General features: G+C 38.8%; 17 protein-coding genes, 1 long non-coding RNA gene and 1 other non-coding gene across 39 annotated transcripts; 11 read left to right on the top strand and 8 right to left on the bottom strand.

Moving 5' to 3' along the window:
• Nucleotides 1-13,071: 13,071 nt before the first annotated feature.
• LOC121519227 (spidroin-2-like) lies at nt 13,072-23,015 on the top strand. Its single transcript, XM_041802067.1, has 8 exons — nt 13,072-13,147; nt 17,374-17,559; nt 17,898-18,380; nt 18,477-18,497; nt 19,063-19,269; nt 22,469-22,573; nt 22,716-22,837; nt 22,923-23,015. Exons 1-8 carry the CDS (start codon nt 13,072-13,074, stop codon nt 23,013-23,015), a joined length of 1,293 nt encoding a protein of 430 aa, XP_041658001.1.
• On the top strand, nt 22,971-24,303 carry LOC121519228. Its single transcript, XM_041802068.1, has 5 exons — nt 22,971-23,489; nt 23,734-23,814; nt 23,937-23,984; nt 24,095-24,157; nt 24,235-24,303. The coding sequence occupies exons 1-5, from the start codon at nt 23,118-23,120 to the stop codon at nt 24,301-24,303; spliced, it is 633 nt and encodes a 210-aa protein (XP_041658002.1). The 5' UTR covers nt 22,971-23,117.
• Nucleotides 24,288-25,350, top strand: LOC121518640 (glycine-rich cell wall structural protein-like). The gene is made up of 3 exons (XM_041801094.1): nt 24,288-24,471; nt 24,549-24,593; nt 24,667-25,350. The coding sequence occupies exons 1-3, from the start codon at nt 24,342-24,344 to the stop codon at nt 24,945-24,947; spliced, it is 456 nt and encodes a 151-aa protein (XP_041657028.1). The 5' UTR covers nt 24,288-24,341; the 3' UTR covers nt 24,948-25,350.
• Nucleotides 25,207-26,844, top strand: LOC121519230 (glycine-rich cell wall structural protein-like). Its single transcript, XM_041802071.1, has 5 exons — nt 25,207-25,258; nt 25,366-25,911; nt 26,017-26,049; nt 26,179-26,354; nt 26,401-26,844. Exons 1-5 carry the CDS (start codon nt 25,207-25,209, stop codon nt 26,842-26,844), a joined length of 1,251 nt encoding a protein of 416 aa, XP_041658005.1.
• On the top strand, nt 26,650-42,031 carry LOC121518637 (spidroin-1-like). 4 transcript variants are annotated; one of them, XM_041801089.1, is made up of 29 exons: nt 26,650-26,956; nt 27,189-27,257; nt 27,617-27,718; nt 28,451-28,492; nt 28,621-28,851; nt 28,934-28,981; nt 29,325-29,378; nt 29,708-29,800; nt 29,945-29,968; nt 31,451-31,465; nt 31,616-31,660; nt 32,562-32,795; nt 32,971-33,129; nt 33,239-33,277; nt 33,354-33,410; nt 33,517-33,786; nt 33,870-33,926; nt 34,002-34,349; nt 34,437-34,478; nt 34,827-35,303; nt 35,448-35,930; nt 36,066-36,092; nt 36,197-36,634; nt 37,369-37,422; nt 37,596-37,676; nt 37,838-37,885; nt 38,163-38,186; nt 39,510-39,575; nt 40,178-42,031. In XM_041801089.1, exons 1-29 carry the CDS (start codon nt 26,902-26,904, stop codon nt 40,219-40,221), a joined length of 3,726 nt encoding a protein of 1,241 aa, XP_041657023.1. In that variant the 5' UTR covers nt 26,650-26,901; the 3' UTR covers nt 40,222-42,031. The 4 variants fall into 4 exon arrangements, with proteins under 4 accessions (XP_041657023.1, XP_041657024.1, XP_041657021.1 ...); XM_041801090.1 differs by having other exon boundaries at nt 37,841-37,885; XM_041801087.1 differs by lacking the exons at nt 39,510-39,575; nt 40,178-42,031 and having other exon boundaries at nt 37,841-37,885; nt 38,163-38,325.
• Nucleotides 42,032-44,809: 2,778 nt separating this feature from the next.
• Nucleotides 44,810-57,765, top strand: LOC121518639 (LIM domain kinase 1-like). 2 transcript variants are annotated; one of them, XM_041801091.1, is made up of 15 exons: nt 44,810-45,008; nt 48,753-48,891; nt 49,494-49,603; nt 49,789-49,953; nt 51,389-51,494; nt 51,636-51,907; nt 51,978-52,167; nt 52,285-52,371; nt 54,185-54,316; nt 54,395-54,454; nt 54,540-54,605; nt 54,716-54,902; nt 55,073-55,128; nt 55,305-55,462; nt 55,659-57,765. In XM_041801091.1, the coding sequence occupies exons 1-15, from the start codon at nt 44,965-44,967 to the stop codon at nt 56,251-56,253; spliced, it is 2,367 nt and encodes a 788-aa protein (XP_041657025.1). In that variant the 5' UTR covers nt 44,810-44,964; the 3' UTR covers nt 56,254-57,765. The 2 variants fall into 2 exon arrangements, with proteins under 2 accessions (XP_041657025.1, XP_041657026.1); XM_041801092.1 differs by lacking the exons at nt 44,810-45,008; nt 48,753-48,891 and having other exon boundaries at nt 49,553-49,603; nt 49,841-49,953.
• A 3,328-nt stretch (nt 57,766-61,093) lies between these two features.
• Nucleotides 61,094-75,516, top strand: LOC121519073 (septin-5-like). 5 transcript variants are annotated; one of them, XM_041801851.1, is made up of 13 exons: nt 61,094-61,381; nt 61,740-61,768; nt 64,849-65,226; nt 70,024-70,120; nt 70,363-70,449; nt 70,657-70,780; nt 71,617-71,751; nt 71,869-71,986; nt 73,822-73,923; nt 74,029-74,125; nt 74,262-74,424; nt 74,552-74,654; nt 74,747-75,516. In XM_041801851.1, the coding sequence occupies exons 1-13, from the start codon at nt 61,336-61,338 to the stop codon at nt 74,813-74,815; spliced, it is 1,548 nt and encodes a 515-aa protein (XP_041657785.1). In that variant the 5' UTR covers nt 61,094-61,335; the 3' UTR covers nt 74,816-75,516. The 5 variants fall into 5 exon arrangements, with proteins under 5 accessions (XP_041657785.1, XP_041657786.1, XP_041657787.1 ...); XM_041801852.1 differs by having other exon boundaries at nt 61,740-61,759; XM_041801856.1 differs by having other exon boundaries at nt 61,327-61,381; nt 61,740-61,772.
• A 1,245-nt stretch (nt 75,517-76,761) lies between these two features.
• On the bottom strand, nt 76,762-101,032 carry mntb (MAX network transcriptional repressor b). Its single transcript, XM_041801016.1, has 6 exons — nt 100,311-101,032; nt 94,026-94,626; nt 93,893-93,934; nt 92,005-92,116; nt 82,771-82,963; nt 76,762-82,604 (listed from the first exon to the last, which is right to left on the bottom strand). Exons 1-6 carry the CDS (start codon nt 100,381-100,383, stop codon nt 81,784-81,786), a joined length of 1,842 nt encoding a protein of 613 aa, XP_041656950.1. The 5' UTR covers nt 100,384-101,032; the 3' UTR covers nt 76,762-81,783.
• A 6,456-nt stretch (nt 101,033-107,488) lies between these two features.
• Nucleotides 107,489-138,308, bottom strand: LOC121518683 (lissencephaly-1 homolog B). Of its 2 annotated transcripts, none has more exons than XM_041801167.1 (11): nt 138,141-138,308; nt 119,618-119,902; nt 115,333-115,417; nt 115,151-115,225; nt 114,757-114,963; nt 112,054-112,222; nt 111,676-111,778; nt 111,370-111,598; nt 109,190-109,291; nt 108,948-109,104; nt 107,489-108,806 (listed from the first exon to the last, which is right to left on the bottom strand). In XM_041801167.1, exons 2-11 carry the CDS (start codon nt 119,647-119,649, stop codon nt 108,733-108,735), a joined length of 1,233 nt encoding a protein of 410 aa, XP_041657101.1. In that variant the 5' UTR covers nt 119,650-119,902; nt 138,141-138,308; the 3' UTR covers nt 107,489-108,732. The 2 variants fall into 2 exon arrangements, with proteins under 2 accessions (XP_041657101.1, XP_041657102.1); XM_041801168.1 differs by lacking the exon at nt 138,141-138,308 and adding an exon at nt 137,708-137,838.
• A 970-nt stretch (nt 138,309-139,278) lies between these two features.
• LOC121518790 (clustered mitochondria protein homolog) lies at nt 139,279-156,023 on the bottom strand. Of its 2 annotated transcripts, XM_041801394.1 has the most exons (28): nt 155,863-156,023; nt 155,586-155,746; nt 155,312-155,483; nt 153,865-154,005; nt 153,647-153,777; nt 153,411-153,565; nt 152,967-153,092; nt 150,605-150,752; nt 150,405-150,497; nt 150,046-150,264; nt 149,592-149,767; nt 149,196-149,504; nt 149,019-149,122; nt 148,570-148,671; nt 148,381-148,481; nt 148,124-148,276; nt 147,201-147,263; nt 146,821-147,068; nt 146,663-146,747; nt 145,803-145,956; nt 143,952-144,091; nt 143,660-143,740; nt 143,445-143,570; nt 140,422-140,543; nt 140,236-140,329; nt 140,008-140,142; nt 139,857-139,930; nt 139,279-139,747 (listed from the first exon to the last, which is right to left on the bottom strand). In XM_041801394.1, exons 1-28 carry the CDS (start codon nt 155,909-155,911, stop codon nt 139,666-139,668), a joined length of 3,744 nt encoding a protein of 1,247 aa, XP_041657328.1. In that variant the 5' UTR covers nt 155,912-156,023; the 3' UTR covers nt 139,279-139,665. The 2 variants fall into 2 exon arrangements, with proteins under 2 accessions (XP_041657328.1, XP_041657329.1); XM_041801395.1 differs by lacking the exons at nt 139,279-139,747; nt 139,857-139,930; nt 140,008-140,142; nt 140,236-140,329 and adding an exon at nt 143,124-143,248.
• Nucleotides 156,024-161,537: 5,514 nt separating this feature from the next.
• On the bottom strand, nt 161,538-172,919 carry LOC121518795. The gene is made up of 6 exons (XM_041801408.1): nt 172,786-172,919; nt 170,683-170,790; nt 169,411-169,493; nt 168,851-168,999; nt 168,679-168,726; nt 161,538-162,753 (listed from the first exon to the last, which is right to left on the bottom strand). The coding sequence occupies exons 2-6, from the start codon at nt 170,752-170,754 to the stop codon at nt 162,044-162,046; spliced, it is 1,062 nt and encodes a 353-aa protein (XP_041657342.1). The 5' UTR covers nt 170,755-170,790; nt 172,786-172,919; the 3' UTR covers nt 161,538-162,043.
• LOC121518791 (F-box only protein 40-like) lies at nt 171,464-184,131 on the bottom strand. Of its 7 annotated transcripts, none has more exons than XM_041801401.1 (11): nt 184,047-184,131; nt 183,244-183,293; nt 182,930-183,072; nt 180,500-180,532; nt 179,800-180,364; nt 178,927-179,417; nt 176,468-176,647; nt 175,764-176,005; nt 175,348-175,479; nt 173,101-173,425; nt 171,464-173,004 (listed from the first exon to the last, which is right to left on the bottom strand). In XM_041801401.1, exons 4-11 carry the CDS (start codon nt 180,500-180,502, stop codon nt 172,792-172,794), a joined length of 2,151 nt encoding a protein of 716 aa, XP_041657335.1. In that variant the 5' UTR covers nt 180,503-180,532; nt 182,930-183,072; nt 183,244-183,293; nt 184,047-184,131; the 3' UTR covers nt 171,464-172,791. The 7 variants fall into 7 exon arrangements, with proteins under 7 accessions (XP_041657335.1, XP_041657330.1, XP_041657334.1 ...); XM_041801396.1 differs by having other exon boundaries at nt 182,895-183,072; XM_041801400.1 differs by having other exon boundaries at nt 182,891-183,072.
• On the top strand, nt 183,446-189,436 carry LOC121518793 (F-box only protein 40-like). The gene is made up of 7 exons (XM_041801404.1): nt 183,446-183,484; nt 183,581-183,624; nt 184,061-185,227; nt 187,162-187,448; nt 187,605-187,736; nt 188,044-188,377; nt 189,216-189,436. Exons 2-7 carry the CDS (start codon nt 183,622-183,624, stop codon nt 189,432-189,434), a joined length of 2,142 nt encoding a protein of 713 aa, XP_041657338.1. The 5' UTR covers nt 183,446-183,484; nt 183,581-183,621; the 3' UTR covers nt 189,435-189,436.
• A 701-nt stretch (nt 189,437-190,137) lies between these two features.
• On the bottom strand, nt 190,138-198,343 carry LOC121518796 (TLC domain-containing protein 2-like). Of its 3 annotated transcripts, XM_041801410.1 has the most exons (7): nt 198,210-198,343; nt 198,043-198,125; nt 195,389-195,636; nt 195,215-195,297; nt 194,296-194,378; nt 191,343-191,548; nt 190,138-190,336 (listed from the first exon to the last, which is right to left on the bottom strand). In XM_041801410.1, exons 3-7 carry the CDS (start codon nt 195,565-195,567, stop codon nt 190,138-190,140), a joined length of 750 nt encoding a protein of 249 aa, XP_041657344.1. In that variant the 5' UTR covers nt 195,568-195,636; nt 198,043-198,125; nt 198,210-198,343. The 3 variants fall into 3 exon arrangements, with proteins under 3 accessions (XP_041657344.1, XP_041657346.1, XP_041657343.1); XM_041801412.1 differs by lacking the exons at nt 198,043-198,125; nt 198,210-198,343 and adding an exon at nt 196,528-196,873; XM_041801409.1 differs by lacking the exons at nt 198,043-198,125; nt 198,210-198,343 and having other exon boundaries at nt 195,389-196,873.
• Nucleotides 198,344-198,368: 25 nt separating this feature from the next.
• On the top strand, nt 198,369-214,450 carry LOC121518794 (apoptosis-inducing factor 3-like). Of its 3 annotated transcripts, none has more exons than XM_041801405.1 (19): nt 198,369-198,491; nt 198,709-198,796; nt 200,336-200,445; nt 200,749-200,858; nt 200,954-200,998; nt 202,112-202,193; nt 202,497-202,609; nt 202,702-202,788; nt 203,143-203,234; nt 205,802-205,932; nt 206,254-206,369; nt 206,485-206,556; nt 207,147-207,210; nt 208,890-208,966; nt 209,407-209,524; nt 209,725-209,823; nt 210,790-210,865; nt 210,981-211,085; nt 211,993-214,450. In XM_041801405.1, the coding sequence occupies exons 1-19, from the start codon at nt 198,473-198,475 to the stop codon at nt 212,168-212,170; spliced, it is 1,782 nt and encodes a 593-aa protein (XP_041657339.1). In that variant the 5' UTR covers nt 198,369-198,472; the 3' UTR covers nt 212,171-214,450. The 3 variants fall into 3 exon arrangements, with proteins under 3 accessions (XP_041657339.1, XP_041657341.1, XP_041657340.1); XM_041801407.1 differs by having other exon boundaries at nt 211,938-212,085; XM_041801406.1 differs by lacking the exon at nt 198,709-198,796 and having other exon boundaries at nt 198,440-198,491.
• A 5,945-nt stretch (nt 214,451-220,395) lies between these two features.
• Nucleotides 220,396-220,467, bottom strand: trnaw-cca. Its single transcript has one exon. It is a non-coding gene; the product is annotated as a tRNA-Trp (tRNA).
• A 9,684-nt stretch (nt 220,468-230,151) lies between these two features.
• LOC121518989 lies at nt 230,152-243,102 on the top strand. The gene is made up of 2 exons (XR_005992680.1): nt 230,152-230,439; nt 242,728-243,102. It is a non-coding gene; the product is annotated as an uncharacterized LOC121518989 (long non-coding RNA).
• A 6,396-nt stretch (nt 243,103-249,498) lies between these two features.
• On the top strand, nt 249,499-252,374 carry LOC121519286 (trafficking regulator of GLUT4 1-like). The gene is made up of 3 exons (XM_041802159.1): nt 249,499-249,900; nt 250,036-250,162; nt 251,623-252,374. Exons 1-3 carry the CDS (start codon nt 249,499-249,501, stop codon nt 251,634-251,636), a joined length of 543 nt encoding a protein of 180 aa, XP_041658093.1. The 3' UTR covers nt 251,637-252,374.
• A 141-nt stretch (nt 252,375-252,515) lies between these two features.
• Nucleotides 252,516-269,014, bottom strand: LOC121519156 (Golgi SNAP receptor complex member 1-like). Its single transcript, XM_041801974.1, has 9 exons — nt 268,954-269,014; nt 268,002-268,104; nt 267,538-267,613; nt 266,740-266,847; nt 266,527-266,618; nt 262,826-262,900; nt 253,443-253,472; nt 253,221-253,303; nt 252,516-252,952 (listed from the first exon to the last, which is right to left on the bottom strand). The coding sequence occupies exons 1-9, from the start codon at nt 268,994-268,996 to the stop codon at nt 252,828-252,830; spliced, it is 735 nt and encodes a 244-aa protein (XP_041657908.1). The 5' UTR covers nt 268,997-269,014; the 3' UTR covers nt 252,516-252,827.
• Nucleotides 269,015-271,716: the final 2,702 nt, after the last annotated feature.

The following is a 271,716-nucleotide window of genomic DNA, read 5'->3' on the forward strand; positions in this document are numbered from 1 at the left end:
ATTGTCACTTTGCTAGAAAAAAATCTAAAGTTATCTTTAATATCTCTAATGTAAGCTAAAGTTAGCCTAACGTTAGCTCCTAGCTGCGTTGTTTGTTGTGTCACATTTTTTGTTGGGAGTTCATTGGCATTGTTTGTTCTAGTTTTTGTATTTTGGTGATCATACATCATTGTTAGCTGTTGTTCAAAGGGCTATAGTTAAATTAACATTAACTTCTGGAGCTTAGCTTCATTAACTTATCTGTTATAGCAGAGATAACAAAGGTTGGCAAACATTATGCTGAATGATTCAATGTAAATACTGTAGCACCAAACTAACGGAGAGACACTCGTGGTAAAGATGGTAAAAAGGCCGTTATATTTTTCTCATATTCTGAGCCAAAAACCTTGACTTCAGTGGCACTTTGATGCTGATCCTCTATCTTGTGGTCTGAGATTGTGGTGGCAACGAGATGCGGTTATCACGTTTGCACTGGGACCTGTAAATTTTGGTTTGTAACTGAAGCTCTTTTATCGACCTTCTCGACAATAAAATGATTAATATATCCCTCCAGTGCATAGCTTAGACCCTTTTGGTGACTTCTAGATGATATGTGATCTTTCTGTCTCCAAAAATTATCAATGGCCTCCTGTTAGATGTCTCCTACTGTGACAACTGCAATAGCGTCCGTCACTAAATGTTCATTGTTTGTCCGAGTGCGTGGAGGGGGCGTGGCTTAGCCACAGGTCAATTGGTGCTAGTAGTCTCACAATTAGTAAAATGGGGATCACTTTAGTGCAGTGAATGTGACTTAAGAGATTCTAGCATTAAGACAAATGTGTCTGGAAGGTCAAGTCACTGGTTAATCAGTAATCCTGGCTACCATTACACCACGAAAACAAAACAACACTCCAAGCAACTCAGGGAAAGGGTTATTGAAAAGTTTAAGTCAGGGGATGGATACAAAAAACTTTTCCAAAGCACTGAACATTTGAACATCTGAACAATAGAATATCTGGAAATCAGGTAATCAGTTTCACTTGTCCATTCGTCCGTCAGCTTTGTGCTGCATGAATAACAAGATCATCAGTGGTAAATGCACAGCTGAAAGCTCTCAGCACCGTATTAAAAACTTGCACTCTCTATAAAATCATTAGATAGCATAAGTGTGGTGTGTTTGAATACATGAGTGTACATTAAGCATGTGTTTGTGTGTCATGTCAGAGGACGTCTGGCATGAAGTGAAGTATTGACCTCATCGTTCCACTGACATCAGTCCACCTGCAGAGCAAGAAACTGTGACAGTGTGAGTGACACACTTAGACGTATGAACACACAGCAATTTATCATTCTCCAATGTGGAGGAATTTGGCAGGAGAGAAGATCTTCTCCTTCTCATGTTTTACAACCTGAAATGTTATCTCTGACAACACAGAGAAAAAAAAATCACCATCAGATTTATACTGCTGCAGAATATGTGTGTTTATTCCTAAACAAACACTTCCTAAATCTAACTTTGGTGACAGTGACACACACTTAACCTTCCACTCATCTCTGTCTGACCTCTTAACCCAGCTTTTTCCTGTATCCCTCGTGTTTTTCTGTTACTTTTTTCCTCTGTGCACACTGATGGATGATCTCCTCGCTGTGTTTCAGTCCTGCTCTGTTTATGTAAGGCACTGCTCATTTGGTGTTGTTTCAACCCTCCAGGGAAGAGGGTCGTTATGAGTCATGGGAAGGGGCAGGGCGACATTGTAGTGCATAACTCATCTGATGTCACACTCCTCAGCTGCATTTTGTAATAAAAAACGTGTGTGGTTATCAGCCTTTGTCTATTTGTGTGTACGTGTATACATTATTTGTATTTTCTCCTTTGTCTTTCTGTTTCTGTGTAAAGAAAGGGGAAAAAACTCTTGGGGATTGCAAGTGTTCCCTCACTATCATGAGGAAATTTTACATTGATGACTTAATTACACCACTTTAGTTAATGCTTACTCTCTGTTTAAATGGTCCACCACATGTGGGATCACTATCAACTGGGGCATGACCCTAATTTCTTTCTCTATGTTTATTACAGTTACATCTTTGTCAGTCCCTGTCAGCATTAACCCAGCTGTAGCTCAGGGCAAAGTGAAGAGTTTAAGATGTCAACGTCTAGCTGCTTTTTGCTTTTTAAACTGGCCAAGTGTCACTAGGTGACAATGGCCTTTCTACATCACTAGCTCACAGCAGCACCATAACAAAGCTCTATTTGTTCTAGTTCGACCCACCATTATACCATGTGTATTTTTACACTTCATATATGGGATAACAGTGTGCCAATATCCCACCTTGACTGACAGTGTATTGGGGGCTTTTGAAGCAGTGCTCATAGATAACTGAATGTTTTCAGAACAAGCCCTCTGAAAACTGAGGAGGTCAAACATTTCTCCCTAAACTGGTTATGATTAATTCTAACATTACACATTTATCTATGGGTAGAATTATATGCCTTAAGTATGTTTTTTTAGACTTCATCATGAAAATAGTCTAACACACAGCTACAGGATGAAGGTCCAAATCAGAAACCAAACAGTTTTTGCAGTAAGAGGCATTTTGCTGGCAGGTGCTTTACAGGCAGCGTTTAAGTCCTGGATTCTTTGTGTTTAAGTTGCAATGAGTCCCTTGAGTTTTCCCCCCATTATCTAAACGTGGTTTCACCAACATTTGGATCATGATCTGGTACATCTGGTACATCTTTAACACTATATATGTGCAACTGGTCTAACTCTAATTCTCATGTTAGCCTCTGCCTTCAATGTTAATGTGCAGTGAATGTGTGAATGTGCCATGTAAGAGCAATTTAAATAGTCAGAAAACCAGAAATTCACTACAAAAGCTCAAGTCCTTCTACCACTTTTGCTGCAATATTTTGGTAAGTTTAAACGTCGATGCTCTGCCCGCTAAGATGTCTGTGTATTTGTGGTTCAGCCAAACTATATGAAAGAGGTTAGGCTGCAGACCGTACATCTCTGATGGCCAATCCCACACCACTTATCTGAGATGCCACATATCTCAGAACAGAAATACTTGCTAAAACAACTGATTAAAATTGGATTAAACTTCCTTTTGGGGGTTAATGTAAGAGTTAGGATACCAGGGACAAAGCTCATCCACCATTAAAACATTATAATGCTGACAGCATAGCTTACGTAGCTTCGTTAGCTGTGCAAGCTATGTAGATAAAGTAGCTTCTTAGCTAACATAGCTCAAGCTAAGATCACAATGCATCTACACAAGCTATGTATGTTACCTATGTAGCTACACTAGCTTAACCTATGATTGCTAAGCTTACATTGCTACACTGGCTTGCGTTAGCTTTAGCTAGCCATCATTTGTGTAACTACCCCTAAAGGGGGTCTTTACATAATTTAATCCCTAATTAGAGCTCTGACCTTTTTTCTATTTCAATTATGAACTGTAGCTTAGTCTGTAATGTTAGCAGTGTGGTGATTTCATGGATGTAACTGCCAGACTTTGTTTAAGAATAAAGTTGAACTAAAAAACTAAACTAAAACTGGAAATACATTGTACTGACAAGTTAAGGCAGTTCAGTTCTGAGATGGACAGAGTCTAAGATGAACAGTCTTTCTAGACTGACTTGAACTGTGATAAAGCCTTAAGTCCAGTTCAGATCTGCAATGAGATTTGTTGAAACTCCTAACTGTTTGTGACGGGCCGCTTTGCAACATTCTTAAAGTCTGTGAGTAAAGGAGACGATGCATCGTTTTCAAAGCAACAAATGTCATGTTCACTCAATTTAAATTGTCACCATGCAATAAATCAATGTTGTAAGAAGGAAAGTATTGCAAATTAGCCATTTTTTCCTGCATCTTTATCATCTGTGTACAGTAACATCAGGCTATATGATCCCTGCTCATCACTGATTCCTTTGTTATCACTCTCATAGTGTAGCAAGAAAATTCACAGCACATGTAAGCACAAAATGCTTTTTTTGCTCATTCTTGTTATAAGTCACATATATCTGCTGAACATAGTATTTTTTCCATGGCTAAAATCAGCCACTATAGCCTTGAATTTCGCATACATTAGCTCGTATAGTGTTGGTGGAGGGGACAGGAGTGTTAATCAGCCTAGAGTGTGTGTGTGTGTGTGAAAAGTGCAAACAAAACAAAAAATTATACCCAACTTAAAAAGAGCCTGAATGCAGCTGGTGCATTTTGGGGACATTGCATCATACAGATGCCAATTCACAGTGACATGCATAACTGTCTCTTTAGTGGCCATTAATACCTCTATATGTTCACACTCACAGCCAACAGCTCTTTCTTGAGGCTAGCATAGGTCTTTGTTTGCAGCAGGACACAAAACCCAAGCAGATCATTAAACAATGAAAGTTGTGAAACATTTTAATACTTTCATAAATACATGGCTGAGCCTGTTCTTTCTGACTAACAACCCCACTTTTCAGTCCTTTAAAAGTTAAATATAACACACACAGTGAATCTTTGCCAGAGAAAATATTGTTTTGGCAGGTTGATTTTACTCCCTGTGTCTGACACCTACCAAGCAACAGTGTTTACGGGCATTAAAAATAAAAACACAGAAATAATCGGTCTTGTCGCTGGTGATCTCGTTTGCTTTTGTAGGTCATAAAGAGCCATCGGTTTTAATTTCATTCTGTTTCATAACCATCTAAAAACGACCCCCAGGAGCTTTTTAAAGCAGATGATATCATCGTAGTTTGGTCAGCACTGACCTATATTGACAAAACTTTGTGACCCACACTGGTAAAGCAATATGGCCATTAAACACACATACTGAGTAAAACGAATGATTCCTGGTGAGAATAGGTGGTTCCCATTGACATCTTTTATGCCCCTGACTCTTTGCCACCATGCAGTGAAAGGTGAATTATTTCAGTGGTATCTTGCTCTGAAGGTGTGTGAGTGTGTGTGGGCTTTTTTTTGCCATGAGTGTGCAGATGGAATTCTTTGGCACAGATCAGCAATAAAACACAGACATTTACGTTGATATTTCCCAGCACTCTGGCTGTTTTATCAGTACAAACAAATGCATATCTGACTGTGTATGTCTGCTCTTTTTGTCTGTCTCAGTCACACCCTCTCTCTCTCCCTCATCGCCTTCACCTCCCTTTCCTCCTCCATTGCTTGCTTTCACTCCCTCTGTCACTCAGAGGGGTAAATTACAAGTCTGGTGGGAGGGGGAGAGCTGTCCTCTAGTGCATACACGCCCATATATAGGCAGCAGACGTTAGGTAAACGCTAGGTAGACGTTAGGTAAACTTATAACAGGCACTACTCTGTCAGCTACTTTATTTGTAACACTGATATGCCTCTCTGAGCCAGCGGGGATGAGGAAACATGGCACTGCAGGTTGTGTGCTTGGATGTGGAAGCTGGGCAGCAGGTGCATGTAGGAGATGAAGTGTGTTTGTAGTAATGACTTTATTTATACACATTATACAGTAATGACCAAATTCATTTTAAGAAAAATAACGTGGCACTGTTTAAAATGTGCTTACCTTAGAATTTACAATCTTGTGCCCATTTTATTGAGTCTTTTTTCTATGGACAAAAAGTCAAACAAAAAACACAATGCCATGTCTACACATAACCCATTGTAACCATCTACACATGTATAACTGAATTTTACATTTATAATAATAATAATCCATGCAAACATGAGGATTTTTTTTCACTTTCACTCTGACAGCTTCCACAAAAGATTTCTAAATGTATGCTAGATCTCCCATGGGCTGCTGCTGTTTACAGGAGCAATGCATCTACATCAGCACCATTTTGGAGGGGAGTTGCCACAGCTCATTGGAAGAATAGAAATGATAAATAATATTGTAAATGTGATGAAATTTGAACTTATTTTCAAACTGTCAGATTGTCATAAATGTCAGCCATATACTATATGGACAAAACTATTTGGCTCAACCTTATGTAAAATCACAGAGCGGGGTCAACGCTGCTAAGGCACATGGTGAGTAAAGGTTACAAACGCTCTGCTGATTCCACAGCTCCAAACTTCCATTGGCATTAATGTAAAGCACAAGAACAGTGCGGTGGGAGCTCCATGGCCGAGCAGCCGCATGCAAACCTCACATCACCAAGTCCAATGCCATTACTTTACACTAATGGAGTGGTGTAAAGAACACTGACACCTGACTGCAGAGCAGTGGAAATATGTTCTGTGGACTAAAGAATCACGCACCTCTGTTTGTCAGTCAGATGGGAAAGGCTGATTTGGCGGATGGCAGCGAACATTACCTGCCTGACTGCATAGTGCCAACTGAGATGTTTGGTTGAAGAGGAATAATGGTATGAGTCTGTTTTCAGGGTTTCGACTAGGCCCCTTGTCCCCAGTAAAAGGCAATCTTAATGCTTCAGCATACCAAGAAAGTTTGGACAATGCTTTCAACTTTGTGGCAAGAGTTTGGGGAATGCATTTTTCTATTCCAACTTGACTGTGCCCCAGTTCACAAAGCAAAGACTATAAAAATATGGTTTGGTGAGTTTGGTGTGAAGGAACTTGACGGGCCGTGCAGAGCCCTGACCTCAACACCACTGAGCACCTTTGGGATGAACTAGAATGGAGACTGCAAGCAGGTCTTCTGATCAAACATCAGTGTCTGACCTCATAAGTGTTCTAAAGAATGAATGGGCACAAATTCCCAAAGAAACACTCCAAGAAGTGTTGAGGCCATTGTAGCTGCAAAAGAGTGGGGGGGATTCTCTGCAAAACAAAGAGTAAAATTGGTATGATAATGGCTATTCTACTATGCTGTTAGTAGGCCATTTAAATGTATGAAAGCATGTCACATTCACTTGAGAAAATACAAATCTAACCTTTGTTCTAGTAAAAACAGTGACAAAAAAGAATAATTTTGTCATTCTTAGTGAAATATAGCCCTTTAGTGTTGGTTGGAAAGTGTGTTAGTCAGTCAAAGCTGAAATAAATGAAAACTGCGTCTCTCCAGTATGGTACATATCACCTGTTTTGCTTGTAAGTTTCTTATGATGTTTATTCTAACTCTTGAATTCACACCTGTGTTTGTGACCACAGGACATAAGAATGTTTAAGGCTCTCAGCATATAGTTTTCATTTTTTTTCCTTTCATTCGTTTTACCCTCATATTATTTCACTGCATAACTATGTAGTTCAATCAAAGCCAAGCACAAACATACTGGGACTGAAAACAGAGCAATAAAACATTTTAAGACCAATTATGGGTGCTCAGGTAGCACTGCGTCTCTCCTCTCTCTGTAACATTAAACACAGCTGGCATGCACACACACACACACACACACACACACACACTGGAGTACAAATATACAATGTGTTCCTTTTCTAATTTAGCCATTTTGGACAGAACTCAGAGCCCAAACATTTCTACATGATCACATCTGAAAATATTTGCCACACTGGTGTAACTAAGTCAGTGGTTCGATCGCTTTTTATTTATTATTTTATCATTTTATTTAGTCTTATGGAAGATGGTCCAGTCATTGGTCAACACCGTATCAAGTATGGTCAGGCTTGACAAGAGGAGAAACCTTGTTTGTCTTAAGTGGAACACACACTACAAGATAATCAGGCAGATTTTGGGCTTGATTCTTCAATCAGAAGTCCAAACCAGTAGGGTAGACAACAAGGACAGCTGAGCAGAGCTCTGTGGAACGGAGCAACAGCCAATCAGGAAGAGAGCTGCAGATTGAACCTGACATGGAGGACCATCTCGCTGATGTGTAGCAACAACATGAGCATTTGTATGTCTCCAGTAAAAAAACACCACAATTGACCTGACAAGGAGAGGAATTTGACCAAAATTGCTACTCCAATTAATGTGCCAGGTACAAGTCACATGCGAGATGTTGAGTTTTTAGCATGGAGACTCTGGTTTTTGGGATACTAAACTGTCAGTGTGTGGTGTGCTCATCACATTGCACACTCTAAGAACAGATCTGTTACATCTGTCATTATTTCCTTTATGGACAAATCCATTTGGCTGCATGACAATAAAACCAACTGGGACTGTAATGGTATTGTATTCAAACAGCCAGCGGTCATGAGTGAGGAGACAGACCCCGGTCTGCTTAATGGCAATTTTCTCTTTAAAAAGCTGCTGAATGTTAGTTAAAATAAAACCAAAATTGTGGGTACATGCTGCAGAGATGAACTGTATTTACACAACAAGTTTTAAGTACCACCTTCAGGCAAAGCACATCTTTACTAATGTTAGCAAAGATGCTAACAACAACACGGGATCAAGCCAGGGTCATACCACTCTCTTCAGCTGCTTCAGGACAGTTTCCTTCTTCAGCTGCTCAGATAAATGCTGAAAAGTGCTCCAAAACTTTGTATGAACTCCCGTTTGTTAACAATATTAATCCAGTGTAGAAATTCGAGGTGGAATTGGCAAAATACAGGTTAATTAGCGAAATTTACAAGCTGAAGACGGAAAATATGATGCATTCAGGTAACCTCAGTAAATTAGATGACTGTATTCTATATGTTATGATGTGTTCAATGTTACATTAAAATGGGAAAATTTAGTTTTTTAAGAGAAACTTCAATAAATACAGTGTGAATATGTGTTTATATTTGAGGGATATACAATAGACGTGACAGACCGAATCCTAGCTTTTTTAACTCAAGCACTACTCAGCTAAGACCACTTGTAGTTTAAATATTTGCCCTTATTTTGTCTTTCCACCAAAGTATAGAAAGTATCGATAGTTGTATCAATAAGGGCTCAGATCAGCACTTTCAATGTGCTGTACATAGAATTAAAAGAATAAAAATAAATCACTTGACAATAATAACCTTTAAACTAAAAAAATAAAAATATACTTAAACTATAAAAAAAATGCTGTGATTAATCATGATTAATCACAGCATATTGATGTGATTAACTTGATTATTTTTTAAATTGAGTAACAGCACTAATTCAAATACATGTACTTTAATATGGAGTTTGCCCATCTTTTGCAGCTATAACTGTCTCCACTCTTCTTGGAAGGCTTTCTACAAGATTTTGGAGTGTTTTTGTGGGAATTTGTACCCATTCATTCTGTAGCGCATTTATGAGATCAGACACTGATGTTGGATGAGAAGGCCTGGCTCGTAATCTCCGTTCCAGTTCATCCCAAAGGTACTTGATGGCGTTGAAGTCAGGACTCTGTGCGGTCTAGTAAAGTTCTTCCACCAAACTTATCAAACCATATTTTTTAAGTCCTTGCTTTGTGCACTTGGGTACAGTCATGTTGGAATAGAAAAATGCCTCCTCCAAACTGTTGCCACAAAGTTGGAAGCATAGCATTGTCCAAACTGTCTTGGTATGCTGAAGGCTTATGACTGCCTTCACTGGGGACAAGAGACCTAGCCAAAACCCTCAAAAATAGCCTCATACCATTATTCCTCTTCAGCTGATCTCAGTTGACACAGTGCAGGTTATATTCTCCCCCAGCAACTGCTAAACCCAGACTCATCCATCTGACTGGCGAACAGAGGTTTGTGATCGTCACACCAAAGAACACGTTTCCATAGTCCAGTGTCCATGTGCTTTACACTACTCCATTGGAGTTGGTGATGTGAGGCTTGCATGAAGCTGCTCAGCCATGGGAATACATTCTGTGAAGCTCCATCCACACAGTTTGTGTGCTTACATTAATGCCAGTAGAAGTTCAGTACGCTTCAGCTATGGAATCAGCAGAGTGTTTGTGACTTTTACTTACCTTGGCAGTCATTGGCTCTGCTTTGTGATTTTACGTGGTCTTCCACTTTGTAGCGGAGTTGCTGTTGTTCCTAAATGCTTCCACTATTGTATCAATTACAGTTGTGTGTGGAATATTCAAAAGGGGTGAAATTTCACTAACTGTTCTAACTGCAAAGGTGGCATCCATCACAGTACCACGCTTGAGTGACTGACCTCTACAGAATGACCCATTTAGTATCAGAAATGTTTGCAAATAGAGACTGCATGGCTAGGTGCTTGATTTTACACACCTGTGGCAACGGGTCTAAATGAAACACCTGAATTCAATAAGTAACAGATGTGGCCAAATAATTTTGTCTTTATAGTGTATGTGATCATGTGTGGGATCTGTCACATTTTCAAAATAAGATTATTAAAATCTTTAAGTGTGTGCCAAGCTTTACACAGGAGGTCATGGGGTCTTAGTGCTGCAGGTTACAATGTTACAATGTTACAATGTCATTTAGCAGACGCTTTTCTCCAAAGCGACGTACATTTGAGAGCAAGCGACGTACATTTGAGATCAGGATTTGAAATAATGTTCTTCTCCCCTCGACAGCCTGGCATCTGCTCATTCAACTGTGAAGCTGCATCCCTCCGTGAATTGATGAACCAAGCTCTCTCTGTAAGGGTTCAAGTGTTTCCCCCAAACATCAGTCTCTGTGTCTAGATGCCATGAGCTCATTTACTTCATCAGCTTCCAGGCCCATTACCTCCAGACAAAGAAAATGTTTAACAATCCTGCCAGATTCAGACATCGACCCTCAAGAACTGGGGCAGGACCCACCAGCCCAAACATGGAGAAAAACCCAGCGATAGCACTGGTTGAAATAAAAACATTGATTGTTTCCAGGTATGCTGACTGGTGTGTCTCCATGGCAGCTTGGACTTTCTAGGAAAAGAGCTGGTGAACAAAGAAAACACAAGGATATGTGTATTTAAGTGACTTCATTTATTCTCCAGCAAGCTCCACACCCCTTTGTCCACAAACATACACACACTGAAACACACACACAAGTTTCAGACAATGTGTGTCAACTGTAATGTCTCCTCTATTGGTCATCAATTTTTATAACCTACATGTCAGCCTCAGTGTGTTTGTGTTGGCATAATGAGAAGTTGGCTGCTCTGATATGAACATTAAAATAAGCTGTTTAGATAAGACTGAAAATAGAAGCCTGCTGCAAAGCTGTCAGTCTAAGGAGCAGCCTTTTTACTGAATGCTTGCTTTGATTTTTTTTTTTTTTTTTTTTTGCCAAAACAATTTGCTTAAAATGCATGTTTAATTAAAACAAGTAGTTAGGAAGTTGGCATCCCAGAGAAATAAGTTAGCCATGACATACAGACATAGAAGTATTTTTACATTATATAAGATAGTAGCAAAGTGCACGGGTGGGAAGAACACAAGAGTTTTGCACTGTCAGGAGGATTAGGAGAGGGACACAAGTGTGGGCCTGGGTTATCCTTGGAGGGAGAACCAATGAAATTACAAGTGAGAGGAAAAGAGAAACATTACAAATGCAACATATGAAACCAAAAATGTTCTCTTCATCAAAAACTTTGAAAAGGGAAACTAAACCATTGCTGCCAAGTAGATGACTATCCTGAAGAAACAGTCCAAAAGTAAATACAATGGATGCCAAATCTGAAAAACCTATTCAGCACTAACACTCTGCCTTAATGTCAAAACTCTGATTTTTTCTGTTCACAGGACTTTTCAAAAATGTGGACGGTACTAGACTCCTCCATTCACTTCATTCAGGTCAGTCTATAGCGTAAAGCAGTCTATGAGACACTGACTACACTTCTGCAGTGTGGTTACATGTCTCTGTGTGGTGTACAGTTAGCGGACATTGATTGTACAGTGATAAGTCCAGAATAAGGAATGGGGTGGTTTCTGTTGTATCAGTGTTAACATCTGTGAAAAAATTAGGAAAATCCCTCATGTCTTCTTGAGATATTGCATTCACGAGAATGGCCTGGATAAATGGACAGACGAATGGATGGACAGGCAAACCCCCCCCCCCCCCCAAAAAAAAAACCATAGGGGAGGGTCTTTACGAAGATCGACAGGTAAATTGAGAGCTTTGCCCTAAGGCTCAGATCCCTCTTCACCACTACGGTCTAGTACGTCTGCAATACTGCTGCCATTCTGTAGACATAAGGCACTTGAAGCTGAACTGGCTGCTTAAATGTGGCCAGGAATTTTAGCTATATTCCTTGGGTTCATCTGTAACAGCCCCAGGGCTTTAATCTGGGTCCAAAGTTTGGTCTGACTCATCCATGTCTTTATTCGAGTGTTAGCTGGACACTTTTTGTTCTGCTGTCTATTTGTGGTCCTAGCATGAGTAAGCCAATCAACTGGCCAGTTTATTACAATAGATGGAAAGCTCAGGTCTCCTGTTTTCACAAGTTACAAGGTACAAGTTTCCCAAACATATATCTAGGTAAAAATAAAATGTACTTATTTAAAAAAAAAAAAAAAAAAAAAAACATAATTGTAAAGGCACAAGTTCAGGGCAGCAATGGCCTAGTGGTTAGTTGGTGGTCCAAGCAGGTGGCCCAGGTGGCCTAGTCAAATTAGACTAGTGGCTCCTTTCCTGCATGTCATTCCCCACTTTCTCTCTCTGATTTCCTGTGCCATTCAATTTCCTGCCCTCACCATTTAAAGGAAAAAGCTCCTTGAATTAAAAAAAGCACAAATCCAGAGAAAGCTACTCAATAAAAGTAACATGAGTAAATATACTTTGTTAACTTCCACCCCTGTAAAAGACTTACGTTCAGTACTTTAATTAGTGGTTTAATGAGTCACTACAGACTGTGTTTCTACTCTAGACATGTTCCCATTCTAAAATCTAGAAGGACTTTCAAGTATGCTGACATTTTCTTTGTGAGAAGCCTGAAGAGGGCTAAAAGCTGGGACCCCCAAGTTTTTCTAGTTTGCAGTCCCCCTGCCTCTCATGCAAGTTCTACCTCTCTCCCTCTCTCTCAGCCCCCCCCCCCCCCCCCTTATTCTCTTTTTGGCAGCAGCGAACCAAATAAATGTAGCTAAAACAGTCATTGGGGGGTTAGAACAACCCCTTTAGTTTAATGAGGTGATCCAGTGTGTTTTCTCTCCCACTCCCCCCCTCCTAGACGCTCTTTCTTCATGTCTCCTAGCCAATTAGAAAGTGTCCTGTCTTACATCCTTTTTTTACGCTCTCACTCATTTTCCCTCCTTCTTGCTCAAGGCCTCGTGGAGCCCTCATAGGGTTGCTGGGGATAAAACCTGAAGCTTTGGAGACCAGAGGGACATTTTGGAGAGAGATGGCGAGAGGGACGGTGGTCACTTACCTTCATGGAGTCCTTCTCCTGGCTTTGTGCAAACCCTCACTGCAAGGAGGTGGGTGTGCTTTGAGTGCATGCATGCAGAGCTCAGCTGTGCAGTACCTGTGGATGAGGTGATGCAAAGTTTATGCAGCAAAGTGAGCAGAAGAGGAATGCATGGTTATCTTGTCTTTCTTGGTAGTTCATTGGATTTTCTGTCAGCTTTTCTGTTTTGTGAGCTACAGTATCTGTAAAGATGACAATAAGGTGGTCAAGGATTCTAAAACAAAGTATTTAGCTGCAGATTTATGATTTTTAAAAAATATCTTCTGTATAATTTTCATGGAATGCCTGTAACAGGAAAATTTCAAAACATTTCCTACATTTGAATGCATAACAGTGTGGTTAAAAGTTAAATTAATACTATTTTATTACATCATCAATGGTAATTTCTGACATCATCTCAGCAATTCTTGCAGTCTTCAATGATCAGGCAGTAATAAGATACAGACTGAGCATGTGTGAATGGATTTGTAAGCTCTGAAACAGAAATCAGATGGAGTATTACTGCTCCACTGATAAGATGTAAGAGGAAAATGAAGGACTGAGAGGGTTTTAGATCTCATAAAAAGGTTTGAAACAAAGCAGAACCTTGTTTTTTTCTAAGTAATGATTTTCTACTTGGCTTTGTGGATATTTTTGAATAAGTCAAAATCTTTGTTGGTGTAGTTTTTCATACTCTTTCACTACAGATTCACACAAAGCGGCACTGAATTTAAATCTCAGGTTATGTCTAAATAAAAAACAATGTAATTAACATGTTAAATTTGGAATGACAATCAATACACATAACATATTTTGCTCTTAAGTCACCAGGACTTAATCTTATAAGGTAACATCTAAAGGTTTTAAAAAAGCTTTATCATATGATTCACCTTTATCCATTTGTTACAGACCTCATACCACTAGCTATGTCTTGTTGCGTTGTCTGTTAGAGCCTCAAGTCAGCTGTAGGGAGTCATGCAGGGAGATACCTCTTAACCACCTCTTGTTTTGTTGGATGATCAGGATCAGGCTGGGAAGGGGGTGGGTCTCTCCAGGCTACGCTGTAACTTGAATACATATGAGGTCAGATTGAACCATTGCACTGTCAGAAGAGAGTAAAGAGACATGTCATTGGTTGTTTCATCAGTTTGAATTTTTAAGAACTAGATAAGCATTTGAACTTTTGGCTCTGAATCTGGAAACATACAGGATGTAAACTAAGAACATTTCCAATCAACAAAACTCTCACAATAAACACATGATTAAATTAGATTCCAACCTGATGTTACATCTGAACTAAACCTAGCACAAAAAAGTGCAGGGAGTTTGCGTTTGGTATATTATTTCTTTGTTGTAGCATTGCTTTTTGGCAATAATCTTATTCCATTTGAAAGCCTGTTTAATTTCCTTTTAAATGGTGCCAAATTTGTAAGGAATTTGCATTTGTGGGATGAGCAGCAGAGCTGAGTATGTTGGTTGCACCCATGAAAAATATATCAAATCTTTTCTGCCAATGCCAAACAGCTTATTTTTCTGTTGCTATTGACTCTTGTTTGGTGTTGTTTGGTGGATTGGATGATTGAGGTATGTGATTGTGTGTTTCACTCTGGCACAAAAGGCATGCCCAAGCTGATCCCACAAGTGTTCAGTGGGGTTGAGGTCAGGCCGTTCCATCCTCATCCCTCCCAAATTTTGATGGTAGTCTCTGATAAACCCCACTCTGTGGGGGCAAGCGTTGTCATCTTGGAGAACAGAGTTCAGTCCCAGACTGGAGATATGAAATTGCCACTGGCTGTAGAATTTTATCTCGATATGTCTCTGCTTTGATATTGCATCCAATGATGACAAGCCTCGCTTTTCCACTGAGGGAGATCCTCCCCCACACCATCACACTGCCTTCACCAAAAGATGTTACTCTATTGGTGCGGCAATCAGCATAAGATTCTCGGTCTCTTCTCCACACTTCGACCCTATTAAACTGCCGTAGAGAGAATCTGGTCTCATTGCTGAAAATAACAGGTGACAATCAGGCATCTGATTGTCAGCACCTGGGCGTACCTGCAGCTGAAAACAAGAGTCAATAGCAACAGCAACATAAGGTGTTTGACACTGCGAGAGAAGATTTGGCAACTTTTTTCAACCAACATACTCAGCTCCACGGCTTATCTCACAAACCCATGTTCCTTACAAACATGGCACCATTTAAAAGGGTAATAAACAGGCTTTGTAGTGGTTTAAGTTGTACTGCGTGCCAAGAAGCATTGTTACAACAAAGAAACAATGTACCCAACACAGATTTCCTTATTTTAGGTGCTCTAGTTTTAAAAAAGTCTGCAACAAACTGCATGTTAATTCAGCCAGCTATTGTTTACACATTTACTCTCCAAAGCCAGAGAAGTTTCCTCAACCAATGATGTCACACTCAGTGTAACAGAGTTTGATTTATCAGTGTAAACTGAAGAAGTGGACTGATAAACAGACTAACGTCGTCACATTACAACAGTATGGTGTCATGGACAGATTAATAAAAAGAGACTAGCATTACCCTTTCTGTAAAGAGAAGTTAATGTTATCAGACAAAATTAGTGTTCCAAAATAATGAACCCTGGCCAAACCCAACATGTCATGGAAAAAGAAAAATGATGTTTATTCATGTTCTAGCTTAAAAGATCTCGGATGAAGTGCATAATTTTACCTGTCCAGTAAGTCTATTATAGGTGCCTCTTGAAACAACAAAAGTTTTGAAGAAGGAGGTTTCTGTCCAGCAGAGTCCAGCGGGCAGAGCTGAATGACTAAACAGTTCAGTTATTTACGGCTTGTTGTTAATGTGCAGTACATGGCATTGCTGTGAGATCAGTTGTTCACATTCTTCAGGAATCCCTACAGACCTCTTCTTTTCACATCTGGACTCAGGATGCTAAAAAACGTTTCCTTTTATAGTTGTTTTCTCTGTATGTTTCTATTTTTAGCCATTGTGATTTAAAGAAAAAGTTGCAGAAAATATGAAAATGATTACCAAAGAAGCATTCATTTTGAAGGAAGAGGTGTTTGTTGTCATTTGCAGAGTAAAAAGGACCCTTTCTTTTCTTTGCCTAAAAAGCATCTGTTTGTGTTTATGCCACGTTGTCCTTGTTGTCTAGACAATTTAAATGTGTTTTATGGGGCGACTAAAAATGAGAAAATGATCTAATTAGCACAGAAAGATGACTCATAAATACCCCAAATTCTGTTGTTTTAAGGTGCAATGTTGTCATGCTTTTGGTACAAGTTTTTAAACAATACTTTCTGTTATTTTTAAGAACAATTGTATCAAAAAGTGCCAATGCTTTAAAAAATTACATCTTTTTCATAAACTTAAATTGCTGCATTCATTTTACCCTCCAGGGCCAAAAAGCACTATTTTGGTCTCATCAGACCAAGGAACTATCTTTCACTTGACCACGAAGTCTCCCACATGCCTTTTAGCAAACTGTAGTTGACATTTAGTGAGTTTTTCTTTAACAGTGATTTATCTTTGCCTCTCTCTCACTAAGCTTTGACTTGTGAAGAACCCAGACAACAGTTGTTGCTCAGCTGCTGAAGCTTGTAACTCCTTCATAGTCATAGGTGTCCTGGTGTTCGCTCTCACTAGTCTTCTTGCATAGTCGCTCAGTTTGTGAAGATTACCTGATCTAGGCAGATTTACATATGGTCCATATTCCTTCAATTACTTATTATGGATTTAACTGAACTCTGGGGAATGTTCAGTTTTTTTGTATTCATTTCCTGACATTTGCTTTTCAAAAACCTTTTCTCTGAGTTGCATGGAGTGTTCTTTTGTCCTTATGATGTAATACTAGCCAGGAATACTGACTAACCAGTAACTGGACCTTCCAGACACAGGTGTCTTTATACTACACTCACTTGAGACACATTCACTGCACTCAGGTGATCTCATTTCACTCTTTGTGAGACCACTAGCACCAGTTGGCAGAATCTCTATTAGGTCAGTCACTTTGAAGGGGATGAATATCTATGCATAACTTATTTAACCTTACACAAAAGGTTCTTTGTCTTTTTTTTTTTTTTTTTTTCAAAAAAGCTGGATTAGATTGACTATGATTGATTTATATAATTAATAAAAAAGGTAAAACATCCAAGGGAGTGATTGCTTTTAGTAGGCAATGTACACATCTTAGCTGTTCTATTTCTACTTTATTTTATGTGTACTATATCTGTAATCCATTTCATGATGGAAAAATTGGCCCTTTCAATCAGGTGTGTATGTACCTGCTGGTGGAGCAGCAGGAGGAGCTGGAGTAGGCCCAGGAGCTGGCACAGGACCTGGAACTGGATTTGGACCAGGTGGAACTGGATTTGGCCCCGGGGGCACTGGGACAGGATTTCAGCCTAGTGGGGGTGCAGGACTCGGAGCCGGAGGGTTTGGACCAGGAGTTGGTGGAGGTAGATGCCATTGAGTTTTCTGTTCAATTCAGCCATAATTATGACTTCATCTTAGAGAAATGAATAAGAGGACTGGCATGTTTAACTTAGGGTTTAGATTTCAGATGTTGCTGTGTTCATGAAAAATGAAAGTAAAATGTTTTGTGATGGTGTCATCTTTCAGTAAAATGCCATATTTGCAATTTCAAAACAAAGATTTTGTTTTCTATATCTATAAGAATGAATCAGAGATGTACATTTCATCTAAAAGAAACAAAACAGGCATGCATAATTTCTTGCAACTTTTGTATGCCTTCACTTTTTTAGTTTATAAATTCTACAATGACTGTATTCTTCAGGGGGCTATGGTGGGCGAGGGCCTGGGGGAGTAGGACCGGGAGGAGTTGGACCAGGAGGAGTGGGTCCAGGTGGAATTGGACCGGGAGGAGTGGGTCCAGGAGGAGTTGGACCAGGTGGAATTGGACCGGGAGGAGTGGGTCCAGGAATTGGACCAGGAGGAGTTGGACCAGGGGGAGTGGGTCCTGGAGGAGTTGGACCAGGAGGATTCGGACCAGGAGGAGTTGGACCAGGGGGAGGCGGTCCTGGAGGAGTTGGACCAGGAGGATTTGGACCAGGAGGAGTTGGACCAGGAGGATTTGGACCAGGGGGAGTGGGTCCTGGAGGATTTGGACCAGGAGGAGTTGGTCCAGGAGGAGTTGGACCAGGTGGAATAGGACCAGGTGGAGTTGGGCCTGGAGGAGTTGGACCAGGAGGTTTCGGTCCAAGCACATTTGGCCCGGGCAGTGGTGGGCGAGGAGTTATTCCTGGAGGCATTGGTTCTGGTAAGAGAATTGTAGCTAATTGACATAATTTTTTTCCAGTTGAACAAGATTTTCCGGATGCTACTTTTGATTTTGTTCAATGTGTCTTTTTTACAGCTGGAAAGCCTCCAAAAACAGGTAAGACAGTTATAAGCTAAATCAAGATTATTTTCAGAAAAATCCTTTTTGGAAATAGATGCCTATCAAAGGCCATAAAGCTTATCATCAGTTTAATTTCCATTTCTTTTTCATTATCCAACAAGGGTTTATGTGGTTGCACATGATCAAACAATGACACAATACACAAGAAAAAAATGACTGTAAAATCACTGTCAATATATCAGACTAAAAAACTGGACAGATTACAAATAACAGATCATTAAAGGCCAATATCAACAGTGAAATCTGTAAAACCAGCACTCATTCAGTCATAGCAATAAAAAACAAATGGAAAAATGCAAAATAACAATGTTGAGATGTGCAAAAATACTATACTAATGCAAAAAAAATCACCCTAATTTCACCTTTGCATCAAGTAAAAGAATTGCATTTGAGAGTCTTTAACCCTTCCACAGCAGTGCCTTAAAATAACAATACCAGTTTAACACAATCTGATATGCAGGAACAATCCAGGCTAACACAATGTCTTAAACTATGTCATGTATGTAACTAAATTAAAATATATATTTGTAATGGCCTGTAGGAGATGCATATGGTGGTCGTGGAGGAGTGACTGGAGGGTTTGGAGCAGGACCAGGATCTGGGGGTGTAGGGGGAGGACTCGTACCAGGCGGTGTTGGAACAGGTGGTTTTGGACCAGGTGGTGTTGGTACTGGAGGATATGGAACTGGACCTGGAGGAGTTGGTTCAGGTGGTTTTGGACCAGGAGTCACTGGAGCGCAAGGGACAGGTATGGAGTTTGTTTCTTTTGGCCCCTAAACAAAGTAGATGATAAAAATATTCCCTGATTTAACAAAAAGTCAAACAGTAAAAAATAAGAATTCAACCTCTTTTAGCACACAAACTCTCATGTTCTGCATACTGAAGTTAGTTTAAAATTTTAGAGCACCAGTTAGGATGGGCTACTTTAAAATATATGAGCACTTCTAGACTCAACCACTTAAAAATGTGTAAAACCCTTCAAAACATTCATTGAAGCCAGATTATAAAAGTTAATGTAGGTTACTTTATCAATTGCGCAGTAGGGATAATGTACAAAACCATCTGATCGGTGTGATATGGGCTATGTGCAATATATAGGTGAATCTGAAAAAATTGGAATTTCAAGTAAAAGTTCTTTTTTATTTCAAAGGTTAAATTTCCATATATTCTAGAATCATTTCATACAAAATGAAACATTTCAAAACTTTGTTTCAGCCTTGATCTTACAGCTCAAAAAAATAAAAATAATCCACTGCCTCAAAATATTAGAATATTGTGGAAAAGTCCAATTTGCAAAGGTTTCCTGAGCCTTCATTCTCTCTCTCTGGTTCAGTACACACAACCACAATCATGAGAAAGACTGCTGACTTACTCTTGTCCAGAAGACAATCCCTGGCACTCTCCACAAGGAGGGAGAGCCACAGAAGGTCACTGCTGAAAGGACAGGCTGTTCTCAGAGGCTGTCTCAAAGCATATTCAAGGAAAGTTGACTTAAGAGTAAAAGTGCAGTCAGAAAAGGTGCACAAGCAAAAGGGATGAGCTCAGCCTTCAGAGGATTGTCAAACAAAGCCGATTCAAAAACTTAGAGGAGTTTCCCAAGGAGTGGACTGAAGCTGGAGTCAGTGTATTAAGAGCCACCACACATAAACATGTCCAGGAAATGGGCTACAGGTGTATTGCTCTTAGTGTCAAGCCACTCCTGAACCAGAGATGTCATAAGCTTCTCACCTGGGCTAAGGACAAAAAGAACCGGACTGTTGCTCAGTGTTCCAAAGTCCTGTTTTCAAATGAAGGTGCATTTTGAATTGCAGTAGGAAATCAAGGTCCCAGAGGAAAGGCATAAAAGCCAATGTGCTTGAAGTTCAGCGTGAAGGTTTCACAGTCAGTGATTGTTTGAGGTGTCATGTCATCTGCTGCCGTTGGTCCACTGTCCTTTACCAAGTCCAGAGTCAGCAGTCTACCAGGACATTTTAGATCCCCTTATGTTTCCATTTGCTAAGAAGCTATATAGAGATACTGATTTCCTTTTCCAGCAGGACTTGGCACCTGCCCACAGTGAAGCCAAAACTACCAGAAACTGGTTTACTGACTATGGTATTACTGTGTTTGATTAGCCAGCCAACTGGCCTGACCTAAACCCCATAGAGAATCTCTGAGTAAATGTCAAGAGGAAGATAAGAGACACCAGACTCAACAATACCGACGAGGTAAAGGTTTCTATCGGAGCAACCTGGGCTACTTACAGCCCAGCAGTGCCCCAGACTGACTGACTCAATAATAAGTTGTATAGATGCAGTAATGTGTGCAGAAGGAGCTCCAACCAATTACTGAATGCATAAATGAGCATAATTTTCCAGGTCAACATTTCTGTAATATAAATCCTATTTTTTTTTTTACTTTTCAATCATATACTAGTATTTTGAGATAGTGGTTTTTAGTGATTTGTAAGCTGTAATCATCATGAAGTAGTGTTTTACTGGTTTGCACTGGTATGTGCATTTCTGATTACATGTGGATTGTGTTGGTTGTTTGTTTTCATTTATTGATTTGACTGTGAAGGCAAAAAAATGTGCATAGCCCTTGGAGACCAGGACCATATCCTATGGCAACAACAAAGTGTATTGCATCAAATCTCATTGCATTGTATCTTTGTAGTAACCACTGTGGTACTGACCCTAACCCTGGTCTTTAAGTCTATTCAGCTCAGAACCTTATACAGATTGTTTGCTATGTGTATGCCCTTCACAATTAGAGGAAGTTCCCCTCTCTGCACACATGGATCAGCGGTCAGTCCCTGTACAGTAAATATTGTTTCTCTTGTCAATTCAGTGGAATAGGATAAGACTTACATACATGTACCATTATTTCATTTCCTCATTACCTCAAGGTTATAAGCTATTGTTGAGAGGCCACCCACCCTAAAGCACATACACACTGAGAAGTGATAAACGCTAATGCATTAGGCATGGCAGGTCCTTGATAAAGGACGGAAGTCATCACGTCAGTCAGAAAGACTGCTTTGCTTTGGAACTACTGGCCTCTCTGTTTTCCAACCTTCAAACATGTAAGTTGCTCGCAGGATGAGGAATGTTGGTGATAACATCCAAATGATTTCTCGAGAGGCTAAGCCATGGTTTTGTGGACCCTTTTGAATTCTACCCATTATGCCAGTGGGTTGAAAATGGGTCACTGTAAGCACAGGAAACAGACTCATAGGTCACACTTTCCAGTTTACTTAAAGTCTGGCCATCTTAGCCGGACATGTTTTTTTACCTATGCTACACAATAATGCCTGCAAAGTGTGTTAGTTTTGCCCTGCTCTTTAGAATAAAAGGCAAACATCCTTGATTACCTGACAAGGAGAGAGGAGGCTTACATATTCTCTTCTGTCATTCATTTTCAATAAAAATACAAAAAGACCAACAAAGTATGAGCCACACTGTTACAAGACCATACCCAAAGCAGCTACTGAACCTTTAACCACAACACAGTAAAATAAACTGCACAGAAAAATACTACTTTTGCAAAATTAAGAAGTCAGCTTTGAAACTGACCTTTCAAGAAACACACTCCAATAATAAATCTTTTTTACAGGGAGCAAGAGAATGTCATTGATGGCATGATGGGGCGGCATTTGTTTTTCTTCTTTCCCTTTTCCAGCCAAACACAGACATCATTTACTTCTCTGCAGGAAAAAAATGACAAATCTACAGCCAAACCTCTTTCATCTATTTATTACAAAACCAAATATGCACACTTCAAACAAATGTTAAACCATTTCAGGAAACAAGCTTATCCATATGAGGTTTATTTCTGGGCCAGTCTTACTAAAGGGTGGAGACAACAAGGGACACACTGAATTCATTAATGTATGATGTAATGTATTGCAGTTTTTAGAGCAAGTACAGGAAGTAGTGAGTACTGTTTCTCTTTTACCTGATCATTAGGCCTTGGGGGAGGAGGTGTGGGTGGAGGAGTACTCGGAGTAGGAGGCCTTGGTACCGGCAGAGGTCAGGGAGGGCTCGGAGCTGGGACAGACTATGGACCTGGAGGTCAGTCTGACTTTGCTTTTTTCTTATGCAAAATGATAGTGACCAAAATTAGCCCTTCAAGCTGCCAAAGGGCTGCAACTCTGAGACATCCAATAATATGACCAACAAATGGTCCTCAATTTTATTTTTCTTACCTTAAAAGATGTGTTTAAATCCAAAATAAGTTCTTTCCTAATCCAGGTGGATATGGGGGTGGTTATGGGCCAGGTGGTGCTGGCCAATACCCAGGGTTTGGCGGAACTGGTTCAAAACCTCCAAAAACAGGTCCGTGCTTTTTACCTATGACAGTAATGCATATTACTTTTATATGTGAAAGGATTTTTTAATGTCCCATTTTTTTTTATTTTAGGTGGGGCTGGAACGTCACTTGGAGGTTATGGACCCGGTGGTGCTGGAGTTGGCCCTGGTGGTGCTGGAGTGGGACTTGGTGGAGCTGGGATAAGACCTGGTGGTGCTGGAGTGGGGCCTGGTGGAGCTGGATTTGGGCCTGGTGGTGCTGGAGTGGGACCCGGTGGAGCTGGATTTGGCCCTGGTGGAGCTGGATATGGCCCTGTTGGTGCTGGAGTGGGGCCTGGTGGAGCTGGAGTTGGTCCTGGTGGAGCTGGAGTTGGGCCCGTTGGGGCTGGAGTTGGTCCTGGTGGAGCTGGAGTGGGACCAGGTGGAGCTGGATTTGGTCCAGGTGGAGCTGGTGTTGGGCCAGGTGGCACTGGAGTTGGGCCTGGTGGAGCTGGTGTTGGACCTGGTGGAGCTGGAGTTGGGCCAGGTGGAGCCGGATTTGGGCCAGGTGGAGCTGGAATTGGGCCAGGTGGAGCTGGATTTGGGCCAGGTGGAGCTGGAATTGGACCCGGTGGAGCTGGAGTCGGGCCAGGTGGAGCTGGATTTGGGCCAGGTGGAGCTGGAGTCGGACCTGGAGGGGGTATTTTTTGTCATTTATTTTGATGCATGCTACTTTGCCAATAACTTTAAATTTGGACACATAAACATAAAACCTAAGCCATTCTCAAATTTTAAATGTTACATAAAGTTTGTTGCTGGCCTAAAAAGTACGTTACTGTAAAAATTTAAAACTTACATGAATGTGCTGCGTGGTGTTTCTTTTCTAGAAATTCTCTTTTCTCCTCTAAAGAGCCTAAAGAAAGTGCATTAAATCTCTGTTGCAGTACCTTTGCTGCCACAAACTGGAACAACAGGAGGAGGACCTGGAGGAAAGAGTGGTGGAAAAGCATCTAAGCAAGTGCCAGGTAAACTTAACAAAAAAGAGACACTTTATTTATTAACAAAGGAGGACCATCAATATTGTTTGATTTATAGTCAAACAAAAATGAAGATTTTAGAGAATGTACTTACATTTGTGTTCACACAGGAGTTGGGGTGCCAGGGCTGTATCAAGGTGGATATGTACCAGGCCAAGGTACGTACACATGAAAAATTTGATGATGATTTTGTAATACATTCAGTGAAGGACTCCATATGTATGTAAACAGAAGAAAAATCTTCTGTTTTTTCATCTTCACTGGATAGGTTTTGGTGGCCGTGGTGTTCTCCCAGGGGTGGCCACTGGAAATGGACTTGGACCTCAAAGTGGTGTGTTATTGTATTTGATACCAATAAATTTTGGAAAATCAAGTCAAAGTGAATAACTACTACCTCCTTTCTCTTAGGGGCCGGAGTACTTGGTCAAGGGAGCACTGGGCCTGGAGGATCTGGTGGTATGTGCAAGAATGTGTTAAAATGATGCATTGTGCCAGGAGCATAAGAACAGCAAGAAATGTCAAGGCATATGTCATTCAGTTTTTCACAGGATGAGCACCTCTGTTGTGTATTTCTATCCTTAGGTGGCCGTGGACAGCAGTTGCCTGGGGTCTTTCGTGGCTACCCTCTAATAACCCCCAAATCAGGTACACAAAATCAAGTTATCAAGTTAAAGTAAAAAAACAGTCAAGTTAAAAAAAATGTACTATTCTTGTAATTACAGGGGCAGGAAAATCAAAGAAACCAGGCAAAGCTGCAGCTAAATATGGTAAGGAGCAACAACTGTTATTATGAACAAGTATTATTTAATCTAAATATATCCCACCTGTTTTCTTGAACAGGTGGAACTGGGGCTGGAGGAGGAGCACTAGGTCAAGGAGGTGCTTTGGGTGTTGGGAGTCAAAGACTCGCAGGAGGAACTGGAGTTGCACCTGGACTTGGAGGTGGAACTGGAACAGGAGCTGGACCTGGATTTGGAGGTGGAGTTGGACCAGGAGCTGGACCAGGATTAGGAGCAGGAGTTGGAACAGGTAAAAAGGCTGCTTTCACACTTTTTTGTTTGTCCACGTTACTTTTTCAAAAGTGGTCCGAATCTGATTTGAAAGATCAGATTTCAATGTGATTTGTGCTGCTAAGCCTATCATGTTAAAAATCTCATCTCAGTCCAAAAAATCGGATTCAGCTTACTTTGGCCTGCAGTGAATGCAGTTTTAGAGGCTTTTTTCCATCTTTTAGAGGGGGTAGTATTTAAACATTCACTAATGTTTTCACAATTCTTACAATAGTTTCAATGTTCCAACAAAAATCTCCTTTTACATATCGCATACGATTTGGCGTAATTTGCACAAGTTACATTGTACTGGGTTATCTTTTACTTGGACATGTTTTGTGCCACAGGTTATGGTCCTGGCTCAGCCAAAGCCCGCAAATATGGTAAAGAAAATGTACATAATTTACCAATGTTATCATAAAATATGGAAAAAAAACCACCAAAGAACCTCTATTATTCTGCTTTTGAAACCATTAAAAATCCTCCACAGGTCAGGCAGGAGGTCTTGGAGGACTAGGAGGAATCGGCCAAGGTGGTCCTGGTACAGGCTTCGGACCTGGAGGAGTTGTACCAGGTGGTGTAGGGACAGGCTTTAGACCAGGAGGAGTGGGACCAGGTGGTGCAGGAACAGGCTTCGGGCCTGGAGGAGTCGGACCAGGCGGTGCTGGAACAGGCTTTGGACCAGGAGGAGTGGGACCAGGAGGTGCTGGAACAGGCTTCGGGCCTGGAGGAGTCGGACCAGGCGGTGCTGGAACAGGCTTTGGACCAGGAGGAGTGGGACCAGGTGGTGCTGGAACAGGCTTTGGACCAGGAGGAGTGGGACCAGGTGGTGCAGGAACAGGCTTTGGACCAGGAGGAGTGGGACTAGGTGGTGCTGGAACAGGCTTCGGACCAGGAGGTGTTGGACCCGGCAGTGCTGGTACTGGCTTAGGGGTTCTCGGTTATGGTCCAAGTGGAACAGGAACTGGCCCTGGAGGGAGAATTGGTGTTGGGCCTGGTGGCACTGGAACTGGATTAGGAGGAACAGGACCTGGAGGTAATCAAAAGTGTTTGGTAATATATCTTACATTAATACATTACAACATAAATAGCTTAAGACTCCTTTTTAAGACAGGTAATGAAATAATTATTTGATTTTCAGGGTATGACGCCAGTGCGAAAGCTCGTAAATATGGTAAGCATCGCAAACTATTTCCTGAATTTAAATAATAGTGCCTAGAATATGTTTCAAAAAAAGAACATCAGAGGTTAACAAAAAACCACTTCTTCTTTCTTGATTTTTCTTTTTTTTTTTTTAAAAAAGGTATGCTAAGTGGAGCTCTTGGAGTTGGAACTGGCCTTGGACCAGGAGGAGTGGGACCAGGTGGTGCTGGAACAGGCTTTGGACCAGGAGGTGTCGGACCAGGTGGTGCTGGAACAGGCTTTGGGCCAGGAGGCGTGGGACCAGGTGGTGCAGGAACAGGATTTGGACCAGGAGGAGTGGGTCCAGGTGGTGCTGGAACAGGCTTCGGACCAGGAGGAGTAGGACCAGGAGGTGCAGGAACAGGCTTTGGACCAGGAGGAGTGGGACCAGGAGGTGCTGGAACAGGCTTCAGGCCTGGAGGAGTGGGACCAGGCGGTGTTGGAACAGGCTTTGGACCAGGAGGAGTGGGACCAGGTGGTGCTGGAACAGGCTTCAGACCAGGAGGAGTGGGACCAGGCGGTGTTGGAACAGGATATGGACCAGGAGGAGTGGGTCCAGGTGGTGCTGGTACAGGATTTTGGCCAGGAGGAGTGGGTCCAGGTGGTGCTGGAACAGGCTTTGGACCAGGAGGAGTCGGACCAGGTGGTGCTGGAACAGGCTTCGGACCAGGAGGAGTGGGACCAGGTGGTGCTGGAACAGGCTACAGACCAGGAGGATTGGGACCAGGCGGTGCTGGTACAGGCTTTGGGCCAGGAGGAACTGGCTATGGACCAGGAGGTAGGATGATAGATATTTAAATAGATCAGATTTTTGAAGTGATGAGAGTCCTTTGATTCATTAAAGATGTTGATGTACTTACATTTTGCAGGCTATGCCGGAGCAAAAGCTCGTAAATATGGTAAGACACAACCTTAAGAAAAGATCTAAAATACTCTGATTTATTTATTATATTAACTTTAACTTATACATTTCACAAAATGTTCCCATTTTAAACGTAAACTGATTACCTGTACTATTCCCTACCATCATGTGCTGAACTGTCTTCCTTGGTTTCTTTAGATACAGCATTACTTGCACACAGCACCACTATTTTATGTTTTATAATTTCCTGATAACAACGTTCCCTGCAGGTCTGCCTGGAGGTGCTGGAGGTGTTCTGGGTGCAGGTGGACAGGTTGTTGGAACAGGAGGTGGACTGGGTGAGTTTAGACCAAGTATTACTTCCCATAAGAAATAAGGATCTGAGAGTCTGTATACAGTATCATCTACAAAAAATAAAGGTTATTAAACAATTAGTATTCAGATTAAAGCTGTTTAAGTACCATAACTATTTAGTAATGGGCAGCATTTGCATCTTGGTACTTCTTTTCATTAAGTTATGTTGTCTTTGGATGAAATATTGACAGGCATTGACAAAATATGGCAACATCTGATACCTCCACGCTACAGCTTAATACACAGAGTTGCGTTTATATCAATAGAATGAAAACATAATAAGACTCAATGTAGTTGAAGTATATGTTTAAACTATATGCCTTCCCTATCTAATCTTACCAAGGGTTACCTGTTGGGACTGGTGGAGCATTTGGGACAGGGAGAACAGGATATGGTCCTGCTGGATATGGACCAGGAGTTGGTTATGGACCAGGCGGAGGCTACGGTACAGTATCAGAGTCTGGATATTTAACAATTTCAGGTGCCAGATTAGGTTTTGTCTAATTAAATTTTCCTAGAGGCCAAGCTAAGTCCTAATTTTAGTACTCCAAACACTCCTGATGGATTACTTTGTGGCATAGCAGATTTGGGTAGTAAACTGTATGTATATCTTTCTTACTGAAAGACTTTATCCTTCACAAATGTTAAACCCATTTAAACCTACAGGCTGGGTGATTTGAAACTAGCAGTGGAGGTTTAGATTGGTGTAACTACCTGCATAACACCTATTCTTTGTGAGCATTAGACCTGAGACGCTTTGAAGCTTTAATCACATACAAGTATTTTATGAAATGTTCTTTTATTGACCTCTATTGGTCAGTATTGAGAATTGCAGTATATAGTGTAGGATGATAGAATGAAAATGAAGAGTGGGAAGGTTGCTCCAAATATTGGTAAATTTTATCAACCACTTTCCTATGTGTGAAGTCTACCAAAGCTATAATTTTGATTTCAGCTCCAAAGTTGTGATTTTTCCCAGTTTTAACATTTTAATTAAAGTTAGCAGTAGGATTAGATAACAGAAAGCTTAATCTGTAATAGTGATCATGCACAAACATAAGTCTTGCTATCTTTAAGTCTCCTGTAACAATCTATTTCACTGTGCAGTATGTTATTTCTGTTCATTTAATGGTTTCTATCAATATTTACATCCCGCTTTATTTGTTGGGTTCCTCAGGCTACGGGACAGGTGGATCTAAATCTAAAGCTGCTAAATATGGTAAGAGATTGTTTGATAAGTCACATAACAGCATGTATACATGACATGTAAATTTAAAAAAAAAGAAATTAATCTGTTAGCCAGGGTACCTTCATGATAAACCAAATGCGCTTCTTCATAATCCACAGGGCAACCTGGTGGAGTTACACCTGGGGCAGGAACAGGGACCAGCTCTACAGGAGTAGGAACAGGGACCAGCACTACAGGAGTAGGATCAGGGACCATCACCACAGGAGCAGGGGATGGAAACAGGACAACAGGAGCAGCAGGAGCACTACCAGGTGCAGGGACTGTCACTGGGATTCCGTTGAATGGTACCAGCATTGGTGTCAGTACTGGGACAACAGTTGGACCCACGGGTAAGCCTCCTTTTTTAAGGATTATAGATGGACAGAAAGTTTAAAATGAAATCTCTGTGAAATAATCTGTCTTCTGGTTCAGGAGGAGGAATTGGTGCCACAGGAGGAACACAAGCTCCAGGAGCAGAAGGTGTCTGAACAGTGTTTGCATAAAGAAGTCGGTGAAAAGCACAGATTTTGTACTATTAAACAGTAATACACTAACATTATTTCTAATATAAAAATAGAACTTGATGCTACTTTTAACACTGTTTTTGCAGCATCAAATGCAAACTTAACTTAGTTTTTGTCTTTTGTGTTGTCTTCTGTTCCTCTGTAAAGTGACCTTGGGTCCCATGAAATGTGTCATTTAAATCCAAGCTATTATTGTTATAAGGCTTATTTGCTGATTATTCATACACATATCATTTCTACCTTTTAAAAACACTACAATTTAAAAATCTCAGGTGTTGAATAAAATATTCTTATTCTAGGGGAAGGAGCTGCTGGCAGTGTGCTAGAGGGGTCTGGGAGTTCTGCAGGAGAAGGTGCGTTAGACCTGACTGGTTTCTTGAGAGTCTATCTTTGTTCACCTGAAAATTATTTGCACATTTTGTGCCAAGAGGAAATAAAATTGAATATGTAAAAGTTAACCATGTTTCTTAAAAAAAAAAAAAAAAAAAAAGACCCATATGGTTAAAAAAAAGTTGAAAAGAAAAAATACATCTATTGTTACCTGAGAAAAGAAAAATTCATAGAATTAAGTCATTATAATAACACTTTTTTGCATAACATTGTCAAGAAGTTAATGTTCATTTTAAATGTTTATGTAAAATACTTACCACATATGAAGTCCATGCCATTACTTTTAAAACAGGAGGTACTGGTTTATCTGGTAGACCAGTGGGTGCAGGAGGTGATGGAGATGGCCTGAGTGGCACAGGAATACCAATCATTGCTGCAAAACCAGGTATTTCTGTTATTTTGAAATGAATTCTAAATAAATTCTATAGAGTGAAAAATAAATTTTGGAAGTAGTACAAGCTAAATCAAACAAGAAACCTCATTCTGTAAAGTCTGTTCCTTTCCCCCTTAATGTGTTTTTACTTAACAGGTGTCAATGGGACAGCCGTACCAGGTCAGATTCATTTCACATCCAGTGTTACATGTTTGTCTACTCATAATGCATGTTTATCTGTTTTACTCACTGTGCATGTTCATTCATTTCATTACACTAATCAGAGAGATACTGACCAATATAGAGGACAACATATAATTCTTTTCTCAAATAGAGTGTTGAAAATGTATAAGTTAAGTAACAACCATAAATATTTTGTAAAAATATATCGATAGGTTAGAAACAACTCAAGAAGAAAGAGGATAGTACCAATGTCGAAACACTGTTACCATGTAAAAAGACTATACCAAGTTTCTGACTACTAACATTATCAAGAAATTAAAGAACTTTAATTTGTTTTGCAAATTTAAAGATTTTTAATAGTAAAGGATTACTGCTATTAAAGAGACTGAACATAAAATGTTACGGAAGCTTATTGTCCTTATTTTAAACATTAATGTTTCAAAAACAAAATAAATGATAATTGATTTTAAGAAAAAGCCCCAACCTCTTTACCCTGTTTTTATTCAGAGCCAGCCTGTGAAAGCTGTACAGCATTACAGGTAGTTTGGCACAATCATTGATAATTTGTTGACCTTTGATACTAGCACAGATGCAGTCTTGCTCACCAACGAATGTTAATGTTATAAATTAAAAACAGACGTGTCTATTATGAAAATGTTTTATTCATGTTTTATCAAGTTAATTTAAAATTTAAAATTCTGAAAAATAAAAACAGACTCAACAGCACTGTAAAAACGTGTGGTGAAAGTGCAGGGACAAATTTTGAAGAACTTTCCCTACTTTATAGAGCCAGAGTCACAAGGAAGGCCAAAGCCATCCATGCTGATCAGAGTCACCCCTTTTCTTGCAAATACAGCCTGCTGCCATCTGATCGAAGGTACATGGTACCAATATATAGAACAAGACAATTTCACAGTTCATTTATTCCGGCTTCTACTGGCCTCATTAATAACTTGATCTGATCTGCCCATTTAAACCGCAGCGGCATACATCAGCATGCTTGGTAACCTGTGTATGTTGTGGATTCTGCATATGTTTTGTCGTATGTTTCTATTTATTTTCTGCCGGCTGTAAAATAGCAGGGGATGATAAAGTTTACCTTACCTTACCTATCACAATTACTTCTAATTTTTATGAAATCAATTATTCATTCAAATGCTTCACAGATGTCACTGAACTAACTACCTGAGAGGTTTTTTTTTTTTTTTTTGGTTCTTATCACTGATCTGTTAACACAAAATAAAGCATGGCCTACTATACCTAACAATCAAGGCGAATATAATCCTAAAATTGAACCTCTGGAAATGCATTTTAAAAGCTGTTCCAGACCTCTATGAATGTCTAGATTAAGAATATATATATTTTCAGCAAGCTAATACTACATAATTCTCACAAACACGTTTTTCATAACAGGACTGTTGTGTTAATAAGATGTACTTTGGAATGACCTTATTTGTTTTTTCTTTTCCTAAAATTCAGGTGGTGCAGATGGAGGTGAGATTTCCAGCTACAGTCATACAGTGCAAAGCACCTTTATTCAACATTCCTGAATATGATTCTTGCTCCAACATACTTCTGGCATTAATCTTAAAGTCAAAGAATATACACATTTTTATCAAACTTAGCTGTCTTTTCTTTTCACAGATTTAAGCGGGATGCTGCCAGGAGCCAAACCACTCAAACCCCCAGGTGAATAAAAGTTTTTACTAGATCTGTAAAAAAATTTAAAAACTTGCAAGTTTACTTGCATTCTGTGTTTACATATTCTGGTTTAAAAATCTATAAACAAGGCAAGTAACAGGCCAGTAGACAGCAAGGATAAAGCTTAAGGAGGACCTTGGACCTAGCAGTTTGGTCGCATGCCATGTGCATTGAAGCCTCAGTTCAAAACCTGAGCTGTGGTTAATTTCCCTGTCTCTTACCCCTGTTTGCAGCTGATCCACTGTCCTATTAATAATAAATGCATAAGATATCCATAAATAAATCCTAAAAAGGGGTCTTGAAATTTTCTCCTCTAATTATTAATGCTAATGTTGAGCTTCAAATTATAGGGTTGTATTAGGGGCACAATGCAAATCTCATGGGAGCAGGTGGTTTTACTGTTGCTGCAGGAAAAATACTTGAGGGCCCCAAATATCTAGAGATTGTTGGGACTGAATTAGCAAAATGACATGACAAGGAAGATTTATGCTTTGTGTAACACATACACAAAGCATTCTGACCTTTGAAGAAAATTCTCATTTACAAATGAGAAAGTAACTGACAAAGGTGGATAAGAAATGGACTCTATGATACAACAATGTTGGAAAATCTGTTGCAGTTGTAAGCTGTAGCAAGTGTCACACATCAAAATAATCAGATGGTAACGCTGGATTAGTTTAGAATTGTTGGCTATCAGTCCACATGAGAATGCATATATCTATGTAAAAAAATTCTGGACCTTTGCCAGAAAGAGGGTTTCTTTTCAAACTCCTTGGGCCACAGGCTTTAATAACAAACTGTCCTTTATTCATTGGAGGTCAGTTTGTTATTAAAGCCTGTAGTAATCACCATTTGTATAGTTATTTCAAACTTACCTCACTTTCTGCAGGTGTTCCGAGAGGAGACACTCCTGGTGAAGGAGATGGAGGCCCTGATGAAGAAAGAGGCATCACTGGTGGAACAGATGGAGGACTGGGAGGCGTGAGAGGGAGTCCTTCCAGTGCAGGAGCTTCAGGAGGCGTTTCAGGTGGTGCAACAGGAACTGGAAGAGGGGACAGCCCTGCAACTGGTACTGGAGTTGGACCAGGAGTAGGAGTAGGAGGAACACCAAAACCACCCAAAGGTGCTTTTACTTCCATCCATCTCAAATATTTCTCATGATCTATTAATTGCAACTTGGTATCAAACTTAAAACCCAGCCAATGTATAAAATTTCTTTTAAAAAGTATATTAATGAAAGCTCAAACTATTTACAATAACTCTCAAGTATTCTATCATATCTTTTTAAAATGGACCAGATGGTGCTGCAGTAGGAGGTGTAGGTGGGGTGCCAGGAGGAGGGACCGGGACAGGAGGAGGTCAAAGAGGAGTTGGAGGAGGTTCAGGAGGAGTGGGCTTGGTACCTGGCACTGGTGGAACTGGTGGAATAGGAACTGGAGCTTCCAAACCTGGAAAAAGTGAGTTATGCCTCAGTGTCTAAAATTGCTGTGTTTTATTCTAAACCCATGTACCTTTACAGTAAATATTCTTATGTCAAAATGTGTTTGTTTGTTTTGTTAAACATAGGCTATGGTGCTGGTGGAGCTGGAGTCTTACCAAGTGGAGGTATGCTTGCTTACACTATCAGCCAAAACATGGCCGAAATGTAGTATTAATCAGGTTTTTTTTTTTTTTCTCTCAGGAGTACGTTACCCTACAGGGGCTGGAGTAGGACAAGGAACCGGAAAACGAGGCAAAGGTTGGATATATTTTCCCTTACATTCTTCCCTGTTCTTTCCTTGGAATTTTGTCCTCAGGCATGAAAGATGCTGCATGTAACATCTCTTTTTTCTACTGTCTATCAGCATATGGGCCTGGTGGTTTTGGAGCTGGTCCAGGAGGTTATGGTGCAGGTCCTGGAAGTTATGGAACTGGTCCAGGTGGTTTTGGTGCAAGGCCTGGTGGATATGGAGTGGGACCTGGGAGCTTTGCAGGCACTGGTCTTGGTCCGGGTGGTGCTGGGGCCCTTGGAGTTGGAGGTGTTGGAACTGGAGGTTTAGGTGGAGGTGTGGGAACAGGGCCTGGTGGAGTTGCTGGTGGACAGGGCGGATATGGTGGTGGTGTAGGTCCTGGTGGTAAGATGAATTAAAATCAATCAAATATTTACTTAAAATCATCTAACTGAAATTTTAGTAAACTTATATACTCTGTTATCCAGGATCAAGATATGGCACTGGTCCAGGAATTGGTACAGGCACAGGCAAACCACCAAAAAGTATGACACACAATGACCATAAAGATAAAACCTGTTATACAAAAAACAAACATTGAATCCATATTTGTCTTTTAGGTTATGGAGGAAGAGCTGTTGGCACTGGCACTGGCACTGGTCCTGGCAGCTTTGGGCCAGGTGGACCTGGTGGAGCTAGTACTGGAACAGGAGGATATGGACCAGGTGGCTTTGGGCCTGGCAGTACTAGTGTTGGTGGTTATGGACCTGGTGGAACAGGGCCAGGTGGATATAGACCCAGTGGTGAAGGGACAGGTCTGGGTGGTGCCGGAACAAGACCAGGAGGGATTGGACCCGGTGGTGTTGCCACAGGACCAGGCAGCTATGGACCAGGTGGGGCTGGTGTCGTTCCTGGTGTTTATACTTCTGGAGGTCAAGGACTGGGTTCAAGAAAGCCCCCAAAATCAGGTACAAAGGTCATGTTTAATAGAACTAACCATAACAGGTAATAAGGTATCAATTGCAAAATATTGAGGCTGGCAAATTGTCTTGCAGGTTATGGATCATCCTCACTTGGAGGAGCTGGTTATGTGCCAGGTGAGAAAGTCCTTCATTACAGCCCAGGAAAAAACAAAATATCTGATAGCTCTTTTTTCTAACAATAGAACATTACTAAATATAATACCATACAATGCTACACAGTCTAAGTAGTTATTTAAGTAGTTCTGAGTACACAGTCAGGTCAGCTAGGTAACTTGTAGTAGTGCTTCGTATGCTAGCAAAAGAAACAAAACTACTTGGCAAGCTGAATAACAAATGAACAATTCATTTTTTTTTAGAAATGAGGCAAGAATTCATTAATATAAAATATAAAAATATAAAATAAAACCAAGCTTTCTGTAGTAAAACATTGGTAAACTGTTTGCATTGTTTGCATTTTTCAAGGTGCAGGGTTTGGTAGTACCGGAGCTGGTGGATATGGTCTCGGGGGTGTTGGCACTGGGACTGGAGGTGTTGGACCAGGTGGCATCGGCACTGGGACTGGGGGTGTTGGACCAGGTGGTGTTGGCACAGGAACAGGAGGCCTTGGGCCAGGTGGTGTTGGCACAGGTACAGGAGGCTTCGGACCAGGTGGTGTTGGCACAGGAACAGGGGGCTTTGGACCAGGTGGTGCTGGCACAGGACCAGGGGGCTTTGGACCAGGTGGTGCTGGCACAGGACCAGGAGGCTTCGGACCAGGTGGTGCTGGCACGGGACCAGGAGGCTTCAGACCAGGGGTTGCTGGCACAGGACCAGGAGGCTTCGGACCAGGCGGTGTCGGCACAGGAACTGGAGGCTATGGACCAGGTGGTACCAGCATCAGTACCGGAGGCTATGGACCAGCAGGGCAGGGATTTGGAAAAAGAAAGCCATACAAATCTGGTGAGTATTGATACATACTTAAAGGCATTTCATATACAAACATCAATTGCACTAAGGAAGACATCATTCTGATTTAAGTGTTGTTTAAGTTTTGGAGATATTTAACAGAGAAGATGTTAATGGAATACTCTTTTCTATGTGCAGGTGTAAGTACAGGTACAACTGGAGGGTTTGGACCAGGTGGTGCCGGCACAGGGATATTAGGAGGCTTTGGAACAGGTGGTGCTGGCACTGGAACTGGAGGAGGCTTTGGGCCAGGTGGCATTGGTACAGGAACTGGTGGAGGTTTTGGACCAGGTGGTGCTGGCACAGGAACTGGAGGAGGCTTTGGGCCAGGTGGCGTTGGCACAGGAACTGGTGGAGGCTTTGGACCAGGTGGTGCTGGCACAGGAACTGGAGGAGGCTTTGGGCCAGGTGGCGCTGGCACAGGAACTGGAGGAAGCTTTGGACCAGTTGGAGGCTTTGGACCAGGTGGTGCTGGCACAGGAACTGGAAGAGGCTTTGGACCAGGTGGTGCTGGCACAGGAACTGGAGGAGGCTTTGGACCAGGTGGTGCTGGCACAGGAACAGGAGGAGGCTTTGGGCCAGGCAGCCAAGGACTGGGAAAAAGGAAACCATCTAAATCTGGTATGTAAAGTCATATATTTAAAAAAAAAAAAAAATTAATGGTCAAGACCAAATTGGTTGAGGAATGATTATTTTTGCTAGAGTAAGTAGTCGGCATAAAACCATTTGATTGAAGCATTTCTCTTGTTTTTTCAGCTTTTGGGGGACCTGGATTTGGATCAGGTGGGACTTAAGATAGATTAAGGAAGAATTTTAACTTAAATACATAAAAGTATGCATAAGTGATGTATGATTATGCTCATATATTCAGATATGCTTTTCAACAGGAATATTAGGCAGTGGCACAGGAGTCGGTCCTAGCAGAGCTGGAGCTGAACCTGGAAGTGCTGGAACTGGTGGCTTTGGCCCAGGAGGTGCTGGAACTGGGGGCTTTGGCCCAGGAGGTGCTGGAACTGGTGGCTATGGCCCAGGAGGTGCTGGAACCGGTGGCTTTGGACCAGGAGGTGCTGGAACCGGAAGCTATGGCCCAGGAGGTGCTGGACCTGGTGGCTTTGGCCCAGGAAGTGCTGGAACTGGGGGTTTTGGCCCAGGAGGTGCTGGACCTGGTGGCTTTGGCCCAGGAGGAGCTGGAACTGGAGGCTATGGCCCAGGAAGTGCTGGAACTGGGCCAGGGGGATTTGGAACTGGTGGTCAAGCACCTGGGAGCAGGAAGCCTTCTAAGTCAGGCTTTGGCTCATCGTTAGGTGGAACCAGCTATGGACCAGGTGAAATTCTCCACAGTCCTAAAAAAAATTTGGCTCTGTAAAGTTCTGTTTTCTCTGAGACACATTCACTATGTTACTGAATGCTGGCCATGCAGTAATATTTTGAGCAAGTGCTCACACCATGGCTATACAGGGTGATAAGCTGACCCACATTTATGATAGATAACACTGAAAAAGTGTCAATTTAGCTATTTCCATATTGTATGTCTTAGTTGTTGACATGCATATTGCTCTTTGAAAAAACTGCAGTCACATGGTCTTCTCTGGTCTGGTCAGCCCAGTTGTTACCAAAGCACCTTCTCATTAGTCCTTTACACAGATGTTACTTTAGTTTCTAGCTTAACCTGTGCTGCAATGCAAATAATAGTAATCCAACAAATGCATGTCCCTTACAAATGTGGCATCATTTAAAAGGGTAATGACCAAGCTTTCCAACTGTATAAGATTTAGTGCCAAGAAGCATTATTACAACAAAGAAATAATATACCAAACACAAATTTCCATACTTTTTGTGCCAAGTTTAGTTTAGACAGTCCCCTGTTATGAACAAGATACACAGATACAAAGCAAATAAAATCAAATTGAATTTTGTTGCTATGATAAATCTTGTACATAAACAATTCTCAGCTTACAGCTCGCTCATTTGTTGCTTTGTTCACTACTTTATTCTCTGCTTTGATCATTACTTTGCTCATATACATCTACTTAACTTCCAACTCATTTATATTTATCAGTTGGTGCAGGAGGTGTGGTTCCTGGAGCAGGCACAGGTATTGCTGGAGGGCCAGGTGAGTTTCTTGATAATAAAGGAAAATCCTGTCTAGAAGATAAGGCTGTTGAATACTAAAATTCTGAAACAGTAAAGCTTTCCCTCTGATATGTATACACGGTGTCTGTTGGTTTTTCCGTGCTGATCTGAAGTTGTTGTCTTATTTCTACACATTTATACTTTTCTGTTCAGGAAGTGTAGCAGGAGGAACTGGAGGGGCAGGAGGGTCTGCTGGAACAGGTCGGGGAGTAGGAGGAGCAAGTGGCTTACCAGGTCAGTCTATATGGAGCACTGATAGAATAAATGACTGTAACATAGAGCATGCATTTTTGCATTATTAAATTTGAGATCTGAGTTACCTACCTACCAGTGAGATCACTCTTGCCAGTGAAGCATTAACTGCATTACAGACTGTAATGAGTCAATTGTTCCAGCAGGGGGTGCTGTCCCTGGCTATGGTGGGGTTGGTGGAAGCTATCCAGGTAAGACAGAATCACTACAAAACATTTAAGCTTCCTCTGTTTCAAAATGAAAAATATTTAAAATAAAAAACAGTAATTCTTACATAGCAAACCTTTACACAGAAAAGGCTGACACATATTGATGGCACATAACTATGATATAGAAAACGCTTTGATTTTAGCCTCGAATAGTCAATATTTCATTTCTGTTAGTGTGAAGAAAACAGTGAAAAAATGCACCAATTTAAAGAGAAACAATATATTTACTATAACTCTCTTTGCTGTTGTCATTCCCTAGGATATGGAGGGGCTGGACAAAAAAGTAAGGACTCTTGCTGTATACTCTGGGATAAATGTGTTTATATCACTCAGTTTCTTAACGCAGATATCAGAGAAACTAATACATACACATGCTATGTACTGCATAGAAAGTACTCACTGAAACATAATAATTTATAAGACCATCATTTCTCAACATTTTTTCAGTAAGGGCAACCTTTAAAATTTTTAAAAATCTCAAGCCACCCCTGTCAAAAAGTATTATTAAAAACAACATTTTATAATCCTATCACTGCCGGTGATTCATGAAGTAATAGAATTAACAAGATAAACCTTCAAAGCAGTGGTTTTCAACTGGTGGGTTGAGACCCAAAAGTGGGTCATGAAGCTGTTTTCAGTTGGCCATGACTTGTGGCAAGAGTCTATGAAGTACTGAGGCCATTAATGACCAAACATCCATAAAATTCATTTTCCTGTAGTTAAAAGAGATACTAGGTAAAACAAAATGTTTTTTTGCAGTAAATCAAAATAAAGTAAATTTTCATTATATATGAGGCCTTTCCACAAGATCTGTGTAAAATCCCCAAAATTTAACCACTATCAAGGGGAAATAGGATGTAAAATGCACTTATTTTTTCCTGTATTTTTAGTCATATAGTATTTTGATCCATTCAAGATCAGGGCTGTAAAATTTTCATTTAATATATGTATTGTTAAAATCCTTTTGAAAATTCGAGTTGCAGTTTGTCATAAAAGAGACTTTGGTGGGTCTTAGGCCTACACTAGTTATTAATCACTGCTCTAAAGTATTTTAAAAAAACAAGTAAATGCCTTTATTTTCATGGAATTGGTGCATAGACATTAAAAATACATTTTGTATTTTGGCCTCCCTGCAAAACTGAAATAAAAAGAAAAGCTTGATTCTTACACAGTGCTAACTATTCATTTGCTGCCCAAGACACTGACATGATTCAAGGAAAAGGGCAAATGACATAATTTTTTTCATCAATGATCTACATATTCTTGGTTAAATTTAAAGCATTTTGAAGGCACACCTGATGATGCCAGAAGGCACCCCTGTTGAGAAAGATTTCATGAGAGGACATTTATATATCATGTCCAATGTCCTTATTTTCTCAATTGTGTAAAGGCTTGTAATCATTAGTACAAATGAGAAAAAGCAAATTGTGTATGTCCCTTTATATTATTTAACAGTGAAACTGAAAATACCAAAAGGTTCATTATTGTGAATTTTCTTTTAAAAATTAGTGGTTCATTTCTTTAAATTTTATCATGCTTGTTATAACTGTAATGAGAGTAAGGGCCTGTATATACCTGCAGAATAAGTGTTTTTTATGTCTTTTAGCAAAGGCACAGAAGGCAGCCAAATATGCAGCCATGCAGGCCTTACTGGGAGCTGGAGGCTACAGAGGTGACGTTCACACATACTGTGCTGTTTTATACTAAACTGTGTCCTTTAAAGTCACTGAAAGATTCATTTGTATTAAGATATCACTAAACTCCTCATGGATTTTTCTAGATATGATGCTAACATTTATGATTTGGATGACTGGTAGGCTGTGCATTGTATTTCAAAATCACTAAAAGTTTACGAAGATATTTTAGCAAATAAACTGACTGTATGGATTAAAATTCTCCTTTAAATCCTTCAATTTTGGAAAAATACTGAGCCACTTCACAATAATTGGAGCAGCTTCTTGTGCATTCTACATTTTACTTTGCATTAAATCTGGTTTAATCTTTTTTTATTTATATATATTTTTTTATTATTATTATTTTTTAATTTGCAAGTGTAGCCTTGGTCATCGTCAAACCACAAATATGGGACCACTATAAAGGACTGTAACCCAAATGACAGTCAAAATCTAGATAAACTCACTGGAAAGCTTTCCTGCTATGCAGTTTTTTCATTGTTGAAATGGATACACACAATGTTTAACAGTGTACTTTGGTTTTTACATTATTTATGATTTCTTTTAACTGAGGAATAATTGACTTTGTACTTGTGTTTAGGTGCTGGCTGTCAGGGTAAATACTGTGGCCGAAGGAGGAAGTGAAAGGCCAACACACAGGAAGTGACCTCATTAAAACAACAGTGGTGCTATTGAATTTTCCCAGATTGTAAATGTTTCATACATGCAATAGAAGCTAAAGCTTCAACACATTCCAGATATTACACTTTTATTTTGTTAATATAAAGGTCTCTTTTAAAAAGAGCAATGGTTCTCAGCCTGTTAGGGCCTTGGTGATGTTCAAAATTAAGTGATTTCTTTTGTCAAAGGATATTCGGCAGTGCGGTAAAACCTGTTTGTCAGGATATCTATTTGACTATTTTTAAAATCAAAAATATTTCAACACTTTCCAACAGAGAGCACATGTTACTGTAAGATTGGACTGGGGCACATTTGTAATAATTTTTCCCTCCCTTGTTCACCGTCCTTCTCTTTCTAGGGCCTGATTACCAGGCTGAGAACCATTCAAAAGAGTTGTGAAACTGTTTAATGTTGTTTTTTTTAAATATATTTAACATCATTTATGTTCCTGTGCAAGTATCACCATGAATCCTCTGGGTGAAGACTGCTAACAGGGACACCCTCAGGGCAGCTCCTTCAGACCTGTCTGCATGCTGACACAGTGTTAAAAGTCTCCAAGGCCACACTTACATCCATTTAGACTGGATTTAAGGTCTGCAGAATGTAATGTTTGTTTTATTAGTTCACTGTTCTTAGCTTTTGCATCCACAGGCTATCACTTGAATCTTTTGTATGAGCGGTTCTAGGAGAAGATCCACGTGGCTGAGGGTTTGGGGGGACTGCAAAAAAAAGACATGATTTATTCAGTCAGTTGTTGTTTGGACTGGTTATTATCTGGTCCTTGAAAAGCAGCCTAGGTTCATTCTATCTGCCTGAAGGCATCAAGAGTGAAAACTAAAGTGGAAGCTGAAGGTCCCTCACTGTTAACACTCTAAAATTCTTCCATTCCGACCAAAAATGCATTGTTTTATAGCTACATTGCAATAATGGTGTTAGTGTATTTTTGCATATTTTTGAATAGTAAAATAATGTGTTGTTATGTTTGGCCTGGATCTAGCTTTTAGCTGTTCAGGAATACAATTAAACCAAGTGTGAGACAATATAAGAACACTTAAATGACATTCATAAAGCATTGATTACTGTGTTTTTTCATTTTGTTGTACCTCTTTTAACACTGTCGGTAAAGTTTTCACATTTGCTTGTGTTTTTAAATTATGCTGACAAAAAGCAGAACAAGCTGAGTGCTATCTATGCATTTTAAATTTCTTTTTTTTTTACAATATTTTGTGTATTAATTAAGTATTTTGTGGTGTTAAACTTGTACTACAATGATTAAAAATGAGTGCTTTCTTTTCAACATTGTCTTTACACAGTCGCTCATTCACTTTGAGCTTACACTCATGTCTCTGTCGTGTACCTCAACATGTTTGCTTAACATCTGTGTTCTTTTTGTGGCTAATGAAGAGAATGATGCACTTTTGTAAACTTTCAGATGATGCTTTCTGAAATAAAGAAATGACTGATGACAGTTGTGTCAGGTTAGTAGTTATTTTGAAGCAATAAGAAATGTTAGCTGTTTCTCAAAGTCCAGGATCCTTACTCTGTGGGAAGGATCCTCCCAAGTCAAGACCCTTGGAGGCGAGGTCAGAGTCCTCCCTGGCATCTCTTGAACACGCATTTGGAACAGGCTAGCGAGTGTGTGCGTGATTACGTCGTAGGAAGGGTCACGCCCATAAACATGGTGGCAGAAATCAAAATGGGAGGGGTACCAACAACAACTTTCACAAGTTTTACCACCCTGCACCATCTAATAAGCTATCACATCATCACATAATCATAATATGTAATAATATGATTGTTTAATCATATTGATCATGTAATATAATCTTACAATATAATATGTAATATAATCATATTATATGTTGCTACTATTACCCATCCAGCTTTACTTTGAGAGTATGAAATAATGATGACAACATATTTACAGTGGAAACGGGACATTTAAAAGTGTATTGAGCGCACTAGGACCTGGCTTCCTACTGATATTCCACTATTTATTTATTTCTTAAGAGAAGGAAAACAATGAGCATTGGACTGTGGGTAATTCCTGCGAGCAAAGGACACACATGTGCATCCTTGGAAATTCTCTGTTTGAAGGACTCAGTCCTTGGAAAAATTTTGAGGATCCTCGAGACTGGAACAGTCGTGCGACAGCAGTCGATGAAGTAGTGTCCTTCAAAAACAGCTGTTTGAGGATCCTTCCTTAGCTACGAGAAACAGCTATTGACTGTGGTACACATGAATAAAGTGTTTAACAGTAGGGAGTGTTTTTGACATTCATAATTATTAGCCCCCCTATAAAAATTTCCCTTTTAAAAACGTAATTCCAAAGTGCTGCGCACAGAAACAATATTCTTTTACCAAAACCACCAGGGTCTGAATTATTAGCCCCCCGATACAAATAGTCAGTTGTGTCTCCTTTTTGCTGGATAACAGCCTGCAGTCATTTGTTTTTGTTTTCTACAAGTCTCTGACACATTTCCTGTGGAATCCCAGCCCATTCTTCTCTGACAAATCTCTCAAGTTCCTCCAGATTTAATAGTCTATTGGTATAGGCCTTGGTCATCAGTTCACCCCATAGATGTTTAATGGGATTCAAGTTAGGGCTTTGTGCAGGCCAGTCAAGAATGTTCACTTTGGTCTTGTGGAAGTAGTGCTTCACCAGGAGCCACATAGGTTTTGGGTCATTGTCGTGTTGGAAGACAAAAAACCAACCCAGACCCAGTTTTGCTGCTGACTGCTTGAGGTTTTCTTTCAGTATTGTCACATGTCCTTCTTCTTCATGATTTCTTCCTACTTTAAGAGATTCCCAGTTCTAGATGTACTGTAGCATCCCCACAGCATAATACTCCCACCATGGTGTTTCACTGTAGGGACAGTGTTCTTTGGGTTATAGGCCTCTCCCTTCTTTCTCCAAACATAAGCCACATCTTTACATCCAGAGAGCTCTAGTTTGGTCTCATCTGACCAAAGGAAACACTCCCAGTATGCATAATCTTTCTCCAGGTTGTCTTTAGCATACTTCAGTCTGGCTTGAAGGTGTCTCTTCTGCAGTTTTTCTTGGTCTGCAACTTCACAGTCCATTTCTGTGCAGGGCTCTAGTGATGGTCTTCTTTGAGACTACAATTCTTAACTTGGCTAAGTCATTCACTAGTGTCTTGGCAGTTGTTCTGGGGTCTCTAAACACATCTCTCACTAGTTTTCTTTCCAGAGTCTTTGATATCTTTCTCTTCCTACTTCTGCCAGACTTGGTCTGTACTGTGTGGCCCTCTTCAAATTTCTTGATTATACTTCTCATGCCAGTTCTTGATACTTGGAAACAGTGTGATAACTTTGTATACCCTTCTCCTGCTTTGTGAGCATCAACAATTCTTTTGTGAACCAGTTCTATTTCTGTGTGCAAAGTAAAAAAAAAAAGTAAGGATCCAAAATAAAACTAGGATGTTCAGAAAAAGCTGAAAAGCAGATTTTGGAGCTGGACATGTCAACCCGTTGTGATGCGTTGATTGTGATACTGAATAAAGACAAGAAGACAACAAACCACAACATGGTCTGAGAAAAATTGTGAAACAGTCTGCGTTGTCTTCATGGTGACTCAAATAGAGACTCGGCAAATACACACTATTGTGCTTTTGTACACAGGTTATCGTAGTCTAAAGCAGCGGTGTATGCAAATGCTTAAGCAATAGGTCCTAAGAAAAATGGCCTATGCACAAATCAACAAGACTCTGAACCACAAAAATAGTGTTTAAACATTCACACATGCACAAACATGTACTTACTTCTGCTTTTAGTTTGCAGGACCTGCATGTGCAATAAGAAAATGCATCTGCAGACACAGCATGAAGCTAATATGAATTTAACTTTGAAGCTATGTAACTCATAAAATGATCATACACCTTATGAGAAATCCTCAATGCAATCATCAGACTTGTCATTTCTTTGTTGTTCTGTGCTCTCAGAGTTAAATAAACAGCTGCAGAGCCACTCTCACATGAATAATCAGGAATAATAAGGTTATCTTTACTTGGTACTAAACAGTATCAGTGTTTTTTTTTGTCTGAGCTGTTTCTTAATTTTATGCTTAAACTGAACTCAGCCTCTTTGTTTGTTGTGTGTGATGAATAGAGCGCTTCACACCGAGGTTAGGAGAGTGTGGTAACTGGGGCATTCATAAAGAGATTATGCCTGCGCTAATGGGAACAGAGCTCATTTCCAAACACACAGACTCTCTCACACCACTCTTGGGAAAACACATTGACATCATGTAAACATCCGTGTGGCTCCTCATTTTTAGACTTTTACAGCTGAACTCTCGCAGCATTTGTGTGCAGAGGTGTGTAACTGTATCTCACAGAGTTCTACATACTGGAAGTAACAGGAGAAGGTCCTGGCTGCAGAACTTCTACACTGGGATTGGTCCGTTTGTGGGCAGCCAGCAGAGGGAGACTGGCCAGCTGGTGTCAGTGGTTTGGAGGGTTTTCTCAGACAGCTACTCTGCGCATTAGAGAGGGAACTCATATGAACAGGAAGCCTGTGAGTGAGCAAGAGAGAGAGAGAGAGAGGGTAGAAAAAAGACTACGCCTGCTCCTGGTCACAACAGAATACATGCACATTTCCTCTCATGAACATATGCAGCCAACATGCTTCTGCTCTAGCTGGGCGAACTGTTTCAGTAAGACTGTCTATGTGAAGTAACGGAACAGAATGTCACGACGGGACCAGAGGTTTCGGAGGGGAATGAAAGGACGGTAAGGGCTAATATCATAAGTTGGTGAGATGTGTTTGTGTGAGTGACAGGCTGTGACTGAAAGCGAAAGAAAATAGAACTGAAGTCATTTGTGGCTTAATATCTGCTTTACTTCCTGAATAAGATCCCACTATTAACAGTTTTTTTTTTTTTACTTTCATATCAGCTATTAGTTTGTGTGCTAGTAGTTTCTGAAGCCAAATCAGCGACGGGCAAAACTATGGCCTTTTCTATTTTCTTAAAGGCCTCATTACTCCCATACTAACTTAGATGTTTTTGGTTTATTTTCATGGATGTCTATTCATCTTACATATTCAACGACTATTTTAAAAGTCCAAATAAAGAAAAATAATAAGATATTACAAAAGCCAACAATGTACTCAGACCATATAAATAACAAAACTGAGACAATAGTGAAAACAACCAAGACAATGCTATTTGATCAGAAACTACAGTAATGTTCCTGTTTAAAGGCTTTGTTTCTCAGAGGAAACCCAGCAGGACACAGACAGACAGAACAGGGAGGAAACCATGGCAGGAGAATACGTCATCCGATTCTTAACATTTGACCTGGGCTAATGTCCTGACTTCATCTTTATTTCATGTACAGCAGGTGCTGGCTTTTTCCCAGTGTTTCTGAGACAGGAAGAGATCTCAGAACAGAGAGGATGTTTAAGGTTAAAGACAGGGCTCATATTATGTGGAGAGGGAGAAACATGAGGATATGTGCTGGAGAAAGAAACAGCAAGAGAACAATTTTCTGGATATGTGTGCCACAGCTGATTCCAGGCTTGTCTCTAAAAACAGATGTAAAGGTGGAAAGACAGATGTGACGCTAGAGGGTTCAACATCCTTTGCCAGCAGCACAATAACAAAGACAGGCAGTCAAAAATAAACCTGCAGCTGCCCGATGGTTTATTACCTCATTATTTTCTCAGCAAATGGCTAATGGCAAGTCTAACAGATCATATGGAGCAATGCTTCCAATGGTGTACTCTTCATAGAGATACACAACGTCATGACAAAAAGTCATAAGAACCTATGACTGTCAGCAAGACTGCCCATAAGGGGAGGTAAATGGGAGAACTGTCTGGGACTTAGTCAAAGTAGGGGCCCATGGTTAAGCTGTGATAATGATATTTATTTTTTTTAACCTGAGTAAACTCACTCATATCAAAGCAACAAAAAATATCTTTATTTATTTATGCTTTAGTACAATATAGTAAAGTGGAAAAAAGTGGTAAAAAGAAGTGGAAAAAATTGGGGTAAAAAGGGGCCAAACAGAGGCAAAAATGGGGAGAAAGTGTCAAAAAGTGTCAGTTCATTAAAAGTGATAATTATGTGACAAACAGCAGCAAAATTGATTTAAAAAAATATATAAAAAGTGGCAAAGAGAAGTGGCAAAAATGGGCCACAATCGGCAAAAAGTGGCAAAATTGGGTTCAAAGCAGTAAACCATGATGCAAAAATAGGAGAAAGCAGGAAAAAATGGTTTATATTGGCAAAAAAAGAGACAACAGGGCAAAAAGCAGCAAAAAAAAGGATTAAAAGTGGCAAATGAAAATGGCAAAATGAGTAGAAAAAGTGGTTAAAGTGGCCAAAAAGTAGCACAAATAAATAATTTCAACATCAGAACCTGGAGATGCCCATTCTCTGAGATTGTCAGGGCCCAACCCATTAGTGGGCAAACCTGACTGTCAGTTCAACTACAGACTACTGTAAATGTTATTAATGCCATCTCATTTTTCCATGTTCTTCATTTATCCTTGAGAATAAATTAAATTTTTACACTCTGATTTCAAAGTTGCCAGACACGTAGACCAGGAATGCACACACGTGCACGAACAAGACCTTATAACTACGTGATAAAGGAAAGATGTCCGAGAAAGAGGTCAAACCCAAAAAACACACCCAACCGTTGAGAGTTCAGTGCTTTGTCAAAGGGCACCCTAGCAGTACTTGGGAAGTGATCTGGCGCCTCTACACCAAGAAGACCTAAACCCATGCTTTGGTCTGTACCAAGACTGGAACCATCAAGCCCCTGATTTCCTACCTGGGTCACAACATACTGAGCTACTGCCATCAGCTTACCAATATAAAGTTTCCCAACTTACAAGGACAATTCAAATTAAATTAAATATAGTCATCAAAATGTTAGACCTTATGTTGACCCAAATATTCATGTATTATTAAGATGACAATACACAAAGTGGCTACAAATAGAAGTAACAACAAAAAAGTAGAAATAACAACAAACCACAGAAAGTCAAGGTTAGCTCTGCTAAGTAGGATAGAGTGACAGTACAACTAATGGGAGCTGAAAATAAGAAGTTCGTCCTTACTACGACTTTCCTTTGTATGTTGCAATATTAAGGACAGCATGTGCGACACAATCCATTGTTTTTCTGATGCAATGCCATGCTTTTTTCTTACACTGGAGGGAAGTAAAGTCCCTTTTCATTTAAATTTCAATCCTAGAGTGACCTTTCCATCCTCTTTTGTAAGAACTGCATGGCATTTACAGTTAACTTTGTGAGAGAGGAAATATGGAGCTGTACTCTCTCCAGGAAGTCACCTCCCACTCTGGCTGTAGTGTCAGAGAGATAAGGAAGCAGCTTTTTACTGTACATTTATTATTCTGCATTCGATTTAGTCCTGGATGCCCCACTACATCTCTGACTGAAGATTTTAAAGAACTGAGGTGAAGACTGTGCGGTTTTTAGGCAGTAGCTGTTGTAATCTGAGGGCTTGTTGACTTCTCTATTGCGATCTTTCAGTGGGCTTGCATGTGGGAAACTAACATTAAGTTACAGCACTTCAGTTAAAACATGTGACTGACCCGATACTGTTCATGAGCATCTTCTCTGTAAGAAGGAATTTGAATAACTTTCTGTCACTGTGACATCAGCAGTTCAAGATAATGCCTCATTTCAACACCATGACTAAAGACAACTGTACTTCCTTCAGGGGATAAGCTGAAGAAACACCAATACCATGGTATACTGCAAGCCTTAACTGTAGGACTAATGAGTATTATCAGGATGAGTTAACCATATCAGAACAGAAAGGGAGTTGGTGCCCAGGACATACAAGAGATGTAAATCACAAGTTTCCAAAGGATCAAATTATGAATCTATTGTTTAAATAATGAGAAAAATGATTTGTTAATAACAAATGTCTTCCATGAAATGATTGCATTATCATACAATCCTCAGGCCTGAGACTGATATGAAATATCATTATGCTGAATCATTGCAACCATTACATTTACATACATTAAGATCTGAAACTTTTATTTGTGAACTCTTCCACACATTCAGAAAGAAAGGTTTATTCTCATTGTGTCATTTAATTTAATATACCTTCCTGTCAAAGACAGGATTGGATGGGCACACTGACACAAACATACCCTGGGATTTTAAAAATCTTAAAGGTGATTACATAAAGTAATGCTTTCTAAACTTCATTAATTATATTAAATAATGCAAAGTTGTGCCAAAAAACAGACTGACCCAGGACAATAATTAAAGGTTAAATTGACCTGGAAGCATTACACCTGATCCCGTACGTATTGATCTGGCAGGTCAGTTCATCCTGTCTCATATGCGTCACTCAGGCTCATGTTACTTTGCTCAAACACACCTCTGAAGTCTCTATCGTGTTACATCCTACATCATGTCATTTCATCTCACCATGTCACTCTTTAACCGTCACACTCCCTTTTACCTTGCACTCATCTCTTTAGGTGCTGTGAGTGTAGCTGTATCTTGTCCCACTGGTACTTTGAAAAAGAGGGGCAACTCTACTGTAAGAAGCACTACTGGGCTCGCTATGGAGAGCACTGCCACGGCTGCAAGGAGAGCATTTCAACAGGACTCATCATGGTAAACTTGATATGTAGTGAGCTAAGTCTAAATCTGTTTTCTCTAAACATAAAAATAGGGCCAGTCATAAGGCGTTATTTACATGAATTGCTGACCGGCTCTTGCCCTCTGGTCTGTTTTCGTTACTGCTGACTAACATTTTAGGAGAATTACTCACAATGTTACAGATAAGAATAAACTTCTGTTATGTGCGAATACACTTGTGCTCCAGAACATTTTAAACCCAGTCACTAGCAAATTTATTGATAGCTGGTGACAAGCTAGTTTAAAAATAGCTGCTCTATTGATCATTCAAAGTGGCCAAACAGATATCCAACTTTAAAAGAGGGAGGTATGGATGATGGTCTCAGCATACTACACCAACTATTCAAACACTTCCTGTGTCTTTGTTTCCTCCTGGTAGAAAACAAACACTTTTTCTCTTTCAACCCTCAAATCAGAGGATATCCTTTAAAAAACATCCTGATACTAGAGGCCTTGATGCAGGAATGCACAGAGAGAAGTCTTTTCAATCAAAGCTGCTTTTGGTCCCAACAAATATTATCCTGTAATTCCTCTTCCCTCTTCTTTGTCTTTACAAAACTGCTGTCCTATGCAAACAGGTTGCTGGAGAGCAGAAGTACCACCCTGAATGCTTCACTTGTGTGAACTGTGAAATGTTCATTGGTGACGGCGACACCTATACACTAGTGGAGCGCACCAAACTGTACTGGTAAGTTTGAAGCAGAAAGCATAAAAGTTGTCTTTTTGCCCTCCTGTCCTTTATTATAAATACATGTTAGAGGCAAACAAATATGAAGCCAATAATCAGTGGGAGGGTAAAGTATGTTTGATCAAATAGTTTTCTTGATTTAAAAATTGTCTTAAGCTTATTATCATATTATGCCTATTCTGTAGTGGTCACTGTTTCAGTCCACCAACTGCAAGATCTGCGTCTCCACTCAGCAAGAGTCCCCATATGGTTGCGCTAGTGTCTTTCCTTCCCCATGAAGGTGGGAGACGAGGTCTGTCCATAGCCACTGTCCCCAGCCAAGAGAAGGGCCTTCATGTTACAGTGACGGGGTAAGTCTCTGAATGTATAGCATAACAAGGAGAATTTTACGTCAGAGCAACTTAAATCCGATTTTTAGTAAAACCACAATGAATTCGATGTCAGCAACACATCTCAAACAATGTAGGGATGGGGTAAAAGTAAGCGGTATAAACGAACAACCACCGGAGGAGCATTTGCAATTTGTAAGGTTAATTGGCAACAGGTTAGTAAAATGATTGGGTTTAAAAGGAGCATTTTACAGAGGCAGAGTCTCTCAGAAGTAAAGATGGCTAGATTTTTCCCAATTCTGTAAATAGGTGCATTTTAAAATTGTGGAACAATTTCAGAAAATTCCAGTTCATAATATCTCCAGTTCATAATATCATCAAAAGATTCAGAGTCTGGAGAAATCTCTATACCCAAAGGACAAGCTGAAGGTCAATACTGGATGGTTGTGATCTTCAGGCCCTCTGGCTGCACCACATTAAAACCAGACATAGAAATCACTGTAGGGCTTTGTTTGTCAACACAGCTCATTGTGCCATCCACAAATGCAAATTAAAGCCGTATCACTCAAAGAAGAAGCCATACGTGTACAAAATCCAGATACGCTGCCATCTTCTCTGAGCAAAAGCTCATTTACAATGGACTGAGGCAAAATGGAAAACTGATCTGTGGTCATTGGTCAGATTAATAAAAATTAGAAAATTCTTTTTGGAACCATGGACAAGAAAAGAGGGGCCATCCAGCTTTATGACAGTGCACAGTTCAAAAGCCTGCATCTCTGATGGTATACAGTTGCCTATGCCAGGCGCTATCAATGTTGAAAAGTATATAGAGATTTTGGAGCAACATATCGTCCCATCCAGATGATGTCTCTTTCAAGGACAGCCTTGCATATTTCAGCAAGATAATGCTAAACCATATAATGCATCCATCACAGCAGCTTGCCTTGGCAGTAGAAGAGTCTGGGTGCTGCCGCTTTTGAGGTCTTTCACTGACAGAATACATTTGGCATAAAGAAGACCCAGGACCATTGAGCAACTAGAAAGCTACATCAGACAAGAATGGGACAACATTCTTCCCCCAAAATTCCATCAACTGGTTTCCTCAGTTCTCCAACCTTTACAGACAGTTGTTAAAAGAAGAAGGGATGCTAAACAGTGGTAAACATCCCTACTTTTTGAAATGTGTTGCTGCCATCAAATTCAAAATTAGCTTGTGTTTTTTTCATGAAATGGTAAAATGTCTCATTCTCAACATCTGATAAGTTGTTTTTGGTCTTTTGTGAATACATATTGGTTTCTGAGGTTTGCAAATCATTGCATTCTGTTTTTATTTAGCTTTTACACAGTGTCCAAACTTTTTTGTTGTAAATATCATTGGTTGACCCCTGTAAACAACAACTCACTTACCAATGGGTCACTGTCCTGCTCTAAATTACTCAATGTCATTCTCTCATAGGTTAGACTCAGCTGTCCTCAGCCCTGACCTGCTGTCCTCCATACACACTGGTGACCGAGTTTTAGAGGTCAACGGTATTCCTGTCTGCAACATTTCAATAGATGAAGTAAGCCTTAAGTTACCCTCTGATTCATAAAAAATAAATGTGATGCAGTTGAATACTCTTGCATTAACTAAACATTATGTCATGTGTAAAAAGAGAAACTACTACAAAGTCATCCAAAGAAAACACTATTCTCTTCTCTAGATGAACTGTGTTATTCAGGACACAAGCAGACCGCTGCAGCTGACCATTGAACACAACCCGCAGTCTCCTGAAGGTCTCCTCCCCTCAAACAATCTCCAGAAAGACGTCAGTCGTCTTGACGCCTGTGTCCGCAACAAACTCACTTCAGCGCACAAACTTCCCAGTCTGGAGGAAGAGCCAAGTCAAGAGGACGAGACAGATGGACCAAACAGAACGAGCCTCTCCCGTCCTCAGCAACAAGGGCCGACGGGCATACGATCCAGACATATTCAGTAAGTACTGACTCTGGGTTGACTCAATTTCATTCACACTTCTGTTCCTAAAGTGTGTATTTTTTCACAGGCGCAGTTGTAGTATAGATAAGTGTCCATTGTCCCCTGGAGCTCTGTCGTTTTCATCCAATAGAAGGGACATGGTTCGCTCAGAGTCTCTTCGCATAGACACTGGAGATCGAACACATCGAATCTTCAGACCTTCAGATCTCATCCCTGGAGAAGTATTGGGAAAGGGCTTTTTTGGACAGGCTGTCAAGGTACAGCACTGATGCTTTCATCATTTTATTAGTTTCACAGTTACAGCTAACCTTGTTGTCAATTCTTTGTTACACTGGTTTCAATCAGTTTTGTGACTGATCGGTTTTCCTGTAAAGGTAACCCATCAGGAGACAGGGGAGGTGATGGTGATGAAAGAGCTAATACGGTTTGATGAAGAGACGCATAAGACTTTCTTAAAGGAGGTAAGACAAGCATGGATAGCAAGTTACACAAGACAACACCTCACTCTCACACTCACCAACCTTGCAAATGGTCATGTCATTAAAAAGATTCCTAAACACTACAAAAGTCATAGTACTAATTACTTAGCTCCAACTGAACTTATTTTTTCTTAAAAAATAAAAAAGCTCAAGAAAAAATAATGGTTATCATCATGAAGTTTGTTCAAAACATTTGAATTATGCTCTAACGGCTGATGACTTGAAAAATACTCTGACTGTCATTTGCATTAATATTTAGGAAAATAAGAGAAAAATGTCATTTGCATAATAATGTGGAAAGCATTGTAAATCTAACTGGAAATTTTAAGAAAGATGGTTAGGAGCCTTCCATATATTTTATGTAGGAATGGATACCATTCAAAGAATTACAAATTAACTTCACCATTATCCTTAAAACCAGTGACAAAGGATGCTTGTTTTGGTAGTTTGATATTTTTCCCCAATAAACATATTTTTTAAAGTAAGCAATTATCGAGTTGTATCAGTTGGTGCTAAGTGATTCCAAGTGGCAGAAACTGATGCCACTACTGCTTCTCTTCCATAAAGTTCTTACTCAGATATATTTTGTAAATGTATTGTGTGAAATTTATTGACTTCCTGGGAGAGCTTAACAAATTTGGGGTTTACATTGACCAGTTTTCTGTGCATTATCAGTTTGTACTTGCAAAATGCCTTGGACGCTGCCATCAAATCTGTATCTGAATGGTGAGTGTGGAAGTTGTAGAGCAGTTCACCTACCTTGGCAGTGTAATCCATCAATCCCTGGACTGTGAGGCTGAGACCAACCCCAGATTTGGACTTGCGCATGGGGCAATGGGTTCACTGAGTAAGACGGTGTGGCGTTCCCGGTATCTGAGCATGCAGATGAAAGTCAGAGTTTTTAGTCCTTTGTCCTTCCAGTCTTATTATACTCTTGTGAGGCCTGGATGCTGACTGATGGCCAGAGGCACTGACTGGACTTCTTTGTGGCGACTTCTCTTTGGTGCCTTCTTTGGATATCGGCAAGACCGCATGTCTAATGCTGATGTGCGAAGGAGGGCTGGTCCACACACCGGGGGGCCATGCAACACGGAAGGGTCAGCTAAGAGGATACTTGGAGAGATTGGGTATTGCCCTGGCGCATGGCCATCGAGAAGCCAGAGCAGTACAGGACCAGGGTTGATGCGGTGAAGTGCTGAACCAGCATATTCACCCATACCTGACCTGATGTATAAAACTCCACTGACTGTAAATTAAAAGATAAACAACATATCAGAAAGTTTTTACACTTGCAGGAGGTGGAAAAGTTTGCACACTGATAAAAGGAAAGTACAACTTCTTGCCGTGTTAGAAAATGAATTGTGAAGTCACTGGATTAATATGCTTACGTAAGCACCCAGTGCTGTTACCATAAGTCTTCCAGAAGCACATACTGTAGGCTTACAAGAAGTTATTAAAAAACTCTCCATTTCCAACAATAAAATTCTCCTTTGTCTTGTCTCTACACTGGCTTAACAGATATAGTCTTTGGATCATAGTGCATCATGGTGTTGAGCCCTCTCTTTCTCCTGTTTTTAATTTTTTCATGAGCACTGACCTGTTGACACCTAACACTTGGGTAACAGTAATGGATTGCAACATACATAGATGAATTTGCACTGTCTTTACCCATTTTTTTAAGGTTGGTTTACATTTTGTGATACATTTGGATGGCAGCTCCACTAATGTGAACAGATGTTTTTTGCAACAGTAACATGTGACTTGTTTTAACAGCATTTCTGGTCAATTTGTACAGGTAAAGGTGATGCGCTGTCTGGACCATCCAAATGTCCTGAAGTTTATTGGACTGTTTTATAAAGACAAAAGAATCAATTTTGTCTCTGAATACATTAAAGGAGGGACTCTCAGAGAGGCCATCATTAAAATGGTAAAAATATCAAATTTTTATATTTCTCTATGAGTAATGACTGATGCAGCATTTAGGTCACAATCTTGCTGTCTGTAGGACAAGGAGTTTCCCTGGAGAACCAGAGTGAGCTATGCCAAAGACATTGCAGCTGGAATGGTAAGTAGTTTGGTGTGTTTTTTTATTTAGGGCTATGAAAAATGACAAAACAATTACTGGTGTATATATTATCTCTATCTATAAGGCCTACCTACACTCCATGAACGTCATCCATCGAGATCTAAACTCTTACAACTGCCTGGTCAGAGAGGTAAACAGTTAATTTGACAACACACATCAGAGAACATGAGATCTATGTATTACCTGAATTACAATACATGACTTGTTTCATCAAAAATTTCCTTCTCTCTCCATATGAAGAACCAGACAGTTGTTGTAGCTGATTTTGGACTAGCCAGGCTGGTGATGGAAGAAAGAAATCAGAGCCGAACATCCTCTCTGGAAAGGCCTGGGAAGGGGGCACTGACAGATCTGGGTAGGCCTGACCGAAGGAAGCGGTACACTGTGGTTGGAAACCCTTACTGGATGGCCCCTGAGATGATCCAAGGTGAGCACACAGGGTTTTAAACAACCATTTGAACAACGAAATGCTAAGAAAGGTACAAAAGCTGACCTCCTCTTACCCTAAAGAAACAAAACTGGTGTTAATACTGTTGATATACAGTCTCTAAATGTGGTGGTCATTACATTTTCCAATTTTTCCCCTTTATCTCTTAGGGAAAAGCTATGATGAACGAGTGGACATCTTTTCCTTTGGTATAATGATATGTGAGGTAAGCACATCAGGGAAAAATATTGATATTTCTGAATTAAAGACGTGTTGTTAAAAAAATCATTAGAATCTCTGGTTTAAATGTTATGTGAATGTCACAGAAACATGCCCATATTACTCATACTTTTTCTGTTATGAAGCATCTGAGTTATTTTAGAGCCTGTCTATTTTTCTTAGGTAATAGGCAGAGTGAGTGCAGACCCAGACTACCTTCCCCGGTCAAATGACTTTGGACTAAATGTGGCGGGTTTCCTGCAGCAGTTCCATCCTCCAGAGTGCCCATCAGCTTTCCTGCCGTTGGCTGTCCTCTGCTGTGACATGGATGCTGATAAACGGTAAGAACGTACACATTTCCTACTGTAATCTAGGCGTTCCTGTACTGTGAGCTGCCCAGACAGTGAATACTGCACTTAGAAATGCATTACACATGAAAGATGAGTCAAGAAAGTGCAGAAGAGCGAACAAAATAAAGTTCATATACTGCCTTTTCAACGACATGTAATGACAACTCTTTGTCTTTCATTTGTTCAGTCCATCTTTTTCAAAGCTTGAGGAGTGGCTTGGGAACCTTCTGATGCACCTGGACATTGGTCTGCCTTTGCCTTCTGAATTTGAGCAGCTCCGCAGAGTTTTCTGGAACAATCAAAATCACCAAAACCACTCTCCCAACCAGGACATGACTCTAGACTCTCCTAAACAAACCTACAGTTCCAAACAAGGACAGAGCCCTGACACCAAGAAATGCACAGACAATGTGATCAATCATAACACATTTAATCACCAAGCTCATAATCAAGACCTGAGTAGCACACCTGAAAACCATATTGTTAATGAGAAACATACGCAAGACAATCATGACATAAGGACTGAGCACAACCAACTTTGTTCAAGAAGAGACTGTGACTCAAAAGACAAGACTCAGTTTTGCAAGTGCACAAACACAGACTCGAGTGAGAATGGGTTTAAAACTAATAAACACAGCAACCCCTCAGGACAACTAAATGCAAAGAATGAGTCCTCAAAACCACTGCAGGTCAACAAGTCACTACTGGATCAGTCTAACAGGCCCAGGAGGATATGCAGAGTTCAGTGGGACAGCTCTACAGAGGACAACTCTTTTCTCTGACTACTAAACCTGATGGTAAAGATGGGGAAAATATACAAAAGGACAGTCTGAGGGACACACAACTATGCCTTTCACACAAACAGAAATGAATGGGAATGTGAAAAGACTCGTTAATAATCAGATTGCTCTGTTAACAAGTATTTATGAGGTTTCAACTGATCCTGAAATGAGTAAAAGGCCACATAAGTATTTTAGCATTCAACATTAAGGACCTATGAGCTGCTACGTGCTTTTGATAAGGAATCACATAATTTTCATTAATGAAGCATTTTTCAGTTAATAGACCATGTAATGTTGTTATTTTGTAATTGGCTTAAACAAATCTTTGGCATTTTTAGGTATTTTTCTAAGCAAAATAATTTCCCATCCAATTCAGGCAAATTGTAGCAGTAACCCAGCACCGCCAGCCTTGGATCCTCTTTTAGCGCCATTTTTGACAGAGAAAATAATTTTGGGCAAGTCAAGATTAAAGTCAAAATGACGAGAATAAAGTCGAAATTTCGAGATTAAAGTTGAAACTTGTTTTTACTAACAGCGGATCATAGACGCTGTGTGTTTATCAATGAGAGAATCTCTTAGTTGTTAAATCCAATAATGAGGTATAATTTCACTTATTCATTACTATGATGCATAAGGCATTTTGTAGAGACAGTCATGATTCTCTGTTATTGTCTTAAATACTCATACATCAACAGGAGAGAACAGCTCTCGTCTTTCTTTCTGTCTGATCACAGATGCACAGGTGACAGACTCAATCTCGGTAATGGGAGAGCGAAGGGAGATTCGTTTATTTGTTGTGGTGGGATAGACAACAATATAAACAAATCTACTGACATATCTGAAGGGAAGCATGAAGGCGCAGCAAGAAAGCAGCAATTAAAAACATATGGGTATTTTTTTAATTTCTAAATTCCATACACAAATGCAATGTACATCGTGTACATGGCGTTCGTCAGGTAACATTTTCTGTATCAGACACAACACTGTGAACTAGAGTTTCCAATACAACATGTGACAAAGTGTTCCCTTTTTGCCTTTTTTAAACATTTTGTCATTAGCAGCAGCCTATGATAAATAAAAGAACGATCAATCTCCCTTCGCTCTCCCATTACGTAAGACACTATATTTAAGACACTAACAGAGAATTGTGACGGTCCCTAGAGTATGCCTTATGCCTCATATCAATGAAAATGTGAAATTATACCTTATTATTGGATTTAACAACAAAGAGAATGTCTCTTTGACACATAAACACCAATGTGGCAAAAAATGAAAAGCCAAAAAATGAAGCCAATGCGGAAGTGCAAAAAAAATTGCTATAACGTGAGTGTCCACTTGAGGCTGGCTGCAGGAACACCGGAAGTCAAGTCTGCACACATGTTTAACAGTCGGTTTTGACAAAACAAAATAAACTGGTTTACAGCCTGGTTCAAAACACCAAACGTGTCTTATTAGCTAGTGTCTTATTGTGCTCCCACTGTACGGGGGATGAATTTTTTTGTACCACAATCGTTTGGATTATATTAAGGATGGACTGGCGTGTTTCATTTGATTGACAGATAGCTCGGCAGGCAGAGGCTCCGTTTCTGTCAACCAGAATGCTAGCTAGCAGTCTGACAGGAAGCCGCGCTTAGTGGGCGGGCTGTTAGGTTGATCCAAAGTTTGGTTGAGACCGTGATTTCAATATGGGAGACTTCACGGATTGGCTTCAACAACCGTTTGAGTCGGCCTATTGTAAGGAGACGACTGACATCACATGGGGTTTATCCAATTCTTTCTCCAGTCTATGATAAACACACAGCACCTATGATCTGCTAGTAATAACAAGTTTCAACTTTTTTCTCATCATTTCGACTTTAATCTCAAAATTGTGTTTCAACTTCACTCTCTAAATTTCGACTTTATTTTCAAAATTTTCGAATTTATTCTCGTCATTTCGACTTTAATCTCGACTTGCCTAAAATTATTTTCTCCATCAAAAATGGCCCTAACCGCTTCCGTACATCTCAATGCCTTGATTAAACAAGAGTATAATCGAACACAGCCTCTGGACAAATTTATCTCTGTTTCAAAATACTGCTAAACCACATTGTTCCCATAAGATACTATTGGCACGTCAGTTAGATGTTGTTCACATAGGGTAAAGACGATTGTGGCAGCAAGGCAACTAGTTTTGGCTGTGTTACACTTTAGATGGAGCGTTTGATCAGGACTGTGGGCCTGAAATGATAAAAATGTTGTTAATAAGTTTAACCGACTCACAAGGGATCCAGTGTTATTTTTTTTTTTGTTTTGCCAGCTCATGGAACAGCCATCTCTAGGCATTTTCTGTGATCTACCTGAATCTCTCTTTTCTTATCAGACGGCATGTATGATAATTTTTCGTATTCATTTCAAGCTAAAAACTGGCCAACAAATATATAAGTTGGGCTCTAGTTTCAATCTGTGAACGCTGTGAAACATATGTCACTTTCAAGCTACAACCCATGGCTCGGTTATTTTTCAGAAGGACACCTTGATGTATTTTCTGTTTTGTACATTTTTTGCAAAGCATACAAAATAAATACAGAGAACTGTGAACACCTCATGTTAAAGGCAAAACTGTGGTAGGTTAAATAAAGTACAGAAGTACAAATTTCGTTAAAACTATTAATTCAGGGGAATATTTTAAAACATAGCATAAAATAACTCATTATTTCACCTATCTTTTTTAAATTTGCTATTTGCTGATTATCAAGTGCAGTCCTTTACCAAGGATACACCTTAGTGACGGGTTGTTCGTGAATGAGTCTGTTCAAAGAGCCAGCTCGCTCCTGTTTGAGGGTTATTTTAATTAATGTTTTATATCAGGTGTGTCATACACTACAGCCAGTGAGCAGATTTCATCTGACCTGCAAGGTGAGACAGTAGCTATATTTTAAAAAATTATTACATGATATTTTCAGCAATTCAAAAAATATAGCATAGCTGTAGTAAAATGCCAGCATGAACATCACTCATAGTAATGACTGCTAAAATTTAGACCTAAATTTGGCAGGTCTCATATGTTCCTTTTCATGACTTGGGAATTTGGAAAATAAATATCTGGAGGTTCTGTTGTCATTTTTCATAAAATGGTAATCGTGCCTAATCTGGCACGCCAGATGGATGTGTGAACCACTTAGACAGCGTTTGGGAAAGGGCAGAGCCTTTGAAAAAAAAAAAAATTGGAGGGTGATTGGACGAATGTTCTGTCACATCTTTACGGGCCAATCAGAGCAACAAAACACGTGACGTAGCCGCTACCAAGCTTGCGCCCTTACCGAAGGAGTAAACTCCATAGAGAACTGCATATCACAAACCATGGCAACTGTAGACATATCAGTACACGACTTTTGTCGTTTTTGAAAAGAAAACAACTCACTGCTGTTCTTTGTTCTTCTTTTAACAAAGAAATGTCAGCAAGTTCTGATAAAACTGGTGCTTTAGCAGCATCCATGCTAATGTCTTCCGCCATATTTGCACTGGCCTCTTGTTGCTGCTTGCATGTGTCACGACTCCGCAGCACCCGAAAGTACTGCTCCTTGACGCTGATTGGTCCTGTCACTTTCTAACTGGGCCCAAACGGTTCAGACGGGAGCTTTGCAAGATGGAAACATGGAAACGGGCGTATCCATCTGCTTTGCAAGGTTACATCATCTCAGGTACCTGCACCACAACACTCCTCATGACATTGCAGTGGGAACTGGATCTTACCAGAAAATGAATGGAGGCACAGCAGTTTGTTTTCGACTCCATCAAAACAATGCATGGCACACTTGAAGCGTGCTATGTCACGGTAAGCAAAAAGATGACATATTTTTCATCCATTTAAAAATGTTGCATAGTTGGGGTAAAATACTAATACAAGTATTAATCACATGTCTTGACACTGCTAAATTTAACAAGTCAAAAAGCCAAACAGTTACTCCAGTGAGGAGCCATTTGGGAGCCTAAAGAGCTGGCTTTTTTTTTTTTTTACTGAGTTGAGCCAAATGATACGACTCACTGAAAAGGGACCAAATGTCCCATCACTACAACATCTGAAATAGAAATGCTATAACCTAATATCGTCTCTGGCTTTTTTTAAGCATGAGAAGCACAAATGAATACTTAAAAGAAAACACTGTAAGAACAAGGTTTTACACATTCACCTGTTATTGGTTGGAGAGGTTTCCTTCTCTGGGAAATATGAGTACAGCTTTCTCTCAAAGATGTAGTTGCCGTCACCTCTGTGCCATTTATCTGCTATGTAGCTAGCTTCAAGTAAACTCCAGTTAACCTGGGTTAGTTTTTAGGGGAAGAATTACACACATAAGTGACAAGTTATTTTTAAAGACATAATAAGATTTATATCAAAGCTCCAAAGATGCACTTTTCGGTCAAAATGTAGAAAAATAATCATATTTTTCATCAGCTAGCCCTTTTATTCAGTGCTTGTTAATTTCGACGTTTTTCCCTCGTTCGGGTGAATGCTGGTAGTTCATTACAGAAATAACAGGATGGTTACATACACATCTTAAAATGTGAGTATTTTTCCATTCAAAGTACAGGGAAGGGGTAACGCATTTCAGTGGTTAAAAAGTCGCCCAAGTTCGTCTGTCTATGGTCTGTCTCCTTTAATATTGTTATATTTTTTGGACTGAGTTATGAGCTCAAGCAAATGTTTTCATAAAGATAAAACAATTAATTAAAGTATACATTATTTATATATCAGTAACAGTGACAGAAAGAGTTGTGTAAGAAGTGAAGTATTCTAGCTGTTGTTAGCATACCGTAGCTAATAAAGTCATATCACTTACGTTAGCTGTTCAGGGTATTAAACCTCGCCCTGCCTGCTCTCTGTCTGCTACTCTCGGTTGTTTGCAACTTCAAACCTCAGAGCGACAACACCCAGCGGGCATAATCCGGAGCTCATGAATGGACACACAACATTTAGATAATACGGCTCCTGATATCTAATGGTTTCTTGTAGTGTGGTCTTTAAACGTCACTTACACAGTAGCTCAGTCCTTTCGTGCAGTCTTTGACCCTGGGGACAGCTTGAAGAGTCGGTGGTGCATCATGGAGCACATGTCCTCTCCGGTCAGGTTCCGCAACAATAAGAAAGGTAACGTTTACTTTATAACAGCTGACACCTGCAGTCCACAAAAGTTGTACTGAAGAGTCGTATTTGTGTTCATGTTAAAAACATTACCACAGGCATTAATATGATGCTTGTATACATAATTGTGTTTGGTGTTTCTATAGTTGATTCCCTTTTGGCCATGATTAATTTATTTATATCCCCTACTACTAGATTCTGTAAGCATAGACCTGCAGATAATATATATGTGTGTGTGTGTGTTATGGATCAACAAGTAATCTTTACTGTTTTTATTGTCCATATTATGAAACAAGTGCGCCGATATTTTTACTTCCTGTTATACATATTTTTTTCTGATTTGTCCCCCTTTCTCAAAAAGCAGCAACTTCTTTGGAAAAAGAGGTGGGAAAAGTTGGTATAGTATTTATTGATTTTTTTTATGCTGTGTGTGCTCCTTTTGTGTTTGTGTGTTTGTTAAAGAGTTAAATCTCCAACCCCCAAACCCTGCTAGAGTATTAGAAGCTGGGTTAAGCCTACTGCAGAGCTTTGTGGGTAATGAGAGCTGACAGGTACAGGGATGCCAGGAAAACCCTGATCAGGCTAGCACCACTGTGGAGTTTGTTGTTCTACAATCTTTGGACAGGGTAAGTAGGGTGATGTTATATTGAACAGATGTGCATCTCCTCTCAAATCAAGGTGAAGACATGCCTTTCCATGCAGCTCATGGTAGCAGCTCGGGTAAAGACATAACCTGTGAGTGTGAGGTGACCACTAGCTATATGTGCATAAGCTCTGCACTGAGAGAGCCATTCTAAAAATGTCACTTTGCTCTATTTAGTATATCTAGATGGTGTTTACTAACCCCAGCTTCTTAAAGAGTGTTGTTTCCCTGCTTACTCTGCCTGGACAGATGGATGAGGGACTCTGTAATAGTATAATGGGATCACAGGTCAGGGATAATCAGTGAAGAAAGAGTAAAGTGAGCAACTACAACAGAAGACCTCATCAGGAGCATAGTCCTGACCGAAGCCAGCAACAGCCACTGTTTTTCTTTATTCCTGTGGTGTTGTCATTGTGCCATATCAGATAGTTTTATTTCAGAACCCTGAAAAATAAGTGGGCAATTGTAGTAGTATTGTTTAATCTTAGATTTTCTAAAGCAAGACTTAAAATTTCTTTAGCATGTTAATTCTTCCAAATCTCTCACCTGAGCTTACCTTCAGCTGAGAAAAAAATAGGGATGCACAATATAATCAGCCTGATATCAGCAGACAGATAAAGGCATATATCAGTATTGGCAGATATCAAAATTTTTGCAGAAATTTCAATCTGATATTTTGGCCTGAATATCAGCATATATCGACTGTAAAATTTGGCCATATATAATAATAAATTAGTGGAGTTTTAGGCTGAACCAACAGACCTGTGTAAGTTGAGATCTTTTTCTTTATTCATCCTCATACTTTAAACTTTGAAGTGTGTTTTAAGAAAAAAAAGGTTATTTCTTTTGTCATCCTCAAACCTTAAATTGTGTTCAAAGGATTAAACTTTTAGTTATGTAAAACATATTTAAATATTGGTATTTATATCGGAATCAGCTAAAATGAATCTGTATATATCAGCATATCAGAACGTAAATTGTGCATCCCTAAAATAATACGTTGAAAAACTGCTGCCACAGCGTCAGTGGACAGTAAAAGTGGCCATGTACTCATCTGGGTTTGAAGCATGTTGGGGTTTGGCACAGCCACAAAGGGGTCACACCATGAAGTGAGAGCAAACAGTGTAAATGCCCTGGAAACCAGACTGAGCAGTGTCATATCAGGTTTACTTTGCATGACTTTACCAGCACCTTTACAAATAAACTGAGCACAAAAGTAAGGAAATTTGTGTTTGGCAGATTATTTCTTTGTTGTAATGACACTTTTTGCCATAAATCTTGAACTCTTGGAAAACATTTTTATTTTGTTGTTTAATGGCACTACATTCGTAAGGAGCATGCATTTGTGGGATGAGCAGCAGAGCTGAGTATGTGGGTTGCACCCATGAAAAATTTGCGAAATCTTCTCTGCTAATGCCAAACAGCTTATCCTGCTACTGACTCTTGTTTGATGTTGTTTGGTGGATTGGATGATTGAAGTCTCACGGTTTCACAATTTGTTCACTGAACAAACACAAGCCCCTGAAGAGTGTGGTAGAACCATACACAGCCACAATAGCCTGGCACCTCCTCGTGTTGGTCACCAGCCTGGCCACACACTGCTGTGGGATGGCATCCCATTCTTCAACCAGTGTTTGTCACAAGTCAGGCAAGTCACTCTGGCACGAACAGCACGCCCAAGTTGATCCCACAGGTGGTAAGTGGGGTTGATGTAAGGACTGCTGCCACTCCCAAATTCTGGAGATAGTCTCTGATAAACCCTGCTCTGTAGGGGTGAGCGTTGTCACCTTGTAGGATAGAGGTATTGCATTGAGGTTTCCTCCAGTGATGACAAGCCTTGTTTTTCCATGTGAGGCAGATGCCGCCCCACACCCTCACACTGCCTCCACCAGACTGAAAGGCAGTCGTGGCAGGCCTCCTTGCAGCCCTATCAGACCAGAGATTACCTGCATAGAGTCTGTTAAGTACTGATAGAGTGAGGAAACGGTCTTCATGGGGTGTTGTCTTCTCTCGATGCCCACTTCATGGCCTGTCTCTGACATCCCCTGTTATATAGAACTGCGACTTCAGTCTGGAGATGGTACTAGTTCTCACTCTGAATATTGTTACAACTTGGTTTTGTGGAACACCAGCTAGGGCTACCAGAAGCTCAAAACAAGAGTCAATAGCAACAGCAGAATAAGCTGTTTGGAATTGGCAGAGAAGATATGGCAAATTTTTCATGGATGCAAGCCACATACTCAGCTCTCATGCTCGTGCATGTTCCTTACAAAGGTAGCAGCATTTTAAAAGGGTAATAAACAGGCTTTCCAACAGTATAAGATTTATTGCCAAGAAACATTGTTACAACAAAGAAACAATGTACCAAACACAAATTCCCTTACCTTTTGTGCTAAGTTTGTAAAGTGTTTACATGAAGCAAGGAGGGGGATTCTAATTACACAAGCAAAGTTTGAGACAGCTTAGACCACATGTATTTTAGGAAATGCTACTTTCCTGTTTCATTGTGAGACATCAAACTTTGATGAGCCACCGCAGACATGACCTCAGACTTTTGTACATGAATCATTTAACTTTTATTTTGTAAGATATTTTTAAGCTGTACAACCACTATAATGTTAGATCAGATGAACCCCATGGAAAGAATTAATCCAAGAAGATCCCTGGAATAAGGTAAAAAATGAACCAGGTTTTAGAAATGGTGTTTTGTCAAATCTCTTGTGATTGGGATGAGTCCCTGTTTTTGAAAAGATTAGAAAATAGGAAAATATAGAGAAGCCCTTACATTTTAAACCCTGATGTTAAATCATATGTTTTTCTCCTGTCCTAGTTTTCCAGCCTGTCCATTGAGGACCAAGAGGACACTCAGTTTCCTTTTGCTATGAGAGATCTGCCTCCTGTCTCTCAGCTGGGTGAACAGCAGCAAACACAAGGACACCAGGCACCAGGCAGTTTTGAAGCAGAGGAAACCAATGGTAGGCTCCCTAGCCTGCCCGGGACTCCTTCTACACCCCATCCCATTCCCTGTTACCCTGCTGGCTCTCCAACCACCCCTACCAGACCAAATCGCATGGGAATAAACACAGAGTTTCACCCCCCGCCGCTCAGGAGGCAGGTCGTCACTCAGGTGTCTTTGGACTCTCCTCTGAGCCCATCTTCGCGTCCACGGAGCCCCTGGGGGCGTTTTGATCCTTACGACTCTCCAGAGGTGTGTTTGTGGTTGCATTACCCTTGTATGTTGAAAGTTTCTGTTTGTAATTTCATATCAGCTGAGTCCAGTTCAGTCTTCTTGTTATGTGATGGAATTCTGCAGTTGTATTTGTAGACTATAAAGATGGAAAAGTAAAATTTAACCACAAACTACAAAACCTCAAAGGAAACAACATGAAAAAAATCATCATCATGTGTGTTTGTTATTCGTACAATTTTAATTTTAAGAAAAAGAAACTGGAAATAGAATTCAGTTATAATAAGTTAGATCAGTCCAAATCTTGATCTCCATCCATCATATGAATCTCGAAGAACTAGAAAATAACGTAAAGCAAGAAAAAAGTGCTGAAAACAACTTTTAGTTGAGTGGTAAAATAAAATGTTTAAAATGTAGAAATAGGAAGCAAAATAGAACTATCTGGAAAAATTATGAAAAGGGACTCTGGTCAAACATAAAATGACAGTTTCTATAAGAAAGAAGATGTAATTTCTGAGTGTTTACATTAGCTAGTTTTGTAATTTGAAAGCTGCTGGCAAACAGAAATTTAGTGGTGGTAAAATTACCAGACTATTATCCCGAATAAAAGCAAAGTTACTTGAGTTCAAATTTACTTAAGTAATTTAAGAGTACTGGTCTATAAATCTACTTAAGTAAAAGTAAAAAGTATTCCATTTTCAAGTTAAATTTAAGTACTGAGTAGCTAGCTACTAAGACCAAAAGATTTGGGAAAATAATACAATTGTGATTTATTTTTCCAATATTGCATTTGCCATTTGACATGGAATTACTTTCTAATTTCCATATTTTTGTATTTGTCGAGAAACACAAGCAATAAATCGCGCTATATTATAACCAACAAATTATTGGATTTATTAAACATAAACTGTTCTACTGTAGGCTGGGCCTATATGTTAGGATGACATAACATTATGCATAAAATAATATTTATGACATGTCTTTATTTATCTACTTCAAATCTGCTAGAAAGTTTACTGATCCGTTTAACTTAAAGCCTTCTAGCAATCACCATGAAAAGTAGAGCTGAACATTTTTGACAAAACATCTAGGTAAGTATTGCAGATGCAGTGTAAATCGTTGTATTGAAGGGAATGATCATTTTTGTGTCATTCTGATTTTAAATGAGAAAAACATTTACAAAAATACAAAAAATAAGTTAAACAAAGAGAAATAATCCACCGCACACTGGATTATTTCTCTATGTTTACTCACTTGTTTACCTGCTGCCAACTGGCACCTGACTACCTGGGCTGTGCACGGGGATCTCCGTTCAAGATTTAACAAAAAATAAGATTTTTGCAAACTATTCTAGAACAAAATGTTGCTTCAGTGTTTGCATGATGTGTAGAGCATAACATCTCTGCTGCAAAAAAATTTATTAAAATGTTTATTTGACAAACATTTCTGATCAAAGAAATAATGCAACTTCTGCAATTTGAAAATTGCAGTAGGACGTATTGCGACTTAATCTAAATTCAGGTTAATTTCCCAGCCTTAGTGGCTACTGAGGAGTTGGAGTAGGAGTAGGAGTGACAATAAGAACTCTCCTTTTTGACAATAACAGCATGGAAATATGGATCTCCAACCAGGTTTTTCAGATAAATTAACACCTCAGTAATCAAGTAAAATACAGCTGTTATGGGATGTGATGTGCAATCATTCTCTTGCTTCGGCTACTGTTTAGTCAACAGGGTCGGAAAAGTACAAGAATTTTGTACTCATATAAGAGTACAGTTACTCTGGTTAAAACTTAAGTTAAAGTAAAATTACTGATTTGAAAATGTACCCAAAGACTACAAGTACCAGAAAACAAGACTAGGTAAAAACCTAGTATATGGTTGATCGCAACTATCTGGGATGCCTGTTGACATGCCTGACTGGCAGAGTGATTTTATCTTTATTGTTATTTTTTGAGCCAAATTTATTGTGGCTACTTAAATGTACAAAGCTACACAGTGTCCTCTCTCTCTCTGTCTTTCCTCTTAATAAAGCTCGTCTCTGTGTACATATGAAACTCTGCAGAGATGTGTCAGACTTCACTGACAGAGACAGACAGTGTCACTGGAGATTATTTGGTTTTTTTTGTTAGATAAAAGTCTTTAAGGGTAGTAAATTTATACTAAAAATACAACACTTAACTGTTAATGAACAGTTTATTCTAACATAAAGTATAAACTGCAGCAGGTTTCATGAGCATTTCTAATTCTCCTCAGACAGGTGTGTAAGGGTCTTTATATGTGTAAAATTAAGCTGAATTTCTACTTTAGTGTTCCTATCCTTTTTTATATCTGTTAATTATCTATAAACAGCACATTTGTCATGCAAGTGAAGATGTGCTAAATGTTTATAGTGTTCTATTAACAACGCAAATGCAGAGATTTTAACATTTATTTGTTCCCCATAAACATATAGTATTAAGGGAATATTTACCAAATATTTTTTTAACATAGCACACACCCCTGGCTCACGCAGGCAACACACACACACACAGCTGGAGCACACACACACACACAGCGCTGACACGCTGGTCCTCCGTGGTCAGAGAGGAGCTTTAAGAGGAGGAAGTTCTGCTGTTTATCCTCCAGTGTTCTGAAACTTTTGCCCTCAACAGATAGAAGCCTGAGGTCTACACTACCAACATGTTAGCGTCCGTTTCAGTGTAGGTGTGTGCGTGTGCGATGCATTTGTATGTCACTCTTATGCAGCATCAAAGCAGATGAGGATGAGAGGAGAGCAGCTGACACTGCTGCGTAAAAGATGCACGAATGGTCAAAGCAAAAGGGATGATAGGAGAAAGAGTGACAGAGGGACAGTAGCTCATGATGGAAAAATTAAAAATCGAAGATTGGGCACGAGTCTCTAATCACAAAAAATATATTCTCTGCACAAGACAAGCTCTAGGTGGGGCTCTGTGCTCTGGTTTTAAGAAGAACAGCGGTCCAGGTCAGAGTAAACTACAGCAGTCTTACAGCGACATCCAAGCTAACAGCTAATGGCGGACAATACGGGACAAGCCCATCACCATGATGGGAAGTCATGCCGAAACAGACTGGGAGTACATCGAGAACATTTTTTTGTCACAGAAAGCTTTCAATGTTGCTCTCTCCGCTTGTTGGGATTTAGACACGTCTGGTTCAGACAAAAGCTCCGCTGCGGCTCAGTCCCAGCTAATGACAAGCCTGCTAGAGCTGGGACAAAACAACTCATCAGCTGTTTACAACAACAAACTGTTTCCCTCTAACTATCACATAATCATGCCAAAGCGGGGCGGCAGAAGAGCAACAACCTCATTTTCTGTCGCAGAAAGCTTTCTGTGTTGCTCTCAGCGCTAACTGTGATGAACTGTGATGTGAGGTGTTGGTCTGATTAAGGCTGAGCTAACATTTGGCTAGCAGCCTTTGTATACAAGCACAAGTAACCTTTTCCCCCTTTAACTATCACACACTCACACTGAAGCAGGTTGGCAGAAGAGCAAAAACACCCTTTCTGTTACAGAAAGCTTTTAGTGTAGCTGTCTTCACTTGTTTTAATAAAGAAATGTCCAGTTATGACAAAGTGCTACTGTGATTAATTCAGAGCTAATCGCTACACAAGCAGCCATCATACACAAGCATTTACACAAGAAGTTACCTTTACCCCCTCAGCTATCACATAGTCATGCAAAAGCAGGCCAGAAGAGGAGTGAAAACATCTTTCCCAACATGAAAAGCTTATAGGGTTGTTTTATTCTTTGTCATACAGAACTGTGGCCCAGTTCTGGTGAAACAGAGGCTAAAGCTATATCTGAGGAATTTGGAGCAGTGGAGGCAGCAATTAAAAGGCTTTCAGTACCCCTAAACCCTGCCCATAGCACAACTCTGTATGTATGGCTCTAGTTAACACAGTGGAGGCAGCCATTAGCAACAGCATTCGGTCCAAGTAAATACAACTCTGTTATGTAGGGTCACTCACTACTCACTCACAGTCACTCAGTCAGTCAGTATATGAACAGAGCTATATGTAGGACTGACCTCAGCGGTCAGCCAAAAATACCAAATTACAGTAATTTGAGTAAATGAAGTTTACTATCTCTGCAGATATTTGTGACTGTTCTTCATTTTGCTTGAAGCAGCCATAGCTAGAAAAGGAAAACATTTGGAATCTGATATTTTCAAGTCACAAAGTCACTACATACACAACTTACCCAAATGTGAGTCAGCAGTGTTTGCTTACAATATCTCTTCTTCTATGAGTAACTCAAGGTCTCCACATCTCAGCAATTGACAATAGTTAATAGTTTAATATATTTCAATAGTAATATCCGTTCCTTCGACAGAAATTACGATTTAAGATTTTTTCTTGTGCTTTAATCACACAATAAAACCCCCTGTTGTGTAACTTTGCTATTTATCTATTGGTCTATCTTGGTATAATTTGCATGATATGAAGGCATGGTTGGGCTTTTTGAGTGGCTTGAGGGTCCCTTCTTGGGATATTTTTGATAATCAGACTCTATTGCCATATTTTGTGCATTCTTGGCCCCCTTTTTAACATTCTAAATAAACGTCTTATCCTTGGAAACATTTTTAACATGAGCTTTACATCTACACATTAGACATTTACTAGGAGCATTAGGCCTAATACAAGTGCCAACCTTTGCCTAATGGCCTAACTGCCTTTAGGTGTTTACTGTGACATTTGAATAATAATTTTAACTCACTTTTGAATCCTGATGTAAAACAATATTTTCATACATGTTTATATTTTATATTTTTTGTTTTTCTTTCCTTCTTTCAGGATCAGGACAAGGAATATGTGGGTTTTGCCACATTGCCCAACCAGGTTCACAGAAAAACAGTGAAGAAAGGTTTTACATTCACGCTTATGGTGGTAGGTGAGTTCTCTCCTTTGTCTGCTGACCTTGATACTTTAACAGGTTTGAGTGAAACTGTTATCTCTTGTAATAATATCTCACCTGTAAGGGAAATCATGATATAGACAATATTTTTAAAGTAAAAATTAAAAACGTTTAGTCTTTTGAAAATCTGAACTAAAAAAAATTCAAATGTATCATTTGTTAACCATTTTTAAATCCTATATGATTGATTAGTTGGGCTGTTGTGTTTCTGTCTGTAGGAGAATCTGGCCTGGGTAAATCCACTCTCATCAACAGTTTGTTCCTCACTGACCTCAACAAAGAAAGAAAGGTTCCCAATGCACAAGGTAAGATTGAGTGTATTAATTAAAATATAGTTTATGCAAATCACGAAGGAGAGTCGCTGGAATCAGTTGTTTAAAATGCATTATTTTTACGATATAAAATTTGACACGTTTCTATTTTAGCTGTCGTAAACACAGTTTAGCATCTGTTACCAATTTACCTGAGTAGACTGAGTGATTTTGGCCCTGTATGTGTCTGTGTGTCTGCAGAGCGGATCGATCAAACAGTTGACATTGTCAAACACACAGTGAGCATCGAAGAGAAAGGAATCAAACTGAGGCTCTCCATCATAGACACCCCTGGATTTGGAGATGCCATCAACAACACAGAGAGGTGACATCAGTGATGTGCACCTGCATCTTTGTTTCCATTGCTCTTGTTCAGCTTATTTTATTTGTACTCAGAGGTAGATTTGTTATGCAGCCATCAAGATGATGACATCCATTAAGACACAGGATCATGAAAGAAATGAAACACGAAATAATGTTTTCGAACATGCTCAAAACTTCTGAAACTTCACAAACATTGGGCTGTATGTGTGACTGCCAGTGGCTGATTTTTTTTAACCATAACTATCCAGAGTTTTTCCTGCCAGATTCAAAATATAATACCACAGAACTGGCTTGAGCTGATGTGTGAACACAGCAGGAAATATTTAGGGAAGTTCATTGCAAACAAGCAGCCTGGAGTGATGACGTAGTATCCTGCAGCCACTCTGTGTCATCTCTATGCATGTTATGAACATGCCTGAAAGTTCTGCACAGTACGGTATATAGTTTATTTGTCACAAAATGCAACAGGAATACTGTCAGTGACTCTGTACATTTATACCTGAGCTGCAGTCACACAACAACAGCCTGTAAATTTTCCCAAATTTTAGCCATTGGAATTACTGTGACCTTTGCCATGTCCACCTTAGAAAATCTCCTGCTTCAGGGACAAGTTTGAAACATCAACTGGTAAACATTTCTGGGACAGGCCCAATTTCCTAGAAAAAGGATTGCATTTGTGAAAAGGGCTGTCGTTAAAAGTAAGAACATCTCCAGACACTAGAGTCATGGATTTAGTCTTCAACTGATGGTGCATGCTGTTTGCTTGCATTATTCCAGACCATTTTACCGCTAAGGTGGTTGTACACCTCACAGAGATTTTATGTTTTTTTTCCTCAGCTGGAAGCCCATTGAAGACTACATCGACCAGCAGTTTGAGCAGTACTTCAGAGACGAGAGTGGGTTAAACAGAAGAAACATCCAAGACAACAGAGTCCACTGCTGCCTCTACTTTATCTCTCCATTTGGCCACGGGTACACTGACAGCATGTTTTACTTCTGCACAGGGTGCTTAACAGCCTCACTGAGAATTTATTCAATACATATTGAGCCTATTTCTATTATGTGTGTGTGTGTGTGTTTTTCCATCAGTCTCCGACCTCTGGATGTAGAGTGCATGAAAGCGCTGCACGAAAAAGTCAACATAGTTCCTGTATTGGCCAAAGCTGACAGCCTGACACAAGAGGAAGTCTATCGAAAGAAGATGCAGGTTAGACACAAAAAACACACTCTCACTCTGGCCTGAAGAAATTAGAAACATATTTGAAATCACAGGTATCAGTTGCACTAGATCTGGAAACCAATACATTTTATAATGATTTTAGAAATATTTCTTGTTAAACCTCAAATTTTAGCTGGCTGGTGTTCAAGGAAACCTTGAGGATTTCTTATTGAAGATTCCAAGATTCTTCTTGGGATGGAAAATTTTTACTTGAAATTTCAGGCTATTTAGAAATCAATTATAAGAAAATCAGCACCAGTCAGCTAATACAAATTTCAATGATAGTGCAGGAGTGATTTAAAAATTCTGGCTCCTGGCCCCTTGCATAGTTTAACGACACTAGATCTGTTCTCTATAATGCAAATGGATATAATCTTGTAAAAGATATGTCTCTGATTAAGAAACTAATATATATACTTTATAGCACTGAAACTGCATATAAAGATTTTTTAATGATCTTGTGTTAATTTCTGGTACGGTGGATTCAGCCCCCCAAGGCTCCTTACTTGGTCCAATTGTATTCTCCCTGTACATGCTCTCCCTGGGGACCATTTTATCAAATACTATATGACTTTTCTTTCCATCTTTGCACTAACAACACACAGCTTAATTGCCCTTGTCGATCAAAGTTTTGATGGCTTTGAAATTTCTTGAGCTCAATGAGAGTAAAACTGAGGTCATTATCTTTGGACCCATGGAAGCCTCACCGACCCTGGTATGGACCTGTCCCATCCTCAACCATTTCTTAAATCATCTGCAAAAACATCTGGGGGTGATACTGGACAAAAATTTTAAATGGATCAGCAGATAAGTTCAGTTGTGAAAGCAAGTTTCTACTTTTTTCCTAAGGTTATGTCCTGATTATCTTTTGCATTTATTATACGTGCTTTTTTATTACATGTCTGCTATTATGATGCACATTTATTTTGGTGCTAGCCAAGCCTCTTTTGATTATTTACAGCTTATTTAGAATGCTGCGGCTTGTCCTTTTTTTAACGAGTAAACACAAATACAATTTTCCCTCTAGTAGCATCTCTCCACTGGCTCCTTGTGCAATGCAGGACTAATTTTAATTTTAATTAATTTTAATTCTGTAAACTGTTTGTAAATCAAACCTAAAAATGCACTTTTCCTCCTGGATTTTGGCTCTGTTTATCTATTACTGTATATACTTTTATATTCCTAATGTTTTTTAATTGGCCTTCTGTTTAATTGTTTTATAACATTTTTCATTTTTCATTGTGCAGCACTTTTTTTCTAAATATTGTGCTATGAAAACTCACACTAGGATAACTGTTTTATATTACAAGTACTATTGCAAACATGTGTTAATGTCTTTTTTATCTGCAGTCAGTGTTTAAGAACATCCAAATGTTTTTTTCAGAGTGTCTTAAAAGCTTGCAATTCCCTACTCACATGATTTTAGTGATTTTGCCTAAATGACTCCCGTAGGGATCCGTTCCATAAAGATTTTCAGGGAGAAAAGTGAAGCATGTCAATAATATTTATTGTACTTTTATTGGGTTGAGCTACGACCAGTGATGGTCTTTTTGAACTACAGGATGAGACAATCTACTGGAAAATGACAAAACCGTTTAAACCCTTAATTTAAACCCATAAATGATATATGATAATGATGATAGTTATGATAAACTAAAAGATAAGTAAACACCCTCAAATTTTGCCTCAGCCCATGTGTTGACTCTTTATTCAGAGTTCTGTTTAAAGCACACCAGTGTCTGTAATAGGACAAGTTTTATGATTTTTTTTTCTTTAAATATTTCTCTTTAAACATCATGTTTAAATGTGTTCATGCACAATAGATCAGAGAGGAGATCAAGCAGTTTGGGATCAACATCTACCAATTTCCTGAGTGTGATTCAGATGAAGATGAAGACTTTAAGAACCAGGACCAGATACTAAAGGTTCTTCTTCTAACTCTCAATATTTCTCCTGGTATTAGTGTGCTTTCTTCATAGAGTCAAGATTACAAATTTTATTTACATTTATATTTATTCATGTATCCACAGGACAGCATCCCATTCGCAGTCATTGGCAGCAATGTACAGGTGGAGAGTAAAGGTCGACGATTCAGAGGTCGGATCTATCCCTGGGGTGTGGTTGAAGGTATAAAGTAACAAAACAGTAAACATTTTAAAATTTTTACTTTTTTTTTTTTTAGTAAATAAAGTACTGTTGCTACCCTTAAATAACAATAAAACCCCATCTGATCCAGTAACAAGTTTTGTGTTTGCATGTTCAGTGGAGGACCCGGCTCACTCTGACTTCCTGCTGTTGAGAAACATGTTGGTGAGGACGCACATGCAGGACCTTAAAGACGTGACCCGGGAGACACACTATGAGAACTACAGAGCCCAGTGCATCCAGAACATGACACGCATGGTGGTGCAGGAGAGGAAACGCAGGTGGGTACAGTCAGGATGATCATGGTTTGATTAGTGGACCAGTTCTATGCTGTAGAAGTAAACTTGATGAGTTTCAAGGATACGTTTTTAAATGTTGGTGCTGTTTGGATTTGAATGTGCATTTTAGTTTGCGAGAGAAGTATCGAGATGCAAGCGAAACAGATTTTCCTCTGCCGCTGGACGTTGTCGACACAGAGAGGGAGAGACTCATCTTTGAGAAAGACGAAGAGGTACGTTTCTCCTTGCTGCCTCACTCACTCACATATTTATTCTTTCATTCTTCAGAAGTAATAACCACTCCCTCATTTATACCCCTATGCAGCTGAGGAGGATGCAGGAGGTGCTGCACAGGATTCAGGAGCAGATGCAGCGCAGCCAGAGTGAAGGTTGATCCTCCCATAATTCCCTAGAGGAGGAGACAGATGAGGTGTGCCCAGGACACAGAGGAGGTCCTGTTTATTAAAATCTGATGAACTAAAAGAGATGGGCTTAAGAAGCAAAAAAATAAAACACGTCTTGCTGATACTACAGTATCAAGCAAGCTGATTGGCTCATCTTGTCAGATGGACACTGAAAACAAGGAGAAAAAAAACTTTGCCTGACCTACCTTAAGCTGAAAATTGAAGTTTGTTCCATATGGCAAATGTTCCTGAAACTCAGGGATTAATTTAGGAAGGTTGAGTAAAGCCTCTTAGGTTATCTCCTGTATTAAGAGGAGAACAAACGAAGTGTGTTTTAAGTGTTGAGATTATGCTTTAGTTTTTGTCATCATACAACGAATGTGCATTTCAGTTACCATTGGCCGTTACTGATGTAAAGCCTCACTCACATCATTAACTTTTATATTATGTGACAGTAAGAATGTTGTTTTTAGATAGCAAAGAGAAAAAAGGAAAATGATCAAAGCTCAGCATATTATGGCAGCATTTTCTCCTTGAAGACATAATGAGCGCATGAAAATGATACCAAATAAAGTGTTCTTTTTTAGTGTTTTACTCGACAAATACACACATGCACAATACAGTTCCTATGAAATGTATTCACCCCCTTGGATGTTTTACCCTTTTATTGATTTTATAAACCAATCATGGCCAATGTGATTTGGCTTTTTCAACAAAAAAAAAACAACAACAAACAAAACAGAGCTCACAAACACACCATCTCCACTGTGAAGCACATGGTAGTGGCATAATGCTGTGGGGATGCTTCGAGGCAGGCTTGTAAAGGTAGCGGGTAAAATGAATTTGGCAAAATACAGGAAAATGCCGGAGAATGGTCTTGTTCAGTTTGCAAAAGAAGATGGGAGAAGATTTATGATTTAATGACCTGAAGCATTCAGCAAAAGCCACACAAAAAAATGGTTTACAGATGGCAAGGTGAATCTTCTGGTCTGTCAAAGCCCAGACCTCAATCTAATAGAGAATTTGTGGCTTTTATTGCAGCCAAAGGTACATCTACTAAATACTGACTCGACAGGAATATTTAGCAGTCATTTCTTTTATTGGAATCTGTTTTGATTTATAAAATCAATAAAAGGGTAAAACATCCAAAAGGGGTGAAAACTATTTATAGGCACCAGGAAGTAACTGAGATAGCTGTAGGAGAATAGGATGTTAAAGGTCGGCTTTAGATTTTTAAAAACATTAGATGTTAAGCTTAGTGTCTTACTAACATGGTGAGCACCACTCAAAACTCACATGGGCTTCCCTTCTCCTGAAAATGGTTTGTTAGTATCTCCTTCTTAATTAGCACAAATACTTCCACTGTCTTGTGTTCCTCAAATGATTTCATTTTTAAGAGACTGGTTTGCTGCTTCAGAGTGTCATGATCAAAATGGTTACTCATAGACCAAAGTGTTTTACTTAAATGCTAAGGTTATCCTTATGGTAATTTTATACAACTCGTGTTTTTTCATCCCAAGACTAAAATACAAGGCTAATTTTTTTTTTATGGATGTACTTTATACTAACTAATCACATGGCACAGAGAGAAGCACAAGTTGCAGTAGTGCCCCTGAACCCAACACGGAGACAGATGGTGTGTTCGAGGGCACTCAAGCAGAGGCATGAATTTGACTTAAGTACCTTTCTGTGTACTAGAAACCTTTATTATGACGTAACACTGCCATCTAGGGGTTACTGTAGTGATGTTTGCATTAGTTTGAAAAAGTCAACTCTATTTTTCACATTTAAATATGTGAGTTTGAGACCGTCATTGTGTTTTTATTTTTATTTTATTATTTTGGTAAGGCAATAAAGGTGAAAAACATAACCTTTTGTCATCAGTTTGTGTGATATCAATTAATTCATTAAACACAGGAGCATGTTTTGTTGTAAATGTAATAAGATTTATTAAGAATCTGTAATATTTCATCAGCATAATTCTTCATCATTAATATGTTTTATCCATTATTATCATTGTATCTTAAACAGTGGACAGTTAGATCTAAAAGGCAGCCCAAAGTGTACAGGCGATATATAACTTAAAACTTTCTCCATAGGGAAAACATCTTTTTATATTCATATATAATATCAATGTAGCATGAGGTCCAAGATCCTGCCCACGTTATACAGTATTGTACATGGTCCCAGAAATAAACGGAAAACAACAAAACCTTTAAACAAAACAAACTAAAACAGCAATCTACATGCAGAACAAAATCAAAAACAAGCAGTTCAAACTTGAAAATACATACACTCATATGCCAAAACGTGCATACGATCACAAATTTACAAAACTTTCATACGTACATACAAATATTACAAAACTTTAATTGAATATTAGACATTATTGTGTTATCAAGAAAAGAGCAAAAACTTTTTTTTTCTGTTTTCTCACTTTTTCCACCCCATGTCTTAGTCCTTTTCTCAAAATTGAAAATTTGAAAAAGAAAAACACAAGAACAGGTCATCTTTGTCTCTTCCATTCGCTCTTTGTGCACGTGTTTTGCCAGAGTTGTCACAGTGTTGAGTATAGGCACACACGATAGCACCCAAGCAGGCTCATACCATAAAACACCTCTGGGTAAAAAAAAAATAGCTCCACACACTCACGCGCTCTCCATCATGCACCGGGCAAACTGTATAACCAAAGAAACAGAGCCATGCTACAGGTACAGTAGAATTAACTATAGTATAGAAACAGCATTAGTATAAAACTTACTGAATACAGACACAGACACAGAGACAGCAGGAAGGAAGGGTGAGAGCACATCCACACATATTAGACTACATAAACGCTGACAGGAGTTTTTTTTTTTTTTTCTTTTCCTTTTTTTATGTGACATGTATAGGCTGGCAAGGCGGCTGTGAAGCCATGTGCACATTAACACAGAACCACACAGACAGAGAAAAGCAGATGCAGCAACACTTAACTAGTCTGAAATTTAAAAGCAGACTGTTTTCCAGTCATAGCCCTGCCAAATTCTTCACAATAAAATTGCAGTAATGTGCATCTTTTTCCTCAATTTATTAATTTCAAGGATTGTTTATTATGATTATTTTCATTGTGGCACAATTGGTAGATTTTGTTTGAGTCATGAATTAGTTGGCCCATAATTGAAAATATTAATGATAAATGTCTGTCCCCCAGAGCCCAAATGGATGTCCTAAATTGTGTCATTTCATACATAATCTTGAGAGTTTTCATTAACTGTAATAAAGGAGTTTAGCATGAATTGAATACGATAAATACAGGGCTGTCTATGGATCTTTTTCATTGTGATTTATCTCGGAACTTTTTAGTTAATCGTGATCAATTACACCCTTAAGATATTACATTTACTGTCATAGAAGAGTTTAGCCAGCATTGAATAAGAGAAATAATAGGGCTGTCAATGAATTAAATTTTTCAATTGCTATTAATCTCAGAATTTCTGTAGTTAATCACAATTAATCGCCACCATTGAGTTATTGCATTAATTGTCACAGAATAGTTTGCCAGAGTTGAATATGATAAATAATAGACTGTCAAAAGTTTACATTTTTCTTTAACAATTAATGTCAGAATTTCTGTAATTAATTGCAATTAACTGCATCCTAGAGATATTACATTCACTGTTACAGAGGATGTTTGCCAAAATTTATAATGATAAATAATAGGACTATCAAGATTAAATTTGTCAATCACTATTAATCTCAGAATTTCTGTAATTAATCACAATTAATTGCACCCTTGAGTTACTGTATTAATTGTCACAGAAGAGTTTAGCCAGAGCTGAACATGATAATACTGGGGCTATCAAAAGATTGAAATTTTTAATCATTATTCACCTCAGAACTTTTGTTGTTAATCTTGATTAATGCCACCCCTTTGATCGCATTTCAAATGCCACAATTTTGCGTTTTAAACTGTTTTTGAGTCATTTGGGATTAGTCTGTGATCTTAAACTAAAGGTAATTGTCTTCCTTTTTGGATACAGACCTGTTCTTATAGGTAGCTCAGAGATTATGACATGAATTTAACCACAGAAAAAGGAACTTCTTGTTAGGGTTTGAAAAGGAAACCAGGGGATAGTAAAAAAAAAAAAAGGTTCAGATGACTGTCTACTTGTCCACTGAGCTGTTTGTGAGTTTTTAAAGAGAAGTCAGGCAATAAAGTCCCTGTAAAGTGACAAAAAATATACATTTTAGGTTTGTTATAAGACACTTCACTGTGTTATGAACCACTAGGCCAAATTCCAGTCAAATAAAACATCTCTAAGTTTACAAAATTAAGCGTCAAAATCATGAAAAATGGGATAGTAAAATCTCCTCTAGGATATCACAAGAGATAAAATCCTCTGTTTAAAAAAATGCTTCTGATCAGAGCAGAGAGACATAAGTTGGGGATTGAATTTACTGTTTTCTGGTACAAATCTCTCCATTATGATCCCTTTAAAGACCCGTAGGCCACCCTGCCTGATAGATTTTGGGAAATTTAACTGACAGTGAACAAAAAAAAAAAAAACCAGGAAGTGACATCGACAGACTTTACTAAGATGAAGTGCTCAGTGATTTTGTATCAGCCTTAGGGGGACGGGGTAATTCCCCATCAAGACCAGTGACGTCATGGGCTAAGATATCTGCCCTGCTTAAAACCAAATCAGGAAAGCGGTAAACAACTTTCTGATGGTCTAAATAAAAAAAATCAGTAGATCTCAGTGTTTTCTGGTGTTTACAGCAACCTTATTTCAACAGATCTAGAGTGTTAAGACACAAAGTTTGGATGTCACTATACAGGGTCTTCTAAATTTTTTTATTGCAGTTCATCACAGAATTTCTGTAGTTAGTTGTGATTAATCGCACCATCTTAAATTCCACTATTTCTCTTTTTTTTAACTGTTTTTGTGTTGGTTTAGATTTTTCTGCAGTCTTAAACTAAAGGTAATTGACTTCCTGGTTGGTTACAGGCCAGAGATTATAATATGAGCTAAACTATGGAAAAAGGAACTTGTTATGGATTAAAAAGTAAATAAGCAAACAGTAAAACGGTAAATGTGTTTGTCCACTAAGCTGTCTGAGTTTTAAAAGTTTTGAAAATTGGACATGTAAGAGCAGTGGTGGACTTATTTTACATCATTGTTACTGCAGGGAGATGCTGACATGGCTTTCCCAAAGTGTGTTGAAAGGGACAATAAAACCTGCTATTGATCAAGATTTAAATTATACTAATTGTGCAACTTAATAGCGATTAACTCAATATTGACAGCCCTAATAAATACACAACCCAAAAGTTGCTCAGTTCGACTCATTAGTCAGTGGAAAATCTTGAACAGATAAGGAAACACAAGGGAAACATTGCTGTAAATGAGGCAGCAGAGGGAGCTGTTGCCCTGAAATAACAAGGATAAAAACCTGAATTACCTTTCAGAGGGAACTCATCACTAAATCATTTTATGGCTATTGGTGCTTGTTAACCTACAGCTGAATCCATTCATATATCCAAGTTACTGACAGTAAGCAGACTTTTTTGCAGGGTGATATCCTTTCAGGGTGATGTTTGTAGCATGTTGTAGCCTCATCTTGTTGTCTTTGCCTTGCTAATGAAGATGGATTTTATCTGTAGGTGTACTTTGATTCAGCACAGTGAATTCATCCTGTCAGGTCCTGTCAATACTACAGAACATTTTGTCAAGGTGAAACAAATCTGACAGCAACAGAGCTTTTAAAATGAACGCTTCTCTTCCAAAAGCTCTCAGAGGAAGGCTGACATTTAATGTTTTTCACTGTGGAACAGTGATCTTTTCAAATTCAGAGTGCACCATTTTTAGACATTTCACTGACTGTTTAAATGACTAAGGAAAATGCCACAACATCCATTTTTCACTTTAACCTTTAGATCCCTGGTCTGTTTCAGCTCAGACTTGATGCTTTACTTCTGTGAGTTGGTGTTGGACTAAAACAGAGGCTACAGTTAACTGGACAAACAAAGCATACATCCACTTTAATGCACCTTCTGATTTATGGGTTTTCTCTTTATTTAGAGACCCTCTGCTCTTTTAGAGACAAACACTAATAATTCTCACTGAAAGCACAAACTAGTATAGTATTTCTTAAATGTTTGTTGTTTGGATTTGGTTTTATTTGTCTCCTTTCTTTCTTATAAACTATTTGCACCATAAGGAACCTTCATCGTGGGAGATAAATAAGGCTGTAAACTAGTTGCCACTCCTTAGGAAAAGTTTTGTTCAAAGGTGAGGGACAAAGGGGTAAAAAGTAAGAGGAGAAACTTTCCTGTCAACATAAATGAAGGACTGTATCAAACAGTGATGATGGTTTAGCTCTATTTACAGGGCTGTGTAGCATGTTCTTCTTTGCACTTGATTTAAGCCCTCTGTGTAATTAATTTAGATCTGTGAGACCACACACACACCTGTGACATCACACAGGACATTATGGTTATATAAATACAAAGCGGGCACATATTGTATCAGCATGGCAACAGCCTAACTACAAACACGCCTCTTTCGTGTGTTTTCTGTCTAAGAGTAAATGAAAAGTTAAGGTAAAACCTTGATGCCTGAGTGTGAGCTGAGCTTATTATGTTAGTGCTTCTGGTGTAAAGTCAGGAGAGAGGTAAGGAAGGAAGGAAGGAAGGAAGGAGAGAAGGAGAGAAGGAGAGGCGTTTAACAGAGTGTCTGTCTTTGCAGTACAGATTAACGTCACAGTCTTATTTCACAAAGGTCTTGCCGTCCTGACTCGGCTTTAATGTTGTTCAAAAAGTAACAAAGCTGTGACCAAAATATCTGAAGATTTTCCTCACAATTTGTCCAAAAACTTTTCTCTTTGTTTATCATTAACTGTCTGTCAGAGACTCTGCTGATTATTGATGGAGTGTGGAAATTCATCATACTCCTGCTCTCCATCACTTTTCTCTCTTTCAGGCCAGTTTAAGAGTGCTGACAGGGAAAGTTGGGACTGTTACCATAGTGACAGGGTTGAGGACAGCTGCCTGTCCAACCAGCTGAGGGTGTGGTGCCAGCACTGCAGTGGGTTTTCCTAGCGAAGGGCTGCCCTGTGTCATTACTGTGGCGCTGTTCACCTGGCCTCCGGTAGTGTTAGCTTGAGGGTTAGCCTGGACATGTGGGAGGGTGTGATGGGTGAAGGTGTGGGTGATGTGGCCCACCATGGTAGGCTGGGACCCTGACACACCCTGAGGGTACAGAGTTGAGAGGTGGGGTGGAAGGGGAGCTCCCAGGTGAGCCACTGGGTGGACAGTGATGTGTCCAATAGGCTGTGGTGCTATCTGCTGGTGAGTGGCGGTGGCAGCCGGAGCTGCTGCGATTGGCTGAGGGGTGGAGGAGGCAGGACCAGGCGACGGGGCTATGTGAGTCAGGTGTTTGTGACTGGCTGGTAGGTTGTGGTTGACAGCCTGGATGACTGAAGGGTGTGAGACAGCGGCGTGAGCGATGACGGTGGGCTGGACCTGCACTGCTGTGGGCTGGACTGGATGAGAGGGCTGGGGAGTGGGCTGACCTGGGGCTGGAGCAGGGGCAATGGCCTGAGGGGGAAGAGGGGCAGAGGGGGAGGGCGTGGTCAGGACTCCAGAGAGAGGCAGGGTGGTGTGCTGGATAGAAAGGTGAGGGGTGAGGAGAGGCTGGGCTTGTAGGATGGGAGGTGTTGGTTTGGGGAGGGAGGTAGGAACGGGGTGAGGAGTAGGGGTGTCTTCATCCATGTCCTGTTCAAAGTTGTCCTCTCCTTCTGTAGACGGAAGAGCAAACTGTCAGTAACATGAACCAAAAAACAGAAACGTGTCTGTAGAGTATTTTAACCACTGGCTACCCTCTCATGCCTCTACTAGTACAAAATCACGAAGAGGATTGACTCTTTAGGTCAATGCTCAAACACAGGATGCGTCCACATGTACCTGAGGCGGTGGATGTGGACGCCTGGTCGTCCTCTGGCTGGATAGTCTGTCGCAGGACTCTGTCAATCTCGATGACATCCATGCACTGGCTGAGCTCGTTCTTCAGCTCAGCCAGCCGCTGCTGCGTGGCTATCTTCTCTCTGGCCAGACGCTCCATCTCGTGCTCAAACTCCTTCTCCTTACGCTTCAGAGTCTTTAAGAGGGAGAGAGAAGAGTGAGTGAGGATCAGCAGCACATATCAGATTATTGGATCCCAACCTGGAGTTCGGGCACCCCTAGGGGGACACAGGTCCTGTCTGCGCTGATGCTGCCATACATATTTTTTCCAAAGTATTAAGGCCAAGCTTAAAGATTAAAAAAATCAGGGTAATCATCTTTTTAAAAGAGTTAACATTTTTAGGGACAAAAAAATCTATTTTTTGAGGATTTTAAAGTTGTTTGTTTACAAGAAAACAAACTCAGAATTTCCAAGTTTAAAAAGTCTTAAATTTGACATCAGCAACTTCAAAATTTTAAGTTTTTAAAAATCCTTCATTTGCAATAGTGTTAAGCCAAAACATTAGAAGAAAGCAAACTGAAAATAGAGGTTAGATTTTTCAATGTATAATTTTTTTAAAAACTTTTGTTTTGTTCACATACATTTACAACTTTTAAGTAAAAAAAATCCACTTTTTTTCTCATAAATTAACAGCTTGTTTAAACTGTAGACTTCTGAGTTTGTTCTTGAAATTGATCAAATCTTTTTTACTGTTATTTTGTTCAAGAGTGGCCCTAATTCACTTCTGTATTATTGGAGAGCTTATGCATAAATCTTGTGTAAAGAACAAGTGTATCTAAGCCTATTATGTTGGGATTTTGTCAATGAAAACAATTAAAATTGATATGTGCTTTTTCCAAGTGGGTCCTGACCTGGGGGGGGGGCATAGCTTTCCTTATACAGGGAATGGGGGGCCCTAAGGAAAAAAGGTCAGGAACCACTGTTTTAGAGCACTCCTGTCAATGGACAGAAAAGCTGTGTAAATAAGATAAAAGATCCAATAACTCTCAAAGCATAGTGCCGATGTATTCGGGTTTATGCTTCTGGCAGACAGAAGCCATACGCAAAGTGTTTTGGGAACCTGATGCAGCGCAAGGCTGGAATACTCTGCCACTTTTAAACAAATTTTCAGTCTCAAAATGCGAAATCTTTCCATGAAAATGAAACATTGGTTTACTTATGCAGTTAAGTTTTAATGAAAAGACACCTCCAGCCAGGCTTTCTTGGATATGATAGGACTCAAAAGATTTAATTGTGATCAATCTCTGAATTTCTGGAGTTGATCTTGATTAATCGCATCCTTTTAATCACATTTTTAAACCTCAGTATTTTGCATCCCAAACTGTTTTTAATCAAATTGAATTTTTCTTCTGGCATAAACTAAGGGTGATTGACCTGGCTATATCTAAGATTTTACGATGAATCTAACCACAGAAAAAGGAACTTGTTGTAGACTGAAAAGGAAATAAAGGAACAGTAGGAAAGTAAACATCTGCCAATACAAGGTACAGATGACTTCTTGTCTTTGAGTTTTTAAACTGAAATGAGACATTAAGGAGCAGTGGTGGACTTATTTCACATCACTGTACTTGCAGGGAGATGCTGCAGCGGCTTAACCACAGTGTGTTGAAAGGGAAAATAAATCATGTGATTAATCGCAGCTTTTAAAAGTATTGCTCTGATTATGGACCTTAATTAATCACACGCAATGTGATTAATCTTGACAGCCCTAATAGATACAGAAAGTTTAAAAACTGGGACTTTAACAGAAAAATGATTTGAGATCTTGTTCTCTTAGTGCAGACCAGACCACTCCTACATCTTGCACAATCCTGAAACACAGTGTTCTCCACCCTACACAAGCTCAAACACAAGCAGGAAGGCATGCATGCAAATTCATCTACACTGCCTGTGTTGCACTCCAGCCTTCAAAGCTCCTCCCATTTCCTGAATGTCACACTGTTTTTTTTTCCAAAGGGATCAAGGTCAGAGTGAGACTAAAAGCTGTGCTGGCTTTCCGACAAATGCTGAAGTTCAGCATCAGCCCAGACAACCTTGATGTCACTGGATTACTGCAGCCCAATCATTACAGCTAAATATGGATGATTCAAAGTATTTGCTCTCCATGCAGCGCTGTCTTACACTGAGACAGAAGCTGCATGTGTGAGTGAAGATTCATAGATGAAAGGAGGAAGATAAACACAGCAGGATCCTCAGAAAGCAAGAAGGACGGAGCAAAGCTTATCCAGCCAGCACGTCCTCTCAGTGACCCAGTTTCTGTGTGGGTCAGCTGACCCATGAACACCAAACAGTACGACAGGCTAAGGACATTAATGCAGATTACTGGGGAGGCATGAGGGAGAGGGAGGGAGGGAGGTACAGGAGGTAAACTGGTGAGAACAAGAAGATGGAGAGGTGGAAAGGAAGGGGCCAAGGAAAATGACTCATGATGAAATGCTGGTAATTTTTTATGTTTAAATTGCTCTGTGTTGTTTCTATATGACTGTGTATTAAATATCCAGCTGAATTGTTGAACATAAATCTGTGAAGGAAACAGCCTCCTGTCCTACTGGTGTAATCAAAAACAAGGACTGAAACACAAGAGAGGAAAGAAAATAAGCATATGGGGACACATGATCCTACAACAGGACACTGACTGCAGCCAGCAAAGCTGTTTACTCTGCAGGCATGTGATGGCCTAACACACACACAAAAGCCCCAGGTGAGCTCTGAAACCACAAAACACTGACTCCTTGGTACCTCTACACATACTGTCTAATTTCATTGTTATAAGGGGACATATTTTACCATTTTAAAACAAGTTTATATTGTTCTCAGAGGTCCTCAAAACATGCCTGTGAAGTTTGTTGCTGGAAAAACACTCCAGTATTGGATTTTTGCATGTCTAAAAACCCTTTTTTTCTGCTCTTCTCAGAACGAGCCGTTTCTGTCTGACTCATGGGCATTCCTGATGTTACACTTTTATCCAAAGTTAAGGACCTGACTGGGATTTGAACCATCAATCTCATAGACCAAAGTCTGCAGGATAACCCACTGAGGTATCCAGCATCTCAGCTTGATGGGTTATGAGTATCTCTGATAACTATATACTAACCTCTCCTTACCCCCAGATTTGCATTAATCCATAAAGTAAACCTGTTTTTAAAATCAACAATAAAAAAATCTGTTCTTATCGGTTATCAGCCATTATGAGGTGTGCTCAAAAAAATACTTACTGTGCATCACTAATACATACTAGAAATGCCGTTTTAATGGCATGTCTCCTTTGGTTTTACGATGCATTATCAATGGAGTAGTGAATGTATTAATATTTCCATTGTTACTGATGACCAATGATCCGTGTCATGCATTTTCAATAATTTCATCCAAGTTCTGAATATTTTCTTAAAGCTGTTCTAATCTAAGAACCTTTTTGGTAAAGCCCAGTTCAGACAAAAGATTCACAACGAGGACGCCGCACAACATTCTCAAAGACTGTGAGTTCACACCATGACGAGGAGATGATGCATCCTTAGCAAAGACTCTCACAGTCCCTTGATTCAAAGGGATAATTTCTTAAGATACAGCACAATAAGTATACCTCTTTAAGAAAAATAATACTACACACCATCTGTTTTTACTTGTATCTTTATAATCCTGCTAATGTGCAAGATTAGGCTCTACTTGCAACGTCCAAAACCCAGTTTGCGTTATGCCTTACTGAATAACAGAAAACATCAGAGGGCCTGATTCAAGCTGCAACAACCCTTGTAGTTGTTCTAAAACAGTCTCGATGTGTTGCAAACCTTTGATTTGAACTGGCCTTTAGCAGCTGGCCTGGTGTTCCCTTCAGGCTACTTAGAAAAACTACAACAGTTACACCCAATTTTCTTTCTTGCATGTTTTTTGAAAATGTACTATGTCATCAAAAAATATCCTCAACTAGTGTTTTTGAAAGCTGCTGCAAAATTGATTGAATGATTTTCACAGCCGTTATGCTACCTGTGAAAATCTTGGAGGGTCTAGAGCAGGGGTGTCAAACTCAAGGCCCGGATGCCAAATCTGGCCCATGGAACGGTTAAATCCGGCCCAAAAGATTATCTCATATTTCTGTTACAACTGGCCCATCAGTATGCGGTCTACAGATTTACTCAAGTGTAAAAATGTAATCTTATCCTTGGTGATTAAAGATATCCTTGTTAAGTCATAAAATCAGAAAAATTAAGGAGTAAAAATATTGAGATAAGAAGTCAGGAATGTGGGCAAAGAAATTAATTTGTGTTTTAATTTCAGATTTTCAATTTTGCATCTCACAATTAGGATTTAAACTTAGGATTTGGACTTTTTATTTCATACTTTGAGCATTTCAACTCATAATTTTGATTTATAATATTCTGAGCTGAATATTCTGAATTTATTTTTAAGTCATATTTTGACCTTTTAACAAATTATTTTATATTTTCTTTCATATTGTCAACTCCAAACTTTGACTTCATAATTCCATAGTTTGACCTTTTAGACTCACTATTAAAAATTTTGAATCATATTTTGCCTTTTAATTCCATGGTTACAGATTTTATTTCATATTTTGACCTTTTAAACTCATGATTTTAACTTTTTGATCTAATATAGTTACTTCTCTCAGATTGTGAGCCATTAAAGTTATCTTTTTAACTTTTTAAATGTTAAAATCATTTATCATCAGTGCTATGTTTTTTTATTTTCATATTTTATTACTGGTGAAATGACGTTGACAGTTTATGATTAAAAAGGTGACCCTATTAGGCCCTCAGGTTAGACCTGAATCAAGAATCTGGCCCCTGCTGTGATTGAGTTTGACACCCCTGGTCAACAGTTTTGATAAGCTGATGGCGAATGAAAAAACCCAAACTCAGAAGTTCTGGCTTTAAAAGCAGAGTGCTGAGGCACCTCCAGTCAGCTTGTGGCAGGGATATGTGCTTGCACACAGGATATTAAAAACCCAGATTTATGGTTAACTCCCTCTTGTTCTTCCTAGCCATCACCCGTGCCTGGTATATTTGATTAAGTGTGTTAGTCCACTCCACTACACCTTCTACTACTCTATGCTTACACACCCACATAAAACTAGTTTCACACATGTCAAAGCCCATGTTATTTCTCTATGGATTTTCTTTAATTTTGTTATAAATTACTTTTACATTTTATTTTAGCAATTTGTGTCTCTTCCTGCCTTTGTTGTGGCCAAAAGTCCTGTAGGGTTGTAACTAAAATAAATTAAACCTCAAAGAGGGGGAGAAAAAGAGAGAAAAGGGCTGGATGAGTTGCTGTGTGCAGGAAGAGAGCAGAAATGTTGGCGTGAGTGTGAAGGGATGCAACGTCAGCAGAATAAAGGTGTATGGAGGTGAATTAATAATACAATACCGTGAAGACTGATGCACATCTAAATGGAGAAATTATGAAATACAAGAATAAGGCCAGGCCTTAAACAGGAGGACTCTACTTTAAGGGAAAAAAAGGTCAAACTGATTTAGGAAGATCTAAACCTGCTTTTATATGAGCAAGTTTAAGCAGCATCATTTCAAGGTCCTCCCTTATGCACCCAGACACCATTAAGCCTATAGCAAATCACCAAGGAAACAGCTGTCACCCATAACTGTTTCCCTAGCAACCTCATCCATGAGGATTTGTCTGCTTTGTGAAAAAACAAAAGAGCTTTCTAATTGGGTAAGACACTGGGGTAATTACATATAAGGAGGGATGTGACTGGATGCCTGCCAGATCACTCTCTTCCTCCTCCTCCTTCCGTTACACCTCCACCCCTTGTCCCTCTATCCTCCATCCACTGCTTCAACAACCCCCTCCCCCCTTTTCCCTCCTCCCCTGCTCCCTCTATTCCTCCTTTATCCTCACTCTTTTGTCTTCCAGTGAAAAAAAGAGGTGATGATATTCTAGGATATCTATCGTCTTGTCTTTTAATCACAGATGGATGTGTGTGGATGACTTTGATTCGCTATGTCTAAACACTGCACACATCCTCACATATGCTCATTCACTCTCATCCATGCATGGAGGAAAGGACTGTCTACAGCATCCCCAGCCACCTGCCGCCAGTTGCTATAGTTACCAAGTGTTCTGACAGACAGCCGAGAGATGCAGGACACAAAAAAAGGACCAAAGAATCAAAGAGGACATTGAGCTTCAAGTATGTGTCCATTACACAGTTATCACTGTGACAACACTGCTGTACTGCTCTCTGACAGTAAAAACCATCATGGTGTCTCGTCGCAGTCTGAGCGCTGCAGAGTAGACCAGAGCAGGCAAGCTTCGTTGACGTCATGTATCAGGCTTGTGCTAGCCATGTGCTCGAATCTCACATGGCTCAGGGAAAAGGAGGGGGCTGAGGACCGTGGGTTTAAATGAGGGGAGGAATCAAAAAAGAAATGGGGAAAGACTGGCTGGGTGAATAAATCTAAAGATAGTATTATTGATCAAAAGAGAGTATGACATATCAACAGTGGTGATTGGACAGTCAGCTTTTATGACTCAGGTTTGCTCCTTTATCCTACATTTTGATATAGTTTGTATAATAACTTCTTACCCTGCAAAGCACTTGAATGATGCTTTCTAAAATATACCCACTTATTCTCTTCACTTTTGATTAAACCGTAATGGAGATTTCAAGTTATCCATGAATCATTACCCATAAAAAGTTAACCCAAATTATTAGTAAATAATGATAGTATCTTTCACCAAATAACTAAAAAACTGTTTAGAATTTGTCAGAGCCAAAAGTAGCTTCTTCAAATTGTTTCACAGGTCAAAACTAACACCAAAACACTGAAATCAGCAATAGACAATATGCAGGCTGCATTTATTGATATTTGTGTTTTTTAACATCCATAATGCTTTATTATCAGGTCAATCAAGTGAAATAGAAGGAAGTACCACTGACTAATGCATAAAACCTGGAGGAATATACGGTGTCCAACCAGGAGTGCAAATAGGTTAGGTTAAAATCATCTACAGTGGCTTTAAAAAGTATTCACTCTCTTCAATGTTTTACCATTTTTATTGAATTAATTAAAAAAAAAACTCTTTAATGTCAAAGTAAAAACAGATTTCTACAAAGCAATGTCAATTAAATAAAAATATCCAATGTAAAATAAATGACTTACTAAATGTTCACTCCCTTCAAAACAGTATTTACAGTGGTAGAGGTACCTTTGGCTACAATCTGGACTTTGACTCTGCCACTCCAGAACATTCATCATGTTGTCTTTAAACCATTTCTGTGTAGCTTTTACTGTATGCTTTGGGATGTTCCTATATTTTGCTTCATTTATTTTATTCTCTACCTTTACAGTCTTCCAGGGCCAGGTGCTGAGAAGCATCCCCACAGTATGATGCTGCCAACACTGTACTTCACAGTGGGGATGGTGTGTTTGTGGTGATGTGCTGCATTTGGTGCCTGTCAAACATCGTGTCTTGCCTGATGGACAAGAAGCGCCATTTTGGTCTCATCAGACCAAAGAACTTCCTTCCACTTGGCCAAGGAGTCTCCCTCATGTCTTTTGGCAAACTCTAGTTGAGATTTAATGTGTTTTCTTCAACAGGGCCTCTCTTTGCCTCTCTCCCATAAAGCATTGACTGGTGAAAAAAAACTGCCAACAGTTGGTTTGTGCAGAGTCTCTCCCATCTCAGCTGCAGAAGCTTAAAACTCCTTCAGAGCAGTCATAGGTGTTTTGGTGGTCTCTTACTAGTCTCCTTCTTGCAAGGTCACTCTGTTTGTGAGGACAGCCCAATCTAAGCAGATTTACACATGTAACATTTCCTTCCATTTTTGATAGAGGATTTAATTGAACTCCAGGGATTTTCAATGCCTTAGAGTTTTTTTGTATCCATCCCCTGACTCTTATAACCTTTTCTGTAAGTTGCTTAGGTTAATTTACTAAATAAGCAGTGAATAGCTCCTCCAGACACAGGTGTATCTATATTACACTCACTTGAGACACATTCACTGAACTCAGGTGATCCACATTTCACTAATTGTGAAACTAGTAGCACCAATTGGCCAAACCGCTGTTGAATTTGGTCAGTCACTTTCAAGGGGATGAATATTTATGGAGTCACTTATTCTACCTTACATATTTTAATTTAATTGAGATTATTTTGTAGAAATCTGTTTTCGCTTTGACATTAAAGAAGTTTATTTGTATTTTTTGTCAAAAAAGCCAAATTATATTGACTGTGATTGATATTTAAAATCAATAAAAGCCTTAAACATCCAAGGGGGTTAATACTTATATTAGGCACTGTTAGTTTAAAAAAAGCAGCAACATTTCAGTTGCTGTAACTGAACATTTTAAAGCCACATAGCTCTGCTTCAAATCAAAATATTTATCATTTCCTGTCAAAGACTCTAATCCGTCTGTGCTCTGCTCCTTGAAGGCTGGATCAACATCTTGCAGCTTTTTTTATCCGAAAAGTCCTCCATTCTCCTCATTCATCTCTTTTCCACTGACTTTTTCATTGCATATTCAACTAAACTAAATATCAGAAAGCTCAAGAATCTACATAAAAAGATACCACTGAATTTAGCTGCAGGCTGCTATTTATTTCTGCCACAGTGCAGAAAATCCTCTCTTTCATACTTCTGCAGACTGAAAACTTACCTCTCCAGGCTGTACAGTGCTCTCCCACTCACCACCCCCAGCAAAGCAACATTAAATCTCTTAATAACTACAATATGCTTTGAATCATTTCTAATAAAAACATTCTTCTTCTGTATTTTTCCGGTTATTAAGTTTGCCAAATTATTTTCTATGCCTGATACTACGTGACTACAGGACAAATTTTAAAAGAACAGCAGTGATTAGAAACACATAAAATGCCAGGTAATGTTCCCAGGAAAACTGCCAAAAACATAACATTAAACTCTACATTGTATAGACTCTGAGAAACTTTGGTTGTATTCGCTGCCATATCATAGTCACAAGAGTCTAACCAACACAATAGGCTTAATGGCTAACAAAACAGGCATTGTATTTCAACTACACAGCACCAAAGCCAGAGCTGTTCCCAGAGCTGAACCAATCAATTCAAGAGCAGGGGCAGATGAAAACAATAAGACCAATAACAAGAAGGGAGCAGCAAACAAATATTGTGTGCAAGTCAGTATTTAAAGCATCAGTGTCACAAAAATGTTAAAAATGTACCTGTATGTAACGCAAAGCACTGCGGAGGACGCTGAGGTTTGAGGTTTTCTTCTCATCAACATTTGGAACGTTCTTCTTCAGCGTCTCAAAACACTCTTTGAGGTGCGCTCGCCTGAAGGTTAAGAGTTAAAGAGTTGAGAGTTAAACCTCTGATATTTTCTTCATCAGAACATTTTCAAGAAACTCTTCCTCCAATTCATCCCTTTAGATGTTTCTCTATTTGGAGAAAAAAAAATCCTCTCATCGCTGCAATGTTGCATTCCTTATAATGATTTTATGGTTTAATGTAAGTCTAAAAAGAGCCATAGATGTGGGCTCTTATAAAATATTATAGGTAGCTGTTTTCCCATATGTACTACTGAAAATTTCTTAGGTTGCTTGTTTGCACATGTCCATCACAGAAGTAAGTTTTCTCTGCCTGGAGTGGCAGATACAAGGCAGCTGGCAGGGAAAATTCTTAGTGAAAAATTCATGTTTTTGCATTCACACATGCAGCACACCAGGAAATTTTCAGGGGTTTTCTGTCTGTATGAAACTACAACAAAACATATTTATGAAACACAACATTTTGTGTATAAACTATGGTCTATTAAGAAAAGGATCTGGAACTTTTTTTTGTTGTTGTTGTTGTTTTTTATTGATAAATTACACTGCGGTTAAGAGAGAAACACAATTTCGATTCTCCGTATGTCCTGTACTTACTGCAGAATTGACAATAAAGACTTTGAACTTTGAAAAGTAGTAGACGATTTTCCACTGTGTTCAGCTAAGTCCAAAACTGTGCTTTTTCTATGCAGCTATGTGGCTTTTTCTAGTAACATCTGTCTATGCCATGTGGAGTTTGTACTCTTGCTTACTTCCAGAATGGTATTTGAACTCTCAGCCTATGGTCATTGTTGTGACAGACAGTACTGAACCACAGCCTGGGGGCTGCAATGCTGACTGTCTCTGATCACTTTTTGTCTATAAATCGCCTAGCGCTAAGCCCCGCCCCCTTGCCAATCACATTTCTTGTAGCTACATAATGCACTTGGACATCTGGCTCCATAGAAAAGCATAAAAAAAGATGACTTTCTGCTGGCTTGTATTTATTTGTACAGTAATAGCCAAGAAAAAAATGTTAAACAACGCACATGGGGTAAATGTAATGTAAATGTAGCACTAAAACAAGATATCATGAGCAGCTACAGAACTAAGTATATTTGATCCTGTTCCCTAAACCACACATAAAAACAGCAAAGGGTCTCCTTTGGATAAAGCTGTGTGGCAACTGAAAAGTAGATCAACTAGAATGTTAGTATTTGTTATCAGATAGGGCAACAACATATTAGCAATATTTTCTGCTAAGTGACATATACTTTATGTCCTCATTTAATATGTACAACATCACCTTGCAGCAAACATTGCTACGTAAGAAGTTAGCTAATAGCCGCCAACATTATGTCCATCTCCAGCTTCTTAATGTCAGACCTTAGTTTTGTTCTTTGACAATCACAGAGGGTGGAGTTTGGCGATAGTGCTTTCAGTGAAATCAGGACTTCGCTTGTTTTAATAACTTAATAGTATTCCACGTTCAGTTTTTTTTTACTACTGAGGGAGAAAAGCTGTTAAAAGCGGAGCTGCCAGCCTGGTTTAAATCACTATGTATGCCAGCCTGTTTTAGGAAAGGCTGCTTGCTGCACATTGGCTGGAGGTGAACTTTTAACAGTGTCACATTGCAAGCAATGTTTGGTAGTGCTAGCTGCACTTGCAATAATGACAGTGCATGTGTCAGCATTTTACTGGTGTATTGGTAACAATAAAATACACATGCAGCTAACCTTTTAGATGAAAATACATGAATTCAAACAAACAACAACAAATAGAGTTTTCTGTCTCTGTGACTGACCTGTTCTTCTCCAATTTATTATGCACCTCTCTGGTCCCCGCTCTGCAAACACAAAAACAAACATCAGAGACCACCATACACCAGTCTTCACTGTTCTACCAGCTCTAAAACATAAAGCCACGCTTAAACTGACCCTCCTGGTCTCCTCTTTCCTTCCATCCCCCTCATGTCCTCCATGTTCACTCCATTAGGCCGTGGCTGAGATGTGGGTGGAGCTTGATGGGGAGCCAGTGCATGTTGAGAGCTGGGGCCGTTGGTACTGATGGAGGTTGGATACTGAATCTGAACCTGAGGCTGTGATTGGTTGGGCTTGGGACCAATCGGCTGCGGACTGGTCTCGAGCTTTATCTGGGGGGTGCACAACAGGTGAGGGGAGGCCGGCTGCTGTTGCTGATGATATTGATTCTGCTGTGGAGGGGAGGAAGAGTTTTTGACTGGAGGGGAGCTGTTGAGTGAAGTTGCTGCCGCAGCAATCGGTGTCGTGACCGGGAGGGGTGGAACTGATGGCGTTGCAGTGACAACTGGGACCATTGGGATGACAGCAATTGGGACTTGAGGAGGTGGGAGAGAGGGGGGCGGAGGGGCAGGGGGTTGATGCGGTGGTTGACGGTGAGAGTCATCGCTCCAAGTGACATGGTTGGCTCTGACCGACTGAGATAATGAGGTCACAATTTCGACACGTCGTGACTCCGCCTCTCTGTTGATGAGCTCCTTCTCTTTGCGCTGCTCTTCCTCTGTAGTTGGGGAAAATAAGAAGATGGGCAAAGATGTAAATTAAAAAAAAAAGATTAGAAGCAGCACCAAAGAAGTCAGAACAAAGGACATGACAGATGTGGACGAAAAGAAGTTAATTAATTTAACACAACATTAACCAGTCTGCTTTCATTGCCCACCTTTTCACAGGTGAAGCGAGGGGCAAAATATGACTGATATTTAAGGCTGTAGTCAACCAAAGAAAAACTTGGTCGACTAAAATCGCACCAGATCATCAATTAATTGATGGGGATGGACCAAAATCCTCCTTTTTAACAAAATGTTGCCACAATGCTGACTTTTTCAACATGTTGTCAATTAACCGGAACGGATTATAAACGTGCTTTATGGGCTTTCCTCAGTGGGAGGGTCCTAGTGACGCTGTTTTGACTTTCTGGGTATTTAAACTGCAATTAATTACCCTTAAAGGCACGAGTAAATTATACTTAACTAGTTATATTCATAGTTTTTTTCTGTAAATTATATTTAGTAACACCAGATAAGTGAAAAAATAAAAACACATGACACCTCCCTTCTCACCCCTGCAAAAAATGGATTCTTCCAATTAAAGTAGCACGTGCGATTGTTCGACCAATTGGATTTTGGTCGGACATGAGGTCATCAACCAATCGACTTGAGGCTGTCAGCCCTACTCATATTTTTTACACTTTAAGCAGTTGTATTGCAGTTGTATCACAAAATGTACCATCCCCCCCCCCCGTACATGATGGATATGTTAAAGATGTAACTTTACATTTAAAAGGGGGTCTTTTAGTTGATGACTTAGTATAGTGCAAAAGCCTTACTTTCAAGCACTACCGTACAATATCAAACAACAGTGAGGAGGAGACAGACACTAATCTCTTTGAAACGTGGGATACAGGACCTCACTTTGTTTGTGTAGTACACATCTATAGAGTACGTCCACATAAACACACAGAGGATGATGTCATCTTGGATTCAGAAGGTGGGGAGGGGGGAAATAATCAGAAAGAGTGTCTTGGAGTGTTTCTTGTCTACAGAGAATCCCCCTCTGTCTGCCGTGTGATTGGACTGCTCCAGCTCTGATCGTGTGTGTACTCCTGGACAACGTCAGCAGCACCGTCTGACCAACAGCAATGGACAGCTGTCAGGGAGCTGCTCTGCAGGGTAACAAGAGTCGACGTCTTAATAGAAGTTAAAACAAATAAAAACACAAGGAAAAGAATTAAATAGACTCATATGGTGGGAATGTTCCCACGCTCTGCTCATGTTGAGTGTGCAGAGGCACACACACTCACGCACAAAATGATACGAGTGAGTAGGTCTGCACACACTGTTGGACTCAAAGGGATGTGGAAAGCCCTCAGTAACCATGGAAACAGCAACATTAGAAATAGAAGATCTCTGGGATTCCTTGGACCTGCACAACGCCAACACACAGCTCAGCCATCCCAACCACTATCAAAAAAAGAAACCCCACACGCCAGCACGCCTGTCTGCGTGTTAAGTAACACTTTCATGTCTGTACTGCATGAAGCTGCAACTTTCTCCTCACCTACGGCAACAGTTCACCTCAGAGAAAGCCTGCACAAGTACACACATGATGATAGGTACAATTAAATAGAACAGGGAAAACAGAAGTTCTAATCCTACTTTTATTTTAATATTATATTTGGTTTTAAGCAGAACCCTGCTGGAATCATATCCCTGTATTTAAATAAGTAGATAATAATTAAGAAAATTCATATCAGTTTCCGAGTAACTGAACCTGTAACAAATACTTTTCAATTCTTTATTATTCTGTGGTTCAGTTAATCAAATTACATGAATTCTCTTGTCATATTTTTGCTGTTTGGGATACCGTTGCAGTTTTGGTGATCAATTTGTACGTTGACATTTGCAAACACATTGCTAAGAGGGAAAGAAAATCTCAATACAGCTAACACATTACGTATGTCAACATTAAAAGAAAGAAGGAAAAATAACAAAGGAAGGGCCACTGTTACTATAAAGCATCGGCTCTGCTACAGTTAAGCAGACTTCCTCAATTTTGTTGCATTTTTTAGAAAAATAACCTTTTATCATATGATAAAGATTATAATTTTAGGTTGCCGGTACATTGGTATCCTTCCAGATATGATCTTTGTTGAAGTCAAAATTAGGGATGTATGACACTGGATGTTTTTGCTGATACTTAGAAATTAGGCCTAATTGAAGCCAATATAGACTAGAAAAGCACTCAGAGAGCGCAGACCTCCGATATCAGCCCTATCACCCAATAGTGAAGAATCCTTTAAAAACATTCCTAAATCCAGACGGTGATCCAGATCACTCCCTCCCCGGTGGGGTGGAGACACGGTGAAGCAAAGCACTGGCTTCACTATGTGTGGAAGTCATGGCAGAGGGTGAATATTCCTCTATTCCTCCCAGCATTTTGAGTATTCTCACTACAACTCGCTGTCTTTCTCTCTGTTATGCTCCGGCTCGTCTCCTCGACTGGGCATGCATCTTTTAAACTCTATAAACTTCAAAACTTTGAATAAGTTACTCATGTCTGCCATCTCCTGGTGTAAAGTGGTAACAGCACAGACCACTGCCATTAGCCTTATCTCTCAATAGTACAGAATCCTTTAAAAAATTCCTGGATCCAGACGGTTATCCAGATCAGTCCCAAAATCTAATCAGTTCTTCCTTATGCCATTTCTGACATTTCCTGAAAATTTCATGAAAATCCATCTGCAACTTTTTGAGTTATGTTGCTAACAAACAAACAAACAAACAAACAAACAAACAAACCCACCCGATCACATAACCTCCTTGGCAGAGGTAATAAAGGTATATAAATTCCGTTCAGACCTAACACATTGGCCTTTAAAGCATATTTGAACTTCAAAAGACCAAAAAAAGGAAGTTCAGTCGTTAACCCACACATTAAAGCAGTGCTTCTAAGTGTAGGCCAGAGATAATGCAGGTTGACCAGAGAGGTCATTTAAAATAACTAAAATAGGTAATTTATTTTGTCAAACGGCCTAATCATGGTGTTGGATAAACTGATGACACTTGTAACCTTTCTACAATGCCACTCCCTTCCTGGTTTACAGAATTTATCAGTTTCTCTAGAGACATTAATGCTAGTAGGATAGCGTTTGATGGGTCAAGTTACATCAACAGAGATGAATATTACAAAAGAAAATTTGTAATTAAGTGACTTGCACATGCCTGATCAAAACAAAGTATAAAATAAATGAGCAATCAGCAAAAACATTTTTGGAGTGATGCTAATGTATCTGAAAGCCAAGCATTTGCATTAAAAATTTCCTGTGGTTATATAAAACGAAAAGATAATACTTAAAGGTTTTTTTCTGAGGGGCCAGAACAGGGTATATACAGAAAATCTGACATTATATTCAATACTTTTTAATACCTTTGACAATAATATTTTTTTAATTTTTAAGACCAAATCCCATCTTCAATTTCTAACATGTTTCAAAAGCAACAGTCATGTACTATATATGTTTTACACTGATTGTAAGATAAAAAATGACAAGAAAGGAAGAAAGCGCCAGTTGAATTTCTTGTTCTAGCGTGCAAATTCAGCTTGTAGGAAATTTTGAGATCAGGCAAAGAGAAAAAATGACACAAATTGATACTATAAAGTAGCTGCCAATGGAAGGTCTGACTTTTCTACTTTAGCTGCTTGAAAGTAGTTGTGGTCATAGAATAGTAATAGTAGTCACTTCAGTGTTGCAGCTTGAGCTATAGCTCACAAAAGATGAGTTCTTAATCTATTTCCATAAGTCTATACTTGCCATGAATTCTCCCAGCACACAATTAAGTAATACTGGCTTCATTCATTTATTATGTCTGAAATATGTAGAAATAAAAACAAAAGCAAAAAAACTAGCCTAAAACCATGTGAAGAATTGATATATTTAGATGCTAAAAAATGTAGCCTCATAGTCTTGCATCAGACTTTTTCATACTTTTTAAAAGCCTTATTATTTGCCTAATTAATATATCAACTTTGAATTCCTTACAAGACCCCATGGACATCCTGCAGAAAATTTTCAGCTCTCAACTTGGTATGCAGCATACTTTAGTTTGGGAGAGGCAGCTTTACATTTTCAGAAGTGATGATAACTAAGAATAAGACGTCAGATGATGGAGGTCTGCAGGTCCAGCCCAAAACTCCACAAACACATTTGTACCTACAGCCAACATAGGCAAATATTTACAGCTGAGTTATCTGTTGTAAATATTGGTATGAATTTTTATATCTGACAATAGTGACACCCTTAGATAAATAGTTATTAACAGTCCTAACATACCATGGTAGAGTTTGAGACTGCAATAGAGACTGCACAGTTGAGTTCATGTCCGTAAAAATAACTTTATACTGACTATAATTTACGGCAGATATAAAAATAATGCATTAAAATAGGGACTGAAGTTAATAACAGCTTACAGTTTGATACAACATCCCCTTTATTCTTAGGACAGACACAAACGCACGCATCATGCTCCAGATTGTGAAGTGCACGCAAACGTAAATTACATAACTCCTCCATTGAGAGGCTGGGGCAGGGTGGGGGTGAGCCAGGACGCTGCCCTACTTACCCCCCTTTCTCTCTCTCTGACCCGCCACTGTCAGTAGACTGAATGGGAAGGGCGGGGACGAGTGTGCGCGCGTAACAGAGTGTGTGTGTGTGTATCTTCAGGGAGGGGAGGGAGCAATGTGCACGTGGTAACTGTGGGCGGACCCTAGCACGCGGTAGGGTTAGTATGCGGGGGGAGGGGGGTTGATTTGCCTGACACGTCATCAATCGGGAGAAAGAAAAGGGCAGCCCTCTGTTCTTTTTTTTAACAAGTCACTGATCATCATGTCCTTTTTGACAAAGTCGTTGGTTTCACAATATTAAAGCCAAACAGCTATTTAATATCCTCGCGAGCGCAAACAAATGGGACGGGGTGAGCGCGTGAGGGCCCGCCCCAGTGTGTGTCATAAGATAGCTGAGCAATGTCAGGGTATTATGTAAAGAGCAGCCTCTGCTCGCCACCGCCCTGCCGGTGCTCGACGGACAAAAAAACTGTGCCGAATCGATTCTGGTCGGTTATGTTATAACAGATGTGTGATCTGAAGCGTGAAATTCAACAGAAAATACTTTAAACACGATTTATTTTCTTAGAAGTGCATATTTGAAAAATGGTTTATATCGGTGTTGCAATAAAGTGCAGGCCAGTTTACACACAACAAAGATGCAGCCCCTATATTTACCATGGTAACTGACAAACTCCACTGCTATGTCGCACACACAACCACACACACATAACTACCGTCGCGCGCACAGTGAGTCACTTGTGTGTTGAAACTGTCACACACGCGCCGTGAGCGCGCAAAGTAGTTCAGAAAACAACTTTTTGCCATTTCCGCATTAGGTGAAACCCAAATGTGTGCAATAAGTATCCGCTTGTAAACTGCGGACAGTTTGCAGCGACTTCAGTTTGTTTTCTTCGGTGACTGCTCAGTGCGACAAACGCTTCCGTTCTTCATAGGCGGGTCGGTTGAAAATGCATACTGATAGTAAGGGGCTAGAGCCCTTAAAGACAGTTTATGATGTAACGCTCACTGTTATTAGGGGTCAGGCACGTTCAGCACGGTGCAGCAGTGTGTTGTTTAACTTACCACGTGTGATCTGTTGTTGCTGGGCTTGCCATTCCAGATATCTGGCCGCCTCCAAAAGTGTATCGATGCTCATTGCGCGTAAACCCTTACGGCAGGCGACCCGGTGGCCCGGGACGGAAGGAGGAAAAAGACCGAGGGGTAGGTTGTCCCTGTAGGAAGCGCCGTGTGTACGGTTCACACCAAGAAGCCCGGTCCACTACTCCCCTGCGTTTCTCCTGAAAGCAGACAGGCTATTTTAAATCCGGCCAAACGGAAAGTAGATCCTCGCATACGTAAAAAAAAAAAATAGGATTGCAACAAGATGGCGATGCGAGCACGGGAATACACACAACAAGGCGAGTCGTGTTCTCGTTAGGGCCCGCCCCTCCCGGATTCCTGCCCCGCCTTGTTACTACGGCCTCACTGAAAACCCGGAAACCGCACCACTCACAGCCTACTCCTCTCCGTCAGTCCTGGCCGCTTATAACCGTCTCAAACGACAAAATTCAGAATACAACTATCGCACTTCCTTGCTGGTACTTCATTGGCCCCGGTGTACACGGGTATCGCCGCAGAATAGTGGAAAGGAGACTCCCGTGGGTTTCGTCACTCTTCCTTGTTTTAGCTCGCGCAGCTGGCCCGCAGCGCATGAAGAACAATCAGGCGCCAGCCAGCCAATCAGCGCTCAGAACAACAAGGCATGGTGCTGGTCCACATGGGCACCCGCCCGGCCCGAGCGCGGCTCATTTGCATGGCGAGAGCGTGACTGGCCACCCTGCTGTCTCGGGATCAGAGCTTTCAATCAAACAACGAGGGGCGGGCCTTAAGTGGGTGAATACTTGGAAGAAGCAGCTGATCATAATATAAAGCTGTTGTCATTGTTCAGATGGATACGGATTAATTCAGTTTGATTAACTTTAATTATTTTAAGTGACTATATGTTTTTGGGTTTTTTAGGTTTTAAGACAACACAGGAATTTGAAGTATTTTTATTATGAGTTTATATTATCTTACTATCTCTTTTTTTCGGCAGGACTTTAAAGGTTTTTATTATTTTAAAAGCAAGATTGAATACACCTGTTTTTTATTACTAGATCTTTTTTATTGAACTAATGTGATTATTTTAGAGAGGATCATACAGGGAATTTTAGAGTTTTTTTTTTTAATCACCGGTGATAGATTCTAGGTTTATTTCTCATTTATTTCAGACTCAGGGAACATACGATATAACAGTGAATTTAACAAAAAATATTATATATATATATGTATGTATATGTATATATATATATATATATAAATGTTTTTTTAAAGTCAATAGGAAAAAAAACATCTAATAGTTGAGGTGACTGATGGTGACTTGATTAACTACCTCCTTTCTCACTCCTTTTCCCTCTCGACCCTAGACTGGACCAAGTGGAGAATTGGGACTGAAAAGGACTGTCAGTCCTGAGCTGCTTCTAAAGGAACCACGCCATTGCTGCTGCTTAGTAGAATGAAATGAAATAATGAAGATGTGCATTATGAAAAAAATAATTATAGGAATTTACGTACACATATATGTCTAATAACTGAGATGATTGTAAACATGTGACTGTTGGTGACTATGACTTAATTAACTAGGCTGTCCCCTTTGCCAATCCTTTTCCTCCTGGACCCCTGGGCCTGCCAAGCTGAGAACCAGGGCTGAAAAGAACTGTCCCTACAGGAACCATTGCTGCCATTGCTGCTGCTCAGTAGAATGAAATTTCTGTTTAAATTGTAACCATTTTTTAACTCAGGAGGAAAAACATTCAATTAATAATGAAGATTATTTTAAACATAGCTCTGCATCTTTGCACTATTGCTGTGTGGAATAGTGTGGAATAAAAAAGTTAGATGATTAGGCTGGTTATGAAAATGTAACATAAAGTGGGGGGTACATATGGGGATTAAAAGTCATACTGATAACTACGTATTAAGTGATACAGATGACTGTTACAAAGCTCAAGATATGTATCCCCCAATGAAAAAATGTGTAATAAGCCATACGATTTTTGACTAAAATATAACAATTAATTTCCAGAAAAATAGAGATGAAATGTACTTCAGATAAAAAAAATCTTAAGAATAGGTTCAATCCATTTATTTGCACAAATCTAATATTTTTTGTACGTTTTTGTTCATGATTTCTAATACCTATTGCTTACATTTCTTAATAAAATGAACAAAAAAGAACTGTACACTAATTACTTTAATCTCTGACTTTCCTTTATCATTCATTTTATTTCAAAGTCCATTTCTCCAGTCACCAAGTGTCTCACACAGAAAATCTTCTGATTTACTGCTGACACGGTTTCTGTGATTACCGCTGCTACTTTTTTCTACATGGTATGAATGACTGCAGTGATTAAGCACTGCTGTTATGATTCCTGGTTTACGCTACTTTGGCGTGTTTGCCTACATGCTACAGATGTGCATATGTAGTGAATGCATGGCTGCATGGTAACAGTCTTTGATTGGGCACCGTTCAGTCGTATATAACCTCGACCAGATCACAGGGTCTGACTGTCTCAGCCAATCAAAAAAGCAGCTTAGAAGTACATTAGAGCTGCCTTTTGCCACGCCACGCATCCTGCCAGCAAACACAAACCTACTAACACCATTACCAATAGACACATATCTATATACAGTATGTAAAAAATAAATATTAATGTCTCTGTGTGACAGCATGGGTATATGTAAGGGTCACTTTGCAACAGGCAGAAAAACCATGACAGCATCTATGACAGAAAATGTATTATGCAGAGGAAGGGGAGGAGGGAGTAAATGGGGAGGAGAGCACATGGTTAGCACATGAGCAGCATGAAAAAAGGTCTATAAGGATGTGTGCATACAGAGGAAGAAGGGGGGGGCGGAGAAGGGGTTGGCTTGGAGAAACAGGGAGGGTGGGAGAGATGCGAGGCAGGGACGGGCTGACCCAGTTAGAAGTGCTGCATCACTACTGGATCCACAGAGCAGAGACAAAGAGGTGGGAATGCAATGCAGAGACTTTTAACACAGAAAGTGTTCAAAGAGCAGGCGAATCAAGTGAAGAGACTGTAGATGCAGAAATAAAGGAAAAAATAAAGAACAGCACAATTATTTGGCTGTCGTCAGACTAAAATATGGGTTTCCTTGTTGTACTTTGTGTTTTATGTCTAAAGAACTGAGACTCTTAAAAGGGGGGTTATTTAAAGTGTTATTTACAAAACTAAAAATAATTGTATTGCCTTATCCTGACTGAAATGCAACCATAACATAAAAAATGATCCCTCTAAAATAACAGCTTTGGCAACATTCTATCAATAAAATGGTTTATACTTTCACAAACAGCACACGTTACAATTTCTGAGAGTAAAAAGTTTAAGATATAGATTTAATGGACAAATATGCATGAAAATAACCTGACTATTCTGTAGTTAAATTCTAGACTCAAGTTGGATAATATACAGAAAACTAAAGCAATCATAAATCATGGTTTAACCCGACTCAAACTCTTAATAAAGCTATACTTTATCGGGGGAAGGCATTATAGGGACATTCATGCAAAACAAATTCCTCTTTTCTGCCTCCAAGAAGTTCATGTGTCTAACTTTTTCCATGACATTCCTCCACAGCACTAGGAAATTAGCCTTTTTCCTTATAGGGACATTCACTCCATCCCCACTCATGTAACCACTAGAGAGCGCCACATCCTGTCACATACTCGGTCCAGAGCTGCTCTTAACCTCCTCAGGCTTTGCATGGATTAGAAAGCTGGTCACGTAAACTATAATAGGACTCACGTAAGCTATACAGGGATGACACACAAACCTATATATTAACACAGACCCTGCAGTCTGGTGTACTGGGAATAACTTTTATTTTTCTGCAGGTGCTGATAAAGAAAAGGGTAGCCTATTGTGTGAATTTATTCCATCCTTTGTGAGAGAATCAATATTGCCTCATCTGACTCAGATGTGTCTGGCATATACACTGACCTTGAAACCTCCCAACACCTCTGTATCATACCAGCTTATTTGAATCAGAGCTGGCTTATCACATCTCTACAATTCTTTTCACTGTCTCTCTTTGCAACAAATCTGCAGTTTTGTCTGGCAGAGAGAGTAAGGGTGACCTAAAAGCAAAATAAATGAGAGAGTGAGTTCTTCAACCATGCTTTGGAGTCTTAAGCTTGCATGAGGGGAAATGTGTGTGCAAGGCATGAGAGAGTGGTGGCAGGCGGATGTAGGCCAATGTTTCTACTCCAGTGCCTCTGTGGAGAAACGGACTTTCAGACTGAGACAGGTTTATTATCCTTTCATTAAGTCCCATGAAGCCCAGTCTCTGTGTACAAGTCTGTCCTCACTCAATCCTTCCTTCTCCATCCTTAACTTTCTGTTTTTGGCATGTGTGCTTATCCCAATGCTTTACCACTCCCTGTTTCTCCACCCTCATCGACACGCCGGACAGAGCAAGGTGTGGTGCCTGCGCACTTTCCATCCTGGCAACAGTTGCCAGGATACTGCAGAGGCAGGAGGAAAGAGTAATTGCTGTGTGGGTGAGTGAGCAGGTGTGTGTGAGAGCACAGAAGTAGGCTGTGGTACTGTACATAATTGATAAAGGTGCCTGAACTGTCCCTGCTGCCTCCTGGTGTCTTTGGCTCTGCATACTGAGCCTGTGGTGGATGTAACTGGGCCCAACCTGAAGAATAAACAGCAAAAGTTATTATCCTGTCTGTCAGAACACTTCTGAAACACAAGTCAAAAAGAAATACATGGTCACTCCTGATCAGTGCCCCCTTTGTCATCATGGACATGCTCAAATGCAGTTCTGCTTAAGATGCTTTCAGTTTTCATTTAGTCGACTAAAACTATGACCTAAAGTGAGAGTAGACAAGCTTTTTTCCATGAGGAAGACAGACTAAAGAAAGCTAGCGAAAGAAGATCTTTGTTATACAGCAACACAAAGTAAGTGAAGTTTTTGTCAAGGGGACAAAATGAGACTAGAATGTTATTGCTTGAATACTGACATTCAAAATGCAAATCTCTCCACCGTGCATGTTATATATATATATATATATATATATATATATATATATATATTTTTTATCAGTATATTTAAACCCAATTAAAGAAATGGTGGAGCATTCATATAAGTGTTTTACATGTATGACATTTTTACAATTTGGCTGATTAAACTAGTTGTAAGAGAATAAATGTTGTCACTAAAGTATAAACTAAAGATACAAGGGCTTTTTGTTGACTTAAACTGACTCGAACGTTTGAGGGTTTTTTTTCACCTAAAGCAGACTAAAATTCTAAAGAGTGATTTAAATATGACTAAAACTGAATCACATTTCAATCTAAAGACTAAATTTGGAATAGCTGCCAAAATGAACACCGCTTTAGACCAAAGTGCAGCACCAGACCTCCATCTGTGCACCACAGCCTGATAGTTATACATAAATAATATTCACCGTCTAGAGCATGGTTTCCACTTTTTGTCTAGTGACCCATTTCTTTTTAAATGCTTTACTAGGATGTAAGACCCAATTCTTTTGAAACAATTAACTTTTTGTTAGCCATGTTGGTGATCTCTGTTCCTAGATACAGTGTATTTCCCAAGTATTGCTTTGTGAATCCCACAATGACATTATTTTAAAGCTCAGCATCAAAAGGAAAATGTTGCAATAGTTGTAAACATGATTTATATGCTGATGGGTAAGACTGCAGCATGACAATATGTAGCTTGTGTTCACAGTTGCCCTGAGAATATCTAATGCTTTTACTAGGGGTGGAAGAATCTAATAACATTTACTCAAATTACTGTAATTGAGTAGTATTTTGGGGTACTTGTACTTTTTCGAGACCAGTTTGCCTCTGCTAGGTTGAGTTTTACCCAGAGTAACGGTACTTTACTTGATTACACTACTCTTCTACTTTTCCACCTCTGCTGAGACAATGCTTCTACATCACATCCCAAAACAACCACTGTACAAGCAAAAATTGGAGTGTTGAATTATCAGTGTTAAACATTTCAGAAGTGATTTTAACTCACATTGTGTAATTTTTCAAAAATATTTACTTATGGGCTTTTCATGCCTTTACTCCATAGTGGAGGACAGTGGATAGGGTCGGAAATGGGAGAGAGAGCGGGGAGTAACATTCAGTGGGGGGCCAGAGGCCGGATCCGAACCCAGGCCATCCACGCCTTAGACCGCTAAAAGTAAGTTGAAAACTTTATTCTTTGCATCAGTTTATGGTTAGATCTTATTGCATGTTTGTGTGTGTGTGTTTGCATGCTTTAGTCCGTGTGGCCATATGTGGTGTGTTGTACTTATTTGACTTTTTGCCTTCATTTTTTCTCTGTACCTTCGATTATATTGTATTTGCCTGTGATTGTGAAGCACATCGTGTTGCCTTGTGTATGAAATATGCTATAGAAAAAAAGGTATGACTTGACTTGGATTTCAAATCTGAGTTGTGTGGGCAGAATTTCCCATCATGCCTTTCACTAGCCAGGCCAAGTGTTTGGATGTTGCCTGTTGTACAGTGGTCACTGCTGGGGTTTTTTGTGTGCTAATTTTCCTGAGTAATCATTGTTGATTTTGAAGTGAAACACATTTGCAACATGAGTGAAGTTATCCACTGAGTTAGAGTTACCAACTTTCAGTGTTCCTACAGGATTTGTAGTGTATAATCTTCTTGCCTTAACCTTACCACAGATTTATGAGTTACTGCAGATCTGACAGATTGTAAAATATTTATATATATATAGTTTAATTATATGTAGTGTGGACTAATAGACACTTATAAATGTTGTATTTAATTTCATATGAGTTTGATTAACACTGATAATTTTTGCTATGCACCTTACTTCATTACAGAGGTGTGACTTCACCTGGTAAAGGTATTTTATGGTGCAACTTATTAGTATCTACTCACTGTTCAGTACTTAAAAAGTACCGTTTAAATTAAATACTTTTGCTTGAGCAAATTTATAGACCAGTTCTTTTACTTGTGTTAATTTAACCAAAGTAACTGTATTTTTACTTGAGTACAAAAGTCATGTACTTTACACACCTCTGCCTTTAACTGTGGCATTGCCACAGTACCTTCCCTCACTGTGGTTCTTTGTGGTGGCATACCCTTTGAAGTCCTCCATCTGCTGTCCCCAAAAGAAAAGCAAACACGGGTAACTTATATTTACAGAATTTTATTTCATTATGTTGCAAACAATGACATCCAGATATATTGATACACAACTTTTACTGTGCGTGTATGTGCATTTTGTGAGTGTATGTGTGTGTAAAGAGAGCAGTGAGACCACAGAAAGCAGAATGAAAATCCCGTGTGAGGGAGCCCTCAATGGGTTAACAAGGCAGAGATAGCGAGCAAGAGGGCACTGGGCGATTTTCTCTGGGCCGACATACACACACACACAAACCTCAGAAAAGGTGAGCAGACTTTTTCCTCTGTAAAACACACTTCTGCTATGGGGGCGTGTGCCTGTGCTCTCAGCAGCTTAGGGATCATTAAGGTCCTGTGAGTGTCTACTAGAAAGCAACTTTTGTTAAAAGAGATGATGAATGAACACAGTGGGTGAGAAGCTTTGCCTCCTGTCTCTCCTCTGAGCGTCAGAGAAGAGGCGTCCAAGAAATTCTCCTGTCATAATATACAAACACACACACTCGCACAAAGTATACGCACATGTACACATGCACTCGCCCACAGAACCGTGTTTGATTGGACGAGGGAGCTGCATCCTGGTTAGTTATTTTCTTTAACTTGTTATCGCCTTACTCCTGGACAGCTTCCGCTCTTTGCTTCCATGTTTTCTTTCCTCACACCTTCTCTCTCACCATCCACGCAGTGACAGACCACAACAATGGAGGCATGGAGTAAAACCAAGCAAAACAAAACAATAGACCCCTTCAACAAGAGGAGGCGTCAGTCAGCCAACCTAAATCCACCTGCGCCAGCACACAAGGATATTTACCCTTAAACCTGACAGGAAGTGATGACAACAGTATGCAAATTCGGCAAATTTAACAGTATACAATTTCTTTTGTTTGATTCACCATGCAAGGAATACTTCTTATCTTTTGAGTGTGTTTATGTGTCAGAGATTGCGTGACATTTATTAAGCGTACCCTACATCCAGAATAATTTACATAAAAGGACAATAGTCATCTTAATAGGACTGGATCGATGTAGGGGAGGAAGGAAGGAGAGGGAGAGCAGGAGAAGGTAAAGCGCCATGGTCAGCTATGGTTTGGAGTGCAAGAGGTGAGGGGGCTAGACTGGGTGTAAGGACAGGAGGAAGAGGGGCTGAGGTGCAGAGTAGGATGGGGGTAGGGGAGGGGAGGGGAGGGGAGGGGAGGGGATTTAGAATAGTTTGAAGCTTGGGGAAGGGGCAGGAAAGGGCAAGAGACGGGGAAGTCTCAGCGGCACTCCCAGACTTTGACTGTCTGATCAACACTGCCCGTCACCACGTAGGGCGCAGTCTTGTGGAAATCTGAAAGAGATGAGAACATTTGTTTAGGTACATGATATTTAAGAAAAAAAACAATCAACAGGCTTTAGTTCATAAACAACATTTAGGTTGAAATTTGATTAAAAAAAAAGGAAAACAGACCCACAGTAATAACTGTCTTACCCAGAGAGGTAACAAAGTGTTCATGGGCACACAGGGTCTTCATGCAGCGTTTGTTCTTGTAGTCCCAGATCCTAATGGTTTTGTCATCAGCACAGCTCACTATGAATCTTCCCCCAGGGTGAACCAACACCCCACGCACCCAGTTGTCGTGACCGACCTAAACAAACAAGACCGTTTATTTGTCATCAAATTCAAGTGGCACCATTGAGACCCTCTTTGACATCATCATTTTGACTGCTCACCAGAGTCATAAGGCAGATGCCGATGCTGACGTCCCACATCTTAATCGTTTTATCTCTGGATCCAGAGAGCAGGAAGGGGCCAGGTTTTCCACTCTTCTTACTCTGCAGAAAAGAAATACAGGGATGATACAGGACGCAGGGGCTGGCAGCATCAAAGACAGAGATGCAGTTTGTCATCCAAAGATTCACCATGGACATAAGACAGCAACTTAAGTAATGGCAACGCCATCTCAGACCTTTCATCTAACACCAACATAACATCAAAATCAGGTTTCAAATGTATTTCTTCAACACTAGACATTTAAAAAGTAACAGTATTCCTATGATCGTCTGATGTGAATGTTTAATTGTGTTTAAGAAACAGTGACCATGCTGCAACACAAACCTTAAGCATGTTAGCATTTCTATTGCGAGCATTTCAGAGCTAACGCTACTATGTAGCTCTTAGCTGAGCTACCTAACAGAAACCCTTGCATGGATGCACATACTGGGCTTGCACTACGAAAGCTGAAGCTGTCAAGTTAAACACAGATGTCAGACTTTTTTTGTTAGAGAAAGTTGGATCATTTACATGCAAAGAGGAAACCTGACTAATAAATTACATTACAAGCTTAGTGACTGTCGTCACGAAAGCTTCTTTCACCTCACTGAAATAATGCATTAAAAAGAACATGCAATTTCTCATGAGATCTTTATTATTTTACTGCGAATGGCTCCATCTTTGCTTTGATTAAAAATGAAAATACAGTGACTGTGGACATTGAGAACATAGTTAATGAGATCAATGATTACTTTGTTGTTGTAGGTCCCAATTTGGCAAGACATTCCTCTTCCAGGTGTAAGAGATTAAACTTTGATTTAACTTTCAATCAGTGTAACTCAATGTTTCTTGGAGGACTTTGCGAGTGTCATTTTAGACGTCTTCAGAAATTTAAAAGCAACAAATCTACTGATTGCAATGATCTAGATACGTAACTCATGAAAAGTTATTTTTTGTATCCTAGAGCCATTAACGTATATTTCTGACAAATCATTTCTACTGGGTATTTTTCCAGATAAGATGAACTCAGCCAAAGTGATCACAATCTATAAAAACAGTGATAGGCAATTTGTGCCAAATTATAGACCGGTTTCTTTACAGCCTCAATTTGTAAACAAACTGTATGCTTTAATTGAGAAAAACGATTTACTGAATGACCATCAGTAGCGTTTTAGGAGTAATAGCTCAACATCTTTAGCAGTGATGGAATTTGTAGAAAACATAGCAACAGCTTTAGATAATAAGCAGTATGGAGAGGGTGTTTTACTGATTTACGCAAAGCAATTGATACAACTGATCACTCTACCTCCACAGAAATGTAAACAGAAGAGGTGTAGCACAACGCTTCTTAAAAAGTTAACTGAATAAAAGGTTTCAATATGTGAGCACTGATAATATTAAATCTCATCTTAAAAGAGTAATGTGTGGTGTTCCACAAGGTTTAGTATTATGGCCTATGTTATTTATACTTTATATATGAATGGTATTTGTACAGTAAGTGATACATTAAAACTTGTGATGTATGCAGATTACACTAATTTATTTTGTTCTGGAGGGAACCTAAAGGAATTGATGACAGCAGTAGAAATAGAATTAATGACGTTAAACAAATGGTTTGCTTTAAATAAGCTATCTTTCAATGAGAGTTAAACAAAATGTATGTTGTTTGGTGGAAAATGGGCTGACACTGAGGTAAAACTGAATCCAAACAATGTTGAAATTAAAAGAATTTATGAAACTACGTTTTTGAGGGGAAAACATATGTTAACTTTTTTGTTGTAATTCTATGTTGGTATTCAAAAAGGCTTTAAGATGTAAAATAATCAAAGGTTACTATATGAATTGAAACTTGATGAAACCTGATTTGTAATTAAACTAAACTATCATGTATTTAGTACTGATGTTGTATTACTGATTTACTGTGTTAATACAGGATCAGCAAAAATAAGCCACTGGCTCCAGCCTATTCCTTTTTCGGTTGCTGACTGACAAATTTCATGTAAAAATGATCTTACTTAATGCTTGTTTTTTTTTATTAACAAACTTAACTGAAATAAAAACATTCATTCATCCATTAAACCATGGTAAAGCCCTGCACATTGCATGAATACACCTGCATACTCAGTAGATGAATATTTACCTCTGAACCTGTTGCTTCCAGGATGGTGGCATGAGCACTGTCTGGGGCCCAGGAGATACATTCTACCACATGTTCATGCTCCCGCAACTCAGCTTTGCACTCCTTCGAGGCAACCACCCACACACGCACCGTCTGGTCATTGGAGCAGCTAGCGATCAATGAGCCGTCCTGGTTGGGACGCACCATTCTCACCCATTCCCTGTGGCCAGTAAATGTCTTCACACAATACCTGCAGGTGGAGAAAAAGTACATGAGCTCATTTCTTAATGAGAGCGTTTATTAGGGAGAGTTAAAAAGGCAACTGACCCAGTAGCCACCTCCCACATCTTGATGGTCTTGTCTCTGGAGGCAGAAACTATGTGGTCACCATTTGGCATGATGGCAACAGACGACACATTGTGGTCGTGGCCTGGATGACACAGTCAAGAAGTTAGATGAGTAACTGCTCTGAGGTCACCAAAGGTTAAAACACAAAGACCTTTCCAAAGTTACTATGTCAAAAAAACCACTGGAGTTAGAAAACAAATTATGTATAAAGGAAATACTTGTAGTGCTGTTTATCATATTTACTGGACCCAATTAAGAATTAAGATGTATCTTTGATTTTTCCTCAAACTACACAATTTTAAAGGTTGCTCCTGTACAGCATATTTTCTTTGATACTGTTTTGGAAATCTCTCTTACCATGCATTGTTCGGATGCACTCAAACCCTTGAAAGTCCCAAAGTTTGATGCTCATGTCAGCTGAACATGAAGCCAGCAGCTTTCCTGTCTGGTCAAAGGAGATATCCTGCACAGAGTCTGTGTGGCCCTTCAGGGTTCGCTCAAAGTCCCCTGCCTCGTAGTCCCACACCTAAAACCACAGACAGTGACAGACAGTAAGCTACTTCTATGTAAAGCTTGATTAATATTTCAAATCTACACCATAGCCACACTGTAATGGCCTGTCCTAGTGAGAGTATTAGATACTAGTGCGTTGGTATGTCTTCGTAGCTCGGCAGTACTCCACCTAATCCCTACTCAGTGGTGTGATTTCTGTGCTAGTTGTAGTGCCAGTTTCCAGTCCTGCTGCATTCTCTTCTTGTTTGTACACATGGCTGACCAAGCGTATTCTGTTGAGTTTGAAAATAAGAAAATTTAATTCAGTTGATAAAACTACTGTTACTGCAAAGATGAAAAGAGGAAAGGGAAGTTTTTACGCTTGTTTGGCCACTGAGAGAGACATGGATGAGTGAATACACTTTCTATATTTTTGGATGTTGAAAAATTGGTTTGTCTTCTGCAACAATTTATCAAACACCAGAGTGCACACAATATACCTGTGCACATGACTCAGAGACTAGTGATGGTATCCAGCAGACCAATCACAGCTTGTAATCTGAGTTGCTTTGATGCATATTTGAATTTTTGAGGAGGTTAATGCCAGGCTACGTATGTTAGCCTCTTTCTAAGTTCAAGGCTTTGCAAGACTACAGTGCAGGGCAATTAATCGAATTTCATTTTCAATAATGTTTTTGCTTTCCCAAGATAATAAAAATAAGAAACGATTGAATGATAACTGCATTGCGTGCTGCCTGCACTTGTTTTATCAAAAGAGGCCTCATAAACATAGTTGATGAATTTTCATTTATACATGATAGTTAGGGATAACAATGATTAATCGATGATGGATCGATTGATTGGTTGTTAAGAATTTACTTGAGCTTGAGAAATTTACTTGATCTATTGATAATGATTGCAATAACAAAAAAAACATGTTTTTGTGTCCTCATTTTCATCAGACAACAACATGACAGAAGTAAAACACAATGCAAGTAGTAATTTCCTGTATTGTGCAAATTAAGCTCTCTTTGAGCATATTGAGAGAAGGACCTGATACCATAAGGCCACTGAATGATAGGTCACTTAAAAAAATGTCCAGCCTTAGTTTAATCTATTAAATATCATATGTTTATAATTGTTAATTTGATTGTTGATTTGTTGCTTGTTTGTTGCAAAATATATATGAGGAACTTACAAAATAATCGCATATCAAATCGCAAACGCAATGTTGCAGAAAAAAAAAAATCACTGTTTGATTATTTTCCAAAATACTTCAGCCCTAGTTGAGAGCACATAAGTTAGATAAAATGCATGAATTGCAAATGTAGAATCAACGAGTAATCATGTTTATAACCGAATCTAAATATCAATCAAAATAATTGGGAATTTGATTTTTTTTCCATAATTGAGCAGCCCCATGGCACAGATTCAACACAGAAGTGTAGAGCCGGCCTAACAGAGCAGTCAACCTTTTCCAAAAATCAAAGTTGACATTAAACTGACTGATATTGGTTATTTAAGCAGTGTAAAAGCAGAGTATCCAGGCAGAGATACTAAAAAGCTTGAACTGTTGTAACACAGTTTAAATGGTTTAAAAATCCTTAAAACTAAACTCAATTAACAAACATTTAAGAATATGTTGACACAATTCAATGCCTAAAGGCTGAAATGCATGAAAGGGGTACTGACTCAGAGACAAAATGATCTGCATGTTTCCCAAGGTAGTTTTCCTCTTGGATTGTTGCCTTTGACAACAAGAGCATCAACCCATCTCCACATAGATGAGCTGTGACAAAGCAAAACTGAGTGAGGAAGGAGGGGAAGCAGGGAGAGAGGAAGGGTAGAGAGAGGAGGAGGAGGGGCAGCGGAGGGAAGCGTGTTGAAGCAGAAGCACTGAGGATAAAAAGGGGAGAACAGCCTCAGATGTGCAGTACAGCTTTGATCTGAAGGGTCAGAACTGCAGAGGCTCTGTTTTGTTGAGCTGCAATGCTCACTGTCTTCACGTACAAATGCTGCTGCACCACTGCTTTATTTTACTGCTAAAACACATTTCAAAGACGTGCTCACATTAGAAAAGACTTCTTAAAGACATTACAGTATGTAACATTAGTAAAAAGGAGTCACAAACACTCAGAAAGTAAATATAGGAAATCTCTTGATGGTTTAAGTGGTTGCCAAATATCATTTTAAATTTGCTGCTTGTTAATACCACCTTTGTTTTTTTAAATAGATGTGTACCACTTGCAGCTGCCACAAAGCCAAATTAAATACTATCCTCTACACTCACAGAAAGTTTTTCTACAAATCATGTTAATAATGTACTGAAGTTACTCCATAAATACCCTGGACGTTGCAGTGAGGTGGACTATATATCAGACTGAAAGGTGCTTGTTACTTTTCCTCACAGACCAACAGAGGTTGACAGTCTAAAGAAAAACTAATACTAACATATAAAATAGATATGGACAGTACTCAAGCAAAGTTATTGTGTTGGATTATATCACTTAAGCCAATGTTAAACAATCAAATGGCAGCTCAAGATAAATCCATTTGGCACATACACACCTTAATGGTAGCATCCTCTGAAGCTGTGACCATTACAGAGAAGACGGGGTGAAATATGACACGTGTGACTGGAGCACGGTGCCCGCTGAGTGCATATCTCTCTGGGGGACGGGGTATCCACTCCTTGGGGTCTCTCTTCTGACCCACAGATCCTCCATGCGTCATCTCTTCCTTTGCCTCGTTCAACTTTGACTCCAACTCCATCACCTGAGGAAGAGAAGCAAATGCTTTTCTAAATATTAAAAAAAAATATATCGACAGGATTGTAGGCAAATACTCTCATGCACAGCATTAGTCTGGAGGCTCTGATTTCTAAGGAGTTGAAATTGGCATGTATCAAACATGTTGTGTGAATATGTCATACACTGTCAGCTAGAACATAAAAGCGCCTTACCTTTTTCTGTAATCTGATAACTGAGGTCCATTTCTTTTCCAAAAGCCCAGCATACTTTTTATCTACCTCTTCATTCTGTGAATAGAAAACAATCAGACACTGAAATCAGATCAAGAATCCTCTCAGGAAATTTCACTTTACAGCTTTTGTCATTTGCAAATATATGTGGACTTGTCTCTTACCATATCTAACTCTGCCTCTTTCTTGAAAGTTGAGTAGGCCTCCTCGTATCCATTGGAGCGGAGATAGTCAGCTATAGCTCGGTTTCTGTTAAAAGTGGGAGACAATATTTAAAGATATTTTCAAGGACACAGGTGTCAGCTTCTTACTTTTTACTCAAAGGTCCTTTACAGATACTAGCATAAAGCCACTTTAGCCCAATTCACAGTGCAGTATGCTGCAGGGGTGTAAAGGGGAGACAAGATGATTCCCCTTCTGAACTGTCTTGGAGGTAGCAACAGAGGTGTATACAGGGTCAGCAGAGCCAGCAGGGAAGCACTGCTGTATATGTACATTTCTGGCTGTGTATGTGAAGCTTCCACTGTGCCATGCTCTCTTGCCATTCCACAATGCAAAACACACTGCAACTTAACAGTCGAGGACGGAAATATATTATATATTATTACATTGCATCATTGCAGTATCAGCGTGACAGTCTCAAAGCCCAAAGACTGGGGATGCAAGGTATTGGATATTTGCCAACAACCAACAATCAGATTAGGCTGCAGCTTTTTTGCTAATATTTACAAAACCCATTTTTTTTTAAATACACACTGAATCTCGGATTAAGGATAAACAAAGAAATAAACTGCAGTTCTTAGTAGGGCTGACACTTTTCACTCAATTGGTCGGATGGTTGGTCAATATACTCTCAGCCAACCAAGATTCCTGTTCATCGGTTGGTCATACGTGTGTGTGCATGTGACAACAAAACAGCAGAGCAGCTGACTGATTGAAGGATGCAGCAGGAGAAAGAGGAGCAATACAGCCCTGGGGAATACAGGCAGAGAGGCACACACAGTGATGCAGAACATGTTATATTCTGATTGTTTCACAGCGGTGACGCTGTAAACACCTTGGAAACAACATCATAAACTCAACAAAGATGCAGACTTTGTGTATCGAAGTAGTGCTGCTGAGTGTCACTACTGTTCACTTCAGCGCTAGTCTGTTTCAGACAAACAGAGAGCAGAGGAGGGAAAAGACAGTGTCTCCTGGTCATGAAGTCCTCACAAGTGAATTTTTTCACTTCACCTAGGCAAATAAATGCTGCACACTGCCTGATGTATACTCATAAACGACACAGCGTGGGCAGGAACAAGTGCTTCTGTTTAAAGTTATCATTATAAATGAATACAATTGTCTGAAGATATATTGTAAGCTACATGATGCAAAAGAGTTATTCCGCCATGATCAAGGAAGTTGAATGATTAAAGGCAGGTAATAGTTTCTGAGCCAGCTTTTATTTTAGTACAACAGAATGAGAATAAAACAATAATGCTTCATAAAGCATGTATTTTTATTTTTTCTTTATGATCATTTAGACTATCAGAGGGTGCAATGAGGAACCTGTCACTGATTAAGCTGATTTTAAGATTTTTTTTTTTTTTTTTTTTTTTTTTTTTTTACCTGCACGACCAATTGCTTGGTCGGTGTGTGAGTTTAATTTTGGTTGATCAAGATTTTCTTTGGTTGACTACAGCCCTTGTTCTTAAGGGCGCTTTCACATTAGGCCCAGTTGTTTTGAACTGCGCCGCAGTGCGATTCCTCCCCCTTCCCCTTCCCCTTTCCCCTGCTGGCTTGCTTTCACACTAGCAACATCGATCCGTGCCGGGGCCCACTTGCGTATGTACTCAGTTTGAAACAGAAGGTGGCAGTTTGCACATAGCTGGTTTACAAACCTGCCAAGGAGGAGAGAGAAGAAGAAGCTACCATGGCAACCACTTGGGTCATGACCTGAGCGAAGTTTGTTTTTGTTTCAACCTGTCAAAAAAGTCCATCCTGCTGCCATGGATGATTTTAAATCACTTTTTAAGATGCCAGCAATTTCGCTCTTGGTATCTGCACATCTACACGCAACTCAGAGGTACAGCCGCTTTTGGGGTGACAGGAGACTTTTACTACTTTTGCACTTCCTCTCACTGACTCCAACTTCTGTTCATCTGTAAGGTGAGTCACACCAGACCATTTATTGACTGGATTCTGAAGAAGTTTGGTTTTTACGATGACGTCATAAAGCTGGTATGACGCTCTGTCCCGTATCCGGGCACAGGTGCATTCACATCTCATCCGAACCGTGCCAGAGTCCACTTGAATTGCGCCCGATACCACCTCCCAAGTGGGCCTGGGCCTAGTGCCCAGGCACAGTTCATTTGCATTCACACTACCAAAACGAACTGGACTTTGGGCTCAAGTGCACTCGGAACCGAGACTGGGCCCCTAGTGTGAAAGCACCCTAAAACACTGTAAATTTAAGGGGTAAAAATGAACAAAGAAAAACACTTCAGCTGACATAGGTCTGTTGATCCTGTCGGAAAATCCACACATTTATTCTCGCTTACTGTCGATATTGAAGCTGATATTTACAACCAATATTCAAGGCTAATATATGAATACATAAATTGGTTGTAATCTATAGACACTAATAATTCACTTTTTAAAAGCTATCATCTGTCAATACAATATCATTTCAACTATATTGTGCATCCCTAGTAAAGACGTTGAGCTCGATTATGCTACTGTCACAGAAATGCATTGTGAAAACTTTCTCTTTAGTTAATGGAAAAAAAGGGCTTAATTATCTTGATCCAAGTGTCACAGTTCCACTTTGAATGTCAGAAAATCCCACCAGTGCAACGAGAAGTTACTAGTCTTCAGCAAAGAAAACAAAGCACAAGGAGACAATCACAGTTAAACTGTATGTTGTGCTGCTATGGAAACCAAGCCTTAATGCAAGAAGGAACAGATCATGGTCGCTGCAAGGACAGGGGAACAACAAACACACACATACAAACAATACACACTGGCCTCAACCATGCATTTGGACTGGTGCATAAATACACACAGACACACATTTATATAAATGAGTGGAACTGCTCTTTTATGAACTGAACAGTGAATATTTCATGAGTTCTGCTAAATTTAGGCTGCAGCTTTTGGACTATTTTAAATGGCTGCTAACTCCAGAGTTCATTAACTATCTGTTACACATATCAAACACTAGGATATGACTGGAAATGGGATTTCAATGTTATTATCAAGATTATCAGGCATTTTAAACCCTTCATGAAAATCAAAAAAGGTATTTTTGCTGTCAAGACTACAGTGCAGGCCAAAGGATCAGGCATGCCGATGTTTCTGAGCTGCTCCTGTTAACTAGCTATCATTTTGGTTCTCCTCCTCTCCCATCCCCCTTACTTCTCTAGTCCTGTCAAGTGGGTTATGAAATATTAACAAACTAGCTATTAACTGAAGCACCTTGAAGTTAATTTCTTCTCACATTTCCCCAGATACTAGATAGACTTTCTTGCAACATCTGCAATAAGGTCTTCTCAAGGACTACTTTCTTGAGAGTTCCAGATAACACTGTTGAAAGGGGCAGTTATTCTCAGTTATTCAGTTATTATGGGTATGACAGAGCCGTTGTCCATACTCTGTGGTCATTTCATTCTATATTTCTGCACATTCTCTTAAAGCTTACTGATACAGGCCAAATGTTACAAGACCACCAGTAACCATGAGGGCAGTGTTGAGTAGGGTAACAAATACTCTAGCTGGAGCAAGAAAAACACAACAAGAAGTAACACTTAATATTGTGTAAGTGTTATAAAACTAAAAACATATATGATGTTAGCTTACCTGAGCACAGAGTAATACAACAACTACACAAAAGCTAGGCAGAGACTAGACACAGGAGCTGTAAAGGAGAGATGGCGGTCCATATGAGACCACAGCCCCATGTGAATCAATTTTTTTAACATCCACCCCAGCATAACAAACACTGCAGTTATATGGAAAGTGACAGCTGTATATTTAAACATGTATGGATCTATTTACTTGAGTAAAGGGAGCGTTAATGAGCCTTAACATGCAAAATTCATATTTCTCCAACATTTTGATACGAAATCGTAATCAGTAAAACAGAATTTGTAAATAAATGTATTTTACAAATTTAAACAGCGGGCACGTATTCACCTTAAATTTTTGATGGGCACATTGCCCTCTCACAGACTGCACCTATCTTGTGAAGTAGATGCGCAAAACATTTTTCCAATTTTGCTTTCTAGAGAGAAAAACATTGAACATTTAAGCTGCTGGCATGATTTTGATAATACTGCTAAAATAAAGTCTAGTCATAAAGTATTTGCACCACATATTGAGCACTTTTTGTGCATTTGCGCGCATGTCTGCTCTTGTTTGCATGTGTAATGAGTTTTCATAGCCACATATTTACATCCAGACACTCACAGTTCATCTCTTTGTCTCTGTGACAGCACCATGATGGCTGCTGTTCTCTCCCTCTTGGGGAGGTGAGGGCGAGGCGATGTGCTGGGGGAGTCTGCCCGGGGAAGTGTAGGGTGGGGAGATGTCTAATCCCTCAGCGATGTCTTTTCTTTAGTCTTGGTGTTGGCGGAGAGTGTGCCACGCAGAGGGAGTTCAACTGGAAACACTGCTGTCAGTCACGTTTTAGGAGAGGACTCCACGAGTATTCACAAGCCCAAATCTCACTCACTGATCAGACGTGCCCATCACCTGAAGAGAGAGGAGAGGGTTAAAGACAGCGAAAGAGACAAGGCAAAAGATCTGTGGGAAAAACTGAAACATTTCTAGGGTTCAAGGACAATACGCTGATAACATCCTATTTTCAATATAGTTTAAAACATTATACGTGAAAAAAATAATTCTTCTTGTGTGGATTTGACTTTAAAAAGTTAACATGCCAGAGGCACCTAAAACTCACAGTACATGTGCTCTTCAGAGCACCGTCATTCTCCTGTTCAATCAATGATGGCTTGATGCACATAACTTTAGCTCATGCTCATGTAGTGCTGAAACTACTTTCTTGAGAATAAACTCTGACGCAAATGCTGCTTTGACTTTTCATTTAATCTCACTGTGTTTGAGTTTATCATGCATGAATTTACTGATGGCTGCAGAAAAAACATCAATCAGAAACTTAACATCACTAGGGAAATACCCTGTTAAACACTGTTGATGCAAATTTAAGCATGGCACACAGTGAAACCTTTTAAAAATCTTAACCAATGTTTTTCTCCATGAGAGACCCCACACATGGCGACATATAATGACAGATTATCAGTTTTGTAAGTATTGTGTGTGGTGTGCAACACACCGCAAACCTACAGATTCATTCACCAACAACCCGAGTCTCCACTCTCAAAAACCCTCATCTCACATGGACAAATGTGACTTCAGAGTAAACAACTAATGTGACTAGCTCTTCACTACCTGCTAAATCCACAGTGACAGCAATGTGGGTCAAGCTCCCTCCCTTGTCAATTTGATTATGGTATGCTTTACAGTAAAAGTTGTCTTAACACTTATAGTGTTACCACAAATCAACAGGTTGGTCCTCCATTTCTGACAGCCATCTAACTTTATACTTTATGTTTACTACTGTTGGCATGGCTGTGTTTGTTGTGCTTCCTCCTTCAGTCAGCTACGTGCCAAGTACGTGCCAGGCTCTAGCCAAACCAACTCTGTTATAGAGCGTTGTATTTGCTCCAAAGTCAGAAGATATAGGCATTACAGGTCTATTCAGAAATGTTTTAACGTATCCTCTGCTGAAAGCGACTATTTGTCATGCTCTTTTTATGGACAGCCAAAATTCAAACACTCAAGAGTAACCTCTGTCATTAAAGTATTTGCTCAAATTTTCAGAAATAGATTATTTTTTAGTTTTGCGGTCTGTTTTTCTCAACAAACTTCTGACAGTGTTGGTCAACGACATATGGATGCATGATGTTTGTTAGTGTTTGTTTTGTTAAGTTTATCCACTGCAGTTAGGGCTAGGCAATACATCGAGTATACTCGATGTATCATGGCTTTTGCCATGCATGATGTATAAAATTACTATATTGAGAACATCAAGTATAAATTATATGGAAGTTTTGAGCCGTCAGCGTGCATTTTAGCTGGTTATTGGCTTCTCCCATTGTCCCTAAATGCATCTCTCACAGCAGAGAGCTCACTCCCCCGTCCATCCAGAAAACTCTCCTCCACACATGTGTGTTTTGGTATCAGTGGAGGAGAGAAGCATGGGGGAGTGAAGGAGGTAAACAGAACAGTGAGGCAAATTAGCGATGGGTTAGAGGCGTTCAGAGACAGACAACAAGAAACAGCACTTGATCTGTCATCTGGCAGTGGTTCTACTTTATAAAGGAAGAGGCTGAATTAACGAGATAACCATTAAAATATGCCACAAGATGATGCTGGGATAAGGGCAGCAGTAACACAACACGTAAACATATGAGCCCAGTGTTGTTGAAAAGCCAGAATTTAAAAACTTCATAAAGACACTCCACCCAGAATATGTGATTTGTCTGGGTGTGAACATTTTGCTGAAAACTCCCTGCCAGAGTCGTACATGTCAGAGAGAAGACGGCCCAGCAACAGACAAATGTGATTCACTTGTCCGCAACTGCAGAGACTAATCTCAGTGTAACAGTTCAAAACACCTACAACAAGGAGTTAAAATGTTCCTGCCTCCAAAGCTTTTTTCCCCATGATCGCATGAGAGCTTCTTGAATAAGGTCTAAAGACACTCTCATGTCAGAAACTGGCCCAGCGTTCATCAGCACAGATAACGGACTAATGTAATTACAGCTGTGAGCCTGATTTGAATGAAGATCAGCATAAACCACCCCTCCTGATCGGAATGAAATTTCTTTCCAAAGGAGTTGGATCAGATGTTATATGCTATATATATGCCTATATGAAGTGTTTTTATTCAGATCAGGAATTTATTCTGATTACAAGTGGTCTATGTAAACATAGCTATTGCTAAGGATTTTGGGTTGCAACAGAGGGGAGATACTGATGGTTCATCTTCACATTCAGACACAAAAAAAGGCAACTGAAGGAAGCTGTCAAAGTTCCTAGTAGTGTTGGTGCTTGAAGATCATAAGAGTGATATGATTTGGAAATCAGACCTTCAGACGGAGCAGAAAAAGGAGAAAATGGGATCAATTGTGCTGCTATTTCCTGCTGTTAGGGCTGCGCGATAAATCAATATTATATCGTAATCGGAATTTTTAATTTGGACGATGTTGAAAATATGAACATCGTAAAATCGGCTTTCCCTTTAACTAGGGTAATTACGGTACAGCTCTCCCTTACTTCTCCGGGCTGCACGTTTACAACATAGAGGGTCCGACATTAACGGTTACCCGAATTTCCGGGCCAACTTCAAAAAGCCGATGGGCAAGCATGACTCCGAGCTTTTCTGTTCATTAATTTTATCATTTTCTCTCTCGTTTCTGTTACCACGGAGCCCCCGAGTAGCCAGATGCAGTGTGTCGCTGCCTCCATTGACTAAGCGTGTCTGCTAACGTGCAGACAGCTGAACGAACTTCAACTAAAGCATTTTATGAAGGTAAACACTGTCATCAGTAAAGATTCATGACATTCACATCAATAAATCTGTTACTCACATAAAGAAGACAGGCTTTAACTTACAAATTTAAGCGTTTATTATTTTAAATCCGTATTTTATTACCATTGGATGCGCTCGACGGAGGAGTGTGTGTAAGAGAAGAGAGAAGAGGAAGTCCGCCGGTGCTCATTCATTAAAGTGGGCTGTCGTGTTTAATCTGAATCTTCCCATTTCCTCGTTTTAACTATTCTCCAGCCACATCCTGCTGATATCTCACACCCATATCTTATGACAATTAAGCTAATGCGCGTCATCAACGAGCAGCATATAACACACACGGATTGCATGTGAAGATAACGTCATATCTAGTGAAAGTTCTCCAAAAATGGGTGTTTTATTTGATCTTTAATGTACTAATGATCATAAATATTGTTAAAAGAGCGGAAATATAAAACCAAAGCTCAAAAATGAAGCAGGGTGAAACGATGTGTCTGGAGAGCTGCAGGTGTGAGGCAGGGCTGGTTTTAGTCATTTGGCGGCCCAGGGCAAAGACCAATACGAGGCCCCTCCCCCTTTAACTAAAGAATTAATAATGAGCGGAAAAAAATTAGAAAGCATCGTTTTTATGTTAATAAAGCCACAGAACTACAGTAAATGTTTTAAGTTTGGTGAAAGCGAGGTCACTTTATTAATCCCTAGGGGATTTATCTGTCTTTGTTTAAGGTTTGCACTTCATATTTATTTAAATTGTTTGCCAAATTATGAAATAAAAAAATTGAAATAATTTATTTTGTTGTCCTTAGTGGTTTTACCAAAAATCATAATCGTAATCGAAAATCGAGATTTCAGAGAAAAAAAAATAGAGATTTCGTTTTTAGCCAAAATCATGCAGCCATACCTGCTGTAATCCTTTTGTTTTTATTCATCATTTTTGGGGGTTTTAGGCAGGACCAGAAGACCTACATCTTTTTCTTTGTTTATCCCTACTTAAGCTTTAAAGTGTCTTCTAGGGACTGAAGTTTGTTTCTTTGTTCATACTTTGGTATTCGGTTTGATAGTGGCTAAAATGAATTTATAACTATCGCCATGCTGGATTAATTCCAATACAGAGGTCACGTTAACCAAAAATTCTCCGCCATTGATGGATATTTTGAAGCATGATGGAGAATTTTGAAGGCTGTCCGTCATTTTGACTGACTGGAATGATGAGGATGAGTCTGCGTTTCAGTGCACGCACACAGACAGATGCATAGGCCTTGTCCATTTTGCGCACATGGACTATCAAGGTTATTAAATCTGTTAAAAGATCTTGTAGCCAGTGGGCTCTATCACTGACTTGGACACCATAGGTAAGTGAAAGCATGTCGGTCTCTGTGCTGACAGCACACTGAGAGGCTGCTGGAGGTCTCTTAGTATGTCACAGAGGGATACAGGTCAGGATGTAGAGAGTTAAGCGATGAGTATGTTACACAAACTGAAGACATCATAAATGGTGGCTCTAATTTTAGACTGAATAAATAGTTTTTCTTGTAATTTATTTTCCACACATCTGTGTGCAGCTGCTTTAAAGAATACTAGGCACACAAAGGCTGAGCAATTACACAGCAATTTCTAGGAAATAATGTTCTCTTTATATACTATTCACCTTATAATAAAAAGAATGACAGCCTCCTGCAGAGTGGCAGAAGTAGTTTAAGGCGCGCCCCACGTACGTGGACGGTTCAAATCCGGCCTGAGGCCCTTTACCGCATGTCTCTCTCCTGCTCTCGTCCCTGTTTCCGTCTGTGTTCTCTCAAACACTGTAATGACACCATTGGCAACATTTGAGTTAAATGGTAAATAAAAATTGAAACATGTCTTTACTCTCACAATACACAAAGCTTGTGCAGTGTGGGCAGTATTGTTCATCTCCTCTGTGCTCCTGTCGTTGGCTCTGCCTCATCTATCTTGGTCATACACTGCTGTCTGTCTCTTATTGGACCTGTGTTAAATGCAGATGCATATTAGTGTGTTAACCAAATGATAGCAGCTACAATATCAGTAAAGGGGAAATGCATCATTTTATACAATAACCTTTAATCAGAAGTTGGTGCACACACTGAGCACTTTGTCCTCTCATCAACAGTTCACTCGCTGTGACCATCTGTCCATAATCAGTGAGGTTGAGGAGAACAGAGAAGTAAGCAAGCTTATACTCATGTTTAACATTGTTTGGCCTACACACCTTAAAAGAAAACTTGGGATTGAGGCAGAAAACCTTGTAGCACAGACCAATTTTCATATATGCTGCACTGTGCAGTACTGCTTATGAGTAGGTAAAGCCCTGTAGTATTTCTTTGTTCTACCTTTTCAGTAAAAGCTTTTTTTATAAATCAGTCTTTTATTACAGCTTCATTTGGTATGCCTGAAGTTAAACATGCTTCTGAAGTCTGAGGTTAAACATGCTCTTCTTGATCATAATGTAGGTTTACAACCGACTTGTTCAACAAGCAGACAGTTATAATCAAAGTGCAACAATCAACACCAAGCTGACAAATCAAAACACAGTGCTCAGGGATTGTGAAGCTAATAAGAGAATTCACTTCCTTAACTTCAGCCCTGCTGGCACCCGGGGCCACAATAGCACTAAGCTGCTTAGGGACTAGACCAGACAACCTAGAGTCTCTGTGTGTGTGTTTCTAAGTGATAGAGACCACGAGTCCTCTATACAGCTGAACATGCAATGTAAAGGAGGGCCTGGATGGTGGCTAACAGGATTAACCCCGGCACTGAGAGAGAGAACCTAAACAGCAAGACGTCCTTGCTTGTGTTATTGTCTGGTTAATCATTTTTGCCAGTTTCCCCGTCTGATGCTGGTTGCAGCTTCTAAACACAAAAGAAGACTTCAGGAAAAGAGGGAAATAAATGGTTGTCATAACAAATATTTTCACTCTACAGATGAGCATTTCCTTTCTGTGAGAGCATGGGTGCCACAGCCGACAACAAAACATTTTGCCAGCGACGTGCCTGAAGTGTCCTAGAATGATTGTGCTTTTCCTGCCTGCAAAGATGATGAGTACTTCGAGCTGACAGGACAGGGCTAGTGATTTTAGCTGAGCAGCACTCTCAGCATGGTTCAAAAATAGCCATTTGACCAAACAGACCTAACTCTAAACTATTACATAACTAAGAAAAGAGTACAGTCTGAAGACTGCAGAGTATCTGCACAATATTTTAAAATTATTTACAAGAAAAAAAGTTGGAAAACAATATAAACAGGTGACACTGTGAGGTCTGGTTTCAGTAAACAATGTTTTAAGTTTTGCATGTGTCCTCCAGTTATGATACTGAAAGGCAAATGAATATTTATCAAGCTTTAGTGTGGAAAAATGGGAATACACTCAGAGTTGTAAATGAAGAAGGGTTCAAGGTCCTGCCATGTATCAGTCTTATCAATGAAAATAATGTAGAGGGGATTTTTACAGCATCTGCAATCGTCTGATACTTCATCCACTTCTCCTACAATGCAATTATGACACTGAGTCAAGTTGCACACAAAACGAGATTCCAACAGAACAGAGGAATGAGATATCAAAAGTGGTTTGCAATGTAATTCTAATGTGTATTAGTTCGCATGTGGACAGAAAATATCAGCATTTAGTTGAGTGATCTAAAGCAATCATCAACAGTGCTGTAGACAGAGAATGTGATATTGGTCAGAGATGAGCAGAAAATATTATCAATTTAGATTTGTTGCCATAACCAAAAATTCTATTTTCTTTCCTTTCCTGTTCATTTGTTCCCACTGAAAAACAGTGTAACTGGATCAAGGCCATATCACAATAATAGCAAGTTAGTATTTTACAGCCGATATTTCATGATGCACTTTTATGGATCAGTAAAAGTAATTCACTGACAGGGACACTGAAATCAAGAAGGAAAAAAAGGTATCAGAAAGTACCTTTAAGTTGGATTTTTTAAGTCAAGGCAAAGAAATTTTACTAACTGAGCCCCACTCACTCACAAAGCAATCCGTAGTGCTTGAAAGAGATAAAATCAGATCATTTAAACGCACATACTGTGTATCAAATAGTTCCACTTTAAAAACATTCCTGGTCTGGTATACAGTGGCACATGGTCTACAGGTCGGGGAAACATACCCCAACTGCAGGTCATCAATTACATCAAGTGCATCTAATATTAAAACATTCAACTTTAAGCATGAAAACAGAGAACACTAAAATTATCAAATACATGAACAATATCAAACGTTTCAACTGAAATGGCAAAACAAATGTCTAAGCTTGTTACCAATGTCAGCTGTACCAAATCAAATGGTTGGAAATATGACCTCCACTGATTAAATGTGAGTTGGATCAGACTTAAAACAGTATGGGTTCAGCAGATATGAAAAATACTCCTGATATTTACAACTTATATTTTGGCTATAAAATTTAAATTTGTTTTATTTGTGGAAAAAGTAAAAAAGACTTAAATGTAGCACACCCACTCCTAACTCTTTTAATGTGTTTAGGGGATCAGTCACAGTAAAAGCAAAGACAGCAGAGGAGCCAACAAGCTAGAGCCACACTGCAATGCTTCATTCTGTTCTCTTTTTACACCACTTATCCGAGGCTCCATCAGTTAGCCTAGCCATTTTGAGACTGAAAAATAACATCCAGCATGTCATGCTGTTGCTTTTACATTGTACAGTGCAAAAGGGCAGCAAACAAACCTAATAGTCCAGGTGTAGGCCCCAAAACAAATAATCATAGTAGTAGTAACATTATCGACAACTGGCAAAATGTCTCACCCTTGAACTCTTCAGTGCAGGCACTTGGAAAAAGTACAATGACTTAAAGGATGGTAAACTAGCAGTGTTACTATTCCAGAATTTTGACGCAATACTAGTAAGCAAGCCCTGCAATTGCCTGGTGACAAGTCTAGGATGTACTCTGCCTCTCGCCAACAACAGCTAGGATAGGCTCCAACCCCCTGCCCAGAGCCTGGGCAGGCTCTGGGCAGGGGGTTGGAGGCATAAGCGACACAAGCGGCTGCTTAGGGCTCCGTCGCAACCAGGGGGCCCCCAAGAGTGAGGAAGTGAATGCTCACAAGCAGTTCAAAAGCCAACTATAGTGAGAACAGCCAGGCTGTGTAGGGGAATGAGGTGCTGGGAGTAAAAGTCAGAGAGAAACAGTGAGCCACCTCAGATTCAATAGTTTAAGTCAATGATTTACAGCAGGGGAATCAAAAAATGCTTTCTTAGGCTGTTTAAGTCTTTTCATTAAAACAAATGTAACGTAATGTTCTTGAACGCACCAGACAACAGTCAAACAGTGTCTCCGCACTTTAGCAGTGCAGACATGCTAAACACTAACTAGAGTCCCGTTAAATTCCTGGTTTTCTTAAGTTTCTGTTACCAAAGTACTCCTCACAGTTTTGTCTCTTCTTAGCTGGAAGCTGAGCTGTGTAAGATCTAATTATTTTTGTATGGACCGGGAGAAAGGACATAAAGAGGACATGCCCCTGTGCACACAGACAGCATCTGCAGACTACAGGGATAGATAAATATGATCACAGGTAAGACACTGTTTGATAAATGATCCAGATTAACATAATCATAGAGTAATGACATGACTTTATAGATCTGTAGCCCATTATTTTTGCATTTAATGAAGAAAACAAAGCATACATCAAGTCAGAAGTTTATGTGTAATATCTGACTATAGGACAGGATTTCATGTTAATATTGCAGGGCCGCCATGCCTTCAGAAATATGATCTTGTTTTTCAGATGTTAAAAATGTAAATTATATTGTATGAATGGATCCATGAAAATATATAGTCTATATTTGCCCACATTTATGAACCATAAGAGTTTGAAATTGTAATCATGAAATGTGACACGAACACCAGAGTCTGAACTTCCTGTCTGTCGTCATACACAGACAGCTGATAAACTTTATTTTCGTTTAGTTAAGTACTTCCCTGATTATAATCCGATGATTAGCAGGAAACCTGTGTAGATATATTCATCATTAACCGTGTCTCATGATGGAGATGAGGCGCTAGCGATCTAAAAATAGCTTGTTGTCGTTAAAAACTCCAGCGGAACTTTAGTTTCGTTTTGGTTACGATACGAGACTGGATAAACACAACAGCAACGGACTGTTAGGCTCCTGTCAGGAGCAGTTGGGTGTGTGTCTGTGTATGTGTGTGTGTGTGTGACAGACTAGAGGAGGAGACAGTTTGTGTGTCCGTCCGTGAGTGGGGGTCAGTCTGACAACTAGCATGAATGAACTAACGTTAGCTTGTTGAATATGTGAGTGATAAATGTTTATAAGTTATCATAATATGAATAACTTTTATAGGCTGGGGCTTACTTGTGGCTCCTCTGGGATGAAATAATTGCAAGAGGACATAATAAAAGCAGAATCTCACTATAGGAGTCCTTCATTAAAATCATATCCCCAGGCTGTTGTCATTAGTATGATCTTAAAGTGTTTTTGTATGTTCAAAAGGAGGGAGGCAAAGTAAAAGCATAAAAAATATCATTTTCATTTTTGATTTTTTTTTTGTGTGTGTTTATTCTGTGGCATTTTCAAGTTATTTAATTTAACAGAACTTAATAATGTAGTGTCACTGCAAGTTATGTTAAAATTTCAGGGGGGGGGGGGGGGCAAAGCCCACCCCCACAGTTTCAAAAAATCCTGGAGGAAACCCTGTATTGATCATTAAAGAGCCGTCAAGTAAATGCTTGTTATATAAAACAAGCTGTTACTGTAATAGGGCTTATGGTTGAGGTTAAAAGCATATAAAATAAATGAACTACTAGCCTTCTGTATTGTGTTTTATGGCTCTAAATCCTTCTAAAATGTGATGCTTTAGGAAAGAGGAGGATGTGTTTGACAAGGGTGGATGTAGGACAGCAGCAGGTTCATTTATGACAGAGGTGGAAAAAGTACTGGACTATCGTACTTAGTAAAGGTAAAGTTACTCTGGATGTAAATGTAATTGGTTACTTTCCACCCCTGATTTCTGTGTGCTTTGTACATAAATTTAAGTTGTTACTATTAACACATTAAAAAAATATATTTTATTTTTTTAGTTTGGATGCATACTGATGAGGTCTCCAAAAGAATGACTGACTGATAAGAAAAAAAGGAAGAAGTCCATCTCCTTCACAAGTGTCCACTCCTACAGACTTCAGGACCTTAAGGGGCTCAAACACAGCCATCTCCTAACAGACCAGCCTGGCTGGTAACTGAAGAAGTTAGTTTTGGACCCTGTCTGTGTGCATAAAGGTAAAACCCATAACATCCCAGCAGAGACAGAGGAGTGAAGAGCTGCCTGATCTCCCAGGGACAATCACAGTCCTTTCCATATTCACTACAGTCCAGCTCACAGTTCAATTTACTCTATGCATGCCAGTGGGCCCACAGTGGATCTAATAGTCACTACCATTATGTATAGGGATGATCATCAGTGGACTTAATAGACAGTTCATACACACTGGTCAAATACATCAGTCTAGTTTAACTCGTTTAAAGAATCAACTGAGACAAATCACTTCAGGTTTGACTAATGACATGTATGTGGCATTATATGTTGAATCTCTGTCAATATCTATAACGTGGTTTGAAATAAAATGAACAAAATATCAAGTTCTGTTACCTCATTTTTTCTCCCCTGGGGTTTAGATTAGCTGTATACTTGCAGAATATCTAGCATTGACTGCATCAGTAACAGTGATCTGCGGTTGGGGGGCCCCCAATCAAACTTTGCTTAGTACCCCAAGTAAGTAAGTAACAAATGAATTATGCCTATTGGCAGATATGACAATCCCTGCAGATATTACAACCAATACTTCGGCTATAAAAAAATCTGCCTAGATCAGCTGTAAATATAGGCCATAAGAACAATAAGTTAGTAGAGATTTAGGCTAGGCCAACAGAACTACATCAGCTGAAGTCTTTTTCTTCAATCATCATCATTCCTCACACTTTAAAAACTGTGTATTAAGGACTGGAATTTGTTTATTTGTTCTCAAACTTTAAAGTGTGTGTTTGAAGGACTGAAGTTTTAGGTGTGAACTATATTCAAATATCAGTATCAATATCAGCTCACATAAATTTGTAAATGTAGTCATATCAGATATTGGCAAAAATCCAAGATCGTGCACCCCTAAAATCAATACCTGTTTTGATACCAAGGCAGCTAAAAATTATGTCCTGGATGCCCAAAACTGGTTAATTTCGGCTTGCTACACACTAGGATTGAGCAGTATTAATTTTTTAATACTATCATACCCTCCCCAGATTTTTCCGGGGTAAAAAGTCTTACTGCCAGTCTTAAGCCTGATCTTAGTATTAAGAAAATGTTTAAAGTATCAGAACACAGGCAGCTTTTTTCTGTGTACCTAAACACTGCATATGTCTGCATCTAATGACAAACCTTCCCAACAGCACAATTAAATCATCTGCCAGTAAAAACTGAGATGCCATGAGGAGGTGGGGCAGCCTTACATGTTTTTGCATCCACTGATAATAAAAACCCACGGCAACTGACATGCCTCTGTACCACACTGTGAAATGTAAAAGTTAAATAAATAGCATGACTAGCTCCTACATTAGTTAAAACAGTAGACTGTGATGTCAATCACACTTCATCTTTCTATCTTAAGTCACTTATAGTTTGTCTTACAGTCCCTTTTTTCTCAAATTAGCAGAAGAAAACTGTTGAAAACAAAAGCAACATTTTTTACATTGCATATTCATAACTAGAAAAGTACTCAGAGAGTGCAGACCTCCGCCATTAGCCCTGTCTTCCAATAGTAAAGAATCCTTTAAAAAATTCCTGGATCCAGACGGTGATCTGGATCACTCCCAAAATCTAATCAGTTCTTCCTTATGCTATTTCTGACATTTTCTGAAAATTTCATAAAAATCTGTCCATAGCATTTTGAGTTATGTTGCTAACAAATTAACAAACCCTGCCGATCACATAACCTCCTTGGCGGAGGTAATAACATGTATGGTGGGATCTCAACATGACTTGACAATTTCCTTCTATTTACATGACTAGACTAAAAGACTGTAGTTGTCACAGTCAATGTTAACAGATGTCTGGACTAACAGATCACAATCATGTGAATAAGTTTGAGTTAAAAAAAAAATGCAAGCAACAAGTTCATACATTTTTAGGAAATAATATATGTTAATAACAGCCCTAATAAGGATTTTAAAATGTCTTAGCATGTCCTGGAAACTGACCACATAAAACAGGAAAAAGTATATTTATGTTCACATTATAGATGCTGGACTCAGAAAACACTCATAATTCTTACATTGAGACACTTGGGGAAAAAGTTATTCAACTGCAATGTTTATGTCAAATTGTCATTGTTTGTTTATAAGTGTTACGTAATTCAAAACTGAAAATATATACAGGCATATTGATCATTTGATTTATTAGGTCCAGTCTTTTTGTGGAACAGAGCTGAATGTTAGGTATTATAGAAGTAGTCATTTATCCCTCCTAATTTACGTGAGTATCCAAGATGATGTTCAGTTAATTAAGCCTGATAATTAAAAATGTCCTGGAAGCAAACTTCTTCTGCCTTAAAATGATTATGTGTAGTTTGTGTATTATGAGTAGTATCAGCAGTTGTTAAGTTCTTCACATATCCTTCAGCAGTTCACCTAGAAAGTCACTGGTGTATCACTTATTGTGGTGTTGGGAGGGATTAAATTAATCAGCACACTCTGTCCTTTGCAGGTAAGTCATTAGATGCATAAATATAAGCCCAATTAATAGTAATAAAGTGAAAGTGTGAGATAAAAATTATGTTCATTTAAAATCATATCAAAATCCTCATTTATTATAAACACATTAAATCAATCTGAATTTATTACAATAAATTAGAAATCATTTCATGTCAGTATGCAATGTGATGATGCACATTATATTCTACGGAGGCCAAATTCTTCAGCATTTCCCACACCTAAACAATAGTCAGACAGGGCGCCACGGTAAATTCACACCTGTTAAGAAATAAATGTCAGACTTTTATGGGATGATTACAAGATTCCCATCATGAGCACATAAAAGAGAAAGAGTGAAGGAGAGAGTGAAAAAGGAGGTCCACTGGTAAGTCCTTTCAGTAAATTCAATCCCTGAGTTATGATGTTTCATGCTAAACTTAAGTTTCTTATTTCTTTTTAAAATAAGTTTCTACTGTTCCTTGTTGCCAATGCTGCCCAGGACTTGGACTTTTGGCTGATTTCATACATAAGCTAGATCAAGCCAATCACATGATGTGACACTCGTTTACTGAGAGAAATGTCAAAATAATAGCAATGTTACTGAGCATCTTTCATAAATGATAATAAATGATGTATATTTTAAATTTATCATACAAAAAAGTTAAATATGTTAATGGTTTCTTTAAATGGTGATGTTAGGGCTAACAGCTCATGAAAATAAATCAGTATTTCAAAATATTAAAAATACTGTAAAAAAAAAAAATCAAATTTCTAAACTTAAAACATAAAGTAAGGTAATTAGTGTTTGGTACATTATTTCTTTGTTGTAACAATGCTGTAATAAATCTTGTACTGTTAGAAAGCCTGTTTATTACCCTTTTAAACAATGCCACATTTGTAAGGATCATGCATTTGTGGGATGAGCAGCAGAGCTGAGTATGTGGGTTGTGCCCATGAAAAATGTGCCAAATCTTCTCTGCCGATGCCAAACAGCTTATTTTGCTGTTGCTATTGACTCTTGTTTTGGGCTTCTGGTACCCCCAGGTGCTGCCAATCAGGTGCCTGACTGGCAGCACCTGTGAGCATGGGCCCTGCTACAGTGGTCAGTAGATGTCTGCTTCAAGAATCGGCATGCCACATTTGACTGATCTGGATAGGGCCCGTCGGTTGGGCAACTTCAAGCTGGTGTTCCACAAAACCAAGCTGCAGCATTGTTTGGAGTGAGCCCTGGTACCATCTCCAAACTGAAGGCTATGTTCCATATAACGGGGAATGTCAGAGACAAGCCGCGAAGTGGGCGTCCCAAGAAGACAACACCCCAGAAATACTGTTTTTTCACCATGTCAGCAAGAACTCTATCATCCAAGATGACAACACTCGCCCCCACAGAGCGGGGTTTATCAGAGACTACCTCCAGAATTTGGGAGTGGAGAAGATGGAATGGCCTGCCAGCAGTCCTGACCTTAACCCCACTGAACACTTGTGGGATCAGCTTGGGTGTGCTGTTCGTGCCAGAGTGATCAACACAACCACGTTGGCTGACTTGCGACGAATGCTGGTTGAAGAATGGGATGCCATCCCACAGCAGTGTGTGACCAGGCTGGTGACCATCATGAGGAGGAGGTACCAGGCTGTTGTGGCTGTGTATGGTTCTTCCACACACTACCGAGGCTCCTGTTTGTTAAATGAATACATTGTTAAATTGTCAGTATGTCTTGTTTCTTCAAACTTCAATAATCCAATCTACCAAACACCAAACGGGAGTCAATGGCAGAATCAGCTGTTTGGCATTGGCAGAGAAGATTTGGCACATTTTTCATGGGCGCAACCCACATACTCAGCTCTGCTGCTCATCCCAGAACACACAACCACAACCATGCAGAAGACTGCTGACTTGACAGTGTCCTGAAAACAATAATATGCATCCTCCACAAGGAGAGCACAAAGGGTGGGCTGTTCTCAGAGTATATTCATGGAAGGGGAAAGTGGGGTAAAGGCAACAGGGGTGACTGCAGCCTTCAGATGACTGTCATACAAAGCAGATTCAAGAACTTAGGTGAGCTTCTTCAGGAGTGGACTGAGGCTGGATTGGAGTCAGTGTATCAAGAGCCATCACACATAGACGTATCCAGGAGATAGGTTAAAAGTGTTGAGTTCCTTGTCCAATCCTGAAGCGCAGGTATCAGTGTCTCACCTGGGCCAAGGAGAAAAAGAACTGGACTGTTGCTCAGTGGTCCAAAATCCTGTTTTCAGATGGAAGTAAATTTTGCATTTCATTGGGAAATCAAGGTCCCATAGTCTGGATGAAGATCAGAGAAGCACAGAATCCAAGGTGCTTGAAGTCCAGTGTGAAGTTTCCACAGTCAGTGATGGTTTGGCATACCATGGCATCTGCTGGTGTTGGTCCACTGTGCTTTTCAAGTCCAGAGTCAATGCTGTCAGCAGTATACCTAGAGATTTTAGAGCACTTCATGCTTCCATCTGCTGAGAAGCTTCATGGAGATACCGATTTCCTTTTCCAGCAGAGCTTGGCACCTGCACACAGGGAAGCCAAAACTACCAGAAACTGGTTTGTTGGTATTACTGTGCTTAATTGGCCTGCCAACTGGTGGTCTGACGTGAAACCCATAGAGAATCTCTGGGGTATCGTCAAGAGGGAGATAAGAGACACCAGACTCAAAAATACAGACGAGCCGAGGGCTACTATCAAAGCAACCTGGGCTTCATGACACCCCGGCAGTGCCACAGACTGACTGGCTCCATTGCAAGTCACACTGATGTGGTAATTTTTGCAAAAGGTGCCCTGACCAAGCACTGAGTGGAGAAAGTTAATATTTCTGTATTATAAATCCTTACTGGTGTTTTGTGATATTTGAATATTATGAGATGTTTGATTTTTGATACTTATGAGCTATAAGCCATAATCATTGAGATTAAGACAAAAGTATTGAGACACTGCACTTTGTAATGATGAATCTAGAGTTTATGGAATTTTTGTTAAGATTATTTTAGGCTTTTTGTCTTTATATAGACAGGATAGCTGGAGAGAGACAGAAAGAATAAGGGGAGAGGGTAGGGGGAAAGACAATGACCAAACTGCATCGGGACCAGGAACTGATCTCACAACCAATGCGTTGATCACTACAGTCTCTGTATATAGGCTGAGACAAACTAGCGCTTAAATATATGGAACAAATTGATAAAAAATAATAATAACAAAAAAAAGACATTCTAGTTTTCTGAGATCCCCCTGTATGTATAATGTAAAGAAAGCCTTACAGGCAGGCAAAAACAGTGTTTGTTGCTCTCATTTTGATGAAGAAAGATAAATCTCAAGCTATAAACCAGTTTTGCTGAGAAAAAAAAACATTACTTTCTTATTCTGGACTCTAGAGGACATGCTGAATATGCAGTATTGTGTGAAACTTGAAGAATTAATAGACATGACAACTACTGATAGATAACAATACCCTAATAATTTCCTTTTTTGTTTACTTTTCACATTTCACATCTTTATCACAATAATTAACAATTTTATTGCAGATTGCATATTTCCTCATATCTTGCATGAATATCAATTATGTAAAAGCTATTAACGGATACTGATGTAGAATGTATGTTTTGCTGTACACATTTTTAATGACTAAAAAAATGGTTGAAACTGAAGGCTGCCAAAGGCCAAGAGTAGGTTGCCTGGGAAATATCATTCCTGAGCCCTGTAAGGATACTTTTTTAATCATAATGCAGTTAGAGCAAAAAGAGGAAGTTTGCATTTTTATCATTCTCTTTTTATGAATGGATCATTAAGCCTCTGGCTAAAACTAACTTTGATGAAAAAGAGTACTGTAGAATAAATCAAACTAAGTTTATTATGTGTCCGATTGTGTTCTTGTTGCTTCAAGGTTTCTTTTAAATCAGAAGTGATTTACTAAACTAATATTACTTGAATTTAGTAAGGCATTAAGGAAAATCTCTAACTCAAGGCTAAGGCAATAAAACCAGACATGGGCATTACCCCTGGTTTTATAACAAGCTTGTATATATCATGCTCAGTTGTGTAGATTTAATGGATTTTGCACCTCTAAAGTTATACTTGATTACAAATCAAACATGAGGAGGGATCCCATTCCTCCTTTACCCATTAGGTAAGAGAACCTTGGTGTATCTACTTTATCAGTAATGTTACAGGATTTATTTTAACTTATGAGACTGCTGCTCTGCAGAGCACCAAAACATAAATAAGCCCTAAGCATCTTTGATTTTCAACTTCAATAAGAGAAACTGTAATTAAATCTCCACAGCAAATGAGAAAAATATTAAGCAAGGTAGGCAAATGTATATCTGGAATAAATGGCTTAGACTGTGTTCAAAAACATCACAGTGTCATATTTAAAGACATGTAAGGACTGCACCTTGAGACTGTTTAGTTCTGTGAAAAATAGGGCATGGGCAAGGTTCATAGCAAATTCTACAGGCGTGGGCTTTCGCATTAAATAATTCGCCACGGCAGCTACTGAACAAACACTACACTTTCAATTAGCCGGTATAATTCAGCTCACGAGACTGTTTTTACATATCAAGCGAGGCTCTGTTAAGCCTTGTTCAACATCAGAATTTCATAGTGGTCCTATGTAGGTCTCCACCCTGATTGTGATTCATCAAACCTTCGTAGCGAAGCTTAAGCAGGATTGTGCTATTTACAATAACGAACGAAATTAACCTAACCTAACGCTGCTTTACAGTTTTAGACAAACAGCTCTGAATTCTTCATCTGTTAGGGTGACGTCTTTCTAAGCTTCAATGGCCACAAGGGCAAAGTTGCAGCAATGGCTCAGCAACGCCCTTTCCAGCTAACGTTAGCTTAGCATGATAACGTAGACGTTTACTGGAGCTGTCAGAGCAGACTTCGTGTATTTACTGCCATACAGTCAGCACATAATAACTCACCCCAAGCTGTGCCAAAAAGTCATTAATCAGCAAAGCCACTTGTTGAAAATAAAATAACAGTAATTGCAATACATATCGTAATAGAATATGTAACAAGTTTGACTATAGCTGTTGGCTGTTATCATACAGTCCCAGATAGCACAGACTATACAGATCAACAAGCAAATGAATCCTGTTTTAACAACAACGCAATTCAGACTAACCATGTACCATGCAATTCAGGCATACTCGAGAAAAATCAGGATATATTTACCCGGCTGTAGAAAATATGGCAGCAAGCTGTCAACACCTACATTAGCTTAGCCGGGCTAACGTACCACGTTAGCTCATCCACACAGAACTTCCATAAATAGACGCAGCTAGCGTTAGCCAAATGTGAGGCTAGCTTCCACAACAAGTGTCCATGTACAAACAAAGCCACGGGCGAGGAACGTTGAATTGGTTCTATGACAACAGTCACATTCAGCATAGCTACATACAATCACCGTTTGATTATTTTTACGCCCAATCGCCAAACGACGGTCATTGGATGCCAACTTTGCTACTTAGCTTAGCGTTCGGCCTCTCCGCCATTTTGAGATCGGAACAGGGGAGCGCAGACACTGCAGGCAATTCGTCGTCAAAATAACAAGTCCATTTAAGTGCCAAAAGAAAAATAAAGACGTTTGTACAAACTACTGACTCACCCTTTGACAGATTCTCATTCTCGTATCCCTTTTATTGGTCTGAGCATAGGATAGGAAGCCCTGGCTCTGAAGTGGTATTGTGACTTTTTACATCACCCGGCACGGTCGGTCAGATTTTCTCTCCTCTTGGTTGGTACCACCGCATTCGCCCGGCCCCAGCTAACGGTCGCAATTACATGTCGACCGCGCGCACGTTGAGGTGACCGGGAGCGCGCTGAGAGCATATCTTGCGTTATTTTAATTAAAGTGAAAACACATTAGTTACGTACTTGGGTTTTTGTTTTTCATCTTAATGTTAAGTACCTAAAATGTACCTATTGTTACCACAAAGTGTATAGTCTAGTTTATTCCCACCTAAAACTTATACTGCTTTTAAACACAAAGCCTTCTGTTTCATAAGTGATTAGAATGAAGAAAGTTTCACAAAATTCTGCCTTTTTTTCATGCAAAAACGGCAACATCCTGGAACATTTTTCAATGCTCACAGTCTTTCAAGATTTACAGAGTTTGTGGGAAATGGGGTGTTCGGATTGTATTCCTATCTATCAACGCAGTCAAATAATCGGGTATACTAGTATGTTTTGTTAAAAATATAACAATTTTGTGACGACAAAGGAGAAAATGTATCGTTAAATTTTTGATAAATATTTGAAACTACTTTGTTTTTACGCAATTCTATATTAATCATCGTGTTTGTAATTTATTTTATTATTATTATTTGTATGTGACGAGTTAGTAGCCCCCCCCCCCCCCCCCTTTTGACATTGCATTTATTTGCGGTTGTATTTAAAAATAAATTAGCAACCCCATAGTCTCTTAAAATTTGGTGTTTGACGACAAACCTGCACAAAATTAACTTGAAAGAAACACCAGTTGAAATATAATTATCACATCCAAAAGGATGGGAACCTGACAGAGGATATCCTTTAAAACAAAGACAAGATGTATTGATGTTAATATTGTCCCTCTGTTGCCACAGTATTAATGACAATATGGACACAATTTAAAAGAATTTGTAGCTACACAAAACATAATCCATAATGGTGAGTTAGGTGTTTGTGGCACAAGTGTGTAACCCCGTGGTCACACAGGGTATTGCAAGGAAGCAGCATGTCATTGTGAGATTGAGGGAATAAAATCATGTAAAGAAGTTACTTTATTTGTTTCAGCAGTGGAAGCAGAACTAAACAGACCATGTTTGTCTATCTAGAAGAACAGAGTAGAGTAGTGCATCTGTTGATGCATTTAGCTGACACTAGACAGAGTTTACATATCCACTATCATACTTACAGCAGGTAGAGTTTATTCACTGACTCCAGATATTACAAATGTGCTACACAATCATTATTAGATACAATAAACACAGTCCTCCATAAAAAATGGAGGGAACCCCTCTTTAGAAAAAGGAGAGTTGCACATTTCTGTTACCAAAGTACCTTCTTGTAAACAGCAGCTATTTATATTTCCCTTTGCTTTTCATTGTCTAGGCTCAAATACAAAAGCTCTTGAAGTCCATAATTCAGTGTTACTGTCTGCAGCTCCCTTCCAGGTATTCCACATCCACCTTTTCTTTCAGCTCAGCCTTCAGGTCTGATATTTCTTTTGCACTAGAAATAAAAGATATAACAGTATAAGTGAGGGAAATCGTGTTTACTTTAACAGTTTATCACAATGATCGCACAGCGAGATGAGCTGTACTTTATCTGAGGGGCTCACCTGAGGGGAAAAAGTATGATTCCACACGCCAGGTTGAGCTGCTGGAGAACTGTGGGAAGGCTAGGAGTTGGAAACTGGAAAGAAGCATTGATGAGATAAAGAATCACACCATCAGGAATGCTGGCATGCATGTTTTCATGTATTTACAAACCTTTGGAGTTGGAATACAGGCACTGGGTGTGTTGTTGTAGATATTGTTGATGGCTTTCTGAAGGATCACAGCCTGCTGAGTGAGACTCTTCAGGTACTCAGAGCTTTCCTTTGTACTGTCATGGTCCACGCCAACCTTTTATGTATAACAAAGATAAAGTTGAAATATTTAAAAATGAGCATAGTAAACTAGTACAAACACGTGGTATTTTAGCATTTTGAAGCATACCTGGCTCTTATGTATGGCATAAGCTTCTTTCTCATGCTGCAGAGCTGACCGAAACTCTCCTTTACTTTCATATAAAGTGGCGAGCAGATGATGACTGCAAAAGGACATACATAGGGCACATGTAAAACTTTGAGGTATTTGCTCTCTATCATAAGGGAGGGTCATTACAATAAACCTAAATCTCACCTCTGTGCATATTTAAGTGATGTGGCACCGTGGTATTTTGAGGTTAAAATTAAGGCATTCTGGAGGAACTTCAGCGATAGCTCATACTCCATCAATCCATGAAGGACTACACCAATCATAGTCTAATAAAGTAGAGAAAATCAAGACATAAAACAGATTGCTTCCAGAATACTTGTGAAATGTAATGACATGTCATATCACAAACAAAAAGAAAAAATGTAGAGGACTTCCTGAGTGTTTGCCATCTTAAAGTTAAAGTAATCTCACGTAACTTTCTCAGGGATGTAGCCCAGTTATTTCTTGATCTAGCAGGGCTGTTTTGCCACACACTGGCATGCTACTGCATTTAATTAACTGTCTGTTCTTTGTACTTTTCTGAAGTTTTTCAATAGGCACCAGATTCAACATTTAAATGAAACAGTTTTAAGCTTTCTTGTTTTATTTTCATTCAAATTTCACCTTGAAACAGGTTGACTGTCATTGTTTTTGTACCTTTTCAATAACAATTGATGGCAGTGTGCCTGAAGCATGTGAGCGCAAATTCAATATAAAAGGATTACAAGGTCTGTGGACAGATTTACAGATTAACATAAATTAGATCAAATCAAACTGTGTGTTCAATTTTAAACTGAGTTTATACCAACAGAAAAAAATCAGCTTGCTTTGCTTTAATTTGCTATTTTAATGTCTTTAAGTAACTGATGATAACACATTACTCTGGATTAGACTAGATGTTTGATTTACATTAAAGCTTCTGAGGGGAACTTTCAGTTTCTCTGTTCTCTATACCTTTTTTTTACCTGATCTTGTCTTGTACTAGTGTATGATGTTGTCTCTGTTAAAAAGTCCCATCCTGGTTTCTTTTGACACAAAACTACATAACTTATTGGAAATCTCAGCCATAGAAAACGTAAAAAAGGTGTTTCAGTAGCATACTGTCAATTAATCTCACCCCCAGCCAGCAGTTTCACACATTATAAACAAGGACACATAAACAATCATAGTACAAATGGTCTTGTTTTTGTAGGTCATAGAGAGGCATCTACATTTATTTCCTGGTGTTGTAACCTGTTAAAAACTCCTGAAATTAGTTTTAAATAAACATTTCAAGCCTCTTTCGTTATCTTTACTTCTCATTTTATCTTGAAATAGCGTGATTGTCATTGTTTTTGTACCTTACCTGTGTTAAATGATGGCAGTGTGTCTGGAGCACGTTAGCAAGAAGGGAGGGATACTTGAATTTTGGGGGGAATTTTTGGAGGATTTTTTGTGGGGAGTTTTCCTATGAAATTTTTAAGATTTGGGGGGAAATTTGGGGGAATCTTAATGTTTTGGGGATTTTGCTACTGTTTTAACTGAATTTTGGGAATGTATCCCAGATAGCAAAAGACATTAATTCATTGTTGGATATTGGTCAGATTGGTTATTTTTGGTCGAGGCTGAAAAATCTATGTTGTTTCAATGTTTAATTACAGTAACCATTTCAACGTTTGAAAAACTGTTGTTGAATCAGTGTAGTATAGATGATGATTTTTCAATGTTGAAATGCCCTACAATGAATTGACATTGTTTCAATGGTGCTGATGGGGGGGGCATGTAGGCAGCTCACGAGACCAGCGAGATCTCACAGTTGAACAGTGTTCAAATGGCCCTTTAGTATTATGTTTGGGTGCGGCAGTAGCTCAGTCTGGAAGGAATTAGGCTGGAAGGAATCGGGCTGGAGAGCAGAAGGTTGCTGGTTTGGCTCCTGGTGGGAGCGGAGCTGGTTCTTGGCCTGGTAGCTGGAGAGGTTCCCTCATGTCTTGAGCACTGCTGAAGTGCCCTTGAGCAAGGCACTAACCCCCCCAACAGCTCACAGCAACACTTAGCAATAGCAGCAAGGCCATCACTGTATGTGTGTGTAATATGTAAAAACAACAAAAACAGTGTAAACTATGAACTATGATGAATAAAGTACAACGTTACTTTACTTATTAATAACATTGTTTCATTTGATAATGCAACGATATATATAGTTGAATCAATGTTGCTGCAATTCTACATTCTTTCAATGTTGATCATATCATAGTTGAATCATGGTTGATTCATTGTCAGAACTGATTGGAAATTCAATGTTATTTCCATGTTGATCATAGTGAGCACTTTCAATGTTTTTTCAATGTCTGACATCAATGTTGATTGCAATCCTTAGCCTGACAGTATCACAATGTAAATTCAATCATTTTTTGCTATCTGGGATGTATTTGAAAACTTTTTGGAATTCAGTAAGACATTTTGGAGAATGTTTTTTTTTGGGAAATTTTCAGGCTATTCATGGAAATTTAGGAAATCAATTTTTAATTTTGGGGAGTTTTATTTAAATATGAGGGAATCTGAATGTTTGGGGATTTTGCTACTGGGAATGTATTTGTAAACTTTCTTGAATTTAACAAGACATTTGGGAGAATTTGCTTGAAATATTAGAAGACATTTGGGGGTGCTTTTTTTTTTGAATACTTTAAACATGTCTAATAATTTTCACAGACATTTTAGATAGTTTCTTGGAAGTTTTAGGGAATTTGTGTGGACTTTAAAGGGGAAAATTTCCAAGAGATTCAGAACTTAGTGGAAATTCTGTTGATGCTTGGCCATAACAAGTTCTTGTGCTCCATCATCAAAATGACTCCAGCAAACCTCTCTCAATGACTGACACCATTTCTTACTGACTAGTGACCACCAACAACGACACAGCCAAAACATCTGCTCTTGAACTGATCCAATGCTGTTTCTTCTGCAGAAATAGGACCTTCAGGAGATTTGTGGACATCACTTTGGCCAAAGCTAATTCCTGTTCAAAGACAAGGCTTAAGTTTTGATATGATCAGGTCCTACTGATCCCAAAGAAGTGGGAGAAACTAAAATGGCACTAGAAGGAATAAAACTCAGATCTCAGGAGGTTAAGAACCAACAAAAATAAGTTTTAATCCACCTCAACTTTTCAGAAATTTTAGAAAGAAAGCCACACTTTGCAGCCAAGGTCTTACATCCAGCTGTGCAACATGTGGATGGTCCTCTCCAATAATAAGCAGGGTGAGATACCGAGCTCGATAAAGCAGTTGTAATGAGGTCTGGACCCGGCCTCCAGCAAAGCAGTACAAGGCTAGGTGAGTCTGATAAGCAATAGAAGAAAACTGATAAGAAGGATGAACATGTAATACTCCTATCATTGTTTAAATCAAGAACATGAAAAAGAACTCACATAGTCTTGTATTGTCTGCGGATGGTCGATACCTTGTACTCTCTCACTGCTCATTACAGCCTTTTCCTGGTGACTGAGGGCCTGAAACAAATGAGTGAAACACTCCTTTATGAAAGCTATGAAATGTTTGTCTGTTAGTAATATGTCAAATGTAACACATCTGTTCATATACAAATACCAGTCAAAAACAGGATTATGTTTCTCAGCATCACTTGATATGTGAGCAATGATTCAGATGTTTAAACCAGGTGGCTCACGTTTCATGGTCAAATATATTTCTATGAACACTCACATCTGCATACTCTCCCATGACATAGCTGATCCGTCCCAGAAGACGCAAACACACACAGACATCCTCGTGCAGGACCCCACATACGCTGCTGAACAGAGTCAGGGCCTGGCCAATCAACTCATAGCCATCCTTGAGAAGCCCTGGAATACAATATGAAACTTTACTGAAGGGATGAAAATGTGGAAAACATTGTATTTACCCTCAGCAGTCTAGACAGTCATTAAACCAACACAATTAATCAAACAAGCAGTAAGTCTAAGTTTGTAATGAATAAAAATTGTAAAAATGATGGTTGGTGCCAGAATGAGTAATGATTAGATAATGGGTCAAAGAAAATGAAGGCGGTGCTGATATTCAGTTAAATATCTTAGCTTCCAATGTGATATTGCTTTTATACAAGAGTTGTAGAAGAAGAAAGTTCCACAGTTGCTGGACTGTTGCCAAAAAAAATCAAACTGGACTGCTGCCAAGCAACCCAAACTTGGGTTACTTCATGGAAATATTGCAGGGATCCTTGAATTGCTTGGGGAATTTGTTTGGGAATTTTTGTGGAGAGTTGTCCTTTGATATTCTTCAGATTTCTTTTAAATATGAGGAAATCTGAATGTTTGGGGATTTTGCTACAGGGAATATATTTGTAAACTTTTTGGAATTTAACAAGACATTTGGGAGAATTTGCTTGAAAACTGTCACAAATTCACATTGAATTTTGCTTTTTGGTGTCCATGGTTATTAACAACGAAATACTGACCAATTACTCTGCTTTATGAACATTTATGCATATTTTAAATGTATCATGTCACTAGTTGAAGGAAAGACTGTTGTGCAAGTCTGACTTAATAGTTTTATCATTGAAGAAAAATACTGTCTTCTCGAGTGTTGACCATCAGTGTTCATCTGGCTGAGGTAAAATTACAGTGGTCTGGAAGTGCAATACAAAATCACAAAAAGTCTGAAACAGTTTTACAAAGCTTGAAACAAATTTATGTTAAGCAAAAAAAAAATACACTGCATAAAACAAATCTATATTAACACAAGTCTTTTACAAAGCTTGAAACAAATTTATAATTACCAATTTAAAAAAAATTACAAAAAGTCCAATACAAAATTACAAAGTCTGAAACACTTTCAAAAAACCTTATCTTGAGTCATGTTGGACAAACTGTTGTTTGAAAATTTGTTTTAGAAGTTGTAAAGGTGTTCTACAACTTGTAAATATGTTTCAGCTCATGTAAAAAGTGTTTTGTGTTTTGTAAATTTGTTTTGTAAAATGATTTTTTTTTAGATTTTACATTTGTTTCATAAAATGTAACATTGTTTTGTTAACTGTTTCATACTTAGTGATTTTGTATCAGACTTTGTAATTTGTTTCAAGTTTTGCAAAATGTTTTCAGACTTTGTAATTTCGTATTAGACTTTTCGTAAGTTTTCGCTTTATAAAATATTAAATTTGTGCTATCAAATGTAAAAATGTTTCAGTTAGTTAAAAATTACTTTCAAGCTTTGTAAAATTGTTTTTTATAAAGTCCCAATGATAATGTACTACATATCAGCACTCATGGAATGATCCTTATCCAATCATATTAATTTGTTGAAACTAAATGGTGTATTATATGCAATATCTGAACGAACAGAGGAAAGATATGTCCTTTAAGGCTTAAATGTTTTTCTGCAGTTTGATGGGATAACAGTATGTGCTCTACTGTGTCTGGCCAGATACTTTTTAACATTGACACATAAACTAGGTGTCAGTACTTCAAAGCACCAATTTAAGGCCAAATCTTCACACTAAGTGTAAAATTTTTTTTTGTTTTATCTAATTGAAAATCTTTATTTGTGCCTTTGTCTCACCCTTCTGTACTGCCACCTGCGCATGCTGCACAAGCCGTGTGCCATCTGTTGCTGTATGCCTGAGGTGTTTGACCACAGGGAACATGTTGACAACATCTTCTTCACTGAACACTGGCCTGTGGCGAGACTCAAACACATATTCTCGCAGCTGAACCTAAATATACAGAAAAGAAAGAGGAAAATCAAGGTTGAAAGCCACACTAATGGATCTGCACATTGTCATGAAACATTAAGACATCTCAGCACTGATCAGAAGCCAAACAAAAGTCACGTAGCAAAAAGGCAGTCATAGACTTACTTATCTCTGTCTTATTAAACTTCAAATATGACCATTATTTAAAGAGAGTTGTGTACCAAATGTAAGCTTTGTTTTCAGATCAAATTCTTACCCCGCTGCTTCTTAAAACCAGGCAGGGTTCCACCACAGGAGCAAGATTATAAATCTTTAGCTATTTGTAAACAGAATTTTGCTATTTTAAGGCAACAAAAAACCAACAAACACAGTTTGGTAAGTTTTTAAAGTCTCAGGGCTTTCCGTTTCTATCAAAAAGCCACTTTGTTTGGAACAATTCCAGCAAATCCAACAAATCCATGTTCTGCCACCGGACAGAGAAATAAACCTCTGAGTATTGTCTCTGTCTTATCCCAACATTGTTTTGAGGTTGCATTTTTCTCAGAATTAGATCAACACTGTGGTACAAATAGTTCTTCCTGCTATTTTGTACAGTCTGTGCACTCTGACCAGTGTTTCATTTAAGGGGCTCTGCTGACCCGCATCTTTGGTGGCTGATATATTTTCAACTGACCTTTAATTTTTATCAGTAAATGTATAGTCAAGAGAAGAGAGGTTGAAATCTGACCTGGATGCCGGTCTTGATGGCCATCTCTCTTAATAGAGAGATCCTCTGCAGGCTGTACTTTGCTATGACTTCATCTATGCTTTCACTGAACACAAAGAAGAATGAAAGTTTAAAATCCTGTTGTGCACACATCCATATATACACAAAAACAAACACACCTATCCATTGTGAAGTGGTAATACTCTTCAGCCTCCTTCTTGATCTTGACCCACAATTCACTTGGACTCAGTTTGGCCCACACACTGTCTGCCAACAAGGTGGCTCTGCTCCCATGGCTGCGTCGACGACGGCTCCTGCGCCGTGAGAGGAGCTCGTCTGAGCAGGAGTCTGGGAGGCAGGAGGAGGAACTAAGGAGGCAGTTTAGGAAATGACTGACAGCTGCAGAAAAAGCTGCCAGTTCAACATCCTGAAAAAAAGAAAAAAATGAAGGTTGAAAAGGCGACTTAGTGCCAGATTGATTTTTTCTATTCGCTTATTTTTGTTTAGAAAAAAAATTAAAATTGGTATTTCATTAGTAACCATTAGTAGAGCACTGTACCTGTAAATAGGTTCTGAAGATGTGTTTTGCGCTTCTGATGATGAGTTCACTGACAGCGATGCTCTGTGGGGAAATATGAGACTTCAGATTGATCTGATTGAGTGAGTGATGCTACATTCAGAGTCCTACCATACAGAGTAGGGTTTAGTTATATTCAAAGCATATTAATGGCTGCCTCCACTGCTGTAAATACCTCAGATACAGCTTTGGTACTGCATCCGTTTTACTGGTCCATGTTTCTGTATGAAATAAAAGCTTTTTATGTTGGGACAAATGTTTTTGCTCTTCTGCTGACCTGCTTCAGCATTAGTTTATGATATTGGGTAAGGGTAAGCTGTTTTGTGAATGCTTGTATACAGGCCTGTATACAAGGTGGTTTTGTCTGAACTGGACATTCATGCAAAGACTACGAATCAGCTGTCTCTACAAAACACCAAGTATCAATTAACCTGTAAGACTCTACTTTGGATTTAACATTGAGATTATTTCTCTTTTAGCTCATAAACACAGTGTCCAAGATCTGCTGTGTATTAGAACAACAAGCTTAGACTTTATACTCAAAATTTTGACTTTTTTCTTAAAATTGTAATTCAACTTTATTCCTGAAGTTTCTACTTTATTCTCAACATTTTGACTTTAATCTTGACATCTCAAAGTGTACAGTATTATTTTTCCTTCACCTTTGGCCCTAATGCTTCGGTAAAATCCTCAGCTAGAGGAAGCTGAATTGGAAGGAAGTTATTATATCCTTACATAATAGTACTGCAAAATGATCATGATGTGTCATGATTCTTTGTCTAAATTTGCAGTTACTTTCAGCCTTTCATGAAAATCTTCATCCTTTCTTTACAAAAAAAAAAAAATCATAATTCAAGTGAGTGGTGAGTAAACATGGTTTTGTTGATAATAGCCATATAAAGTACCTGTATGTGGCTAAGTCTCTCTTTGTGCTCAACCCTGTCAAGTTCCTGCAGTAGGGTGCCCAGGTATCGTACATTGACACCCCGCTGGTGTAGTGCTGAGGTCAGGGATGCCCCATCCATTGGCACTGCTGTTTGGTCGACAAAGTCCCTCAGCTTCCACACACATAAAATACACCCACACACAGGATTAGCAGATAAATATTAGACATGTTAAAACTGAAGATGAACTACACCTGAATGTTGCTCAGAAGACTCACGACGGCTGGAATCTGATCATTGAGCAGAAAAGCTGCAGCATCCCACAACAACTGTCTCTGCTGCTGAACCTCCTCAACACACTTGGCGGGGAAATGAACCCCTGCAAAAAAGACACATGGTTCAATTAAGTCTTATTTAAGAGTTAAGATGTTACATGAATGCATGTGTAAACAAATGTATTTTTTTACCTGGAGAGCAAACGTCAGGATTAAAGCGGATATCAAAGCAAGACTCACTTATTGATCCGACAGCCTTACAAGCGTCTGCAATCACATTTTTTCTGGGAAATTCTACAAAAGTAAAATACACATAGTTTATTAGTTGACATACACAGCTACTATTCAAGTATTTAACCCCCTGGATGTTTTACTTTTTTATTGATTTTATTAATCAATCATGATCAACTTTGTTTGGCTTTTTTGGGAAAAAAATGTTTTAAGGTCAAAGTGCAAACAGATTTCTACAAAGTAATATCGATTAAACAAGAATATGAAATGTAAAATAAGTGACTGCTTAAATATTCACCCCTTTAAAGTGGCTGATCTTAATCAACACAGATCCAGCCAATTGGTGCTAGTAATCTGAGAATTAGTGAAATGGGGATCCAGGTCTTATTGTCTTACTGACTCAGCTGTACCTGTATCTTCAGTGCACTGATTGGAAAGCGACTCCTCATTCTGCTCTGTGGCAGTGTCCTGTTCTTTCAGTCCCTCAGACACCATCTTTACAAAAAGTTCATACCTGCAACAGAAAAATGTAAGAGAAAAACAAGATATTTCATCCCAAAAGCTGTCATACTTCATTAATTTCTCACCTGTGCTGAACGAAGGCCTCCATGAGCTCTGGTCTCAGGCTGGACAGGCTGTGATGGTGTCGCCGTGGGTAACCAAAGCTCCGACACACCTCTGGCACCTCCAACTTATTCTTCATCTCTGAGAACTGGAAGTTTAGATCTGGGGGGAAAGTCCGAAGAAGGTCCAAGATGTAGGCTCTTCCATCATTACCCAGGATGCCTTTGGTCTCGATGCCTGAGCATAGCTCGACAGGGCTGTTGTTGTGGTCGAGTACCTGGTGACGCTGGATCCTGAGAGGTTTACAAGTTTTGTTCAGAAGATCACAAAACCTAGAATAAAGTTAAGAAAGTTAAAAGTAACCAGATTTATATTTGATAAAATGCATGACTTGTACTGTTTAACTGCTGGTGTGCTACCTAGAGTGTGTGTAAACAGTTTTTCCATAGTCATTTGAGCCATAGACAACACTCTGCTCCTGGTTTTTCTCCAATATCCCCGGAACAATCGTCTGAGCGATAACACGGATGCCACGGTAATCCACAACAGCGATGCCAAGTGTGTGAAGCCCCTTTATGTCAACAGAAGTGTATGCCTGTAAAACAACATGAGTTTTCTAGTTAAAATGGCAAGAACATAAAAGGAATGGATTTGAATGAATTATAAAGGGAAATGAAGGCCATGCAACTGCAGGAAATATTTGTATTCTTCTTTACTGACTCTTCATCATTGCCTTTTCCCCAAATCAACCACGAGATCAAACCTTTACACACGTATTGAATGTGATAGACACTTTAAGAGTAAAAATAATTTTTAACAGGATTGTTAGCAAAAACCTTACCCAACATAAAGATACAGGGTTAGGATTTGTACCTGTGTTCCTCTCAGGTCACAGATGGCAGCAGCATGAGCAGCAGTGTTTCCCCCTAGTGGCTGATAGTGGTCAGATATGTCGAACCCCAGGCTGAAGAAAAGGTTGTTCCAGATAAACATCTGCATATGAGGTGGCTCGCTTGGGTTCAACGGCACAATGTTGCCGTCAATAACAGCTACAGCTCCTTGTGTTGCAGCAGCAACAAAGTCACAGTTGGTCTGTATGGAGGGAATAAAAACAAAAGCTCTCTTTATGGTTTTAAAAATAAGCAATACAGTCTAAGCACAGAACAGGAAGAAGAAAGCAGAACAGTTTCAGGAAGATATTTGGATTTTTTTAGAAGAATCTGTGTTCTCACCTTGAACATACACCTCTCTCTGTGCAAACGCTCTTCGATGGATCTACAGCTGAGTTCCCTGCATCCCTGCAGCTCCTCGTTCCAGTCTCGACTCTTAGGTCAGACACACATCCTTAATGTCAGCATCACAAACACTTGGCCATGCTATAGTGCAGTATTTCTTTGCATTTATACTGATTTTACTATTTAATGTCTATAACCTGCCCAGCTGTATGCTCGTCCTGGCCCATGCGACTCGTGTGTGTCTCCTCCGCTCTGACACAATCGAGAGAGTGATCTCCTTGATGGGCGATCCAGGGGAAAACCTGGAAAGGTGCTGCTATCCGCTCATATGGGTGTTGCTGGACTCTTGATCACACATCAAAGGAGAGAAATTGTATTATTTTCCCTTAATTTCTTTATTTAGAGGACGGCCAAGAACCCCTGACTGAGGAAAAAGCTGTTGAGAGAATATGAGAAGTCTGCACTGAAAAACGCTTCACAAAAAGAAAGAGTTTATTTTAAGTTAGTTTATTTCTCAAATTCTATAGAATTCTTTTAAGGAGGGTTACCTCATGTATAGAGATTGCTGGTTTAAAGTATTTTGTTGTCTATGTAAGCTCTAGGCCAGCATTTTTCAAAGTAGGGGTCAAAAGGAGGCACCAGGGGTTGGTGAAACTTGAAGGGAAGATGGGGGAAAATGGAACAAATGTAAGAATCTATTAATGATTTTTAAATCTTTTTAGGCAATTTTAACTTTGATATTGAAATCTATGTTTTTTTGCCAGTCTTAAAAACTATCTACAAACCAGAAGATGAGTCAGCTGCAAGGAATTAAGATCAATGAAGAAAAACTCTAAAACAAACATTTACTGTTACTGTCACAGTTGATTCTTGTAAAGACAAAAATTCTAGATTGTTTGCAAAGCCATTAATGAGACAAATAAGATTAGCAATAGAAAGTGAAAATAAAATAAATTAAGAAATGTAATGTTTAATTTATTAGTTTTTCTTGATAATATACCATGGGATTAAAAAAAAGTATTAGAGGCGGCCCCTGGCAGTGGCTAGTGCTACACGGGTATCCTCAGAATGGCAAAGATTGAGAATCCCTGCTCTGGACATTACAGTAATACAGTGGTTTTAAAAATCCTTTGCCCAAGGCACCTATGATCAAGCCACACTTTCAAAACACAACCTATCCACAAGCACTCTATGGATGAAAGTATTTGGCCATGCCTCCTTATTACTGAATGCAGGTGTTCCAATCACACCCACTGCCACAGCTGTATAAAATCAAGCACCTAAGTCATGCAGTCTCCATTTTCTAAACTTTGTGATACAAAATGGGTCGTTTTGAAGAGCTCAGTGACTTCAAGTGTGGTACTGTGATGGATGCCATCTTTGCAATAAGACTGTTTGTGAAATGTCATCCCTGCTGGACATTCCACACTCAACTGTAAGTGATATTATTAGAAAGTGGAAGCATTTAGGAGCAACAGCCATAAGGCGGAAAACTACACAAAATCACAGAGCGGGGTCAACAACTGCTAAGGAACATGGTGTATAAAAGTTGCCAACTCTCTGCTGATTCCACAGCTAAAGAGTTCTTAACTTCCACTGGCATTAATGTAAGCACAAAAACCATGTAGTGGGAGCTTCGTGGAATGGGTTTCTATGGCTGAGCAGCTGCATGCAAACCTCACATCACCAACTCCAATGCCAAGCATTGGACGGAGTGGTGTAAATTACACAAACACTGGACAGTGGAAACATGCTCTGTGGAGTGACGGATCATCCTTAACTGTTTGGCAATCAGATGGGCTTGTCTGGGTTTGGTGGATGTGAAGAGAATGCCTGACCACATTGTGCCAACTGTGCAGTCAGGCACCCCGTATCTCCAGTGAAGGCCAATCTTAACGCTTCAGCGTACCAAGACATTTTGAACAGTGCTATTCTTTCAACTTTGTGCCAACAGTTTGGGGAAGGTGCTTCTCTATTTGAACATGACTGTACCCCAGTACACAAAGCAAGGACTATAAAGACATGTTTTGATGATTTCGCTGAAGAAGAACTTGACTGTCCCACACAGAGCCCTGGCCTCAACTCCACTGAGCACCTTTGGGATGAACAGAGATTGTGAGCAAGGCCTTTTCTTACAACATCAGTGCCTGACCTCATAAATGCTCTAGTGAATGAATGGGCATATATTTCCACAAAGACACTCCAAAATCTTGCGAAAAGCCTTTCAAGAAGAGTGGAGGCTGTTATGACTGCAAAAGGGGGACCGGCTCCATATTAAAGTGCATGTATTTGAATACACTGTCATTACATCCCCTGTTGGTGTAATGGTCAAGTGGCTGAATACTTTTGTCCATATAGTGTACATGCAAAATAGCCTCATTAACACGTGTTATAGTATCTTGTTGTCGTAAAGTTATAGCCATAACATATGTTTGTAGACTTGCCTCAAGGCACACCCCTATGCCTCAGCACATCATTTGGGAGCCACTGCAGAAAGTGTTGCTTGCCACTTGATCTAATGTGAGCATCAATTTTTCAGCTTGATTATAGTTTGCCCACCTCTTTTTCTGCAAGATGCTGAAGTTCCTCTTGAAAACAGAGCTCACATGACTCAGCAGCTCCACTAGAGAGTGGCAAAGGATTTTGGGAGCTGCTGGTTTAGGGTTGAAGTTGAAGGCAGTTGACCTGGAACAGCCAGAGCACAGGACAAGTGTAATCTCCTCATGACACACAATCGATGTAAGCTTACTGCTTTATTTGATGGATTTTCTCTGTAATTAATTCATTAGAGAGAACAATGAAAACATTTCTTCTAAGATAAAAATGCTTTGGTTTGGAAGTTTAAGAAAAAATAAAAACAAAAGGCACTCAACACCCAACCCAAAACCAGATGGCACCATGGATGTCAGTGAAAACTTAAGATCAATTAGATATATCTTGAGATATTTCTTTCTTTCTTCATAGTTTGAAAAGTCTGAAGTAGTTTAACAATTTGACACTCACTGGTTGAGGTAGAAGCCTCGTGTAGAGGATGTAATATTGAGTTCTTTGTTTTCCATAGTCAGGACGTTGAGGTACATCAGGTCCCCATGCATCTTCCTGTTTCCTGGAGGAGGGTTCCAGCTGCTCATGGTCAGGACCCGCAGACACTGAAGTGGCTAAAATTATATTCAAACTGTTGATTCACTTAGACTGAAGACTTATTTATTTAAAAGTAACACATTTAGACAATGTTTTACCTTCCAGTCGTCTCTGACTGGCTGCAGAGGAGTAAGAGGTCGCTCCTTACAGCCAGGCAGGATGTATTCAGGTGGTTTAAAGGCAACAGACTCTTTTTCAGAAGTTCGCCTGTTCCCTATGACTTCACTGTCTAAATGAATGGAAAAGGAGGTGAAAGGGCAGGAGAGAAATGCTCTGGCAAAACACTATAAGGGGAGGCTTTAAATAAAATAAACACCTTTATCTCCTCTGGTGTAAAAGGTGAGGTAAGACAGTGAGCTGTGGTTTACTCCGTTGTAGGCATCTGTCGGGTCAAGGCTCCTGAGAAGGTCCCGAACATGTCTGAGATGGAGGCGAGCGTCACGTACAGAGTAAGAATCTGCAAGAACAACAAAAAAGATGCTTATAAGGTGTTCGATTTATGGCTCAGAGTTGAAGATAAACAGAAATCTTTAAGTATTGCACAGAAGATGACACACAAATCATGATGTGTGGATATGTAAGATTTCTAATGTGAGTGAAGTTGTTTAAAAGCTGTCATGTTTAGCTATCATACATTTAGTAGATGCACCTTTGGCTGCAATCACAGCACTGAGTCTGTGTGGATAGGTCTCAATTGGGATTGCACATCTAGACACTGTAATTTTACTCCATACTTCTTTGCAAAACTGCTCAAACTCAGCATTTTTATAGGCACTGTATATAAAAACTAGAAAAGCACTCAGAGAGCACAGACCTCCGCCATTAGCCCTATCTCCCAATAGTAAAGAATCCTTTAAAAACATTCCTGAATCCAGATGGTAATCCGGATCACTCCCAAAAATCTAATTCGCCGATTACTCCCTCCCCAGTGGGGTGGAGACACAGTAAGGCAAAGCATTGGCTTCACTACGTGTGGACTGTCATGGCGGAAGCACCCATGGTCTCACCGGACGACTGAAAGTCATGGCAGAGGGTGAATATTCCTCTATTCCTCCCAGCATTGTGAGTATTCTCGCTACAATTCACTGTCTTTCTCTCTGTTACGTTCCGGCTCATCTCCTCGACCGTTCGTGCATCTTTCAAACTCTGTAAGCTCCAAATTTTTGAATAGAAACACACCAAAAAATGCTGCTGGGATTGAAGTTACTCATGTCTGCCATCTTCTGATGTAAAGTGGTAACTGCGCAGACCTCCGCCATCAGCCCTATCTCCCCAATAGTAAAGAATCTTTTAAAAAATTCCCGGATCCAGACGGTGATCCGGATCAGTCCCAAGATCTAATCAGTTCTTCCTTATGCCATTTCTGATATTTCCTGAAAATTTCATGAAAATCTGTCCATGACTTTTTGCGTTATGTTGCTAACAAACAAACAAACCCACCCGATCACATAACCTCCTTGGCGGAGGTAATTAAATAATCCATTTTACTTATCATGACCAGTACACAGTGCTTTGGTTTGTACATATTACCTAAAGTATCATAAAGTATCTTGAATATTTACAGGAAATAAAGGGAAATATTCTTCATTTGGTAAAATATCTGAAGCAGATTTCAACTGTGGGTGGGTTATGTGGAGTCATAAAGGTACAAGTCCAATAAAACTGGACTGAACATGACTGAGAATGATGTTGCTCTCTACAGTGAGGTACACCCTTAATCATCACTGTAAAGGGCTTATTATAAAAAAAAAGCAGTCAGTTACCCTCCACAACCTTGATGGGCGCCCCTTCCTGGATGCCCTGGATGGAGTGCAGCTGTGTGAGGCTGTCAAGCACACTGCCTCTCAGCTGCAGGGAGAAACATGTGAAGTGGCAGGTGAGCTCATGGTCCATAAGTACCTGGTGAAGCTCTGCCACTAACATCTGACCTGAAACCTGACAGGAAGGAAAAGAGAGTTTTGATCAGAGATATTCAGAAAGAGCTGAAGATAAATTTAGGCATCTTTTCATGAAATAATGAGAGAAGTGAAGCTCAACCTGAAGCTCAAAACTTTCTGTTCCCGGCGGCTGGATTCTGACAGTAAAGCCTGTCTCCTGGAGATCAACTATGTCACGGATACTGAGTTGTTTTCGCTCATCATTATCAGACATCTCTGGGGAACAGTCCTCAGGGCTTTCTTCTATTTGACGAGGAGGAGCTGTTAAGATAGGAAACAAAATAAAGGCATGAAGACAAAACTGGCAGCATGAAACGCAGGAAATGATTCCCCTGAATTTAGGAAAGACATTTTAAAAATATATTATTTCATTGTACAGTAATAATGGGCTGCAAGGTTCACGTTGTTGCCTTCCTGGGTATGCATGACATCGGGTGTACATGATTAAATCTGAGTTTTCTTCAACAGTAGCCTTCTCTCTGCCGTTTTCCCATAAAGCTTTGACTGGTGAAGATCCCGGGGCAACAGTTGTTGTATGTATTTATACTACAATCACTCAAGACGCATTCACTGCACTCAGGTGATCTCTATTTCACTAATTGTGAGACTATTAGCACCAATTGGCTGGACTTCTGTTGAATTAGGGCAGTCACATTAAAGGGGGTTTATATGTAGTTACTTATTGTACATAATATAATTTTATTTAACTGACATGACTTTGTAGATATCTGTTTCACTTTGACATTAAAGAGGGTTTTTTTTTTTTTCGTAAAAAAAGCTAAATTAAATTGACCATGGTTGATTTATAAAATCAACAAAAGGGTAAAGCATCAAAGGGGTGAAAACTTATATAAGCCCTTCATGAAAGTCATGAGTGCAATCTTAAAACACAAACTTGAACATAATTAAGAGAAACTCAACTACACATGAAAACAAATTAAAAATCCTCACCTTTGGCATGTGTCGCAGCCAAAAACAGCCTGTCCATAGACAACAGGGTCTTTTGCTTCACCTCAGCTGTCTTCTCCTCCACTGTTTGCAGCGCTCTCTGCAGCTCTGAAACACCTTTCAGATATCGGTCATCCTTTCCTGTCTCTGGTGCCTCCATGTTTTCCAGGCCCTGAGTGTGATGGTCTGTATTTAAACAAAAGCGATCTGCTGTGTGATGCGTGTGGTTCTTAGACAGATTTATGCTTGTGTGGATTTGTTTTACATCATGTTTACTAGATTCTTTCAGGTCTAAGCACCAGCCGTCAGGGTCAAAGTCTGCCACGTTTTTAGTGTCGTTTTGTGACTCCTCTAGCATGATGTTTTCAGGCTTGTTTACATTGCACCCTCTCATCATCACTGAGCTGCATTCAGACTGTAAATGATGTTTTTTCCTCTTTATGTTCTCTTGTGCACAGAGCATGTGTTGCTCCACCAAGGCTAAGTCAGTAATTTCCTTTGCAGTGACAATGTTTTGTTGCAAATGAAACAGAGCCACTTGATCAGTGTTTAACTCCTTCATCAGGTCTGTATCCTCTTCTGTTTGAATTGCTTGACCTGTAAAAGTGATACTTAGTTCCTTGTGGATGTGACTCTCTTTTAGTTCTCTCTCTTCAGCATCTTTGTTTATTTTCTCTGTACATATTTCAGTGGCTTCTTCTGAGGGCTTTTCGTCTGATGTTTGTGAGTCTGATTCTGCTTCCAAGAGCACATCCTCCAACAGGATTTCACTTCGTTCACAGCGTGGGTCCTCAGTGTTGGTGCTAGTTAGTGTGTTCACATCACTTGCCAAAGCCTCATCATGGTCCACGTGTGTTTCTGTTTGAGCCTGGACCTCCATATGGGACTCTGTCTGAGTCTGTACCCCTGTACCCCTCTGTGTCTCCCCCTCTGTCTGCGTCTCAACCTCAGAATAACTCCTGTTCCTCCAATTGGAGCTTCTCTCTTGTTCTTCACCTGTCGACCCATCGGCTCTCACTGCTTCTTCCTCCTCAGACACTAGCAGACACACCATCGGCTCCACCAGAGTCACCTCCCCTCCCAGGTTGCTGCTTAGGATAATATCCGGAAACAAGAAGTGCTCTGGTTCAAGGGCGGGATTCGTCACTCCAGGGGTTAAAAGATCCTCCTCCAACTCATCTGGCACACTTGGAGACTCACATTCACTCTCTTCGCTGGATAACAGAGGGGATCTTTCAGCCCCTCCATGGGCAGGAGTATCCTGACATTTAAAGTAGTTTGACAAAGCGTGACAGCACTGGACTAAGTTTCCCATGATGTCCTTGTGCACAAAACAGAAATAAAACTGTGCAGGTTTCCTGTAGAAAAAAAGAAAACAGTGTTAACACAGGTTCACTGATTAGCTGATAAGCGATACAACAATAACTTGAAAAATAATCTGCTTTGTGGCCAAAAATATCCCCAACTGGATTTAAAAGAACTAAAAAAATGGCTGAAAATAGCTGACTCAGGATGATGATAATGTTTCATAACCTTGCATGTGTTTGTTACTATTGTTAGACAATTTTCCAGCTTTGTCATAGCATTTTCTGCTCCAAGTCATTATTTGAGGATTTATTATAAAATGTTATAAAGCAGAAACATTGTGACTTTAGCAAACCTCTCTCAACATGGTGTCTATATAAAGTGGACATAACTACAGTGATGTCACTCTGTGTTTGAAGCCTCGAGTTCAGCAAAGTTGCAGCCTCCATGTTGGGTTTTGCTAGCACTTAAAGTGACTAGATTTGGTAAGGAAACGTTGTGGTGGAAAGAATGGCAAGGGGTTACAAACTTGTATACCGCCAATTCAAAGTTATCTCAAGACACTTTACAAAGAGGGAAGGTCTAGACCGTTCTCTGATGTAGCCTTTTATTATAACCAGCATTACTCAGTACTAGCAATATTTAGCCTTGTTACAGTAGCAGAAAAACATCCCTTTAAAGGGCAGGAATCTTAAGCAGATCCAGACTCATGTTGACTGCCATCTGCTAAAGCTGTGCTGGAGTTTGAAAAGAGGTAGTAGAAGTAGGGTCTCTTTTTTTGTCGCTTGTCAATATCTAAATTTTTTAGTCTGGAAGTTACTGCTTTTTTGCACCATCTAACTTCTGGGTGTTTTTAAGGTGAAATTGTGGATCAACTTCAATCAGTTAGCCTCTGCTGTTCAGCCTGGTATGAACTTTTAAACACATGATTTAATTAAGACGATGAGTTTGAACTAAGAATAGCTTTGTCATTGTCAAATGTGTTTGTGGTGTGCATGAATGGAAGCAGCTAAGAGCCTTAGACAACAGATGATGACAGGATTATGAAGTGTTGCAAAGGTGTAACCTTACAGTGAAAAGGACCAAAGGTGCAATCTCTTCAGATGAACTCTGGAATGTGTTAAATATTCACGGGATCCTGTAACACAGATTAAAAGAAATGCTGAGAATAATTTTAGTGCAAGAGTTCCTCTTAGTTATGGCTGTTTTGCTGTAAAAGTCAAGTCAAACTTTGTTTATCCCGCACAGGGAAAAACCATGTGTTTCACATTCATTCAATCAATCTTTTTATAGCACAAATTCATGATAAATGTTATTTCCTTCACACTGAGAGCAAGTCTATACTGTACTCTTTATTATATTATATTGAATATTACAAAAATCCCGAACACTTCTCAATGGGGTGCATTGTATCATCTGCATAATATCAGTAGCAATAGCTTAAAAAAGTCAAGCGTAATGGCAGATAAAACAATTTTGCAGATATTTACAGCTCATATATCACTGTATAATGTGAAGCATCAAGTTTGTGGAATTTTGAGCAGAGCCATATATGTATCTGAAAAAGAACGAGCTATATGAGAGACCTAGATGACCAAAAAACACAAAACTTTAATTCCTTGAATCCTAAGTTTTTATCCCAGTAACACACCCTTGTTCAAGCTCTGCAGATCATCAAGTTGCATATGACAAGTGCAAATATCTCAAACAACAGAGTCATTAATATTACAAAAGTGTAACCAATCTATGGGACTTACAAGAAAAACTGTAGAAATGAAGAGGCTGCCAGTCAGTGCCATCTTCCCCATAGTCCTCTGCTCCTCATCCTGCTGAAATCAGAGCTGAGATTCCCAGACTTCCCTCTGGAGCAGGAGGATCCCCTGTCCTTGCTGAGAGACCACGTTACACAAACGAGTGAGAGTCTGTGTATCTGCCCTTCATGGGTGGAGAAGAGCTAGTGGAGAGAGCCTGCAAGCCTTCTATTCACACACTCATGCACACTGGTACACTTGAATACCCATCCCAGTCCAGAAGAGGGCAACCTCTCCGCCGGTCGTGATGCAACTTCCTGTATTCACACCGGTCCGTGTGCTCTCTATCAAACTTGAATGTAAGCACGTACGGGAGGGGTATAAATGGAAGCAGCAAGGGGTTTGGCACCTACTTATATTTTGCCCCCTACCCGTGGGAAAAAACTTGCCAAACACAAGAGGCGACGGAGTATAAACAACTCTGGGCAAACGTTATGTCATCCGCTTCACTTTCAGGCATGAGGCGGAACCTAGCTCTCGGGTTGCCATGGCAGCGCTGCAGCGTGATATTAACATTCTGAGCACAGTCACCAAGACAACTGTGGGAACGTTCTAGAATGGGACGTTTGCAAGGAGCAAGCCTGAGAGCTTTCTAGGGTCCAGCCAAACTGGTGGCCCATGAAGGTCAGGAAAATAATGGTTCATTGTAAAGTGAATCTGTGGCATCCATATTTTATTTTCAAACTTAACAATAACCACTTAGCAGCAAACAAGAATTGTCTGTATTAATATATACTGTAGTACTATATCGCATTTTCTATATGTAAACAAATTTTCTTTGAACAGAATTACCTTTTTGATCATGTAAACAATGAGGATGAGCACATTGAACATAACAATTAGGAGCTAAGTCATGATGTGCACAAATGTAAGTGCACCAGAGAATTAAGTAGAAAGAATTGAAACAACTTTAAAGGGAAAATATTCAATTAATTGTGAAATTAAGGTTGAAATTGGTCAAATTTGTTAAAAGGGGCAAAAAACAGTCAAAATAAGTGGCAAAAATAGGTGAAAAGAAGCAACACATTGGATAAAAGTGGCAAATTTGGGTTTAAAGGGGGAAAATTGTGAAAAATGGTTAAAGAGCTGCAAGAAAGTGTTAACAGTGGCAAAAATGGGCAGAGATGCTGGTGAAAAAGGATTAAAATGGTGGCAGTAATACATTATTTGAACATGAGAACCCAATAATAGCTTGACACTCTTTACAGCTACAAAATGAAGTAACTGTTAGCCAGGATGCTAGCACCAATGCTACTGGTCAAACACACATGCATTGGTGTCATCAATACATCACAACTTGTGAGGGCCCATTATCTGGGTTTTTCAGGGGCCTAGTCACTTCTGTGGGCACGCCTAGCAAGAAGAAATGTTGTGTTGTTCCAGTAAATTCAAGTTTAGACGTCATTCGTAGGGGCGGCTTTAATGTCTTTCAATGATCTAAGACCCAAAATATGCTCACATTTTTTTTTTTTACTTTTTTCTTTCTTACACTGTATACAGCCTGCGTTTTTGTTTTTGTTTTAACTGAAAGAAATACTAAATACTACTTAAACACTTCAGTGTGTTTTTTGTTTGTTTTTTTTTTACCACAGCATAACATGAGTGTTCAATGGCCCATTAAAATCTACATACTACTACTAATACTAATACTGCAACTACTAATTCTAATAACAATGAATTGCTTATTTCTTTGGCATAATATGCTTATATTCATCACTGCTATGGCATGTAGCACTGTTAAATTTCATTTCTAATTTAAATACTATTCTAAAATAAGCATCAGAATACAAAAGCTGATCTCTCATTAACTGCACTACAAGCTCAGTGTTAATATGGATGCTTTTACTGCCACCCAGTGTAGGATTAAACAATTAAACTCAGGAGCAGCTCTATGTTATTTCCCCAATTGCAAGTGCTTCTGATCCCAAAGCAAACCGATGGTGTTTGTTTCAAAGACCAGCTAAAACACAGACAACAGGGCACATAAAAATGTTCATTTGCCATCACTAGGCACATTGCATGAATTTATTAAAGTGCAAATAATACAAAACATCCCTAAGCTTTAAAGAGTGACTTTCTGAACCTGGAATAAGGCTGGTGCAGTGAAAAAGCAGGTTGCCACTTTGAGCAGTAGGGTGAAACTGTTCACATACCCAGAGGCAAGCTACTAATTACAGGCAAAAGCCGTGATCAACAGTGTTAAAATGAAAAGGCATCCATATGAAACAGCTCTCTATTGATCCAGTCATGTCTTCACATATTTGCAGTACATGTTGTACCATCAATGTGACAAATTCATTTTTGATACATTTATGTGTAGGTTTGATCTCACACTCATGTGCGACTAACTAAATATCTAGCTTACATCCTGAAATCTACAGACAATCACAAGGTTACTTTATTCCGTCTCTAGCTTTTCTAGAATATCTGCATCATATGTTGGTTGATCTTGGCTGAGACCTGCTGGAAGACAACTTTTGTCTCTTTAGCTTCATTACAGAGCAGTTTCTCCCTCTCCTGCTCCCATGTCCACCCTCCTGTGCACCCTGCTGTCATCTATATCCTCCCACTCGTCCTCCAGTCCCTCCTCCTGCTGCCTTCTGATTGGCTGTCTCAAGCGCAGGAGGCGATATCGAAGTGGCACAAGGAAAAGGGCGGGGTCAGGCATGGGATGTGGCCTCTGGGGTGATGTCACTCTCTCTTGTGGGATACAGGCTCTTACTCTCTCTTCCCTCAGGGTGACACGCCTCTTGTGTCTTGCTTGGGCTGGAGATGCAGGGGGAGGTGGAGACAGAAGCCAGTCTGTTGCCTCCCCTTCATCATCCTCATCCTCTCCATCCTCCTCCTCATCTTCCTCTCCTCCTCCTACTGCATTTCCTTCTGATTCCTCCTGACCCTCTGCAGCAGGTTGAGTGCTCTGCCGTTGTTGGAACAGTTTTAAGCGAGCAGTGTGGAGCTCATGGCAAAGACTAGTTGTGATGACATTTTGGCGTTGCAGCTCACGACTTAGCAGCGTGATCTTATGGCTGCGGCGCTTCAGCTCTTCAAGGAAACATCGCTCTTCTTCTCTGATGCTTCTTCCAAGTGCTGACGCTCTTGCCCGGCCAGCTCGCAGCTCCCCACGTACAGCGACCATCATGCACTGCTGGTCCTCCAAGAGACGCTCCGCAGCCTCACAACGTGCTGCTAACTCTGCTTCCTCCTCTGAGAAACAACAATAAATACAAACATTATGGGCTGAAGTTTGTATAGACATTACACAAAAAAAATATTGCAGATGTTCATACAATCCCACACAGTATAACTGTGCTACTTTATGGAAGGCATCTCAGAATCTAAAGTAGGAATTTAATCTTGTCAACTAATTTTTCCAGTATAAATACAGTACTTGGATTTTCTGAGCTCCTTCACTTCTGTCAGTCTTCCTCAGTGAAATGTTTGAATAACAAAATTAACTTAAAATTGTTCTTCATTATCATTAAGAACCCGTCTCTATATGTCAACCCAGTGATTGCCTGGTGACCAGTACAGGGCGTTCCCTACCTCTTGCCCAATGACAGCCGGGATAGGCTCCAGACCCCCGCGATGGGACAAGCGATGTGGATAATAGATGAACTCAATATACATAAAGTACTGTGCCGAACTTTTAGGCATGTTTTGGACAAATTGAGCCTAAAGTGAGCAAGCCCACCTGTGGGCACCATCAGGCAGGGAGGACTGACACAACCCAGGTCATGCTCTGGATGTCCTTGCATATGACTATTACAGCGCTTCATATTACTGATAATCTGTGGGAAAAAAATAACAAAGTTAACACCTTTAGGTTACAGTAATGGGTGAATGTGGCAAGTAAGCATGACCTGGGGTACTGTCCGGGGTTGCCACGAGCACCTGGCTTGACCTTGGCTACACGTAAGTGAGCCAACATGTCGACATAGACTCTGCACCCCTCCACCTCCCTAGCCACGGGTTGTGGCACATCAGGCCTATGATGAATCCTTGGTACCCTACATGCCTTAAACTTATGCACATGGCTGTATCTGACACAGAACACATTTTTAATCCTGGTGCTTTAATGTTACCTTAAAGGGATACTTCAACATTTTGGCAAATTCGCCCATTGCCATAATCCCTATAGTCTTAGTAATAGGTTCGTTACCTTTAGTTGTCGGGGCAAGCTATTTTTAGATCTGCCACTCATAGCGTGATGAATGCTCAGGTCACAACTTCTTCACAAGAGTGTTTTGGAGTTGTTGGATTGTGTATTTGATGAGTTTAATGAGGGAAAGTCGGAATTACCATAGGACTCCATAGTGTTGGCAGAGCAGCTCCCATCTCAGCCCTGCCGATCTAAAAAGCTTGCACAGAAAACTAAAGGTAACAAACCTATTAATAAGACTATAGGGATTATAGCAATGGGGAAATTTGCCAAAATGTTGAAGTATCCCTTTAAAGTCTTATCTATTGCAGTTCTTTTGTTATTTGTCAAGGACTCGCTAGGACTTTCCAATCCAAGATTAAACTGTACTGTTTACAAAAACACGAACAAAAATAATTTTACCAGTAAATTTTTTACCAAAAAACATGCTTTGATTTCTGGAAAATCCTTATTGCATTGTAGGAAACACAGAGAGACACTCCTGTCCTCATTCCTGTCAAATGCAACTAATTAGGGATGAAGTGACCTTGGGAGTGTTGCTAATGTCTAAATGATTGCTATGGATGCCAGATGGTAAACACGACATCAGTGACAAAAACAAAACATTTTTAATGGAATTTAGAAAGAATTCATGTTAGATGTTGATAAAAACAAGTCATAGCTAATTCTTCTTATATTTAACCATATTAAATTTCAGTGTCTCTCTGCTGTCTTTTTATGCATTTATGTGTTTACATGTTCTGTTTTTAACTCTTTAAGGCACTTTGAGTTGCTCTCTCTTATGGGAGCTCTATAAATAAACTGGTCTTGCCTTGCCTTCATATATTTCTGTTGCTGATACCAATTCAGTCATCCCATTAACGAAGAAGAAAATTAATAAAGATTTAAAAAAACAGAAACGGGTTCAAAAATATCAGAGAGCTGATCTCATTTTACTCTTTCAAATCTCATTAGTTTGCTCCCATCTCTTATGACATCCTAGAGAGCAGGGGGAGCCATATGAGGCAAAAAACTAGGGCAATTTTCGAGGGTTGCCAAGAGCCCTACAACAGTGGTTCCCAACCTCTTTTATTTGAAGTCCAATAACTTTTATCTGAGAAGCTTAGCCCTACTAAGTACATACAAAAAATACACACCATAGTGACAAAGCTGTCAAAAATGTAGATACATTTGACCCTATTTAGAAAGCTCTGTCTTGAAATCTTCCACCTAACATTACCTCCTTACTGAATTATCATTAGCGCACTTTCTCAAGTGACTGGATATTGGTTGTAGTTCCAAGAGTAAACACTGAAATTGGAGAAGCATCCTCTAGCTTATGTGTGGTCCATACTTGGAGCACTGCAGTGAACACTAAAACTCTGTTAAAATGCCGACATAGGTCAGTTTCACAACATGATAAGAGATTACTACAGTCATGGACAAAAGTATTGGCACCCCTGGAATTTTTCCAGAAAATACACCATTTCTCCCAGAAATTGTTGCAAATACAATTGTTTTTGGTAAACGTGTTTATTTCCTTTATGTGCATAGGAACAACACAAAAAATCTGAAGAAAAAAGACAAAATTGACATAATTGTATACAAAACTCAAAAAATGGACCAGACAAAATTATAAGCACCCTTTTAAAACTGTGGGTAAATCATTTTATTTCAAGCATGTGATGCTCATTTAAACTCACCTGTGGCAGTAACAGGTGCTGGCAATCTAGAAATCACACCTGAGGCCAGTTAGAATGTATAAAAGTTGACTCAACCTTTGTGTTGTGTGCCTGTGTGTGTCACACCAAGCATGGAGAAGAGCAAGAAAAGCCCAGAATTGTCTGAGGACTTAAGAAGCAAAATTGTAGAAAAATATGAACAATCTCAAGGTTACAAGACCATCTCTAGAGATCTTGAAATTCCTTTGTCCACTGTGCGTAATATAATCAAGAAGTTTACAACGATGGAACTGTGGCTAATCTCCCTGGATGTGGACGGAAGAGAAAAACTGACAAAAGAATGCAACGCAGGATAGTTGGAATGGTGGATAAACATCCTCAGCCAACTTTCACACAAATTCAGGCTGTCCTGCAGACTCAGGGTGCCAAAGTGTCAGCTCGGACCATACGTCATCTGAATGAGAAGAAGCGCTATGGCAAGAGATGGAGGAGAACCCCACTGACAAAGAGACATAAAAAAGCCAGACTGGAGTTTGCAAAAATGTACCTGAGTAAGCCTCAGTCCTTCTGGGAGAACATTTTGTGGACAGATGAGACTAAGGTAGAGCTTTTTGGAAAAGGAAGTCATTCTACTGTTGACAGAAAACGGAATGAGGCCTACAAAGAAAAGAACACAGTGCCTACAGACAAACATGGTGGAGGTTCAAGGATGTTTTGGGGTTGTTCTGCTACCTCTGGCACTGGGTGCCTTGACTATGTGCAAGGAATCATGAAATCTGGAGACTATCAAAAAATTTGGGGCAGTAATGTAGGGCCTAGTGTCAGAAAGCTCGGTCTGCGTTTGAGGTCATGGGTGTTCCAGCAGGACGATGACCCAAAACATACCTCAAAAAACACCAAGAAATAGTTGGAGACAAAGCGCTTGAGAGTTCTGAAGTGGCCAGCAATGAGTCTGGATCTAAATCCCATTTAACACCTATGAAGAGATCTCAAAACTGCTGTTGCAAGAAGCACCCTTCAAATCTGAGAGACCTGGAGTAGTTTGCAAAAGAAGAGTGGTCCAAAATTCCAGTTGAGAGGTGTAAGAAGCTTGTTGATGGTTATAGGAAGCAATTGGTTTCAGTTATTTTTCCCAAGGGTGTGCAACCAAATAGTAAGTTGAGGGTGCCAACAATTTTGTCTGGCCCATTTTTTGAGGTTTGTGTAAAATTATGTCAATTTTGTCTTTTTTTTTTCTTCAGATTTTCTGTGTTGTTCCACTGCACATAAAGGAAATAAACATGTGTGTACCAAAAATATTTGTATTTGCAACAATTTCTGGGAGAAATGGTTTTCTGGAGAAATTCCAGGGGTGCCAATACTTTTGTCCATGACTGTGTGTACATGATTGTAACTGGTTTTACTGCCCCTGACTTCCTGTGCTTACTCTTATGTTCTTATATCTACATTTTTTTTTTGTTGCTCATTTTCTCGCATTAATGTACTCTTGACTTCATTGTAAATTAGAGCATGTTCTTGCTGACATCTTGAGATCAAATAAAGATCTAATGAATGAATTTTTTAATTGTTAAATTTCAAATAGAGAAGGCCAACACACATTCTAACTGGGGCTGTCATTTGTCAGTTGCTATTAATCTTTACCTTTTGGTCACATTTTTAAACTCCAGGATTTGCTTTTAAGGTATTTTTTGTTTCATTTTGGATTTTTATGCTGTTTTACACTAAGGGCAACTGTTTCCCTGTTTAGATACAGGCCTGCCTTTTCTTTGAAAAAAATAGTAACTTCAAGTACATCAAAGATGATGAGATTAACTTAAAGACCGTGTAAGGTGAAAATAAATCTGTATTTAAGTTTGTTGTTTGACAGGTCACTGTGTTATAAACCTCCAGGTCAAATTTCAACCAAACAAAACATCTCTAAGTTTGTAAAATTAGGCTTCAAAACCATGAAAAATGAGGCGGTAAAATCTACTCCAGGATGGTGTGGGCGTGTCTGTTGAATGAGCTGAAGCCACGCCCACTGTGATGAGATGACCTGCTCTGTGATTTTAGATTGTAGTGTTAAAGGTGCGGGTCATTCCCACTGTGGGCTCATGATATCATAAGCCCACATATTGGCCCGGCCCACATGAAACCAAGCCAGTAAAGAGGTGAAAAACTTTCTAAGAATTCAGTCACATGTAGATCCCAGAGTTTTCACATGTTTACAGCAACCAGATTCCAGCTTGTCTAGAGTGTTAAAGGTGCAGTGTGTAATATTTAGCCTATTAGCATTTAGCAAAACAAGCTTGGTTAAAATGAAACATAACATTTATAAGTAGATTGATCTAAATTAGTGTTGACATCTGATAACACATTTTTTAAATTTATGTTTTAAATTAACTCAGAATAAGCCTTTTATTCATACATAGGGAGGGTCCCCTCCAAGGACGCTGCCATCTTGGATTTTTGCATTTTGCCTGTTTCTATGGCACCATAGAAGGAACCAAATAACAGTTAAGCATGTATTGATTTTTAAACTTCACTGGTTCCCACAGTTATCACCAGAGAAATGAGCATCACACTCCAGAATTGACTGTTAGATGTTGATAGTCCCAATTTTACACACTGTACCTTTAAGACCCAAATTATGGATTTCACTTTACAGGGTCTTTAACCACAGAAAAGGGACCTTGATAAGGCAACAATTAAAAGGTAAATGTTATATAACAGCATGTGCAGATTACCTTTGACTTGTCCACTAAGATGTAGCAGTGGTGTCCTTATTTTACATCACTTTGGCTTTAGGCAAACATTGCAGTTGCTTAACAAAAAATGTGCTAAATAAAGCATCTGACTAGTGTGATTGTAAAAACAAATGCACTTATTATGGACCTTAATCACATCACAAATAAAGTATGAATGCTTAAAGTCCACTGAAATGCATTTGAATAATCAATCCAGTGTGTTATTATAATGATATATGTTAGTATTTGCAAGTCTATATTTGACAACCTCAAATGAGACAAAGCCTCATTCTCCCCCTGAGATCTTCCCATAGGGGACCACAGACCCCCTGTTGGTAACCAATGGCCTAAAAATACTGGAGCAATAATGCCTTTATTTATTTGTTTACTTAAATTTTTTTTTTAATAAAATGATCCATATCTTTTCACAGGGCCCCAAATTTCTGGCAGTGCCGTATTTGTGAGTACCTATTCCACCTCTAATTAGCCTTCTGCACTTTGTTTTCTCATCATTAGACAATCTGAATATCTCTCACACATCACTTTCCCCGATGTCAGCACAGAGTTGTCACACATCTCTTACCTTCTGTGTTTCTGTCAGGGAATCTGGACTCCAGCTCACAGCTAAGCTCTGCAATCAAAAGGAGTAGCAGACAGACAAAAAAGAGATCAACCATGATGACAGACAGGCATGTAGACCAGTGGTAAAGAGACACACAAAAAGGTGTAGAGCAGCAGGTGACAGATACACTGACCGTGGCAGCGCCTCTTCAGGTGTGTTATCTCCAGCTGTAGGCCTGTCAACATGGCAAGGTGCTCCTGCTTCAAGAAGGCGATTCCTCTGTCCACACTGGCCACCTGCTGCTCCAGCCTCCCAGCATCCATGTCTGAGCCCAAACACAACCTGCACAAAGGTGATTACTGTTGGATGAATCAGGATTTCCCAGATCAGATGCTATTATTAGTGCAAATTTCCATTTTTTTCTGTGACAGAGAAGTTGGATCAATAGTAAGTTGAGTGCATCCCAACCAAAAAGCTTCTATGAATGAAAAAGTGACGAATGGTATTTATTTCAGCATCTCAGGTGCTAAAACACCACTAAGAATTTTACGACGCACTGTTTTTTTTCTGCAACATATAAGAGGTTCAGAGAGTAATTACACTGTAAGCCAAACTGGAAATGCTAATGCATGTATTTAATCAGCTAAATGCTTGCCCACAAAGCGTGTTGGTCCCTGCACCGTTAGCGCTCATTATCTACCTGTAACTGTGCACTCCTCTCTGCTCATGCACTCCTCTCTGCTCATGGCCTACCGTGATCCTGAAGCGGGTTCCTTTTCAGATCGTTTCTCATGGATCTTCGTATCGCTCTGGTATCTCCGTCCTTGATGCAGCAGCTGCAGGGATGGAGGAAACAAAAGAGCCTTGCAAAACGGCCAGTGCGCTAAAATGACACCTGCAGTCGGTTTCCTTGCAGCTCTCAGGTGCGCTGCTACAGCTGAACGACGTTTCAATAAATCCTGCTGCAGTCAAGAGGAGAAATAACCTCCTTATAACCTTCTATGTGCAGGATGGTGCCGCTGTTGTACTCGCAAGATGCAGCCCTGTATGAAGGGTGATCAGTGCCACGATGCAGAAACAGAAAAAAGGAGGAGCTTGACGGAAATGTAAAAACGGCTCAACAGTGTGCTTCCCGAAGTAAAAAACCCATTCATTGTCGCCATAGCAGATTTGATTTTCAGCTTTTTTAGAAGTATCCAAGTTGGACTGACCATGAGCCACCTGAGAGTGAAACGATAACACATAGACTTTTCCAGTAGAAGACAAAGGTTCATAAGACATCAAACAATATTAAGAGAGAGAAATAGGGCCAAAAATACCACAATACCCAAAATCCTTGAGTGTTGCAGCAAAGTCCCTGATTGGTGGGATCTCTGGCAACCATGGAAATGTCTACTGAGCCTGAATCCAATTTTTGTTCCAAATCAAATGTTTGATACAGTACTTCAGTTACTAGATATCTTGGTTCATGCATTAAGTGTTGTTATAAGGCAGGGGTGTCCAAACTTTTTCCACTGGGGGCCACATACAGAAATTTATAAGAATGGTGGGGCCACTTTTATATATCTCACCTTGATATTGAAGTTAGGAAAAACCTATCTAATGTTGGTTAAGATATGCTAAGTTATTGGGTATGCTTCAAAGGCTAGTTGATGGCTGACAAGGCAAATGGCTAATCATTTTAAGGATTTTGGAGAGGCCAATCAGATTTCAGGGAGCCAAAGTCAGCTCTGGCTACCCCTGGCCTTGTCCCTGGAACATCATTGGTGCTGCTATTTGCTGTTGTAATCCATATATATATATTTTTACTACTTATAATGTCATCTAAATTTAGTCCTGAAGAGACAGCTATAAATCCTTGTCAAAATGTTTGTTTACAGTATTAGCATGGTAGCACTTGCCTGGTCTCTAAGAAGAACTAAAAAGAACAGTACAGCGTAGCACAAGCTTCATGCTCTATTGAGAGCCATATTAAATTTAATCTAGGAGGTGTCGACGTTCATCCTTCTGTGGAGCAGAACATACTTGCTGACTGCTCCAGCATGGTGTCCTCAGGTAATCCAACACATCCCCGTCAGGATCACTGATGGCGTCCATGTCAGCTGTCAGGCCTTTTTTAACTGATTGGTGAAGCTGTAAGCAAATGATAAGGTAATGCCTCCATGTGTCAAGAGGTGGACAAAACATCTATGCGGGTGGACAAAGGGATAACAAAAACATTTGATATAAAATGATGACGGTCAACGACGAAAAAGCTGTAAAAGCACTGCTCTCAGTGGTGTGTTGGGTGACATGTTGCCATAAAAGCATAAGCGACATCAGCAGGTAGCTCTGCTTGCTTGTCAGTGATTTGTCCCCTCTCCCATTAGGTTTTGCTTTCAGGAGCTTCACAAGTGTTGAGTTCTTCGAGGTGTGTCCCTTGACTTTGTTTCTTCCACTTCAAATAAGGATGGAAAGTAACTAATTACATTTACTCAAATAACTGTAATTGAGTATTTTAAGTCCTTTTTTAAATCACTACTTTAACACATAACTTAAGTGTATTTTGGGGTTTTGTACTTCTCTACATTTTAGAAAGCACTGAGTAGGCTACTTAATCAAAAAAGTGCGAAAAACTAAATCAAGGAGGTCCAAGCTTTCTTTGATTTTTACACAAGAATTATTTCACATTTCATCTGAAAACAGCCATTGCATTTTAGGTTAAGTCACACTGTAACAAACAACAAGATTGGAAATCCATATTCTCTTGTAGTTATTGCACATTGTCTACAGTAATTTGAAGTGTATATTTATTTGTGTAGTTTGAGGACTGGAACAGATTATAAATTAGAGTGTTTTTTTGTTTTTTTTTTTAATGTGACTTTTTTACCGGTCATATCTTGATTTTGTCGACTCTGTCAGAGACATTAAATTGTATTTTACTTTTTATTTTATTAATTCAAGATGAATGTCAAGTTTTCAGTTAGCTAATTCTGGTATTCTGTAAATAAAAGCATTTTTACACTTTTTCTTTTACTCATCTTTAGTATTTAATCTCTGAGTTTCACAGTTTTCTAAATTTATCTTTAATATTTATATTTTAAATTATTCTTTCTACAAAAAGTAGTTACTATTTCATAAATATTTGTTGTTATTTTATCAGATAAGCAGAATAAAATGAAAAGAGGACAATGCTTTTTCTGTAAAACGAACAAAATTTTCATCTGACTAGTTTGACCAACATCAGGTCTTCGCTGTCTTTGGTCAAAGGAGGAATCAGGCTGAAAGTTGGAAAATTGATCTTGTGGTGTATTGGTTGACTTTAGTCACAGTATATAAGTGTCATCACACACTGGCAGAAAAAAATTCTGGGAGCTCAGATTGAACTTAATTATGCTGAAGAGTCAATCTATAATGTTCATTTTTTCATCTTTTGTTATTGTTCTAATAAATTTGATAGGGTGAAGTGAAAATTTCCTGTTATGTGATGAGATTTCAGTATTGAAGTAAAAGGAATACATTGACACTGATGCACTTTCACATGTACTAGCATTTAGTGAAAGATCTGCATAAATCTTGTCTTTCCCCTAAACGACGTCAGTAAATATTCAGAGTAGGAATTCCCCTAAAATCTAGTTTAATTTAGTTGGCATTTATTACTTAATTTGTTCAGGTAATGTCAGAAAAGAACTGGATATTTTTAAATGCAGTTTTATAAAAGCCAAGGTGATGTACATCTTCAAATGTCTTATCTGAACCAGTATGCACTGTCAGTGTGGCACTAATTATCCCTCATACAGCACTATTTGTCCAGCATATGTCTATGAATATTCATTGTGTTTCCTCAGGAGGTTTTCCCAAGAATGGGGGAATCAGTGAGGCAGTTCAAACAAGTCTTAGTCATTTATTAAATTATTTTTTGATATGGCAATGAATGAACTCAAGCTGTCATGAGTTGTACTGGTTAATAATGAAGCACAAAGAGCAATATTTTGCAGGTTCAAGCTGAATTCATTTACGTGTGGTGTTTTGTCATAAACTGGTTATAAAACACTCTTCTGTGCGTATGCATATGTGTGATATAGCCACAATTGTTATTGACATACACATATTTCTTTAGTGTTCACACAGCAGGTGTAATTAAATTGCCTTGTATCATTGTTGCCATCTTTTTCTTGTGAAATGGTTGACAAGACTAATCCTCTCCTGGCTGCTCCCCTGTTTCTCACTCATGCTGGGGAGGGGAATACGCTCACTCTGTAGAGAGGTCTCATAATAAGGACAGACTTTTAGATGAGCAGATATTGGAGGGATGTCCGCCATATGCCACGAGTCCACTGGGGAGAAGAGATGACTAAACTCCCACACCTGGAGAGAATGTTTTGGGACAAAATCAGAGAGTTAATCATGGTGTGAAACACGAAAATGATGGATGGTTTGAATGAAACAGGATGTATCTCTCACAGGTTTGGCCTTCCACTTGGATGGTCGAGTTGAGTCGGCCTTTCTCTCCCAGCGGAGAGTGATCATCCCTCTCTCCTGCAGCAGAGACCAGCATACCTGCCTCATGAGCTTCGACACCAGAGCCAGCTGGGACAGGGACAGACTGTCCAGGAAACTGGCCATGTGGCACAGAACCTCATAGGGGAGACAGCTCAGGGAGTCCTCCTCTCCTCCTGATTGTCCTCTTCTTATCAGAGCAGAGAAGTCTGCTGAGCTCTTTGACTGGGAGTCGTTAACCTCTGAGGCTTCCAGCGTCGGACGCAGGTTGAAGGTCCTCAGCCGCTTACTGAAGGAAAAGCAAAATACAGGTCAGGGTTTCATTCATGCAAGCACATAACAGTGCAAGTACAATATGAATTTCTTTTGTTTATAAAGAATCAAACAGCTTAGCTTAAAAATATCTCTACAGAGATTAGTAAGGTCTTTACAGGTATGGGTCATCTTGAGAAAACTGAACTTGACAAAAAACGTTTCCATTAATACACTCTCTATTTCTGTTTAAGTACATCATCAAAAAAATCAAAAGCAGTGACTGCATTTTAAGAATACAGTACTGAATACGTATTCCATGGTATTTCCTTAATTCAATAGTAAACATTATAATGGGTCACTTTGCTGCTATACTAACTTTGCCAATATTCAAAAGATTGATTTGCTTTTACGTAGTCAGACTAGCTAAAAATGTTAAATACATTTCCTACAGTATTTTAAAATGAAGTCCTCCCTCATCTTAGAAGTTTAAATGTTATTTTCTTCATTGTTCAAGTTTTTTCAGATTAGTGGCAGTCGTACAAGATATAAATAAAGCATTTGAATACCTAATTATTAATTGCAAAGGCAAACCTGTCTGTGAACAGTTACATATCACTGGGGGTATTTCCTGTAAATGTTCAGTCTGCTATATGAAAATTACTCAAATATTCAACATCTTTAATCTTGTTTTATGCCTCATCGCCAGTGACAGCAAAAGCAAGAGCCATAATGCTAACCAGCTGTCCACACATTCATCTGTACGCTGTTCCTGAGATCGCTTAATCTCAAGAATGCTCTGAGATTTTGTTCAAACTGCACAAATTATATGGATAAAATTGGTAAGATTTTATAACAGAGATTCACCAAACTTAAAAACAAAGACTTTCTAGGACCTGAATTGAGAAAAAAATAAAACCACATTTTTGGTCAAAAAGTCAAAACAGAAAGACATGCAAGATTTTCCGGAACACCAGACCAGAACTGAATTTCCTTATTTAGTATACTGTTTATGAAATGTTAAATGGTATAGGCCTTTTTTTTGTACTAAACGGCAGAATGTTATGTTTCACACATTAAATGACTCCGTTCTATCAATATTCTATATAGTGATACTTTATTACAACACATTTCAGCAGGTTTGCTAAGCTGAATCTGAATAATGCAAAAAACAAAAAAATAAAGTATTACACTCAAATAAATAAATCTTTCTCACTAGTAAAAATAAGATTATTTATGGCCTTACATTTTAAAAGTTCAATTTAAGACTTTTTAAGACTTTTCAAGGAGTAACAGGAACCCTGTCGATATCAAGAAATAAGAAATCTTTCCGTCACTCTAGCACAGAAATCACTCCAGCCCTTCGTCTTTACACGCCACTGTACTTTCACTGTTTGCCTCATGGCAGTGTTTATTTTTGGCAGCTTTGTTGAATTCAGTCTTGGTCTTTAGACAAGAATGCCTTTTAGTTTAAGTTCTGTTTCAGTCATTTTTAATCTTTTAGTCTAGTTTTAGTCGATAAATCCTCAAAAACATTTTAGTCTAGTTTCAGCTAATAAAAAGCCCTTACATTTTAGTCATTACTTATAGTCACAAGTTTATTCTGCTACTAATTTAATCAGCTATATTGTGAAATCTATATAAATGTAAAAAACTCATATTAATGCACTATTAATACTTTAATTGATTTAGAATATAGTGATTAAATACTGACATAATTTATATTTATATTACTTACCTATCACCACAGATCTATTTTAAGCTTGTCTCGGTCATGTTTGCCTCATGGGAAAAAGGTAGTTAACCAACATTTTGAGTCCTAGTTTTAGTTGATGAAATTAACACTTCATTTTCAAACTCTCATCTCTTGCATTGGTTTGTTAAAATACAACAGAAGATAAAAAAAGACAAAATGGTACAAATGGATGAGCTGAATAAATCAAAGTAAGGTGTGCTTACTTGTAGTAGACAGTGGCTTTATGTGTGGAGGGATGAAATCGTTTCTGGCTGTAGGTGCAGCCAAGGTACGCTAGAGGGCATCTCTGCTCGAACCATCCGCTCAGACCTGTCTGGATGTCACTGTGAACATTCCTGGAAAGGAGATGGCAAAAGTACTGTCATTTAGCACAAATTTGACATTTACAGCTATGGATAAAAACATATCCCAAAATAAAACAGAGTTGATTAACTTTATTTGAATGTTTGCATCTCTCTACCTTCAATCCTTGATTACTTAAAGATAGATTAACATTATTGAGTTGTATGCTGATGCACTGAGATAATACGGTAAAGATAAACTGTTGAAAATGACTCTTGTGAAAGGATTGCAGAGGTTCAAACTCAAACACACCCACATGTCTAGCATTCAAAGACACCTGAAGTGTGTGGCAAGCTCTCTGCGGTGGAAGGTGTGACCACAGAGGTATGTGAACACGCAGTTGGCTCTGTTGTGTCTGTTGTTCACACTCTCTGCCTGCAGCTCAAGACGAAGTTTCAGCTGTTTGTCCACCATCACCTCTGCCAGCGTCGTCTTCCTTTTGAACGGAGCTGTGCGGAATGAGTACGTCTGCGTTCCCACGTCATTGTAGAGTCCATCATATGATTTTGGCTGGCTGATCTGTGAGAAAAGGTTCTAAACTGAGTATTGATTTCAAATGTTTTTAAGCCTTGAAATTATAAGTTTTAGCATCTATTATATAAAGCATGTGTAGTCTGCTCAATTCCATACTGCGCTGCAAATACTTCACCAAAACATTAACCATATCTCCCAACAGTATGCAGATGCACATTTTTTCTGGGTTTGTCTTCGTATTACATATATATACTTGCTGACAATATTTACTCATCTATGACTGTGAAATAAACAGAAACAATCCATGCCAGAAGTGTTTTGAAACACTAAAACTTGTAGAAATAGGGGCATGTTAGGTAAAGGCCAACAAATCCTGTCTGGAATTATTTTTACAGAAACTATACATATAGATAAATATTGTTGATTCTGATATCTATATAGTATTAAGGATTATTTTCCTTGTACAGGATTTGCCTTTACTTATTCAGTCAAGTATACTTGACTGACTTTGTGACCCATCACAGCCTCCTCAGCGTAGCCCAATAGTGTGGCCTCTGCTTCATCAATGAACCAGTCCTCCTCACTGGCTCCGAGGTCTGATGTGTCCACACAGCGAGTTTCACTCTGAGCTCGTGCAGCCGTGTCGTATAGGTGAACCCGCCGCCTGTAGTGATAGCTGTCCGGGACCTTAATGGGAGACATTTAAAAAAATTGCTTATATTTTGAACACTTTATAGCTACATAATTTTTAGTACTCTACATGAACTTAACAGTATTTCCTAGCCCTGTGACTGAGTGGTTACCAGTTCAAGGTGTAGACTGCAAGATCCAAAGAGCAGCAGGGATTAGCTCCAACACCCCAAAACCCTGAACAACATAAGCGATATAGATGATGGACAGATAGATGGAGATCAGCCCTGTGTGTCCACATTTTTTAGCCATTGCATCACTCAAGACACAGGTTTGCTACATGGCCTGGTTAGTGATTTGGCTTCTTAAACAAGCAAGCTAGAGTAAGTCAAATAACAGTCTCTACTTACTGAAGTTAGCTTTTGACTTTGGTCCCATTCCCCATTGGAAAAATGCTCATCCGATTTTTATTTAACCTTGGTGTACCCCACAGCCTGATTCTCAGCCCACTGCTATTTTATATTAACACCCCCATCATTCATATATAGATGATACTCAGATGTATGTTCCCCTCAGATCAAATAATCCTGACGGTTTAGAAAATCGACTAGCACTGATTCTAAATGCCAGATGTTACAAAACATTTTGAATTTTAATGAAGACAAATTTGGAGTCATAATTTGCGATCATACTCTCCTCTAGCCTTCTCTGTGGTTCACCTTTTCTATTAAACATCACACTTACAGGAAAAACCTGAGCCTCACATTTAATTTAGACCTGTTTTCATAGTTGTATTAAAAATAAGCCCCAGTCTTGTTTTCTCCATCTCTAATTTCCAAAACAAATCCTTTATCTTTCCCACTGATATGAACAAAAGTATATATACTTTTTTCATGTAATTATTTTAATGCACTTTTAACAGGAATCTGTCAGAGCTCCCTCCACAAACTCCAGCTAGTTCAGAACACTGCTGCAAGAATTCAAACTGATGCCAACAAACACCACCTTACCCTGGCTGCCTGTTCTTTAAAGAATTGATCAAAGATTTAATCAATTGCTTTAAAGCTTTAAATGGCCTCGCCTCAAAATACATTACAGATCTATTAACACCCTATGTGCTTGTCTGTTCCCATAGATCAGTGGATTCAGCTCTGCTGGTTGTTTCAAGATCTTGTCTTGATGCCAAAGGTGATGGAGTATTTGAAACAACAGACTCTGATACCCTGCCAGTCTAAGCAAGATGGCCTGCATTTTTTGCTTCTCTCAAAACCTCTTTCAAAATGTCAGTTTTGGATCGGTCTCTTTGTAGAAGTGGGTGCAGTGTGGACACAATTAATGATGATTATAATGTTGAAAAGAGTCAGCAGGAATGTGACATCCATGCCAATTTTCTTCTGAAAGGTTCTTGAATGACAACAAGTTTCAGTCTGTTCACACACTATTCCTAACAGTAATAGCACTATGTGAACCAATTTATATCTATAAAACCATGCTTGAAAAATAACCTTCATAGCCATTTGTGGCATGTTTTTCATAACTGAGTGGGGTGGTAAGTAGCTGCATTTACTGGCATTTCATACTCAAAAAGTAGTGCCTATTCAAAATATTCACCCCCCTGGATGTTTACTCTTTTGCTGATTTTATAAATCATACAAGGTCAATATAATTTGACTTTTTTTTTTTACCAAAAAAATTATTTAAAAATTGTCTTTGATGTCAAAGTGAAACCAGGTTTCTACAAAGTAAACAAAGTAATGTCAATTAAATGAAAATATGTGAGGTAATGTAAGTAACTGCCTAAATACTCACCCTCTTAAACGTGACTGACCTAAGTCAACAGAGGTCCAGCCAGTTGGCGCTCACAGTCTCACAGCTGGATTACATGAGTGTATCTGAAGTGACGGTAATATAAAGGCACTTGTGTCTGGAAGGTCCAGTCATTGGTTAATCAGTTTTCCTGGCTACCATTACACCATGAAGACAAAAGAACACTCCAAGCAAATCAAGAAAAAAGGTTACTGAAAAGTAAAAGTCAGGGGATGGATACAAAAAAATTCCAAGGCACTGAACTTCCCTGGGTGTTCTGTTAACTAGAGTTGACTAGAGTTTGCCAAAAGGCATGTGGGAGACTCTATGGTCATGGAAGAAAGTTCTGTGGTCTGACGAACCTGACAGAGCCTGAGCAGTTTTGCAAAGAAGAATAGAGTAAAATTGCATTATATATAATAGTTAAACTGACCGTAATTGATTAATAGGCAGTGTAGAACCTGGACGCTTTTAACTGAAGCAGAGTTTACAATGGTATTAAATGCTGTCAAGCCAATCAAGTTTTTTACCTTGAAAGACCGTAGGGTCTGTACTGGGATAGGCTCCAGGCTGCCATACACAAAATCTTTCTCCCTTGGAGTACAGGCCGCAATTTGTCCAAAGCTGACCAGCATGCGCCCATGATGCACCACATACATGTTGTACTCCTGTGGGGTAAGCTCCTTCTGCAGACGCTCAAGCACCCCCTCCTGCCACGGGGCAAGCCCTGTCTTACTTGTGTCTGGCTGAGGACAGTTCTTGTCTGCAGTTGCACCATCTTTCTCTGTAGCTCCATTTTTTCTCAGGGCACCATCCTGCTGCTTCTGGGTTGCCTTACCACCATGTTTTGGGTTTTGTTTTGGATCGTCTAGGGTGGCCTGAGCAACAGCACAGGCGCCTCTCTCCATGCCAAACATCATCTCACACAGGTTGTAGTTTTCTAAGTTGATGGTGGTGTCTGGTCGCGTACACACATAGTTCCCTGGAGACTCCTCTGCTGCAGGGACTGATGTACAGAGTTCTGCAACAGAAATGTAAACCAGTCAGTGAGTAAAGAAATCAAGAGAAATGAAATAGTTTCCTGTCTCAACAAATTAGATGTACACTTGAAAGACTGGTCAATGCAAAAGGGTTTAACTCTTGTTTAAGATTTGTTAAAGGTGCACTGTATATCAGACACATTTCTCTCAATGTAAAATGTTATATCTCAATATTCTGGTAGGTCAAACTTTCTTTACATCTAAATATTTTGACAAAGTTCCACCAAAAGGGAAAATCCAGTAATTTCTTATGAAAAAAGTTACAGATTAAGTAGCAATTACTGAAAAGTGACTTCACAACCAAAAACTGTTGTAGAGGAGGTATCTTTTAAAACCATGTTGCAGCACAGCAGCCCAAGTTACCTTCACTGGTATCATCTTCAGCAGCACCATTAATAAGCCCTCCCACTGCCGTCTCCTCTCCCTTCTCATCAAATATTTCCTCCTCTTCTTCTTCCTCCATCAACTCTGGGTAGAGTGGCTTCATTTTCAGGCGGTCGTACAGGTCAGTCTGATCCACTAAGGCCATGGCCAGATCCAGAGCCTCCCCCTGCCCTTCAATTTCCTTCATTAAGTTCTGCTGCAGGGCTATGTTGCTGTGTGGGTTGGTTTCATCAGTTGGGAAGCGTAGCCAGTCCATGGTACAGCACACCACGCTGGCTGGACACACCTGGAGGTGAGCTGCCTGTGAGGACCGGGGCAGCTGAAGAGAGCAACCATAGCCAGCGTTCAGACAGGGCACCCTCACATTAGGGCAGAGCAGCAGGTGATCCTCCTCTTTGCACAGGTGGAAGAGAGCCCCACAGTGAAGGCGGCAAGGGATGACCGCACAGGACACGGAGACCTCCACCCGTGCTCTGCAACGTCGGTTATAGCAGGAGTCACAGTGGACATGCTGTTGCGCCTTGGAGGCTCGAGATCGTGAACTCTGATTGGGTGCAACAGAAAAAGAAAGGAAGAAAGGATGAAGTTAAAACTATAAAGCATTTCAATCATGGGTTTTTTTGCAATATAATTAGTTTGACAGTTAACCAAAGTTAAGTGCCAAAATTTATGGACTCACCATACAGAACTTTAAGACAGCACCCTTGTAATCCTGTAAAAAAGTACAGATATTGACTAGCCATGGGACCTTGATTGTGAAATTAAAGCTAATGTAATTTAGAATTTCTTGGCGTCTCTTTAATTTAAATGAGTTAAGAGATTGGATGTAACCATACACTCTACTCATGTTTACCTCTATCACAACACTATTTTTTTAAACAATTTTCTTATTTTTATTGACATACAAGCGTGAGGTAAATTTTGAAGACATTTACTCATCTATTCTTAATTCTATGACGGTAAAATTGAAAATGTCCTTTGGCTCAGTTTTATTTATAAATAGGTAAATTTGTTCATATTTAAGTTGTTCAGATTCTAATTTCTTAAAAAATTGAAAAGCAACAATGATAGTCTCTTTCAAAAAGTCCTTTTTGAAATGTTTTATACGAATAAAAGGGTTTCTGCTTCTGCAGATAGTGTTTTTCAGTATATGTGTTCTGTCGAATTAATTTAAATGATTTGTCCTTGTATTAGTTTTTAGTTGCATCACAATGTAATGTTACACCTTGCACTGTCAATCAGATAAAAATTGATCTAATTATTATATTCTTTGTGATTAATTAATCCCATTTGTTGATAATTTGAGAAACACTGCATTACTGGTAGATTTAACAATAATAGTAACAAAATAGTCATAAAGGAAAGGAATTTACCAGAGCTTCTGTGTTGGGTTTAAAGGGAGCTGGAAAATCTCAAAACCTGGTTTGAATTCAATTAAATGTTATTTTTTTGGGAATCTACAAAAACTCTGCACAAAAGTTGTTTTCATTTCAAAAGAGTTGATGTAATTTGGGAGGTGTTTGTAAGTTTACGCTAGAAAAGGAATGAAAAGGCGCTCCGACTCAGGAGGTAAAATCTGTGATGACACCAACATTAATCTAAAATCATGTAATTCACTTTTTTTTTTTTTGTTTTGTTTTGTTTTGTTTTTTGTTTTTTCCATTTCTGGAAGTAGGTAGCTTAAATTAATAAGAAAAGAGTATAGGCTTGTACAAGCAGTTTCTTCTGAGGAGCCTTTTTTAGTCATTAGTCAGCACATGACTATTGGCTTTGTTTGAAATGTTTATACTGTGTAAAATCTTTGGATTTTGTGTTATGACTGAATAAAACCACTACTTTGAAATTTTGTTCTAGTTTTTGAAATGGGAAGAGGAGATCAAGGACAGATTGTCCACTTACTATTCAATCTAGAACGTATTAATCTGTGGATTTTACCCATAAAATTATAAAAATTAAGAATTTTTACATGTGCTAAAACAGAGGTTACAATTTAGCTTTGTGTGATGACATCAGAGTGCAATTAATCAGCATATATTTTTAATCGCATTCCTAACCCCTGTGATTGATTAATTAAAACTAATTGGAAAATGTTGACAGCACAAAGCTCTAAGACCTGATAGTAAACATTTTGAGGTTTTAAAGTGTTGTGTTTACTTTAAAATCCAAAACAGCTATTTCAGCTTTATTTTTCTGAGTTGATAAGACTCTTTTTTAGTAGTTCATTTTAAGTATCTGTCATTGTACTCAGATTTTTTTTAAATCATCCTTTGATCTGCACAGTTTTCCCAGAGTACCTTTGGGCATGAGACACTTTTGCACTATGTGTGAAGTTACTGAGTCAGTTAGAAAAGTCCAACATACAATGGCTGATATACTGAACATGATGGAGGAGCACTTTCTGTCTCAGAGTGCACCTTTTAGTCTGTTACTTGTAATCATGTAAGTTCCCCTACCTATGGGTATGTGAAAGAAATAAGTATATTTTGCAGTGGATGAAAGAGCTTTAACAAAAGTATTTTAGCATGCTATGAAAAGTTGAATTTAATCAGAATTTTGAAGTGTACAGAAATTCCCACAACTTAGTTCAACTCACAAAAAGTTAAGCCAACATAATGTACAAGTAATATTGAGTTAATTTAACTTAAATGTCTAAGTACGTGCTGCTGAACAAGTATTCTTTCTTCAGCCATACTTTAAATTTTTCAAGTAATCAGTGTCCTCTAATATTTAAGTTCTATTAGCTTATCAGTGAGTTTGTACATCCCTAGTTACACCCCTACAAAGAGACAGTTTTACTTTTTTGTATTCTTTCTGGATGTTTTGCATTTTGCACTGATGCAACAACTCTCGTCATGAACGTAAATCAATGTCACTTGGTTCCAACTGAAGTATACTTGTCTTGTTTGCTACATAAAAGAATAAAAAAGTTAAATGTGTGTTAAGAAAAGTTGTTGTTATTTCTGTATGTCCAGTTTAGAATCTCAGCAGTGAGTCAAAATTTCACTTCACTATTTTTACAGCTGCTTTAGTTAAGATAAACAAAAACAGTCATTAAAAATATATAACATACTCACGGAGATACAAGCCCAAGTTTAGGCGAGGGTCTCACCAAAGTGCCGCTGGAGACATGTTGTGTCTTCTCTTTGGTTTTATAACGTTGGTTTACGTCCTTGAGCTCTTGGCAGGTTAAAATTAGCAAAGCAGCAGCAAGCAGATTCAGCCTGAAAAATAACTCCCCCTCTCGCTCTGCTCCTGTGGATTCAGCCACATATGCCAAATTTAGTAAATACTTAAGAAAGGGAGGTTTTAATGTGTCAAAGATCCTGCACACATTATATTATCTGTTTAAATGACTTTAAATAAATGCAAACTGACAGGGGTTCAGTCTCCACCAGAGGACACTGGACAGAGAGCAGGACTCACTTTACTCACAGCAGGTTGAAATCATTTATATGCAGCACCAAAATGGAGATCTGAGGAAAGAAGATGAGAGATTTCCTGATGTAAGTGGCTAAGGCAGGGGTTTGTAATCCAACCATGTTTCTGACCACCTGCGTAACATTTCTCAGTTGCTGCTCTGCTCTATTTATAACACACACACATAACACAGACACACACACTGACACTTTGGTCTTTAAAGTATAAGACAGGATACAAGGAGCGAGTAAGTTTACTTCCTAACTCATACAGCGTGTGTTAAAAGAATTTTTATCATGCTGATTTTGAAGTGAGATTTTGACACTGTCTCTTGTGTTTGCAGGAAAGAACTACAGATTAAAAAACTGTCAGATAATCTGAAACATGGTAGGATTTTCTTGTTCAATTCAAAATTTAAAAGTTTGATGTCCGTTTTTAATCCCTCTTTTATGTATTTTTAAGGTTGTAAATTCATGATAATGCATGCCTTATCAAACTTTCATAATTAATTAGTTCTGTTTTGGACCCATTTAAGTTTTATAATGTAGTATCCAAACCCTTAGCTGATTCATTCAAATTAAAATATAACAACTGTCTTTTGTGCCATTTTATTTATTTACATTATTAAAAACCTTTAATTATGTAAAAAGAGTATGTAAACGAGGTTGAAAGGCATAACTTCTGATAAATACAGCTTAACTTATAAATGTTTTGGATGTGCAAAGTTACTCTTGTTAGTATTGTGTGATTCCGATTAATCAGACTCTTTTCTTGATTTATATCTTGCTTTACTTTCCTTTTTTTCTTACCTAAACCCAATCAGAGTTCGCGATCTCGTGCCTCCAGGGTGCGACAGCATGTTCACTGTGACTCCTGCTACAGCCGGCGCTGCAGGGCTCGGGTGGAGGTCTCTGTGTGCTGTGCAGTCATCCCTTGCCGCCTTCACTGTGGGGCTCTCTTCCACCTGTGCAAAGAGGAGGATCACCTGCTGCTCTGCCCTAATGTGAGGGTGCCCTGCCTAAACGCTGGCTATGGTTGCTCTCTTCAGCTGCCCCGGTCCTCACAGGCAGCTCACCTCCAGGTGTGTCCGGCCAGCGTGGTGTGCTGCTCCATGGAGTGGAACCGCTGGCCTGCAAATGATGCCCACTCCTATCCAAACACAGAGCTGCATGAAAATCTGCTCCAAGAAAGATGCAAAGGTGGATGTCTGGACCTGGCCATGGCCTTGAAGGACCAGGACCTCCTGTTTCACTCCCTGAAGATGAAGAGACTGTTCCCAGAGCTGATAAAGAGTGTGGAAGAGGAGGAGAAAGAGGAAGAGAAGAGGGAAGAGGAAAGACAGAGGAAAGAGAAGCAAAAGCAGAAGAGGGCAGCGTTGGAAAAAGAGGCAGCAGAAAAGGGAGCCACCTGGGAGTCTTCAAACATCTTTGCAATCTACAGTGGAAAAGAGGATGAGGATGAGGAGGATGAGCTCTCAGAAGATGAGTATGAACAGGAGCCAATGCTCTCCCAGGAAGAGAGAGAAGCTATCGCAAGGAACTCAGAAGTTCATGCTAACCTGTTAGAAAACTACAATGCCTGGGAACGCATGTTTACTATGGAGATGGGCAGATGCAGGGAGAGTGAAGGGGCAGGACAAGGTCAAGGCCTTGCTAAAGGACCAGGAAGCAGCTTGGACACTGTGACAGAGGAGGATACCGCCTGTGAAGGCCCATCCAATGCCTGCAAACAGGGGAGTAATGCATGCATTACTTCCACCACATCCAGCTCCTCCTGTCTTGGTGGAAAAGTGAAGAAGAAAAAATTTGTGTATGGACACATTGAGCCCATGAAGATTATTACTGTACGTACTTTTAAAGTGCCAACCAGCTTCTCTGCCAGGGCGGGCCGTATCCGTAACCCTGGTTTCTACCGGAGGGAGAGTCATGCTGTGGACACCAGGGACCTGGGGGTGACGCCAGAGGAGATGCCAGTGTGGGAGGAAGTCCAGGTGAGAGAAAAATAATGATTATAATCTCTTACACTTATCAAATTTATCGTGGTAACTATGAATTAAGATCAATTCCCATAAATTCTAAGTTGATGCAAACATTAAGATAGCACATAATTGAACATTACACTGACTATACTGTCTCAGGATTTGTGATGGTCATGCACTTAACAATGAAGCTTTATTCGTGACAATCCTTTGCCAGATACACCAACAGCTTAATTCTATATGTTATTCACATAATGAACCTAAATCTTTAGATTGAACATATTTTACTCCACATACTGTAGAAACAGTCTTCCCGACAACCTTTTAAATTGAGTTCTCATTAATCAAATCCAAGAAATCATTTTCTGTGGCTTTTTATGATGAGCCTATGAGTGCTTCAGCACACAAAGTAACCTTCTGATATTTTGATTTTTTTTTTCAAAATAACGATAGAGATAAATACTTATCTTATCTTCTAACTGATCTCTCTCTTTTTTCTTTTTTTAACAATTTAGATTTTTCATCTAGCTTTTCCTGAAACCAAATACTTAATAGTAAATGGATTCATCCACTAATTTTAAACAGACTAATAATTAATGACAGTGTAAAAAATACATTAAAAAATGGGTTTCACATAACTGCGCAACTAAAATCCTGCTGTCAGATATTCAAATAAGATCTAATGAAAGAATATAAAACTGCAAAGAGTCATAGGGAAATATCTTTGCTACTTATTGAGCATTTTAAGAAAAAAAAAAGAAACTTAAAAAAAATCTAAGTTTAATCAGATTGTTAAACCAGTGCTATGTTGGTTTTTTCTTTTTTTTTTTTTGGTATTTTATTCCAAACTGAACTGCTTTTTAAAAAATCTAATTAACTCACTTTATAGATTTGTCATTAATGGTAGGTTCATGCCATGTGATTTTTTTGTTGTTGTTGTTCTTTGAAAAATGGCATAATCCCCAAAGTTTTATTTTAACAGACACTAGTACTGAAAATATTTCAAGATAAAGTATTGGTACCAAATTGATCTATAAAGTTTAGTATCTTCCACTTGCCACAAGTCAGTGAATTTATATGAACTTAATGTATCATGTTCATGTATGCATGTATTTATTTTTCAGTTAATAAAGTAAATGAGAAAACTGACTATCCCGTACCCCTCCTTATCATGTATAATATTTTTCTGGCCCACTCACTCGAAGATAATTACAAGAAATGCTAATTTTGGTAATTCGCAAAACACCGAAATTAAGACATATGTAGCTAGTATAGCATCCTTGCTAGCAGATGACTCATTAAATTCATAAAATTTGACAAAGTTGCGGTAAAACCACATGAAAAACTAAGAACTTATTATGGTTTCCCCATTATTAGGTAGGTGGTTAACGAATAAATATGTTTATTTAATCGTTTTATAGCAGTTTCATCGAGTCTCACTTTGTTCATACCCAGAGAATATATCTCTTTCAAAATAAAAGCATGAACACTGGTAATTTTACAAGTCTTACTAAAGTACCTTTGAATTCCTGGCTGCCCAGCATATCATCCGGGTAATTAAGACATTACTTTTAATGTTAAAATCATAACTGATGTACCTCCCATAACAATACTGTGAATAGCTCCAAACAAAACAAAACAAAACAAAACAGATATTTCAAATATTTTGATTTAAGCTAACTTTTCTTCACATTTGCTGTACAAGTATCCTTTCCTTTTCTTAGGCAGAGAGGTTGGACTACAGCTAAGCTTTATTTCTATCCTGATTTTTTAATAGCTGAAGTTTGCTGTTTGATGTCATTCTTTTAAATCCTCAGCACTGTTCCTTTTAACAATTCCTAGTTAAGTAAACCTCAAATTTACTGTAATGTAGGCTACTTAATTCAGAATTTTTTATTTGTTTCGTATTTGTGCTGATGTGTTTAAATGTGTTGTTTTCTTCTCAGGCCTCTTTGTTGTGCTCCCTTGAGAAGGAGCAAAGGGGTCACCTAATTGCAGAGAGCAAATGCACAGATGGTCTGTTACAAGATGAGGGCACACAGACTTATAATTTCTTGTCTGCTCCCTTCCGGAGAAATATGACACTGGCAGACCTGACTGCTGAGAAACCGCTTGAGCTGCACCTTCAGCTGCAGGTGGAGAGTGTCACCAGCCGCCACAACAAGGCCAGCTCTGCCTTTACCTTCCTCTGTGGACACACCTTTCAGCGGAGAGAATATGGACAACATTATAAGTGGGTTTTGCTTTGTTTTTACATATCAGTATATAAAACATTAGAATGCTTCAATCTAATGTTAGATATTCATAGTTGAGTAAACTAATGTGCAGTCATGTTTAACTGTAGTGTTGACATTTCAGTTTCTAATTGCATGCATGTCCTCAAATTTAGGAACATCCACAGCGACATCCAGATGAGTGTGAATGGATGGTTTGAGCAGCGATGCCCCCTTGCCTACCTGGGATGCACCTACAGCCAGAAGAGGTTTCATCCATCCACACATAAAGCTGACGTTTCCTACAAGTGAGAAACTGCTGAGGCAGGGTACGGGGGATTGGGCAAAAATTTAGGAGAGTAAAAAGATTCAGTTACAAGAGGGGAATCTGTTTAATTTCAACTCTGTTTTGTGTACAGAGTTATGGAAAGTCAAAGTAAGGGAGAGAAGAATGAGTTTCATATTCAAAGCAAGTCTCAGCAGAAGATAAAGCAGACTAGCATGCTTTATAACTGATTCTCTAGCAATCTTTGACAAGCACATTAAATCCCTGCGTACATATACAGGCAATACAAGACAGGAAACATCTAACCATCGTCTTTTCTTTGCCTTCAGTGAGGATCTGGGCTGTTTCAGCCTGCTTCCCACCATCCCTGCTTCTCTGGGTAACACCTCCCAGCTGTCTGAGAGCTCAGCCGACTCCTTCACTGCTCAGAGAAGGAGAGGAGGGAGTGAGGAAGGGGAGGACTCTTTGAGCTTGCTACCCTATGAGGTGCTGTGCCACATGGCCAGTTTTCTGGACAGTCTGTCCCTGTCCCAGCTGGCTCTGGTGTCGAAGCTGATGAGGCAGGTGTGCTGGTCTCTGCTGCAGGAGAGAGGGATGGTCACCCTCCGCTGGGAGAGGATTACTAATTCACATGAAGGTGCCAAGTGGAGGGTGAAACAGAGGGTAAGAGGCAGGATGTCTGTAAGGAGGATTTATAAGGATGTGACAGTGGATGCTGCTGTTTCATCAGTGGAATTTAGGTGGTTTTACTATGAAATGTGCATTAAAAAGAAATGGAAAGGATCCAAACTAAGGTAAGAAAACAGAACAGTTCAGAATCAGTTACCCACAGTGATGTTTGTAGATTTAAAAAATAAGAAACAAATAAGAAACTGTTTGTCTTCTGGACAATAGTCAAGTCAGCAGTCTTCCCCATGTTTGTTGTTGTGTGCACTGAACCAGAGTGAGAAAATGAAGGCTCAGGAAACCTTTGCAAATTGGACTTCTCCACAATATTCTGATATTTTGAGAGTTTATATTATTGTGAGCTGTAAGATGTAATCATCAAGATTAATAAAAAAGTCTTGAAATGTTTCACTTTGTATGAGATAAATTTAGAATAGATGCAACTTTCTGAAGTAAATCATAGGAAAAAAACTAACTTTACAAGTTATTCTAATTTTTTGAGATGTACAGATGTGCATCATCTACGTGGAGAAAGATCTGGGCAAACTTAACTAAGTTATATTATAAAATAAATATGTTGCATGTTTAGCGTGTTACCAAACTACACACCCCAGTATGAAAAACAGGAAGCCTCCTAAACTCTTGCCAAAGTTGCAAGCAGGATTATATCTGGCAATTTGTCAAAGGCACCTCCTTGTAATAAAGAGGATCAATCAAAATGAAATTGTGAATTAAGTTTAAAAAATGACAAGATGTATCTATATTCCCAGTTACAGAGCATATCTTTGAAATAAGGCCTGATTATTGAACTTTTTGTGTCTCTCTGTGTCCTCAGGTTTGGCAGTTCAGTACTTTGTTCTCCTCCGTGGACACTTGGTGCTTCAGGGACATGCCCCCCATATCTGAGCATCTTAAGGTGTGTCCCTACAATGAAAGAGAGTCCAGGACAGAGAAGATTCACCTGCCACGTGCCTTACAGGAAGTCCAAGCCAACACGAGCTGCAAAGGTCCCACTCTGGTTAGCTTGTTCCAGCAGAAAAGGATCATGATGTAGTGAAAGCTTAATATAAACACAATGTCGATTTAATCTTTCATTATATATTTCTCATTATCATCCACAGTTGCATGTTTTCATTGTTTTCCTGTTTCTGCTATTGTTCAAAAGTAAATACAAAACTAGAGCACTTGTTGGAGCACTGACCATTTTTATGATATTTAAATGCTTGTGGCTTTGATATTATGTTATGGCTCTATATGTCTTAGGATAACTTTATAAACAACCGTCAGATTATGTTTTAAGTTTGTAACGGTTGATTAAAGATAACCAGGAGACAGCAGCTCATGTTTTAATCAGGATAAATGTTACTGTAGAAAGTAAAATGCCACTCAGATTTTTTTTTTAACTTTATATAATTTGTGAGTGAATCCAGAGCTTTTTATCCTCAATGATGACTCATCTTGTACACAGTCATTTGAATAGTTCATCAAATCAAAACAAACTGAAACATTACTTCAAATTGTATATCTAAAGGTTGAAACATGGAAGAAAACTTGAATGTCTAAGCATAAAAGTAAAATATCTAATAGCTTATATTTTCAACAAAACAGGGACATTTTCCCATCACAATGACAGCACATATGAAAAAGTAGTGTATCAATGTAAAGACTGTCACAATGGTCAGTATTCAGGTCTTTGGTTGACACATTATGAGATAATTGAGCCATACTGACCAGCCCAAACCCAGCAGTGGCTCCCTCTAGTGGCCCTTGTTGATATTGTGAGTGCTGGTAAGAAAGTCTGCTCTGAGCAGTCTGTGAAGCAGCACCATGTTCATACAAGAAATGAGACTCAAACCTGCTGTGCCCATCATGAACACGTAGCGAGGCATGCATTCACTATGAGACGCCATCCAACGAGTCATCCAACCCATCGTACAAAGGCGAAACACCAGCAGCCTGCAGGCGATACAGAAATCAGAGAAAACCTGCTTCTTCACAGTGGCTCTTATCTCATTACAAGCAATACAAGACTACTTTTCTACAACTACAACTGACAGAAAACAATTGATTATATAAATCAATCATGGTCAATATAACTTTGCTTTCTTGATTCAAAAAATCTTTATGTCAAAGGGCAGAAAGATTTCTACAAAGTAATGTCACTTAAATAAAGATATGCAGTGTAAAATAAGTTACTGTATAAATAGTCAACCCTGTCAAGTCCGTATTCAGTAGATGCACATTTGACTACAATCACAGCACTGAGTCTGTGCGGCTAGGTCTCAATCAGGCTTGAACATACCACCTTACCAGTTTGGTCCCCCCAGACCAAAGAACTTTCTTCCATTTGACCACGGAGTCTCCCACGTGCCTTTTGGTGAACTAGTCGAGATTTAATGAGCCAGGGTTCCAGTGAAGAACCCAGGCAAGAGTTGTTGTATACATAATCTCTCCCATCTCAGCTGCTGAAGCTTGTAACTCCTTCAGAGTAGTCACAGGTGTGTTGGTGGCCTCTTTCACAAGTCTCCTTTTTGCATGGTCACTCACTGCATGGTGACTGGGCCTTCCAGACATAGGTGTCTTTATACAACAATTGAGACATCACTTTGACATGAAAGAGGGTTTTTTGTATTTTTTAAATCAAAAGCCAAATCATTTTGACCATGATTCATTTATAAAACCAATAAAAGGGCAGTACTTTTTATGGGCACTGCAAATCACTAATTATCACAGAAAAACAGAGTAAATAAATATGCTGATAATGTCCACTGTGGGCTTCAATAGCTATTGCTCTTGACTTATTGCCCATCTCTAATCAATCTGGGAATCTATTTTTTTCTCCCGAGTTACACATACTCATACTAATTTTGTTGGAAATTTACATTCACATATTAAAACTGTCTGGTAGTCTCCCATGTTGCTTCTCTGAAGAAGTGATTAGAATCTCTGAACTGTCACTTACGTTCCCAGGTTGAACCAGCTGGTCAGCCTGTAGGCCACAGAGGGACAGGGGGCTGCAGTTGCAGTTTCCAGCCTGTTCCTGTGCCCTGACAGGAGGAGGAGCTGCCTTATGTGAAGGAAAACTGAGTTGATCTCAATCAGCAGAGAGACCACAGCAAGGCCGAGGTAGAGACGAGAGGTGACAGCTAAACCGAAGCAAGAGATTACCTGGCAAAACAGGAAACAAAGCAGTACAAACTGAACAGGATATCATTGTTCAAGAACTTAATTACAATTTAGAAGTACTTGTATTTGACAACTTTAATGTTTTTCTACTGAGGCAGATTAAGCCTGTAAAGGAGTTGAAATTAGCACCATACTTTTTTGAGATACATTAAAAGCATTTCAAATGATGTTTCAGTCTTCACAGTGCAATTATGAAATAAACCAGACACTCCAATTGGCCAGATAAGTAGACACAAACTCATATAGAAAACTTTATTTGTTCGATCTTTTTTAATTTACATTCCATATCTTTTATCAGAAATAAATTTACCTGGACTTACAAGACCTACAATAGTTGGTTTGAAAAAGTTTGACTTATTTCTGTATATAGCTGATAATTTTACACTACACTGTATAATGCACATTTAGGAGGACAAGAACTAGTTTTACAAGCTGCAAATGGTTGGGCTTTTGTGTAAAGTCCTATAGCATAATTTGGTCTATATTTAATTATTTTAACTTATCAGAAAGACTTCAAATGGAGAATAGGGATTTTTTGTCTGGATATCTATTGCACTCTTCTCTGCCATAATTGATGAAAATCTCCAGATGATGTCCTTCACATGAAGTAAAGTTCCATAGCAGACCCTGCACTGTGGTCAAACAGTGGTGTAAAGAATAAATCCTACTTGGTGCAGAGATTAATGTTTTACTACTTCTCCACAAAAGACAAACCCGGAGGTGATGAGTGCTGTAGGTGAATGAGGTCATGACCCCTGCAGGCTGAGATTAAACTGTCACAGGTGAAGGCTGGGAAAACAAACAGCGAAGGATGACTGTGCATTTTCATTCACTTACCTTCTCATTATTGCAGCAAACAGAGCAAGTCAAACCTTGACAAGTCAAGAAAAAAGGACCCCACCTGACAATGGATTTATCATACTAATAATTATAGTGATACATTTTATTTACAATATGCAATAGAAGTCAACTATACACAATAAAGCAAAAAATTAATTACAGTGAGTGGCAGAAAAGAGTTTAATTACTCTAAACCATCTTTAATGCACATAATATAATGTTAACTATGGAAGAAGTATCAAAAAAATGTTGTGGGGAAAAACATTAATTTTGTGTTTCTGTCACTACATCTAAAAATTTCTGAGATGTAGTGATGTAAACACAGTATCTAAAATTGTCCTCAGACAAAATGAAAATAATTACTCATCACTGGGCATTCCTGAACCTTCCTTTTTATCTTATATTAGCATCCTTTTGTTTAAAACCAGTGTTAAATCTATAAACTGCTACCATAGTACACTGTAAAGCCAAACAAGTTAAAAAAAAACTCAGATAATTGTTGAAGCTGATTACCTCAAAGTTTTAGAGTAGTGGAGATAAACTTTTTAGTCGACTCAAGTTAAGATATATAATCTACACTGCAACCCCTGATAAGTTAACTGTTTAAAAATGTAAGTAACTGAAATATTGGTATTTTTTTAGTAGCAGGTATTTAGCAATTTTAAGTCATATCAACTAAATTTTATGTGTACATTTATGTTAGGTTGACTTCACATTCTAAGATACAGTATATTACACTTTGAAAAATTCTGTGTATCCAAGTCACAATAACGCAGTATTTTTCATAAAGCTTCGTGGTCTTCATCCACTACAATTTTCCCTTTTTTCTTTAATCTTGGACATTCTTACCACTACAGCTGGCAAATTAAGTGACAATAACTGAGAGGTCCACAGTGTACAAGGAGGTCCTCCTCCATCATGAACAGTATACCATCCAATGTAAAATGTGCAGCTTTTCAAACTGAGTCAGTAACTTCACTCATAATGCAAGAATGTAGATTACCCGAAGGCATTCTGGGAAAACTCTGCGGATTAAGGGCTGATTATTCAATAATTTGACTATAATTACAAAAGAGTACTTAAAGAAAATGAGTACTGTTTACTTAATACTAAGAAATGCATTCTATTAACTCTTAAAGAAAGCTCAAATTGCCCTTTTTTTACCAACAGAATTAAAGTGAAAGACTGAAAGGTACACTTTGACTCAGAGAGTTTTTTCCACAGAGTTAAGCATATTATCCTCATCATGTTGAGGATGATCCCCACAGCAAGACTTCTCTGAGTAAATAATTCACTCATGATGCAAAAGTGTCAATGCGCAAAGGCATTCTGGGTAAACTCTGAAGATTAGGGGATGATTATCAAATAATATGAGTACAATGACAAAAAAAGACTTAAAATGAGTACTGGATACTTAAATCTATTAACTCAGAAAAATAGAGTTGAAATAGCTGTTTCAGATCCTTCAGTTAACACAACTCCATTTTTGAACAGCCTTCAACTGTTTGGTCTGACAGTGTACTAGCTCATTTTCATGCTAATAAAACATGCTAACATAATTATATTTTTTTCTACATAAAGTGTATTGAGTGGAATTACTTGATAATATTAGTAAAAATAAATAAATAATGCAGGTGCTGCTTGGCTTAGAGCAGGTTCCCATATACTGAGGCTGCAGTCCTTGACCAGCTGGACACAGGATTGAATCCTGAGCCTGGTCGTGTTTATTGAATGTCTTCCCCCACACTCACCCCATAATTCCTGTCTCTCCTCAACTGTCTTATCCAATAAAGGTAAAAGCCCCCCAAAATCCTGAAATAAACAAAAACGAGTAAATCTTGCCCACTTGGCTGACTGTCAACACACACAAAAAGTATAGAGTTTATTACCATGGAGTGGTGGAGGAGCAGCTCCCATGACTGTGTAAGTGGCTGGTTCAAAACCAAATCTAACAGGTCATGGATAAAATAACCTGCAGGACAGAAAAATAAGTTGTACAGATGCACAAAACGAATCTAAAATCATCCAACATACATCATTGCATACAAGAAACATTAAAGTAGAGAAATCAAACTTTTTAGAAGTAAGCTTTGGGCTTTTCATGGGAGAGTCCTCAAAAAAAGTCAAGCCCCTCTCTGTTTTTTGTTTGGTTTTGACTTATGCAAAGGGGTTTTTTTTAGAGTAAAATGTGAAACATCTGCCAGTGCCATGTGTTTTACATTTTTCTTTCTAGTTTCCCAGCTTCCAGCTTTTTTTCCAAATATTAGTACAATACAAGCTAAGCACTTCTTCCAGGTATTTTCCAGAAATACCAAGGATAAGTAAGAGAGTGATGAAAGAAGTTATCTTACGGTTTATGTCAGCTAACTCTACTTACAGCTATTACATTAAAATGAACCACAAAGCATGACCAAATGGCAAAAAACTTGAATTCATGAAACAATAATAAAACTATGACACATTATCTTGAATATCATTTAACATTAACAATACAAGAGACAGCTAGTGCTAGAAATTCCCAACTATGTGCATCAATTTGTCTAACTATAAGGCCTTATATCCTTATATTCACATAATCAAATGAAGTCTATTATCTTTTATTTTACTCGGTCCAGGAGAAGAGTGATGCATGACCAACAGTAGCTGCTGTTCATGCACCTTCCATCCTGGACATTGATGAGATTGATGCTGCATCAGACAGCTTCATTTTATCTCCAGCTTTTAGTCTTCATGAGGGTTATGAGAAAGAGTTGAGCTCAAGCTTCAAGGCTGGTGGATGAAATCTGTGTATTATTGTGAACATGTTACCTGTCGATACTGCCACGAGGCTGTGAGAGAACAAGGAGTGACAGGAGATCAGATCCTTCAACATGTGTGGCTGGTGGTACAAGCTGAAAGAAAGAGACAGACCCAGAGAGATCACAGGATTAACAATAAAAAATTAACAGCATTATCAGTCCTGATTTCTGTGTTACCACAAACCTTAAAACAGCCCATGCTCCTGTCAATGAGCTGTGAGTCAAAGATATCCAGGTATTTCTCCACTTCCACTTTTTTTTGCATGCTGGCTCAGGTGTTGGCAGGAATCTGATGATGGTGTTCAGCAGTTTGAAGGAGCACACAGATCCTCCAACTACCAGAAGTGTCGACTTCAAATCCATATCTAGGCTTTAACATGGAGCCTGGTGACCTGAGTTAACTTCAGATCCCATGTGCTCCAGCATTCAGGGCTGAACATAAGGAGAAAAAGAGTTAGAAGTGCGCTGTTGAAGGCTGTTTAACACGCTATCTCTGCCCTCTTACACATATTCCTCTCCTCACATCTCCTCTCCAAAGTGATTACAGGTAAAGGGTCACACTGACTCCTAGCTATTATAGCACTGGACTGAGAATATCAGCCTGCAAAACGAAACAAATCATGACCCAAACTATAGAAAGAAAAGGGAAAATGAAGGAGAGGATAGGAACAGAGGACATTAAATTTGAGATGTGTACAATTGTTACAATATGTGGGCTTAACTCGATGCATCTATTGTACATCTACTGGGAAATAGAACATCCGCCCTGGGTGCAAAAATTTTAAGAGAAGAAGATATGAGTTATTTAAAGAAAAAAACCCAAGGAGTAATCAAAAAGGTTAAAGGTTCAGCATGAAACACTGGATTATGAAAGATAATTCAGTGTATGCAAATTTCACATCTGCCTTGTCCACCTTTAACTCTGAGCACTGGGTCATGGGTTCTTTCTTTGTTATCTTTAGTTCACAGTTTCTAGTAGCTTCCTGTCTTTCTTGCATTATTTTTGTAGTTCTTTGTATTGCATGTCTTGTTAAACTTCCTCCCTTTTGTATGTATATTATTCCCTTGTTTAGCTCCTGTGTTTATGAGATTCTATTGTATCATGACATCCTTGTGTCTTTCTTTAATTATTCTCTAGTTTGACTTCTTGTGTTGCTTGTGTCCCTTTTGTTTTTCTATTATTATATTCCCCCATTTAGTTTGAGTATTTTCTGTTTATACACAGTCATTTTTATCTCCTGCTTTCACGTCCTTGTGTGTTAGTCGTACTTCCTTAGTTTGTATTTGTGTTTTTTTTATTGTTTTTTTTGTGATCCTTCCTACCCTGTGTTCTTGAATTACTCCTTCCCTTGAGTCTACCTAGTTTCCTGGATTATTTTGTAATCCTCATCCATTGTGTTTCATTCCCAGTTCAACTTACTGGGGGTTTCCATTTAATGTGGTGTCATTAGTCTCACCTGTGTCTAATTATCCTCCTGCCCTTGTGTATGCATATGTCATCCTTTGTACCTTGTGTCTGTAAGTTTTCTATTTTCTATTTCTCTAGGCTAGACTTCTAGACTTTTGTTGAATTTTGTTGTTTTGCTTTTGGATTTTTGTTCACACCTGGACTTTTTAAAAGGATCTTTTGTTTCCCTTTTAGATCCTTTTGTTAAATAAATCATTTGGTTTGATCTGCTCATGGGTCCTCCTTTTATTTTTGCATTTTTGACAACTGTGACACACTATTGAATGGCATAGGAAAAAAGCTCCAGAAATGCCCCATTTAATGCTCCATGGTGGAGAAAAGATGGTAAAGTTCATATGTCCCTGGAGAAAATACAACAGTATTTTATATGCAACCCTCCATGCTTAAACTTCTCTACAAGCTTGTTTAACACTCCCTCACAGGCAGCCTGCCTGCATCTCTGTCTGTGTGTATTTTATCATTCTTGGGTTTAATTAAACATGAATACTCAGCACCATCTCTGTTCTACGAGAATTCATAGCTACTAAATGCAACATTAATTAATCAGAATTAATTGAAAATGTTGACAGCATCAAGGGTATAATAGTTTGGAGGTTTTCATTAATTTTGATTTTTATTTGAAGAAGTTTTATTTGAAGAAAAAAACTTAGTTTTAGTTTGATTTTCATTAGTTTTAGTTTTTTCAGCAATTAGAGGTACTTATCAGGGGTGAGACCCCAAAGGGTCAGAAACATAGTACCAATTTTAAAATACATCCAAACAGACTACTCCTCATTCCTCATTTAATTCATTCAAATATGATGTCTGAACACAACCCCAAACCTGAAATTACTTTGTGTGAAGTCTTCCTCAATCATATAAGGCCATTTACAATCTCCATGTCAATCAGTCTGCTGCTGTCAAAACTAAGAGTTTTTGTCTCCAATTTTATTTTATTTTATTCTACTTTAGTTAGTTTTGTTTAAATGCAGAATTAAGTTTTAGTTCAATTTTGATTTTTGGAAAGCTTAGTTTTATTAAGTTTCAGTTGCCTTATATTATCTTTGCATTTTAGTTATTTAATTTGTTTTAGTTTACTATGATACCCTTTGATATCATTAATTAGTAGATATAAAATATTAGACCAAATTTCAATGATAAGTAGGCCTACTCTTTCTTGAGTTACCTTTACTTTGAAAGGTTGTTCCAAACAATAGAAGGCCTATTTACACTGTTGTGTATTTAGTAGCCTATTTCATAGCCTACTTTTAACTGCACTTCCTCCACTATTTAAAATCAATGTAACTGAATTAGTGATCCTGTTTAAAAATCCTTCAGCTTGGCTGTGATGACCCTTGAAACTTGAAACGGTGTGTGAATGACAGTACTACCTCCGGTTTTGTAAGAGGTGCTTTTGTCGCCGGTCCATTCAGGGTCTGCTTCTGCCTCGTCAGCCCTTTTCTCCACACGGACGCTGTGACACACAAAAGAGCGGGGTCGCTTTTCTCTGGGACAATAACGGGCTGAACATGACCAGTGACATCACTGAATCTCTCACCTACTGGAGTCCTACAGTCACTTTTTTGGGTTGATTTTACTCGTCTTGTCAACCCTCATAAATCGTCCACTTTTCTCGACCTACGAGGACCAAGGGATGACGGTTGGGGATGGACCGCTTGCCGTGGAAACGGGACTCTTCTCCCATCTCTGAGCTGATGAGTAGAGGACGTGAAAGAAGAAGGGCCAGGGGAACATCTGACTAATTAATGTTTTTAGAAGGAGTTTTCTGTTTCTTTGTTTTGCTATAACTGAATCAGAGACATGTCTGGGACCAAACCACGTGAGTAACAGTTTCTATCTTATTTTCATTTACAAAGCAGCTTGATGGTTAGCAGGTGTCAGTCTGAGTATCACAGCATTTTAAGCTCTAACTGTTAGAAATCAAGGAATTATCTGTGTTAGTTATTGAACAGCATTACCTGTAAACTACTGTCAGTGCGTCTAAATGTCTGCGCATGCTTGCCTGATTCGTGTTTTTCGTGCACGTGCGTGTTTAGCGCGACAGGAGCCGGACTCCGATCCAGAGGACTTGTCCGAGGAGCTGACAGCGGCTGTGTGTCTGGAGTCAGACCTGCAGGACGGACAGTAAGACACGGCAGGGGTTATTTCTCGCACCCTGGCAACCTTAAATTTTTTTTTTTTTATAGCTCTGGAGTTAAATACAAATTGAAAGAGTAATAACCGTTAAACAACAACCTGCGTTAGCTAGAACACAAACCAAACATCTTTTATCTTCTGTTTTAATTTTCAAAACAATACCTAATGCCGGAATTTGAACCCCAGTAAAACAACCCCCAATGAGGAAATAACAGCCATGCTATTTCTGGTGATAATTAGTACAATGCTAGTAACTAAGTCAAGTCTTTCTTTTGTTTACTACTTTAGTTTAGCATGTTAGCATGCTAACGTTGTCTTACACATCCTCCCATCGACAATGGGACTGTTCTTAATGTAGCAGGTAAACTACTGAGTCAGCGCTTGTATATTTAAAATAATGACAAAAGGGAACTCTGTGAAAGTTAACATGCAAAGTGCGAATTTGTTTAGCCCGTCTGCCAATGAGTTATCACGCCAACACTTTCGTCGCATGTTTATGACGTGTTTATTCATTTATTTATTTATTCAGTTCTTCCACATGCAGATCAAGGTATTTTTAAGTCTGCAGGCTATTTTTTTTTGTTGCCATTTTGTTAATTCTTTTATTCTGACAATGTAAACAACTCAGAAAATGTTTACCATACTTGTGTTTGGTATAATTTTTTCAGGACAAACTTAATTTTATGAAATGAAAACTTTTTTTAAATTCAATTTCTTGTATTAGATATAGGACCTCCAAAATCACAAAAAAAAAAATATCGAAATCTAAAATATGCTTTTGCAGATAGTGAAAATATAAGGACGTTTTTCCAAAAAGATGATGTAAAATGCCAAAGTTATGAAAATTACCAGCATCAGTCCTGTACAGTATGGATAACTACCCCATGTTTAACATTATTTTTATATCAATTTCAAGTGATCATATTTCCTGTTTTATTTTGCCTATTGTCATCAACCAAAAGCTGAAAGAGAGTTAAAAAAAACACACTTTCAACACAAAGCGATTGCAATGCAAAATGTAGCTATAATTTCATGCTATCGTGTGACAAAAATAGTGGATGATGATGTCACGCCAACATGATCATGGACTTCTAAAATTTTAAAGATAGTTCATAATAATCCAGTGCAGGTGTAAATAACCATAAGAATATTCCAGACCTGACATATCCACCCCCCCAAAATACAGGTTTGTACTCATCCTTAAACTGAATAGGACCATCAGAGACATCCGATCTTACAAAGGATCAGGTCCCACTGCAGATTCCAAAACCACACAAGCCATCTCACCTATGATTATCAATATCATATATTTTATCAATCACTGCTAGTCACTGGTAGCTACACCTTACATACACTCTGCTTTATTGATAGTTTCTTTAGAAACTGACAAACAATGGCATTGTGTGGCGTTACAGAAGTTTTGGAACCAGTGATCGAAACCATAAAAATGATAAGTGCAAAAGATACTGTATTCCATTGTAAAAAAAATGTGTTGCTGTATCCTTGTGTGCTTGTGTGTTACTTCAGGATGATGGAGGTTGAGGTGGGACATCACAGTGTTTTGTTGACACGCAGCGAGGGCCAATTCAATGCCATTGGTAACCAGTGTACACACTATGGTGCTCCACTCAGTAAAGGTAAAGATCATCAACTGCGACTGTATACTTGTCCAGACCTTTGATTTATTTACTTACAGTTTTATCTGTGATAAAAGTTTATCAATGATTTTGTTAAGTCTTCTCCTAAAGATTCAGTCACTTGCAGGGTTTTGTCATTTTTCCCTTTACAATACAGCTACTACTACTACTGCTACTACTGTACAGCTTTCACAGTGTGTTTCTCAGTTCAATATTGCATCTACACTATAACATCATTATTTAAATAACCAGAGAGTATGTTAAGGGTTCTGTTTATGTGTGTGTGTGTGTGTGCATGTTTAGGTTATATTTCAGGCCACACAGTTCGTTGCCCATGGCATGGCGCCTGTTTCAACGTTCATACAGGAGATCTAGAGGAGTTCCCTGGTATGGACTGTTTACCCTGCCACAAGGTAGAAACCTGGGGCTCAGAAAGACAGACAGAGAGACAGACATTAAACTCAGAAGTCCTTTAGTGATATTTTAACTGGACTTTTTCTCTTTCAAGGTGAAGATTCAGAACAGCAAAGTGTATGTCACTGTTAACAAAAGGGTAAGTCATTTCTTTTATTAGTCAATGTTGCTCTGCTCATAAAGTCATTGTTAATTTGCCTGCTGAAGGATAAAATCATTGTTGATAACCAACTTCAGGGTAAAATCATTCCTAGTTCATCACTTTCAGAGTGAAATCATTGTTATTTAGCCAACTTGAGGGTAAATTTGATGTTACTTTAACCACTCATGAATAAAAATTATTGTAAATAAGCCCGCTTCTAAGTAAAACTGTTGTTTAGTAACCCACATGAGGGTAGAATAATTACCAGTTATACCATTTCGGGGTAAAATCATGTTAATTTACCCACTTTAGGGTAAGATCATTGGTACTTTACCCACTTATGAGTAAATTCATTGTTAATTTGCAAACTTAAGGGTAAAATTGTTGCTAATTTACCTATTTCATGGTAAAAAAATATTAAATAGCCCTCTTAAAGATAAAACATTGTTTATTTACATATTCAAGGTAAAGTCACAATTTACCCACTTAAAATTGAAAACAATGATATGTAGTATATGGATTAATTCAAGTTTTTATAATTTTTTTTTTTTTTATTAGGCTCAAGTCCTCAGTGATTCCCACATAAAACTTCCCTCTGAATCAGGAGATAAATTTGATTTGCATGGGTCAACATGTCAAATTACGATTGTTTTCCTTAAAAAAAAACTTTACAATTGGACAAAAAAAATTAGTAAGATAGTTTATAATATTTTTTCTGTTTATCTTGCTGAATGGTTTTCTGCCTGGGTTTAACAGTGCTGAATAACATCACCAATAAAAATCACACTTACATTGACCTCAAGTATTATTAAGCAGCATCTGTAGTTTGTAGTTGTCATCACAGTAAAAGCCACTATGATATTGGTTGTTACTGGAGCTTTAAAACAACCAAAGGCTACATATAGTAAGAACAGAATATTTTAAAAACTAGAGCTTTAAAAATTGCTATCGTATCTTTAATGTAATACAACTTTCAAATCCAAACACAAAGGCATACCCCTTTTCGATACACATATAGTTATTTTGTGTCTTTTTTTACTTATACCCTTGACCATATTTTTATGAGAATCTGTGCTGATTGGTTTACTTCATGTTTTGTCCATGATTCAGACTCTCAAGCAGGAGAAACGAATAAAGATTATGGGAAGTGCAGTACCAGGAGTAACCCACACCATTCTGCTACTGGGAGGAGGTGAGTGTGAGCCACTGTTTATGTCTTTGGTTGAGATTATAATGAGAAAAAACATCTCATTTTTTCTTGTTTTTGGGAAAATACCTTTCTTCTTCACATTTGCAGCCACCATGTCAGTGATATATATACTCAGGAGTAGTGATTAGCAGAATGTTTGTTTCTTTTATTGTATCTCTCTCTACCTTACTGACACTTTTAGATCTAAATTCCAAATATTTAACAGCAAACTGGACTAAAACAAAAAATATTAAAGGAGTTTTACTTTGCTTTGTGTGTGCTTCTGTGTTATCTCTGTACATGCAGGAGCAGCTTCTCTGATCTGTGCAGAGACTCTGCGTCAAGAATACTTTGGTGGCAGAATCATCATGGCCACCCGGGACGATCTTTTACCCTATGACAAAACTCGACTCAGCAAGGTACTCCAGAACTATTGTGATATACATGTAGTGTGTTTTATAACTGTTTCTACAACTTAAACAACAACATAAACCCTGCTTTTATCAAACAGGTGATGAACGTGGAGAGTGACAGCATTCTTCTGAGGAGGACGGAGTTCTTTCACAAGTTTGACATCGAAGTGTGGCTCAGGAAAGAAGTGAGTAGTTTCCTTATTATCAGCCTTGAGTGATTCTTAACTAGTGTGCCACAATGGACAGACTCAGATTCTTTTTTAAAGATTTACTTTAAGGCTTTTCAAACCTTTATTTTAAAGGGGCAGAACAGTGGATAAAGTAGGACATTTGGAAGAAAGGATGGGACTGGCTCGTGGGAAAGAGGCTAAGATTTAGACTCCAACCCAGGACACAGGCTTTAACCTCTGTTTATAAGACAAGATGACAATACATTTTTGATCCCTAGAGGGGAAACTCTGGACCAGAGGGGAAATTATGTTGCACATTGTAAATTGTCTCTAAACTTCATCTCATCATTGACTCTGGTTGTGTTGCAGGCGCTGTCAGTGGACACAGAGAGGAAGACAGTCACATTTGATGATGGTTCAGTCCAGAGCTACGACCAGCTCCTCATCTCAACAGGCTGCAGGTACTCTGTTTTCACATGGCAGCATTAAGCTATGCCGGTCCAATGATGGTCCTGAAAACATATAAAACAAATCAAAAAATACAAAGAAGACAGTGGGGAAACAATTGCATTAATGTTACTTTGGAAAAGTAGACAAATTTCAGTTATCAACAAAAATAAGTGCTGACAGGAAACACGACATATATTGCCAACTGTAATGCAGTGCAACATCCCAAAACATATAGTCATTTTTGACTATATGAGATACAGGGCTCTCTGAAATTAAATTTTTGTTTGGCTTTGTACTGAAATAAGTCAAATATGAAAACAAATACACAGAAAATCAGTATGTTTTCAGAATTCTCATTTGAATCCAGAGTCAGTCAAGGCCTTTTTTTAGGACAATATTTTTTCCAGGTTTAGATTTAATTTCATAAATTTGCTGCATCAGTATCACTTGTACATAACTAACCATAGCTACATTTCCCACCACAGCCTTCAGTCTTTCCTTTCAGGTGCCAGTAGCCTGGTGAATAAGTCTGCATGCCTATGTACAGAGGCTACTACCGCAAAGTGGGCAGCCCAGGTTCAGATCCAGCCTGTGGCTACTTTCCCACATGACATTCCCCTTGCTCTCTTTTTCTTCAGTTTCCAACTCATTCAAAGTTTTTTCCTTTATCACAAACACTAATGCATATTGTTAAAGAAGGCTGTTTGATAAAGTATGATGTTTTTAAACTTTTTTTATAACTTTGATTTTTCTTGATTATTTCAACATTTTCTACACATGAAACCCACAAATGAACATGTAGGCATCAAAATTATAATGAGTAACAGAATGAAATTAAATTACATTAAATTCACTGTTGGGAGTTAGACTTTTAGTGGTCTCTTTGGTCCTTCAGTATCAACATTATTTGCCCTTTTATGTTTCTGTATTTCATCCTGGTTGTTGTCCATTTCTCCCACTTTGCTTCCATCTTTGCTTTGCAATCTCAAACGATGAGTCACTTTCTCCCTTATGAAGATTTCCTTCACTGTCTTGATCCTGGTTAGGTGTCTCAACTCAGTTCCATCAGATAAGTTAAAATTATACGTATAGAGTATCATGAACCTCAATGGAATATTGTATCCTAATATCTCTTGTAGGGTACTGTGTGTGGTTTGGAAAAAAATGAAAAAAATGTTATGTCATTTCCAGAATATGTGTGAGTGGTCTACATCTATGGCTCCACATTCTCTCCAGCATGGTAAACTTTTATTTTAGATCTTTGCTCTTTACCTTGGGAGTGAAATAAAAGTATCATATACTTCCAGGGAAACTCCTTCTGTATCTGTAAATTGGTACGTTTGGTACATTATTGTGAAAAAGAAATGATAACTCCAATTGACATTTCTGGACATTGGTCAGATTTACTTCAGACATGGGATAAGAGCCACAGGTGCATTAGAAAAAAATGTGTTTCAGTTTAGTTCAGGTTGTTAGTCTATTTGACAGGGCCATACAAAAAACAATTGTTGAACCATAGTTTTCTCTACATCTCATTTACATCTGTGACTTGTGAGCATGATATGCTTCAGAGAAAGAGCACTTCCTGGAAATGTCTCTATGGCATCATAAAGACATTCATAGCAGAAATAACCAAAACATGCTTCAAAATAGTTAATATGTTAAGTTCTGGTAAACTAGGATGCCAAAAAAGCAGAAGGGGCAGCAAAAGGAAAAAAAAATGTTTATTCTCCAAAACACAACAAAAAGGCTGACAGTGGAGACATGGAGCAGGATGGCTCCTTGAAGCTCAAAGACTAAAACTTGACTGAAAAAACACTGGTGAGATGTCACTAGCAGCGATGCACACGAAAACCTGAAACAAAGAGAAACACTGGTAAGAATCCAAAGTTTCAAGAAGCAAAAACTCCAGCAGTAATTGTAGCAAGCATTATTGAGCAAGACAGAATTATCTGGCAGAGTAGTGGAGTGAAGACCGGGCTTTTATATCTGAGGAAATGAGCTGATTGAAGACAGGTGTGCCTCGTCTGCTGCAGCAGGAAAAGCCAGCCATGCCCCCTGCCACACTCACGCCCTGCTGGAGGGAGAGAAGGAGAGACCAGAAATGGTAGAAGGAGAGAAAAACAAAAACACCGAAATAACACAGCAAAAACAAAACTAAAGCAGAACCATCACATCTTTATAGGCCCACACTGTACGGGGTCGGGAGTATTTTTGCGTGACTCGTCCATTTTGGTTTTAAGAAGTTTTAAGTGTCATGCATGATAATATGACTATTATGACTCAAAAGTCTTTGTCTGTTTCCCAGTTGATCTGAAGTTAGTTTGATACAGCATTTGCCACCAGGGATTTGCTTCAAAAGCCTCCTTTAGTAACAAAATCACTGATGTCACTGATGCTTTGCCCAATGTTTTCGTCAGTCTATGTTAAAAATGAGTGGCAGCAATTTGTTTAAAAAATGTTGTTTGTGTGTGTGTGCATTTGTGTATTATTCCGTCAACAAAGACCAAAAGACCATAACAGAGCTGTAACTTTAGTATGAATATATCTAAATGTTCATTGTTATCCTCTCTCATAGAGCTAAGGGTCTGGACTTGCCCGGGATGAAGCTAAACAACGTCAAGATGTTGGAGACACCAGAGGACGCCCGGCAAATCCACTCAGCCTGTTTGGGCTGCAATGTCGTCCTCGTGGGAACCTCTTTTGTCGGTACTGTTAAAGGCATTTTTTTTGATCTGCTTTTACTGTTTTTGTTTATGAAATTCAAATAGACTCGAAAATATTAGTCTTTCATTGTCTGTTTCATAGAGGCTCAAATGAGATTTGCATGTTCATGTATTTCAAAGACATTAAACAATTAAAGTATAAGTCATTAAAATCTCTTTTTCAGTCATCTATCTGAACATATTGTGAAAGATGTGTATTGTTTCTTTTACTCCCCTAAGTTTTACATTTCTCATTGTTTTATTTGAATCTTGTTTTCTCCCTAATATCATCCTCTGCCTATTCACTCACATGTTTGTCTTTCAGGCATGGAAATTGCGTCTTATTTGATAGACAAAGCCGCAAGTATCACAGTGATTGGCAGCAGCGAGATGCCATACCAAAACACACTGGGCCGGGAAATTGGGAAAGTCACCATGAAGGTGAGAGCAAGAGAGAGAGAGAGATGGTCCAGTACTGTATCTTCACATAATGTTTTTTTTTTGTTTGTTTTTTTAAGTTCAGTATGTTGTATGTTTTATTTTCTTTTACCTGCAGATGCTGTCAGAGAAAAATGTCAAATTCTACATGAATGATAATGTGACAGAGGTCATCGGTGCTGAAGGCAAGGTATGATGGGAAAATACACTCTGTGTTGTTTCTTCATTCAAAATTCAGACTACAGAAATAGAGAGCAGCTGACACTTGAGGTGTTCTACTGTTGTGATCATTGTTTGATCAGATTTGATTTGATTTGACAAGATCATCAATCGGCTATGTCAGAAAGAGAAAACACAAGTTTTCCATTTTCTCTGTTTGACTCTGATGTTTATTCACTATGAGTGTCCTGCTCTCATAAACAGATGACGTTAGTATAACTTTAAATCCAGATTTAGGTCTAACTTACAAGATAAAAGAAAAAACTCATCACATTTTATTTCCTCACTATTTATTCTTATTTTTGAGTTTTCTGTAATGATCTTGTCTTTAAAAAAATCTTTCATTTTGTTAAATTATTTTAAATCATCAACTTTTTGTTCTTTCTTAAAAATGTACCCCACAACTACAAAAACAGAATCTACATGTCTATTATTTGAGAATGCAGACTTTTGATAGAGAAATTGCAGTTTATAAGATAGTTGCTCATATTAAAATTCAGTTTTGGGAACTGATAAACGCACCTGTTTGTCCTTTGTGTCATTTTTCTTTCCCTCCTCTAGGTGAAAGAAGTCGTGCTTAAAAGTGGAAAAGTTATCCCAGCTGATGTTTTGATAGTTGGCATTGGTAAGTCTGTTTCAGACAGTTTCTGTGAATTTATTTTGATGTGATATTTACAAATATACACTGTATTTATTTCCATGTTTGTCAGAGATAGTAATGGGTAGATCAGTGTCTCTCTCACAATTGTTTGTCTGTGTTACCATATGAATACTGAATACATACCACTTGTCATCTGGTTATCTCAGATTTATTTAACACATTGATTAGGACTGAGGGAAACTGCCAACATGGCTTCGTCCAAATGCAACAAAAAGAGCAGTCTTACACTTCTAAGGTTCCCTAACTTGAGCTTGTAAAGCTCTTTTCTAGTTGTCTGACTGCTCATATTGCTTTTGACACTAAAGGTCACACCTGCCCATTCACACAATGATGGCAACGGCTGCTGTGTAGATGGTAATCAGTATTAGCCAATTATATTCATGCACCACTGATACAGCAGTGAGATCAAAGTGGAGTTAAGTATCTTGCCCAAAGACAAATCAGCATGTGACTGCAGGATCTGGAGATTAAACTCAGGATCTTCAAGGTGCAAGATGACTGAGTCTACCTACTGTTGCCCAAAAAATCACAGTGTGTTGTATGGATCATTGATCAGGGATGAGAATTGAGATGTTAGATTCTCTGCTGGTCAGACCACACAAATTAGTCCCAATGTGAACCAACGAAATTCCATTACTCTCCAGCCTACATGCAGACAAATAAAATGTATAATGACTTTTTAATTAAATTACCCTTGTTACCTCTGGACACAATCCTGCCTGAATTTCTCTTGTATTAATAACAATGTTATATTTATTGGAGAAGGGACAGTGCATATTAATGAACAACATCAGTACAGGACTAAACTGTGTAAATACTGTATGCCTGATTAAAGCCCCTGGCTAATTTCCATTCATTATCCTGGTAGATTTTGCTTATACGCACAGTTAGTAAAATTCTTCCGCTAGAGGGCTCTCAGTCAAAACAATAACCCAATATGATGAGAGGACAACCAGCAGTTTTCAGCTCTGTCTTACTCTGCCCTTTACTTCTTACTTTTAATTAGCCCTCTATGTGGCATAGTTAAAAACAGTAAATGACATATCGCATAGATATAATCACATGAATAGATACATACAATGTTATAAAGAGTTATACACAGAAATACAACAGGTAACACATTGTCCAAACTTAAAAAGTAACACTGAAAATAAGATGCAACACACTTTCTGCTGTTTGCTGTGGCATCACTAACCCTTTGTTGCAGCACACTGCTGTACAAAACACTCAATGATTTGGACTTCTAAATAAATGTTGGTAATAACAAAACAGAGCAAAAGGTCTGCACACCAGGAAGCTCCTGTTAAAGTGAGCTTCCTGGTGTGCAGACCTTTTTGCTTCTTTATGTTTGTTTTGGGTCCAGTACCCACTAAGAGATGCGCGTGACTTATATTGTTTTTCTTATAAGAAAACTAGGGAAAACAGTGGGGCCATGGGCAAGTTGGATGAGACTGTAGAGACAGAAGTCCATGACTTTGTTAAATTATTACTTACGATTTTTTTGTCTTAGGTATATTTTTGTTTATCTGCATCCCATGTGATGGCACACTGTATTAGCTGTCCGACTAGTTTTGACATTGACATATAATGTTTGTTAAAATGAAAGAGAAAGAAATGACTTAAGTTCTGTTTTCTCCCACCAGGTATCAAACCTAACTCAGAGTTCCTGAGGGGGGGCAAAATACAGATGGACTCCAAACACTTTGTAACAGTAGACAAGGTCAGCTTAAATCTGCAACCCATGATAGTTGTTTACATTTCATCCACATTTCTTCATTTTCAACACATTACTCCTATTACTATGTTAAACCTTGTGTTTGTTTGCATTTAAATCCTCATCATATGGGGTCAAAAAGATTATTGATTTATAACCACTATTATAAACCAACAGCCTTTATTCAATAACCACTGTTTTCCTTTGAATTCTTATACTTTTTTATTTTTTTGACCTTACTTAATCCTGGCATTTGAAAATGTATTGTTAACACTTTTTAAAATCTTGGTCTACTTCATTAAGTTTCTGTTCATTCCTTTAAGATTAGAGAAAGTCTCCTAGTATTAAGGTGATAAACCAAGCTGGATGCTATGAAGACGTTTTGGAAAGAAAGTTTTCTGTTTATTCTGCACCATAAATCAGCTCTTTATGTCATCCTTATACAGTATATGCGCACTAATGTCCCTGATGTGTTCTGTGCGGGCGACCTGGCCACCTTTCCCCTGAAAATGGCTAAAAACCGGCTGGTAAACATTGGACACTGGCAGATGGCACAGGCGCACGGTAATGCAGTTCTTGTGTATTAAAGTTGCAGCATGTCTGAGGTTAAGCTCACTGACTTTTGACTTCTGCAGGTATTGTGACATACAGAAGTAAACACTGTTCTCAACCCTTATTTTCTCCATATAGATTGTGTTAGATAATTGTGTACTATATCTTGGTTATTTCTATTTATAGTTAAAGTTGTGTGTGTTGCCATTTAGGGAGAATAGCAGCTCTGAACATGTTGGGTAAACAGACTGAACTCAGCTCAGTTCCTTTCTACTGGACCGTCCTACTTGGCAAAACCATCCGATATGCAGGTAGGCACACATGTAAACTCTTTCTTCATTTTTGTCTTTCTTTTTTAATTTTTAACTTGTTACAGCATGAAAACATGAAAAAGGTGCCACTGAGGTCTCTGTTTTTAAGACTGCCAAGTTGGGCATGCTCATGAGTTCAACGTGATTTTTATTGATCTAGAAACAATGGCACTCAGCTGGTGAGTTGGACCTAAAAGTGGGTCATGGATTTCTTAACAGTGGGTCACAAATGTGTGACCCACTGAAAAGATAAACAGAAAGATAAACAGAAGCCCAAAGCAGACATACATCCATGTATTTTATTCTACTGTATTTTGCCTTAACAAGTAAATTTTGGTTGTTTTCACAAGATCTCAACTTGGATATCTCAATGTCTAGGTTCAGTATCAAAACTTGTTTTCCTGAGATTATGTGTTAATTCCTCCTGATCTCTAAGAAAAGCCTGAAATTACACATTAGCATGAAAAAAACGAAGTAAAATTAGATGAATGTATGCATGTCCACTGATGGTTTCTAAAAGTCATATTTTTGTTACATTTTAAATCCAAATGGCATCATTTTAAATAAATACATTTGAATGGTTGAAAATTTCATATATCTAGGTCATGAATTCTCATTCAGGAGGTTGTGATGGGTTCTGAGGCTTACCAGATGAAAACCATCTATTTATAAATATGCATACATTATACATTAACACTTAGGCTTAATATAATCAGAACAGATTTATGTACCAGATTTCAAAAACATTTTGTTCTGTTGTATAAATGGGCATTTTAATATTGGCTCTAATAGAGAGTCTATGGCTTATGCAGCCAGCCTCAAGTGGACACTCTGAGAACTGCAGTTTTTGTACTTCCACATGAGCTTAATTTTTCAACAGAAGTTGATTTTACAGGCCATTCTAGTCACATGATTAAACCCAACTGTGATTTCATAAAGTCATGAAATATTGTCTTTGTGTTGCAGGCTATGGGGAGGGATACACTGAGATTGTAATGAAAGGAAAGTTTGAGGACAGGAAGTTCCTGGCATTGTACATCAAGTAAGTCAATTAAAGCAGCAGCTGTTTCTAAATGAGAGACAGCTAAAATTGGTCTAATTCATCTCTATAACTATTTATCCACACATGTATGTTTTTAATGTTTTCATCCCTGCAGAGATGATGAGGTCATAGCAGCAGCCAGCCTTAACTATGACCCTGCTGTGTCTGCAGTAGCTACGAGGCTAGTAGCAGGAAAAATCATCACAAAGAAAGAAGCTGAGTACGTTTTGTTGTTTCATGATCTTTTCTTTCTTTCTCTTCATTCTGGATAATTTTTAAGACAGAGGTAAAAAGAGATGAGGATGATAAAGTACAGAAGTGTATTGCATTCACCAAAGAAATTCTTTTCTTTGTACATGTACTGAGATGTTTTGAAGAGGTTTTATAATCAAAGTAATCTGATCATCATATCAGGCAGAGCAACATAACTTAATATTTTCTAACTTTAAAAAAACTTCTTAGAGAGAGAAAAAAATAGAAAAGAGAGACTGGAAATCCCAGCCTGTGCAAATTCATGTTATTGATTCATTTGAATATCTGGAAAAATGTCGCAAGCATTAATAGCAAAGCATAAATGCCTCAAGACATGCATGGCTTTACAGGTGCCTGATTTTAGATGATACTAAAGCACTTTGCATCTCTTTGCTGTGCTTGTGAGTGTATTTAAGATGTATACATGCTGGCTCAGGATATCATAATTTTGAGATAGATACATCTCAAAATGGCAAAATGAAAACCTTGTAATTTTGAGATCCTTATCTCAAAATTACAATCTCACAATTATGAGAAAAGATCACATAATTATGAAATCATGATATTTAATTACAAAAATCTCATAACTACAGGACATTGGGGTCAATTTATTTTTATGTTCTTGGTAAATGCAATGTGCTTCATAGTAAAGAACTTTTTGGTTGATGATTTCCAGCCTACATTTACCCTACTAACCCTCAATCTGCAAAGAAAGTCCACTGTAGTCAGAGTAAATGATCTCCTTGAACAAATAGGTATAGAATTAAACCATTCTGGTATTATGATGTAAAGTGTGTCCTCTCTCTTGCTCGACTGGCAGATCAGATGACCTGAGCTGGTTGCAGTTGTCCTGATTTATGCTGTCCTTCATTCAGCCTCTCAACAAGTCATCTGTATGATGTCAACATGCAGCCAAGATGTCATTCATTCGTCTCTTCAACACCTGCACTCCCACCAAGGATAACAAGTCAAAGGAGACGGATTACAAATCAGAAGAGACAGACTGCATTTACAGCTCTGTGTCAAAAACACAGTTTATACTTACAGTGTTGACATTGGATTTAAACTGTACGTCATGGAGTCAGTTTTCATGTGAGGGGGCTCTACCATGCAAACAACAGATACCTCATTGGAGGCAGCTCTTTGGACTTCTTTTAATTTATTTATTTGTTTTTATTTTATTTGATTTTATTTAATTTTTACGGCTTTGTGGCTGCAGGGGCATTTCAGCAACGGTCCAGAGACATTGTACTAAAGATGCCTCAGTATGTTCTGTGATCATTTTAAAAAGTGTGCTGCCTTAGACGAGGCTGCTGGTGAAAACACAAGTGACCTTAATGCCCACTGCAGTCATGTACGTGGTCCGGTCGGTGAGTCGGAGGATTAGGAGAACAGAGGGGGAGTGGTCAGCTCTTTGAATCAGAGATGCTGAAATAGGCAGTGATAACAAAACGTACCACCGGGGACAATAAGCGTTTGACAAACATCACACAAAGGCAGACGGACAAAAGAAATGCTGTGTTTTTCTCACGTCTGCTCTTTGTGTACGGCCAACACTGTCTCAGTCTTTAATTCACTCATTTGTCTCTTTCCACCTCTACATACACTCTTCCATTCACCCTCAGTCCTCTTCCTCATTTGTTGTACCCAAGTTCAACTGGTGCAGACTTTAATCATGTTTTAGCTTTGGTTTTGTGCTGGTTTATATTGTGTTTGGATGTTAAATGTAATCTTTTTGTTTGGCCAAACATGACACAAATTCTTCTACTGTTTGTCATCGAAGTGATCTTGCATCATCTCAGATGATACGAGGATAAATTCATCTTTTAATGCAAACTATGCATGAGTATGTTTCACAAACACATTTCCTAAATGTGGATCAAGAGATACCTCGCAATACAAGTGAAAATCAATGCAAATACAGGCAGTTAAAATAGATCTGGTATACACTTCCTACATTTTTTAAGCCAGTTTGATGTCAGTAGTTAAAGAAGAGAGGCGTTCAGAGGTCTATAATGTGTCTTGTTGTAGAGCGGGAGCTTAAACACAAGGTGACAGACAAAACAGAGATAAATATTGCAAGGTAATTTTGCATTTTGACTTCAGTCTCATATCTTTAAAAAAAATATTAAAATTGCAAAAAACCATGATAAATCATATCGTTAACCCAATATTGTGATCTGTATCTTGAGTGTTTTGTTACATTCCTATCCATTAATAATTAAATGAGTAATAAGAAAAATAACCAGACACTGGATTTTTGGCTTAACATCAAATTAAACAGGAAATCAAGCCTATTTATAAAATAATTGTGAACCTTTTCACATCATCTTGATCAAAAGCAACACTGACTGACCCCATAGTCTGACTGACATTGTAAAACCAAACAAGTTGAAATTACTCAAAATGTTTGAAACGGATTATGTCTGCGTTTTTAAGTTGTAGAAATCAATCTTTTGAGTAGACTCAAGTTAAAACATACAATTTACACAGAAATCCCCAATTAGTTAATATAACTCAAAATATGAGAGGAAACTGTTTACATAATACTCACTGATAAAAACACATCAGTTCAGTAGCAGGTACTTATATCACCTCAATTTTACATGTACATTTATATTAAGTTGACTTAACATTTTAGTTAAAATACACTGTGGAAACTTTCAAACACTTAAAAATTCTGTTTAAATACAATTCGAAACAAGTTTAAGTTAATCTTCCTCAACCACTTCAATTTTCTACTCTTTCTTTCTTCTAAACTTAAGTGAAATCAGGTGACAGAGACTGAAAGGTGCACACCAACAAGAAGTCCTCTTCCATCATGTTCAATACACCATTCATTGTATAATGTGGTTGGTCTTTACAGGCGGGACTTGTCTAACTGAGTGAGTAACTTCACTCATAAGAATAAGTGTCTAATGTCCAAATGCATTCTTTGGATTAAGGGATGATTGTTTAACAATTTAATTTAAGTGACCAAAATACTTAGAATGATTCATTTACTTAAAACTAAAAATTTGTTCTATCAACCCAGATAAAAATAGCTGAAATAGCTATTTTTTGTTTTGAAATGAACACAACTTAGTTTCTTTAACAATCTTCTACTGTTTGGTCTTACAGTGTTCTCAAGGATTTACAGCATTACATTGTCACATTACAGCTTAAAAATTGCTTGAAGAATAGCTTGAAGTCTTGCTTTGACACCAATATAATTACTGCACAAGGAGGATAAGAATCATGAAAAAAGATGACTAACAGTGTCTAGCTCAGTGTTAATTTTGTCAACTAAAACTATGACTAAAAATATTTATCACCAGCCTTTTTTTCCATGACAAAAACTAGACTAAGACTAATAAAAATAGATCTGTGATGACCAAAACTGACAAAAAGTATGTTTAGTTTTCTTCAAGATGACTAAAACTAGACTAAAATGTAATATAGTTTTTGTTGGACATTCAAATACCATGATATTTCTCCACTGTGGATAAATCTGTCAAAAAAACAGTGCATCTCTAGCTATTCTGCCTCTCAGCTGTAGAAAGCAGGAACCCCAGGTTTGGCAGGGTGCATAGAACACACTACCATGAGTTGTTACCAGATTCAAGCAAGAGAATAAACACTTGGACTAAAAGTAAAGACTAAAATGTGAGGACTTTTTATGGACTAAAACTAGACTAAAATGTTTTAGAGTTTTTGTCGACTTAAACTAGATTAAAACTAGGCATGATAGAAATGACTAAAATGTGACTAAAACTAAAAGATGTGATCAAAAGACTAAGACTAAAATTAAAAATAGCTGTCAAAATGAACACTGGTCTAGATAACCTTAAAATACCACATAACATCTTTAAGTCTGCAGTGAACATTTTCATGTTCTCTCAGTATTTCTGCTTTCTAGCAGAACAAGAGCAGCCATTTTTCTGCTTTTGTACTTCATTTACCCTGCTTTTAAATGAGATGAGATAAAGTTTCCTGTTATGAGATATAATCTTTGGCATCTTGAGAAAACAGGCATGATTAACCCTTGATCTGAAGATAATGATGTTAACAAATATCAAGCAGTCCTTAGTATTTGGTAATTTATTCATTTTAATCTGAAGGTATCAGTTTTGTCCCTCTAATGGGAAATGATTTATATTTATACTAATTTATTAATATGGCGCCAAAACTGTAGGAATGACAGGGATATATTTGTCATTTAAACTTTTCTGTATTTTTTCCACTATGTTAATGAATAAAAAACTCTCAGGCACAACAGAACTGCTTCATCTGCATTCACTGACTCATCAGTGTTGGACTTTTGTCTTTACTGCCACCTAATGCACAATAATGGAAGGCCAATTTCACATAATCTTTTTCCCCTCTTAATGTTGGATTTTTAAAACATCTCTAAGTTTAACCACATGCAGCTCAGAGACAACAGCCTGGACTCAGTAGTCGTAAATAGTTCTACACCATCATGGAAAAGAATTCAACACTTAAAAATATAAACAACTAAGCATTGCTACCTGTCGTTTTGTAAAGACTTCTGTTTTGCATTTATGGCCAAATCGCGGACTTTTTGAAGTCAACAGTTTTGAACTACATAGACAGAGAGACAAATCAGTTCAGCTGTCATTAGCAGCTTAGGCTTTAAAAGCTTTTCATTAGGTAGTATTACAGTGCTGTTGTATTTTTTGGACTAAAAAATGCCACTCTAAGTGGTTTTGTATATTTTTATTTAAGAAAAAGAACTTTCTATCAGATACTTATATAAAAACTCTTTTCAACCCTCCTCCACATGACTTACAGTGTGTATAAAAAGTATTCACCCCTTGGATGTTTCACCCTTGCACTGAATCGATAAATAAATCATGGCCAATATAATTTGGCTTTTTTGACAATAAAATTTCACAAAAAATGTGTAAATGTCAAAGTGAAAACAGATCTCTAAAAAAGTAATGTAAATTAAATAGAAAATGTTTAAGGTAAAATAAATGATTGCATAAATAATACCCCCCTTGGAGTCAGCATTTAGTGTACAGGTGCATCTCAAAAAAGTAGAATATCATGAAAAGTTCAATATTTTTTGTCACTCTTTTCTGAAAGGGAAACCCATATATTGTATATACTATATGTATATATATATATATACTCTTCCAGACTCTGGGACCTAGAAGAGTGGAGAGGCACAGAATCCACGTTGCTTGAAGTCCAGTGGGAAGTTTCCACATTCAGTGATGATTTGGGCTGCCAGGGCATCTGCTGGTGTTGGTCCACTGTATTTTCTGAAGTCCACAGTCAAAACAGCCATCTACCAGGACATTTCAGAGCACTTCATGCTTCCTTCTGCTGACAAGCACAATGTAGATGCTGATTTCATTTTCCAGCAAGACTTGGCACCTGCCCACACTGCCAAAGGTACCAAAAGCTGGTTCAATGACCATGGTGTGACTGTGCTTGACTGCCCAGCAAACTGGCCTGACCTGAACCCCATAGAGAATCTATGGGTTATTGTCAAGAGGAAGATGAGAGACACCAGACCTAACAATACAGATGACCTGAAGGCCGCTATCAAAGCAACCTGGGCTTCCATTACACCTGGGGAGTGCCACAGGCTCATCGCCTCCATGCCATGCCGCACTGATGCAGTAATTCATGCAAAAGGAGGCCCAACCCAGTATTGAAGGCATAAATATCAACATACTTTTCAGAGGCATGACATTTCTGTGTAAAAAATCCTTTTTTTATTGATCCTATGTAATATTCACATTTTTAAGACACTGAATTTTGGGTTTTCTTATCTGTAAGCCATAATCTTCAACATTTCAAAAAATATAGGCCTGAAATATTTCACTCTATGTGTAACAAGTCTATATAATATATGGATTTCACTTTCAGAAAAGAGTGACAAAAAATATTGAACTTTTTCATGATATTCTATTTTTTTGAGATGCACCTTTAGCTGCAATCACAGCACTGAGTCTGTGTGGATACGTCTCAATCAGGCTTACACATCTGGACACAGCCCTTTTCAAGTCCAGCCACTAGTTCTCTATTGGATTGAGGTCTGAGCTTTGACTCAGCCACTCCAGAACATTCACCTTGTTGTCTTTAAACCATTTCTGTAGAGCTCTCTCTGTAGTAGCAGTAGTTCTCTTTCAGACTGAATGAGATTGTGCTCTTGATGATAGATTTAACTGAACTCTAAGGAATACTTTTCAGTAACTTTTTCTCTAAGTTGCTTGGAGTGTTCTTTTGTCTTCATGGTGTAATGGTATCCAGGAATACTAAGCAGTGACTGGTCCTTCCAGACACTGGTGTCTTTATACTATAATCTCTTGAGACACATTCACTGAACTCAGGTGATCCCCATTTCGCTAATTGTAAGACTACTAGCACCACTTTGCTGGATCGTTAAATTAGGTTAGTCACTTTAAGGGGGGTGAATATTTATGCAGTCACTTATTATACATAAGATATTTTTATTTAATTGTCATTACTTTGTGGAAATTTCTTTTTTCACTTTGACATTAAAGAGGTTTTTTGTAATATCTTTTGTCAAAAAAAAGCCTTATTATATTGAGGATGATTGATTTATAAAATCAGTAAGAGTCAAACTTCCAAGGGGATGAATACTTTTCAAAGGCACTGTACATGTGTACATGCAAATGAGAGGGGGTGTTATTTGTACACTCTAGGGATGTACAGTATTGTCTTTTTGCTGTTATGCTGGTGTCTAAAAATGTATTTAAGTGAATACTCATATTGATACCAATATATAAATGTAGTTCAGACCAAATCTTGAATCATTAATATACATTATAAAATTAAGGAATGAGGGTGGTCGAAGAAAAAGACTTCAGCTGGTGGAGGTCTGTTGGTCCAGCCTGTAACGTCACAAACATATTTGTATGTATATTTAAAGCCGATGTTGGCCAGTATTTAGCAGATATGTTGGTTGCTAATATCAGCAGAATTTTCATATCTGTGGTTACCAATAATTGAGTTTTTAAGGCACAATAAAAATCTTTAACGAAGTTTTCAACAGGCCTAATCAGCAGTTGGGTGTCCCGTCCATATCCTCTCACATAGGTAAAAAACTGCAGGCACAATCAGGTCTCTGATTGAAAGACTGAGTCAGCAAAATGTTGAAAATAACTTGAATCAGTTGTCTATGCAGTCTTGAGGATCTTGAAAACAAGCTAAAGCTAGGATGTCAGACTATGGCTCTCAGTTGCTTCTTTAATTCAATCCCAGATTGAGTAATGATGCAGCCACCTGTCGCTCAGATTGGGCCAAAGCATTTCTTTCTTTGCTCTCCACAGATAAAGCCACCTGGTTGTCTTTCGACAGAGCTTTTCTATGTGCGATATAACGCTGTCTCCTGTTGGCTCTGTACAGCTCCAGTCTCTTCTCCTCAGCCTGGGCGTCCTCCAGCACCCCCTCCCACCTCAGGCTCTCTTCAGACTGGGTGATGAACTCTACCTCTCCATTTAGTCTGGACTTGTTTATCAGTAGGCTCGTTGACTCCTTGGGTTGTTTCCTTTTGTTCCTACAGCTGCTGTTATGAAGCCGTTTCCTGTCTTTCTTTCTCGTAGCTCTGATTTGAGGCAGCTGGCCTGGAGGCTGAGCCGGGCTCTGAGGTGTCCGCAGGGACTCGGACACCATCTCGGGAGGCATGGATACACCTGACGTTTCTCTGGAGAGGTGATAACATAGTTACTGTACATGAGTAAACATAGATGAGGGTTTAGATTACAAATGACTCCCTCTGGAGTTGGGGGACTAATAGCTTGTCTAAAACAACAAGCGGTAATAGAGCAGTGATGAGAAATTAAATTGTGGGCCTGTTAGTGAGCATTTTAACCTTGCAGGTATCCTTCTTTACGACAACTTGATCCTTAAACAATTCTGTACATTTTTTTTAGTTTGGCGTAACCTCAGCTTGAATTGCCAACAACATAACATAAAAGGATCAATGTAAATCAGTGGTTCTCAACTTTTTTGAGATTTTTTTGGTCAATCAGAAGTATTTAATAGCAAATAGTAGAGCTGGGGCCTAAAACAGTACAAAGGTGTATCAAAACAATGAATGCATATAAAACATGCATATTTCAAGGAGTCTCATAGACATTTTGGCACATAATTTTTTTCCCAGGCACACATCTGTGACCCACTGAAAAGGGCCATACGACCCACTTTTGGGTCCTGACCCACCAGTTGAGAACCACTGATCTAAATGACTGCTTTTGCTGTAAGAGAGATTTTAGGAGAGTCAGATAGTTTAAAGTTATAGAATGTGTTTTTCTTTGGCAACATTTAGCAACTCAAAGTGCATGGAGCATTCAAGTGTCCTTAAACCTAATTTGGAAGTGCAGAATTATTTTCTAAAGATTGGTCCTTGTTGATTGCTTTATAAATTACCTCTGCAATAATTTACATGTTTAGGTAGTACATGGTGAAGCTGAATTAAAAACAGGATAGAACAAGCATTGACCACAAAGTATAAAGGAAGAGACTTCAAAGATGTACCAATAGAACGATGAGAATTTTTTGCACCAAATCAATGTCTCTTCAGTTTTTCAAAGTAATCACAATATTCATTTTAAAATCAATTCCACAATGTAGGCCTGTATTCTTTTTAAGTTATCATTTCACAGCTCTATTTACTTGTTTCAGTGATTAAATGTTAAATAAACCATATCGCCTAGGCTTAAAAAACTGTTCAAATTGAGATCAACTCAAGAAATCAAAATAGCAACTGCTTAGAAATGTATAGAGTTGAAATGTAGAAGATTAAAATATGCTTAGGATGTTTAGCCTTAACTTTTAATATGTTTTTAACTCCTTCTACTAAGTCCTCCTTTCTGAATTAACCCAAGTATTTACCTGAATTTTCGAAAGAAGATGAAGAAGTGGCTTCCCTTCTCAACCTCTTTTGGTGTGTATTCTCAAATTAATAAAGACAGATGAGACTTCAGCGTGATCCCGATCCCATTAAAAAAAAACTCATTTACCAACAAAAAGATAGGCTGTAGTCTGCTGTGAGTACCAGCGTCTGCTGTTGCTCCCTAGTCCCGAGAAAAACGACTTTTTTAATGAACACGAAGCAGCATGGCTGCCTTTGCCATTTCAGACAAGCGTTTCCTGTGTTAAATGCTGCGTTGCCCCGTAACGTGTATCCATGGTAACAGCAAACGTCTTCCAAACCATCTCGACGACGTTTGTTTAGGCTACGCAATGAATGATGGGTAACAGAAAGGGCCACGTCAAAACCCCTGACTGATTGTAAGATTTGACCCCGACGTGATTTGAACACGCAACCTTCTGATCTGGAGTCAGACGCGCTACCGTTGCGCCACGAGGTCTTGCTTTCACGTTGTGACGTAATGGCATGGAATCATAGACTTATCAGCTCCATGGGCTATTTAAGATCCTTTAGGTGGTCTCAGCCCCCTATAAATAACAAAGGCAATGCCCAAACATATTCATAGAATCTAACTGATATTTTCTAGTCTTATTTCTCTAATGTCATACAACAAGACGTAGAAATAATCAGTAAAAAGTCAAACTTTTGTGCCATATCATGCCTGAAAAAGGCAGGAGTGTATGGCTGCAGCCATTTGAGTAAATGTGATTAGTTACTTTCCATCCTGGGTAAGTAAGCGTTCAGAGCTGCGTTAACCTTAGGCAAGAAAAATGTTAATAAAAGGTCACTAAATTCTAAAGGACATTTCATGTTAGGATGCTGAGAGCATTACTTGCTCTTCTTATAAATGACAGAAAAAAAGGATTAATAGTGCAAAAGATAAGACTCCTATAGTCCAATTTACTCAGGAGTAATAGTAACCTAAACACTGTAGAGTCACAGAGGTACAAGATACAATTTTGCCATTAAAACATCATGATTTTATAATGTTATCATTCAAAAATGTCCAAATGAGTAAAAGTTTATGTCATGCTTACTAAGTCAGTAACCTTGCAAAGCAGATGGATACGCCTGGGTGTTTCTCACTGGCGAATCCTTCTTGCAAAGCTCCCTTCTGGTCTGAACTGGGTGTGCCTGGTTAGAAAGTGACAGGACCAATCAGCGTTGAGGGGTAGTACTTTGGGGCGAGTCGTGACATAAGCAAGCAGCAACAAGAGGCCATTGCAATAATGCTGAAAGACATTAGTGCGGATGCTGCCAAAGTGCCAGTTTTATCAGAATGTGATGACATTTCTTTGTTTAAAGAAGAACAAAGAACAATATTTAGTTGTTTTCGTTTCAAAAACTACAACAGTCGTGTACTGACATGTCTACAGCCGCCATGCAGTTATGCGCGTTATGCAGTTTTTTATGGAGTTTACTCCTTCGGTAGGGGGGCAGGCGCAGCTTGTATTGTTGCTCTGGTTAGCCTGTAAAGATGTGACAGACAGAACGTTCATCCAATCAACCTCTGAGTTTTTTTTCAAAGGCTCTGCCCTTTCCCAAACACTATGTATTAATAACCTGACAGATGGATTTGTTTCACACATCCATCTGGGAGAGCTTCAATAGGAAATGTTTGAGAAAAGGCAGAGGCTTTGAAAAAAACTCGGAGTGTAATTGGATGAACGTTCTGTCTGTCACATCTCTACTGGCCAATAAGAGCAACAAAACACGTGAGGTAGCAGCTATCGAGCTGCGCGTGCGCAGCTACGGGGAATAACGCGAAACATGGCGACTGTATACATGTAAGTACTGGACTTCTGTCGTTTTTGAAAAGAAAACAACTTACTGCTGTTCTTTGTTTTTCTTTTAATGAAGAATTGTTGTCAAGTTCTGATAAAACTTACGTTTTAGCAGCATCCACGCTAAGCTCTTCCGCCTTAATTGCTTTTTTTTGTTTGTTTGTTTTTTTTTTTTTTTTCTTCTGCCATAATTGCTTTTTTTTGTTTTTGTTTTTTTTTTCTTCCACCATAATTGCACAGGCCTCTAGCTGCTGCTTGTTTACATCATGACTATGTCGTGCCTGAAAGTACTGCCCCTCATCTCTGATTGGTCCTGTCACTTTCTAACTGGGCCCAAACGGTTCAGATGGGAGCTTAACAAGATGGATTCGCCAGTGAAAAGCAAGGAAATGGGCGTATCCATCTGCTTTGCAAGGTTGTGTTAGTAGTTTACCAGATGAATGTGTGAACCAAATCCATCTGGTGTGCCAGGTCATTAAGTCATCACAAAGAAAGAAAGTCCTTCAATATCCTCAGATGTTGAAACTTTCCTTTAGTAGATGTGGTCGAGCAGAGATTTAAAAACTGACAAAATAAGGTTGAAAGTAGAACAGAACCTTTTTTAAAGACTTTTTTAAAGTACTGCAATTATGTAAGCCTAATACTTTACTTATTTACTTTCACCATAGGGTAGACTCTTAAAAAAGCCTTGTTTCCTCTTACATGACCATTTCAGATTAACCAGCGAGGGTGTAACAGTGATGTATCTGTCAGGTAGAGGTGCTGATCTGTGTAAGGCAGTTAACAATCAGGGGAAAATGTAATGGTGCTGGCAACCTAATTATAATAATAACAACATACAGAATTTAAATGGTAAAAAATATATTCCATATAAATGTATTTTGTGGCATTTAATCACTGTGGATTTAATGATAGTTGTTGAAAAAAGTGACTTGTTTTGGTGGTTGACTGAACACTCCAAAGATTTCTACATGCCACAGTGTCTTCAGAATCTGGCCACCCATAAAACTCAGATGCTAAAACCGCCCCTGATTCAGATCTAACACTGTACAAAAATAAGCAGTGTTTCCCCCTGGAATAGCCAACTTTAGTGACAGCCAGTCACGGTCAACATCATCAGGCTTTGGCCGCTCTGAATGCCACATGTGCTGAATTTGTTGTTTAGGCAGAGTGCTGCCTGTTTACTGTTGGAGTCTGCTAGAAATATTGGCAGAAGGAGAGCAGCTCGTTGTTGTCATCACTTTCTGTATCACTACTTTTCTGTGAATTTCTTGTCCAACCAGCTTCCCCTTTTGTTTGCAGAGCCTTATGGACCTGGCATATGCAAAAGTTACAAGAGCAGAGAGTGCACAGAAGGTAGGGAGGTGGGAAGACCTTTAGACTGTACCATGCATTCAAAAGACAATGAAATTTAGGCTAATTAAAGATCTGCTTCTGCCTCTGATACCACTGTTTTCCAAATGTTTCAGCACTTTATTAATCAGTTAATTACAGTTAGCTTCATACAACAAAATAGGGAACACACACTTAAAAGTTTGGGTAAAGGTGCAAGCAGCATTGAACAGACTCTAACGCCTATTAAATCAAGGTGGTTTTAACTTAAAGGGCGTGCTACAGCTGCTGAAGAGAGGCCACACTGTCCAGGGGTATACAAGAATTAACAATGTCTCATTCTAAAACTGGCATTATTGTCAAAATAACAATAGAAGTGTTTAAAAATGTAAGAAATCAATTTGGGTAGGGTTCAGGAATCATTACATGAAAGCAGAGGGCAAATAAAAGGAGTTTACTACTTCCTCCAGAATTATCAGAATATTCTTTAGAAATTTGAGAAACTCAAGTTGGTAATTGACAGCATCTTGTATGGAACTTTTGGGGATTTTCTAAAAGATTTTATAAAGAATGTCTTGGATTACCAGAAAGACTCAGAAAATTTCATAATAAATATATTTTCAATATTTCCTGGGAGTTTTTAATAAATGTTCATAGAAATGTTGGTGCTTTCTCAGAATTTTTCCTGTTTTTATTTATTTATTTATTTTTTTCAGAACATTCCCCAGTATTTTCCTCTTTATTTCTGGAAACTATTGTGAGATCATTTTCAGGTCAATTTTGTGGAAATTTTGCCTGAAATATTCAGTGAAATCAAAGGATTTATCTGGGGATCTTGGACAGTTACCCATATTTTCAAAACTTTCACCTGAATTTTCATAAAGTTTCAGGCATTTTCTCACAGTTTTTTGAACATTCATTTGAACTATCCCTTGATCATTTCTTTTAATGTTCTTTTGATTTATCCTAGAAATTTTTGGACATTTCCCAAGGATTTATGGGCTTTCAATTATTTATTTTTTCATAAAAGATATCTGTATCTTACAGTTCAACTGTCATTAGAAATATTTACAATATTTTCTGAATCATTAATATTTCAGGAATATTTCTGTATTATTTTAACAGGAAACTTAAGTTTTGTGCAGACAATATTCCAGTAACCTTCATATCAAATTTTGGGAAATTTGAGTGATTTTCCTGGGATACTTCAAATAAGTATTGGGACACTTTAACTGTAAGATCTTAGATTTTTTTCCCCCCAGATATTTTAGGATTTTCTTTAAGACTTTTTGAAACGCAAGTTGGTAATTCTGAATATTTTGCTGGAAACTCCTGGCATTTTTCCTCAAAAGATTTTTTTTTAGTTCTTGGATTTTATTAGGAAGTCTCGGAATCCTTCTTCTTTTTTTAAGATTTTAGATAGATTTTTAATATTTCTTTGGAGTTTTCATAAATACTCATAGAAATGTTGGGTGTTTCCCAAAATTTTCCAAGGATTTTTTTCAGAATAGTCCCTGGCTTTCCCTTTAAATTTCTGAAAACTATTGTCAGATTACTTCAGTTCTTTTTTAGGGAATTTTGTCCAAAATATTCTAGGAAATTGGGGCATTGTTTTTTGATATTTTGTGTCATTTTCTCACATTTTAAAACATGTATATCCATGTGAAATATCCCTTGATATTGTCTTTTAATTTAACTGTCATTGGAAATATTTAGAGGTTTTTTGTGAATCCAATAAATTTTCAGGAGTATTTCTGGAAAATTTCCCAACATTTTAAAAAATATATTATTTAATATGGCCATTTGAAATATCCCTTTATATATATTTTTAGTCACCCTAGAAATTTTAGGACATTTCCCAATGAATTATGGACTTTCAGGAGTTTCTCTTTTTTTTTTTTTTTTTTTTTTTGTATAGTTCTCTGTATTTTGCAGTGAAACTGTCACTGGAAATATTTGAAATATTTTCTGATTCCTTGAAATCTTCAGGAATACTTCAGGATTTTTTGTTATTTTAATGCCAAACTTTTTCTTACTAGTGAACTCTCCTGTTACTTCTGGAAGAACTTTCAGGAATTTTCATAAGAACTTTGGGGAAAATCTGAATGGTTTTTAGGGGATATGTCAAATTAATATTAGGACACTTCCGTTTGGAGATAGCTGGGAGTTTTTCTTGAATTTTCCACCTTCATTTTAAAAACTTTATCCAGAAATATTCGTCAAAGAATATCACAGAAATTTGGGGAAGGTATAACCAGGAATTTTCAGAAAATTTTCCCTGAAACTGTATGGGTAAGTACTAAAGTTGAATCAAACAAACCCCTCAATGATTTCCAAATAAAATGCAAATGGCAGGAATAAAAGCTGCGTGCCAGTGAGAAATAAGTGATGTGCATTGAGCTGAGAACAGTCATGAAACTCTCTGTGTGCTTGCGTGTATGACAACATTCACAGCCAGCAGTGTGGTATTTCCTGGGGAGTTTCCATCCTATTCATGTTCCACAGAATCCACTGGTTCCCCTCCAGTCTACCAGCGTCACAAACACACATCCTGGATTAAGTTAATAAATATTACTCTTCAGGGCACAACCTTTTGTCAAAGTGCAATCTTTGTGATAATTGCAAGGTAACTTGGATGCTATTTTCTGTCTGCTGTTAAACCAAACACCCACCAGTGCTAAGAATAGGCTCACTCTCTGACCTCAAACTAGTCTGTCCTGCTTCTGCATTCCCCACACATATCTGAGCTCTTCCGGTAAGACCCACAGGAAGAAGGAAGATCAGTTATTTTGCTGAGTCACAGCAGACACGTCACATTTGTTGGCAAAGAAGTGACAAAGTTCAGTTCACATATGATACAGTTTTCTAGGATATTTTCATCTAGTGGTATAGGAAGCCGGTTGTCTGGATATACACAGAGACAATGTCACTTGTTTGGATAGACAAATAGTGTATTGGCAATCTCAGCCATATTTAGCCAGAACAGCTAAACTCTTTAAATTCATCACAACCACAAGTCACTTTTAACTTGCTGAGGTCATGTGATTGGCTGTGTTTTTTATGTGTTGTGAAACATCCCCATGCTCAAGTCTTGTTCTGATGAGTTTGCAAGCCACAAAGAGGGGTGGGGGGAAGCTGTGACTCTACATCTGCTGTCGGCATCATTATACAAATAGATGTTTGCAGAGAGTGCATTAGTATAACAAACTCACCTGCCTTTTTAAACAACAGTAAATTTTACATTTTTGGAGAGGGATTCATACAGAAAAGCCCCTGAGTCAACTATGATCAACAGCTAGCAGTGGTATTCAACCATGTCCTAGCACACAAATGTGTTCAGTCGACATTGCATTATGGTTGGGTGCAGGGTGTCCTGTGGGGGGAAAGGATTCCTTTCCCTTACCCTGTTGAGCTGATTTTTAACTCCAGTGCTAATGCTAACAGGCTGTAATGTGCTACATTGAGTTTTAACGGTCAACTGAGTGGGACGATGCATTAATAAACAAAGCAGAACAGGACTGGACTGTTATAAATAAGAGTGGACGAGAGGCACAGATCACTTAAGTCATGCCCCATGTACATGGATGGCCTGGGTTCAAGTCCAGCCTGTTATTCCTTTCCCGCATGTTTCTCCCCCCTCTCTCTCTCCAGCCTGTTTTCAGCTCTATCCACTGTCCTCTTCCCTGAATAAAGGCACCAAAAGTCCCCAAAATGTATCTTTGAAAGATAAGAGTGGACAATTTGTCTTATTTAGTGGCCAGACATCATTTTTACTGTACTGTACTTTGGTCAGCATTGTGTTGTTTTTAAATGTGCTTTATAAATGCATTTGGATTGAATTGGATAGCCAGTAAGTTATCAAATATGATGTTTTAGCTTAGACCTTGGCGCTCAGTTGAAAAATCGTTCAACTTGAAGAAGGGACAGGACTTCTGTTATCAACTTTGAATGCAACGATGACAGAAGAGAAGCTAAACTGACTCATCTTTTCGAGGGTATGACTTCCAGCTCTCGATCTGCTGCTAATTCTGAGACAGGATTCCTTTGTTTTTTATGTTTTCTTGGTGAAGTTTCCTCTAGTAAAGGAATATATTTAGCAATTGGAGCTATTCAAAACAGAACAAATGGCCACTACTGAGGGATGCAGAAGTTAGATTTTGTAACCAAGCAACAGTTAGAACCAGTCAGAAGAATGCTGAAATTGAGGGTTTGGGCACAAACAGCACATAAAAAATGAATTTGATAAAAAAAAAAACTGCATTCAATGACATGGGTTTTTTTTCTCCAATCTTTTGATGTGCATTTTTAACTCTGTTTTAAGAATCTGGCTTTAATTCTATAGTTACGGTCTGCTGCCTTTAAGTGTTATAATGATGATCACTGAACCACTAGGCAGTGAGAGTAACAGATAAACACTTAGGAAACAGACGGAATCATGAATCACAATAAATATAGAGATTTCTCAAGGTCAAAGCCCCCCTCATTGAAGGTCACAACAAACCTATTTGTCCTCATGCATACTGTTGGCATAAACCAGGCAGAGGAAGGAGAAGTCTAGAGAGGATTTGCTGAGTGTGCTTGCAGTGTGTCAGGTGATAGTTGGGGAAGCAGCTCCTCAAAGTGCAGCAGTCTAAAAGCTGCAGAGTGACAAGGCCCAAGTACTAGGGAGAGAGAGAGAGAGAGACACAGGACACTGGTCCTACAGTCATCAGTGTGTCTGTGTGCATCAATGCTGTAGGACAAACAAGTTCATCCTGACCTTCTGATAACTGTGGAGGTCATTTGCAGACACATACTGCATTAATAAAATCAAAGTCTGAGTCACTGCCTATGAAAAACATTTCTCTCTTTTTGTTATCTTTATTCTCAGAATTTAAACATATATATTTAATTGTATTAGCTTAGGATAAGCCTTTTATTTATAAATTACATCAGGAGGGTCCCCTCCATGGCAGGGGTGGAAAAAAAACACAGCCATGGTACTTAAGTAAAAGTACACTTACTCTGTTTAAATTTTAAATTTTAAAAGAAAAATTAGTGATCTATTAATTTACTCAAGTAAAAGTATTTAATTCAAAGTTTGCTTTGAGTATTGTGTAGCTACTTAGGAGTTGTACTGTAAAATATATTTCCTTTCTGGCAATAACAAAATTAGAATATGATTGCTCAGTCAGGGTTTTCAGGTAGAGTCACACCTTTATAACAAAGTAAAATACAACTGGTGTTTTGGGATGTAAATCATTTCCTCACTATCAGGGATGCACAATATTGGAATTTGCTGATATCTAATATGCTGATATTTACAAATTGATTTTAGCCCATGCCAATATCAATACAGATACTGATACCAATATCTGAATGAAGTTCAGACCAAAAACTTTACAACTTAAAACACAACTCAGAGTTTGAGGATGAACAAACTGACCATTTCAGTCTTTAAAACAGGTTGGTCGTCACACATTTTACTCTAGTGTGAATTGCCCACTATCAAAATGTCTTTCAATTGTAATTCCTACATTGAACTGGAGCTTAAAGTTTTGGCTTCAAATGTGTATCCCTCTCATTTTCCAACTTACTTTAACAAAGATGTAATTAATAATCAAAGACACTCTAACACATTGTGACAACCAACCCCATCACAGGGATTGTTGCCACACACAACGGGACTGTTTGTCACAATGCGTTTTAATGGGAAAAAGCTTAAAAAGAAGGCAAGAAGGCAGAACTAAATTGGAAACTTTAGCTGCACTGACAAGTTGACAAACACACAACTTAATGCATCGTAACAGAAAATGAGCAAGGAACATGAACAGGGACATTCTTAGACCAGCCTATAGGTCTACAGCAACATAAAGAATTAAACTAATAGGCCTAACAATAATAGCCTACTTAACTAGGCTACAGACATTAACTATCACGTGACATACAGCCCCATCTTGACTTTCTTGCTAGCATCATAGCTAACAACTCTCTAGCTAGCTAGCTAACAACAATCTAATATATAGCTTTCCCTTCACACTTTTTAAGGTTAACAATTGTGTTGTTAAACACATTGTACAAAAGACTAACAAGAAAAATACTGAGGAGCTAAATATTTCCAATTTGACATGAAAAACACAAAAAGTGCTATCACCTCAAATTCAGCTTTCCTGCTCCAGACTATGTAGATGGTGTCTGATCCCAAGTTTGTAAATTTACGTACCAAATTTTTGAAGACAGCACCCTCTGGTGGCGAGACATAATGAGTGTGACAACCAACCAGTGTGACAACCAACCCCTTCTTCCCTGGTATAGACTTCAAAAGCAAAAATACTGTGGTAAATATCGTCAGAAATTTTCATACCTGCCGATACCAATATTTCACTGTTTAAGCAAATTATACTGATATCATGCCAATAATACTAGCATACCAGAAATACAAGATCATTGTACTCAAGTAAAAGTACAGTCACTCAGTTATTCCAAATAACCAGTCCTAACTTTCAACACTTCCCAAAGAACTGTTCCTGAGTTAATTCTGCTTCATTTATTTTCAATATCTTCATTCATTTCTGGTTTGCCTTGAATTTATGTTATATCCCACTGTCTGTGAAGCACTTTCAAGGTGTTTTATAAATAATGATTATTATGATCATTTAAGCATAGTATGATAAATTATATACAGAGAGAAGTATGAACATGTGGTATAAAATAACAAACTCATTTTAAATTTGAAGTGATCACAAACGGTATGAATACAGATAGGCTACTGTCATACGAAATAAACCAGATTCATAATTATAGGGATTTATTTGAAACGTTGCTGATGAAAGAGTGCTGTATCATTAATGAAGCTGGCTTGTCAACTTGCGTGAGCACGTCAGATCCGTGCAGACTCTGACGTCCGCTTCTCGAGGCTGATACGTCATTACGCTGCCAGCTGATCGGAGTGGGAAGCCGGGTGTGTATCTGACTTGGGTGTGTGTGTGTGAGGGAGAGAGAGAGAGAGAGAGAGAGAGAGAGAGGGATAGAAGGAGGACTGGAGCGGGAGTTGTGTAAAAGGGGCTGAAGTCCTGCGTAGCGTACACCACCACCACCTACACCAACACTGCTGCCGCTGCTGCTGTGAAAAGTCGATTCTCCTCCAGATTTATTGAAGCGTTTTTCATGGGGGGTTGAGAGGAAAAACAAACAGACATCGACACACCCTGCTGAAGGTCCGGGACTCCGCCGAGCGGTGGGCGAGGCAGCGTGAACTCTGGCGGACCGATCGGAGGAGGTTTATCCACGCAGGAGCGACCCGGCCGGTGGGCAAGGTGGGGCGTGTGACTGTGTGTGAAGCTGTCTGCGTGTTTCTGCTGGTTTACTGCCTGTTCCTGTCAGCCTGATTCAGCCTGTGGCGGCTTGATGACCCAGTTTGCGTTAAAAATGTAACTGGGAAGCCGTCCTTTCAAAGACTCTTTATAAAAAGTAAAATTCACCTCTGCAGGGCTGATTTCAGCCTCGTGAACAGTTTGTCGACGTCAGATTGTCGAGCATAGAGATCTTATAGGAGTTCTGGTTGAAGGCCTGCCTGTGTCATTTATATCTTACTGTACAGGCCCACTGAACCAGGGGGAGCTTACGTGAATTATGGGCACCATAGACATTTGATCACAATCTCTAAGCTCCTGCAAACATTTGATTAACATTTTGATGATTGACAGTGAAACTGTGGGCAGAGGGCTTTATTAACAGTGCTGCATAGAGAATTTGCTCAGAATTTTACAATGGCTGATTGCAGCTTAAGGGCTGAATGAAATGAGCTAAAAGATCAGAATTATGCCAGAGTTAATACAGAAGAAAGCCAGCAAATGTGTGCAGACAGTCTGATTCCTGTGCTTATATATCTACAGATTTGTTTTAGGCTATATTTAAACCTCCTCAGAGCTCTTACTACTATGATAGAAAATCAGGAAAGTTTAAAGAATCACTCCAGTCTTCTTCTAATTGTCATTCAGTGAATTTTAAGGCTAGAGCAAGTTGATGCAGCTGCAATTTGAAGGCTGCATTTATATAATCCACACTCAAAAAGTGTCAGCATTCACAGGCCCTTTAAATTTGCTGAGTTCATTATAGGCCAGGGAGAAGGCCTGTGTTTAAGTAGGGGATAGGTGAAGATAACTAGGGCCGAGTCATTCCTCAGAAATTCAGTGACACTGGAAGTCATATGGTGCATCTTTACTCAAGTTAAAGAGAAGTTTATTGAAGGAAAAATATTACTGTGGAGATTTTGAGAACACGTAACACATTCCTGAAGCAGGTGACGTAACAAAGTATCTAGGCCTCCCTGTCTAGATTTGATCTCTCGTATATTCCTCACAGTATTTTACACTTAAGCTTTTAAAAGCAATAACACCTAAGAAGTCCTTCTCAGGTATAAAGAGTTGGGGAAGGGGGGCTTACTGTAGTGTATGTTACATCGACAGGGGCATGTCTTACATAATTGTACAGCCAGAGTTCAGTGCGCTGGTAGGAATGTGCAATAGGCTGTGTCACGAGCTGCATTTGTGCCATTGCAACCCAGAGCGTGACATAAGCCACCCTGTCAATGAGGATCACATGGTAATGACAGGGTGTCAGCTCAAAAGCAACATGTCTACTTGAGTTATTCTTCCTGCATCCTGCCCTCAAAAATCAGTGACCTCCTCTACGCAGTTTTTAATGCATATATTTGCAGAAGTGAAGCCATCTTGCTCAACTGGTTAACACCCTTCAATCCTATTGCATGCGCTTTTTGAGGGAGGATGGAGCAAGAAGAGATGTGTTACGTAGGTTCATTTAGAAAGAAAAAATGCTGTCTTTTTTTAATCAGAATGCCACAGATTGCCTGAAGACAGGCTTACAGGCCTCATGCAGCACATTGCCATCTCCCAGGATGAATCCAGAACGGCATTCAGCAACTCCTCTTAACAAGTAAAGCAAGCGACGCCCCTTCATGTGTAGTGATCTGAGGGTTAAAGTCAGATAGCCTTTAAAGATCAGCGAGCATCAGAGCAAAAGAAGAGACTCTCTGCTCTATGATCAGTGTTACCAAAGCCACCGCCCTTTCTCTGCTTTTGTCCCCATTCCCAGTCTAAATGGTTGGTCTATATTACAGACTACAATCTGGGGCAGTAAACTCTCTCCCACTGGGCCACACCCACAGCAGAGGAATGCACCTGAATTGATATACACAGTGGATGGATAATACTCTAATTACTATGGGTTTCTACTCCTGTAGCTGAACTGCAGCATTATGGCCTTCAGCTGTGTCATTTCAAGACACAGTTTCCAGATTTTCCTTTTTATTTTTAGTGTTGAAGGTCAGCCTGATGATGAGGTATCTCATCACCTTATGTGGTATTCTCACACTGCAGAGTGACCCCCAACATAAAAAGTTCAAATTGTGAGGTCCATTCATGACAGAAGCATGCTGCTGCTGCCTGCCCATTTCCCATCTAGCTAACTAACATAGGATTAACCTGCTAGCTAGATAGCCAATGTGCTTGTTAGCCATTAAATTAATCCTCACAGCATTAATTTTATTTCAATTGGTAGTTGCCTGGTCTAATTTCTTTATAACACCAAAGAAACCCAGAATTTTTCTACAACATAGTAGGATTACTGCTAGCTTGTATGCATCTTTAGCTGAAGGAGGAGCAGTGGGTTAAAATAAGTTAACAAGCTAGGTAGGCCTACAGTCAGTGTGGATGTACTTTTGAGTGCAAATTATTGCTAACATAGAAATTAATTACCAATAGTGGCCGTACTTGCTAATGAAACAGGAGCACAGATCTCTCAAAATCTCACAGCAAGCCATATTTATCAGATATTTACATGAAAAAATCCTCAGTGGCTCAAACGGCATCACAAATTCAGGTAACATTTATCCCTGGTTTATATTTCTGTGTACACCATAGCTACCCCCAGAAGCCATGCCGTTGTGAGCACCACATACTTCTGTGTTGGTGTTTCCACGTCACTCTGCAATACTCTAACCTTGCAACTCTTGCAGATTTGCCAGAGTCCATGTCCGTCATCAGGCAGATCCATCTTGCAAGCTCCAATCTGAACCATTTGTGCCAGACCTGAAAACAGTCAGCGTCATTTAAGGAGAACAGACAGGGTTTAGTTGTCCTGGAAGCCGTTGGTAATAGCTAACATCCATTAGCTTGGATGTAGCTATAGCATAGTGGAGGTTTTATCAGAACTGGACCACATTTCTTTATTAAATAAAGAGCAAAGAACAGCACTGAAAGCTTTTCATGACGGTAGCGTGTGTACAATTGCTGTAGTCAGAGCAATTAGCTTGGATGTAGCCACAGCGGCAGTTTATCAGAAATAGAGCGTATTTCTTTATTAAAACAAGAGGAATGAGCCACACTAAAAGCTTCTCTTAGCAGAGAAGATGCTTTCGCTCTTCTCCCGACCAGCCTCAATAACATTTTCAGCAGAAATCTTCTGCAACACAGGATGACCCTGATGAAGGCCACAAGCCAAAACGCATCAGTCTACTAAAGTTGTTCTCTAAACTACAAGTGTTTCAGGAGATTTCTGTGACTTTCAAGACTGTATTTTTTCCTCCACACACCCTGGAAGTTGGTGAGCTTGTGCCAGATATACCTACCTCAGTACAAGTTTAAACCACATCTTGCTCCACAGTTCATATACTATTACAGGGTTTGGTCGTCATGCACAGCTTGGTAGCAGAGCTGCGTGTGTCTACTACCATGGCAAATGAAACCGAACATACTATACTGAAGTTGATTAAACTGCACTTATTGTGAGGAGACGTTGAAGTAAATGGAAGGTACAAATGCTGAATCAACTGAGGCCTAGGGTGGGGGCGTTCCAGCACCTGCTTAGCCACTGGGAGACATGGACGAAAAAGTGCATGTCTGGTATTTTCAGATGCCAGCATTGTGACACCGTCTGCAGCCATTTATAACCAATTCTAACATTTTTGAGGAGGTGGTTTACATGTGTAGATATCTGTGTAGGTTTCAGGGCTACGCAACTTAGGGTGTATGCTTAGGCATAGCTTTGAAGCAGAAGAATAAATCAGGCTTTAACAGATGAAGAATGGCTCCCACCTTTCAGTTAAAGCAACAACAGTCATAAGTAAGTATAACTAAACGCTTTAATCTCATGAAACAGGAGGTTATATGTCAAAGATATCACTTTTTGTCAATCACAGATAAAGAAAGTCCTTCTAGGAACTAAAACAGCCTTTGTTCTGTGTCTACAGGTAAATCCTTATAAACATAACTGGTAGCCACAAGACAGCTTGTTACTAGCCTGTGGCAACAGGAAGTCATGGCCATGAGATATTAATCCCCATGTTATCACATGGGTTCTATAAATATCTGTTTTTTCAAAATGGGGGCTACTGGAGAAAATCACACTTTCAAGCGAGCCTCTAGTGACCACATGAGGAACTGCAGCATTAACCACTTCAGAGGTAAATGACCTAAAAGTCCCTTCTTCTGCTCCAAAACAAAGTAGTATCACCCTGCAGCCTGGTGGGTTCATATACTTGCAGAGAACTGACCCTACATGTAAGTCACCACCAAATCTATACAATTCTGAAAATGATATCAAAACACCTTTGTGATATGTTTTTAAGATGCACCACTTCTCGCACTCTGAGGTGAACAATTTCAAACTCTTGCACCCATTCAGGGGCTTGAAAGGCAAACTCCCTTAGAGTAAAAATGTCAACGATTCCTCTTTACATTGTGCGTGCTTTATTCACACCCTCCTGTTGACACACCAACGTTCCTATTTCTCTCTGACACGCACATCCTGCTGGTTAGACTCCAGTGTGTCTTTCCTCTTTCTTATCCTCCCCACTGTGGCAGAGAATGCACGTCTACAGCCACAGATAAGCTCAGTTCTTTGTGTGTTCGACTGTGTGTGTTATCTCTCCTTACACTGTTGGATAAAAGGCCTGTCTCAAGGCCTTACTGGCTGTCATGTGGCTCTGTCGGACTCCCTCACTTGGATAAGACCTTGACAGACAGATAGATAGACAGGCAGAAGGGCAGGTATAAGGTGAGGAAATAGGGGAAAAGCAAAGTGTGATCCTGACAGTGAAGCCATGTCTGTCTCATCTGGTGCAGACCAGATGTGGACAAGTAGATGAAGAAGAGAAGGTTGAAGGATAGAGGGATGGTTAAAAAAAAACGAGTTGAAGAGACTTTGCGAGCCCACAGCAGCTGGATGGAATTTCTAACATACGCAGCAGGAATGTCAGGAATGCAGGACAGTCTGATCGGACCAAGAAAGAGGGTGGAGAGGACAGACGAGTCAGGAAAGACACCAAAAAGAAGAAGTAGAGATATGGAAAAGAGTGGCATGATAAACTAAAGCCGAGGGACTCAACACAGCCCGTCATTGTAAGCAGAAAGATACAGAGACACTGTTTGTGGAGGGACTGTCACGCTATGGAACAAATAAGTGATTCAGTTTCATTTTGAGGTTGTGGCAGCCATAGTTAACAGTTATGACTGTCAGCGGTCCTGTGTGTGGCCTGAGGACTCGTACTGTACGTCCTCCTGCCTCACTGTGTTCAGGCTAATGCTGGCAGGAGAGCGTGTGCAGGCCTGTGTGGGGGAGGGTGGCGGCTCACTTTATAACACTGCTTTGACGAATGATGGCCTTCTTTAGCTAAGGTTTATCTTTTTTTATCAAACACTATCAACAATAACAACAAATCCTTCCTCCAGTCAACTTTATTCTGTTTTATTAATTATGCTGGCAGTATCTCGATGTCTTTCTGTCAACTTGAGGTGGTCTGTCTAAACTGTTGGTCCAGTTCATAATATCTGAATGATTATTAGACTGATTAAGAATAAAATGAATTCTTATCTTTATGTCCCTCTCAGGATGATAGTTTTGACATTGTTAATAACTTTTCATACAGTGCCTTCACCAAGGAAAACACCTGTTAATCTTGATTAAATATCCACAAAACATAAGAACTCCCAACAGCCTGAACAATACTCTGTTTTATGTAGCAAACATTAGCATGACTAAGATTGGAAGCACATTCCAGATCAGATACTTGTGCTATTGCAATGCCATGAAATCCACTCTGTATACTAAACTTGCATTGAGCAAGAATGTGCAAATATTTTTCAGATCAAACAGGAAAATGTGCACTTACTGTAAAAGACAGATTGACTGGTTCTTCTTTTTTTTTATGTATAGCTTCCCCGTGACATCACACACCCATGGAAAGAAAGGCTTCTTACTGCTGTACGCTATAGAGAAGCTGACAGTTTTGGTTGCTAACCAGTAACTAATTTCATTGACTAAAACTATGACTAAAATGTTAGTTGACTTCCTTTTTCCCTAAGGACATTGGTATGAAAACTAGCTTAAAATAGATCATTGGTGTTAAAAATTCAGATGATTGAAATGTTAAAGCTGGACTGTTGGTCATACAGATTACATGATAATTCTCCACTGTGCATATAAATTATTTCAGTATTTTCATCTCTGTAAGGGTCATTGACATAATAGTATCTTTGTGTCTGAATCTTTCATTTCCTTTTGAAAAAACTCATCACTTCATGGCATATACATATGCTTGATCTACAAGACCTACTTTGTTTGAATACATTTTAGTATATTAGTATAATAAATTTCACATTTTGGCACCTCAAATCTTAAAAATGTCAGGCGGTGCAACTGTCTGGGTAAAATTCATATTCAAATTAGAATACTTTGGCATGATTTTGGGGTTGAAATCTTTCAAATGAATAAATGTTATTAAAATGTATTTATATAAAGTTAGTATGATCATCAAGAAACTTTTGCAAGTTTTTGCAAGTTCTTAAATGTCATGGTGGTGCAACCATAACTGGGGTATTTTATTTTGAACTTAAATGATTGAAACAGATTGTTGCATAATTTATAATTTATTTGACTCTAGTTGACACTCATGGCAAAGAAATGGTTTATAGATCCTTTTCAAGCCAAGATAATCCACTTTCCATGTCAGGTAGTACAACCGCTGAAGACTTATTTTGCCATTCTCGCTTATTTTATTTTACGAAAATATGTGTCCACTTTCTATAGAAAAGTAACAATATATCAAGTGGTGCAACCAGTGTTTCAGGTGTTGAAACTGCAAAAAGTGTCATTATATGAAATAAATTATTTTATTTCAAGTGCTAAAAATATTATTTTACGTCTGATTTGGTAAATGAGGTATCACATATTTAAAAAATATTGATTTATTACAGCTTTGCTCAGGAGAGCCAGTACACTTTCCTGTCAGGAGGTACAACCAATGTAAAACAGCAAAATTTAATTTTACCATAAAATTCTTCTTTTTATTTTAAAAATGGATGTATCCACTTTTTAACAAGAATAAAAGAAAGTATTTGCCTGTTTAATTTTAAATTAGTAGCAGATGTCAGGTGGTGCAACAATTTGACTGGGGGCTCATCTGCAAATGAATGAAGCCTTTTATTTCATTGACCCATATTTAGAATCAATTAAAGTATTGATAGAGCATTCCTTGGATTGCCTTACAATGTGAGGAAGCTTTACTGACTCAGGCTCCGTCCACATGGGGACAAATTCAGGAGTATACGCAAAAGTTTTGGGTGACTGTAAACGATACTTTTTGAAAATGGGTCCCAGTGTGCGTAAATCCGTATATGACTACCATTTCGCCTCCGTGTGGACGGCCAACTGCATAGTTCTTGAAACGATTACGTCACACATAGCGTAGCTCTCTTAAGATGCCTGTGCGGGTCCGACCAAAACAACTATGGCGGATTATAGAGTTGTGTTCGTGCTGCAGAAGCTTCTGAGCTTGTTATGGCTTTTACAGCAAGATCTGATGCTCCTTTACCACCACCGCGTACACATTACGTTCTTAAATCCAACTCAGAGAACAACCAGAAGGGCAACTAGGAGAAAGTTTGTGTCAGTTTTCTGTGATCTGTGATCTGTGAGGGCAACAGCGGTTGTAAAGTTTAAAAGTTATGTAGAATAGAACAAAATAAACAACTTTAATGTAAAGCTGGAATATAAACATATAAACTAAATACTGAAGGAGTGGAACCAAAGAGGGTTAACCAAAAACTTAACTGATTTTTACAGATTTTTTTAAACCTTTGGTTTAATTGGAGAAATATTTGACTTAGCAATAACACTTGATGTGTTTTTAAAGGACATGAGCTTTAGTTTTGAGGATGGTTACTTTTTTCAGTGTGCATCAGTCACAGGTCTGAACAGGCAGTCTGCATGCTGACTCATCCACTTCAGAAAGAGTCAGACATTTGTCATGTAGTTAAATCTGTTTGGAGGTGGAAAGAAATCTTGTTGGTGTTTTTCCATTTTCAAATAGCCTTTTCTTCATGCATTCTATTTTTGACATTAGGGTCACTAAATTTGAGCCAAAGTGATTTTTCCCGACAGTGGTGCGTGTTGATTTTGACCCAGCCTCCCCTGCTGAGCAAAGTCTACAAATTGTGAGTTACTGAAATGCCTGAGATTATTCTGGTTCTTCCTCCAGCAGGAATGCACAACATGTGGTCCTTATCGACAACAAAAGAAGTGAAGCATATACCTAATATCATAATACCATCACAAGAGGCACATACCCTCTTATGCTTTACATTGTTTAGGAACTAAGAGGTCACTTTGCAAACTTTTGCTTTTACTTTTGCCTATACCTTATTGATTTGTTCATTGCCTCAAAAACAGCTCATTTAAATACAGCTAATCTAAAGGCAGTGCTCCTTTGGTTCTTATTACAGTACAACTGAAGCTGTGATCAAGTTTTTTAGAGTTTAACCAGTTAGTCTGTCTTCTTTGCCATCTTTTCTTCAGCTGATGTCATTTTCAGTTTGATCTCTGTATAGTAAATAATCTCACTGGTAGAGCTCAGGACTATTTGCCTCACGTTGATTTTTGTCTTAACACACCAGAGACAGCTTATCAGGGAACAGTTATGGATTTTTGCAATCTGTTTTATCAGTAAGAAAAGCAGCTAAAAGAGAAAACTAAAAGTATCTGCAAGTAGTTTTGTTGAGTTTTATTTAGATACAGTAGTGCTAACTTGTAAACTTAGCGTACAGGAACCACAGTGGTTGAAATGTGAAGCCAGTGCAGAAGTGCAAAAACTACACTACAGTTTCCCCTTGAACTGGCTCCAAAAGTCACAAAAGTCTCATCCACACTCATTTAAAAAAAAAAAAGCTGAAATAAACGTTTTTAGCTTGGTTCAAGAACAACTTCAGGTATTTGGTTCGTTCTTTTATCACCACAAACTGTATGGGGCATGAATTCTTATGTAACTAATTTGTTATTAAGAATCAAGGCTTCATATGAAAAGAGGCGCGGCTGATTTTACTGATTAGCCAGGAGGCTAAAGGCTGGCCCCAGCGCCAGCTCTCTGACTGCTACTAGGTTGGCCAAAAGTTAGTTTAAAACATTCAATGCGTCTCAAATCGCTTACTTCTGTTGGTGTACTACGTAACAGTACTATTTTCTACCATGACTTTTGGCGGCACCAATTCACCACCAGTGTGGCCATGCTGGGCTATGCTGAGCTGCCCCCAGAATAATCCAGCTTTGGAGTAGGGGCCAAGCCCATGCGCCCCGCCTCAAGGTGTGCTGTGGTGATGTCACTGCTGTTTGTCATCTTTCTTGTTTAAGTAGCAACCAATGCACCAAACTTTGAAATACCTGCCGGATTACCAACAGAAGAAGAAGAAGAAGAAACCTTGAAGTAGGAACCAAACAGTGCTTCTTCTTCTTCCATATCCATATTTCCACATCAAACCTGAATAATAACCACTCTTAACATAGAAACAGATATCTTTTTTAAGACATTTGTGCCATAGAATATAGTCATCTTAAAAATGTAAATCACTCTTAAAAACAGAATTAAATTAGTAAAACAATCTCAAAAAAGGTGGTGGGAAAGGTGGTTAAATGGGATTTTAGCAGTAGCAGAGATGGGCTAGAAGTGGTATAAATTTGATAACAGTGGCAAAAAGTGCAAAAATTTGCGAAAATGGATTTAAGTGGCAAAAACAGGTACAAAAAGTTTTAAAAGGGGATTAAAAGTGGCAGAAATGGGTTTAAAGTGGCAAAAATTGGTGAAATGGGACTTAAAAGTGGGGAAATGTGCCTTAAACTGGCAAAAATGGGTTAACTGGAGCAGATAAAAGGAAGAAACTAGTCACTGGAACTGGTCAAAATGGGCATATCAAACAGTGAAATGTGGTTGAAATGGGCAAAAATGGGCTTAAAATGTGATAAAGTGGCAAGAATTGGGCTAGAAGTGGCAAAACAGGCAGTAAAAAGTTGTGTAAAGAGTTTGAACTTGATAAAAATGGGTTTAGATTGGCAAAAATGTGTTAAAATTGGCAACAATTGTTGGTACAAAGGGATGAAAACGGGTTAAAATTTGGCAAAATAGGAGTAAAGTGCCAAAAATGGCTCCAAAAGTGGCAAATAATAGTAACGAAACTGGGTGAGAAAAAATAATTTCAAAAAGTATATTCCATTTTCTTAAGGCATCTGGCAACCCCCTCTTAGTGTTTCACGACCCCTAATGGATCCCGACCCCAAGTTGAGAACAACTGTTTTACATAATAAATAGAATGACTTTCAGCCTGGTTAAAAAAATGTGTCTTATTAGCTAATGTCTTCATATCCTCTTACTGTACGGGCGAGTGCATTTTTTTGTACCACAAACGTTTCAGTTATTTTTAGGAAACCCTCACTGCGCACTGATTGGCGTGTCTCATTTGATTGACAGATTGCTTGACAGGCAGACACTACGATCAGAAGGCCAGCTTTAGTGCCAGCTTAGCTGACAGAAAGTTGATCTCAGTGGGCTCATGTCTGCCGTTAGGTCGATCCCAAGTTCGGTTCAGACAGTGATTTTAATATGGAGGCTGCCACGGATTGATATCAAAAGCAGTTTGATCTGCCTATTGTAAGCAGACGGCTGACGTCATATATATATTTTGTCCAATTCTTTCTACAGTCTATACTCAACACGTTGCACCATCAGCTCTAGACCTGCCCTCAAACAGGTAGCTCGGTTGTGATGGAAAAGCAAATCCCCTGCAGTCCTGGGCTGCTGTGCTGAGTCAAACCAAGCGGAGCCAAGTTGCTCAGTGTAGGGACATGCCCTGTTAAATGCAGTACAGAGCACTCCATAACAGCGGGTTTATAATGTCTCAAATTTTGCACTGTTGTTTTACACTAACAGAAAGTGACGACAGTTCAACCGCCTCTGTTTTCTTCTTCTCCTTCTTTTTTAAAAGCAGACGCTTAATAAACATGAGCCAATTACAATCAAAATTTGATGGCTATTTTCACTCTCTATTAAATTCCTGTAACGTGTTTTATGTTAACATTATTCGCTTAGGAAACCTATTTTGATAAAAATACCTTTTTTTTTTTCTTGAAATGTGCTAACATTGCAAGTAAAACATAAACTAGCTTGCAGATGTGCTTGTTAGCTAGCGCGCTTGCATGTTAACAGTACAGCATTCCTTCCGTATTCAATTCTCTGACGTTTTTGAGTGCACCAGTAGTTTTGCATTTGAGTATACTCAGTTCTCAAAGTATTTAGTACAGAAGTATGCGATTTGGGACGCTAAGTGTAGTAGCCTTGTTGCCAAAAATAACAAGAGGACTAGATTCATTTCAACACAGTCTGTGTTTATCTTGCTAACGTTAAGCTAGAAAGCTGCAAGTGTGCACTGCATAATGGCACCAGAGTTAAAAGTCTAGGTATCAAAAAAGTGAGTAATATTTACCCTCTAGAGACAATTAATGTGTGTATGAGATTTTGTCACAATAAAGAAACTGAATCTGAATCCAAATCTATAAACACTGCACACATCCAGGCTTTTAGCTTAGCTGTTAGCATGGCTAAAAAGACCAGTGATGCTTACATTTGTATTTGTTTTCCCTTTATTTAACCATCTTGTTTGTGAATATGTCAGCATTAAACTAATATCAAAAAATCATTTTCAAGAAATACAAAAACATCTCTGAGTCCAGGCAAAGTGGCTGTCTTAAACTAGCTTGATAGGTTACTAGCTACTATAAGCTAGAGGAGGTTTTTCATCAAAACATAAACATTATGTGGTCATTAAGATTCAAATAGATATAGTTGTGGATTTCTGGAGGATGTAAAGATGTTTGCTTTCGTCTAGAAATTTCATCTTTTCTTTATTGCCCTTCACTCATGCTTTGTAACCATGGTAACTGACAAAAAAACTGTGTAGTAGTTTCTCAGAGGCTGGTCTGATTACTGACAATATTGAAGAATTTGTTGCTGGCTCTGTAACGTTCAGAGGCGGATGCATGTATCCCTCCAGGTTAACTGACACATGATCCTGTGTGCATCTCCACAGTCATTTTTGCACATCAGTTTATTTCACCCACTTACTCACAGCTGATCGCACGCACACAGGATCCACTGCACCCACTTAACTGTACGTGAGTGACTGGCTGTGGGCCAGCTCATACCCACGCTTCTTGAGTGTGGAGTTTAGAGGGGAAGTTAATCATTTCTTCTCTTCTCTCTGCAGGATCACCTAAAGCAGGAATAAGAAAGATGGCTCTGTTTGTCACCCCCTCGTCCTCTTATGGCTGACACACAGCGGTTCTTCACTGGCAAGCTTTATGTTCTTGTACACATGCTAAAGCTGCCAGCTGAAGAACTGCTCTGGTCTGCCCTGCCCCAGACGACTCAGGAACAGGAAGCGGACGGAGGGGGGCGGTGGGAAGTTTTCCACATGCTCAGGAGTCAGACGGGACTTTAATAATATGCAAGATTCAAGCCACCATTGTTTGCATTCCTGTTGAATCACATGCAGGTTTTATTTCATTTTTGACATAAATTACACGCTGACTAGATCTCTGAGGTGTACTTTACTGGTCTTAAAATAAAAAAGTGAAAAATTTCTTTCTTTGATGCATTTTTTTTTATTACAGAAACTCTAATAGGACATGTATCCAGATGTTTAAGTCTGAAATGTCCTAGTTTTCACATTAATGTAGTCTGTTTCTCAAGATAGTGACTAATTTATCTTATTATCTGGTGCTTATTTTCTTGAGCTCTTGAATTCTTAACTTGCTATTATAGAAAATTAACTTGTCATCGTGGGAAATCTAAGATATTTAATTATTTCAAGGAAGAATGGTACAAAATGTATAGGTGTCCACTTAGGGCTGCTGTGGTTTATCGTTGTGCACCCAATGAAAAATAAAAGTCATATCAATACTTACAGCTATGTTTTTTTTTCCAAAAGTCCTACACATACAGTGTGTTTTTACATAGCATATGTATGCAAAAAAGTGTCACACTCTTTCCTTTAACTCTGAAACCCCTGGTGATCCCATTAAGACAAACAAGAAAGTTCAGAGTAAATGAAGACGTTCTTTTTAAGCTGAACAACCTCAGATCTGCCATGATTTTACAGTCTTTGTTCTCCGAGAGGCTAAAAACCCCATTAACAAGTCAACCAGCTGACATTTAGTCAGGACAGTATGATTCCATTCTGACTGTTGTTACATAAAAGATGAAACCAATGTCTGATCTTCAGAGCCTGCAGGCACTAGTGGCGGCTTTAGTGATTTCTTCACAGATGACACACTTAAGAAACATTTAACAATCACGACTTTTGTCAATCTGAATGCTTGTAATTTTAAGTTTGAACTTGTTTGATCCTGAATTTGGGCGTAGGTGAACAAAGCTTCACTTTTTTTACAGATCTGAAGTAAAGGCTGGTTTTCACTTAAGAGAGAAAATACTGAATTACTGTATATATGCTTTTCACAAAGGAAATTAAGGTATATATGCCTATTAGTTTTAACTGGTACAGGGCCATCAGAGCTGAAGGTAAAGGGTTTTGGTGTGGTTTTCTCTGCATAACCACTAGATGGCATGATAATCTAAAAAAAATGAAGGTTCAAGTGTGTTCTGAGGGTTTATCCCATGTTCAAAGTTTTTTCAGAAAATACAGTAGAGGAAATCCCTTAAAAGATGTTCTTTTAAGATTTACCTATAAAATGATATTTTTGAGGATTGACACCATTAATGCATTAATCATGATTAACTAAGGTCCACAATTTGTGCATTAATTCTTAAAATCACATTAATTGCATGCACACCAATGAAGCTTCTCCCTGCATCCACAGTGATGTGAAATAAGTCCTTCAATGCTCCTTAATGTCTCATCTCAGTTTAAAAACTTACAAACAGCTCAGTGGACGTATCAACAGTCATCTGCATATGCTGTTATCAAACATTTACACTTTTTTTTACGGTTCCTCTTTCTTTTTGGCTGACCACTGAGGTCAGCCCTACACATGGCAATGTCTGAGTAAGTAAGTAGGTAACTCAGTAAGTAACTGACTGAACGAGTGACGCTAATTTATAAGCCTTACAATACAGAGTTGCATTTGCTTGTACTGAATGCTGGCAGTGATGGCTGCCTCCACCGTGTTAACTAGAGCCATACATAAAGAGTTTCCCTATGGGCTGGGTTTACTCGTGCTAAAAGCCCTCTAATGTCTGCCTCCACTGCTCTAAATTCCTCAGATATAGCTTTAGCCTCTGTTTCACCAGAACTGGGCCACATTTCTGTATGACAAAGAATAAAAACAACCATATAAGCTTTTCATGTTGGGAAAGATGTTTTCACTCCTCTTCTGACCTGCTTTGGCATGACTATGTGACAGTTGAAAGAGAAAAGGTAACATTTTGTGTAAATGCTTGTGTATGCTGGCTGCTCGAGGAGCAATTAGCTCTGAATTAATCACAGCAGCACTTTGTCAAAACTGGACATTTCTTTATTAGATATAACAAGCAAATACAGCAACACTAAAAGCTTTCTGTAACAGAAATGGTGTTTTTGCTCTTCTACCAAACCACTTCAGCGTGTGTGATAGTTAAAGGGGGAAAGGGTTTCTTGATGTGCTTGTATTTATGGCAGCTAGCCGAACGTTAGTTCAGGCTTAGCCAGACCACCACATTTCTTCATCACAGTGCTGAGAGCAACACGAAAAGCTTTCTGTGACAGAAAACAATGTTGTCGCTCTTCTGCCACCCCACTTTGGCATGATTGTGTGATAGTTACGGGGGTAACTATCACACAATCATGTTGTTGTATATAGCTAATGAGTTGTTGTGTCCCAGCTAATGATTCCACTAGCAAGTCTGTCATTAGCCGCATTAGCCGCACTGGCACTTCTGTCTGAAGCAGACAACATGTCTCATCCAAACAAGCACAGAGAGCAACACTAAACGTTTTCTGTGACAGAAAAAAAATGTTCTCGCTCTACTCCTGGTCTGTTATGGCATGGCTTTCCGATCATGGTGGGGGGCTTGTCCAGTATTGTCTGGCATTAGCTGTTAGCTTGGATGTCGCTGTAGGACCACTGCAGTTTATTTCGAACTGAACCGCTGTTCTTGTACTTGATTCGGTCCCGTGATTTGAGACTCCTGCACAATCTTTGGTTTTTAATTTTTCCATCGTGATTTCCTGTCCCCCTGTCACTCTTTCTCCTATTGTCCCTTTCTCTTTACCCACTCGTTTCATGCTGCATAACAGCGACACACACAAAAGCGACAGTCACGCACACCTACACTGAAACACACGCTAACATGTCGGTAGTGTAGACTCAAGGCTCTATCTGTTTAAGGCAAAAGTTTTAGAATACTGGAGGATAAACAGCAGAACTTTCTCCTCTTAAAGCTCCTCTCTGACCACAGAGGACCAGCGTGTCAGCGCTGTGTGTGCGCTCCACCTGTGTGTGTGTCTGTGTCGCCCATGTGAGCCAGGGGTGTGTGCTATGTTAAAAAAAATTATTTGGTAAATATTCCCTTAATACTATGTGTTTATGGGGAACAAATAAATGTTAAAATCTCTGCATTTGCATTGTTAGGAGAGCACTATGTAAATAATTAGCACGTCTTTATTTGCAAGGAAAATGATAAATGGGCTTTTTATAGATAATTAACGGATATAAAAAAAAAACAATAGGAACACTAAAGTAGAAATTCAGCTTAATTTTACACATATAAAGGCCCTTACACACCTGTCTAAGGAGAATTAGAAATGATCATGAAACCTGTGGCAGTTTTTACTTTATTTTAGAATAAACGGTTCATTAACAGTTAGTGTTTTATCTCCAGTGACACTGTCTGTCTCTATAAGTGAAGTCTGACACATCTCTGTAGAGTTTCATATAAACACGGAAAAGAGCTTTATTAATAGGAGAGACAGAGAGAGGACAGCATGTATCTATACTTTTAAGTTGCCACAATACATTTGGCTCACAAAAAATAACAATAAAGACCAAATCACTCTGCCAGTCAGGCATTCCAACAGGCATCCCAGATAGTTGTGGTCAGCCATATACTAGGTTTTTACCTAGTCTTGTTCAGTCCATAACAAGTAAGTTTTTATGTGCTTAGCTTAATGTTCTAACCTTCAATCTACCTGGAGTTCCTTATTTTCTTCAAAGTAAGAGTAGGTCTGTATACAATCCTATGTTCTGTTACAGGAAGTCAGTTTCCCCTGGTTTATGACAGTGAATCCAAAAGAAACAAAACCATGTACAATAGTATTTCAAAATGCACTAAACGGGGGAGACTAATCACAAGTAAGTGCAAGTATTCTTGTGATTCAAAGATCTTAACTGGTTGACAACTCTATTTTTTATTTCTGTTTTTTTAGTTATAAAGTCAGTTGGAGGGCAACAACGTTATCCCTGCACTGTTCTTATCTCTGCACACAAACATACTGAACATTCATATAGATCATAAAAACTTGTTTATTTCATATAAATGAATTCTTATTCTTGTACACTTTTAGATCATGTCTACACATTTCTCCTATACTTTTGCCTTATTTATAAATATTATTTGTTCACCTGTAGTCTATAGATAAACTTTATCAGTCTCCTTCTCTCTATCAATGTGAATGGAGCCAATATCTTTCCCATGCCAATAATGCCAATGCCTATTCAATTTAAACTACATCTGAAAAGAAGGAAGAGAGGGGATGATACAGCAAATTTATTTTGAAAGAAACACTTGGGGTCATCATAGACATACATACACTTAATGGGCAAAAGTATTTAGTCGCCTGACCATTACACCAATAAGGACTGTAATGACATTGAATTCAAATACGTGTACTTCAATATGGAGTTTGTCCCCCTTCTTCTTGGAAGGCTTTCCACAAGATTTTGGTGTGTCTATGTGGGAATTTGTGCCCATTCATTATGTAGAGCATTCATGAGGTCAGGCACTGATGTTGGATGAGAAGGCCTGGCTCTCAATCTCTGTTCTAGTTCATCCCAATGGAGTTCAATGACGATGGGGTTGAGGTCAGGGCCATGGTGTGTCAGTCAAGTTCTTCCACACTAAATCCATCAAACCATGTCTTTTAAGTCCTTGCTTTGGGGTGCAGACATGTTGGAAGAGAAAAGGGCCTTCCCCAAACTGTTGCCACAAAGTTGGAAACATGGCATTGGCCAGAATGTCTTGGTATACTGAAGCGTTAAGATTTCTCTTACTGAAGGTACTGGGCCTAGCCCAAACCCTGAAAAACAGCCCCATACATTATCGCTTCTCCATCAAACTTCACACTTGGCACAATACAATCAGGTAGGTAACATTCTCCCAGCATCCATCAAACCCAGATTCGCCAATTTGACTGCCAAACAGAAAAGTGTGATTCATCATTCCACAGAACACTCCACAGTACAGTGTTGGTGTGCTTCACACCACTCTATCTACCTCTTAGGTTTGGACTTGATGTGAGGCTTGCATGCTGCTGCTCAGCCCCGGAAACCCATTCAATGAGGCCCCTGTTGCAGTTTTTGTGCTGACATCAACAAGTTAAGAACCCTTCAGCTATGGAATCAGCAGAGCATTGGCAACTTTTATACACCACGTGTTGTTGTTGACCCCACTGTGTGATTTTACATGGTCTTCCTCTCCGTGGCTGAGTTGCTGTTGTTCCTGAACGCTTCCACTTTCTCATATCGCTTACAGTTGACTGTGGAATATCCAGCAGGGATGACATTTCACAAACTGTCTTCAGGGATGGTACTGTGATGGATACCAACTTTGCAGTAAAACACTGAGCTCATAACAACCCATTTTGAATCGCAAATGTTTGCAAATGGAGACCGCTTGGCTGGGTGCTTGATTTTATATTTATGGCTAGTGAGGGGGTGTCTTACAGAAAGGATGTTGGTTCTACAGATTGTGTTTTTGTAGGTCTAACGGCACAGTTTTCTCTCAATTATGTTGGCACACTATTTGTACTTAAATTGTTTGAAATAGTGCATGTAAGTGACTGATAAATAAAAAAATTATTTTATTAAAATACTGGAAAACATGACCCTTAACCCTCCTACGTTTGGGCTAAGCCCCAGATATTTCACACTTCCTGCTCTGTCTCTAGGCATATGCAACCATCATACACCAAACTTTTGATCAACAAAATCTCAGGTTTAAATTCATGCAAATTGTCTGGTTGAATGATACAGAGCAGAGACAGCACCATCGACTTTTCTGGAGTAACCTGCAAAATCACGAATCATGGAGACGTATTAGAAACACTGAATGACCAATTAAATTTAAGTTAATTGACAGGACCACCTAAATTAATTTTTTTTTAAATTTAGAATTGGCAGTAAAGTTATAATTAAGGGGCGATGAAGTTGAGGATGGAGTTTCTAGCACAATATGACTTTCCAAAGAACTTGAGTCAGCATGGCGTGCTTCTGTTGAAAGGCTGCGCTTTTTAAAGTCAGCCTTACCCCTCTCTCTCTTTCACACACCCCATGGTGTCCTACATGCTGATCCAGCTGATGGACGCGCGTAAGTGGAAAGCTTTTACGCACTGATCGTGTTCACTCCAAAGAAGGTTTAATTGTTTTTTTCTTTTTTTCTTTTTTGCATTGTCACCCGCCTGGCCAGCAACATAAGTAGGCCTGGGGATGTGCTGTGGAGATGTAAGGGATGCGGTAATACCTCACTACATAATAGAGGGTGGTGGGGGGTAAAAGGCAAGGCGTGCGTCCGGACGCTCAACGCAAACTCAACGCAAGAGAGACTCAGACATCAATAACATCGCTCTCATCAATAAGAAATTTTGATGGAGTTAGACTGCTTAATTAAATAGGCTGCCTTGAAGGAATCAGGCTCTCTGAATTGATAATATTTAATCTAATGACCCCCCATGGAGAACATCTGAAGGAGGATTCTTCAGCATCTCCATCCACAGGACAGAGGCTCTCGCGGACGCACAATCACACCTGGAGATTATCTTTCAGAGATGGCTATCAACACTGATGCTGCCTATGGGAAAAGCTCCCTCGGTGAGAGGGAAGTTTCAAATCCCACCGACTTCCAGGACACCGAGAAGCTGCTGAACACCGCGACCAGCGAGCCCACCGGACAGACCAACATCAAACCGTCTGACTCCTTCTCCCTCACCATCAGAGGCAGCGTCCGCTCCCTGGACGCGGACCAGAACGGACACAGATCACCCCTGAAGTCGGGCTCCATCGGGCAGCTGGCAGCCCCACCCAAGTCCGCTTCCCGGCTCAGCTTGGGTCCGCTGCCCTCTCCGGTGCCACCCGGGTCCGCACCCCGGATTTACCTCTGGCTCGCTGTGTTGTCCTGTTTCTGCCCCGCTTGGCCGGTCAACGTCTGTGCCCTATGGTATGCACATGTGGTAAGTGTTGTTTAATTCTCTGTCCTGCTTTATTTAGCTGTCATTAGGATACTTAAGGACATCTGAAGTTTGTCTTTTCAAACACTACAGGTGCTTTTCTGAAACGTTTAATAAGTCACTCTTGTCTCCCTCTAGTCGAGGTCTGTCCTCCATACAGGAGACTTTGAAGGAGCGAGGAAGTATGGGCGCCTGTCCATGCTGCTCAGCTGTCTAGCAATGCTGCTGGGTGTGGCTGTCATCATCTTCATAGTGTTAACAATAGGTATGAGGAGAAATTCACAACAGTACATTCTCACTCACAGGGCTCTTCGTGGACCTGTGTAGGGCTGGGCAATAAGTCAACATATTTACATATGAAAAACATGTTTAGACAGTCATGTTTGTTCAGATATGAAGATGCTAATTTGGAAAAATTAATGCCAGACATAATGTTCAGTTTAAAGATTGTCTACCGTAAGAACCATGAACAGTTATGAGCCACAAGATTATCTAAAAGTGGAACTATTATTTTATCTGTTATATGTCATTTAGGTGCATTTATGTTATTAGTAAAAAAACAAATCAAAGAATAGTTACATGTTTGATACAAGTCCCAAACACCCAGTACTGAATAAGTCATGGTGTTTAGTCAGCAAAAACTGCATTTGAACTCATTGCCAGTTCCAGATAAAATATAACTGAGCAGTTAAAAAAAAGTATTTTCAACTTTATGATCAAAGTTTTTAAGTTGTGGAAATACCTTTTTTTCTGAATATAATCAAGTTAAAATATATGATTAACACTAATCCCTGATGAGTTAGTAAAACTCAAAACATTACAGCTAACTGATTACATAAAAATTTTAAGTAACAGCTTCTGTATAGTGGTGGGTACTTTGCTATTCTGGTCATATCAACTCACTTTTATTTCTACATTTATGTAGTTCTCTTCCATCATGTTCAGCCAACCATCCACAGTACCACTGTGGTTGCTCCCCCCAGGTGGCACTTGTCTGAGTCAGTAACTTCACTCATGGTGCTAAAGTGTCTAATGCCCAAAGGTATTCTGGAAAAAACTTAAGGAATGAGAGCCAAAAATTTGAGTGCAATTACAAAAGAAACTTAAATTGATTGAGCTCTGTTTACTTAAAACTAAAAGAGCTGAAATAGCTGTTTTGGATTTGTAAGTTAACACAACTTTTTCTTTTTTAATCGTTTAACTGTTGGCTCTAACAATTCACACTTTTTTTTGTCAATATACCCAAATCATTTGACACTTATTCCTTAATCTTCATAGATTTTCCAGAATGCCTTTGGGCAAGAGACACATGAGTGTGTAACTTCAAATGAGTGAAGTTACACACTCAGTTAGAGAAGTCCAGCCTGTGAGAAACAACTTGTATATGAGGATGATAATCTAGTGAACTCTAAGAAAAAAAAAACTCCCTAGGTCAAAGGGCACCTTCCAGTAAAACTTCACTGTTACTTGTAGTCAGTCAAATTGTCTTTCTTTAGGTGGCATGATCCTTTAAAATTAAAATATGTTAAAAACATAAGAGAAAATTGTCATGGATGAGAAACATGTAATACATATATATCAACTTGAGTCATACTCAAAGCATGTATTTTTTCACTAGTTAAAAAATACATAATTAGTTACAACAAATATTTAGATTATTTTCAACTTGTTTGGTTTTACATTGTACAGGTGTGTATATTAACTCCTCTTTTCTTGTCCTCTCAGAGATCCAGCAGTGATGTGAGGGATAGAATGAGTCACACATCAGGCTCCTCAAACTGCATCTGATCTCAAATTTGCACAGAAGAGAGACAAGAAAAATGTCATTTTTAAAATGACAAAGCACAAAATCTCAAAAGCAGAAAACAATCTGGAGTGACTCCGACGTACAACTTATTCCCTTTTCTGCCACAGACCAAGAAAAGGAAAAAGGGAAGAAGTCGCAGGCTGTTTCTCTTTTTCAGGACAACCATCACTCCACGAACTCAGGAACAAAAGGATTCACACAGCTGTGGTGTCGGATCGCCAGACAGCATCAACTGTGGAGAAAGTTTAACGTATTCGTAGTTTGAACTAGTGGTGCACTGACGTAAACACTTGCCAGATTCGGATGGCATAAAAAAATTGACGCTGTATCGTGAAATAGGAGGAAATCTTAAAATACCATCATCATTACAAAAAGCACTAAAAATTGTATTATACAAAATGCATCAGTGCACTGCTAGTCTGCAATGTCACCACTGCCTGCCCCGTTTCTCTTTCACCTCTTCAACAGACTGATTCTTCTTTTGGGACCTGGAACGATGCATAAACTCCTTTCATACACTGTTTACATCAAGATTAAAACTTGTGTGCATTTTATCAAATTCATGCCTGAACTGCAGTCATAGTGTGATATCTTGCTTTGCGTGCTTACTATGATAAAACAAAACCGACTGAACTGCCTGGATCTTTTCACCTCATTACGATATACTGCAAGATTTGAATGGGATTGTTCCCCCTGTATGCACTGTTCTGATACTCTGATGTTGATGTTTCTACATTTATACTGTATGACTGGTTTACTGTGCCATAGTTCTGCATGTCCATCTGAAATAAACTTGAATGAGCATGACCAATTCCAAACTGAGCACGGCCCCTTTATTTTTTATCAGGTAATTTAAAAAGAACATTAGCACTGCTTCATATGATACATTTACAAAGTTATGATGACTAAAGGAAAAAAGAAAACATTTAGAAAATACAGAAAATAAATAAGCTGTGCAACCTGAGAGCTGAGACTCTCTCACTTTAAGACTTAAAATGTGATACATATTTTTATACATCCTCTAAACTTTTTACAGAGTAAATTAAGAAAGAAGGAAGAAAGCAAAAATAAAAATTTTCTGAGATACAAAGAATGTGATTTGCTTTGTCTCTTGAGGAGCAAGTCAGTGGAAAGTGTAGAGTAGCAGCAGGATGGTGCAGACGCCGATCACCCCGCCTAGAATTAAAGAGTCCCGCCTCTTGCGCAAATTGATTTTCTGGATGAGATTGTTGATGGCGGGGAAACGGTCTGAGGTGCAGGGAGGGTGTGGTGAAGGAAAATAATTAAGATCTTTGGAGGTTTTTTCCCTTTGCTTGCAGGAGAACACTGGGAATAGAAACAGACTAAATGCTGACTAATGGTTTGGTCAGCTGTCATACCAGCTCTCAGTGTAAGTGGTGTGTTACTCCTGATTCATGTCTGCATTAACAGTGATGCAAAACTTTAAATTCTAACAAAGAAAACTCTATAAAGTGAGGTGATTATGGAGAAAAATGACTTCAATGGTAAAGGATACTGGCCAAAGTTGTAACCCTGGTTTGAATGGACTTCAGCATCCCACGCTGATTTGTGATGTTCTCTTTGGTAGCCATGGCGATACTGGAGGAAGAAAAACCAAGGGGGATTAGTGGCAGGAAAGAGATGCATACTGTCTAGCTGGCTAATAGACCTGAATGTGCTGTTTTTGCTTATGACGTGTGAGCATGAGGGAGGAGGGTGAGCCGAGAGATATAGTTACCTGATAGCGTTTTGAACAAGACTGTTTGAGCTGTGAAGATAAGAGAAGAAAGAAAAGTCTGAACAAAACTCCTCTGCTCATATTTCACTTGACATAATTCTGCATTTATCTCTTGATGTAATTTCAAATCTACTGAATGTAAGAGTCACAAAGTCATACTCCAGGAGAGGGAAACCACACAGCTCTTTGGGTCTATTATCATAAAAGCAGCACTTCCTGTTCAATATGCAGCTTAATGGAAGTTTATTCAGATCTGATTGGTCAATTGCGTAGAAGCTGCTGAATCTCCATTATCATAAATGCAGCCCCATGTTAATTGATGTGTTAATTACTGGTTAAATGTAAGCTAAAGAGATGAAGAGCCAGATGATACTGAAGCTGCTGTTAGTTGCTTAGATAAGTGACGCACAGGAAAATGAGGCGTTGAGTCCAGAGCTGAGCTGCAGAGCATAAAAGGGCAGCAGCGTGCATCCTGGCCGACTCCACTGGAGACCAAAAATCAATACTGAGCTTTATACTTCCTCCATCTATTCGTCAACCTCTCCCACCATCTATCCACTGCTGTCCTCTGCTTTTTTTCCCTTTTCTTCATTATCTGACAGAGTCTACATGTAAGCAGCTTTTCACTTCTGATGTTGTTTTTCTCTTTAACTTTCTTTCTTGTTGCTTAAATTCTAGTTTATTATCATAAAACTACTTAGATTTCTGTAGTGATCAACATAATGTGACAATTATTGATACCAGTAAAGATCAATAAAAATGTACATATCTAGAGATGTCTGCTTTTCTGATGACAGCAGGAAACCTATTCCAGGTTTTTCTTTTGGCTATGGTACAGCACTGTGCCATAAACTGGAAAAACTGGAGCACACAAGTCACTTTAGTTGATTTATTCAGGTCCAAAGGACTAACATGCACCGTGTTGTCATCCTTCAAAATTGTCCTATTTAGTCATCCACAGTAAATTCTCTACAGGTTGCTTGCAACCAAGTGATCCTAAATGTCCGTTGGGGGTCAGGAAGTGGGGGACTGCCATTAGCAAATGAATGAGAACTTCCTCCTCCTCTCAAGCTCCTCCAGATCTGATGGTTTTCTGGCATGGACCTTGGTCTTCAGCTCACCCCACAAATTTTCAATGGGATTCAAGACAGGGCTTGGCCGATCAATAACGTTCACTTTGGTCTTGTGGAAGTAGTTCTGCACCAGGAGCCACATATGTTAAGGGTCATTGTTGGCAGACAAAGCGACAACCATGACCCAGTTTTGCTGCTGGCTGCTTCAAATATCCTTCATTCCTCATGATTCCTTCCACCTTTACAAGATTCCCATTTCCAGACTCCTTGGCAGACTTCAGTCTGACTTGAAGGTGTCTCTTCTGCAGAAATGGAGTTTTTCTTGGTCCATTCCTGTGCAGGGCTCTAGTGATCGTCTTCTTGACTTGGCTAAGTCATTCACTAGGGTCTTGGCAGTTGTTCTGGGATCTTTTAGACCCATCTCTCACTAGTTTTCTTTCCTGAGTCTCTGAAATCTTTCTCTTCCTACCTCTGCCAGGCTTGTTCTCTACTGTGTGGCTCTCTTGAACTTCTTGATTGCACTTCTCAGTTCAGTTCTTGACACTTGGAAATGCTGTGATAACTTTGTATACCCTTCTCCTGCTTTGTGAGCATGAACAATTCTTTTTCTCATGTCTAAACTAATTTCTTTTGATTTTGACATGATGCTTTCTCCACTGACAGCTCAAAACCTTACTGAAGTTGTGTAAATTGGAAGATAACCCTCAGTTATAGTTAAAGTTAAAAGACACCCTTATACAACAGTGGTTGATGCTATGGTCAGTTCTAAAGGGGGCTTGCAATTTTGATACTGGTAGTTCTTGGTTTTTGTGTGCAAAGTAAAATAATGTAAGCATATAAAATAAGCCTAGGATGTTTGGAAAAGCTGTGTCAAAAATCCTTACTCTGTTTAACAGAACCTGGAAAATACTTTTAAAAAACATGAAATCTCACATGGGGGTTAATAATTTCATCCTTATCTGTATATGTTGTTGTTACTCGAGTTTAAGCTTTGCTGGTAGCCACAAAGTCAAAAGTGAACAATCTGAATCTGCATTAAAAAGAGAGCCTGAAACTGAACTTCAGCTGATGTGCACTGTGAGACAAAATCACTCAGTTCTTTTTCAGCACTGTGAAAAAACAAGGACCACCTGTGAAAAGGTTCCCCCACTTTAACCTAAAAGACACAAAGATGCATGTAGGGGTCAACAATAAAAGCAGAGTCTTCTCTTCTCAATCCACCAGTCTCATCTAAGAGCAGGGAATAACTGCTAAAAACAGCAGTAAGATAAAGACTGCCTCAAATTTACTTTGTGCTTTTTAAACTGCTCTCTTATATTCGACTTAAATCCTCTGAAGTTTTTATCAAAGAGAAATTTCACTCAGCATTTTCCTTCCTCTAGATTTCAGCAAGACAAATGGTAAATGTAAACACCAAGAATGTTAACATTGGCGACACTAAAGGCAAAGTTGGTGCTGACAATAATGTTAATATCAAATGTAAATAAACGCTGAAGTGATTTCGCTTTGTAGGTTATGTTGTAAGTTTAATCAAATCTCTCTCCTGAATACTCTCACAGGTGGCTGTGGGAAAAATTCTTCCCTGGGAAACACCTCTGATATCAAAGTTAAAGGAACAAATGAAGGAAAATCGGAGTGGACAAAAAATTAAACATAAAAGGTGAAATTTCATTCATAGTGATGGAAGTTTATGAAAAGTTTTCATCACTCATGCTCTGACATGAGCATGATTTCTATGGTTTACTTTTATTCCTTCCCTTAATCTTCATACTTCATCAGGACGAGTGGGAAGAAGTGTCGGCAACACTTCCACTGTTACAGCTCGACAAAACTGCATTTCCACTGGCTCTGGAAATAAACATCAACTAAGGTTCAAGAAGGATAAAAATGAGGAAAGTGTAGATAATACCCTCATGACTGAACCTTAAACATTATAACCCGATTTTTTCCTCACTAAGCTTTTTCTTTCTTACTTTAGGAAAATGACCTCCCAGTGGACAGCTTTTCTAAACATGACAAAACATCTGCATCTCTACGTCTTTGATGAACTTTTTTCAACAATATCTTCAAATATTTGAAATGTATGAATTTAAACCTTCAAAAAATAATGACATTCATAAGATGTGAACAACAGAATAGTTTAAACTAAGTCAAGGAAATTTTTCAAAATCTATAAAACTAGAACTGCCCTGTGGTTATATTCTTCTGTAAGGTATACATCTGGACAGTAAAAATACAGTGGAAGGTAAAGAAGAAGGGTAGAGGATGTTTATGACCTTTGAGCTACAGCCCCAAAATCTATCTGATTAATCCTCGGGTCAGTTTGGACATTTGTGCAACATTTGAAGAGAATCCCTCAAAGTTTTCTTGAGATATCACATTCACAAGAACGGCACAGATGGACATATTTGGACCAGCTACTGGGTTTTCAGAGCATACTGGTTTGCTAACTATCTGAATGGTAGAACCCAGACTGTTCAATTAGAGGGTAAGGTACTACAGATTGAGAAAGGGTGCCACAAAATTCGGTACTGGGCTTGCTCTTTTTTTTTTACCATCTAAATAAGTTGCCTTGAAAAGAATATTCCCAATTCCTCATATCGTTTTTATGCTGATGATACATTTGTTCCTGCTGAGCGCCTACGCTTTTACAAATCTTCAGCATGCTTTTGATTTAGTCCAAGATCAGCCATTTCAGCTGTAACAAACTAAACTCAAGTTCTTTACATCCTCAAGAACAGCAAAATTAGCCTTCTGTTACGAAAAAAAAAAAAAACAGTCAAGAAATCTAGTTGGTATCTTCCCTTAAATATTTGAGGTTTCTGACTGATAAAAAAGGGTATTTTAAGGAGCACATTCAGCATGTTGCTAAAAATCTGAAGTTTTTATTAGTTTTAGTCTAGTTTAAGTTGACGAAAACTAAAAACCATTTTAGTCTGGTTATAGTCCATAAAAACTCCTCGCATTTTAGTCTTTACTTTTTTACTTATTTCTTCTATTGCTTGAATCTGACACCAAATCTTGGTAGTGGATTCTATGCACTCTGCAAAACCTGGGGTCCCTGCTTTCTACAGCTGACTAAAACTAAATCACATTTTAGTCTAGGTTTAGTCATCTTGACAAAAATGAAACTTATTAAGTTTTAATCATCAAAGATCTATTTATGGCTTGTCTTAGTCTAGTCTTTCTCATGGAAAAAAAGGCTGTTGAAAAACATTTTTAGTCGTAGTTTTAGTCGACCAAATGATCACCAACTCAGAGTCCTCATATGTTGGATGGTGTGTATCATGGTGCTTTGAGGTCTATCACTGACTGTGGATTTATTACTTAACACTGAACTTTATACTCAGCTGGACTGCTTTAAATAAACGTGGTTTGGACATTAGAATGCCTTTTTTAATGAAGCCACTCTGGGCAAAATTCCAGACTACCTTTCCTCTCTTCTTATCTTAAAGGACGGATTAAACAACCTACATTTGTTTGATGTTGTGCAATTTGTTGTTGCTAAAGTCCGATCTGAGTTGGAACCGTCTGCAGGCTGATTTCAAACTTCAGAACTTGTTGACTGAATGTTTTTAAATCGCTAGTGAAAACTCTTGCAACCAAGCTTGATTATTACTGCACTTATTGTTTTTTGTGAATTGTGTGAGTTTGAGTGTTTGATTTTTTGAAACTCTGTATTACTGCCATTCTTGGACAGACATCTCTGATCTTTAAGGATAAACCTAGTTTAAAAAAGAAAAAAGTTTAAATAAACTAAACTAAAATAAAATAAAATGAAAAGTGTCCAGCTCCTACCTTTCACCAGCATTAAAAGATGTAAAAAATAGAATATCTCAGTGGTCGACTTTGCCATTCAAACACAAAGTTGCAAAAAAACAAATAAATACGATGCTTGAATAGAAACCTGCCTTTAAGCCTTTTTCTACCATAATGAACAAAGTGACAGTTCAATGAAAGGAAAATACCACAATCAAGTCTGAAAAGCTTCCTCAGCAATTTCTACTTCATCTCAACAGTGTAAGTTAAATATCTAACAGAACTAACTCCTTTCACCGCTTAGATTTGTTTTTTTAAATCTTGTTTATTATTTAGAAATTATTAGACTTTATCGCAAAAGTTAAAGGAAATACCAGTACTCTAACATGCATCATTTGATGATAAAATGAATCTAATTGTGTTAAATAAAAAACTTGACCCAATTCCTTAACTGGATGATAAGTCAGGGGATTGATTTATCAGGGGGGAGTCAGGGGAAACCTGTAAAAAACTTCATTTCTGTCTTCACAAGTCAAGTCGTAGGTGGTGCTAATGTAATTGAATATAATGTAGAGGAGGGGCAAGTGGTAGAAAAACTAAAATTAAACAAATGAATGAGGAGGCAGGTGTTTCCATACAGGACCAGCAAATCAATGGCTTGATTAAAAAAAAAAAAAAAAACTATGTGAAATATATGATGACAGTTTTACATCATGGAAGAATGAGGTCCTTTCTATTCCTGTAGTTAAAACTAGAACTTGATTAGATGATGCTGGACATTATTTAAGAGTGCTGAGAGTTGTTGATGCTGATGTTTGTAAAATGTATGATCTCAAACACTTTCTTTAAAAAAACAAATGCAAAAGAATTAAATTTACTTTGCCTATGGCTGATATTTACAATCATTCCAGTTATATGTATTAGCAGTTGTATGTATTAGCAGAGCTCTCCATATCTACTGATACCAAGCTAAAATCTGTCCATAGTGATACTGCCGATCATTTTGTGCATGCTTATTTGTAAACATATTATATTCTACCAAGTCCTAGTGAAAATCCAGTGTTTTAGATAAAATTACACAGCTGTATTTCTGAGTGCCATCAACACTTTAATCATCATTTAACTAATCTTTAATTGTCTGATTAGATTCTGTGTTAGGAGGCATCAAATGTGAAATGACCCTTATTGGGATCAAGACCAGAAAAACCTGGAATCTCCTATAGAAATATTTTGTTCCTTTCCATTACTCCATTGATGTTACCATGACTACACTGTTCCATGACACACATGTTGCTGCAGGTAGCAAACCTCACCACATACCCTATTTTACCTCTGCTCTTTCACTTTCTATGTTTAAGAATGGTTCCCTCAACCGTGGAAATGTGATGAACAACATGCCTAGTAAACCACTGACACATATGTCTGCATGTGCTCACAACCACACTCAAACATACAGAAGCATGTATATCAGTGGTCAAGATTCACATTAGCACCCTGCCCTCTTAGTTCGTCTGAAAAACAGATAAAAGTGTGTGCTTTGTTTGCTCCAGCATCTTGGTTTTGGTATCATGACATGTCAAATAGCTGTGTATTAAATGACATGAGAATCTTTTTAAATGGGTTTTATAATTAGCCTGAGTTTAGAAACTCATCGGTTGCAAATTTATTTTTGCATTTTGGTCTCCTCTCACTGATGACACTCCTGAGAAAAGGGCTGTGCATTCATTGTGATGACTATTTTAGTTTTTACTATAAACACCGCAAACAGAAACTTGGCTGAGTGTTTGTGAGTCTGCTGCTTTCTCAGATCTGCCGCTTTCTCAGATCATTTACCGCTTGACTGTGCCTATTTTAACTCACCGAGGACCACTGGACGTGGAGAAGGAGTAGTGATTACTTACCAGAAAATCTTAAACTGCAAAAAACTGTTGCCTCCCTGCTTCTCTACTTTTGAACTGTGTATTTTTGAGCTGGGACGCTCAAGGCAGGTTCTGTGCACAGTGATTTACCGGCTGCTGAAATATAGTAAGGATTTCGATAATGAATTTTCTGACTTTTTGGCTGGCATTAAGCCAAATTATAACTGTGTTCTGATTGTTGGGGATTTCAATGTTTGCTGTCCTCTGAAGCCGCTTGCTAGAGACTTTCTTAATCCTACTGAGGCTTTTAATCTTACCCAATATGTCTCTGGTCCTACACAAGAACACAGTTACACTCTAGACCTTGTCTTATCATGTGGTCTGCCCATTTTTAATGTGTTTTCTGACCATATGTCTGTGTTGTTTGAATTTACTCCGCCTTGTCTTGTGCTCAGCTTGTTTTAAACAAGCTGTTGTTGAACCTCTGATTAGGAAACCTAATTTAGATTCCTCTGCTCTGTCTAATATTTGACCATTCTCGAAGCTTGCCTTCATTTCCAAAGTCTTACAGAAAGCTGTGCTCTTACAACTGCAGTCTTATCTAGATGATCATGGCATTCTCGATACTTTTCAGTCTGGTTTTAAGGCCTTTCACAGCACTGAGTCTGTACTTTTAAGGATTTTTTAATGATCTTTTATTGACTAATGACTCTGGTGACTCAGCTCTTTTAATGCTTTTAGATTTAACAGCTGCTTTTGACACAGTAGATCACACAACTCTCATTGCTCTACTTGGACACTGTGTTGGTTTAAAGGTTACCATCCTAAATTGGTTCAGGTCCTATTTGTCAAATAGATCCTTTCAGGTCAGACTTGGAGAGTCCACTTCTTCTTTTGCCCCCCTTTCCTGTGGAGTCCCACAGGGTTCCATCCTAGGGCCTATCCTGTTCTCTCCGTACCTGCTCCCTCTGGGTTTGATTTAAAAAAAACATGGTATATCGTACCACCTGTATGCAGATGATACACAAATATACTTGCCTTTAAAAAGAAGAGATGGCAGCACAATTAATCATCTGCTAGACTGTCTCAAGGAAATTAAAGCCTGGATGGCCTTTAGCTTTTTAAGTTTTAATAACAGTTAAACTGAAATTGTTGTATTTGGCTCCAGTGGAATCACTGATCCCCCTCTTGCTGACCTGGGCCCCCTTCTACCCTATATTAAACCCACAGTGTGTAATCTTGGTGTGAAGAACGGCAGTGATTTTAAAATGGATCAACAGATTAATTCTGTGGTCAAATCCAGTTTTTATCATTTGAAGCTTTTATCCAAGATTAATTCAGTTTTATCTTATAATGACTTTGAACGAGGGATTCATGCTTTTATTTCTACTGGACTACTGCAATGCAGTTTATATTGAATTAAACCAAGCTTGCCTTGCACATTTACAGTTAGTCCAAAATGCAGCTGCTAATCTTTTAACAGGTACTCTAAAACAGGAACACATCACCCCCATTCTCGCTTTCCTCCACTGGCTCCCCTTTCATTTTAGAATTCATTTAAAAATCTTAATGTTTGTTTTTAAGTCATTAAATGGATCTGCTCCCGGGTACATCACTGACCTTTTAGAGGTTAACACCCCATCCAGATCTCTGCAATCAGCCGATCAACTTCATCTTCTTCCAAAGTCTAGATTAAAAACCCGTGGTGATCGAGCTTTCTCTGTTGTCTTACCTAAATTGTGGAATGAGCTACCTCAAATCAGAATGTCTCCCACCTTACCTACTTTTAAATCACGTCTTAAAACTTAATTTTATTCTTTGGCTTTTAACTCAGCATGAGAGTTGTGTGATTTCCTGTGTGTCTTTTAACCGTTTTTATTTGCCCTATTGTGTGTGGGTTTTTTTTTTCAAATGTTTTTAGTTCCTGTGAAGTTTTTATGTATTTTATTATGTTTTTTTGTTCACTGTGGTTCTGTGTTCTTACTTGTTTTAGTCACTGTGCAGCACTTTGGTAAGAGTAATGTTTTGTAAAATGTGTTATATAAATAAAGTGGATTGGATTGGATTGGATTTGACTGGACTGCGTGAAGCTTATACACACTATTAGATATTTCTTTATCACACTTTATACCTTTATTAAAATACTGACCAATATTGGCACTATTAAAATAGTCTGATGATGGGTGGTCCTGGCGACCAGTCCAGTGTGTACCCCACCTCTCGCCCAATTATACCTGGGATAGGCTCCAGGCCCCTGCAACCCCAAAATGGGATAAGCGTTGTAGAAAATGGATGGTCTTAACTAAATGAACCAGTATCTTCTTCAAAAAAAAAACTCATATGATGATTGTGGAATTCATTATATTATCATTATTATCAATACTGTTTATAATTACAGACTTACTAAGAAGGTAAGTCATTGTCTATCTATCTTCTCTCTCACAGGATCCCTTTAGAGTATCAAAATAAATGACAGAAATATAAAAGAGAGAAATTACGTAGGGGAGACACTTCCGTTTCAATCCATTGAGAGATTGTTTCAGAAAACTGCATTATGGAGCATAAACTTCACACTAAGAATGTCAATAAGTGGCTGACAGTAAAGTGGATGCACTTTAGGATATAGGAAGTGGTTTCAGAGGAAAAAATAGTTTATTTTTTAGTGTTATGAAGAAATAAGATTTCCTCTTACTTTCTGAGATGTTCATGTTCCTTCAGGAAGAGTTCAGTCCGTCTGTTATTCACTCCTGAGCTGCTCTTATAGGACCTGAGGTAGAAGGCACCAGAGAGGAGCATTAAATGATGGGAATTTTGAATGACAGATTGTTGTTGGATGCAGAAAATTACCATTATTTTTTGACTGTATTTTATAGAAAGAGAGAAAATGTTAGATGAGGCAACAAGGTCATAACCTGCATGAAAACTAAAAACCAGGTAGATGTCATTAGACTAAGTCAATGTAAAAGTGAGCCATGGCAGTGACAGTAACAATAACACTGATGGTTCAAACTTTCAGATACAATGCTGGAGAAATGCTGACATGTTCATGATCCCGGAGACAATATAAGAGCTGAATGTTTGACACTGAAGCTGATGAAAATCTCACTGATTTTGTGGGTGTTGGTCAAAAACAAATATATTGTCAATCAAGGCCTGATACATTTTATGCAGGATAAAAAGTCATGGGATCATCAAGGCAAACATTTACTTCAACACATTTGCTAAGAAAAAAGCTGCCTAGGAACTCTGAATGCCTCACTCCAGTCCATGTGAGAGATAGTAAGATATTGACATGAAATGTGGAAAGTTTGGCCTGCTGTCAATATTAGAAAAGTCAAGGTATCAGTAAAGTTAGCATGATTATTCCCTTGATTCTCTGGTAATGTTAAAATGTCATGCTGATCTGTGCTGCCAATGTTTAGATTCTTCAGACTGGACCAATAAACAAACATTTACATAGCCATTTTTTAACCACGTTGCCAGTTTATTAAAAAAAAAAATCCACTAATTACAGCATATACAGTCAGGCGCATAAATTTTAGGCATGTAGGGCACTAAGGATTCATTACAGGGCCCAATGTGCCAAAACTCGAGGCTGGAGAGGGGGTTGGGGGCACGACCAGGGACTTGTGGCAACCTTACTACCCACCTTCATGGTACCTTAGGCTTTGCCTACTAACCACATCCAACCCTTACTCTGCCCTAACAGAGTGAGCTTTGTTATTTTTTCAGTAGATCATTTTCTCATGCCCCTGGTAAAATGCAAAGACATCAAGAGCATGACCAGGGTTGTGTAGATCCTTTCTGTCCAATGACACCCTCAGGCAACTTACTCACCACATCTACATCTTACTTCAGCCTCCGTGTTGTGTCTCAATGATCATGCCTAAAAGTTCTGCACAGCACTGTATAAGACTAAGAAAATATTAAGTCAATAACCATGTTAAGTAGTTACTAATTTCAACATTTTCCAACATCACACTCGTAGATCTTAATTAGCCTGGGTAGGAACATTATTACAGGACCAAATATAAGCTAATATTGTTTCAAAATATGAAGGAGCTATGATGTGTCAACAGTTACCAGGTATGGTCTTTGTAGGGGGGAAACTTTTCCTTTTACTGTACTCCACATAAAAGTCAGATTGACAGAAAAATAAACAAAATCTTTCGATCATTCACTTGAGAACTATCATATTAACTATTGCACATATTTAATATTAACATAAGCAAGATTTCAACAAAGTGTGGGAGTCAGCCGTCAGGACAACAAACACACGTTGATCCACAGTCTTTGGTTCAATTAGAGATAGGATTTTCTCTCCGCTCTGTTAACTGATGCCTGAATGCTGATTAGGTATTTCCTGAGTTAAAGCTTTTAAGTGATTAGCTCTGCTTAACCCACAACTCTGTCCTCCATCTCTTATTTACACCATTCCCTCCCTATTTGGCCTGATCATCATTTCATCAGCTATCAGGTTCTCTGCTCCTCCACACCCCTCTGCTCTATGATCATCATCAGAGCTCACTCTCATCATTTTTGGAAGCAGTCACAGTAGATCAGGATAATGTCTCTTCCTGTCTCTCCCTCTCTCTCGCTCTGTTAGACTGCCTTGCTCTCCTTTTTCTCCCCTGATAAAGCAATTCTCTGCATCAGGCAGCCCCAGATGTAACCACCCTCACTCAGCTTTGGCTGAATGAAAGCCTTGTGGTTTGATTTACTGTAGAAGGCACTTAGGAAAAATATCCCCAGAGAAAGAAAGAGATACAGACACGAAGAGGGAGGGAGAGAGATGCCGACAGAGGGAGAGAGAGATTAGCTTATAAGAGGAGGTGCTTCTTAATAGAGGGTGAAACATGATAGAGGGAAAAGAGACCATTAAGGGGTGGGGTAGGGGATGGGGGGTCAGCATTTAACTGAACTTGTCTGCCTCCTCCTGGTGATAATAGCAAAGTCCAGCGAGGAGGAAAAAAGCTGCAGAGATCTGTCTGCATGTAGATGTGTTGATCAACTGGAAATAATTGCCGACTACTTAATAAATTATTTTTTTCTGGTTTGTTAGTGCTTTATCATATCAAATTATTGTTTACTTTTACAGTGAAATTTTAGCACACTGGTCCTGTGCATCTCTGTTCAGTTTCATTAGATCTGACCAATTTTAACAGACTTCTCCTTTTTTAACACTAGAGGGCCTAATATGCAGAGAAGTAGTACATGTTTACTTTGAAAGAGGTATACAAGAGGATCTAAAAAATTAGAATATTATGTAAAAGTTCATTTTTCCTATAATTTACCTAAAAAAGTTACATTTCTATGTATTCCAGATCTGTATCAAATAAAGTGAAACATTTCAAGACTTTTTTCTTTTAATCATGATGATTACAGCGTACAGCTCAGGAAAATCAAAAATCCACTGTCTCTTTATGCTCTCAATCGGTTTCAGTACACACAACTACAATCATGGGGAAGACTGCTGACTTGACAAATGTCCAGAAGACAATCATTGTCATCCTCCACAGACAGGGTGATCCAGTTCAGCCTTCAGAACATTGCCAAACAAAGCAGATTCAAGAACTAAGGGGAGCTTCACAAGGAATGGACTGAGGCTGGAGTCAGTGGATTAAGAGCCACCACACAGAGACAGGTCCAGGACATGGGCTACAAGTGTCGTGTTCTTAGTGTCAGCATCTATCAGGAGGTTTTTAGAGCTCTTCATGCTCCATTTGCTGAGAAGCTTTATGGAGATTCTGATTTCCTTTTCCAGCAGGACTTGGCACCTGCCCACAGCAAAGCCAAAACTACCAGAAAAGGGTTTGCTGACCATGTTGTTACTGTGTTTGATTGGCCAGCTAACTCACCTGATCCAAACCACATAGAAAATCTTTGGGGAAATGTCAAGAGGAAGATGAGAGACAACAGACTCAACAATACAGATGAGCTGAAGGCTGCAATCAGAGCAACCTGGGTTTCATAACACCCTAGCAGGGCCACAGACTGACTGGCTCCATGTCACTTTGCATAGATGGGGTAATTTGTGTGAAAGGAGCTCCAACTAAGTACTGAGTGCATAAATGAGCACAATAAATCCTTCTCTGGACCGGTATTTTGTGATATTCTAATGTCTTCAGAAAGTGGATTTTTGTAAGCTGTAAGCCCTAATCATCAAAACCAAAAAAGAAAATATCATTAAATATTTCACATACAGTGACAGACACAAAGTTGCAGTTGCATTTTTCTTTGTTAGGCTGCCCTTTTCATATAAAATATATCTAACAAGATTAGCAAACTGCTACTTTGAGATGACAGAGAAACAGATAATATATATACACGGCATCTGATGACAATGTTTAACCTCTTTTATTGCAGAGTGATGAATGAGATAAATGTGCTTACTCAATGTCTCTGTGAACAGATCCCAGAAGGTCCTCTCGTTCTTTCAGGTTGAAGAAGTTGGTTTTGGTTTTGTGGAACTCATGAGTGTAATCCTACAGGATGAAACATGAAATGAAGGGAGTCAGCCAGACAAATTATATGGACAGAATTAGATTAAGAGAATTTACAAACTAAAAGTGTTACAATTTAACAGATGTTTCTCATTCAACAAACCTGTAAAATGTCTCTGTGTCTCTGTAAGGTGTGCATCAATGCTGCATTATGTGACGAAGATCCAGGAGTGTTTGTGTATTCTGCCATTTTGTCATTGACTGTTGTTAGCTGCATGGAATGATAATTCAGATTATTTAAGATTACATGTTATCAGGGTATTATTTTGAAGTAAATACCAATAATAAACATAATATTCAGGCATGCACAATATTATCAGCAAGATATCACTTTTGGCAGATATGAAAATGTCTGTGGATATTTACAGTCAATATTTTAGCTATAAAACATATCTATATCCGCTGTAAATATTGTCTGTGCAAACAAAGTAATTTGCACAGCCAACAGACCTAAGCCAGCTATGTTGTTTTCTTTATTCATCATCATTCCTTACACTTTAAAGTGTGTTTTAAGGACTGAAGACTTAGGACTGAACTACATTTAAATATGGGTATCAATATCAGTATCAGCTCAAATTTATTTGGGAATACTGACAAACTGGATATTGGCAAAAATCAAATATTGTGTATCCCTAATTATATCTACTTTAAGCAATAATTCTAACAGACTGGAATAAATATAATAAAAATCAATTTTCAAAGCATGCTCTATATAAACAGTATGACACAGTCATCTTTGACTGACTACTTGTTGCTCTATAAGAGAACAATAATGAAAAACAAAACATTTAGTCTAAGATGTCCGATTTGCTTAAGGCTAAACAGCTGCTACTTGAGGTTATATAAGCATACCTTTCTAGATTGCTTTCAGTAATCTAGGCATGTATGATGTTTGTCTTACTTTTGCCAAAAGCTGCTCCAGCTCAGTTGTCATGGCAACAAGCATATTGTCATGAGAAGAGCCAAGAGAATCCGACCTGAACAAGGAAAGAAAGGGTGGAGTTGTTAAAATTCCCAGTCAAGTTACTTCATTCCAAATACATTTATATAGTTAAATGACAGACAAAAAAAAAAAAAAAACAGCACAAACTTGTGCAACTCTGTTAACCAGGAAAGTAAGATTACTTGACCTACTCCAAAATTCAGCTTGTTGCTGGCATTTAAAAATACATCAATAGCTTATTATAACTTAAATTATGTGCACAGTTGTTATTCAGTTAAATATTAAAGCAATTATACCTCATAAGATACAAAGCAATGTAGTAATACAACTAAAAGTAAACACTTCAACTGAATAAAGAAATTAGTATTTAAAATCCAAAATTAAAAGCTTTCTTAGTATGTTATTTTATCCAAAAGAGCGACCTTGTCCGCTGGTTGCTGCTGCTGTAGCTGGTGCACAGCTTACTGAAGGAGACCAGTTTGAGATCCAGCTCATTCTCAAGTTGTCGAGCCTCTTTACGCAAATCTGAGAAGAAAAACAGAGAAACTTGGAGGAGAAATGTTTAAGGTGACTATTAACATTACATATAAAATTTGAACAGGAAACTGGTTGCAACAACTTAAAAAATATCATAAACATGGCCAAGTGCAATAAACTATTCAAAAAGCTTACATAAGAGAAGAGATTGCTGTGAATAACCTCCCAAAGTTCATTTTGCAAATATAATCCCCATTTTTCATCAACCTGAGCTAAAATAACTGGTAAGACAAACGCGAATGTTGATCATTTGGCCCAATCTTTAAACAGGATATCATGGATTCTCTCACGTTGAAATTAGTGTTGAATCTGTGAAGTTAAGAAATTGTTATCATAGCTGCTGATTTGATTTTGTGTGCTTTCGGTGCTTTAGGGAGGGTTTATTGCTTTTATGGGTGGAACTTCACAAACCTAACTCCAAGCATTAAACTGAAGGAATAATAGCAAAGCTATCCGTTAAGATATTAGCATTTAAGCTAATAAGAGTCAATATACTCTCATTTTGTTTAAATAGCCGTTTCTCCTACAGATAGCAGAGGGTTAAACAGTTTAATTCATGTCAAACTTCCTTCAGCAGAACATAACAAAACACGACAGCTAATGGCACAACTGTTTATAACCGACAACTTCAGGTAACTTTTAAAGTTTAAAGTGAACTGGTAGGAAAAAAGCTAACAGGCTAGCTTAAGGCAGCTGAAATACATGTCGTCTCCATGGATAAAAAGTCGTTTTTTGAAACGTGTCACGTAAGTATTACATGTGTTTGACCTGTATTCTTAAGAACCACTAAACGGGAATGCTAGCAGTTGCTTCGTAATGCATAAAAAAGGAATTTACCTTCCCAGTAGTTGCTGCCGGTTGCCATGTTTGTTGTTGACATGTCATCATCAGTCGTAAAGCAGAGATAACTGTCGTAGTTAACTTTGAAACAGAGCCCAATCATCAGAGCGGCATTTCCTGGTTTCTCATCGCAAGTGTCCCATCCCATTGACTACTAAATCTGAAAGAACGACTGCAAGATTTTAAATAGTAGACTTTGACGGAGGTCCAACGATATGTACCTTAGTTACTGAGTTGCTTTGTTACTTAGTTACTGAGTTTACTGAGTTCAGCTCCTTTTGCTTGGAACATGTTGCAGAGAGACTGGAAATTGTCTGAGTTCTTATCCTTACATGATTTTAAAACCAAGCTAAAAGCGTTGGAGTCTGCTTCAATAATGTGCACTTGTTTTTCATATTCTGTGATGTTTTAATTTGTTTTAATTTTGTTTGTATGTTGTAACTGTGTGTTGAATTTTGCTGCTTCTTGGCCAGGACTCCCCTGAAAAAGAGGTTTTTAATCTCAGTGGGATTCTCTTGGTTAAATAAAGGTTAAATAAAATTAACTCAGGTTTCTATGAACGGTTGTGAGTTGTTTTTGGTGTACACAACGATGGATTGATTATTGTTAAAAGTAGGCTTGTATGCATTGGCGGATTTAGGAATTTTGGGGCCTTGGGCGAACACAGGCATGGCCCTCTACATCATTTTCTCCCCATTAAATTCTTATTCATCAAAGAAAGTAGTATTTGTAACTTGATGTAACAACCAAAAGTTTCTGTTAAGCAATGCTTTTTTTGTATGTAGAAATGTCCAGGCAGATTTCAAAATGTCCATTTGGACAACATTAATGGACATCTGGTAACAAAATGACACCAGAGCTATGTAAACTAAGTTTGAATGTTTATATCAACAACAAATGATAATTTACTGTAAGAAAAAAAAAATCTTTGGTCCATTTTGGAATTTTTAGGTCATGTTTTACCAACCAAAACTTCTAAAAAGGAGCCAAATGCATTTATTTGGGCATAAATTTATAAGATATCTATTAGAAACTATTTGTTAAAATAACAGTTTTATCAGATGTCTTATTTTGTGTTTTTCAAATGAAAAGGTTTAAAAAATTATTCACATAAATATTTACATTTAATAAACATTTAATCACATACAGCAAGCTTTTAATCCACTATAACATGACGAAGGTGACTTATAATTTTGCACTTTGATTGAGTGTCTTTGCCTTTAAAATCTAAAGTGGTTAGAATACAGCAGGCGCAGGAGAAAGGATTTAGTTATGTGTTTGCAGGGCCTCTCACGGCCCAGGCCCCCACGCCTCTGCCTGTATGTGCCCCATTGCCACTCTACATTGACAGAAAGTAGGCCTTTATCTGTGAAATAGACTAAAAATATGAATGAATTAATGTTTTTATTTCCATGACATACATATTAACAAAACAAACATCAAACAATATAATTTTACATCAAACTTGTCTGTCAGTAACATAAAAAAGGATTAGGCTGAAGCCAGTGGCTCATTTTAGTCTATCCTGAACCATCCAAATTATAACCCAGAAAATCAGCAATACAATTAAAAGCTAGATATATGAAACTCCCAGTTAGAATTCAAAATCTTCAACTGTCATTCAATTTCAGTTCAACTTGTGAGCTTTGATTATTTTACATTTCAGTCTTTTTGAGTGGTAACAGAGAGTTATACAATTTCAGCTCAACATTACATCCATTCAGTAACTTCACTTCCAAAACTGAAACACATCTGTATTAAACATTTGTTCTCACTTTGCATGTTTCAAATATTAGCAACACCCTGAAATTATAACTCCCCTCCCTTAGTTTAATCTAAATACAATGTTCTTATTCACCACATGAAACATAATTTGTAGTGTTCTTGAAAATACAATGTCCATATGTTTCAGCATGGATCATAAAGACTGGTGGACTCACAGTATCCAGCTTTATTTATAATCCAGATAGCTCTTTAATGCAGTTATTTGATTGGATCTAAAATAGTTTTATACATATTTTCCATATTTAAGCACAGTATGTCATAGACGGCATTAAAAGTGAACAGTGCAGTACATAAAGGCAGTTCTTATTTAGTAAATCCCTTGTTTGGTAAAGAGTAGAAACAGACTTGGATAATTTCCATTTTACATGTTCGAAGTTTCCTAAACTTTTTCAGTCTCAACATTGTTCAAATTGAGTTTTATGTCTGATATAGCCCTTTAACAACAAAGTGATAGCTTATTTAAAGCAAACCATTTATTAAATTTGGTCGATTCTAGTTGTGCCGTTTTTAACAATTCCTTAAAAACAGATATATCAGATTTTCTCATGACTACCACGACAGATTCATGATACCATGGCTAATATGGCGAGCTGATATATTGGCAGAATCCTATCCTCTAAACAAGCTGGAGCTGTAACAGGCTACAGAAAGTGGTTTTAAGTTTAAGCTTTTATTGTCTCTATAGGCCAAGATTGTGTATTGAAATAATCACATTTTAAATATTCTAAAATTTAATGCAAAAAGGCTCAGATTAAAGAAAAACAGATGCAACATTTCGAAAGGTGTGAATTTTGTCCACTTACAAAATGACCAGTCATTTAGTTAAATCTGAAACAATAATTATGTATTGGTAGTCATAATTTTTGATGTTGATGATTGGTTTTTCTAAGATTTTAAGCTGCTTTTTTATCAGTACTGGTACTTTCAGTGAAGGATATTGCAACTTTTGTGTTTGATTGTACTCATTTTTTATAT

This window comes from Cheilinus undulatus, linkage group 12 (genome assembly GCF_018320785.1).
Source record: "Cheilinus undulatus linkage group 12, ASM1832078v1, whole genome shotgun sequence".
In the NCBI taxonomy this organism is placed as follows: domain Eukaryota; kingdom Metazoa; phylum Chordata; class Actinopteri; order Labriformes; family Labridae; genus Cheilinus; species Cheilinus undulatus.

Excerpts from the sequence above, each read along its gene's own strand:
- LOC121518639 (XM_041801091.1), top strand. The coding sequence starts at position 44,965 with ATGTCACGACGGGACCAGAGGTTTCGGAGGGGAATGAAAGGACG. Across the intron at positions 48,892-49,493 it reads TTTCAACAGGACTCATCATG|GTTGCTGGAGAGCAGAAGTA; the intron begins GTAAACTTGATA and ends CTATGCAAACAG. Across the intron at positions 55,129-55,304 it reads TTGGTATAATGATATGTGAG|GTAATAGGCAGAGTGAGTGC; the intron begins GTAAGCACATCA and ends TATTTTTCTTAG.
- LOC121519230 (XM_041802071.1), top strand. The coding sequence starts at position 25,207 with ATGTTTTGTGCCACAGGTTATGGTCCTGGCTCAGCCAAAGCCCGCAAA. Across the intron at positions 25,912-26,016 it reads AGGAGGAACAGGACCTGGAG|GGTATGACGCCAGTGCGAAA; the intron begins GTAATCAAAAGT and ends TTTGATTTTCAG. Across the intron at positions 26,355-26,400 it reads CAGGATTTGGACCAGGAGGA|GACCAGGAGGTGCAGGAACA; the intron begins GTGGGTCCAGGT and ends CAGGAGGAGTAG.
- mntb (XM_041801016.1), bottom strand. The coding sequence starts at position 100,383 with ATGAGCATCGATACACTTTTGGAGGCGGCCAGATATCTGGAATGGCAA. Across the intron at positions 94,627-100,310 it reads GCAACAACAGATCACACGTG|AGGAAGAGCAGCGCAAAGAG; the intron begins GTAAGTTAAACA and ends CCCCAACTACAG. Across the intron at positions 92,117-93,892 it reads AATAAATTGGAGAAGAACAG|GCGAGCGCACCTCAAAGAGT; the intron begins GTCAGTCACAGA and ends CTTAACCTTCAG.
- LOC121519286 (XM_041802159.1), top strand. The coding sequence starts at position 249,499 with ATGGCTATCAACACTGATGCTGCCTATGGGAAAAGCTCCCTCGGTGAG. Across the intron at positions 249,901-250,035 it reads CCCTATGGTATGCACATGTG|TCGAGGTCTGTCCTCCATAC; the intron begins GTAAGTGTTGTT and ends GTCTCCCTCTAG.
- LOC121518683 (XM_041801167.1), bottom strand. The coding sequence starts at position 119,649 with ATGGTGCTGTCACAGAGACAAAGAGATGAACT. Across the intron at positions 115,418-119,617 it reads CAGAGACAAAGAGATGAACT|AAACCGAGCTATAGCTGACT; the intron begins GTGAGTGTCTGG and ends CACTTTTAACAG. Across the intron at positions 111,779-112,053 it reads GTGCATCCGAACAATGCATG|GCCACGACCACAATGTGTCG; the intron begins GTAAGAGAGATT and ends TGTGTCATCCAG.
- LOC121518793 (XM_041801404.1), top strand. Across the intron at positions 185,228-187,161 it reads CAGTGTGGGAGGAAGTCCAG|GCCTCTTTGTTGTGCTCCCT; the intron begins GTGAGAGAAAAA and ends TTTTCTTCTCAG. Across the intron at positions 188,378-189,215 it reads AGTGGAGGGTGAAACAGAGG|GTTTGGCAGTTCAGTACTTT; the intron begins GTAAGAGGCAGG and ends CTGTGTCCTCAG.
- LOC121519073 (XM_041801851.1), top strand. The coding sequence starts at position 61,336 with ATGGAGCACATGTCCTCTCCGGTCAGGTTCCGCAACAATAAGAAAG. Across the intron at positions 70,781-71,616 it reads GCCATCAACAACACAGAGAG|CTGGAAGCCCATTGAAGACT; the intron begins GTGACATCAGTG and ends TTTTTTCCTCAG. Across the intron at positions 74,126-74,261 it reads TCCCTGGGGTGTGGTTGAAG|TGGAGGACCCGGCTCACTCT; the intron begins GTATAAAGTAAC and ends TTGCATGTTCAG.
- LOC121519228 (XM_041802068.1), top strand. The coding sequence starts at position 23,118 with ATGGCCCTGTTGGTGCTGGAGTGGGGCCTGGTGGAGCTGGAGTTGGTC. Across the intron at positions 23,490-23,733 it reads TGGAGTCGGACCTGGAGGGG|TACCTTTGCTGCCACAAACT; the intron begins GTATTTTTTGTC and ends TCTCTGTTGCAG. Across the intron at positions 24,158-24,234 it reads TGGACTTGGACCTCAAAGTG|GGGCCGGAGTACTTGGTCAA; the intron begins GTGTGTTATTGT and ends CCTTTCTCTTAG.
- LOC121518796 (XM_041801410.1), bottom strand. The coding sequence starts at position 195,567 with ATGGATTTGAAGTCGACACTTCTGGTAGTTGGAGGATCTGTGTGCTCC. Across the intron at positions 195,298-195,388 it reads GGAGCATGGGCTGTTTTAAG|CTTGTACCACCAGCCACACA; the intron begins GTTTGTGGTAAC and ends TCTTTCTTTCAG. Across the intron at positions 194,379-195,214 it reads CCTCGTGGCAGTATCGACAG|GTTATTTTATCCATGACCTG; the intron begins GTAACATGTTCA and ends TCTGTCCTGCAG.
- LOC121519156 (XM_041801974.1), bottom strand. The coding sequence starts at position 268,996 with ATGTCAACAACAAACATGGCAACCGGCAGCAACTACTGGGAAG. Across the intron at positions 262,901-266,526 it reads TCTGTTCACAGAGACATTGA|GTCCTATAAGAGCAGCTCAG; the intron begins GTAAGCACATTT and ends CTTCTACCTCAG. Across the intron at positions 252,953-253,220 it reads CAGGGTTACAACTTTGGCCA|ACCGTTTCCCCGCCATCAAC; the intron begins GTATCCTTTACC and ends CCTGCACCTCAG.
- LOC121518794 (XM_041801405.1), top strand. Across the intron at positions 206,557-207,146 it reads TCATCGGTGCTGAAGGCAAG|GTGAAAGAAGTCGTGCTTAA; the intron begins GTATGATGGGAA and ends TCCCTCCTCTAG. Across the intron at positions 209,824-210,789 it reads CAAAACCATCCGATATGCAG|GCTATGGGGAGGGATACACT; the intron begins GTAGGCACACAT and ends TTTGTGTTGCAG.
- LOC121519227 (XM_041802067.1), top strand. The coding sequence starts at position 13,072 with ATGGCGAGAGGGACGGTGGTCACTTACCTTCATGGAGTCCTTCTCCTG. Across the intron at positions 13,148-17,373 it reads CAAACCCTCACTGCAAGGAG|GTGTGTATGTACCTGCTGGT; the intron begins GTGGGTGTGCTT and ends CCTTTCAATCAG. Across the intron at positions 18,381-18,476 it reads TCCTGGAGGCATTGGTTCTG|CTGGAAAGCCTCCAAAAACA; the intron begins GTAAGAGAATTG and ends TCTTTTTTACAG.
- LOC121518640 (XM_041801094.1), top strand. The coding sequence starts at position 24,342 with ATGTCAAGGCATATGTCATTCAGTTTTTCACAGGATGAGCACCTCTGT. Across the intron at positions 24,472-24,548 it reads TCTAATAACCCCCAAATCAG|GGGCAGGAAAATCAAAGAAA; the intron begins GTACACAAAATC and ends TTGTAATTACAG. Across the intron at positions 24,594-24,666 it reads CAAAGCTGCAGCTAAATATG|GTGGAACTGGGGCTGGAGGA; the intron begins GTAAGGAGCAAC and ends TTTCTTGAACAG.
- LOC121518795 (XM_041801408.1), bottom strand. The coding sequence starts at position 170,754 with ATGGACGCCATCAGTGATCCTGACGGGGATGTGTTGGATTACCTGAGG. Across the intron at positions 169,000-169,410 it reads GAACCCGCTTCAGGATCACG|GTTGTGTTTGGGCTCAGACA; the intron begins GTAGGCCATGAG and ends ACCTTTGTGCAG. Across the intron at positions 162,754-168,678 it reads CCCTGACAGAAACACAGAAG|AGGAGGAAGCAGAGTTAGCA; the intron begins GTAAGAGATGTG and ends GTTGTTTCTCAG.
- LOC121518637 (XM_041801087.1), top strand. The coding sequence starts at position 26,902 with ATGTTGATGTACTTACATTTTGCAGGCTATGCCGGAGCAAAAGCTCGT. Across the intron at positions 33,130-33,238 it reads AGCTTCCAAACCTGGAAAAA|GCTATGGTGCTGGTGGAGCT; the intron begins GTGAGTTATGCC and ends TGTTAAACATAG. Across the intron at positions 35,931-36,065 it reads AAGGAAACCATCTAAATCTG|CTTTTGGGGGACCTGGATTT; the intron begins GTATGTAAAGTC and ends TTGTTTTTTCAG.
- LOC121518791 (XM_041801401.1), bottom strand. Across the intron at positions 179,418-179,799 it reads TGAAGATGATACCAGTGAAG|AACTCTGTACATCAGTCCCT; the intron begins GTAACTTGGGCT and ends TTTCTGTTGCAG. Across the intron at positions 173,426-175,347 it reads AAAGCCACTGTCTACTACAA|TAAGCGGCTGAGGACCTTCA; the intron begins GTAAGCACACCT and ends CTTTTCCTTCAG.
- LOC121518790 (XM_041801394.1), bottom strand. The coding sequence starts at position 155,911 with ATGCATACCCAGGAAGGCAACAACGTGAACCTTGCAGCCCATTATTAC. Across the intron at positions 153,566-153,646 it reads CAGTCAGAGACGACTGGAAG|CCACTTCAGTGTCTGCGGGT; the intron begins GTAAAACATTGT and ends ATATAATTTTAG. Across the intron at positions 150,753-152,966 it reads AGCATCTTGCAGAAAAAGAG|AGTCCAGCAACACCCATATG; the intron begins GTGGGCAAACTA and ends TGTGTGATCAAG.